We start from the raw sequence: 243,545 nt of genomic DNA, 5'->3' as shown, positions 1-243,545 counted from the left end.
TCTTTCTCCACTTCATATTCTCTTTATTGTCACACCCACAGGTAAACACTCACAAGCTTTACTCATTTGAAACGTCTGACCTAAATATACATTATTTTTGGTCCCTAGAGCTTTTGCATTTGCTCAAGGCGCACCCGAGGAATGAATGAGGGTTACAGCTAAAGGAAAGTGCTGATTGGACATTCATTTGACAGGGGCCTAGCGCCCTCCCCTTGCCCCGCCCTGGGGGGGCCGGGAAAGTGCAGTCACGTGACTCGCGTGGCCCTGCGGGGCGGCGGCCATATTGCGGGGCGACCACGTGACGGGACGCACGCTCAGCGGGGCGCTCACGTGACCATGGGCACGCTGCGGCCGCCCGGGCGGACCCGGCGAGAGGCGGCGGCGGGAGTGGCGGTGATGGACCCGTCTGGGGAGCAGCCCAGAGGCGCGGGTGAGGCGGGAGGCGGAAAGGCGGGAGGAGTGCGAGCCCCCCGCTCGCCGGCCGGCCTCGGGATTTCTCCTGCTGGCCTGAGGCCGCGGGATCTCCCAGCGCTCCGGGGGCCGAAACTCCCAGATCCGGCGCTGCCAGCCTCCAGCTCCGTCCCTCCCTCCCCAGGGGTGCACGGGCCCCCCGGCTTCCGCGCCCGCAGCCTTCGTGCCGGGCGCTCTCGGAGCCCTGAGAACCTGCAAGACCCCAGAATCCAGGTCCCCGGGGCAGGCCCGGGCTTGTCGCCCGCACCACTTCCTGCCTCTGTCCCTGGTAGGAGGGGCGGCTCCCGCCCCTGCCCCCGTTAGGCCAGGGGTCTGGATGCGTTGAATGTTCCCTCAGTCTCCTCCCCCGGAAGAATGCAGGAATCTGGCCTAGGGCCTCTTTCTCCAACAGGAACTCAGTTATTCGGGCCCCCAGCCACTTGATCTGCCTGGGACCCAGGCATCCAGGGCCCCCAGCCCTGTGCTCCCTCAGGAACCATGAGCGCCCCCAGTCCCCTGAAAGTCCAGGCACCTCTTCCCTCCTTTCTCCTCTAGGGCCCACCAGCTCTGAGCAGATCATGAAGACAGGGGCCCTTTTGCTTCAGGGGTGAGTTTGAGGTCTGATTGTTGCGGAGCGGATTTGAGGAGTGATGCCCTATCCTGATCCTGCACCCCCACTCCATTTCCACCCTAGTTTCATCCAGGATCGAGCAGGGCGAATGGGGGGGAACACACCCGAGCTGGCCCTGGAGCAGGCGCCCCAGGATGCATCCACCAAGAAGCTGAGCGAGTGTCTCAAGCGCATCGGGGACGAACTGGACAGTAACATGGAGCTGCAAAGGTGCGGCCCCTGGTCCCATTTTCCCAAAGACCTAGGAGTCCAGGGCCACATCTCTTAAATCAGCCTTCTGTACTCCCCTCCCTGTTCTCCCCCAGGAGCGTGAAAGCTCCACATAGGGAGTAATTTTCCCCTGCTCCCATCTTGTCCCCTTCCCTTGCCACATGTGGTGTCTTGCTTTTGAGCTTAGTCTGGCGTGTGCCTCAGTTTCCTTATCTGTGGTATGGGGTGGACACCAGGATGTGCACACTGCACCTGACCCTTGCTCCCAGCACTGGCTCTCCTCTTTCCTGTAGGATGATCGCAGCCGTGGACACAGACTCCCCCCGTGAGGTCTTTTTCCGAGTGGCAGCTGAAATGTTTTCTGACGGCAACTTCAACTGGGGCCGGGTTGTCGCCCTTTTCTACTTTGCCAGCAAACTGGTGCTAAAGGTGGGCGGCTACGGGGCAGCGAGCCCAGGGGTGTTCCCCGCAGACCTGGGAGAACCTGGGAATCGTGGAGTCAATCCCCATAGTGGCCCAGAAACCACCAAAGGAATGGACAGATGGCTGTGGGCGGGTGTCTGCTCCTTCATTCATTTATTCATTCAACAAACATGAGGCCTACTACTTGACACCGGGGATACAGCAGTGAACCAAAAAGGCTAGGTCTCTGCTCTCGTGGAGTCAGGTTGTATGATGACTACGGAGAAGTAACAGCATGAGGGGACTGAGCGAAGTGGTCTAGAAAGACTTTGAGGAGGAAAAGACATGAAAGCCAGAGTTTGAATGACAGGAAGGATGCAGTGATAATCAGATCAGGGGAAAGGCATCCGGGTAGAGGAAACAGCATGTGCAAAGGCCCTGAGGGAGGCCCGAGTCCGGTATTGAGCAACAGCGAGGCCAGTGTGGCTGGAACAGAGTGAGCGAGGGGGAGATGTGGGTGGAGTTGGGAAGGGGTCAAGGCAGGGACTCAGACAGGAGTGACCAGCTGGTTTTGAGCTGGGGAGTGAGGTGGTATCTGATGTCGAGATTTAAAAGAAGGTTCTAACAAGGAGAATAAAATGTTAATTGTAGAATCCAGGTTGTTAAGTGTTCTCTGTGAAAATTCTCATAATAAAATATTGCTGGTTGTGGAGTGGGGCAGTGCAAACAAATTCTTCTGGCCATTGTGGGTAGTAAAAGAGGTTATGGGGCACCAGGGCAGAAGCTGGGAGGCCACTTTGGGGGGGGGGGGTGCCTACAGGAGGCCAAGAGATGACCGGCCTGGCCCCAGGTGGTAGCAGGGGAGGTGGGGAAGTCAGTTTCTTGGTGTTTAGTCAAGATTGAGCTCATGGGGCCTGAGGGTTGACGGGAGGCAAACAGCAGTCAGGTAGTGATTGGGCCATGTGTGGGGCTGGGAACAGCAGCCAGACGAAGACTGGGAAGGGGACATTCAGGGAGTTGGGAGAGCAGCTCCTGGGTATGTACTGGGCCTCTTAACTGGTCTGGAGGACAGAAAATCCCCCTCTGGGGAAAGGGAAATGATGATTGACTTGAGCTTTGAGGGATGAGTGAGGATTCACATGGCAGAAGGATCAGCAAGTACAAAGGCCCTGAGGCAGCGAAGAGTTTGCTGCAAATGAAGAAAGAAGCATGTCCATGAGGTCCATGAGGTGCAGAAAAGTGGACTTCTGATGAGATCTTGTTAGAGCCACGTGACCTGGCAGGCCATACTATGCCTTTTGGACTTTCTCCCACAGGCACTAGGGAGCCATGGAAGGTTCATGAGCAAGGCAGTTGACAATGTCAGGACCCAATTTGCAATTTGCAGTTTGTAATTTTTTAAGCTCGCTCTCACTGTAGATAGAAAAAGAGACTATGGGGGGAAGGAGGGGCGGTAGACAGGGGAGAAAGGAGGCTTGGGGCCATGGTCCCCAGGCAGTGGGGACAAGGCTCAGTCAGTGACCCCCAACCCCACTCCCGACAGGCCCTGTGCACCAAGGTGCCCGAGCTGATCAAAACCATCATCAGCTGGACGCTGGACTTCCTTCGAGAGCGGCTGCTGGGCTGGATCCAAGACCAGGGTGGCTGGGTGAGGCCCGTGACTTTTCCCCTGCCACATCCCCTCCTTCCTCTGAGACCCCTGGGCCTGCTCAAGCCCCCCACGTTGGTGCCCCTGCCTCCCCCTCAGTTCCTCAAATGTGGTCTCTAATGTTCATTTCCTGATGTGTCTGATCACTCCCTGATTGGTCTGGGACCTGCTGACCTCTCTGGGACCTCATGACCTCCTGGTGATCTCTCCTCCCTGTGACCCTTGACCCCTGCTGGTGTCTCCTGCCCTCCCTGGTGCCCCCACTTTCTCTGAAACCCTCAAGTTCACTGACAAACCCTTTGACCCCTGGCTCTTCAGTACCCATTCCTCTTAGGGCCTTGACCCCTCTGCTGCCCCCCCTGCCCCTTCTGTGTGCAAGCCTGGGTCCCCGGCCTGGCCACATTCCTAGAGAAGTGACTGCTGTCTTTGCCCCCAGGACGGCCTCCTCTCCTACTTTGGGACCCCCACGTGGCAGACAGTAACCATCTTGGTGGCCGGAGTGCTCACCGCCTCGCTCACCATCTGGAAGAAGATGGGCTGAGGCCCGGGCGGCCTCGGACTGTGTCTTTTCTGCATAAATTATGGCATTTTTCTGGGAGGGGGGGTGGGATTGGGGGACCACGGGCATTTTTCTTACTTTTGTAATTATTGGGGTGGGTGGGTGGGTGGTGGTCCGGGGGGAGGGGGGCAATAAACCTCCTTCGGCCACACTTGGGCGTCTGCGTCTCAGGCCCACTCGCGGGCTTCACGTGCTGACCCCTGGCCACGGCCTCCCGGGGCCAGGCCCGCCGGCCACTGCCCGGAGCCCGGAGCCATCCCTGCTGCGGTGCCCCGCTCCAGCGCCCACCGTGGGGTGGAAGGAGTTAGGTGTCAGCACTGCCCTCCAGGAGCCCACAGGGCAGAGGCGAATGGGTGGAGGCGGCCCGGCCCCCCACCTGGGGCAGGAGGCAGCTTCGGGTGGGGAGGGGGGCACACGGGCCACAGCCTGGCGGGGGCAGCCTGCCGAGGGCTCTGCCACCCGCCTGTGCCAGGGCCTGGAAGGCTCGACGCAGGGGAGCACAGCAAGTTCCACGTGTAATGAGGCACAGGTGGGGGGAGAAGGAAGAAGGACTGGGGACCAGGCCTTGGTGGACGCGGGGCACTGTGCGGGGAAGGGCTCTGGGGTCTGGCCCAGTAGCTGCATGGGACCCTCCGAAGGCAGCAGGATGAGCTTTGAACACCAAGGAGAATCAGATGCGGGTCTAGAGATCAGAAGAGGAGGTTGGAAAGGATGAGATCACTCAGGGACTGGCTCAGCCGTCTCCCTCCCTCTAGATCTTTGTCTACTCCCCCCCAGTCTCTGTCCCCTCCCTCTGGGTCTCTACCCTCCCCCAGGTGTCTGCTCCCCTCTGGACCTCTTCAGGTCCTCTTTGCCTCAGCCCCCCTGCCCCCCCTTTGTGGGCACCTTCAAAGTCCTCTCTCTTCAAGTGGGGCCTCCCGAGGCTAAAGGTCTTCAGGCTGAAGCATGAAAATTGGTCAATGAGTAACTTGGGCCCTGCGGCTCACCCATCTCCCCCTTGGACTTTCCCCAGAGCCACCAAGACAGAGAGACACCAAGTCAGCTGAGAGATGTCAGAATCAGCAGCAGACGGTCAACAAAAGAGGGTCTGAGGGGACTGAGCCACAGACCCAAAGAGGAGGGGACAATGTGGCCGACCATGGGTGGGAGCCCTGGGGGAGCCATCAGGGAACTAAGAGGACAGGAAAGGAAAGGGCAGGTACAACGGGTTCTCCGCGCACACACACAAGGGTCCCTGGCGGAGGAGTCGGAGCTGCCCTGGGGCCCGCGCTGAGTTCAGCATGACTCAGCACAGCTGCCGGCCTGGCCGCGGGCCCAGACACCCCTTGAGGACCCCAGATACCGGCCCAACCCCCCAGCCCTGCAGCTGTGGGCCCCCCTGTCAGGGGCCAGCCTACCTGGGGTGGCCTACCTGCCCAGTGGCGACCCCTTAACAACTGCAGCGCTCTGGGTTCCCTCCACTGGGGCGACTTGCTAGGGACAAGTGGCTGTCTTTGTGCCTTGTTCCCCTTTACAACTGGGAAGTTCTGGAAGGCAGGGCCCTGGTTTGGGCGACACAGGAACCCTGAAGACACTTAAATCAAGATGTGGGACAACTTCAGAGAGATCCCTTCAGGGCCAAAGAGAACTCCCAGAGTCCCTGGGCTGCCTCCAAAACAGCCCCCAGGAAATGCAGCCCCAGCGAGACCCCCAAGGCTGTGGTTCCATTTCACCCCTCCCCACCTTGGCTCCCAGAAAAACCCTGGGTCCCTGAAAGTCACATAGGAGGCCCAATCAATCCAGAGCTCCAAAGGGCTCTCCAGGGTTCCCCCAGACCCCTACCTCTTAAAAATTCCCTGGGCTTCCAGAAACACTTCACCTCCCACCCACCCCAAGACTCCAGAACACCTGCCCTTCTCATCCTGCAGATCACCTACGCAAGGGCCTGAAGAGCCCTGTGTTTCCAAGACAGGCCCCCCTGGGCTCCAGAGAAATGTGACTCCCCATAGTGAAAACCCTCCACCTCTGAGTAAACAAAGGGCTCCAGGAGCCCCCATCCCCATCTCCCAGAGAGATTCCAGGGTTCCAGAAACGTCCTCTCACAGGCTTCTAAACGTCCCAGTGATTCTCAGACACTTTATTTCCCAAAGCAAATCTGAGGTTCCCTCCGCACCTCTGAAGACCCCACCCCCACCCCGGGCTCCACAAAAGTCCATGCTCTCAGAAAACCTCAGAAAGCCACCTACTTTCTAAGGCACCCCCAGAACCCCAGGATCCTCACCTCCCTGTGCTCCCAGTGTCCCCGTAAATCCCCCACCTCCCAGAACCCCTCGACTTCCCAGAATCATCCCGGGACGGATCCCTGCCTCCCGCGAGCCCACCACGAACCCTTCCCCCACCCGCACCCCCAACTCTTCTGTTTCACAACAACCTCGCGCTCCAGGCGCGTGACTTCCCCACCCCAGGGAGGGACTTGAGACCCTAGCTGCTCAGGATTGGTCAAGGGTGGGCGCTAGACCCCGCCTCCTGCCGCCGCGGATTGGCTGCCTCGCGCTCCGCCCCCAAGGGTCCATGGGCTACAAAAGGAGCTGCGCTACACTGGCTCTTTTGCAGCGCGCACGGCGGTCCCGCGGATCTGTCTCTTGCTTCAACAGTGTTTGAACGGAACAGTCCCGGGGACGCTTCCCCCACGTCTTCTGCCTCGGCCACCCTCCAACTGCGTCTCCAGTTGCAACCTCCGGGACCAACTTCTGGGCCAGCTCCTGTTTCCCCGACCAGCTAACACCGTTTTTCTGTGTGGTTAGCTCCTCATTGTCGACCAACCATGAGCTCCCAGATCCGTCAGAATTATTCCGCCGATGTGGAGGCATCTGTCAACCGCTTGGTCAACGAGCATCTGCAGGCCTCCTACACCTACCTCTCTCTGGTGAGGGTCCCCGGGAACCCCCGGCCCGCATTACCCCAGCTGTAGGCCTTTCACTCTCTGCGCATGCGTTAGTCTTCTTTGTCGGCTGTGTAGTCAGATGGCGGAGGTCCCCCCCCACCCTCGTTTCCTCCGCCTGGCCTCTCCTCTCGCTGACCATTGTTTTCTCCATCTCTTTTTGCAGGGCTTCTATTTCGACCGTGACGATGTGGCCCTGAAGGGCGTGGACCACTTCTTCCGCGAGTTGGCGAAGGAGAAGCGCGAGGGCGCCGAGCGTCTCTTGAAGATGCAAAACCAGCGCGGTGGCCGCGCCCTCTTTCAGGATGTGCAGGTGAGTGGCGTGTGGGCAGCGGACTACACCTCCCAGCAGGCCTTGCGCGCCAGGCGCCTTGACCGTGGCAGTTTAGGCGCCGCGTGGGTTCCTGGGAGATTGGGTTCAGCTTTGTGCGGGTTATCTGTGGCTGGAAATGGAGGCGCTTTCACAAGACGTGGCGTGCGGACTGCTGCGTGCCTTCCCGGGAGGTGTAGTTGCAGCAGATTGGAAGGTGATAAATGCAAGCTCGCAGACGCGTTTGCGGATTACGGCCTTCCTCGCTGCCCCGGGCGGCTGGGGAATGTATGTGGAAGGCCCTAGAACTGCTTCTCTCCAATGTACAGAAGCCGCCCAAAGATGAGTGGGGTAATACCCTGGAAGCCATGGAAGCCGCCCTGGTCTTGGAGAGGGGCCTGAACACGGATCTTTTGAAACTGCATGCCTTGGGTTCTGCCAATACCGACCCTCATGTAAGTACCCCCCTTCATCCATGGCTCCCCATCCTTAGACCTTACCTGGATTGAAGCCTGCACCCCAACTCTTGTCTCCCTTTGATTGCCCGGGAGGATTCCTTTCTGGGCCTCACTTCCCACATCTGCCACACTGTTATCTATTGTCTCGTGTTATCTGTTTGTAGCAGCCCTGCCTGCTTCTCTCCTGAGGGACTCTATAAATTTGTCTTCTATTTCTCAGCTCTGTGACTTCCTGGAGAACCATTTCCTAGATGAGGAGGTGAAACTCATCAAGAAGATAGGCGACCACCTGACCAACCTCCGCAGGCTGGGTGTCCCTCAGGAGCGGCTGGGCGAGTATCTCTTCGAAAGGCTCACCCTCAAGCACGACTAGGAGTCTCTGGAGCCCAGAGGCCTTTAGGGGGCCCCTCTGCATTCCCCTGGCATCCAGGCTTTTGCCTGAGCCCCTTCCTCCAGCCAGGAGGCATCTTTTTAACCAGCCACCCTGCCACTCTCTAACAAGTTCTGAAACGAGTGTAAACAATAAAGCTTTTTGCAGCAGATGTGATGGTGTGTGTCTGGTGTGGGGAATGGGTTGGAATGTACTCCCATAAGGCTTTGATGTTCTAAGGCGTTGACCCCTTCTATACGGGGTGGGGTGTGTTGCAGCAGATTCCCTGCTTGCTTGACTGTTAACTGCCCAGGGAGAGTTGAATTTAGTGGGTACCAGGAAACAGGCTCAGACACTGTTTTTCATGCAATGTAACAGTAACCAGAATGGGGCAGGCCTTGTATCAAGTAGAGATACTGTTTCTGGCTCAATCCTGGGAGGTAGATGTATTACACCATTATGTGGGCATGTTGAGGCTATTAGTATAACTTGCCCGTGTCAACCAGGGGGCAAACCCAGCCCAGCTCCAAAGGTAGCTGTTGGGTCGTGTCTTGAATGCTAGGGTATTGACAATGCAAAGCACTTATTAGATGGCAAAAACTTTGTTGAATGGATGTGAGCAGCTGGGAGTCTGTGATGCACCAGAAGCACTGAGCAGGGGTTTGGGGGCTCAGTACAGAAACGGGATGTGAAACAAGATTCCAAATGACAACCAAAGCAGCTTGATGCAGCAGCACCTTCCTGTGCAAGCAACAAAACTACTGTGTCAGCTCTGACCCCCAGGCCTTCCGTTTTTGGTAGAAGAATCTAGAGAGGAAGTGACTGCCAGAGACCGGTTTGCCTAACATCATGCCCTCCTGCTGTCCCTGCGTTCTGGCAGCTGCCCATGTGACTTGGGGGGTGGGGGCTTCTGTGTTTCTCCCAGAAGGGATGATCACACAGGATCTAAAACCCGCCCTTCAAAGCTTCCTGCTTCCCTCAGTGGTGAGGATGTGCAGAGAAGCACCATGGCCTGGGGAAGACTAGAACTATAAGGAAAATGGTTTTCTTTTTTTCTTGAAAAATAGAGCCATCCAGAGAATAGCAGAGGCCTGAAAAGATGTGTGAAGCCAGTTCATCAGAACTTCTTGCCATGATGGAAATAGTCTACATCTGTGCCTTCCTGTCTTGAAATAACACTGGAATTCAGAACAGCAATCCCAGTCTTTCCAGGACAGCAGGATGGGAAGAGGCACCAGGGGGAGGGGTGGAGGATCTAAAACCAAGAGAAGGGGCCTGTAGAGACCCACGAAGCCCCCATACTGGACAAGACCTGGGATCCTTAAATATAGATGTATTTTTTCATGTCTGAAACACACTCCAATCACACCCTTTCTACCCCCAACTCCACCAACTGCAAACCAAGCAGTGCATCAGCTCACGTGAAGGGCTCCTCACCAAAAGCTGGGGGTAGGACACAGCTCGGGGATGGAAGAGCCTCGAGGTAAATGTGGGGGTTCTAGAACCCAGTGGGCTTGGTTCTAGATCAGGGGAAAGGTAATCGGGACAGAACACAGTGATAAGGATCTAGACTCAGCAGGGGGCACTTAGAACTCAGTGGTTTCATGGTGGGCAGAGCTGTTCAGGGAAGACAGTCAGTTCTGTCCTCAGCAGAGGGATTTCCTAGAGGACACAGGAGTCTGGAGAAAATGGGGAGAGCAGGGAAGGAGGATAAGGATCTGGTCCAGAAAAAGCTGGAAAGGGGTCCTGAGCATTCTCCAGCAGGAATGAGGAGCCAAGTGGTTCCGCCACTCCTTGCCTGGCCAAAGTGTGGGGGGGCCAGTGGGAGCTGAGTGGACACTGGACCAAAACAGGCAGGGGATGGAGGTGGGGAGACAAAGCTGGACACCCCAGGTGGGGCTAGACCAGAGTAAACACGTGCCCTGTCCTGGAGCCTGAGTTCTGGGGTTGACATGGAAGACCTCTGCATCCAGGTTTGTTAAGTCCCTGAAAATGTCCCAGCTACGAACTGGACTGTCCCATTAGCAGAGACACCATGGAGGTGCCAGCATCTGGTGACTCCCAGGCCAGGCTGGGGTATGGCATGCTCTGCAGGGTCCAGAATTTGCAAGCTACAAAGGGCTCTAGAAGCCCCAGCTTGGAAGGCAGCAGGCTGGCTTTTCTGAAGCCTCTGGCACTGCAGGACAATGGCAGATTCCTGGCCTCTGAGACCTCTGCCAAGCCTGGCAGGGCTGGCATGTGTGTGTGGGGTGGGCTCCAGGGCACACATTATGCATTCTGGAACCAGAGAAAGGCACCACATTATGGATTCTGGAGTGTGGGGAGTCAGCGCTGCCCTAGGGGGGCTGGAGTGTTTGGCAGTGGGGGCGGGGCTGTGGACCCCACAAGGGGCTGCGGTCTGGAGTGGGGTCTAAGCACAGCGCCGCGTGCATCCACCCTTGGGAGGAGGGAGGCCGGGGCGGGGGGCTGGGAGGAGTGTGGGGCAGGGGTCTTAGTTGCGCTCCTCTCCCAGGGAGCTGGCGGGGCTGAGGGGCTCGCTGGGGGTGCTGAGCGAGCTGGAGGGCGCCGTGTCCACCGAGCTGCGCTTGCTCCCGCCGCTCGAAGAGGTGCAGGAGGCGCGGCGCGGCCACTCGGGGGCGCGGATGTTGCGCCGGTCCTTGGCCGCCTCCTCATCCTCGTCGTAGCGCTCGCTGTCGTCGTCTGGCGGCCCGTCCCGGGGCTCCTCCTCGTCCTCGCTCTGGTGTGGGCTCGAGTGTCGCGACAGCGAAGGCGACGGCGGCACCGAGGCCGGCCGTGGGTAGCGGTAGCCCTGGGTCTGCGAATGGAGGGGCGTAGGTACAAGGCGCAGAGGGTGGGCCTCGGGCACCCACCACCCCTCCGCCCTCGAAGTAAGGGGTCCCTCCCACCCCCCAGGCCCACCGAATCTTCGGGGGTGGGAGGGACCCCAGCCCCCCAGCTCCAGCTGCCGGCCCACCGGAGACGGCGGTCCACTCACCGCGTCCGCCTCGTGGGGCTCGTAGGTGAAGTGGTCCGGAAAGGCCTTGGCCAGCGCCATGTGGCGTGCCGACATGTAGTACTTTGGGGAAAGGAGGGGAGGGGGCGTCAGGGGGCGCGGGAACTGGACCCCGCCCACAGGCAGGCGAGAGGGCGGGGCCCTGGCCACACCTTTGCAACTGAGCAGATTCACCATTGCCACCAAAACGGCCCCAATGCAAATTACCTGCCTTTCTGGCCCCACCCCTTATGTAAAGAAGCAGAGCCGCGCCGTGCCGATTGGGCCACACTTTATTAACCCGGGAGAATTCTCCCTGGGGCACCACTTTGACCACACCCCTATGCAAATGAGACAAACTCTCCACCAAGAAGCTCTTGGAGGAGCGGGGTAATTTCTTAAAGGGACAGTAACTGGTACAAGTGGGAGGAGACCTAGCCCTCCCCTCGACAGTGTCAGCCTCTTGAGGATGCAGAACCAGACCCACAGCCCGAAGGCGCTGGCTGGCCAGCCAAGGCTAAGGAAGGGGGCCTTACCCGGCCTAGGTATTTCCAGTCCAGAAGGTCGGAGAGGCGTTCCGTGCGATTGCGCTGGATGATGCGCTGCCGCCGGCTCTGCTGGCAGAAGCTGTAGAGGAAGGAGGTGAGCTGCGAGCACGAGTCGTCCAGGCTGCGGAACCGCCGGTCCAGAATGTAGATGCCTGCGGGGACCAGGACCGGGGCTCGACAACGGGCTAGGGGGCCCTTCATTCTCCGGGGGATTTGCTGGCACCAGGACCCCTGCTTCTCCAGGGACCCAGGAGTCTGGTCCCCTTGTCCTCTCCTGCCCCAGGGACCCACGAGGCCTCCCTCTCCCTGGGTGAAGCAGCCCCGGCTCTCAGCCCCGTTTCCTCAGCCGTCGGGGTTCTGGGCACTGACCGTACGCCGAGGGGTCTGCGATGTGCTCCTCCATGAAGCAGCCGAAGCCGGAGAGGTTGGTGGAAATACTGGGGATGCCCATGACCGTGCACTCAGCTGCAGGAAGGCGGGAGAAAAGTCCATTAATAAAACCTCAGCAGCGCCCTCTCCTGGCGCGCTCACAAAGTGCCGGGCGCTGCGCTGCGCATGCGTAGCCTCAGGTCCCTGCATTTGACAAGTTTTTCCCTTGTTCTCCAGAGGGGAAGATAAGAGGCTCAGTAAAGGGAACTCAACCTGCCCAAGAACCTCGGCATGCGCAGAAGTCCAGACTTGGGTGATAAGGGTGACAGTGACTCATTTATTGAGCACTTAATCTGGGCCAGTGTGCATCATTTTACTAAACCCTCAACCACCTGTAAGGTGCCTTTTTTCTCCCCAGAACCATTCTGTTTTAATTATCATAGCTTTATAAATTTTTTGACAGGAAGAAAAGATCTCTCATTATTATTGTCACTGTATACAGAATACCTACTAAGCCTCCTTTTATTTTTGTGAACAACCCTGAGAAATAGTCCAATGAGTTTATTATAATTCTTATATCACTGTACCTAAAAGCTGCAAAACCAGAGGCTACCTGTAGGAGGACTTATGGCAAACATATAATTGGGGCAGACTATTCGAAACCTATGCACCACTGTAACTAAAAGAGAAAGGAAACTGGTAAAGTTCCGAATTATCGTACAAGCACTGTTTAAAAGGCTTGTTAAACTACTAATATATTAAGAAATACAACAGCAAACATAATATTTATTTAGCTTTGAAAGCACATGAAAGTGGGCCCTGCTGCATTCAAGATGTCAGAATGAGACACTTTGGGGCTCCTACCCCTAGAGAAGCTTTGAACAACTACAAGAACTGGCAGAAGCATTTTTTTTAAAACTCCAGAAAACAGTCAAAGGATTGCAGTAACAGGGCGAGTGTCAGATCAAGAAAAAGGCCACTAAAAAGCAGTAGGATCTTGTGGCTCCCTGACTGGCCCCTCCTCCCCCACTTCTCACTGGCTCCCCAGTGCAGTTCACTGGTTCCAGTCCCAAAGGAAGCAGAGTAATTTTCCTGCACACCCTGGGAGCATGTATGTCTAGCCCATTCTGACTGGTGATAGCCTGAGGGACGCGCCATCCCAGAAACTGTCCTGCATGTAGAAGGCAGTTCACCAAACTCTCCTACAGAACTCTGGAAAAGCAGTCAAGTCCTGCTGCCTGGGTCAAGAGTCTGCTGGCTATAGGACATAGAGTGCAGGGCCAGGGACCATGAGGAAACTATTTCTTAGGGAAGAAGGGACCTGTATAAGGGGGAATTTCTAGGGTCACATGCACATGCCCAACACTAGCCACACAGAAAACATCAGGGAGGCTCCTATGCTTTAGCCTTGAGCTATTCTCTAAACTCATTATATGAATAAACCCTAAAGGAGAGCACTCTGCATAAGTCCATCTGCAAAGACGGGGAAAGGTGTTTTCTTTTTGCCTTCTTCTCTTTGTTAGTGCCTGGCATTCAAGGAAAGTTCTCTCATAACACTAGCTGTATACAAGCTTAAGGAATAGATTTAAATTCCAGCGATAACAGACTAAGATATCAAAATGGTCAGGGTTCAACAAAAGGTCACAAAACATACAAAGAAACAAGAAACGATAGACCAGGCAAAAGAGAAGATTAAAGCATTAGAAAATATCAGTGAAGATCAGACCTGGGACATAATAAAGTGTTTAAAACTTAAAAACAACAACTATAACAACAAGAAAAAAACCACCTTAAAAACAATTTAAAAAACAAACAAAAAAAAAGCAACTAAAGGGACAATGACAATTAAAGGCAATATATGATCCTGGATGGGATCCAGCAAGGGGGGAGAAAAGGCTCAAAGGGACATTATCAGGACATATTAAAAAAAAAACTGGAATATAACCTGTAAGCTTTATAGCCATGATAAATTGCTTGTACTTGATACCTGCACTTAAGGTGGTTGCAAAAGTGAATATCCTTTTTCTTAGTTAATAGACATGGCAGTATTAACTATTCAAGGAGCATGATGTATACAACCTACAATCAAATGTTCAGAAGGTGGATGGATAGATAGATAAGACAGACAGATACTGGATGGATAGATACAATGATACAGCAAATGTGACAAAATGTTAAAATTTGTAGATCTGGGTATCTGCGGGGGGGTAAGGAAGTGTTGTAGGGGGTTTGTATTTTTTTTTTTTTAAACAGTCTCTGTAAGTTTGCAAGTATTTAAAAATAAAGATTAAAAAACAAAAAATAAATCCACACATGAAAAGTAATGTGATTGAAAGAGTTTGAGGAAGGGTTGAGTTTGGGAACAATGGCAAAATGTTTCCAGGTGAGGGAGAAGTGCAAATAATCAGTTCCAATTCAGATTATGTGCCCAAAGAAAGCCAAGAAGATAAAGGAGACTTTGCTGCAATTGAGATGTGTTGGAGTCCTGTGCCTTCAGGGGCTAGGACTTAGGTACTTGGCAGAGGGGTGGGGTAGTGGATCACACATTAGTGAACTGGAGAAAAAAACACGTTTGAACCATGACATCCACTCAAGACTGATGTTAGTCTTCCGTTCACGCATCATGGGGGACCACGTGTCACGGAAACATGAAGTGGAGCAGAACCTTTACCACCATCGCGCCCGTTTTGCAAAGGAGATTGAGATCCAGAAAGGGCAAGTCCCCTGCCCCAGGGACATCTGCCCAGAACCTGGCTGCCCTGTGACCCTGGCCCTGTCCTCTCCCATCCCTCCTCCCCTCTGTACTCACCTGGTGTGTAACCCCAAGGTTCATAGTAGGAGGGGAAGACCCCGAGGTGGCAGCCACGGACAAACTCCTCATAGTCCACGGGGAGCAGGGGGCTCGTGGAAGAAAGGAACTCTGGGTGGAAAATCACCTGGCCATGAAAAAGAAAGGCTCAGCCTGAGCATCTTATTGATCTATTTAATCTACTCCCTGAGAGCCCATATGGGCCCAGAGAGGGTGACAAACTTATCTGAAGTCACAAAGCATGTTGGCAGGGCAAAGATTTGAACCCTAATCTGGTTGCCTCAGAAGTCAGCATGTTTTCTTTGGTAAACTAGGGGGGCTTGGGAGTGAGAGGTCCAAGGGTCTACCCCACGCCTGACCCCTCCCCGGTCAATAGCTCACCTTGACCCTGTCAGCACTGCTATTGAAGAGGCCAATTCGGCGAATGGTGGTCAGGATAGGGTCTGAGGAGTCGTCCAGCATATTGTGGGTGCACACCGGGGGGAACGACTGCCGCTGTAGGAGCCGCAAGCAGAGCGGGGCTCAGACAAGGGACAGGGGGATCCCTACTTCCCCATGAGCCACAGTGACCTGCTCTGAGCCCTGGGAGTCCAAGGCAACCACAACCCCCTCCAAGCAGCCAGCCCAAGAGGTTGCTGGGAGAGGTAGATTTCCTTCTGTGCACCCTATCTGCACAGGTTCTCGCTCCCTTAAGAGCCTAAAGGAAACTACATTTCCCAGGTTTCTTTGGGGAAGAGCCACAATGTTAATGGGCCCCAGGGACTGCTGGGAGTTGTAGCTATCTTGTTCTGTCCTCTTGGCCCTGTCACGACACAGGAACTTCAATGCCCAGCAGTCAATGGGGCAGACTATGCTAATATGGCAGCAAGCCTCAGAGGCTACTGGTAGTTGTAGTTTTCTTATGACATTACTGGAACATTCTCTCTCCAGGATCCCTTTACTCTCAGTCCTGTAATTCCCCCCATCCTCACCCCAAAAGAGGCCCAAGGAGACTACAATTCCCAGGAGTCTCTGGAGCAAGATGAAGCTTGGCTGAGAGGAAATGCCAGGGGTTCCTGGGACATGTAGTTCTTTGCGACTCCACCAACATTCCTCTCGTTAAAGGTTCACCTCCTTCACCCTACTGACTCCAGGGGCCTAAAGATGCCACAACAGTCCATAGAAAGGCAGATTATAGCTTGGTCAAAGGAGTTCACACCTTGTTTGTATGACTTGGGTGTTCAGGTTTCCATTCCCCACCCTGACCACAGCTACCAGAGTCCCTCAGTCCCAGGGAATAAAAGAACTCTAACTTCCAGAAGCCTCTGGGGCAAGAGAAGCCTCGATGTAGCAGAAAGCCCTACAGGCTGCTGGGAGTTGTAGTTCTCACTTTGTGATGGCAGCTTTTTCCTCTCTAAAGTTTTCCACCCACTTAAGTCAATTAACCTCCTAAAGAAGCTACAACTCCCAGATACAGCCAGTGGGATTAAAAAAAAAAAAAAAAAAAAATAGGGCCCACCAGGAGTTTTTGATGATCTCTGGGGAATGCTAGGTGTTTCAGCTGACCTCCTGGCACCATCCCTAATGTGGCCCCGTGCAGCTACCCCTCCCAGCTGTTCCCTTCCACTGACCCCAGGGACCCAAAGAAACCACGACTCGCAGCACCCACGTGGCAGAACGGGCCACAGCAAAGCAGGCTGCCCTAAGGGCTTCTAGCAATGGAAATTCTACAAAAACCAGTTCATGCCCTTCTGTGGATTCAGAATTGATCCCCCAATAAAGCAGAACTCCCAGCAGCCTCTGGGGGCAGAGCTGGCATGGCAGGCTGCCTCCAGGGCTGCTGGGAATTGCCAACGTGGGGGCTCAAACCATACCTGCGTGGCAAAGATGGCCCTCTTCATCATTGTGAAGTCCTCCTTGTCCAGCATCTTGTTCATGTCTGGGAGGCTCCCCCTGCAAGGCGGGCAGGGGTGGGTATCGGGGATAGGGCAGCAAGAGGCACTGAGACCCGAGAGGGGACAGGGCTGAGGCAGGGCACTCACACCAGCAAGGACTCGTAAAGCTTCCTCCCAAACTTCTCCTTCACTGTGTTGGCCGTGTCCCTGGAAGGAACAGAGTGTAAGCCCCAGCTGCCAGTGACTGTCAGGCTTCTGGGACAGTAGGGAAACTGAAGCCTGGACCAGGGAGGCCAGGCCCTAGGGAGTCCAGGCTGGAGAATGGGACCCTGGAGAAGGTCCAGTCCCGTGTGCCCTGCATCAGCTGTGTGGCCAGGGGCAGTGACCTTCCCTCTCTGATTTCAGTGACTCATCCATATGATGGGGATAAAAATAGAACCGACCTCAGATTTGCCATGAGGGCCCCATGAGATCACGGCAAAAAACACATGCTGCCTGGCACACACCAATGAGGCTTCCAGAAATGTCAGCTATTATTAGTATTTGCACTAGTTCTGGAGGTGGCAATGCTAAGCCCCATTTCGTAAAAAGGGAAAATAAGGTTCTGAGAGAGGAATGTGTACACACACCAGTAAAGCTAGCAAATGGCGCCGCTTCAGATCCCCATCATTCCTCTGCTCATAATCTTCCCATGGTTCTGGCCACATTTCTACCTCTATCTCCTTTGGGCACTCGGCTCCAGCCACACTGGCCTCCTCGCTGTTTCTTAAAGAAGCCTCAGGGCTTTTGCACATGCTATTCCCTCTGCTGGAAATGCTGTTCCCTAGAGACTCATTGAGCTCACTCCCTCATCTCCTCTCAGTCTCTGCCTGGTGGAACTTTCTCTGTGTGGCCTGTCCCAGTGCCCCTGTCTCATGCTCCAATCCCACTTTATTTTATTTTTTTGCCAGAGCACTTTCTGAAGAATTTGCTTATTTTGTGTAGAGCCTGCTTCCCCTGGCTAAGAGGGGCTCCATGTAGGCAAGGATTTAATCATTCCTGTTCCCAGGACCTGGAATAACTCCTGGCATGCAGTCTGTGTTCAACAACTATCCTCATGGCCAATGAATGAATGGGTTTCATAGATGAGGAGACAGAGGGTCAGAGAGGGGCAGTGATTTGCTGAAGTCCTGAAGTCACGAGGGTCAGTGGCAGGAGTGGAACCTTGCCCATCTGACAACAGAGCTCTGGTTCTGCCTGTGATTTCTTCCTGCCCTCCCTCCCCCTGAGCTGGTGGTGTATTAAGCAAGTGACTTCCCTAGGAATCAGGGACCAGGCTTATCATGCTGCAGATGACAACGAGACTCCAGGAGAGACACTGGACCCAGAACACACAGCAGGGAATGGGACAGGCCGGGATCCTGGACCGAAGGCTGCTGACCAAAGCTGCTTGCGAACGGCTTGGCCCTTGAGGGTTTCCACATTGAAGTTGTTGGTCCGAGCTGGCATGATGAAGAAGGCGACCACCGTCTGCTCACTGCCGTTCACCTGGGGCAGGGGAAAGGGGTGGAAGGCAGGTTCCCATCCTGAAAACCATTAGGGGACCTTGCTGTGTTCCATCCCGTCAAGATTTACAAGACCGAGTGGCTGTCCTCCCTGGGACTATGGCCTTCTTTCTGGGTCTCTATTACCCCACTGTGGGCTTCCCTATGCCTCCTTCTGGGGCTCTGCCCTCCCTCTTGCCTTCCTTTTCCCTCCTCGCGGCCCACGACTTACTCTGAGCAGATAGTTGAGCCTGGCCAAGGCCTCCAGGAAGACATCGGCCCCCTTGTTGGAGAACTCATAACGGCCGGCGATGAAGAAATACAAGGTCTTGTCCAAGCTGAAGTCTAAGTGCCTGAAGGAGCCACAAGGCAGGCTGAAGCCCAAGTCCCTCACCCTTGACACCTGGCCTCAAAGCTGCAAACCCCGGAAGCTTCCAGGGCAGAGAGCAACTTAGACAAAGAGGAGGCAGTGTGGCGACTCCTGGGAACTGGGGCTTTTTTCTCCTTAGGTGAGGATCTCCTTCAATTCTCAGTCTATTGTTCTGCCACTCAGGGACTCAGGGGTATGAGCCCCCAGCCCCTTGTCCCTCAGACCCAGGAGTCTGGGACCCCAGGACCCCTCCCCTCGGACCCAGGAGTCTGGTCCACATACCCATAAAAATGGCCCCGCACAAACTCCTGGATCCGAGCCTTGCTCTGAGCATGGAGATTCTGGAACTCGTGCATGGCAGAGAACTTCTTCACATTCAGTCCGTTGGGGGTCACGATATCTGGGATTAGGGGAGAGGGTCCCTGTTTCATGTTCTTGTTAGATCACTGTGGGTGAGTGGATAAAGGAAGGAAACCCCCCATCCCCCCAACTTGCAACTTCTTTGTTTCAATCACCCTTCTGGCAGTTCCCTTTGTGACTCAGCTGCCCCACCAACCAGATGCCTTCTTGCCCAATATTATCTGCACATGTTCACAAGCACAACTACAACTCCCATCAGGCCCTGCAAGTGGCTAAGCAGACAGGGACCTGATCCACGCTGGGGCTTTGGGAATTGTAGTTCTCTTGCTTCTCCTGTCCTACCTTGATTTGGGACTGATTAAACATCCCCAAAGCTCTGCTTCTCCAAGATATACCTTTAAGCCTCTTTCAGGGACCTAACCATTTCCTCTCCTCTTAGAAATTAAACTGTGGCAATTAAAACCTACAATCCCCATGAGCACTTAGGACAAAGTTCCAGGAACAAAAGGAGCTGAGCTGCCAAAGGCCCTCTGGGAGTTGTAGTTCAATCCTTACCCTCACTGAGAATGGGTGCTACGGCCTGAGAAGCACGGCTGTCCCAGCCCTGCTTTCCTCAAGTACAAAATCCACTGTACCTCCATCTGCTTTCAGAAGACCAATGCTTACATTAGGCCATCGTGGAATTTTTATCATTTCTGAAGTTAGTACCAAATAAACTAGACCTCCCAATAGTCTCTGGGATATAGAAGTGCCATCACCCCCAAAGCCTTGTGGGGGTTGTAGTTCTCCACTCTTCATGGTTTTTAAAAAAAAGTACGTACGTGCCTACTCCCTCCACGAGTAGGGACCCCTGTCCAGCCCCTACCTGGTATCCTCTTGAGCAGGTGCTGCGCCTCGATGGCTGTGATCTGGGACACGGTGGTGAAGACGTGAGCACAGTGGGCCGCCGCCCGCTCCATGCAGTAGCGGTGGTAGATTTGCCTGTCCCCGGCCTCCTTGTCCACGTTGAACTGGGTGGTTAGGGAAGGGCAGCCAGGTTAGGAGGCGCAGGAAGGAGGAAGAGAACGGGCAGGGAGTGGTGAGAGGTTGTGTGGAGACTCTAGGGTCCCTGCGGGAGGTTGGGGTGGGGACTTGGACTTCTGGGTCCTAGGAAAAGAGGAGCTCGATTTCCTGGGGCTCCCCAGAGCTCCGGGCCGTCGTGAACCACTCGCCTGCTCCCCCCATCCCAGCTCACATTCTCCAGGTTGTTGTAGAAGTCCACGGCCCCGGCGCACAGGTAACGCCCCAGCAGCGTGGCGTGGGTGGTGAAGATGGTGGCCACGGGCAGCCGCCGGGCCCGGCACAGGCAGAGCCCCACACCCGACAGCCACTCGTGGAAGTGTGCGACCACGTGTGGCTTCTCGTCACTCTGCGCCAGGAACTGTGGGGAGACGGGGGACAGGGGCACTGGGTCTCCATGGGTGTCGTGGAGAGAACGAGCAGTCCCCACCATGGACGAGGAAGCAGGGGAAGGACCCAGTCTCTCCTGGGGACCCCACGGGACAGAGGATGGCCCGCTGTGGCCATCTCCATTGGCAAGGAGCTCGACCTCCCGGAGGCAGCCAGACCAGTAGCCCTCAGCCCCGGGGGCTGATGGGAGCCAGGCTTGTATGTCCCAGCAGGGTTGAATTGGAAAGACTGACTTTTTCTTGTCCCCAGGTCCTGGACACAATTCCCAGAGACCGTTTATCTCAATCAAGAGTCGGCTTTTTGCACCCAACGTGGGCAAAAAGAACTACGCTCCCAGAATGGCCCAGGAGCAGCCTGTCATGGGCCCTTTTCAACCTAGAAGTGGGTCAGAACCAGGACTCCTGGTTCTCAGATAGGCTGGGGACCCCCAAATAGCCAGGGACATCCCATCCCCACCTGAGAGCTTAACTCCAACCTCTATCAGATCACAGAACTACAGCTCCCAGAATTTCCTGGGGCACACCCTCCAGTAGATGAGCCTCTGGAAGAGCTAATTGTTTGGAATCACTGTACTCAGTTCTGACTGGAGAGGCAACAATTGGGGACCAGTGTGCGAGCCAAGGGGAAGAACTGGGGAGACCAAGAAGCTCCTTGACTTCCACTGAGGCAGAAAGTAGGACTTAGCCTGGATACCTGAGTGGAGAAGGGTCTCAGGAAAGAAGGGGCCGGGCTTCTGGATATCCCTGTCCCCAAAGGGCAGAGGCTAATCCTTGGATTAAAAGACCAAAAACTCCCAGAGTATCCCCAGGGGAGGCCCACCCAGCCAGCCTCTGGCCCTCTGGCCAGCAGTGGGGCCTACCTCACCCAGGAACCAGGTGACGAGGAAGCCAAAGAGGACGGCGTCATTGGCCTCGCGGTCGTACCAGGGCACCCCGATGTTGCAGGTGTCCCAGAGCTCCCCCTTCCAGCGTTCCAGGGCCCAGGCAGAGGCCCCCACGTCCAAGAGCACCACAAGGGGGCCACCTTCGATCAGCCAGCGCCCAAAATACACCTGGTGTTGCGAGGTGGGGTGGGGAGGTCCCACAGGAAAGCTCAGGGCTTCAGCCAAATGTCTCTGGGACCAGTGTCTGTGCTCATTGCCTCATTTCTCCCACCCTCTGTCTCGTTTCTGTATCTCCTAATTTCTTACCCGCTGCCTTATTTCTGTATTTGCTGCTAGTTTTTCCCATCACAATCTCTTCCCATCTCTGTTGCAAAACTTCCCCCATCCCTTGCTTAGTCTCTATAACTGCCACACTTCTTCCCCCCACTGTGTTCTTTTTCTACTTATAACTACATACTTCCCATGCCTTGTTTCTATGCCCCTGCTGCCTTGTTTTTCCATCTTGCTAATAATTTCTCCTACCTGCTGCCACACTTCTCTCACCTACCACCATGTTAATTTCTCCTCTTGCCATATCTTTCTGCTGCTAATTCCTTCCACTAGATGTTTCTTTTACCCCTCCCACTGCCACAGTGCTTTGACCCGCAGCCTTATTTCTGACCCTTTCACCATATATTTTCCACCTGTGGCCTCTCTTCTCTACCCATAGGCCCATTTTGTAGTCTGCAGCCACATTTCTAATACTGACTGTCCTGTTAGCCATGTCCCAGGACTATGTGTTTCCACTCGCTGCCACATTTCTAGGCCTCACTGCCTCATTTCAGTCCCTTTCACATTTCTCAGGTCTGCTGCTTTCCCCTGAGACCACGGCTGGGTTCTGGGCCTGCTGCCACAGCTCTACCCAGTGACACCCTCCCTGACTGACCTGGCTCTTCCCTGCTATGGGAGGGAGCCTGTCTCAGGGCTCCTCCCCCTCCCAGCTGTTGTCTGCCCTTTTGCTGGTGGGGGGCTATTCTTAGGCCCCCAGCACGTGGAGAGCAGCTGCCCTGGGGGAGGGATTGGGCTGCCTTGGGGTCCCCTAGGGACACTATCTGGCCTGATTGGACATCAGACCCCACCCCAAACTAGAGGCTGTGAATGAATGAAGAGAGCACATACCTCTCCTTCCCAGACCCCCGCTGCCTCACGGCCCCCTCCTTGCACAGTTGCCACCTCTTTTTCTGTGCCCATCCTCCCCCAACCCTGGGGCTCCTGGCTCTCAACTCCTCTCTTTAATCCCCAGATCTGCCCATCCTAGAGTCCATCCTCTGGGTCTGTCTGTCTGTCTATCTCTGCCCTCTTCCTTGATATTCCATCTTCCTCCCTCCTCTTGGACCTGACTTTCTCACTGAAAACATCTGACAGTCTCTCTTCTGTACCTAGAGTCTGCCTATCTACCAAGTGCCCTGTCCCAGAGGCCACTGTCACCTCTTGGGTGTCCATTCATCTCTTTCCCTCTGTCTGCTGTCACCTGACTCTCAAAGCCCAGCTGTGTGTGATACTGATGATGATGATGACAGTAATTGCTCACACTGACACAGGGTGAAGTGGGTGCCTGGGACTGTGCTAAGGGCTTTATCTTTATTAACGCTCTCATCCCCCCCGGCAATCCTATGAGGTTAGAGGCCATTAGCGTGTCTATTAGTCAAGGTCACATGGCCGGGAAGTGGAGAAGCTGGATTTGACCTTGGAGCTTCAGAACTCTTCCCCTGCACACCTGCTTGGGCCTGAGCCCACCTCTCCTGGGCTCCACCTGGATATCCATCTAACTCTCTCTCTCTCTCTCTCTCTCTCTCTCTCTGTTTGCCTCTGGGGTTCATTTCTCAGTCTGTCTTATACCTGTGGTCTGTCTGTCTATCTCCAAGTATCTTAGAGCCACCCACTTCTTGGGGTCCTGCATCTCCCTGAGTGTCTATGGATCTTTTCCCTTCTCTGACTGCCTAGGAAAGTGCTGGGTCTTCCCGTATCCCTGCCCATCTCCCCCTCGCTCTCTGGAACTGTCTAGCCCCTGGCCCCCCCTCCATCTGCAGCTGCCCCCTGGGGGCCGCCCAACCCCTGCTCTCGGCGGGGCCGTGTCCCACCTTGCAGCCCTTGCTGTTCATGGAGTCCAGGGTCCTCTTCAGGGCTGGCGTGGGGGCCTCCAGCAGCTCCACCTGGGTCCTCACCCCCTGCTCCGTATATGGCCCCACCAGGAAGTAGTTGTCGCCCCACTCATCCCCTGTCACCTTTGACTTCGTCTGCAGCACCGTGTAGATGCCGCCCACTGTGGGCCCAAGATCATGAGGGCTGGGCCCCCAAAGAGGTCCGGGGGTCTGGGGCCTGGGATGGGGCAGGGATGCAGGCAAGGGGTGGGAGCAGATCCCTGGGGCAGGGGCGGGGGGCTGGAGGCAGGGGTGAAGGGAAGAAGCGGGTGGATGGCTGGGCTCCTGGCTCTGAGGGAGGAAGGGGCTGGGGTTCAGGATTCCTGGGTCTGAGGGAGGAGGAAGCCGGGGACTCGCACTCCTGCGTCTGAGGGAGGAGGGGACTGGGGCCCAAGGATGACAAAGACTGAGGATTCCAGGACTCAGGGTTCCTGAGAATCCATCTTCATGGCCCAGTTCAACTTCCCACGTTGCCCAAGAGAAGCCTGAATTGTCATTCCCCAAGCCCCAGGGACCCTGCCGACCTGTCCCCTGGTCTCCTCGCCGGGAGGCCCTGCCCCTCCCATGACTCCACCCCAGACCCAGTCTCTGCCTTGGCCCAGGAGCCCAGTTTCTCACAATCCAGCCTGTCCCGTGATGTGGGACACTCAGTCCCTTTCTCCTCCAAGATCCAGCAAAGGAAACCCCCAGCTCCCTCCCTTCTGAGGAGCAAAATGGCCTAGCTCCTAGAATTCCAGCCCCAAACTTCTCCAAACCCAGAACCTCAGGCCCTTCGAAGCGGGAGACACAGAATGCCAGTCCCTCAGCCACTCCCATCCTAGGGCCCAGCCTCCCCCACCCCAGTACGCATGTACCCAAGGCCCGCAGGCTCCCCTACTCCTAGGAACCGACAGCTCAGGCGCTTGGCTCCTTCAGAACCTAGGACCCAAGAAATGGGGTTTCCACCCCCTTCCCATCTTTACTCCCAAGGAGCCACTTCCCTGGATCCTATTCCCAGGATTCAATCATCTTCCAGCCCACTCTCCCCCAAGCCTGAGTTACAGGGCCTCGGCCTCTCCCCTGAGAACCTCAGTCTGAAACCCCAGGCGCCTCCCAGGTTTGCACTCAGAAGCCCCAGCCCCCCTCTGGGCTCAGGACCCAGGTCTCCGATCTCTCAGACACGACCGTCCAGGGCTTAGGAATCTTTCCTTTCAGCTCCTTCCCTTCCAGGACTCGGGACCTGGGCCTCCAACCTCTACTTTCCTCTAAACAGTCGGGCGACCCATCCCCTCCCGCTAAGGACCAGCCCCAAGGGGACAGATACCCTCCAGGCCCTCCCCAAGGACACAGGAGTCACAGGTTCCTTGTCCGGGACCCAAGAGTCGCGTCACCGAGCCCCGTCCCCCTCGACTCCGAGCTCCGGGCTTCCATCCCCGACTGCCCTTCCCGTGCGGGGCCGGGGCGCGTGGCGCGCTCACCCTTGTTGGCCACCTCCCAGGCCACCTCGAAGAGCACCGTGTTCTCCAAGTCGAACTCATCCTCCCACTCCTCCAGTCCTGGCAGTGAGGACACGGACAAACTGCGGTATAGAGGCATGGCCGGCGCGGGGGGGGGCTCCGGGGGCCACAGGTGGCGGCGCGGGACGTGTCCGGGAAATGCACCAGGCAGGGCGGGGAGCCGGGTAGCTGATGCCCGACGGGAAGCTTGCAACTCCCTCGGTTTCCTATTGCCTGACCGCACGCCCCCTCCCGCCCCGCAGGGCTCGGACCTGGGCGTGGAGGCGGCCGAAGCGTCACTGAGCCGGGAGACGTCCCTGCAGAGAAAGCCTGCGGCGGGCAGGAGTCGACGCCCGCCCCCGGGCAAGTGCTATTGGTCCGCGCCAGGGGGGCGGGGACGCCAGCATCTCCTCATTGGTGGATAGGGCCGGGCTCGCTCCGCCCCGACTCTGCTTTAGCGGTGGTAGAGAGCGCGGGGAGCGGGGCGGGGCTCGTCAATGCGGCTAACGGAAGCGATTGGCCCTCGGGGTTGTCGGTCTGAAGCTAGAGGCCCCGAAGAGGGGGATAGGGAGAAGGGTGGGGAAAGAGGAAAGGGAGCGTGGAGGACGTGTGATTGCTCAAAGAGGTGCTAAGGATTTTGCAATCGGCCTCAGCAGGGAGGGCTGGGTAAAAGGAGGAGGAGCCCGGAGGCTGTGGGAACGGACCCAAGAGCTCCAGACACACGTCCTCCAGCTCAGCCTCCGCGGCTGGGTGGGACGCAGAGGTGACGCCACGCCCCTGCAAGGAGTGTTTGCATATTTATGAAGGGTCATCGAGACCTATGGAGGATCCGGAAGCCTAGAGGGGCCAGAACGCCTCACACCTAGTGCGTTTCCGTTTCCGCTAGGAAATTGGCGGTTGGTGAGCATCATGGCAACCGTGGTAGGTGGTGGCGTGTGGAGAACGGAGTGAACCGGTCCTCCTGGTCTGAGGGAGGTGGGGGTTAGGGGCCCGGCCTCTTGGGTCTGAGGGAGGAGGGGGCCAGGGGCCGGACCCCCGGGTCTGAGGGAGGAGGGGTTCGAGGGCCCGGACTCCTGGGTCCGAGGGAGGAGAAAAGAGGGACGTGGGATCCCAGCATCCTGGGTCCAAGTGGGTTTTCCTGGTCTCAGTGGTCAGATCTGACCCCGTCATTGTCATAGGAACTTTGCTATAGGCGAGTTGGCTACCCGTTCTGCACTCCCTGCCCCTAGTCTGATGAGTTTCAGGAGCTAAGCCATCTAAAGAGCCTTGGGTTTTGATGATGCAAATGGCTCCTTAATTCCGAGGAAGAGGCGCAGGCGGGTTACCTTTTCCGCATCTTGGGAGTGTGAAGTCGCTTTGTGAGCCTCTAGCGGTGAGACAGTGTTGAGAAACACAAGGGTGTCAGTGGCAACCAGGAAAGGGTCGGTCAGGGGCTCAAAGGCTTGGGCTCTTGTCATGGGGACGTTTTGGCCATTTTCATATTCAGAGCATGTCTCCATATGAGTACTCATTGAACTACCTCTTGAATGTTTGAATGAATGAGTGAATGTGGACTCCATGAGGGAGCAGTCAGGTGCCCTGGGACTGGCCCCAAGTACCTGCTGGAGAGATATTTGAATGAAGGGATGTGGCTTGAGATTGGGGGTTGAGCTGGGCTGCTAGATGTCTCAGCTCCCAGGCTGACACCAGTCAGGTTGGGAGAAGGGTGACAGGAGGGCGAGCTTTCAGTTTGTGCCATTACCATGACAAGAACCCGGAAGAGAAGTAAAAGAGGACAGCTCAACTCGCCTGAAACTCAGTCCCCATGGGTGCAGAGGAAGTGGGAGTATGAGGAGATGGGAGTGCCTGAGTTTTAACATGACCTCTGATTCTACGAGAGGTAATGGCCTTGTGGGAGGCCATCCCTGGGGAGAGGAAAGGTCTGTTCATGTTGGGAGAGCTAAGGATTGGCATTCCTGGATCCACATCGCTTTTCTGCCTTGAGTAGTGCCTTGTAGAGTGCCTGTGTGCGTAAGGAGTGGTTCTAATAGTGGTTTGGGGACAGTGTCCTCTACTCCTCCTAGGTTCTGACCTGCTATGAGGAGAGAGAGGTAGGAGGCTTGTGACTCTGCAGTGGATCAGAAAACTAAACTCTTGATGTTTGAGAGACAAGCCTCCAGCTGGCTTGGATACCTGTAGCGTCTCACTCACATAGAAGAAGACAAGGTGGCGAGAGACCTGTAGGAAGGAAGGAGGCTTTGGCCGGGTGGCAGAGGGAAAGGGTGGGTTAGCACACCAGCTTCTTCTCTCTTTTTTTTGTGATTTAATCTTTTTAAATAACTTCTAGGGATGTAATTCACATACCATGCAACTCATGCATTTTCAAGTGTACAATTCAGTGGTTTTTAGTATATTCACAGTGTCGTGTCACCATTACCAAAGTCACTCTCAAAAAAAAGCCCTCCATGTCCATTAGAAGTCATTCCCCATTTCTGCCCTCCCCCCCCCCCCCCAACGCTCCCAGCCCCAGGCAATCGTTAGTCTGCATTCTGTCTCTAGATTTACCTATTTGGGACATGTCATATAAATGGAGTCATACTGTGTATGGTCCTTTCTGATTGTCTTTTTTCACTCAACATCATGTTTTCAGGGTTCATCCACGTTGTAGCATGTATCAGGACTTCACTGCTTTTTATGGCTGAATAAGATTCCATTGTATGGCTAGACCACATTTTGTTTATCTCTTCCTCAGTTGATGGACATTTGGATTGTTTTCACTTTGGGGCTATTGTGAATAATGCCACAATGAAGATTCTGGTACAGGTTTTTGTGTGGCTCTCAGTGGGGTTCTTGACTTGCCTCAGGTGGTTTACTTCTCTGTCTCCATACGCGAAGAGGTAGTGCTTAGCTCCCCTCTTTGGAGAGCAGGGTACCCAGGAGGCCTCAGTACATGCTTGTTGGATGAGCTCATTTCAAAGGCCTGAACACTTCAGTATGTCATTCACTCGGTCCATAAACATCACGCCCCGAGGTGCATGAGAGTTGCGGACTATGCTCTTCACAGAACTCAGTCTCTTGGAGCCAAGACATTGACGCAGCAGTCCTGCTCATGAATGTGAAATGACACAGGGAGGTCAGTGCTCCACAGAGAGACCTTTCCTTCTTCTACATTCAGAGGCCCTAGGAGAGGTGATCAGGGAGGGCCTCCTTGAGGAGGTGATGGCCAATCTAATTTGGTGAGCAGGAGGGACGAGCATGCTGGATCAAGGAACCAGCACGTGCAAAGGCCTAGTGGCCAAGAGCTGGGGCATGTGGTGTGAGAAGAGGCCGGGAAATCAGGGCCCAACCAGATTGAGTGTGACGCTGGTTCTCCGCTGGTTTCTGTCCTTAAGGAGCTCACGGTTGTAGGGGAGGGGACTTCATTCATTCATTCACCAGTAGTTCCTAAGCACCGGATATGTGCTAGATCCTGGGGACAGAGCTGCAAATGAGCAGATACAGTCCTTGTCTTCCTGGGACTCCCCAGTGTAGTGAGGTTGACCAGCCAGCATTAGTGGGAGACAGCTGGGAAGGGTGAGAGTGACAGATGGCTGGTGGTTGGCAAGCCTGGGAAGTGAAAGAGCAGAAAGGACTTTCTCCTGGGACGTGGGCAGGAGGGGCAGAGGAGGAGCTGGTGAAAGCTGGGACCACAAGGCACTTCTCACATGTCTTCCTGTACTCCACAGACGGCCACCACCAAGGTCCCGGAGATCCGTGATGTGACGAGGATCGAGCGCATTGGTGAGGACTGCATCCTGCCCTGCCCTGACAGGCAAACCTTCCTGGGCTCCTTGAGCCAAGAGACTTCACCCTCCATCTTTCACTCCTTCCTTCTGCAGCTTCATTCGGGCAGTGCCTCTGAAAGAGGAAGTAAAGAGCTTGTGGCTAAGACCATGGGCTCTGGAAACACATGACTGGGTGCTGTAAGGCCACCTCTGCCCCTTCTGACCCCTGTGGCTGGGAGTTAGTTGCTGCCTATGCCTCAATTTCTTCATCTGTAAGATGGAGCTAAGATAGTTCGCCCCCTGGTAGTGGTAAGATTGAAAAAGACAGTCCGTGTAAAGCACTTACTGTGCATGGGCTGACCTGTTTCAGCTCTTAAAAGGCCAGACGCTGCTGGAGCTGAGGGCACAGGGCGAGCCAGCTGCACCCAGCCCCGCCTCGAGGTGCTCACAGTCTAGTACAGAGGTTGGCAGACTTTTTCTTAAATGGCCAGGTAGTAGGTCATTTCGCTGTGGCGGTGCCTCAGCTCTGCTGATTTCCCACAGGCTACAGTTTGCTTTCCTCTGATCAGGTGCGAGGTACTGGGTGTGGTCTTTGCCTCTCACTGGCCTGCACTCTTGGGCAAGGCCCTGATCTTTCTGAATGTCCCCCAACCCCACCCCACCCCCTTTGAACCCTGCAAGGGCTCCCGGTGTGATCACGGCTGCAGCTCCCATTTTGCAGGGTTAGTTTGAATGAAATGGGAACATTAGAACCTGTGAGTGCTGCTTAGGCTATGAGCACAAAGTAAGTGTGATGGTTAGCCCTCACGTTCCCCTTAAGATTGTATGGTTAACCGGCCAGAATGTTACCCTAAGAGCAACTCGGATTTACTGAGCATTTACTGTGTCCATTCTCCTCCTGGCAACCCTATGAGGTGGCAGTTTGGGCCCTCATTTGATCAAGGAGGAAGCTAGGGCTCAGAGGGGAAGCCTTTTACCTAAGGTCACTCATTGCCAGGAGCTGGCCAGTAACTCTCCTTGTTTTTTCCCTGCATGCAGGTGCTCACTCCCACATCCGGGGGTTGGGGCTGGATGATGCCTTGGAGCCACGGCAGGTAGAGCAGAGGGGCCTGGGGTGGCAAGTCCCCGAGGGTCCCCAGGGCACTGGGGCGGGGAGGGAATTGTTACCAGCTCCCAGACCTTTGGCTCTGTAAAATTCAGCACACATGAAGTTTTATTGATGTTAAAAAATTGGGGTGAAGGAGGCAAAAGTTGTGCCATTCAGTTCCCTGTGCCCCTCTCTGGGTTGTCCCAGGAGTCCCGGCCAACACGTCCACTTCCTCCTTACTGGCCAGGGCGCAGTGGAAATGCAGTGGGTACCCCAGTAGGAAGCCCCTCATCTCGTCTCCTGCCTCCACCCCCAGGCTTCCCAGGGCATGGTGGGGCAGCTGGCGGCCCGGCGGGCGGCAGGCGTGGTGCTGGAGATGATCCGGGAGGGGAAGATAGCCGGGCGGGCAGTGCTCATCGCCGGCCAGCCAGGCACCGGGAAGACAGCCATCGCCATGGGTAAGCGGCTCACCATGCCGGCACACTCCTGGTCTCTGCTGCATGGTCCCTCCCGTGTTGGTCAGGGTCAGGGTCAGCTTCATTCAACAGCAAACCCAAGATGGCAGTGGGTTGAATGCTCAACGGTCCATTCTCTCACCGCTGTGAAGTTGGCTACTTCCTGCCTCAACAACCTCTGTTCTGGCTTTTGTGTCACCATCACCTCATGTTCTGAGAGGGCTGCCTAAGCTCCAGCCTCCCCATACATAGTCCAAACAGAAGGAAGACGGGAGTTACAAGGGGAGTTCCAGCTCCTTTTAAGCAGCTGTCCTAGGAATGCCACACACTTGGCTTATAGCTCATCAACCAGAATTTAATCATGTGGTCAAACTCTGTTGCAAGGGAGGTTAGGACACTAAACAATTTTTTTTTTCTTAAATTTGGGCCATGCTGCTTTAATAAGGTGGAAGTTCTGGAACTAAGGAAGAAGGGGAAGATGGGATTGGGTAGACAACCAGCGGTTCTTATTGCATTCCACAGGTTTGAGCTCTTTTCTGTCACAGCACCTCATTGTCCCTGTTGAACTCCTGTCCAACCTTCCAGACCCTGCCCAGGCTTCTCCACTTGGTGAAGCTTTCCTTGACCCTCCTCTCTTCCCACATTGAATCAGTGTCCTCCCTCCTACCCCTGTGCTTGGGCAGGGAGAATCAAGGGAACAGCCAGGTCTTCAGTTAAAATAAAGCAGCATTCACTCAGGTACCCTGATATTCCGGGCCCTGGACCAGACCTGGGGACATAGAGATGAGGCAGACTGAGGCCCTGACTCCAAGGAGCTCCTGTCTGGGGGAGGTGTTTGTGGACACAGTCACTTCCAGGGTGACTTGTGCTCTGATGGTGGCAGCACAGGGTGGAGGAGGCTCCTCACCCTAATGGGGCGAGGTGGAGAGTAACGGGGCGGCAGTCAGCTGGGGAGGCTTCCCAGGTAAGGCGATACCTGGACTAAGGAAGGATGCTAGAGTCTCCCACACAGACGGTGGGCATAGAACTTGGCAGACACAGCATTTTCTCACCCAGTCATTCCCCGTTCCTCCCCCCGGCTCAGGGGATGAGGCTTCCCACAGGCCAGGCCCTGCCTTGGGCAGGACTGGGGACCCTGAGGGGTGCTCAGCCTGGCCGTGACCCCAGAAAAGTTCCTGTCTGGTGAAAGAGTCAGAAAAGGCCACGGGAGTCCCAGCATGGTGTGGTAGGATGCACCCATCTGCTTGCTCGTTCGTGTGCAGACATTGCTGAGCTCTTTGCCAAGGGCCATTGTGGAGGGAAAGCCAGGGAGACCCCAGATCCAGCACCAGAGCCACCAGAGGGGATTGGGCCCCACCCCTTGCCCCTTGGAGCCTCGGTCCCCTCCTCCTGGACAAAAGGGCCAATAGGAGTTCCTGCTGCACGGCCGGTCAGGAGGGTTCAGTGACATCCTGTCTGAGGACCTGGCCCTGAGCCAGGCAGATCCCCAAGAAGAACAGCTGGAGAGAGGGGTTCGCTGCTTAGAGTGACAGCAGGAAACTGCCCCATCAGCCCCCTGCTGGCCCCAGGTGTGTCCCGGTTCCAGGCCGTGTGACGGGCTCCCAGCTTGAGCACAGCGCCTGCCGGCCTCCCCCCACATTCACCCCTGTGCAGAGGGCTGCCCTGTGCCAGGCTCATGGTGTTCACTTGTTCTGCCTTTGTTTCCAGTTGACAAGGGGCAGCTGAGGCTGGGGAGCTGGTGAGAACTCCCAAGTTCACATGGCGCTAAGTGGTGGAGTGGGACTTGGACCTAGGCAGTCTGGACCCAGGGCCGTCACTCCTAACCGCTTTCTGCCTCTTGGCCTCTACCCCTGCTCTTCACCCCCATCCCCAAGGGCTGAACAGCTCTTGAGTGTGGGCGGCAGGCTCAGTAAGGTCGTCACGTTATAGTGTTACCCACTGGGCAGCCTGGGGGTCGCAGCCCCCTCTCCCCAGGTTTTTCTGCTGCCCCTCGACCCTACCAGCTTGGGAGAGGAGCTGGTTTGCCTTGAGGGAATGGGGGGGGGGCCCTGGTGCCAGAGCCACCCCCACCTACCCAGACCACCTCTCCCCAGGCATGGCCCAGGCCCTGGGCCCTGACACCCCGTTCACAGCCATTGCCGGCAGCGAGATCTTCTCCTTGGAGATGAGCAAGACAGAGGCGCTGACGCAGGCCTTCCGGCGCTCCATCGGTGTCCGCATCAAGTGAGCGCAGGGCCTGGGTGGGCAGCGCCGGCTCCTGCAGCCTCTGGGAAACCCCTGCCTGCCGTGGGAGGTGGTGGTCCCTGAGGGCGGGCACCGGGCCGCCTCCTCACTCCTGCTCTGGCTCAGGGAGGAGACCGAGATCATCGAAGGGGAGGTGGTGGAGGTTCAGATCGACCGGCCGGCCACCGGGACGGTGAGTCTGGCCCTGAGCCCCGGCTGCCCCGTCCCCGTCCCTGGGCAGGAGGGCGGGTGTCGGGTCCGTGCCGCAGGAGAATCCCGCAGTACGGCAGAGCCTCTGCACCGACAGCAGGGGCCTGTCGCGCTGACTGGTTTCCCCGTTCTGGGGGACACAGCTGGTAAAATTGAAGTGGTAGAGAAAGAAGGAAGGTCTGGGCGTTCCCCACGGGCAGGGGCCAACAGACTGTGTGGGATTTATGCGGATTATTATTAGAAGGAGCTGCCCCCCAGCTTGTGTGATAGATGTGGTTTTCTCTCTATTTTTATTTTAGCCAAGATTTTTGTATTAGTCTTTTTACTATAAAACAGATACAAGGAAATGTATAAAACCAGCGTGTTGTCTAATGAACTATTATTGGGCAGTGCTCTTACAACCACCACCAAGGTCAAAACCTAGAATTTGCCAGACTCCCACGGAAGTAAATGCCCCCTTTTGTAATCACTTTCTCGAAATTCATTAGAGTTTTATCACCCAACCATGTGTTCCTAGACCCTATAGCCTAGTCTCGTCCATTCTGAAAACTTCATGTCTTTTAAGTCTGTTTTAATAATTAGGTTTCCTCTTTGTGTCTTTCTTTACAGTAGATCTGTAGTTCTCGCTTTTTAGCAATCAACAATTTATTTAACAAGGTAGATTTATGAATTACAGAGGGCGAGGGGCTGGGTTTATTGGCAACTTGAAACACTGTACAGCTCATGCAAACCCCTTCCGGAGGAGTCTCTACATGGGGTTTTCTAGGAAATTTACATCTGACTGTGGAAGTCGCTGTGTTGCGATTCAGTGTTCAGTCTCGGCTCTGGATGTGCAGGGCAGTTAAGCCAGAAGGGCTCTCCCCTGGCGGTTCACTTGAGCAAGGCAATGCCAGACCCAACCTTCCTGGCTGGAGTTTTCAGAAAACAGCCCGGAGCCCCACAGGGTCTGGCGCCCAGCACGGCCCTCCCGGTCACACGGTTCATGTGCAGAGTGCTCGAATCGCCACCAGCCTTGCAGCATTATACTGCAGGTTCCCTGACGACAGACAGTCAGGCTGAAGAGCTCTACAGCCTGGGAGGCAGGCTCAGCAAGGTTGTCAGGTTATATTGTTACCCGCTGGGTAAGACTAATTTATATGATATGACTGGAAAAGAAAATGAGAGTCACCACCAGGGGAATTTCAGAGGCTTAGATTTCCATCACCAAACATCTTATTAAAGGGCCCCTGTAAAAAGAAACATCAGAAGCATATAGCTAGTCGTCAGGTCTTTCCAAGTTGACTTAGCCTTTCTGGATAGACTGGTCATTAATGACCCCAGAATCCAGAAGAGGTCTCCTGGAATAATTCTGCTCAGTATTCTGTAGCAGGAAAACAAGTCCCTCTATTAACAGTCATGAACGCCTTCCTTTTTTTTTTAAAATTGAGGTAAAATTCACGTAACAGAAGGTCAAGCATTAAAGGGTACAATTCAGTGTCCTCTAGTGCATTCCCAGTGTGTACAGCCGTCCCCGTGTCTAGCCCAGCATGTTCTCCTCACCCCAAAAGGAGACCCTGTGCCCAGTGGCTGTCGCTCCCCGTTCCCTGCTTCCCTCAGCCCCCAACAACCACTCACCTGCCTTGTTTCATGGAAATAGAAGCAAAGAAGAAGTGGCCTTTTGTTCTGGCTTCTTTGACTTACATCGTGTGTTTGAGGTTTTAGCCACGTCTATAGTTCTTTTTTAAACATTGAGTTACAGCTGCTAATAGAAAGAAAAATTAAAACATGCTTCCAAGCCATTGACTTAATGGATAGTCGCCTAATTTTATTTTTTAATTTTGAAATATTTTCAAACTTACAGGACAGTTGCAGAAATAATACAAATCCCCATACTGAAAATTCCAACATAACTTGATCCCCGCGGATACCCAGATCCACCAATTATAGCATTTTGCCACCTTTGCCTTATCATTCTGCTGTCTGTCTCCCTGTCTTACCTATTTTCTGAACAACTGAGAGCAGGTTGCGCACGTCACACTCCTTGAACACTTAACACTTCCAAGTACGTTTGTTATGAACAAGGATACTCACTGGCTTGAACAGTGATCACATTCAAGACATTTATTGATATAAAGCTTACGGTCTGTATTCTTATCTTTTCTTATGTCCCAATAATATCCTTACCATTAGATTTTACAGTAAGTTTTTATGACATAAGAAATGCTTGAATGCCTCCTCCCTGTAATCTAAAACCTCACTCAGGGGCCCGGATTCCCTTTATCTCCCTCCTCTATTCTGGTGCTCTGATCCAGCCACCTGTCCCTGAAAAGGGGGCAACCATTTGTGATATAATTCCAGAAAACAGATTGTTCGATAAGCTACGGAGAGCCTGAATGACGTTAACTATGCTTATGTGTGGAGAGGGGGTGCAGAGTTCTTGTTTTCTTCTTTTTGCTTGGCTGACTTTTCTGACCTTGTGACTGATGAAAAAACTTTTGTTAGGGTCCTGAAAAGGAATGTCAGAGCCTGACTCCCTCAGCCATTTTGTGGGACAAGGCCTGTATTGGCATTCACAGCTTTATCGGGGCGTAATTCACATCTAATAAATGGCACGTGTTGGAAGCACATGATGTGCTGATTTCTGATACGTCCATGTCCACGAGGCCATCACGACAATCGTGAGGGTGGGTGCGTCACCCCCCTTAGCCATCTCACATCATGCCTGTCTGGAAGCCGGGTACACAGGCCGGTGGGGCTGGAAGCTTGGCCGGGAGCCGGTGGGAGGCCCCGGGCCCTCTGTGAGCCCCCTCCCCGGACCCCTTCCCAGGGCTCCAAGGTGGGCAAGCTCACCCTCAAGACCACGGAGATGGAGACCATCTACGACTTGGGCACCAAGATGATCGAGTCCCTGACCAAAGACAAGGTCCAGGCCGGGTGAGCAGTGGGGGCCTTGCAGGGTGGCGGGGAGCTCGGGCCTCTCCTTTCCTCACTCCTGTCCCTTCCCCCGGCAGGGATGTGATCACCATCGACAAGGCCACGGGCAAGATCTCCAAGCTGGGCCGCTCCTTCACGCGAGCACGCGACTATGATGCCATGGGCTCCCAGGTGCAGCAGGGGGGCCGTCTCCTCCAGCACCCCAGGGCCCTTGGTGTCTCGGTCCTCCTGTCACCCTGAGCCCAAGGCCCTGGTACTCTTGGGACCCCCTCAGTCTCAACTTGGCACTTGCGTCTCCCCTGTTGCCTGAGGTTTGCAGGGTCCTCCAGGGAGGCCCACATCCTTTCACACTTTTGAATGCCGCTGGTCTTGACTCCTCCTGGGTCTGGGATTTTGGGGTGGCTCCTGTCACTCTCCTGCCTCCCTCTAGACTCCCAGCTCCAGTCCAGTAAGCCCCACACTCCCCCAGTAGCCCTCTCGGGTTGCTTTTCTCTGCCTTACCTCCACCCTCTCCTGCGGCCCCATAGACCAAGTTTGTGCAGTGCCCCGACGGGGAACTGCAGAAGCGCAAGGAGGTGGTGCACACCGTGTCCCTGCACGAGATTGACGTCATCAACTCCCGCACCCAGGGCTTCCTGGCTCTCTTCTCGGGTGAGACCCCAGCCTGCCCTGGCCCAGCCCCGGGCTAGCGACTTCCTTCTGACTCTGCCGTCCCTGTGGCTCTGCAGCCCGGCCCCAACACAGCCATGCTGCGCTCTCTGCCCTCCTCTTCCGGGCGCCTCCGTCGGGTCCGGCCCTCCCCCTCCAACTCCCTCTCGGGAGGCTGAGGGTGAGGTCCCTGCATTCTCCGTCTCTGTCCTCTGGGCATGTTACGGGCTCCCTGGCCCTCCTGTTGCCTTGCCACCCTGTCTCTGTCTCCGCCCCTCTTTTCCTCTGTCAGGGCCTGCCTGCCAGCCCTGGGTCCCTGGCTCCCCTCTGGCTCCTCCTGACCCCCCTGACCCCCCAATGCCGCCCGCAGGTGACACGGGGGAGATCAAGTCGGAAGTCCGTGAGCAGATCAACGCCAAGGTGGCCGAGTGGCGTGAGGAGGGCAAGGCGGAGATCATCCCTGGAGTGAGCGCCTGGCAGGTGGCCGGGGTGGATGCTGGGCCAGGGGTGAGGGGGGCGCCTCTGACCCCTGCCCCCATGGCCCCAGGTGCTGTTCATCGACGAGGTCCACATGCTGGACATCGAGAGCTTCTCCTTCCTCAACCGGGCACTGGAGAGCGACATGGCGCCCGTGCTCATCATGGCTACCAACCGCGGCATTACCCGGTGAGCCGGCTGTGGTGCCCTGTGCGCTGAGCCTGGGACAGTGGGGAGCCCTCCCTCAGGTGGAGAGCCCCATAACACAGGGGCTCGGCAGCAAAGGTGCACTTTTCTCTCGGGGTCCCGAGTCCAGTGGGCTGTCCTGGCAGGCAGGGAAGTGCTGGGGCCACACGCCTGCTTCCTGCTGCTTCTGTGGTTCCCAGGCTGTGTGCCGAGGCACCCCAGGGCGCTGCCTCAAACTCACTGCTTAATAAACGGAACTGTCAGGGTTTCTTTTGGTGTAAGGAAGGCCACAGAATGACTTCTGCAACACAAAGGGCGCCATGCTTAGATAGCCAAGGTGCTGTCCCAGCTGGCCGTCCACCCAGCTCATAGGAAGGGAGATAATGGAGGGCAAGCAGTGCCTGGTGGGCTGGCCCCAGAGGCTGCACCTGGTGCTTCCCAGGCCTGCCCGGGCACCTGGCCCCACCTGGCTGCAGGGGGTCTGAGGAATGTCGTCTGGGGCACGGCATCCACAGGCCCGGCTGCATCTGGACGCTGGGCAAGAAACAGGGATGGCTGCTGGGGGCAGTGGGCAGTTTTTGCCAGGCTCCATCCTTAGCACCTTCCCAGATTATCTGCTGGGATCCTCCAAAGAAGGGATCAGGACCCCTAGGCAAAGAGAGAACCAGGGATAGGCCCAAGGTCTCGTCTAGAAGGGAGCAGGGTTGGAATTTGATCCTGGAATGACTGGGGGTCAGAGGCATCAGGACTGGGAGCACCCGGCTGCCCTGGCTGTTGGTGGGGCCCCTGGGGGAGGAGGGGCCCTCCTGTTTGCTGAACGCCCCCAGGGGCATCCAGTTGCTGGTCAGGGGCCTGGGGAGTGAGGCAGGCCCAGCGCCTTCCCAGGTGGCAATCTGTTGAGCAGGGCCGGGCGCCTTGTGCCAGGGATGCCGGCCGTGGATCCCTGGTTAACACCCAGTCCTGGCCGTGAGCTGGGGAAGGTGGGTGTCACTTCCTGTGAGCCATGAGCTGAAGGTTAAGTGAGTGGAGGCGGGAAGGGGGAGGGGAGAGAGGAGTGTTCCTGATGGAGCAGGTGGTGCACCAGGGCCCCCGCTGGGTTCCGGGAGGTTCCCCTGACCCCCTCCCCTCCCTCACCTAGTATCCGAGGCACCAGCTACCAGAGCCCGCATGGCATCCCCATCGACCTGCTGGACCGTCTGCTCATCGTCTCCACGTCCCCCTACAGTGAGAAGGACACGAAGCAAATCCTTCGCATCCGGTGCGGGCAGGGCCACTGAGCGGTCACAGCGTGACTAGCTAGAAGCCTGGGGAGCAGGGCTCTGTTTTACAAATGGGGAAACTGAGGTTTGCAGTGGAGGTGAGGCTGGGGATCCAGCCTCTGATGCCCGGTGGGGGCCGCTGAGGGGAGGGGAAAGGAAGGGGAGGTACCAGTTACTGGTGTAGGCAAGAGCCCCGGCCGGGGGTCCAGGGCCCAGGCTTGAGGCCCAGCCCGGCCCTGTGAGCTGCAGCAGTCTGTGGTTCTGAGGACACAACTCCACCTGAGCCCGGGAGGGAGGGCCAGTGGCCCAGAGAGGGGCAGGGGCAGAGCCCGGCCGCCCAGCAGCCCCATCCGGCCACCTGCAGGTGCGAGGAGGAGGACGTGGAGATGAGTGAGGATGCCTACACGGTGCTGACCCGCATCGGGCTGGAAACCTCTCTGCGCTATGCCATCCAGCTCATCACGGCCGCCAGCCTGGTGTGCCGGAAACGAAAGGTCAGCTCACCACAGGGCCCATGGGGGATGAGCCTGGCAGCCTGGCCCCTGGGCAGAGCAGATCGTCCCTCTAACGCTAGAGCATCAGCTTGTGGTGTCTCCGGGCGGGGCATAGAGCCGGGGCTCAGTTGGTGTCCACTGAACACGAACGAGAGCCGTTAGTTCCGTTTTCTAGCTGAAGAAACTAGGGCCCGGACAGGCTGGGCCCGCAGCGGGGCGGGGGCCGGGCCAGAGCCTGAACCAGGCAATCGGGGCCGAGTCCTGCCCTTTCCCACCCCCGTCTGCTGCTCGGGGCGGGGTGGTGTGGCGTGAGCTGGGCTGTGTGGTGGGCACGTGGGGGCTGAGGGGCCCCCCACTGAGATCTGGGACCCCCCCAGGGTACGGAGGTGCAGGTGGATGACATCAAGCGGGTGTACTCGCTCTTCCTGGACGAGTCGCGCTCCACGCAGTACATGAAGGAGTACCAGGACGCCTTTCTCTTCAACGAGCTCAGTGAGCGCCTGCCCTGGGGGGCGGGGGGTGCTGGCCCAGCCTCTGGGCCACTCTGACCTCTGGCCTCCTTTCCCCCCACAGAAGGCGAAACCATGGACACCTCCTGAGCCGGTCGGCACCCCACCCCACCCCCACCTGCTGCTGTGACACTGTGACTTTGTATAAAATGGTTCTGAAACTGGACTCCCGTTTGCATTACTGCCCCCAGTCTGCAGCAAGACACCCCGAGTGCGGGTTTGAGAAGCCTTTATTGAGGGTGGAGCATCTGCTGGCTCCAGGTTTGGGTGGGGAAGATTGGGGGGCTCCCTAGAGGAAGAGGAGACCTGGGAGGTGGGGGCTGTCACAGCCCAGGGGCTGGGCTCTTGGGCCCCCGCAGTCGGTGCTGCTGAGGCGGCAGGGACCACAGTGGCAGCTGAGGGCCACAGGGAAGGAGATCACAGGGTCCACACCGGGCGGGCAGCCAGGGAGCCGGACGGAGGCGAAGCGCAGCTCGCGGTAGGTGCACACCGGCTGGGGCACGGGTGGCAGGGCGGCAGGCAGCACCCGCACCTGGGGGCCGGAAGTGGGGCATGCCTGGGGCCAGTTCCTCCCCCAATCCCCCTGCCACCTACACTGCACCGACTCCAGCTCCCCAGCCCTGCCTTGGGGGACCAGGCCACCCGCCCGCCCTCTCTGCCACCCCCTCTCCCACCCTGACTCCTGTGGGGTCCCAGGGTCTGGCCCTGAGCAACTCCCCCTGGTACTGATGTGGCGGCTTCTCCCTCAGGCCGGGCCCACTGTGGCCCCTCACCATGCTGGGGCAGTAACCAGCACAGATGCTGGTGGTGACGGTGATGCAGATGGGGCAGGCCTCGTTCTCGGCAGCCAGGGTGGCATTGATGGGCTGACACAGCGGCCGCAGTGGCCCCCTGGACGACCACGCCCCGCCCGAGCTCAGCAGCAGCCACAGCAGCAGCCCCTGGAACGAGGCCAGTGCCTCAGGCCCTGCCCGATGTCCCTGACCCGCTCCGGGACCCCAGCGGGCTTTGACCCATCCCCGGAGCCTGCCTTTAGGGTCGGTCCCACAGCCCTGACCCCCGCATTGGGGACCCGAGGTGGCTGATTCCGATGCCAGCCCTCACACCCTCTTCCCTGCTCCCGGCCAGAAGCCTGCTGGCTGCCCACCGTGGAGAGACGCCCCCTTCCCAGGTCCCCAGGTTGTAGGACTCCAACCCTCTGCATCCCGGTTGTGGCCTGGGTGGGGTTGGAGGATCCCCAGGGTCCCGCGGTCTCACCTGGAGCGTCTCCATCCTTGGTACCGCTCCTCCCTCCCCTATCTGGTCTTATACCTGCGCTCTGTGGGGGCGGCAAGGCCACAGGGTGGGGTAACCTGGACACTAATCCCCACGGGGGCGGGAGGCCGACAAGGCCAGGGAGGCGCAGGGGCCCCGGATGCACCCTCCGGCCCCCCGGGAGACGCCTTTGGTAAGCTGACCTCACACCCAGTCCTCGGGGGCTGGGGAGGCGCTGGGGCACAGCAAGTAGGGTACAGGAGGCCCTCAGCCGGGACCGCTTCCGAGAAGCCGCACCCTCGCGCCACCTGAGCCTGAGAGCCTCGGGACTTGGAGACCCATCGCCTCCCAGGGGCGAGGCTTCAACCTGGGATTGTGCCCAGTCTGAGAGGGCCTCCCACTTGCCGCCCCCAGACGACCCCGAAGAGGGATTTAGCCGGAGCCCCAGCCCCCCAGAAACCAGTCGGCCCGGAGACGTCCCAGAAACGGACATGGTTTAGGCTGTTTAACTCCGTCCTTGCTAAGACAGCTCCGCCCCCTCCGCCGCCGGGGGTGCGTCCCGCCGCCTGTCATTTCTTCGCGGCCGCCGCCAAATGGGTTTCCCGACTCAAGACCCCGCCAGCCAGGGGGCGTATCCGGCGCGGCCCCGCCCACGCCCCACGGGTCTGGGGGTGTGCCCGGCGTCTCGCCCCGCCCACGGCGTCCCCAGGGGCGGCCTCCAAGGCTTCGCCCCGTTCCCCCGGCGCAGGGACGTGTCCCGGACGCGGCTGGCGGGGCCGGCTCAGACCCGCGCGGGCTTCCCGCTGCCGTAGCCCGAGCTCTCGGTGCGGTAGGCTCGCGGCACGCTGTAGATGCCCGGCACAGGCTTCCAGTGGGGGCCGCCCCAGGGCGCCTCCAGCGGGCAGAAACGGTCGAGCCGGCGGAGCGGGTGCAGGGGGGAACCGTAGGACTCCTGAGCCTGTGGCAGCGCCCCGCGGTGCGGAACCGCCGGCGTCTCCGGGCGCGCGCGGGGCACGCGGACCCGCGGGAGCCGGGGCGGCCGGGAGGAGCGCGGGCACGGCGGCTTCTGCGGGCGGTGGCCCCAGACCTGGGGCGTCTCTTCGAAGCTCCAGTAGGTCAGCGAGTCCTTGCAGGGATACCCAGACAACTCCTTCCTGTGGAGGGCGGACAACACAGCATGGGGGCGGGGGCACAGTGGGATCCTCGGGCCGAGGCTGAGGCCCGGACCTTGGGTCCTGAGTAGGCTGCAGACCCGAACTCTTGCATTTGGAGAGGAGGGCACATATATGTAGGATTCCAGAATTGTTCCGGGACCGCCTCGGAAGCCTGAGGCCAGGGACCTGTGGCCTGAATTCCTGGGTGCTTGAAGTACTTAGGACCTGAAAACTGGGGCTTTGGCATCATTGGGAAGAGTACCTGGGGACCCCAACGCTAGACCCCAGACCCTCAGGGCCCCGCCCCCAAGTGCAGAAGCCCATCTTGGGCCCACGGAAGGCTTTCCATCGCTACCGTAGGTTCCCGAGGGTTGTGTGATGAAAGGGGTAGGGGCAGCGCTCTGAACTGCTGGTTCCTGCGTGTGCAGGAGCCGAGGACTGAGCCTTCTCTCAGTCAGAGGCGGGGAGCCCACAGCGGGGCGCGGGCTTACTTCGGGTAGGCTCGGAAGTCCCGAGCCGAGGTGGTCAGGTAGAGCTGCTGGCGGTCCAGGACGCCCTGGTCAGATACTGTGAAAGGCTGGCCGGCCAGCTCGGAATTCTTGCTCCAGGAGATGAGAGCCTGGAGAGGATGGGAGAAGGAGGGAGGCGCAAGAAAAGAGGTCTCCCGCCCCTTCCCAAGCCCTGAGTCCCGGCCGCAGACTCCGAATCCCTCTTGCCTAGTCCTAATAACCGCTCTGGACCAGGCCCTCACACCCGGCCCTCAGGGCCCTTCAGCTTCGCTCCCCAAGTCAAAACCTCTACTGGTCTCCTCTTCAAAATCCAAACACTTTCCGTCCTGCCAAGGAACTCAAAACCAAGTCCCCAGCCACAAAACCTTCCCAGCTCCGCCCCAGACGCAAATTTTGTGGTCCCGCCATGGGAATTCAGCCTCATCTTGGGCAATTTCTTCCCAATTCCCATCCAGGAAAGTCTAGACGCGTCTTTCACCCAAGGAACAGCCCCCACGCGGTCTCGTTCTGTTCTGGCCCCGCCCCCAGGGACAGAGGGCCACTGTCCCCGCCCCCAGGGGGGCAGAACCCCCACTTAGCCCCGCCCGGGCCCTCCTAGTTGCAACCGCCCTCAGAGCTAAGATTTCGGGACTCGAGTCCCCGCCTCCTTCAGGCCCCGCCCGAAAAGATGCAAGCCCTTCCCCCAGCCCCTGTAACCCTCTGGTTCCGCCCCTGACCTTTTAGCCACGCCCCAACCGCAATTTTACTCCTGCCCTGCCCCGGGATCTGTAGTCATTCCCCTAGCCTCAGAGCTCCGAGCTCGGCCCCACCGCGGCCGGCGCCACCCTCCACTTGGCTACCTGGGAAGGGCCCCCGCGGTGGTGGTCGGCAAGCTCCAGGGGCTGGGGCCCGGCGTCGAAGGCGGCGCGCTGGTCCAGGCCGGGCCAGCCCGGGTACTGCGCTCTTGTCTCGCTTTGCTGGCGCTTTGTGATCAGAGGGAGACGCCAGCCGCGGTGTCTGAGCTGCGGACAGGCGACGCGGAGACCCGACGAGAGAGCGCCAGGGACTCAAGTGCCAGTCCCCAGCTCTGTCTCCCGTGGACCCCGGGGTCCCAGTACCTTACCTTTTCACCTAGGTCCTTGATACCCAGAGCACGCGTGGGGTCCGCGTGCTCGGGGGCCTTGGGCTGCGCGCAGGGGCCGCCGTGGGTCTTGGGCACGTACGCCGAGCCAGAGGTTGTCTCCCACCTGCTAATGACCTCGTCGAAAGCCCAGATATGCGAACCCTGTTTTGTGGCTGGGGCTAGGGGGTCTGCGATCGTGGACTGGGGAGAGGGCATGGGACTTCAGTGAGAAAGAGCCAGGGATCCGGGGGCCCCCAGCCCAGTCCTCTTCCGGTACAGCACCCAGCCCTTTGCTGCCTCCAGTTGGGGGCACCCAGTTCCCGGACCCTCCTCCTTCAGACCCAGGACTCCAGGACTCTCCTCCTTCAGACAAGGATTCAAGCCCCCAGACCCCTTTTCTCCCAGCACCTGGGAGTCTGGATCTCCAGCCCTTCCTCCTTCAGACCCAGGAGTCCAGGGTCCTCTCACCCGCACAGTGTGTGGGGGGAAGAGCGCGGGTGGGATAATGTGGTGGGCGACACCGCTGCTGGTGAGGTGCCAGGCAGGCCAGGACCCAGACACTTCTGTCCCAGAGATGGGGGGCCATGGGGGGCCATAGCGCAGAGCCAGGGTCCGACCGGCCATGGCCCCACCCCCACCCCGTGGCCAAGTAGGTGCAGCTTGTTGTTGCTGTTGCCCCAGATGACAGAACCCACTCACAGCGAATCCAGCCAATGGGGGGCCTGCAGCCATGTGGACACAGACACCCTGAGAGAGGGGACAGAGGCCCAGGGAGAGGGGGACAGACACCCAGGGGGAGAGGGACAGAGACCCAGAGATAGGGGGACAGACACCCAGAGTCGAGGGACAAAGTCCCAGAGAAAGCGGGACAGAGACCACCTCCCCCCCCACTTTCCTACTGACCCAGGCCCGGATTACAGACAGGGACACAACCCTCTTGGTCGCCCCCTCCCTCTGCCAGGCCTGCCCACCTCAGGGGGTAACGATTTCCAGACTTCCCAGAGTCTTCCCGGCTCTCCTGCCCTCCCTCCCTGTGCGCTAAGGCGTCAGCCTGCTCTCCCGCCTGCCTTTGATTTGGTTGAAAACTTCCACCTGGGTGTGGGGGTGGGCGAAGAGGGAGAGACCCACAGAGAAAAACTTAGAGGGGGCAGGAGATCTGCCGAGTGAGAGTCAGAGACAGAGGGATAAGGAGCTACTGACCCAGAGACGAGATGGGGAGAAAGATGGAGGACACAAATGAGGCAGTGGGGCCTGAGACCTGGAAGACACCTTCCCTCCCTCTCAGGGGCCACCTGGGCTGGCAGGGCAGGGAGGGATGTCTCTGTCTCTCGGCCAGGGGGTGCTAAAGGCTGCGTGTGTGTGTTGGCCACAAGGATCGGGCTGTGGAGTAGTAGGGGTGTGGGGTCTGCCCATTGCTTCACCTCTTCACTTTAAGTGCCTTTTGGTCAGGGCCTCTGCCTCCTCAACCGCTATTATCTCACCCCACCCACCTCATGTCCTACTCATGCTGGACAATGGTGAGCTCTACTTCTCTCCCAATGTGGAGTAAAGGTTGGGGTGGGGGTGGGGTGGTAAGAAACCTGACTCTGAGTCCCTGCCCTGAACTGAACTCTACAGCTTCCTGACCTCCTATCATTCAACCCTGCTTGTGTTTCCACTGTGACGGGTGGCTCACTACCTTACAAAAGGGTTCCAGAACTCTAAGCCAACATTGCTGCCCTCTAACCAACTAAGAATTCTTCTTGAGCCCCAGGTCCCAGGGATGTCTTCCATGGGCCAAGAATCTTCAGGTCCTCAGGCTGTTGCTTGTATGTTCCAATGTCTAGGTGGCCCACCCACTTATTGATATATCCCCTTCTTAACCCTCTCTCCAGGATGGGCCGGGCAGTGTCCTCTGAGCACCAGCAGTCAGCACATTTGAAGCCAAGAGCCTCCAATGGTCAACTCCACAAGCGTTGATCTGGCCAGTTATGTATTGGGGCTGATAAACAGTAAGCACTCAGTACATATTGGCTATCATCATCATCATCATCATCATCATTGCGATCATTATTATCACCCTTGGTTTCTCCAGGAGAACTCCTATTCATCTTTCAAAACCCCTTTAGTTTTACCACCCGTGCTGCACAGACTGAGCTCTCAAAATCAGAGAGCTAGGATTTCGCATCCAATTGACAGGTCCTCAAACTGAGGTCCCCAGAGTGGCCAGGCCATTCCCGAGGTCCCTCAGTGTCTGGCCCTCTTCCTTGGTTGGCCCAGTTCCCAGGTATAGGCCTCAGGCCCGGCCTGTCCTGCTGAGAAGCGTGCAGACGCAGGCGGTGTCGATTCGAATCCATCGCCAGCCCACGCGGCCCTGGGCATCGGTGGTCAGAGCCCGCACGTAAGACTGCTTGGCCTTACACTCGGACACCCAGTGTCTCCGGTCCACGCCCCGGCAGCCCCCTCCACCCACCGCGGGGCCACCTTCCCCGGTGCTGTCGGCCTTGCAGCGGGTCTCAAAGAAGTACTGGCGGAGGGGACTGCCACCGGCTGCAGGCACCTCACCCAGCACCTCCACTTCGCGTCCACGCAGGTCCACGGCTGTCCGGCGGTCGGTCACCCAGCCGCTGACTGCGTCGCACACTGCCAGCTCGCCCCGGCGGTTGGCTGGAGCCGTCTCGCTCACCCCGCGTCGGCTGCGGTTGGCTGGGGCACCTGCTGGCTCCCCAAAGGCGCTGGCCTCCAGCAGGAAGAGTAGGGGGGGCCCTGCGGGGGTGCCCCGGGACAGGGCCACTCGAGGGGACAGGAGGTCCCACTCAGGGGCCAGAAATGGAGGCAGAGCTGAGGGCAGGGGAGGGGGCTCCCCTGGGACATGGGGGAGGAGGAAGAGGAGAAGGATGGGAAGGGAGCCTGTAGGGTAGGGGGGCATCTCGCTGAGCACCTGAAGAAAGAAGGGGGAGCTCAGGTTAGAAAAGAGGGTAAAAGCTGGGGGAAGGGGAGGTGTAGAAGTTAGAAAGTGTGCATGCCAGAGCCACAGGGAGATCTCTGTTCTAGAACCTCGGGGTATCTTGTATTCTGGGACTTGGTAATACCTAATTCTAGATTAATAATTATTCTACTACTATCACTAATAATAGCAAACAAATAGGAAACAGGCTCAGAGAGGTTAGTGACGTGCACCTGGTCACACAGCCAGCAAGTTGGCAGCAGCGGGACACATCCACTCCCATCCTGCCCCTACAGCCCAGAGGAGCCCCAAGTCCCACATCCTGGAGGAGGTTTGAGATTCTAAGATTTAGGGAGATGCAACTTCAGCTCAAAACTGCCACTGACAAGCAGGGCCTCAGTTTCCCTTTCTGGAAAATGCTGGAGTACAGGGATACTGCCGTTTCCCCACAACATCCTGGAAGCCTGTGGTTCTGGGAAAGGGTGGTGTGAAGGGGACTGGGAGGCAGCAGCAGTTACCAGACCTGTCAGCACCTCCTCCTCCTCCGAGCTCCAGGGCTGGGGGCCCCCAGGCTCTGGGGGGCCCCTGTGGGGGACACAGGTGGTCTCCTCCTCCCTGACATTTCAGGAGAGGGAGCAGGGGCAACCACCTAGGGGAAAGGGAGCAGTCAGGTTAGATAGGCAGGTGGAGGGGGGGTCCAAAGCCCTGGACACCCACCTCCCAGCATTCCTCTCGCAGTGGAGGGTACCCAGAGTCGGGGCCCTGCCCCCTTCCCAAAGGCCTCTTCCCTGCCCAGGTGATGGCTCCTGGCTGAGATGGGAAGCAGATGGAGGAGGGGAGGAGGCAGTGGATAGAAGAGGCTGGAAAAGATTACATCCTCCTGGGCTCATTCATCTCCCAGATGGGCTGGGGGCGGGGCTGGCCTGGACACTGGGGTCCCTGAGGGCCCATCTCAAGAAGGCTTGGGTCCCCGGGGCTGGGGCTGCTTCCTGGAATGTTCCCTCCTCACGGGACAGGCCAGGGCCCGCCCAAGACTTCGGCTGCACATACCTGGAGTGGCTGCCTGCCCTGGCTCCGAGATGGGCAGGGTGGGGGTGTGACGAGGTGTGCAGGCTGCCCCAGCCAGGACCAGGAATTCTGGTCCCCAGCTGCCTCCTCCCTCAGATCCAAGGGTCCAGCTCCCAGCCCCTCCTCCCTCAGACCCAGGAGTCCGGACCCCAGCCCCCTCCTCCCTCAGACCCGAGGTTCCGGACTCCAGACACTTTCTCCCCAGGGACTCAGTAATCCGGACTCCTAGGCCCGTCCTCACTCGGAAGATTTGGGCTTGGGATCCGGACTCGTAAGACCCCATTTAAGGAGGATGAGCTGGCCGTCGGGGACATTTCCTCCCTTCCCTCCTGCCTCAGTTTCCTCGCCAAGCCCCGCCCCGCCGGCCCCGCCCCCGTCCCTCCCTACCCGGGGGCCGGGCGACCCGGGCGCCGGAATCCCGGGGGCGGAGGCGCGGAGTCTCTCACCTGGGGCGCCCTCCTCGGCTCCCCGGCGGCCCCGGCGCGGCGGCGGCTCCTCCTCCTGCTCGCTGTCTGCCGGGGCGCCCGCTCGCCCGTCGGCTCCTCGCTGCACACGCTCCCCAGCGCCCGGGTCGGGGGCGGGGGCGGGGCGGCGCCCGGCGGCGGGGAGGGGCCGGGGAGCCCGCCTTCCACGCGCGGCCCGAGACCGCGGCAGCCCGCCCGCTGCGCCCCAGGAGGCCCGGCGCCGGCGCCTACCCCCTCAGGCCGGGGGGTCCGGCCCTCCGCCCTCAGACCCAGGGGTCTGCGCCCCCAGCCCCTCCGCCCTCAGACCCAGGGTTCCAGGTCCCCAGTCCCTCCTCCCTCAGACCCGGGGATCCCAGCCCCCAGCCCCCTCCTCCCTCAGACCCAGGGTTCCAGGTCCCCAGTCCCTCCTCCCTCAGACCCGGGGGTCCCAGCCCCCAGCCCCCTCCTCCCTCAGACCCAGGGTTCCAGGTCCCCAGTCCCTCCTCCCTCAGACCCGGGGGTCCCAGCCCCCAGCCCCCTCCTCCCTCAGACCCAGGGTTCCAGGTCCCCAGTCCCTCCTCCCTCAGACCCGGGGGTCCCAGCCCCCAGCCCCCTCCTCCCTCAGACCCAGTCCAGGCCCTCAGTCCCTCCTCCCTCAGACCCAGAGGTCCGAGCCCGAACCCCTCCTCCCTCAGACCCAGGGGTCCAGCCCGCAGCCCCCTCCTCCCTCAGACCCAGGGGTCCAGGCCCCCAGACCCCTCCTCCCTCAGACCCGGGGGTCCCAGCCCCCAGCCCCCTCCTCTCTCAGACCCAGTCCAGGCCCTCAGTCCCTCCTCCCTCAGACCCAGAGGTCCGAGCCCGAACCCCTCCTCCCTCAGACCCAGGGGTCCAGCCCGCAGCCCCCTCCTCCCTCAGACCCAGGGGTCCAGGCCCCCAGACCCCTCCTCCCTCAGACCCAGGGGTCCCAGCCCCTCCTCCCTCAGATCCAGGGGTCCGCACTCCCAGCCCCCTCCTCTGTCATACCTGTAAGTCCAGGCTTTCAGGCCCCTCCTCCGCGAGGCCCAAGATCTGAAGTCCCAGGAACCCCTTAGACCCAGGAGCCAGACACCAGCCCCTCCTCCCGCAGACCGAGAGTCTGGGCTTTATGATTCCTTTGCCTTCCTTTTGCCAATTAAGTGTCATTCCCAGGGCAGGGGCAGATTCCCACCCTCTGCTCTCATCCCTGCTTTCCCAGGAGCTCCACGACAGACATTAACCAGCTGGGCTCGGGCAGCGATAAGGCCCGCGGCCCGGGGGACAGGGACGGTGGGGGCTCCCAACACAGGTCTTTCTGCTGGAATTTCTTGGATGGGGACTGGACAGAGGGTCTTGTCCTGGGCTCAACTAAGAGAAATTCAGGGTATTATAGGACTCAGAGGTAGGTAGAGATTTGTTTTGGGAACAGAATGAGCTGCTTAGAAAATCAGTGAAGAGAGGCAGAGGAAGGGAGGAATGGGGGGAAAGGCAGAGTAACAGAGAGAAAAGAGGACAAGAGACCCAGAGAGAGGAGGCCTGAGACCTAGAGAGAGACCCTCAGAAGGACGGAGCTGGAGCCCTTCACCCCCCCCACCCCCCCCAGGGACTGGGGCTCCCCTCCCCCTGAGCTATTTTCAGGAGGAAAGCTGACACCCGCCTTTAGGGGAGGTGGGGGTCATCCCAGATCCCTCCCTCAGCCTAAATATAGCATGGCAAGGTGGCAGGAAGGGTGTCCCCGGCTTAGGGTGTTCCCCTGTCCTCCTCTGGGTCCCAGCCAAGCAACGCAGAAGGCGGCTGCATTTGTCCCTGGGGTGGGGGAGGGGCGCCTTCCCAGGCTGAGGGTGTCCACTTGGGTCACCTCACTGACCTCCCCACGCCTTCCGCATCCCTGACGCCCAGCTCATCTCTCCCTAGCAGAGGGACTCTAACTTCCAGTTTCCGGTGGGGGTGGAGTGGGCTTCAAAGAGTTACTGGGAAACACTGGGGAAAGTCTCCTTTAGTCTCTCTACCTGCTTTCTTGGGGTCCCCCCATTCTGAGTCACTGTCCCCCTCTCTCTGGGTCTCTGTCCCCCATGTCTGTTTCCACGATTATGTACCCCTGGGGCTCTGATTGCCCACCCCCCCTCCCCATCCCCACCAGGGTCTAATCCTCTTACCCCCTTCTCTCCTTCTCTGGGTCTCTGACCACTCCCCACTAACCCCCCCCCCACCCCCCACCCCGGCTCTCTGCCCTCCTCTCTCTTGCTCTCCCTCCTCCCCTTGGATGGCTGTCCCCTCTCCAGGTTTCCTTTCTTCTCTGCATCTGTCTCTACCTCTTTTGGTCTGTGTACTGTGGTCTGTCTGGGTCTCCGGGACCCCACCTTATTTCTGTTAATTTGAGGGGTCTTTCTCTGTTCTTGTCCCTCAGTGTGCCTTTTTCTCCACTTCAGAGACAAACAATTCCCTAAAGGTTGTATTATTTCAACCTTAACCGAACTCTTCCTGTAACATATACCTAATTCTATCTCTCTGTATTAAAAAAGAAAAAAGTGGTTGGATTCGATCAGTGGTTCCCAAATGGAATTTCTCAGCTGCCTTTTGAGTTGCCAAAAGGACTAGAAAGGAGGTATTTCCCCCCAACCAGCTCCTCTCTGGAGTTTGACGCTGAACAAAATGAAAGAAGATTTCGTTTGACAAAAAAAAAGCGGGGGGGGGGGGCTTATAGCTAAAAATAATACCACCACCACCACTGGATGAGTTTTAATAAATTAACACAAAGTACCTCAAATGATGCCTGGCACATAGGAAGCCCTATATATTAGTGATTATAACTGTCACCCTCTAAATGCCCTTTGAGCTCTGAAAGTCCTCTGAACATTTTTGGCTTCGTGACCTTGGGTAACATCTGCCCCTCGGTGCCTCGGTTTCCTTGTCTGTAAGAAATGAGGCTTTTGAACTCGGGAGGTGCTGTGTGTTGCATTAGTTGGACGGGGGAACTTGGAGAGTCTGACAGCTCACCGCAAGTCCGGGCCCCTGGACCAGGGTGTCCCCTTCTCTGAGACTGGGAAGTAGACGGAGACACCCCGTTTGCCCGACAGCCTCCCTGAGCTGCAGGGAGGATGGGCTGACATGCTCTGATTTAGGATCTCTTTATGATTCTGTGTAATGGAGATGGTGTCTCCCTCGGGTTCAGAGGCACTGAAATTTTCAGTCTCTCTCTCTTTTTTTTTTTTTGGTGGGTTTTCCTTCTCTGGGACTCCTATGGTCTATCTCCAACTCTGAATGTCTGTCCCTCTTTCTCTGGGTACCTGAAACATCCCTGGGTCTCTGTCCCCTACTCTTGGTGTCTGTCCCCCTCTCTGGGTCTCTGTTCCTTTGTCTCTGGGTTTCTGTCCCCTCCTCTCTGGGTTTCTATCCCTTCCTCTCTCTGGTCTCTATCCGTCCCGGGGTCTCTGTCTCCCCACTTTGGGTTTCCATCCCCCCATCATGTCTGGACAGAGTACAAACAGTTTTTTCCCCTCTTCTCTTTCCCCCATGACTCTGATCACCACCTGGAAGCAAAAATGCCCTGGAGGATGGACAGAGATGGCATTTGAATGGCAAAATGAAGCAGGTGTGGGGTAAACAGGAGTGTCTACGTCTCCCCCGATCACCGGAGCCCCTACGGATGGACCTCTGAATCTACAGATACAGAATTCAACCCTACAGTGAGTTATACTAGTCAAGCCAGCTCATTACTTCTTCTCAGGACCTCCAACACCACACTTACTCTCTGGTACATAATTACTCCCTGATGATGTTATTCTTGGATCCTGATGCTACCACCAAACCGAAAACAACCCCAGGTGGCCCTATGCAACAGATATATACAGTACAACTCAACCCGACATTCGTTCAGGACTCACACAATGACACAACTCAATGTAACTCAACTCTGCTTGGCCCCATGGGACCCAGCCATATGACCCAACTGAACTGACCTACAAGACTCACATGGTTACAATTCAATACAGCTCAACTCAATGTGACCCTGAAAGCTTTCCAGCCATCTAACTCTACACAACTCAACAAAACCCTAAAAGTCTCCTATGGTCACTCACCCCAACCTAACTTAACCCAACGTGATCTAGAAAGCTCACTTTATATCATTTGACTCTTGATATTTCAACATGACTCACAAGTTCACAGAACCTAAAATAACATGGCCCTAGGAGAATCACAAAGCCGCACAATTTCTGACACGTCTCAAGTCAACCAACCACACCATGCGCGACCACGCAATCAGTCCCAACCATGCCATGAGTGACCGCCTAAAGTGACCCAGTATGGCCCCAGGTGACTCATAAAACCACACAAAATCAATCCTGCACAATGTGGTTCAACAAGACTCACTTGGACTCACAACCCAACTCTAATCCAACATGGACCTAGGGAACTCACAAAACTATATGCCCAAACCTACCTCAATGACACTACCCCAAAGGGCCCCACAAGCCCTGCACAACTCAATGCGATGCAAACCACTGGAGACCCCACCCCCAACAGAGATGCCACAACTCAACTTGCCACAACCCAGAGCCATTCATTGCCACCTAAGGAGGTCTCCATAGGAGCCACCAAACCACACAACTCAAGACCCAACAGGACTCAGTGCTCTCCTATTCAATACCACCTATCCAAGTTCTTCCTAAGCCCAATGCCCTCCCCCTGATCTGTTCCTCCTCCCCTCCCCCTCCCTCCCTCCGAGGAGCTATGAGGTCCTGCAGACCTCAGAAGTCCCTCACACTTCGGTGACCAGGTGTTTCCCAGGGGGAGTCCAGAGTGGAGGTGGCAGCTCAGGCACGTCTCCGTCCACCAAGCCCCCATTGGCCTTGCCCTCCAGTGTGCCACAGGGCTGCATGTCCACATGGCTATACATGCTGTCCTCGTCGTCCTCTGTCTCCCGGTGGTAAAAGTAGCTGAAGTTGGAGACGATGACCGGCACGGGCAGGGAAATGGTCAGCACGCCGGCGATGGCACACAGAGAACCCACTATCTTGCCCCCGACAGTGAGGGGCACCTTGTCCCCGTAGCCCACGGTGGTCATGGTGACCACCGCCCACCAGAAGGACTCGGGGATGCTGGTGAAATGGGTGTCCGCCCGGTCAACTTCAGCAAAGTAGACTGCGCTGGAGAAGAGGATCACGCCGATAAACAGAAAGAAGATAAGGAGGCCCAGCTCACGCATGGAGGCCCTCAGAGTCTGGCCCAAGATCTGCAGGCCCTTGGAGTGCCGGGACAGCTTGAAGATGCGGAAGACGCGCACCAGCCGGATGACACGCAGGATGGCCAGGGACATGGCCGGCTGGCCCACCCCCCGCTGCCGCGCCAGCTCGGTGCCCAGGGCCACAAAGTAGGGCAGGATGGCCACGAAATCGATGAGGTTCATCACGTTCTTGAAGAAGGCTGCCTTGCTCGGGCAGGTCGCTAGGCGCACCAGCAGCTCAAAGGAGAACCAACAGATGCACAGCGTCTCCACCACAAAGAACGGGTCATCGAAGGGCAGGCGGGGCAGGGGTCCAGGCACGGGGCTGGAGCCATTCAGCCGAGCGGAGAACTGCAGGGAGGAAGGGGTTCAGGGAGGACAGGCCAGGGCTGGTCCTGTCTACAGATTGGTCAGCAGCCATTGCCCCCAAGGCCCCCCGCCGATCACCCTGGCTGTCCTAGACTCCTCCTTTCCCAGGACCCCAGGATCATCCCTGGAAAACCTGACCTTACCGGCTCCTGAGCCAGGTTCACTGGTGGGGACTCCGGAAATGATGCTTAAGTGGGGTTCAACCTCTTTCCTCCCAAAGTACCCCTCTCCAGCATTGATTTTCTAGGTGAGGCTCCCAGCCCTGGCTCCGCCTCCTTGTGCCCCACCTTCCTTTGCCCTCCCAGACCCCAGCTCAGACTATAATGCCTAAAGACCCTCTGGGTAGCCCAAGTCCTCGGGACCTCCCTCTCACCGCCTTCAGCCTGGCTTGCTCTCTGATCGGTTCCTCTTGTCCCCTCCGCCAGGCCCCACCCCTCTGGCGCCAGTTCCCTCAGCTCACTGCTTGCAGTCCCCGCCCTTCCGAATTGGTCGCTGCAGGCCTCAGAATCAGAGGCCCCAGATTTTCAGGCCCTCCTATGGCCCCCAGTTTGGAATTCTGAATGTTCTGGTGGCCACGCCCCGGCACCTAAGTCCCTATTTCTCACCTACCTCAACCCCGCTTTCCAACCGGTCGGGTTCGCCTACTCCCAGCCTCAAGCCCCGCCCCCGGCCCAGCGTTTAGAGGCGGGGTCCCTAGTAGGCCCCTTGCCCCACCTTCTGATTGGCCAGGTCCCCCGGGGCTCCGCCCCGCTCCGTCCAAGGCCCGCCTTTCCCCCACCCAGGCCCCGCCCCTCACCGGGCCGGCGGCGGCCGCCACCGCGGCGAGCCCGGGGTCGTCGCGGTCGTCGCGGAAGTCGGGCAGCGTCTCGAGGCAGAAGACGACGATGGAGACGAGGATGACAAGCACAGAGACGACGGCGAGCACGCGCGCGGCCTGCGAGCTCTCGGGGAACTCGAAGAGCAGCCAGAGCTGGCGCGCGAAGGCGCGGCGGGGCAGGGGGCGCTCGGGCGGCGCGGCGCAGCCCTCGTCCTCGCGCAGGCGCGCCAGCGCCGCCGCGCCCAGCCCGTAGAAGGCCACCTCCTCCAGGAAGACGTCGAGCGGCACGTGCGCCGGCCGCCGCAGCCGCCCGCCTGACTGGTAGTAGTAGAGGACCGCCTCGAAGCTGGGCCGGTGGCGGTCGAAGAAGTACTCGCGGCGCGTGCCGTCGTAGAAGCGCCCGCGGCGCGCCGGGTCCCCGAGCAGCGTGTCCGGGAAGCGGCCCAGGGTGCGCGCCCGCGTCTCGAAGCGCAGCCCGGCCACGTTGAGCACCAGCCGCTCGCAGCAGCCGCACGCCTCCATGGCGCGCGCAGGCCCGGCGAGCGGCGGACGGACGTGTGGCCCCGACGCCCGGCTCAGCTCGGCCCAACCCGGCCCCGCCTCGGCCGTCGCCCCGGCCGCCGTCGCCGCCGCCCCAGCCCGGTGTCCGGTGTCCGGTGTCCGCGCGTAAAAATAGCCCGGCCGGGTGGCCAGGGCGCAGGGGCGGGGGCGCCCGTGACCCCGGAGGGGCAGAGGGTGACCGGGCGCCCTCTGCCGGGACGCCAGCCGTGGTCCCCTCTCCCCTCCCACCCGCGCTGCTGTTTCCCGGAGTCTGTCCGCTTTCGGGACCCTTTCCCTCTGTTTCGATGTCGCCCCGGATCTCTGCCCTGAGTCTCCGTGTGTGTCTCTGGCCCTCAACGTCTGAGCGTCTGAATCCCTTTTTGGAGGTTGGGGAGGATGTCACATCTTTCCACGTCTCTCTCCCTTGCAGGCTCAGGGTCTGTCCTATCGCTCCGGTCTCTGTCTCGGCCGGGGCTGTGTCTCTGAGTATCTCTGTGGCCAGTTCTCTTGGAGTTTCGTCGCTCGTAGGTGGGAGGGCAGTGAGGGGGCTCTGGGTGTCAGTGTCCGAGTTCCCTATTTGTCTCGGGGTTTCTGCCCCCGTTTGGCTCTTGTCGCCTTTGGTCCCTGGCTCTCTCCTCTCTGCCCGCGTCTGTCCCTTGTCTCTCTGGGTCTCTTCTCTCTCATTATATCCTTGGGTTCTGTCCCGGGGCTCCCACTGGGCTTCTTTCTTTACCCCCATCTCTGCCTCAGAGCCTGTGGAGCACTGGGGGGGGGGGGGGGGCGGTCTCTGGAGCCAGAGCTCTGAACCTGTCCGACCATCACTCTGGGGTGGGGATCCGCTGTGGGTCTCTAACTCCCTTTCTCTGGGTTTGTCTGGGGCTCTGTCTTAGGTTTTCTTGTTTTGTTTTTTGTCTTAATCACCAGGTCTCTCATTGCTCCACCATGGGGCCTGGGTGGTTGCCCCTTTCTGGGGACCGTCTGGCGGCGGGAGACCAGTGACAGTCCTCGCCCAGGTGTCCCCCGGAGGCTCCACCTGGACTTTCTCCCAGACTTCCCGGCACCAGGGGGCCGGGGGTGGGGGGCTGAGCTGTAGCCCTGAACAGTGCGAGAGACCGGGCCTGTTAGGAACAGCCAGGAGGTGGGCCAGGGAGACACCGCAGGGTCGCTCGCAGGAGCCGAAGGGCAGACAGACGTTGGCCTTCCAGCCACAGGTGTCGGGTGACACTGCAGAAAAATAGCCCCAACGTGGGGGGGGGGGGGGTGTGCTTGGGAGGGCGTGGCGGAGAGTGGTCCACCCCGACAAGGGGGTCTCGGGCGCCCTCTGCTGGGGGAGTGGAGAGAGGCGCTAAAGGTTCTAAATCCTGGAGAATTCTGGCTACATTTTTTTTTTCTGCAATGCTTTCACCCTCTCTCTGGACTTCTGTGTTCCTCTACCTGGGTCTCCATTTCCCCTCCGTCTCTCATGGTCTTCTACCTCCTCTGTCTCTGCGTCTCTATCCCCCTTTTTCCTGGGCTCTTTTTCAACCCCACCTGCCTGGTTTTTTGTCCCCCCTCCCCCTTCTCTCTGATGGCTGTCTCCTTTCTCTCACTCTCTGCTTCTCTGTTTGTGGGTCTCTGAACTGTCTGTGAGTAGACTCTTCTGTAAATCAAGCTGGAGCTCCCTCAGTGACCCCAAGTCTCTCCCTTGCATGGAGGTGGCATGGGGGGGTCTGCTGTTTCTGAGTGGCTCCTTTTCCCACAGTTCCTTAGTTCCCACAGGGCTCTGCACACCCTCAAATCGAGCGAGCTCCCCTTCTTTCTCTGATCCCCAGACTTTTCCCTTGGCCTGTCAATGGCACAAGCCCCGGGATCCCCCTCCCCTCTCCGAAAGCCTCCTTACCCTCTCATGCCAACGGGCCCCCCTCCCTGAAGACCTTGCTTCCCAGCAGCCCTCTCACATCAGCCCTTTTCTCTCTCATACCCTCCTGTCACTGGGCCTGATAGTGAGGCAGGTGTCTTCCTTGCTCCTCTTCCCCTCCCAGACTCCTAAAGCTCAAGCTGTCCCTAGACATCTCCCACCCTTCTTTGGAATCCATCTCTTCACCTTCTGGCTGTTCTTGCTCATTCATGGAAAAGTTTAGGTGCTGGCTTCCTGACAGTCACTCCAAAACTGTCAGGGAAATAACTTATTCTTAGTAAATTCAGCATCCCCTATATGATTCCTCTAACTCCTGGCCCCGTAGTTGCTTGTCTTTTCCAAAATGGCCACAACCATATTTTCCCATCGTCCAGAACCTTGCCACACTCCATCACATGGACTCTATGTCCTCTTCCCTTAAACGGAGTGGTTTTAGGTGACTGCCTCAACTAACAAAGGACAGCTGAAGTCACACTATGTGATTTCCGAGATTGAGTTGAAAAGGCAATACAACTCCCCCCTCTTCTCTTCAGCCCCTTGTCCAGAACCCACAGTGGGGCCCCTCCTGGCCCTGGCCGGACTCATCAGCCATGTGCGTGTGCCATCTTAGGAGCAGATTCTCCTCCAGCCCTGGTGACCCCTCCTCCACCAATGCCGAGTGCGGGGCACAGATAAGCCCCCACCCCCCACCCCGCCTGGCCCTCGTTGCAGACTTGCAAGCAAAATAAATTATTTTTGTTGTTTGCAGCCAGACAATTTGGGGGTGGCTTGTTATGAGGCAGGGACAGACAACAGAACGTGCCTCTCAGTGCTTGAGTCCATTACTTCCAACAGTCACACCTTCTGCCCTACCTCAGCCACCCATTGTGTTTTATTTTGTCCTAAATAGCTTGATTGAGATATAATTCACGTACCATACAATTTCCCCATTAAAGTGAATTCAGTGGCTTTGTATATATTCACAGGGCTATTCACCCATCACCCTCTCACACCAATGGGCCCCCCTCCCTGAAGACCTTGCTTCCCATCACAATCATATTTTAGAACATTTTCATGAACTCCCGAAAGATACCCTGCACCCTTGAGCCGTCGGTTCCCATTCTGACACCTACTTTCATGGTTGTACCCTGGTCCTTGCCAAGAGCAGTAACTAAACCCCTTCCAAAATCTTTATTTTGGGCATCCCAGTCTCTGCCCAGGCTCTTCTTTGTCCAGCCAACTGTATTTAAAAACGTTTCAAACCCTCCAGCACCTGCAATCCACAGACCTGTTACCTTTCACTGCCTCTGACTCCCCCTGCCAGGCCCTGTCTTTCCTCTTTTCCCTGTTTTCATTCCATGCTCCGCCAATGAAATCACTCCCTTTCACACACTTTCAAGTCACTCACCTGCATCTCCTTCCAGGGCACTCATTTGACCAAATTCCAACCTGGGTAAATCTCAGCAACTCTGCCTGAACCTCCAGGCACTGAGAGGGGCTATTCAAACACCACTATGCAGATCACTTTATGTTCATGACCACCACCCCCCATCTCAGCACTGCCCGTGACCCTGGTACGTCTCCTTTTGTCTGTGTATCTTCTGCCTCTCCAAGATGACTTTCCTATCTTCATCGTCCTCAAGCCTCCCTGTTTTGCCTCACCTTCAATCAGCTGGTTTCCTCATTCCTTATTCCACGAAAAAATAGAAGCTGCCAGAAGAACACTTCATGGCAGTCCATTCAGCTGCCTAGAGACTCTGCTTTCCTTCCAATAAAAGTGGATTATTGGTCCCACCCTGTGGTAGATGGAATCGTGTCCCTCCAAGGGACATGTTTGAATCCTAAGCCCCAGACTTGTGGGTGTGAACTAGTTTGGAAATAGGATCTTCAAAGATCCTGTTAGACGAGATGGAACTGAATCAGGGTGGGCCTTACTCCATACACCCGGAGTCCTTATAAGGAGAGGAAATTTGTATGCGTCAGCCAGTTAGAAGAATACAGAAAGTGAGACATATCACCGTGTGATGGAGGCACAGATGCACCCACAAGCCGATGCGGATGCCAACAGACACCAGTGGACACCAATGGACGCCAACAGATGCCAGTGTACACCAATGAATGCCAACGGATGTCAACAGACGGCAATGGATGCCAAAGAGCTGACAAGCCATCGCTGGCATGCCACAGACTCCAAGAGAAAAGCATGGCCTGGTAAGCCCTGGATGCTGGACGTCAAATGACCTAAACCATGAGACAATAAAGAAATAAATGCCTGGGTTGAAGCCAACCCATTGTGGTATTTGTCACAGCAGCCCTGGCGAACTAAGACACACTCTGAGCTAAAAGCAAAGTCTTGAGTGCTGGATGCCCACCCCCTCTTTTACTGACAGGCTCTGTTCCTACCCTCACCCAGTGTCATCAGTGTGGTGGGCAGAGTAATGGCTCCTGGAAATGTCCACCTCTTCACCCCCATATTACCTGATATGGCAAAGGGGACTTTGCAGATATGATTAAGGCTCTAGAGTTGGGGAGATTATCCTGTACGATCCTTGTGGCCCCAATGTAATCACAAGGGTCCGTATAAGAGGGAGGTCGGAAGATCGGAGAGAAGAGGTGAGGAAGGGAGCAGATGTCAGAGAGAGAAAAGATGCCATGCCTCTGGCTTCGAAGATGGAGGAAGGGGCCACGAGCAAAGGAATAGCAGCAGCTTCTAGAAGCTCGGAAAGGCCAGGGCAGATTCTGCCCTGGAGCCTCCGGAAGCCACACAGCCCTGAGGACCCAGTTTAGATTTCTGACCTCCCAAACTGGATGATGATAAATTTGTGTTGTTTTAAGCCTCTGTTTGTGGCAGTCTGTTACAACAGTGGCGGGAAACTAATACAATCAGCCTCTTCCCTGCCTTGGTATCATTTCCATCACCCCTATGTCATAATAGCATCCATCTTTTAAAAAACTTCTTTCTTTTGAAATATTTTTGGACTCGCAGAAGAGTTACAAAGATACCACGAGTTCTTGAAAACTCTTCACCAGCTTCCCCTAATGCTGGCATCTTACATTACCACAGAATGTTTATGAAAATTAAGAAATGAGCTTTGGGATGGAATATTGACTAAATGACAGACTAGTTTTTCCACTACCATCTTCTGTCTGTTCCAGGATCCAACCTCAGGATACCACGTTGCATTTAGTTGTCATGTTCCCTTCGTCCCCTCCAACTGTGATGTTTCCTATCTTTCTTGTCTTTCCTGACCTCAGCACTTTCTTTTTTAATATTTTTCATCTCTCTGTATTTTTTGAATTCAGTTTTATTGAGATATATTTATATATCATACAGGCATCTGTGGTGTACCATCAGCTGTTCACAGTACCATCATATAGTTGTGCATTCATCACCCCAATCTATTTTTTGAACATTTTCCTTACAACAGAAAAAGTAAAAATAAGAATAAAAAATAAAAGTAAATAAGAACACCCAAATCATCCCCCCTACCCTATTTTTCATTTGGTTTTTGTCCCCATTTTTCTACTCGTCCATCCATACGCTTGATAAAGGGAGTGTGATCCACAAGGCTTTCACAATCACACTGTCATTCCCCTTGTAAGCTATATTGTTACACAATCGTCTAAAGAGTCAAGACTACTGGGTTGCAGTTTGATAGTTTCAGGTATTTACTTCTAGCTATTCCAATGCACTAAAACCTAAAAAGGGTTATCTATATAGTGCGTAAGAATGTCCACCGGAGTGACCTCTCAGCTCCTTTTGGAATCTCTCAGCCACTGAAATTTTATTTTGTTTCGTTTCGCATCCCCCTTTTCTGACCTCAGCACTTTTGCAGAATACTGGACAGTTATTTTGTAGACTGCCCCTCAATTTGGGCTTGTCTGACGCCTTATCTTGATTAGACTGAGGTTATGGATTTTGGGGGGGGGAGACTACCACAGAGCTGGAACACCCTTTTTGTCACTTCATATCAAGGACACACTATGTCCATAAGTCTTCTAACTGATCACATTAACTCTGTCACATGCTTAGGATGGTGACTGCGGGTTTTTTCCACTGCAATGTGATTGTTTTCCCCTTGTGATTGTTAACTCTTAGGGGAAGCCATCTGTCTTAGTTTCCCAGATGCCAAAGCAAATACCACTGAATGGATTGGCTTAAATAATGGGAATTTATTGGCTCACAGTTGCAAGGATTGGAGAAGCTCGAATATTGAAGCATCAGCAAGGCAATGCTTTGTCCTCAAAGGCTGAGGCATTCTGGAGCCAGAGATCCTTGGGTCTCCTTGACTTTTCTGTCCCGTGGCCATGCACATGGCGGCGTCTTCTTTCTCTTCTGTGTTCTGTTGACTTCCAGCTTCTGCTCTTCCACTTGTCTCTATTCCTGAAATTCTTTTGCTAATAAAGGACTCCAGTAATCCGGATTAAGACCCGCCCTTTTGCAAGTTGGCCACACCTTAACTAACATCTTCAAAAGGTCCTGTTTACACTCTGTTCAAACCCACAGCAATGAATTAAGATTAAGAAAATATTTTTTCAGTGTATTAATTCAATCTCCCACATCTAGTCAAGTTTCTTAAAGTATAATTTACATGGAGTAAAATTTACCCTTTTTAGCATCACATCTATGATTTTTGGCAAACATAAACAGTTTTGAAACCATCACCACAATCAAAATATCGAACGGTCCCATCATCCCCAAGAAATTCCCTTGTGCCCATTTGTAGTTAACCACATTTCCCAGCCCCAGCCCCTGGCAACCATTGATCTGTTTACTGTCCCTCTGTCCCTATAGTTTTGCTTTTTCCAGAATGTCTTATCAGTGGAGCCAGATGTGGCCCTTTGAGTCTAATCTCTTTCACTTAGCATAATGCATTTAAGATTCATTGTTGCATTTATCAGTAAATTGTTTCTTTTTAATGCTCAGTAGTATCTCAGGCATTGCTAATAAAACAACTATAAAACCCCTTGTACATGTTTTTGTATGAACATGTTTTCAATTCTCATGGGTAAGTAGCTAAGTGTGGGGCTGCTGAGTTATATGGCGAGTGTATGTTTCACATTTTTGCCTTCAGCATACAGTCATGTCATAATATTTTCTGTGTTTAAAAATAACTCTTCCTTGACCCCACTTCTCCCTTCTGTTACAACGTCCTCTCCTGGTTCCCTTTTTGGCAAAACTTCTCCAAAGAGTTTTCCTGACCTGAGGTCCCCACTGCACCTCTCTTTGTCTTGTCAAGGTCACCCATTACTTTATCTTGCCACAGTGATTGCCCAAGTTTGGTCTATCTTAGCGCATCTCTCAGCAGTCTTGGACATAGTTGAATACCGTGTCCTTTGGCTTCCTGGACACCACTCTCCTGGTTTTCCTACCACGTTCTTGATCACTTCGACTCAGTTTCCTTTGTAGGTTCTTCCTGCTTTATATGAGTGACCTTACCTAGTCCTTGAACCTCTTTCTTCTCCGTCTTCCCTCATCTGTTAGGCAATCTCATCCAGTCGCATGGCTTCAAATGCCCTCTCTACTTTGATGACTCCCAATTTAGCTTTTCAGCCACAAATTCTTCCATGGCTGCCATATATTCCAAACTTCAAATCCACATCTTCACTTGAGGGTCTAACAGGCTTCTTTCATGTGTCCACACCCAGAGGTCTGCGTTTTCTCTCAATAATCCCACTCTTTTCCAAGTCTGCCCTGTCTGTGGATCAACGGCATCACCAATCACCCAGTTGTGCAACCTACAAATCTGGGAGTCACGTGCTTTTCTTTTTCTTTTTCTTTTTCTTTAAATTAAGGCTAGATTAGCTTTGTTTACTTTTTTAAAAAACTTTTTTCTTTGAAATAATTGTAAATTTACAGAAAAGTTGCAAAAATTGTACAGAGAATTCCTATATATCCTTCACCCAACTCCTGCCAATGTCAACGTCTTATAGACCAATTATTTAAGCCAGGAAATTAACACTGGCACAATACTATAAACCGCAGACCTTATTTGAATTTCACCAGTTTTCCACTAATGCCCTTTTTTCTGGTCCAGAATCCAACCCAGTAGTCTGCATTGCATTTAGTTGCATGTCTCCTTAATCTCTTCTAGGAGTTATTTTTAATTTCCCTCTTTCCACATACTCCAATTCCAGTCTTTCAGCAACTGAAAAAGTGAACTCAACTTTCAAAATACATCCTGAATCCTATCACTCCTGACCACCCTCACTGCTCCCCATCTCACTCCAATCTACCACCTCTTGCCTGTAAATTGCAGCCTCCTAACCGGTCTCCCTGTTTCCCCCTCAGTCCCCTCCCTGCATTTATTCTGTCCACAGCCATGGAAGTGATCTTTTAAAAATGTAAATTAGGCTTATGTTCTTCCCCTGATCAAAACTCTTTCATTACTTCCCTCTTTATGTAATCTGCCCTTACCCTGCCACATAACACTTGGTTCATTGGCAAGAATCAGCAGTAGCTGCTACAACTGTTAGGTGAGAGATGATTGGGGAACAGAATAGCTGCACAGTGTTGAAGTTTCATGGCTCAGATTCGTTGCTAATCGCCAGCTCCTTGACCCAGTGATGAAACTCAGCACCATTGTAGTGGGACAATCTGACACGTTGCTGCGGATGTGAAGTCCACCAGGGAAGTGCTTTTGCCAAACTGCTTGAACCTACTCAAGCCTTCAGACTTTATTTCCATCTTACAGGCAAAAGGGGAAGTGAAACAAATTAAACACCACGAGGAAACAGACAAATCCAGCATGGGGGACATTCTACAGAAAACTGGTCTGAATTCACCCCCCCCCCCAAAAAAAAAGTGCACAGGTAGTCTGTGCATTAAATCACCATGACAACCAAGTGCAATGTGTGACCCTTGACTGGATCCTGGTTTGGATAAAAGCAAGATATTCTTGAGTCCGAAATCTGAAAATAGGAGCTGGGTAAACTTTCTTAGGGCTGAAATGAGTCTGTGGTTATGTAGGAGAACGTCCTTATTCTCAGGAAATTTACTTTCAAATTGTTCAGAAAAAAAAAATATGTCAAAGCATTTTTACAAATACACCCCAAGTACAATAGTTATTTAGTTACGGATATATAGGGCCCTAATAACATGGCTGCCAGTTCTGTGACCTCATGGCTCCCCACCATGACCTCTGCACTTGCTGTTAACCCGTTCAGGTGTCCCTCGGATCGGGCATTTGTGCAAACGTCATCTTTTTGGAATGGCATGCCTCTCTTAAACAGCCCCGCTCTCCCTTCGCATCCTCTTACTCTGCAATATTTTTCTTCATAGTGCCGGCCACAATCTGAAATTACTTTATTCTTTTAAACGCCTTTATTATCTCCCTCCGGGAGTTCCGTAAGATAAAAGACATTGTTCTAGTAACAGGCTATATCTCCACCAGCCTCCCAAACAGCGCTTAGCGCACAGAAGGCGCTCGACAGTTGCTGATCGAAGAGATTAGACCTCAAGCCGATCGCGTTCCACGTAGGGACTCTTTGCCAAGAGGCGGAAGGGTACAGTTCGTATACGAGATTACGCATGCGCGCAAGACGGGAAGTGTATTAGGGGAAGGGGCGGAGTATCAGGAGAAGAGTCTCGCTGATAGAAGCGGTTAGAGCCAAGAGCGCGAGGTAGACGGAGCAGCTGGCGCAGGGCACGCGTGCGCAGTGCGGACTCCAGCCGACCGCGGCAAAACCGTTCAAGGAGCCCGAAGGCGGGGCGGCAACCTCGCGCGTGCGCTGTGCCCGGTCCCTGTGTGCGGGCTGCTCGCGACTGGCGCGGCGCGTGCGCAGTGCGGCCGGCGGAGGGATCTGAGGCGGGGCCCCACCCCCTGCCCCTGTCGCGAACCGAGGCCGCGCGGGTTCGTGAGCAGCGGCCTGGTGCACGCGCGGGGCCGGCAACAGAGCTAGGCGGATACGGCCGCCGCTGCAGTCGAATCCAAAGTAGAAGCCCTTGTCATTGAGGGGTTTTCGCAGCCGCCGCGAGGCCCCTGACCGACGCCAGGCCGAGGAGGGCGCCGCGCGGCGGGTGAGTGACTGGCTTTACGGGGAGCGGGGCCGCTACCCACAAGGCCCTGCGGTGGGCCCTAGCCCCTAGCCCCTAGCCCCATTTTCCGCGGCCTGGTCCCGTTCCCGCGCCCTCGGCTCAGCACTTTCCTGCTCCTGTAACCCAGAGCCCTCTGGGCACTCGGGCCCTCTTCCCACAGCCCCCCGCAGCTCCCTACCCATAGGCCCTTGCGGTGTGTTGCCTTTTTTCCTTCCTTGCCGCCTCGCGGCGTCCTGGACCCTTACCCATAATTCCTTTCGCCTTTGAAGGCTCAGATCTATTACCCACAACCCTCTACTTTGAGAGGTTCGCTATTTACGAGCCTCTCCCCTTGATCGGAGACTTCTACCCCCAACCCCGGGTACAACCCCCGCTCCATAAAGTGCTCTCCAAGGTACGGGACCACCAGGCGCCATTGCTCTGGGCCTCTTTCATCAAGGACCTTGATTTCCCTACAAGGCCCTTCCTTGCTCGGGAGACTTCCATACCCAGAAACCCTTTTCCAGTCTTTGTTTCCCTTACAGGCCTCATCCCCTGTTTCCTGGCCCCTGTTCCCAAGAACTTGCTTTCTCATCCGGATTTACCCCTTTCCCCTGTGACATATGATCGATGTCTGTGTTTTAACACCAAGACTTTTCTCGTATCTTTCTCTTTTTTCTTGAGAGTCAAGACTCATCCGAACCTCCCTATCTATCCTAACCTAGGGCTCTCTTGCTCCTATTCTCAGACTTGGCAAGATGACCCAGTTCTTGCCACCCAACCTTCTGGCCCTCTTCGCCCCCCGTGACCCCATCCCATACTTGCCACCCCTGGAGAAACTGCCACATGAAAAACACCACAATCAACCGTACTGTGGCATTGCACCTTACATCCGAGAGTTTGAGGTGAGTTCACTGTGTGGAGAAGTGGTTTGGGTCTGGGGGTCACTGGGCTGGATTTAGGAGTCCAGTCTGACTATTTTTGAGCTGGTGACTTATTCTTTCTTCAGTTTTCCTGTCTTAAATGGGGTTGATAATATATCCTTTGTAGGGATTTTGTGGGAATTCAGTAATAGACTTTGGTATCCAGCATTTATTAGCTGGGTGACTTTGGGCAAGTGGAGTATCCTCTTAATGCCTTGGTTTCTTTAGGAAGAGGACAATAGTGTTTTCCTTGTAAGAGTGATGGAGATACAACTATGTGATGGTACTCTGAACAATCGAATGTACGATTTGTTTTGTATGACTGCGTGGTATGTGAATATATCTCAATAAAATGAATATTAAAAAAAAAAGAGCGATGGGGAATTAAATGACAAAATTTATGTCACAGAGCTTGGTACCAAGTGGTCAGTCATGTCAGCGTTTGTATTGTAGTTACTGATTTTATCATTAATAGGGTGTTAGACCAGTGTACCTGAGTGCTTAAGGCCACAGGCTGGGGAATTTCAGCTCTGCTCCTTCAGGTTAAACCTGAATGTGACTTAAGCTTCTGGACCTCAGTTTTTTCATCTGTAAAATTGGGAAAGCAATACCCACTTTTAGGTGGCACACAGCCAGAAGTCGTAAGAGGAAAGTTCTGGCACTAGGTGGTTGGGCAGGGAATTCTCATCCATGTGGGAAGGGCACTGGAGGAGGAGAGAGGCATAGAGCAGCGGTTCTTAGAGGTGACAAGAAGGTTGCATCTTTAGTGGGATTTGCCACCCTCAGTGAAGCAGTACTTGGGAAATGTTATTGGCCAGTTAAACCACTTTAATGGATACGGTTAGTGGCACCCACTGATGATACTGGTTATGTGTCAGATAATGATTGGTTGAGGAGGCCTTGCCGAACTCCTCTGGGGTGGTATCCATTTGTTTACCTCTGAACACTGCAGGGTCTGTTCTTGTTGCTTCAGGCTTGGTCCCACTTTTTTGGCCCCCAGAGGGAAGGGCCCTTTCATCACTCCACAGAGCAGCCTCCGGCACTGTCAACTCAGAAAGATGCTTGGGGCTGTGAGATTCAGAATGTTCCCCAAAATGGGAAATAATATTCTCTTAAGTTTGATGTCATTTGTGCTAGGGCTTCTCAAATTATCTGTGATGGAGGACAAAGTTTTTCTGTTTCCATTCTGTTGCAGATTGATACTTTACTGAATGCAATAGAATTATTTTCATTTTTTTGGTAATTTTTTAACGAAGCACATAAAAATATAAGACCACAGTTTTATTATTAGGTTCTGTTTTGTCAAATTGCTATAGAAGTTTCTAAGTACTTTTAGTTTTTGTACTTCTCTTATTATAGACAGCAAGTTTGTGGATGAGCAGTGGTCCGTGGGTGATGCTTTAATCTTTGCTACTCCCCTGCTTCCACCACGGCATGTAAACTGTCCCATGTTTGTTTGCTTGCGTAGGTGGGGAGTGTTGAGATCCCCATTTCGTTGGTGGTGTCCCTTGCATTTTCCCCCTGTCCCTCCCACCCTGTCACCTCTCTTCTTCTTCTCAGGACCCTCGAGATGCCCCTCCCCCAACTCGAGCAGAAACCCGGGAGGAACGCATGGAGAGGAAGGTATGTCATTTTTGCCTCATACACCCATTTCCTTTTTGCTATTTTGTCCACAATGGTCCTGACATGATAGCACTTCTCTCTGCATTCACTTTTCCATCTTCCCCTTTCTCCCAACAGAGAAGGGAAAAGATTGAGCGGCGACAGCAGGAAGTGGAGACTGAGCTAAAAATGTGTAAGTCTCTCTTTCCTCCTCTTACCTCACTTCTTCCCCATATCCTCTTGTGTTCCTTTTCCCCAGGTCAAACCCAGGACCTGCTCTCTCCACTTTGGGGAAGTGGAGTTGATAGTTGACTTATTGAGCTCCTACCACTTGCCAAGTACTGGGTTTGGGTTAGGCATTTAAGCAGGAGAGCATGGGGTAAGGGTTGGCAGGAAGGCAGTCTCGGGTTCCTCAGGCCTGACCTGTGTGGGACCCCGCTTGGAGGGGCTGACATAGCCCAGAGGGATCTCCTGGGCTGAGGCAAGGAGGCACAGGCTTGTGAGTCACTCCCAGCTCCACCCTGAACTCCTCAACCCTTGTGTATCGGGTCTCTTCAGGTACAGGAGGAATTGGAGGGACATACAGCACGTTGTAGCCATTAGCCAAACTCAGAAGAAGGTCAGATACCAACTTCAACTGACTCTTTATGGTTAAAGCAAGGACTTGGCAGTCAGAAGACCTGGGTTTTCCTCCAAATTTCAGAGGTTTGGGTCAGTCACTTCGTTCTGACCTTATTCTTGGGAACGGTGGATTTCCTCAGGGAAAATGCCTGACAGGAGCACCTCCTCCAGCTGAGCTCTCTGAACCCTGACTCATGTTCAGCCTCCTTTGTTCTCTTTCTCGGATGTCTCAGAGGCATCTCGGGCTCAGCATCCAAACCCCAGTCAGGATTTCTTCTTCCCACCAACCTGGTCCCCTTCCGAAGGTTCCTTCCCTGGGACATGGCTCCATCATCCATCATGCCTTCAGTTTTGCCACCCATTTTCTTTGTGTGTGTGTGTGTGTGTTTTAAATAGTAAATGTTACTTAGAGCAGTTTTAGGTTTACAGAGAAGTTGAATGGAAAGTACAGAGTTCCCATAGATCTCTCCTCCTCTGCTGCATACAATTTTCCCTAGTATTAACATCTTGCATTAGTGTGAAACATTTGTTATCATTGATGAACAGTATTGATAAATTATGACTAAAGTCTGTAGTTTACCTTGATTCACTTTTTGTGTTGTACAGTTTGGAATGCATAATGCCATGTGTTTACCATTACAGTACCATTCGGAATGGTTTCACTGCCTTAACAACTTGTCTCATAGTTTTTCTTTTTCTATAATGTCTTATAACTGGAATTATGTGCTATGTAGCCTTTCCAGACAAGCTTCTTCAAGGCTCTTCCATGTCTCTTGTGGCTTGATAGCTCCATTTTTTATCACCGAGTAATACTCCATTGCATGGTTTTGCTTGTTTATCCATTCAGTTATTGAAGGGCATCTTGGTTACTTCCAATTTTTGGCAATTATGAGTAATGGGGCTATAAACAGTGTAGGTTTTTGGTGGGTATAAGTTTTCAACTCCTTTCAGCAAATACTGAGGAGCGCAATTGGTGGATGACACCTATGTTTAGCTTTGTAGAAACTGGCAAACTTGTCTTCCAAAGTGGCCGCACTGTTTCATGTTCCAGCCACCCAGTGACTGAGTGTTCCCGTTGCTTGGCATCCTCACCAGCATTTGATGGTGTCGGTGTTTGGGATTTCAGCCGTTATGAATAGGTGTGCAGAGGGATCCTGCTGTCATTTTAATTGACAATTCCCTGATGACATAGGACGTTGGGCATCTTTTCAGATGCTTCTTTGCCATCTATATATCTTCTTTGATAAAGTCTCTCTTTGGCTCTTTTCCCACTTTTAATTGAGTTGTTTATTACTGAGTTTTAAGAGGTTTTTGTTACACTTCAGATGCAAGTCCTTTGTCAGATACATGTTTTGCAAATATTTTCTCCCAGTTTGTTGCTTGTTTTTTCATTCACTTAACATTTCACTCTCCTAGGAACAGAAGTTTTAAATTTTAATGAATTTCAACTTACCCATTTTTTCTTTCATGGGTTGTGCTTTTGGGGTATCTAAGACATTTGTTTTTAGCATGCTTTTTTTTTTTCCTAAACCTTTCTCCCAGCTTGTTACAAGACCTGGCCCTGCTGCTCTCTGATTATCAGTGATCTGACCCTTTTCTCCATGTCCACCACCACCCAGGCCATCCCTGCTTGAACCACCCAGTAACAGTAACTGGTTTACTTACGTATCCCCCATCTACCTCCCTGTCCATTGTGCGTCTTTTTCTTTTTTCCACTTTGAGACAATACAAACCCCGTACAGAGAACTCTCTATCATACCCACCCCACCCCCAGACGTACAGATGCACCATCTCCAACATTCTGCCACCTTTGCCACGTCGTTCTGTCTTATCATCTGTTTTCTGAACATTTGAGAGCAGGTTATACACATGATAATCCTTGAACACGCAATACTTACTTGTACCTTTCTTGTGAATGAGAATGTTCACTTATGTAATCACCTTACATGCCGTTATCAAGTTCAAGAAATTTAGCATTGATAAAGCTTAAATTTTATATTCCCATTTTTCTTGTCTCAGTAATGTCCTTTTAAGCGTTTTCGCCTACATTCTTAGATTCTGTCCAGTATCATGGGTTGCATTTAATTGTCATCTTTAGATGATGTGGAAATATGTATACAACATAAATCTTCCCAACCCAGCCCCTCCAAAGCTTACCATTTGGTGGAATTTATCACATTCACAATGTTGCAGTGTCCTTACTGTCATCCATCGCTAAAACTTACCTTTCCTCTCAAACAGACCTTCTGCTCATTTTGCATTAACTCCCCATTGCCTCTGCCCTTCACACTTGGTAACCATTATTTTCTGTTTCTATGAATTTGCATGTTTTCTGGTATTTTCTTTGTGGTTACCATGGGGCTTAAATTTAACATCCTAAATCTGTAATAATCTCTTTTGGTTTGATGCAAACTTGGATAGCATACATAAACTACATTCCTATATTTCTCCATCTGCCACCTTTAACTATTTTTTGTCACAATTCCCATATGTGTACATTGAGTTCAAAACTAATGATTTCTCAGCATGTTTTATGCATTTGCCTTTTAGGTCCCGTAGGAAGTAAAAAGTTACAAACCCAAAGTACAATAGTACTAGTATTTATATTTATGCATATCATTACATTTATTGGAGGCCTTTATTTTTTCATGTGGTTTCACTCAATTATCTAGGGTCCTTTCCTTTCAACCTGCAGAACTCCCTTAACTGTCTCCTGTAGAGCTGGTCTAGTGGTGTTGAAGTCCCTCAGCTCTCTTTTATCTGACAGTGCCTTAATCCTACCGTCATTTTTGAAAGACAGTTTTGCTGGATATGGAATTTTTGCATGGCAGTTTTTTGCTTTTAGCACTCTAAATATGTCATTCCACTGCCTTCTTGTCTCAGTGGTTTCCAGTGGGAAATTGGCACTTGATCTTTTTGAGGCTTCCTTGTATGTGACAAGCTGTTTCTCTCTGGCGGCTTTCAGAATTCTCTTTATCTTTTGCGCTGTTTGTCCCACAGCCAGCAATCCCTTGTCCCACAGCCAGCAATCCCTTGCCCCAGGAGCTACTTGACTGCTCTCTCACAGTATTCTCTAGGAGAGCACTGGGAGTCGCCTTCTGCATGCGGGGCAAATTCTGGGACCGTGAGTCTCCCAGGCATTGGGCCAGACATACATGCTCCCCGTATGTGCGGGAGGGCTACTCTGCTCCTTCCGGAACTGGGACCAGGGATCTACACTAGGTTCAGCGCTGAACCAGTGAGGGGTGGCAGTTGGCCAGCCAGGGCACCACAAGATCCTCCCACTCTGTTTTGTTTTGTTTTGTTTTTCTATCACTTTAAAGTAGTCTTTCTCTTGATTTGGCGCTCACCCTGTTACTGCAGTCCTTTGTTTCCTGGAGCTTTGAGAAAGATTTCTGTCAGTTTTTGCTGGTTGTTCAAAGCTTCTGTGGGGAGCTGGAGCCCTGAAGTGTCTCATTCTGCCCTGTTGATCCATGGTCTTTTCTGATTGTTACTCCTCTCTGCTAACAGCTTCCTTTTGCTCTCAGCATAAGGACCTGAGTTGCTTTCCTGCGCATTTTTCTAGACTTGCCTTGCACCACACTTCCCTTCCCAGTCTGCTCCAGCCACACTGGCCTCCTTTCTGTGCCGCCACCTTGGCTGCCGTTTTTTTCCCTGTCCTTGGGCCTTTGCACAGGTGGTCCCCCACTAGTCTCAAATAGTGCCCTGATTTATGCTTCACCATCCTCATAGCTCTGTTCAGCTGTCACTCCTCACGGAAGCCTGCCCTAACTTCCAGGTCTGGTTGGGTCCCTTGTACGCTCCCGTGGCCCTGGGTCCTCCTGCAGGTTGGAGAATAACCATCTCTGCCCTGGGCTTCTGGTTGTTCCTTGAGTGCAGGGTTTGGATGGGATTTGCTCACCGTTGTGGCCCCCACTCCAGCATAGGACCTGGTGTGTAGAATTGTTGGCATCGGTGAGTTTGGGAAGCTGTTCAGCCCTGCAGTTAGAACACAGGCCTTGTCTGACCCACGTGAGTTTAGACCCTGGCTCTGCCACTTACTAGCTGTGAGGTCTGGGGCAAGTTACTTCTCCCCTTGGAAGTTATTTTCCACACTTGGGAAATGGAATTCTGGCTAGTTAAATGACACAGAAGTTGCGGTCAGTCCACACGGATAATCCCCATCTCAGGGAGTCAGGTGACAAGGTGGATGGGCTGCTTCTGTGCTGTGGGAGTGCAGTGGTGAGAGTCGGCCTGGTGGAGTGACGCCCTCCCATGGAGGCCGTACTCTACACTGACATCTCAGACAACCAGGGAAGGCCTGCTGTGAAGAAAGCTCTGTCTCTGCTTAATCCCCCATTTCCCAGACTACACTGCTTAGATTGGTTGCATTGGTTCAGCCTTGAGACCCAGTGGCCTTGAGCAGGGTGCTTCTCTCTAGACCCCTGTTCTTTGTGGAATAGCGATGGTGCCCCTGGCAGGGTTGTCTCAAGGGTTAAGATAACGCAGATAAAGCATGGCGTGTGGGTGCCCCTTCCGAAGCAGGGCCATGTGCTTTGTAGGTCTTCAGAAATATGTGTGGGTTGACCATTTATCTGCTGGCCTTAACCTCCAGGATACTGAGGAACGGAGGTGACCCAGAATCCAACCACTCCTTACAAGTCAGGCCACCCTCATGCTCACACTCCCGGCCTGGCTGCAGCAACCAGTGAGGCCCCATTCGAACCCAGTTCAAAAAATCCCATCATACTCATGCTCAAAACCTTCCTGTGGTTCCCGGCTCAGGGTAACAGCCACAGCCCTCATGGTGGCGCCCGAGCCCCCAACCCCAGGGTCCAGCCCTCAGGACCTCTCTGACATTGCACCCCCCACTATCCTCTCTACCCTCACTGGCCGCTTCGCTGTTTCTCAGCACACCAGCTGTGCGCTCTTGGCTTCCTCTGTCTTACCCGGGAAGGTTCTTCCCACAAACTGCAGGGCTCCCTCCCCTTCATCAGGTCTTCAGTCGAACACCCATTTTAAATCAACTCTTCTCTCCCCTCCTCTGTCATCATCTGATAAAATGATACGATTTACTTACCATGTCAGCTCCACGAGGGTAGGGATCTTCGGTCCATGCTTCATCCCTGACATCTATACTGGGGGCTTAGTGAATATTTAATGAATGAATGAAAGAGAGATGCAGTGTAGATTGAGAGATCTGGGCACTGAAAATTACAGCCCAGGTAGCCGAGGTATGCCCGAGAAACGGGGGGGTGGGGTGGGGGTACAAAGGCATTGCTGTCCTTGAAAGTCAGCATGGGTCCCCGAAGAGTTTTCTCTTATGTTTGGCTTCTGCCTTGTAAGACAATGGGTAGAAAGTTATTTTGAACTTACTTTTTGTTTGCAATAAAACGCACTCACAAGAAACAGGATTGCAACTTTGTTTCTCTGGCTGCTGGCAACGCCTGAAGCTCTCCTGAGCAGCCTGAACCCTGGGGGTAGAGGAGAGGAGCCTGGTGCTGAGGATACCTGGGCTCTGAGGCCAGGCTGGGACTGAAAGCTTGGCTAAGCCTTTTTGCTACTTAGAGGCTTTCCCTTTTCCATGCCTCACATTTTGATTTGATTTTGTTTTCATTTGCAAGATAGTGATAAATAGTAACTCCGCATTCAGTACAGTGTCCTGGCTGTATTATGTGTTCAGTAAATTGTTACTGTTATATCTCATATTCTTCCAGAATATGACAGGTTCTTCTGAGGGGTAACATGATGTCATCAAAAATGTGTCCCTCTTGTGCAGTGGGCCGAGTGCTGAGGGCCTTTGTCCTGTGTGCTGAGGCCATGAGGCCTGGTGGAAGAGACTTATTCCCTGGCCTGACCTGTTGGAATCCCCCATGGAGATGGTTTTTTTAATCGATTCCTGGAAATTGTTATCCCTTGGTGGCCAGATAGGACAGTTTCTTGCCTGCAGTAGCTGTGAGAGTTAGAATCTGACCTGATGTCTGTCAGCCTTCTCATTTGCTCCATCCCTGGCCCTGGTTCCTCCTGGAGGCCAAACAGGACAGAGGGACAAAAGGGCTTGGACAGGCGGGCACTCCCCTCCCTGCTCTCATGCCAACCCGGGGCCACTGCCCGGTCTTGGGGTTGTAGTTACAGACTGTTCCAGTGGGTGGCAAGGCGGCCCGGGTGTGAGAGAGGGAGCTGGGGCCCTGGGAGGGGCTGGAGGGCTGAACTGGCCATCCTACCACCTGCCTTCAGCCTGAACATCACTCCTGGCAGTGCAGAGTTCGGGCTCTGTGGAAAGCAGCTCTCCTTCCGGAAGCTGGGCTCAGGGCAGGGCATGCCCAGGGTCCTCCCATCAGGGCCTGAAGCTTTTGGTTGGGTGTTCTCCCCCAGTTCCGTCTTTACCTTTTTGGCCTCTGCCATCTGTCTGTGAGTATCTGTGCTGCTACCTGAGACCATCACCATGTCTGCTCACTCACAGATGCTCTTCTCTCTGCACAGGGGATCCCCACAATGACCCCAACGCTCAGGGTGATGCCTTCAAGACTCTGTTTGTGGCGCGAGTGGTGAGTGTCCCCCTCGACCCCCACCCTGGAGCCCCAGGGGAGCCTAGGATCCTGGGCTGGGGAGAGCCTGAGTCTGGGACAGAGGCTAGCTGACTAGGTCCCAGGGAATGGTCCCAGGGCTTTGGGACAGCCCCCTTCTCCTATTTAACTTCATCTCCCTCTCCCTGTAGAACTATGACACAACAGAGTCCAAGCTCCGGCGAGAGTTTGAGGTATACGGACCCATCAAAAGGGTGAGTGGGCCGGGATGGGGCTGCTTGGATTGCTGGGCTCTGGGTAGGGAGGGAGAGCTTGGGCTCCCGGCCCAGAAGACACACCCCTCAGTTCGGGGCTTTGGCGTTCCGTGGCCTGGGGTTAGATCCTTCTGGGTGTCCATTGGCAGACCTTGTGGGGCAGAAGTGCAAGTGATGGCTGCGGGCTGGTCGTTTAGATGGGGGTCGGCCAGCTGCAGATTTACCGTTTGTAAATGAAGTGTTATGGGTACACAGCCATGCCCATTTGTTGATATGTTGCTCGTGGCTGCTTTGGTACTTTGAGGCAGAGCTGAGACCGTATGACCCCATGTGAAATGTCTCCTCTCTGGCCCCTACAGAGCAGGTATACTGATGCATTTCAGAGAAGGGCTTTATGTTTAACCACTGTTTTCTCGTTTAATGTAAAAGTCGCTTAAATGCGCTGTTTCTTTTTTCCTCGTCTCTAAAATGGGAAGACATTCTCACTGGGTGGGAGTGGGGGTTTGAGGTCATTGTGCACATAAACCCTTGAGTCTGGTGCCAGATGTTTATTTGTGGGCCCTTGCTGGAGCCTTCTCAGAGGTGTTCCCTGATCCCACTTCAGGTCAGTTTGAAATCTCAGTGGAACTTCAGAGGCTGCCATGTCCCAGGGTCTGAGCCCTGAGACCGTGTGCCCCAGGTCCTGCCCACAGAGATGTGGGCCAGCCATGCCGGAGCTGGGGGGGGGGGGGGCTGGCCATTCTTTGGGGACCAGCTCGAATGCCCTTACTTCCCAGCAGCCTGGCCTGCTTTGTCCAGGCCTGCTCTGTCCTAGTGGTCCTGCTTGGACCATTGCTTGGGCTGCTACTCCATCCCCATGTGATCCCTGAGGGTTCCTCTGACACCCAAAAGTGACCCCTTCTTTTCACTTTTCGCAGCCTCACATTCAGGGCCTTAACCGTCTGCTCTGCCCACCTCTGTGGCCTTAGGTGCCTCCGCCCTGTCTGCATTCCTCTCTGGAGATTGGACGTGCCCTTCTCGCTGTCCCCCGTGAACACCCTTCACCTTTGGACTTCGACGCCCCTTCTCCCGCCCCTTCCCGTGCCACGGCTCAGCCCGCACTGCCCACATTGCCTTCCTTGCTCAAGACCTTTCGCAGCTCCCTGGAGGCCACTCCCCGCCACCTGGCATTGGGGCTGTTAATGGTCTGGCCCCTGCCTACCTCTGTAGCCTTATCTCCTGAGGATCCCGTCATCCGGGTATTTCCAGCCACCCTGTCTCACCCGCCCACCACATGCACACAGCCACTCGCCTTGGCAATTCCCTAGGACATCCCTGCTCATTCTTTAGGTCTCAGCATGAGTGCCACTTCCTCCTGGAAGCATCCTCTGACCCCCTGAAATGGGGTTCACTGCTCCTCTGGTTTCCACCTTGCCCTTTGCTACCACCTTTAGGACAGAAATCACTGTGGGTCTGGAAGGACAAGGAGAGGATCAGAGGCGTTTCTGTTGTCGTGTTACTGTGTTATTGGTGGTGTGGGGTTCCTCTGAATCACAGAACTAATGCCCACCCCCTGCACCCCAGATACACATGGTCTACAGTAAGCGGTCAGGGAAGCCCCGAGGCTACGCCTTCATTGAGTACGAGCACGAGCGGGACATGCACTGTGAGTACCGCCCGCCTGCCCTGCCCTCTGGCCCTCTCACTTCTCTGCTGCCCCGGCCCCTTCCCTGTTGTCTGTCCCTGTCCCCCACCCTGCCAAGCCTGACATTAGCAACGTCTCTTCTCCCTCTGTTTCTGATATATCTTTTTTTTTTATATATGTGTTTTTAAAAAACAAAAACCAAAATCCCTTACAACGTGTGTGTGTGTGTGTGAACCCAGGGAGGTAAGTGTCACACGTTGAACCTCAGGGGCAAGGAGGGAACTGGGTGGGGGCTAGGGCTAGCTGGAGGTGGGGGGAGGAGTCGGATTTTGGGGGAGCCTCTCCCCATTATTCCCCCCACTGGAGTTGGGGGTGGCTAACTTGGAATGAGGACTGGCCTTTGAACCTGCCCTCTCTTTCCCCAGCAGAGCTGGGCTGGGCCACCCGACCCTCCACCTCCCCACCCCTGGCCCCCAACCCTGTTCCTCAATGGGCGGTGGGTTGGTGGGCATGATCTGTGCCCACCCCCACATCTCCAGAGCCCCCTTTGAGGCTGCGACGGCGTCCACGTGGGCAGGGATGGGTGGGTGGGGGTGGGCAGGGCTGCGGCGTGTCCAGGGGCCGCCATATTAATTGACTGTTCTTATTGTCACTGCAGCCACCACGCAGCTGGCTTGCAGCTGATGCTTACGCTCCCCTTACAACACCTCAGTGTATGGTTGGTATAAGGGTTTGTATCATGGGTAAGATCACGCAGCACCGCACACTAGCCCAGCTTAGCCAGGCAGCTCAGGAGCAGCGAGGCGCCCCTCTTCCCACCCACAGCCTGCCCCTCAGCCCCCACACCCAGGACCCTCTCCTCGCTGGGGTGCCCTTTGCCCTTTTCCCACCCCCAGATCCACACACTGTCTGTCTCATTGTCTTGCCGGCCCCAGGAGGGAAGGAAGAACCTGATGGGAGAAGCATCTGGCCTCTCCACTGGGGCTCCACCCACCCCCCTTACCACCTGGCTTTAGGGGGTCAGCAGCAAGGTGGCAGGGATGCTGAAAGCAGGGGCATGAGGGCCAGGGCTCCACGTGGAGCCCTGGAACCTGTCACTCCCTGCACCACCACCCCAGGCCTGCTGTGGGCTGTCACCGTGGTGGCCGTGGAGACTCTTTGGCTTCTAGATTTGGGGTGCTCTGCCCCCTTCCTGTCTTCCTTGTCAGTTTTGACTCCTCCCAAGGGGGCTGGCTGTGGTGCCTGGCCCCTCTCCAAGAGTGCATGGGATTGGGGGTTGGGGTGTGGGAGGGCTCGAGAGGTAGACCGCCAAAGGCTGGAGATGTGGACTTAAGATCCTTACACTGTCTAAAACTTAGGAGAGGGAAAGAGAGAGAGAAGCCTAGAAGCACACACCTCACGTTTTCTCTGTGCTGTTCCTCCCGGGCTGGGCGTCTTCTGGGGTTTGGGACGCTGAACCAGAGCAGGGCTCCTTTGCTTGTCTCTTCCCAGCCCTGAAATTCCTTCCCCCACTTCCCTCCTCTGGGTTTGGGGGCCAGGCGGCCCCTCCTCAGAGCACAGGCTCACTCCATCTCCTGGACCCCAGCCTGTCCCCGGTGCCAGCCTTAGTGCTGCTGCAGCTGGTGGGAGGGGGCGTGATGCTTGGGGGAAGAATTCATTCCCTGGACCGTGGCGGGCAGAGCATGTGCCCGCCGTAGCTTGGACTTTATTGGGCCTAGGTGAGGGCCGATGGGTTTTCCCTGGCCTCCCCAGCCTTCTTTTTAAATTCAAACAAGATTGTCCCGGTGCTTTCCCGCTCCCCGATTGGATGTTAGACCCGACTCCCCCACTTTCAAGGCCTCCATGAGGCTTCCTTGGGGTCCACCACTTCCTCAGCCTGCCTCCAGGTGGTGCAGGAGATGTGGTTCCTCTCCTTCTCCGGGGCTCCCTAGAACCCCCATCTCCCCTCCCTGTAGCTCTAGCTGGCCCCATGGTGGTGGGTGTGGGGTCTGTGCGCATGCTCAGGTAAGCTTGGGGGCTCCAGGTAAGCGGTCCCGTGTCCCCCCCCCCGGGAAGCCCGCCTCCTCGCCAGCCCCCAGGAGTTGCCGAGCCCCCCCCATCCCGCTCGGTTTGGACACCCGCAAGGCCGGCATCGGTAAATGGCACCTTTTTCTCTTCCTCTGGTTGTTACTGGGAGGGAGCGGGCTGGGGCGGGGCAGGGTGTTGTGGTTGGTTGAGGACAAGCCCCCAGGCCAGGGCTTGGGGTGGGGAACGGTCGCTGGGCCTTCCCGATAGCCCCCCTCCCCCAAAACCAGGCCAGGGGACTGGGCGGCCTGCCCTGTTCTCTGCCCTGGCCAAGAGCAGGACTGTGCCTGTCCCCCATCTCCTCGACCCCTCACCTCCCCTGAAATGCTCAGGCTGGGGCCCCCCTCCCAGCCCGTGCTGAGCTGGGGGCTGGAGAGAGAGAGGGCTGGGGGCTGGGTCTGGGTGGCAGGGTCAGTCGTCTCAGGTAAGCCAGGAAGTTGTAGTAGCACCTTTGTCTCCCCAGGCCTCCTCACCTGCTGCAGGGACCCCTCCAGCCCTGCTGGGAGCCCTTAGCCCTTTCTGCTCCCTGCCATTGCCTTAAAGATGTCTCCCACACCCCCTCTGGTTCATTTTCTGTTCTGATGTCTGTTCTGATTACCCCAACACTCACCCCTTCCCCTCCCCCAAGAAAAGACACACAAAAGACCCGGTATTAACTGGGGTGTGGAGCGGCCACTGGGCTCCGGCCCCAGCTCGATGTCAGGATGCATGCCTGGGGTTGTGGAGGAGGCCCCTCCCCACAGCAGAGTCCAGCATTAAGTTAACCTCCAGTTTCTTTGCAGCAACTTTGGCCATCCTGGCGGGAGGGGGCTGCTCTGTCATGGGGGTAGGAAGGGCCTGGAGCCCTGGGGGTTGAGAGTGATGATGGGCGTTGTGTCCCCCCCATAGTGGTCGGGGGGTGATGAGGACCCAGGCTCTGAGATGGAGCAGGCCCCTCCCCGCACTGGGAGAGGGTTGGTCTGGCTGGCGGTTGCCTGGCTGTCTGGTGGGTGAGTGTGAGTGTGCGTAGATGGGGATATATATAGGGTGGGGGCACTGTAGAGTGGGCCCTGTCCTGACTAGAGGACCCTCTGGGGACTCCCCCACCCTTCCCCCCACATCTGTTGCAGCCGCTTACAAGCACGCAGATGGCAAGAAGATCGATGGCAGGAGGGTCCTTGTGGACGTGGAGAGGGGCCGAACCGTGAAGGGCTGGAGGCCCCGGAGGCTAGGTGAGTGGGTCTGCCCAGGCCTGGGCCCAGGTCTGGGCCTGGCAGCTTCATTCTCACCTGTCTTCTGCCCCTTCTGTTTCTGTCTGTCCTTCCTCTTGCCGTCTCACCAGGCTGTGGCTGTGCTCACACCCGCCTCCGTCCAGCTCATCCTCTCGTCACCATTGTATTCTTGGTGCCTGTTTTCTCATTCTGGGTTACTGAGCAGTAGCAGGAGCCCTTGCTTGCGTAGTCCAGTCTGGGACCAAAGGCTGTGTCGAGTACTTACTGACTGGCTGATTTCCTCTTCCCTTGCCTCCTTTTTCTCATCTCGGAGAATGGGAATAACCTGGTAGTCCACTGAGCTGTTTGATGTGCCCAGCTTGGAGTGGCGTCGGGTTGGGGGTGGGGCTTGTAAATGTCTCCCGCCCTCTACACTCGGCTGGCACCTCTTCGTTCATTCATTGATTCAGCAAATACTTGATCACCTGCTGCCCCTCAGGCTTCTGGTTGAGATCAAGACTTGGACCCTCAGCACCTCCTACATTCGTTCCCCCTCTCTGTCCATGTCTCCCAGCTGTCATCTGCTGTCTCAGTCCTTGCCTTGGTAGCAAGTATCAGAAATACAGTGCGCTTCCCAAAGCCTGAAGGGGACTTTTACAAGAGAATCATGTGTGCCTTTTGGGGCCCAAGGGGGTGCAGTACAGGTGGACTTCAGCAGGACCTGGTAGCTGGGCCTTACCCAGCTTGATGTCTTAGGATGTATGCCTGGGGCTGTGGAGGAGCCTTAAACTCACGGGCGCTGAGGCAGCCCCTCCGATCCTGCTTCTGGCTTCTGCCATGTTCATGGTCTGTGCAGACCGGGCTCCTCTGCCTCCCCTTGCACTGGCCCAGCGTGGCTTTCCACACACCAGCTGCCCTCTTCTGTCCAGCCTGGATGAGTCTCTCCTCATTGGGATGGGGTCTAGCTGGCTCAGCAGGGACCCAGGCCTGAGCCCAGGTCCTCCCTGCAGACATGCCTGCCGAGGGCGGGTGACAGTTCTCGGAGGGGGTGTGTTTCCTCTGCAGACCACCTGCTCTCGGTCTCACCTCCCAGCCCTCCACTCTCACTCTTGATTTGCTTGTGTGTGGGAGACCTCACACCCATCTGCTGGATCTCTGGACTTCATAGACGTGTTTTTGTCTCTCTGTGGTTTCCCTGGGGTGGAGTGGGCTCCTCATTGTTTCTTCTTGTTGTGGAATCTGGGGTCCCAGAGTCCTCTAGTTCGATCGACTTTCAGACTTCTCAACGGTGATGCCAGTGCATCTTGACCCAGTGTACATGTAAAAAGAAATGTAACCCAAGCATAAGTTTTATGAAGCAGATTATCTTTTTTTAAATGTTATATACACCTCAGAGTTTCTCCTTTTAGCCACTTTCAAGTGTACGAATCAGCAGTAGTAATTACATTCACAGGACCATGATTCCATCACCACCATCTGTCACCGAAACTTTCTGATTACCCCAGACAGAACCTCGTTACTCATTAGTGTTATCTTTTTACATGCAATGCATACTAGTGGTTTATATTGTTGTTTTATTTTATCTTTTAATATGCTAGTTGCAACCCACCAGATTAACAACCTGACCCGGGATGGGTCTTGACCTGAGAGTTGACAGCACTGGTCTTCCGTGTACCTGTGACACTCCCAAGGCCACTTCCTGTGTGAATGTTTTCTAGAATGTCTGACTGGTGTCCACGCAGGCTCTTTGCTTTTTTTTTTTTTAGAAGAAATAATTTCTTTTTATTGAGGTAAAATTCACTTAACATAAAATTCAATATTTCAACTGCTTTAAAGTATATGATTCAGTGACTTCCAGCGCATTCTCAACGTTATACAACCATTCCTATCTAATTGTAGAACGTTACCATTTATCTAGGTTACTAATTTGATGGCATACAATTGTTCATAGTATTCTCCTATATTCCTTTTTTTTCCTCCTCAACGTTGATAGTGATGTTCCTACTTTATTGTTGATTTTAGAAATTTGGGTGTTCTTTTGTTCTTGGTCAGTCTAGCTAAAAGTTTGCTGATTTTGTTGATCTTTTCAAAGAACCAATTTTTGGTTTCATTGATTCTGTTTTCCTGTTTCACTTATCTCTACTCTAAAGTTTATTTCCTTCTACTGGCTTTGGTTTTGCTCTTCTTTTTCTAGTTCATCAAGTTGTAAGGTCAGGTTATTGAGATCGTTCTTCAAGGTAGGCATAGCTATAAATTTCCCTGAGCATTTTCACTCCATTAATTTTGGTATGTTTTGTTTTCATTTCTGTTAACCTGCAAGTTTACTAAGTTCTTTGATGCACTGCTTAAGAGTATATTTTTTTAATTTCCATATATTTGTCAATTTTCCTTCTATTGATTTCTAATTTCATTCCATTGTGGTCACAGATAATACTTTGTATGATTTCAATCTTTTAGAATTTATTGGCACATTTTGTGGCCTAACTGTATCTAGAATGTCCCATGTGCACTTGAGAAGAATGAGTATTTTGCTATGGTTGGATGGAGTGTTCTGTTAGATCTAGCTGCCTTATATGTTACTCAAATCTTCTTCTTCTTGGTTTATCTTTTGTCCAGTTCTATCCAGCATAAACTTGGGGTGTTGCAGTCTCCAAATACAAATGTTATTTTCCCCTTCCCCTATCATTTTTCCTTCATATATTTGAGAGTCTGCTGATAGGTACATTTATAATTATATCTTCTTGATGGATTGACCCTTTTATCAATACATAATGTCCTTTATTTCTTATAGCAATTTTTGCCTTAAGGTCTATTTTGTGTGATATTATGGCCACTACAGTTCTCTTTCAGATAGTGTTTGCATGGAATATCTTTTTTTCATTCTTTCACTTTCATCACATTTGTGTCTTTGGTTCTAAAGTGAGTCTCTAGTACACAGTAATAGTTGACTCACGGTTTCCTTAATCTTTTCTTCCAATCTCTCCTTTTAGCTGATTTACATCTAATGTAATTACTGATAAGGCAAGAGTTAAGTTGCCATTTGCTGTGTGTTTTCTGGGTCTTAATTTTGTTGCTCAATTCCTCGATTGCTGCCTTTCCAGTTTATACGAAAACGGCTCTTATATAGATCTGTTCCCCACCCCACCTGTTATTGTTAGAAATTACATCTTTATATGTTGTATGTTTGCTGACATTGATTTATTATTTGATGTAGCTATCTTTTAAGTAATTGAGGAAAAAAGTATTGACTGGAAATAACATTTATACTGAGTTTTGTATTTACGTATGTAGCTAACTTTTCCACTGTATTTTATTTTTTTGGACTCAAGTTACTCCCTAGTGTCCTTTCACTTTGGGCTGAAGGACTTCCTTTAGCATTTTTTGGAGGACAGTTTTTCCAGCAACAAACCCAACTTTTGTTGATCTGGGAATATGTTAAATTCTCCTTCATTTTTGAATGATAGTCTTGCTGGATATAGTATTCTTCACTGACAGTTGTTTTCTTTCAAAATTTTGACTATGCCACTCCACTGCTTTCTGGCCTTCATGGTTTCTGGTGAGAAATCAGCAGTTAATCTTATTGAGGATCCCTTGTACCTAACCAGACACTTCTCACTTGCTGCTTTCTGAATTCTCTTTATCTTTGACTTTCAGCAGTTTGATTATAATTTGTCTCAGAGTGGACCTCTTTGAGTTTATCCTATTTGGGATTTGTTGAGCTTCTTGGTTGTGTAGGTTTATGTCTTTTATCAAATTTGGGAAATTCTCGACCATTGTTTCTTCAGATATTCTTTCGGCCCCGCTGCCCCTCCCTTCTCCTTCTGGGATTCCTATTATAAGTATGTTGGTACACTTGATGGTATCCCACAAGTTTCTTAGGCTCTGTTCATTTTTCTCCATTCTTTTCTCATTCTCAGATTGGGTAATCTCAGTGTATCTAAATTCAGGTGTGTTCATATGATTTTTTGTTGGCTCAAATTTGTTGGTCTTCTTTGGTGAATTAATGATTTCTGTTAGTGCTTTGTTTATGTTCACCAGTTCTAGTGTTTTTTATTTCAACTCTTTGGACCACTCTCTTAGCATTACTCTCTGGTTTCCCCTATCCAATTTTCAAGTGATTCCTGTAGCTCTTTGAGCATATTTACAATGGTAGAGTATTCACTATGAGAGATACCATGTTCTGATGGCCTGGGGTTTTGCAGGGCAATTTCTGTTTTCTTTTCTTCCAGTGTATAGCCCATCCTTGACCGTCTGCCTGCCTTGTAATTCTTGGTTGAAAACTGGACCTTCTGAAAATTATAAATATATAAGCTCTGGAATCAGAGTCTTCCCACTCTTTGGTGTGCTGTTGCTGCCTGTTGTGGTGGCCGTTGTTTGTTTAGTGACTTTTCTGAACTAATATTGTAAAGTCTCTATTCTTTGTTTTGTGTGGCCACTAAAGTCTCTGTTTGGTTAGCTTAATGCTCAGCTAGTGATTTGACGATTTCCTTAAAATACCTGGAACTAAAAAACAGTAGCAACAACAACGATAAAAACCTGCCAGTCTTTGCCAGTGGGCCCCAAGTGTGTTTGGGCACTCTTCAGTACTTGGCAGGGCAGTGTACAATCCCCTGCCTTAGCCTTCACTTACTGCCTGCACAGAGCCAAAGGTCAGTCAAAGGTGAGGACTTCCGGCCTTCCCAGGTCTTTTCTAAGCATGTGCTCCACTCTTGGTGTGCATAAGGCCTTTTAGGTTCACAGGAGTTAAGTGGGGAGCTTTTAAAAGCCCTTATTCTTCAAAGTTTTGAAGTCCCTAACCTTTCTTCCCAGACTTTTTGATGTCTGCTGTTTGCCTCAACTGTTATTCCTTGCTCCAGTGGCAGTAGTTAATACATTTGCTTTTAAAGATTTTTGAAAAAAAGTGTCTCTCAGGCAGTCACCTCTATCTTGGGAGAATTCCCAGTCAGGTGAAATAAAGGCAGCCTCTTTGCACAGCTCCTTCAAGGTACCACAACACAGGTCAAAACAACCAGCCACAGCTCTTTGAGAAGTCTGCTCTGCTCCTTCTGGCACCAGGAACCCACACTGGGAATATGGGTGCTGTCTTCAAGACTGCTGCCAAGTTCTCGAATGCTGATGAGTGTGCTCGTGGAAGCCCCTGGCCCGTCGTCGGGTCGTACGCTCTGTGTGCAGCGTGGGGCAGGCACCCAGGCCTGGGTTCTGGCTCTGTGGGGGCAGCTCCTCGCTTCCCTGAGGGCGGCCTCGTAGGGCCTGGAGCTCCCATGTGGGCCTCGAGCAGGCCCCTCAGCAAGACCGGCCCCAAACAGGAATGCTGGCGCCTGACATGCACGCAAGGGAAAGGAGCCTCAACAGGAAGGGGCTCTTTGCTTTTTCACTGTCATTAAGAGTTGTTCCTTATATTTAAGGAATATAAATATAGAAAGCTTCACTGAAGCTTTCTACCGGCAGTAAGACATAGAAGAGAGCTCCAGAAGGCAGGTTTTGGAGTCAGGCTGGAGGTCCGTCCCAGCTGTGCACCTTCTTGGCTGGGTTGTTCTGGACAGTTGACTGTATGGGGTGTGCATCCCCATCTGAATGATGAGGTTATCATGTGTTGCTTGGGGTTGTTCGTTTATTCATGTGGCAAATCCACAGGCTCCTTTATATAGCAGAGGCTGCTCTGGTGAATAAAACCAGACGTGGCCGCTCTTGTCCTGGTTCATTACCGTCTGGTCAGTGAGGTGGATTGACACCACCAAATTGGAATCTGTAATTCCAGTGGGTTCTGGGAAGGAAACATGTCTGATGCTCTGGTATGTGGTGGAGGATTTGACCCAGGCTGGTAGGTCGGGGAAGGCTTGCTGAGGAGATGGCCTGTGGGCTCACCCGAGCAGGGCAGGTAGGTGGGGGGACCAGGGTGGGGGCGGTCAGGCCGGCGGCCCTGCACAGAAGCTGGAGGGGGGTGATGGTGGTGAGGACTAGGAGATGAAAAACCGTCTGAAACAGGAAAGAGCCAGGGCCCATGGTTTGGAAGGTGGGCAGGGGCTGTTGGAGGCTCCTGGGCTGGTTGAGGGCAGTGGGGAGCCAATGAAGGCTTTGGAGCAGAAGACGTTTCCAGTCGGAAGGATCATGGTGACTCTGGGTTTGCGTGAGGATGGAGGCCACTGGCAGGGAGTGCGCAGCCAAAGGGGCTGTGGTGGATGGCATCACAGTGTGGCACTGGGCTACCCTGGGTGGCACGTCCTCCACCTCTTCTTTTGGGGAGGCAGCACGTAGGAGGAGGAGGAGGACTTTGCGGTTCGGTGTATGAGCTTTGGGGTCAAAGTTGGAGTCTAATTACAGTGGTTTTTTTTCCTACCTAGCACCTGAGGAAGTCATTTACTCTGTAAAATGCAGTTGTCTTGTTAAGAAAGAGTCCACGTGAACTTGAGACAGAAGATGGATTAGCAGTAACCAGGAGCCGAGAAAAGGGTGGAGTTAATGGAAACAGTGTTTCTGTTTGGGGTGATGGGAAAGTTTTGGTAATGGATGGTAGGAGTGGTAGTACAGCATTGTGATGTAACTAAAGCCACTCAATTACATATTTTTAAATGCTTAGAATGCCAAATTTATGTTAACTACATGTAACCTCTCTCTATATATGCAAGTGCATGCAAGATTATCATCCCAGGACTTGGTCCTCAGCAAAGGCTGGTTGTTCCTACCCTTTGCTCCGTGATGGCCCGAGTGACCCTGTGTCTGTCTCCCCACCCTCAGGAGGTGGCCTGGGCGGCACCCGGAGAGGCGGGGCTGATGTGAACATCCGGCATTCAGGCCGGGATGACACTTCCCGCTATGATGAGAGGTGAGAATTGGGCATCCGTGGTACCGGGATGGGGGCGGTCACTGGGGGAACCCGCCAGAAACCTCTGCCCCCCTCATCCAGGCCCGGCCCCTCCCCGCTTCCCCACAGGGACCGAGACCGGGAGCGGGAGCGGGAGCGCAGGGAGCGCAGCCGGGAGCGGGACAAGGAGCGGGAACGGCGACGCTCCCGCTCTCGGGACCGGCGGAGGCGCTCACGGAGTCGCGACAAGGAGGAGAGGCGGCGCTCCCGGGAGCGCAGCAAGGACAAGGACCGGGAACGGAAGCGGCGAAGCAGCCGGAGCCGCGAGCGGGCGCGGCGGGAGCGGGAACGCAAGGAGGAGCTGCGTGGAGGCGGAGGCGGCGGCGACATGGCAGAGCCCTCCGAGGCTGGCGACGCGCCTCCTGACGATGGGCCTCCTGGGGAGCTCGGTCCTGATGGCCCCGACGGCCCAGAGGAAAAGGGCCGAGATCGTGACCGGGAACGACGGCGGAGCCACCGGAGCGAGCGGGAGCGGCGCCGGGACCGGGACCGCGACCGGGATCGCGAGCACAAGCGGGGGGAGCGGGGTAGTGAGCGGGGCAGGGACGAGGCCCGCGGTGGGGGTGGCGGCGGCCAGGACAACGGGCTGGAGGGGCTGGGCAGCGACGGCCGAGACATGTACATGGAGTCCGAGGCAGGCGACGGGTATCTTGCTCCAGAGAACGGGTATTTGATGGAGGCTGCGCCAGAGTGAAGAGGTGCCTTCCACCTGCTGTGTTTGGACGTGTCCCCACCCACCCCCTGCTGTCATCATCATCCCCACTCCTGTGGGCCTCTTAAGTCTGCCAGCCAAGAGTAGGAGTCTCATTATTTGTTCTTGCCCATTGGATTTAAAAATAAACTTAATTTCCTGTTGGTAGTGGCCATCTTGTTTTTTTTTTTCCTTGAATACTCGTAATATCTCCCCCAGAAGGTTGTCCCCTAACTTTGGAGAGTCTACTTTGTGTATCCTTTCCAAGGCATGCCGAGAACTGAGCAGCACAACCTCAGGCCGAGGCTGCCCTCATATCCGCAGAGCCATTAAGACGTGATGGGGAGCCCTCCACAAGGGTCCCTGGATCCCCTTGTCTTCCTTGCTCCTTTTTTACCTGTCTCTTCTAGGTGTTCATTGTGGGGCTGTTTGTACCCCTGCCTTGGTTGGGGTGGGGGGAGGCATGGGATTACTGGAAAGGGACTGGATTTCAGAGGGGAAGCTGCAACTTTGTGTGAGAGGGAAGCCGTTACCTTGAGTTGGGGAGGAGGTAAAAAGGATGAGGAAATGAAATATGAAAGCAAGATACGTGGAGAACAGAATGGCTGGACCATGTCAAGGATGGAAAAGGGTGCCTGCGGTTCATGATGACATTACATTTGCATTTATACTGCAGGCCTATTGGGGCCATCAGCAATTGAGATTTCAGCAAATTTCTGGACAAAAAAATGGTGAGAACACTTCAGTTGGCTGTGAAGTGTGGAGGGGTTACCAGAGAAGGAAAGCAGTCGACCTTGCACAACCCCAGAGAGGCTCAAGACTGCAACTCCAGGTATAACAAAGGTAGGACAATGAAAATAATAATCTGTATACAGGAAAATGAACCTCCATTCCCGCTCTCCGGATGCCTAGGAGGTGGGCATCTACTGCCCGAGCAAATAAAAGGTTGGACTTACCACTGGTCATTTGGGAGTTCCTTAGTATGCTAAGGTGAGCGCCCTGATAAACCAGAGGCAGTCGTCAGGTAAATCTGACTGGCTTAGGTGGGATTTTTCTTTTCTTTCTTTTTTTTTTTTTTAGCTGTCTTAGCCTTTAAACACAACCAAGGATCACCAGGCACTTGAAGATCCTGCAACAAGAGGCTGCAAGAGAAATAGAAAAACTGGCCTAGTCTGGAAGAAACAATTCAGAGAATTTGTATATTCCCTGAGATAATACCAAATGTTGCAGCTAGGCTTGGCAATGAAGAAAAGTCTGTTGGACTAATGTGGCGCAGACTGTTAATGGACAAAGTGTGTAAAGACATTGGAGAGCAGCCCGTGTGAGCCAGACTCAAGGGGCTGTGATCCTCAAAGGGAGGTACACAGACGTCTTCATTTTCACCCCTGCTGCTTCTTGGAGGGCGTTCACCTGTCTACTGTGGGGGTTGGAGCCCTATCAGAAAGGGGCCGTCCTCCCCTGGCTGGATCAGGAGCTGGGACTTGAAGGCAAAATTCCCAGGTGGGAGGGAGTTGAGGCCCCACATCTATAGGCCGTCTTCCCACGAGGAATGGTCATTGCAGTGCCTCCAAGGAGCTCGCCCAAAAACAGTAACCAGGAGGCTAAGAAATAGCAGGGATCTGAGCAGCCTTGCAGTTCTGGAGAAGCCAGGTTGGCGTTCAGAGGCCTGCCTTGGCGTGGTGGTCCTGGCTGAGCTCCGCAGTGCCACAATCTAGAAGTAGGGGCCTAACAGAAATAGACCAGGCCCAAGGAACCCTAAAACTAGACCTCACCAGGATTGAGGTGATCTGACTCCGGGAAGAAAAATCTGTGGAGGAGGATATCATCCAGCCTCTGGTTTTTAATACACAGTACTCGCCATCTACTAAAAAGTTACCAGGCATGTTAGAGGATGGAACTATGGCAACAGAAAAGGGAAAAAAAAAAAAAAGGCTGAAGAAATAGACCAAAGGTGCTTCAGATGGTGGAGTTACTGAGACTTTTAATTACAATTAACCGCAAAATAAGGAAACAATGGAGAATTTTAACACTTCTGGAATCTACCCAAAAACAGTCATGAAAATTCTAGAAATGAACACAAAAACAAATTAAGAATTTGGTAGATGGATTTATTAGCTGATTAGACACAGAGACAGATGAGTGGGAAATATCCAGGTTGAAGCCCAGAGAGGAAAAAGAGATGAAAAATATGAAGATCCTCCAGCTATAAGAACAGGGACTGAGAAAGGCACAAGTAGGAGTCCAGTTCTGGCAACAGTATGGATTTGATAACCTGCAATCTTTATGTTATAAACACTACAAGTGTTAGGAAAAATAAATAGGCAGACTGTCTTGAAAATAAGGGAAATAGTGAAAAGTGGAACCTTTTTATCATGCAGGAGTTATTCTTCAACAAAATGAGGGGTTTAAAGGGGAAATGGTGGATCCAATTCAGCAGGGCAGTGGAGAGAAGTCCCAGCAACTTCTAGAGAGCAATTGCCAGTTTGGGGTAAGAAGATCGAAGTATCCACAAAGTTTCAGGATAAAAAGGGCTCAATAAAATATCTGGTATGATGGCGAGTTTGAAAGAAATTGAGAATGTGATAAACGGAAAAATAAAGGTAGGTAGAAACCACAGAAAAAGCAAAAAGTTGTTCAGGAAAGGAAATGTAATCATAGGATACTACTTGGGCTCTAGGATGAACAGTATTTATATAGTCATAATGTCAGCATTTTAATATCTAAAATTGATAAATCAAGAAATAGCACAAAAGAATGAAATTGGACCCCTACCTCATATCATGCACAAAAAAACTCAAAATGGTTCAAGGACTTAAACATAAGAGCTAAAATAAAATTCTTGGAAGAAACAGGAAATCTTCAGGGTCTTGTATTAGGCAACAGATTCTTAGATTCGACACCAGAAGCGTGAGCAACAAAAGAAAAAAAGATATTTTGGACTTCATCAAATGTAAAACCTTTTTGTGCACCAAAGGACATTATCCAGAGAGTGAAAAGATAACTACAGAATGGGAGAAAATATTTGGAAATGTATCTGATGAGGGTTTACTATCCAGATTATGAAGAAGTACAATTATTCAACAAAAAGACAAAACAACCCAAATTAAAAAATAGGCAAAGGACTTGAATAGGCATTTCTCCCATGTGGTATAATATGCTTAACATCATTAGACTTGAGGGAGCTGCAGATCAGAACCACAATGAGATACCACATCACACCCACTAGATTGGCTATTATTAGGAAAATGGAAAATGTGTTCGCAAGGATGCAGAGAATGCATTGCTTGTGGGAATGTAAAATGGTGAATCTGCTGTGGAAAACAGTTTGGGTCCTCAAAAAGATAAACATAGAATTACTGTATAACCCAGCAGTTGCACTCCTGCATATAAGCCCAAAGGAATTGAAAACGGACATGAACAGATACTTGTATACCAATGTTCATTGCAACATAATTCACAATAGCCAAAAGGTGGAAGCAACTCAAGTGTCCACCAATAGATGAAGGGATACACAAAATGTGGAACACACATACAATGGAATGTTCAAACATAAAAAAGAATGAAGTTCTGATAAATGCTCTACAACTTGGATTAAACTTAAAGACATCATGTTATCTAAAACACAAAAGGACAAACATTTGTGTCACTTATGTGGAGACAAAGTAGATTATAGGTTATCAGGGTTCATACAGTGGGCAAATGGGGAGTTGTTGCTTGTTGGGTACAGAGTTTCTGTTTGGGGTGTTGAAAGTTTTGGTAATAAGGTGGTAGCAGCATAATGAGAATGTGATATCAATGAATTATACACAATAGTGGTTAAAATGGGAAGGTTTTTTTTGTGGTGTATTTGTAACCATAATAGCAGTTTTAAAAAAGAAATAGCATGTTCTTTAGATACAGAAGGAACTAGCAAACATCTAAAAGCCATTGCCTCTTGAAGTGGATAGAGTTAGGACAGAGGCAGGGACTGGTGCTTTTCATTATGAGCCCTTCTGTATTTGATTTTGTTTTTGACCTTGTAAATATATTCTGTTAAAATAAGAGAAAAATAAATACTGTGACAGAGAGAGGGATAACCTGCTGTAGTCCCCCCACTTTGAAAAAACCCTTTTCTGGACTCCATCTCCCCAGCTGAACCAGAAGATGGTGTGGCAACAGCCAAACTGCTTGAAAGTCTTGTCAACATTGCCTTTACCTATTTTTGTTTTCAGTCTGGTCTTCTCCAATACTCTCTGCAGAGTGTTCTTCTGAAAGTAACAAAGACTCGATGTCTTTACATCCGGTAAACATTTCCTAGTTACCGCTGGCATTTGAGCCCACTGAACATCCCGACTTTTTAAAAACACTCTCTTCTCATGGTTTGCCCCACCTGGTTTTCCACCCTTCTGGCCATTCTTTATCTTCTTCCTGACTTCTGTTGGGAGTTTTGGGGTTTGGTTTTTGGTCATCTTCATTTTAAATTCTCATGCCTGGCCTTCTCATCTGCTCCTAGGACTTGACTTAGCAACTAGGCCCAGATTCACAAAACTGCTTCCAGGCCTGATGGCTCTTCTCAGCTCTAGACCTAGGTATCTTCTCCAACTGGGTATTGCACAGGTGCCGCATCTTCAGAGCCTGCACCAGCCCGCCTCCAGCAAAGACCAGCTCAGCAAATGGCTCCACCAAGCACTTCATACTCCCTTCCCCCGACTCCCAATTCCTCTATATGGTCAGTCACCAAGTCTTATCCAGGTATTTTCCACATCTATCCTCCATGCCTCCGCCCTGGTGCAAGAGGACATCCAATTCATCCTCCACACAGTGGCCCCCGTCGGCTTAAAATACAAATTTGAGTATCACGGAGTTCGCATGAAGTCCAAACTCCTGCACATGCACATGACAGCACGGAGGCCACGCCATGCACAAAACCTTTCCACCATCACCCTAAACCACCCCGATCCTTATCTGCTATCTAGTCTTGGGAGCCTACTTCCCGGCTTTCAAACTCCAGGCCTTTATGCAGGCTGCTCGCTCCACCTGCAAGGGGGTACCCCACCTCTGGTGGCTCTTACCTCCAGGCTCTACGCCAATGTCTTCTTTCCCGTCCTAGACCATCACTCCCCACTCCCAGTTCTCATCACGGTCGCAGTTGGTTGTGGCCTCTCCCTCTAGACACTAAGCCCCGTGCGGGCAGTGGGCTTGTCTGCCTTGCTCACCACGTGTCCAAAAACGTTTGTCGAACGAATGAAGAAATAAGACAGGGATGAAGAGGGGATAGAGAGGTGTGGTGGGAAGGACAGACGGGCCGAGGCGGAGGGAGGTGCAGACGGAGATTCCGAGAGGGGCAGACAGACCGACCGAGGCTACCACGGGGTGGGGGGTGGGCAAGGCAGAGGGACGCGCGGACGGGCAGGTCGCGATCCCGGGCACCGCGGGGCGCGCCTCGGCAGGGGGAGCCGCAGCCGGGGGCGGGGCTTCGCGCAGCCCCGCCCTCCTCGCCGGCGCCGGGGCGGGGTGGGGGGGGGCGGCTGGCGGCGGCGGCGGCAGCACTGCGATGGCTGCGCTGGTGGAGCCGCTGGGGCTGGAGCGGGGTAAGCGCGCCTCGGGGGACCCTGCGGGCCGGGTTCCCGGGTCCCCGGCGAGGCCCGCGCGGGGGTGCGGGCGGGGTGCGGTCGGCAGGCCTGGCAGCCTGGGGGCCGGGTTAGGGGGGCGCCACAGGGGCTCGGGGCCGGGGCGCATCCTGGGGACGCGGGGCGCCCGACTGGCCGCGGCGTCCCACCGGCTCTCTTCCGTCCTTCCCGGCGCCCGTCCGCGCCCGCCCGCGCCCGCCCTTGCTCCTCTCTCGCCGCGCCCCCGCCCCGCAGACGTGTCCCGGGCCGTGGAGCTCCTCGAGCGGCTCCAGCGCAGCGGGGAGCTGCCCCCGCAGAAGCTGCAGGCCCTCCAGCGGGTCCTGCAGAGCCGCTTCTGCTCCGCCATCCGGGAGGTGAGAGCCGCGCGGCGCCGGGCCGCCCCGAGCCCGGGGACTGCGCCTCCCGGCAGCGCCCGGGCCTGGGGCTCTCGGGGACTTGTAGTTTCCTCGGGTTGCGGGGGCGGGGCGCACCCCTGAGACGGAGGGAAGGGGGCGTGTGGGGGCCTGGCCCTCTGAGGGCGAGGGAGAACGGGTCCGGCGGCCCCCGAAGCTGCAGCGCCCTCTCCCAGGTGTACGAGCAGCTCTACGACACGCTGGACATCACCGGCAGCGCTGAGACCCGGGCCCACGCCACCGCCAAGGTAGGGGTCCCCTGCCCCCCACCTCTCTTGGTTGGTCGGAACGAACTGCCCGGTCCAGCTCAGTGTCGTCTTGGTGTTAGTCATTCTTGTTTCCTCCTTCATGATTTTTGCCATTATTTATAAATTTTTTTTACCATTATTTATAATTTCCTTGAAATACTCACGTTTTTTACTCAAACAAATGTCATATAAAGGATCCTTGGCAACTGCAAATGGAAACCAGTGCTCCACACCTGACTAGAAGGTAACCTTAGAAATCTATACAATGAAAACAGTGACATGTCATTAAACAGTGAAATCTTATTAAAATATACTTAGATGCTTCCTGGAGGTTCTCAACTTCCTCTAGGCCTTGCTTGTTTCCCACTGTTGGAAAGTGAGATTGACAGGGGTTGGGTGGGAAAGATGCACGAAACAGAGATTTCCTCTTTGACCTGTCAGAAACACTCAAAGTGAACTCAGGGGGTATCTGGTCTCATCACAGGGTGATTTGGGGTTGAGTTGTGGCAGGCGCCTCAAGCTTGGGGAAAGGGATCTGGCCTCTCCCTGGATCAGATCCCCCACCCCAGTCTGCATGCCCACTGCAGAGAGGCCCTCACCTCCAGACACCTTCTCTCTCCCAGGCCACGGTGGCCGCCTTCACGGCCAGCGAGGGCCATGCTCACCCCAGGGTGGTGGAGCTGCCCAAGACAGACGAGGGCCTGGGCTTCAACATCATGGGCGGTAAGGAGCAGAACTCGCCCATCTACATCTCCCGTGTCATCCCTGGTGGTGTGGCTGACCGCCATGGAGGCCTCAAGCGTGGGGACCAGCTGCTGTCCGTGAATGGCGTGGTGAGTGAGGGGCTGAAGCACAGTCTGTCCAAGGTGGCACAGCTCTGCTTTTGATATTCATTCACTTATTCAACAAACAATGATTGAGCCCTGTGCTGGGCGATGCTGCAGACCTGGAGAGAAGTTGGCCTCCACTCCTCCACTGAAGGACTACCTCTCAGATAGACCTTGACTGAAATAGTCATAATCCAGGAGATGATGTGCTGTAAGGAAGGAAGCACAAAGCCTTCTGAGAAAGCAGGTTTGGCACCAGATCAATCCAGATGAGGGAAGGGTTTTGCAGAGGAAGGAACATTTGAGTTGGGTTTTGAAGGATGAATAGGAGTTCTCCAGGCAAACAAGGTAAAGAAGGGTGTTCCTGGCTGAGTGTGTTGCAGGTAGGAGCTGTGACTCTGCCCTCCTCTGAAGTGAAGAGAAAGGGCTTGGCCCTGATAGAGATCTGGGACATGCAAGGAGGGACAAAGAAGAGGGAGTAGGGAGGGACAGGACTGGGGGCAGTGCAGAATGAAGGAATGAGGATGGACTTAAGAGGCATGGCTCGGTGACTAAGGGGATGTAGGGCCACCCCTGACATAGGGAACCTAAGAGGTTTGTGGGGAGGACACTGAGCCAAGAGTTAACAACTCTCCCATGGGGACAGGGGGCCGTGGCATCCTGAGGCTGGCACCAGGCTAACAAACAATCAGTCCCATTTCTGGGATTGGGGTTGGGGAGAGGGCCAGGAGCCCCAGGCCCAGCTGTAAGATGCACCGCCCTGCAGAGCGTTGAGGGTGAGCAACACGAGAAGGCGGTGGAGCTGCTGAAGGCTGCTCAGGGCTCTGTGAAGTTGGTGGTGCGCTACACACCCCGCGTGCTTGAGGAGATGGAGGCCCGCTTCGAGAAGATGCGCTCTGCCCGCCGACGCCAGCAGCACCAGAGCTACTCGTGAGCGCCCTGTCGCCACACCCCTGGGCCCTCCATTGCCCCCCTTAACCCCGCACTACCTAACCAGGCCAATGATTCCAGGATCCTGAGTGCGACCCCTGGCCCTGGCTTCTCTTCCCTGGCACCCTGACCCTTGACCTTTGACCCAGACTCTCATGCCAAGCCCTTCTGGTCAAATCCCCTGGGGACTCCCTAGCCCAATCCTATCTCAAGATCTGGAATCCACTTCTCTGGGCCCTTGCCTCTGGGAGCTGGGTCCTGGCCCTCTCCCATGTCTTCCCAGGACCCCTCCTCTGAGCCTGGCTCCCCTCTCTTCACCCCTTTGCAGGTCCTTGGAGTCTCGAGGCTGAAACCACAGATTTGGACCCTCATCTCCGCCCCCTCCCCTGTACAGTATTTATTGTCACCGTCCCTTATTTAAACATCTTTGACCCTCATTCTGTGTCTGTGTGTCTGTCCTGCATCCTGGGATTAAAGTGTCTGAAAGCATGGGGGAGGGAGAGGAGCCGAGGTCAAAGACCACGCCCAGAAAAAGCGCTTTTCAGAGTCGGAGAGCAGAGGTGGAAACCTCGGGTCTGAAGGCGGAGGCTGGCCGGCTTCCTAGGGACAAGTCCGAGGGCGGAGGCTGGGACTCAGCCTGGATCCGGGTGAGGGGGCGGGACTAAGACTTGAGAGGGTCTGAGGCCGGGGGCGGGCCCCTTCTTCCGTAGCTGGTCTGACGGAGGAGTCCTGAAAAGCTGCGGGAGCCAGTGGGCGGCCTCGGTGTGGGCCGGGCGGAACGATCCATTAGCCTCGTCCGCCGGGGGAGCCCTGCAGGCCACACCATGGTCTGCGTGGGAGGCGGGGGTGGGGGGCCCGCGTGCAGTTCCCGAGGCGGGCGCAGGGGGTGCGGAATAAGGTGCACTCGCCGACCAGGCCCTCACCCCACCTTCCAACCCGAGCGCGTCTCTCCGGGAGCCGCCCCCGCCTTAAAAACCCACCCTTTATTCCCACCCCGCCGCCCGCCCAGCTCTCCTGGCCCGGGCGGCGCGAGGGCCGGCGCGCGCCACCACCGGGATCCGGGGTCGCGACTCGCGTTCCACGCCGCGCGCCACTCGCTCTAGGTGACATCATCCCCCTGCCGGGCTCCGCCTCCCACCCCAGCCGCCGCACGCCGCGCGCCTATTGGTCAGCGCGCCTTGAGCCCGCCTCCCGCTCTCCGCCCGCGCGACCCCGCCCGGCCCGTGCGGAGGCGGGGTCTAGCCGCCGGCCGGCGCCGACGCAGCCTCCCATTGGCCACCCAGCGCCGTCCGTCAGTCTCCTGTTAAAGGGACCACGTCCACCCGGTTGCTGTGGGGGGTGGGGGGAGGGAGGAGGAAATTTTTGGGGGGAGAAAGGTGGGATTTGGGGGACGCTGGTGGGAACCCCTGGATCTGGAGTCTACGACCTAGCGGGGGGAGGCTGAGCGCTCACAGGGGAAGGGGGCTATTTTAGGGGGAACAGGGCTGTGAGACCGTGAGGGGGAGGGGGTCCCTAGCGCCCAAGCCGGAGCAAGAGACGCGGAGCCCGCGCGAGCGCCGGAGACAGGGCTCCGGAGCCACAGATCCGGGCCCCGGCCGCCGCCAGGGGCCCCGCCCGGTGCCCCCACTCCACCCCACGTCCATCCTGCAGCCCAGCTCCGCCCGCAGCCGCCGCGGACCAGGTAGGTGAAAGCCCGGCCCGGCTCGCCTGGCAGCGCCCGCCCCGGGGACCCCTCGCCGAGCCTCCCCCGCCTTCTCGAGATCCGGGTTCCCTTCCTCATCCCCGGGGACCCCAGAGCCCAGATTTCACTGCCCAACCCTGGGGGTTCAGGCGTGCCGCTGCCGGCGCCGAGTCCCCGCTGAACCCGAGAATCCCAGGCGTACCGCCGCCTTGTGCCTGCTCGCGGGCCCAGGAGCCGGGGGCCCCTCTGAACCTAGATCCCCCTCCTGGGCCCAGTCCCGGGAGCTCCGGAGCCCCACCGCGGCTGTGTCAGGGTCCCCCAGCTTCGGCCGGCCGCCCCCCGTCGCGTCCGCATCGTCCCCTCTTCGCGCAGCCCGTCTGTCGGTTTCCAGCCCTCCCGGCTGGACCCAGCGGCCGCGACCCTCGGGCCCGGCGGGCGCCCTGGACACAAGCCCGCTCTGGAGCTGTCCATGGTCAGCGCACCCGGCAGCCTCGCCTCCCCCACCTCCTGCCGCCGCCGCCGCTGGGAGCCCTCCCGCCGCCTTTGACCCGGGGATACCCGGCCCCTCCCCGGCCCAGGTGCTCTCAGGCCACATCCTCGGCCACCCAGGCTTCTGGAACCCCAACTGCTCCCCTAGGAGCTAGGGCCTCTGAATGCTTCTGCCCTGTCAACCTCAGGGACCTTGGCACCCCAGGATCCAACCAGCTCCCCACCTGTTCTGGCAGCCCTGGCAGCGTTCACCCCGTCTGGCTTAAGGACCCAGACCTTACCCCCTCAGGACCTAGGAGTCCAGCCTCCTAGCCTTTGCCCCTTTTGGAGACCCACAATAGCCCTGTGCCCCTCAGACAAATCTACTGGGCGCCCCGCACCCCCAGCATCTGCCCCCTTAGGGATTCAGGCGCCATGACTTTCTCCCTTTCAGGGACCAGGGCTGCAATTCTTCAGCTTCTGCTTACCCTCCCCCTTGGAGATCTAGATGTCTTGTCCCCAGACCTGAATCTCTCCAGGGACGCGGGAATTCAGACCCCAGCCTCTGCACAGCCCACAGCCTTCACCAAAACCATCTGCTACAGCCCTCCCTCCTGACAAGGACTCAGACTTCTAAGCTTCTGGCCCTCCACCCTTTGCCCTGGCAAGAATCCAGGCATCCAGGACCCCAGCTCTGCACCCCCACTCCCACCCCCAGTTACTTAGCTCTCAGTGCTCACACTTAGGGCCCCAGGTCCCCATGGCCTTATGACAACCCTCCCCCTCAGTTGACTTCACACCTCCTGTGGCCCTGACCCCACCATGTCCCCATATCATCTCAGGTGCTGGGCTCACCAGGATTCTATTCTCTCCTTGAAACCCAGCTTCTTGGGGGTGTTTCCAGCACCCCATTGCCTCCTAAGACCTTTATCATGATGTCTTATCTTCCAGTTACACTCAGGCTAGAAGCCGAACATACATCCCTTCCTCCAGATGTGTTCTGTGGCTTATTAGGTGATCTAGAACCAACCTGCTTTCCTCCACATTTCTAGTTACACATGTGCCCTCACAATGCTCTAGGTTCTAGATTTTTTCCAAATCCTAGAACACTTCCAGCTGACATATCTGTTCCATCGTCACCCAGGGCATGTTCTAAATTTTAGGCCGGATGCTAAATCCTAGTCTTGTCTTTGTCCAGGAGCATTCAGATTTCTAGGTAATGCCCCAAGCCAATTTCCGATCCCCCCTTGTCCTCAGATATGTTCTAAATTTCTAGAAACCAGTCCTTGCTAATTCTCTGCTAAATTAGGTATGTGCTAGCCCCAGCCATGTCTTTGGCTTTGTTCTAGATTCTGCTTTCTTCCTAGGGACATTCTAAGTTCTAGAATGTGTGCCCAAATGATGAGCTCTAGCCCTTCTCTGAATTGTGTTATCAATTTTAGGATGTATTAGGCTCCACCCAATTCTGCAGTCTTAAATCTAGAAGATTCCCACTGAAGTGTTCTATATTACATCTGCCTTCCATCAAGTTCTAGGTTTTAGGCTCATCCATCAGGTTCTGGGTTTTAGGCTCATCCACCAGGTTCTGGGTTTTAGGCTTGTCCAATCCTGCCTTCTCTGTCCATCTTTTCTTTAGTGTAACTTTAGTCTAGAACTTGCCCCCTAGTGGATTGTGGGCTTCCTCCTCCACCTGCCATTTCCAAGTTCTAAGCAAGTTCTAGGTGCTCTCCTTTTCTGGGATCTTCAACAACTCCCCTTCACTACTCAGTCCTTATTCCAAGAAATTCTCAACTCAGCATCCATCCTTCTGCATTTCACCCCAGGCATTTCTAAATTCCAGGCAACCTCCTTGCTACTTTCTAGGTTTTTCTTTGCCCCCAGGGCATGCTCTGAATTCTAGAGCATGTCTTCTGTTTTCTGGGTTCTAGCATGATGCAGGCACATGATAAAATAAAGAATGTGACCCCTGCTATATTCTGTGTTTTACCTGCATCCCGGGTGGTTTTCAGTTCTAGATTATGTTTCCTGGCTGGGTTTGGTGTGCATTACATTGGGTTTATTCTTAGGTTATCATCATGCTCCCTTCTGCATTTGGGGTTTTGCACAGCCCAGACACTCTTAAGTTATCAGATTGCTCTTGACTGGATTCCAGGTTCTAGATTCCAGGCCTGGGTTCTGGAATATGCCCCCTTGTCGTGGCCCTATGTGTAGACCTCACCCCAAGCATGTTGTAAATGTGGAAGCATATGTCCTTTCTGCATTCTGCAGAGTCTCCATTTCAGTGGCTGTCTAGAATCAATGGCCAGTCTTTTTGTGTTTTGCTTTCTTCTTGATGAATCTAGGTTCTAGAGCAGCCTCCCTAGAACATCGTGTGTTGCATCTTCTGAGTAGGTTCTGGGTTTGGCTACCATGTTGTTCTCTGGCCTAGGACTGACCTACCCTCTTATAAACATCTTCCTGAATCTTGGTGTCTGAGTGCTGGGGGCTCAGTGTCTAGATTCCCAGATCCATCACTTCACAGACCCAAGGCTAGGGCACCCAGCTGCCTCCTCTCCCTGTACTCCCCGCAGGAATCCAAGGCCCAGTCCCACGCTTTGGACATAGCATCTCGGGTGAGGCTGAGAATTATCCACTTTCAGAACCGGTTATGCTGCTGCCCTAGGGGGAGAGGGAAATGGGAGGGGACAAAGTGAAAGTCCCTAGTGCTTTTGGCTGGGCCAGCCGGACTTGTTTGACCTGCTGTCTGCAGAGGGAGCGGCTCAGGGGCCTTGGTTCATCTCCATCCAGCCCAAGTCCACCCCTCCCGCCCCAGAAACCTCCCTCTCCTTCAGCTCCCCCTCCTGTTACTGTCCCAAGAGGGCTTGGGGAGGTGTGGGGGAGTGGGATGGTCCCAGAACTCCGGGGTCCTGGGGAGAGAGGTGTCTGCAGGCTGGGATTTATGGAGCTAAAGGAGGAGGAGATTGGTGCCCTAAACTCCTGTGATCGGAAGTTAGAAGGAAGAACTGGATCTTGGACTCCTGGGTCCTCTAGATGGAGGGAGCTAGCACTGACGTCCCCTGGACCACTTCTTATTTCATTTCTTTAAAGGAGAGGGTCTTTAGATTCTTCGGAGCTGGGGTCCAGATATCTGGGAAACTGAAAGAGGCAGGAGTTGGACTGGATAGTAGGTGAGGACCCTCCCTGTGACGTATACAGATAACCACGTGTCAGTGACCTAACTCTGTGACCCCAGTCCTGAGACCTCCCAAGGGCATGATTCTAGGGGGTCTGTCCTGGACCTCAGTTTCCACATTCACTTAGGCAAGGCCTGGGTCACTCGGTTTCAGCTTCTCTGAGAGTACTCTACCTGACTGGATTAGGTCTCAGATTTGCTGCCACTGCCGATGGACTCTGACCTCGGTTTTCCCAAATGCTGTCACTCAGGTAGCCAGGACTGTTTTCCTTAGAGTAAGGGGTTTCAGTTATTCTGTATCAAAATCAGAGTGGATGGGCCTCTGTTTCCCCCTAGATGGTACCTGGTGGCTGGCCTTTAGCTTCCCTGGTGAACCCTGGTGGTCGAGCCTCAGTTTCCCCACGCTGTGATCAGAGTTGCCGGGCCTATTTCTTCTTCGCGGCAAGGCCGGCAAGGCCCCGCCTCGGTTTCCCTTAGGTCGTACCCGAGGGGTCCGCCTCTGTTATCTGCCCCCTTCCCCCGACCCGCAGGCCGGCACCGCCGCCATGATGTGCGAGGTGATGCCCACCATCAGCGAGGACGGCCGGCGGGGCTCGGCGCTGGGCCCGGACGAGACCGGCGGCGAGCTGGAGCGCCTCATGGTCACGATGCTCACCGAGCGCGAGCGCCTGCTGGAGACGCTGCGCGAGGCGCAGGACGGGCTGGCTACGGCGCAGCTGCGGCTGCGCGAGCTCGGCCACGAGAAGGACTCGCTGCAGCGCCAGCTCAGCATCGCGCTGCCCCAGGTCTGGGCGGGGCCTGGGGCGGGGCCTGCTGGAGGCGGGGCCTCGAGCCGGGGAGGCGCGGAGGGGGCGGTCCGGAACAGGTGCGGCTTGCCGCTCGGAGGGGAGGAGTCTGTGGGAGGCTGGCCGGTGATGGGCGGGGCCTGGGCTGCGATGAGGGCGTGGCTTAGCAGGGAGGGGCGGGCCCTGCGGATCCCCAAGCTCAGGGAATGAGAGATGGGGAAGGGCCTGTGCTGATGCTCCCGATCCTTTTCACGCCCGGAAAGGAGTTTGCGGCCCTGACGAAGGAGCTGAACCTATGTCGGGAGCAGCTGCTGGAGCGGGAGGAGGAGATTGCCGAGCTGAAGGCGGAGCGGAACAACACGCGGGTGAGGGGTGTTGGGGGCGGGGCCTAAGTGGGAGGCGGGGCTACGGGTGACCCGGCCTGACCCTCCCCCACCACCACGATCTCGCCTCCCTGCGTTCTTCTCCTCCCCGCTCCCGTTTCCTGGCTGGTCTCCTCCACTCCCCTCCCCACCCCTTCCTTTCTCTTTCCATAAACCACCCTCCCCTTGGCCCTGCTCCGACCTCTGCCATCCCTCTCTCACCTGCCTATCTCCTTCCCCGGCGCCCCTCTTCCTCCATGTGTCCTGCCTGTCTCTTTTCCTTGGCCCGCTGCCCTCTCCCTGTAGCTTCTCCTGGAACACCTGGAGTGCCTGGTGTCCAGGCACGAGAGGTCACTGCGCATGACCGTGGTGAAGCGCCAGGCCCAGTCCCCGGGCGGGGTCTCCTCCGAGGTGGAGGTGCTCAAGGCTCTCAAATCTCTCTTCGAGCACCACAAGGCCCTGGATGAGAAGGTACGAGATTGGGAGACAGGGGACGCGGAAGGAGAGCCCGGGGTTGGCTGGGGCTGTCCTGAGTGTGTGCGATTCTGGCTGTGGTTGGCTAGGGCTCTCCTAAGGGGGTGGAGGGCTACCATTGCCGGTGGGTGGGACACCTGGGTAGCTGCTTGCGACTGCACACCCCTTATGGATCTAGGAATCCTAACGTTGCCCACTCAGGCCTGTCCCAGGGGTGTTCTGGGTCAGGGTCAACTGTCTTTGATGGGGGTCTGTCTCCATCTCAGTCCTGTCCTGCCCCATCTCAGGTCCGAGAGCGACTGCGGATGGCGCTGGAGAGGGTGGCAGTGCTGGAGGAGGAGTTGGAGTTGAGCAATCAGGAGGTGGAGTGTGGCCAAGAAGGGGAGGTTGAATCCATGGCAAGGGACCAGTGGGGCAAGGCCTGGGAGACAGGCAATTGGGATAAGGGGTGGGGCTGTGTAAAGAAGCTGCTGGGGTGGGACTAGGCCAGAGAGCCAATGGGCTTGGACTATGGAGAGCACCTAAGGAGGAACTCATCGGTCAGGGCTAAGGGGAGGTACCTCCCAGGGAGAGTGAGACTCAAGCAAATTGAACCAAGGACTGGGGCTGAGGAAAACCCCACTGGGATGGACTACGGAGGAAATGGTTGGGAGGAAACGATCACAAGGGGTTTAAGTAACAAAGGTGGGCATATAATATATAGAGATATAATAAGAGTGAGTTTAAGGGTACACGTTAGGTTGGGGTCAGGGATGGCTCCAGCAGGACTCAAGGCAACTCAGATGGAGGTGTCTATGTCCTCCCCTTCAGAGGGCCAGTGCCAGTGGGAAGTCGAACTGGGGGTTCTGGGAAGCCCCTTTGCCCTGATCCCCCTTTTGCTTTCCCAGACCCTGAACCTTCGAGAGCAGTTGTCTAGGCGACGGTCGGGGCTGGAGGAGCCGGGCAAGGATGGGGAAGGGCAGGTGAGGGGCAGAAGTCCTTCCCTCAGCCTGGTGGCTTCCTGCCCTTGGGACCTCCACACAAGCCCCTGACTTTTAAAGTTTGGTATGAATCTCACTGACCCTATGACACCTGAACCCCTAAAACTCTTACTCACCTTTGACCTCTGAATCATGTCACCTTGCTGACTGTAGTGACCCTCACCGATCTTTGATCTCCACCCCCACTGATCAACTTTCTCCTTGCATTTCCTCTGTGTCTCTGTTTCCCCACTCTGGGCTCTGCTCCTTCCTTCCTCTCTGCCCTCACTCCAGATCCTTGCCAATGGCCTGGGTCCTGGCGGGGATTCGAACCGGCGCACGGCGGAGCTGGAGGAGGCCCTGGAGCGGCAGCGCGGGGAGGTGTGCCAGCTGCGAGAGCGCCTGGCGGTGTTGTGCCGCCAGATGAGCCAGCTGGAGGAGGAGCTGGGCACCGCCCACCGCGAGCTGGGTAAGGCCGAGGAAGCTAACACCAAGCTGCAGCGTGACCTCAAGGAGGTGAGGCCAGAGCCCCTGGCGGGCTGCCCTCTGTACTTCCCCTGAGCCCTAGCCCCCCACCCCCACCCTTTGCCCAAAATCACAGAACTCCTGAATGATGGAACAAGCTGTGTAGACTCTCCTCCTCTCTGAGCCTCAGTTTCCTTACCTGTAAAATGGGATTTATGAACATTGTCAGGGGGTTGGTGTGTGGCACGTGGTAGGCGCACAGCAGCTGGCTGTAGTTGTTATGAATCGCTGGGGCATTCTCTTGAGGGTCTAAATTGAATTCCCTTATCTGTAAGTCACCCTTTCCTGGCTTAGACCCCTTGATCTTAACTCCCATGCCCCAGGGACTGCTGGGAAATGTAGGGCCTGGATTCTCAAAGGCAGTGGATGAGAAAGAAGAGCGAGCATTTTATTTCTCATCACCCACGAGGGCTTTCGCCTTGGGTTTTTAGCTTGGACTGCCCCAGGGCTGTTGGGACACATGTTCCCACCACACAGGCTCTCAGGCAGGAGTCCACCCCCTGTGAGTCCCTGAACCATCTCCCCTGGGGTGCTAGGCCAGGGCTACCGTGGCGGCTCCGGGATGGAAGACTTTGTTTCCCATGAGACCCTAGGACATTTGCCCTGTGATTCTGAGCCCAAACTGTGCCAGCCATTGCTGGGTAATATGAGACCTGGCGTTTTGAGGACAGTGACCCAAAAAGAGTCAGGACTTTCTGTCCCATGGGACTTAGGCCATCCACACTGGGAGGGGCTAAGCCAGGACTGCTCTAGAAGCTCGTGGGAGGTGTGGTCATTCTAACCCCCCACCCCAGACGGCAGGGAACTTCATTTCCCAGAATACCCTGGGGTGCCTAGTCTGGGGTTCTAAACTGAGGCTATCCCAGGGTCTTCTGGAAGCTGTAGTCCACGAGGCCCTCCGTCCCCTCCGCAGGCGCTGGCACAGCGCGAGGATATGGAGGAGCGGATCACCACCCTGGAGAAGCGCTACCTGAGCGCCCAGCGGGAGGCCACGTCTCTGCACGACGCCAACGACAAGTTGGAGAACGAGCTGGCCAGCAAGGAGTCGCTGTACCGGCAGGTGGGCGAGCGGCCGGCGAGGGGCGGTGGATGGGTGGGGGCGGGGCCGGCGCCCTAAGCCCGCCCCTCTCCCGCCTCCCTGCCCCAGAGTGAAGAGAAGAGCCGTCAGCTGGCCGAGTGGCTGGACGACGCCAAGCAGAAGCTGCAGCAGACGCTGCAGAAGGCGGAGACCCTGCCCGAGATAGAGGCGCAGCTGGCCCAGCGCGTGGCGGCGCTCAACAAGGTGCGGGAGAGAGGGCCAGGGGCGGGGGACGGGGCGCAGTCTGGAGATGGAGGAGGGGGCGGGCCCTGAAGCGCAGGGGCACGGCATGGGGGAGGAGCCTGGAGCTCCGAGGGGCGGGGCCTGGCACCAGCCCTGAAGGAGGCGGGGCCCGGAGTTCGACGGGGGCGTCTGGTGGGGCCAAGTCGGAGGCCATGGGTTCCATCCACCAGGCCGAGGAACGTCATGGGAATTTTGAGGAGCGGCTTCGGCAGCTGGAGGCCCAGTTGGAGGAGAAGAACCAGGAGCTGCAGCGGGTGAGGGGGCAGGGTCGGGTTGCTGGGGGCGGGGCTTAGAGGCGGGGCGGGGCTTCGAGCTGAGGCCGCGCTTCCCGCCAGCCGGGCTTGAGCCTCCCTGCCCTGCTGTCCTTCGAGCAGGCGCGGCAGCGGGAGAAGATGAACGATGACCACAACAAGCGGTTGTCCGAGACAGTGGACAAGCTGCTGAGCGAGTCCAATGAGCGGTTGCAGCTGCACCTCAAGGAGCGCATGGGGGCGCTGGAGGAGAAGGTGCGCCCCAGCCCCGGACTCCGACAGCCCAGATTCCAGGAAATCTTCCCCAACCTCGGCATCCCGAATAATACCGATCTCTCAGCTCTATTGCTAGGACCCTTTTGCATTCTAAACACTTCAGAGGATGAATTCCCTGCACCCAAAGCCTCCTACCCTCAGCACCCTCTAGATTACGCAGTACACCGAATTCTGTGGCTTCCCAGGGACTCCCCTCCCCTGAAGCATCTTTGATCTCGCAACCTTCCCCTCCCCCAGCTCACCCTGGGGTCCCCTCTGGCCTGTCTCTGTGCTCTGGAGGCTGCTTGGCGCCCCCGGGGCCTGCCCCTCAGGCTCCGCCCCCCGGCTTCACCACTGTCCCCCACAGAACTCCCTGAGCGAGGAGATCGCCAACATGAAGAAGCTTCAGGACGAGCTGCTCCTCAACAAGGCAAGGAGGGGTGCGCGAGGAGGGTCCTCTCTGGGCCGCTGAGGTTGGAATCAAAGTGAGGTGGGGCGGGGTCGCCCTCAGGGGCGGGGCCGGTTCTGATGCGCCCGCCCCTCCCGCAGGAGCAGCTCTTGGCCGAGATGGAGCGGATGCAGATGGAGATCGATCAGCTGAGGGGAAGGCCACCATCCTCCTACTCCAGGTGACAGCAGCCCTCCATCCCCTCCCCCTCTCTGCTCATGGAGCCCCTTGGCCATGCCCGTCCCTTCTGGTCCTCAGGTTTCCCCACTCCCTGACCGTCTGAGACTTCTACACCCCTCCTCTCATTTTTGACCCCTGGTCCCTTGGCCCCTGGCCCCAGGCCCTTTTTCCTGACCCTTGATTTTGGATCCCTTACCCAGTCCCCTGACCCCCAGGCTCTTCCCATGACCCCTGACCTCTGTCCCTTTTTCCTGACCTCTTAGTCCCTGACTGCCCTCCCCACGCCCACAGATCTCTCCCTGGCAGTGCCCTGGAGCTCCGTTACTCCCAGGCACCCACACTACCTTCTGGTGCCCACCTGGACCCCTATGGGGCTGGCAGTGGCCGGGCAGGCAAGAGGGGCCGCTGGTCAGGGGTCAAAGACGAACCCTCCAAGGTCAGCAGCTGCCTCTGGGTTTGAACTGAGCAGGGTGTGGGGTTCTGGGAGGGGCTGGGCTGAGAAGCAGGGTCTCCTGGACCTACCCTGTCTTCTCTCCTTTTCCCACAACTCCATCGTTCCCACCTGCTCGGTGCCTCTCCCTGTGGATATCCTGCCGCCTGGTGAGAACCTGAGAGGAACGCAGGGGTGGGGAGAAGAGTGGGGTCTGGGGGACCGTGGGAGGGGTAGAGAGTTCCAGTGTGGGGCCAGGAGAAGGGAAGTGGGTTGGGTCAAGGGAAAGAGTGTAATCGGGGGGTGGGAGGGAGCCACGGGTATGGTTGTGGTTTAGAAGGGGTTGGGGGAGATGGGGGCATCGAGATAAGGGACCTCTTAAGAGAGAAAGCTGGGCTGGGAAAGGTGCGGGGATAGGCCACATGGCAGAGCCAGTCAGCGTCAAGGTCAGAAGAGGTGGGCGAAGACCCAGGGCCAACCTCGGCCCCGTCCACCTGGTGTCACTCTGTCCCCTCACAGAGACAGGAGTGGGATCGGTCTGCCCCAGGGGGGTCCATGCCACCCCCGTTCTCTGGGGAGCTGGATGGCTCAGACGAGGAAGAGGCCGAAGGGATGTTCGGGGCCGAGCTGCTGTCCCCCAGTGGGCAGGCCGATGTGCAGACACTGGCCATCATGCTTCAGGAGCAGCTGGAAGCCATCAACAAGGAGATCAAGTGAGCAGTGGCCCAGCCCCACACTGCCCTGCCTGAAGCCAAACCACAGTCCCCTTGGCTCTGGAGACTGTTACGAAGGCCTGAGTCCGTCTCCTCTCCCGTCACACTCAAGGAATTCTCATCTCAACACCTTCTCTGGTCTCCAGGAATCCCTAGGACACATCCAGAATTCTCTTATGTGCTATGTATATATATATCCCAGCCAGTATTCACAATTTCCCAGTCCACCAAAATATGAAAAGTCCATCCTAAAATATGAAAATTCCCATCCAGTACATCAAGAGTCCTCCAACATTTCATGGCTTCCCACACAGTATCCAGAGTCTCCCAGCATCCCAAGCAACTCCGCGTGAGGTCCCCAACCCAAAACACCAAGAATCTCATCTCAACCTAATACGTCAAGAACTTCAACTCTATATACCAAGAATTTCTAATAGGAGAATCCTCAATTTGTCAAGAATCCCCCACTGACATAGTCTTCCCTGGATCCCCCAGTCATCATCCTATTTAGCAACCCTCCCCTGTTAGCCCACTCTTTGCATCCCCAGCAAATATGCCAATGCAACCATCACCTTCCTTTCAAACTCTCTGATTTGACACATATCTGACATACCTGAGTCTCTGAGCTCACCCTGATCTTATTCTGACCTTGCTTTTAAAGTCCTCCTTGGAATTTAATCTCTTACCCCTCGGAGTCCCTTTATGATTTTCCAAAACCTTTTAGTCATCAGGGTCACCCTAGAGCCGACACTGATCACCTTGGCATCTGTAATCCCTCCATGACCTATCAGATCCCTTGACTCCCCTCGAACCCTTGAGTCATCATGACTCTACCAAGACCCTCTAAATTCCCAGAATTCCCTTCACCCCACCAGGCCTTCCTGGCCCATCGCCACCCCTGGACTCCTCTCCCCTTGTCTATGTCAACCCTGTCGCCCTTTCTCCCTCCTTTCCCTCCTCAGGCTAATTCAAGAGGAGAAGGAAACAACAGAACAGAGGGCAGAGGAGCTGGAGAGCCGGGTGTCCAGCTCTGGCTTGGATTCACTGGGCCGCTACCGCAGCAGCTGCTCCCTGCCCCCCTCCCTCACCACCTCGACCCTCGCCAGCCCCTCCCCTCCCAGCTCCGGCCACTCAACACCCCGTCTGGCACCCCCTAGCCCTGCCCGTGAAGGCACTGACAAGGTGGTGAGTGTCCTGAGGTCTCCCCAGCCTGGAGATGGGGGGTTGGGGAGTCAAAATAGGGCCCCCCCAATGAACAGCAACCTCTCACACCAGTGGTTTTCAAAAGCACCCCAGCTTTCCCTAATGGTTCCAACTCATGGAGCAAAGGGGAGGCTGAACTGCTGGTTCCTGAATCCTAACTTTTACAATTGTCAGATCTGGTCTGCTTTTACCAGTTTTTATGGGTTATGTTTCTGCATAGGATTTTTTTTTTCAAGTTTCTATGATAAACATATCTTTAAGAATTACCATTAGATCCTTAGAATTGATCTTTGAGAGAGGCACAAAAGATACTGGCCCTATTTTGTTGACCAACACAGCTTTCTTGCTTTCAGAACCTGTATCTCATTAGCTTACCTTGAGGCCGAGCAGATCCCACTCCTGACACCAGAAGTTAAACTACCGTAAACATGAGCTTGCTAAGCTCCAGGGAAACTTCACTTGTTGCCTTTATGTTTTTGCAAGTATGGCTATTTGACGTACACTACCTCCAGAAATGTTCACCAAACCAGGGGCAGCCCAGACACCCCCCAGTAGACATTCATTTAGTGAGGAGTCCCCAACATGAGCCTGTCAACTCAACCCAATGACTCTGCTTCTCCATCCCCAGAATCACGTCCCCAAGGAGGAAGCTGGGGCTCCTCGAGGGGAGGGACCAACCATCCCAGGAGACACCCCACCTCCTACTCCCCGTTCCGCTCGCCTTGAGAGAATGACCCAGGCCTTGGCACTGCAAGCGGGGTCCTTGGAAGACGGGGGCCCCTCACGGGGCAGGTCAGCAGGGACAAGGGATGGGAGCAAGGAGGGGTTTGCCTGGGGAGAGGAGGAGCCCAGGGAGTGGGTAAGGACTTGGGAGGGGCTGGGCATCCCAGATGAGCTCTGCCCTCACTCTCCCTGCTCACCCAGTGAAGGCACCCCGGATTCCCTGCACAAAGCTCCAAAGAAGAAGAGCATCAAGTCATCCATAGGTCGTCTCTTTGGCAAGAAGGAGAAGGGGCGGATGGGGCCTCCAGGCCGGGACAGCTCTTCTCTGGGTAAGTGTCCTGATTCCAACCCTTCCTTCTTCCTTACCTCCCTTCCTTCCTTCTTCACATATTCTTCTGCTCTTCATTCATGTTTTCATTCGTTTGTGTTCATTCAGAATATGGAAGGGAAAGGACTTGGCAGAGGTAGAGGGGAGGAGAAGGGAAAAGGAAGGGGCCTTTTGGGGCCTGCACGGGTGACTGACTGGGTCAGATAAATTTGTTAGTTCGTGTAGGTGTTTTTAAGGTAGAGAAGGAGGGAGGAGCGCCTGAGGGCAGTGCACCTCCCAGAGGTGTGCCAGAGACTTGCAAGAAGCAAGTGTTCCACTTTCAGGGATTGTGTGAGCCGGCTGACATCACATTGGTATCCTGAAATTGGCCGTGGTGGGCATCTGAGTTTGCCAGGGCTCCTATGACAAGTACCACAAACTGGTTGGCTTAAGCCACAGGAATTCATTGTCTCACAGTTTTGGAGGCTGGAAATCCAAAATCAAGGTCTCGCCAGGCCGGGCTTTCTCCTGGAGTCTGTAGCGTTCTGGTGCTGGCTTGCCAGCAATCCTCGGCGTTCCTTGGCTTGTAGATGCTTCTTTACCTCTGTCATGTGACCTCTCTCCCCTTCTCGGGCTTCTCCGCCATGTCCAATTTCCTCTGCTTATAAGACCTCAGCCATATTAGATTAAGGCCCACCCTGCTTCAGTTTGGCCTCATCCAAATAGAATCTTTGAAGGCCCTATTTACAAATTAGATCACACCCACAGGGCTGGGAGTTGGGACTTGAACATGTCTTCGTGGGAGATGTGATTCAATCCACCCCAGTGGGATTATTTATACCGTGGAAATTGGCAAATGCTATGAGCCAGGGAATCCTCCCCCACCTCCCCGGGGCCAGCCAAGGGAACCCAGCCCTGCTCTGGGATGTCATCACTTCACTGCCTGGGGAGGCCACTCCGGTCCCCGTCTGGGTTTATCACTCCCTTGGTGTGTTTTCCGTCGCTTCTCCCCTGGGGTCCCTGCCTTCCTGAAATCCTTCTCACCACCCGCGGCCTGAGAGATTCTGCACCCCCTTGAGCCTTTCCAAATGTTGACCCCTCCCTGCCTCCAGCTGGAACCCCCTCTGATGAGACACTGGCCACAGACCCTCTGGGGCTCGCCAAGCTGACAGGCCCGGGAGACAAGGACCGAAGGAGCAAGAGGAAGTGAGTCTGTGTGTGTGGCGGTGACCTCAGTGCAAGGAAAATGCTCGCAGGGGGCGTGTGAGATCCCGAACCTGCTGGCCTAAGAACCTGGGGACCCCTAGAGTTTCTCTCCCTCTTGTGGGAGTAAAAACAAACAAAAGATCCAGAGATTGACACATATTTTTTAACCTGCTACCATGTTCTCCACATCCATGGAAAGTGCTTTTATGGAGGGTGGGGGGAAGGCGGACATCCAGGAGGGCTGGGGTCTCCCCTCCTGACAGTTCCTGCCCTGTCCCCACTTCCTCCACCCCCCACCCCAACCCCAGACATGAACTCCTGGAAGAGGCCTGCCGCCAGGGCCTGCCATTTGCTGCCTGGGACGGGCCCACCGTGGTCTCCTGGCTGGAGGTACTGGGCCCAGCAACAGCCGGACTTGACCCCCAATCTCTGTGACAGCCCCATCTATAGGGGCTGGTCAGTTCCACCCAGTTCCACCCTTGGTGGGTGGGTGGGGTGGGTGTGGGAGGCAGGAGGGGTCCGATTTGCCATTGATCTAAATGGCTTCTACCCCCTTCCACCCCCTACTGCCCCTCTGGCCACGCCCACCTTGCTCCCTGATCTCCGGGTGCTTCTCTCTGTCCCTTTGTCACCACCCCCCCCATGTTTCACTCCCTCTCGGTGGGATTTTCTGTCTCTGTTTTTCTGCCTCCCCATCTCTGTGTCTTTGCCTCCCCCCCCACATTTCCTTCTATATCTTGGGGTCACCCTGCTCACATCTGTCTCCCAATGTCCTTTCTCCTTTCTTTTCCCATATCTGTTCCACCCCTTTCTGCCTCCCCCCTCTGATTGGGCACTACCGTTCTGTCCATCCCACCATGTCTCCCTCTACTCCCCCATGTCTCTGTCTTGCCCTGTCTGTCCTCACTGCCAACTTTCCCATGTCTCGGTTTCTCCCCCATCTGCCCCCCCACTCCCCCTCCCCCCGCCTCCCTCCCTGGCCTAGCTGTGGGTAGGCATGCCCGCCTGGTATGTGGCTGCCTGCCGGGCCAATGTCAAGAGCGGTGCCATCATGGCCAACCTGTCGGACACAGAGATCCAGCGGGAGATCGGCATCAGCAACCCGCTGCACCGGCTCAAGCTGCGCCTGGCCATCCAGGAGATGGTCTCGCTCACCTCCCCCTCGGCTCCCGCCTCCTCCCGCACGGTGAGTGCCCCTGGCCCGGCCACCTCTTGTCCTCTGCCTGGCCAATACTGGGACTGCTGTCCCCCTGCCTCCTCCAGCCTGGATCCCATCTTTTCCACGCGCAGCCAGAGGGACCATCTCAGAGAAGACGCCAAGCCCTTGTGGTCCCATCCCAGGCCCCACGGGAGGAGCCCCTGCTGGGCTTACCGGCTCCAGCTCCCCCAGTCCTAGTTGCGTGAACACATTGCTTTATGCCACCTCAGGGCCTTGGCACCTGCTGTTCTCTTGGCTTGGACCGCTCCTCCTGTTTTCGCCGTGGCTGCCTCCTACTCATCCTTGAGGGCCCAGCTCAAAGGTCACCACCTCCAAGAGGCCCCTCTAACCCCCCAAACTAAGTCACCGTCTCAGTCACCCCTGCACATCAACACCTTCTCATTTCTCTCCATAGCATGTGCCACCTTCTAACATTTTATCCTTTTGTTCCCATTTTTAAGGCAATTTCAAACATACAGAAAAGTTTTATGTACCCGTCACCTAATTTCGCAGTTGTTACCCCTTTGCTATACTTGCTGTTTACATATATGTGTGCATGGATCTGAAACACTTGAAAGGAATTTGCAGGCATCATGACAAGCTTGCCGGAAAAAATTACTTCAGGAAGCATCTTCCGAATATAACATTTTTCTGCAGAGCCACAATGCTGTTCTCACACCTAAAAAGCTTAGCGTGATTGTGAATTTCATCCAATATTCAGTCCATAGTCAGATTTCCCACGCCCTGGAAGGGGCCTCGGCTGTGGTGATCTTCACTGGATCCCTGACCCAAGAACGTGCCTGGACTCCAGAAGAAATCCATCAATATTTGAGTCAATGTATGAATCTCTAACTGGGGTTGCAAGTGCCAAATAACAGGGAGCATCCCAGGTCCCCAACATTTGCCACGGAGCTGTCCGCCGCCTCCTTCTGAATCTTCATTCTGTAAATACGTGGTGTGGTCTGGAGAGGCCACGTCCTTTTCCCAGGACCACGTAGCCACATGCCCCGCGGGGCCCCAATTCAAACCCGCATTGGCGCAGCCCCCAAGCTGGCGCTTTTGTGAGCCTAGAACACAGCAGGTGCGCAATAAATGAGGGATCCTTTTCTTTCTGACACTGCCCAGCCCTGAGCAGTGGCTACCTTTTCTGAGCCGAAGACCAGGCAGGCTCAGTGCACGTGGCCTGGGGCTCCGGGAGCACCACCCCCTTCGGTCCCCCCATCGGGATCCCCCTCTCCCACCTCCTGTAACTCTCCCCGCCCCTCAGTCCACAGGGAACGTGTGGATGACGCACGAGGAGATGGAGTCCCTCACCGCCACCACCAAGCCTGTGAGTGCCCCCTGCCGGCGGCCTTGGGGGTGGCACGACTCTCCCCAGGGGTGGGGGCGGGGAACGAGCCTGTGGCTGTCTGTCCGTCTGTGCATCCCTCCCCCGTAACCCGCCCCTTCTCTCCCCTCTTCCCACTAACGGGTCAGGAGACCAAGGAGATCAGCTGGGAGCAGGTAGGGGGCGCGGGGCGGGGCGGGGGCGCATGCGCAGGCTGTGCACGCTGCATGGACGCCCCTCCCCCTCCGAGCTCCGCCCCTCCCCTCGCCGGAACCTTTCATCGTCACCGCGAGGGGGCGCTGCGCCCTGCTCGCCTGCGACTGTTTCTTCGTGACTTTGCGGGGTGGGAAGCCGGGACTGGTCCACTGTCAGCGAGGCGCACGGGCCGTTCCATCATGGTGGGGCGCCGGGGCTCTAGGAGCTGTCCCGTTGCTCAAAGTCCCGGGAGACGCCGAGCAGCCTGTTTCCCCGGGGGTTGAGGGGACAATGGGACTCTTCCAGTGTACCGGGGCAAAGGCGGAAGCGGCCTGTGGGGCACGGGAGGCCGAGAAGTTGGGGAGAAGGAGCCACACTTTGTTCTGGAGAAGGGGGAGGTGTAAACTCTCCTAATGTGGCAGAAATGCGTCGAACCGGGATCTTTTTACCGGGCCAGGGGGAGGTGTGGATTAGCTCCTTAGCCTCAACGGAGTGAAGGATTTCGGACTGATCCAGAATATTGTCCGGGGCCAGATAGCATTAGGCTAGTATTTTCGTGACATTTATTGCACGGATGAGCTCCGTTGGAAGAATCCATTCTCATGACTTGGGAGCAGTGATGTTAGCCTGATCCATTGTTCTGAGTTGGGACAGTGCTAGACCAGTGCTTTTTACGCTTAACTGTATGATTTAAAACAACTGGGAGGCTTGTGGAAATATAGATTTATTAATTCAGTAGGTCTGGGGTGGGGCCTGAGATTCTGCAGTGCCAAGTGATGTGGAGTCTTTGGGTCCAAGGACCACATTTTGAGTAGCCAAGAACCTATCCTGTCATCATGAAGGGCTAGGAGACAACTTTAGATGGGTCCATTGTCCTGAGCAGAGATTGGTCATTGTCCTGTATGGGATGGGGGAAAGAACAACCTTGGCTTGGAGGGTTGGGGACTGTAACCTTTTCATACATGCCTGGGAAAGGGACAGAGGGCCTGACCCTTCCCCACCTGCCCATGGCCCCAGATCCTGGCATATGGCGACATGAACCACGAGTGGGTGGGCAACGACTGGCTGCCCAGCCTGGGGCTGCCCCAGTACCGCAGCTACTTCATGGAGTCGTTGGTGGACGCCCGCATGTTAGATCACCTTAACAAGAAGGAGCTCCGGGGCCAACTCAAGATGGTGGACAGCTTCCACAGGTGGGGGCTGCCTGGCCAATGGGGATAGCCCGAGGGAAGCCCCACCCCTAGGGAGTCTTTGGCCAGTGGTTAGCCAATAGGAACTGCCTGTTGCTATCCCCTCTCTACTGGGAGGGTCAACGATCAAGTAGCACTGACCCAGTGGAACAGCTTCCCAACCTCTCCCACAAGACCACAGCCAATGGGGAGGACACAAGAGAAGCCGCAGCTAGTGGGGTTGCCGGGGTTCACCTGTGCCTACCCCTTTGCTTAGGGTGAGTCTGCATTATGGGATTATGTGCCTGAAACGGCTCAACTATGACCGAAAGGACCTGGAGCGGAGGCGAGAGGAAAGTCAGACCCAGATCCGAGGTGGGTAGGAGCGTAGGAGTCCCGCTGGGAGCCAGGAGAAGGGGGTTGGGGGCGAGGGGAAAATGGGGCCTGGAGATATGGGCTAATCTGGACGGGGCTAGCCAGGGGAGGGGCGCGGCTGAGGGTCCCTTCCTTTCTCAGACGTGATGGTGTGGTCCAACGAGCGGGTCATGGGTTGGGTGTCCGGGCTGGGCTTGAAGGAGTTCGCCACGAACCTCACGGAGAGCGGGGTGCACGGGGCGCTGCTTGCCCTGGACGAGACTTTCGACTACTCGGATCTGGCCTTGCTCCTGCAGATCCCCACGCAGAATGCTCAGGTGAGCTGCCGCTCGGCCCGGGGCACACTGGCCATCCCCACCTCGCAGGGGACGCGCTGCAACCCCACTTCCATCTCCCTTCCCCAGGCCCGGCAGCTCCTGGAGAAGGAATTCAGCAACCTCATCTCCTTGGGCACAGACAGACGGCTGGACGAGGTGGGCGCCTCAGCAGCCCAAGATCAGAGCTGCTGTGGGCGGGGCGCTCGCAGTGAAGGCTGGGGGCGTGGTCGGGCGAGGGGCGTGGTTAAGAGCGCGAGCCCCGCGGAGGGGTGGAGTGAAAGGGAGGCGGCGGAGCCAGGACGCGTCCCCTTTCCCTCACCGGCTGCCCGGCCCTTGTTCCTAGGACAGCTCCAAGTCCTTCAGCCGCTCCCCATCCTGGCGGAAGATGTTCAGAGAGAAGGACCTCCGCGGCGTAACCCCCGACTCGGCTGAGATGTTGCCCCCCAACTTCCGTTCGGCAGCAGCAGGAGCCCTGGGCTCGCCGGGGCTCCCTCTCCGCAAGCTGCAGCCAGAAGGTGGGGGGCGGGTTCCCAAATGCGACAGCCCCTCTTTCCCTCTCCCAGGGTGGGAAATGGACTAACCCAACCTTCCAGAAGCCTCCCTGGCCAGGCTCTGAGATGGCTTAGCCCGTTCTCTCCCAGTCCTCCCTTCCCGGGAAATGAACTCGCTCAGTGCAACCTGGGACACGTGGGATGAATCCGTGGCTGCGGGGAAGGGAGGGAAACGGGCGAGGAGCCTGGTGGTCGTGGGCTGCCCGTTGTTGGGATACCGGGAGGGGAAACCCAAGGGATGACTCAAGAGTTCGGAACAGCCCTGGGGAGGAAGTGGGGTGTGTGCGTTCCAGGCTGAACCGCTGCCCGCTCTCGCTCCAGGCCAGTCCTCTGGGAGTTCCCGGGCAGACGGCGTCTCGGTCCGGACCTATTCCTGCTAGTGTAGACCTCCAGGTGAGGACTGCGCGGCCTTGGGGGTGCGGGGCGGCACAATGGACCTTCGTTGTTCCACGCACTGCCCGGCGTCAATGCAGGTGACCTCCCTCGGACGGAAGAATCTTCCAGAGGCTGGGCTGTTCCCCCTCCTGCCCAGAGTATGGTCTCGCCTGGGAGAGCGGGCGGGGGAGCTCGCGCCGCGGACTGCACCATCTGTACAGCGAGCGGGGGGTGCGCTCCCCCGCCTCGCGAATGGACTGGGCCTGGACCAACCCACATGAACTGGACTGAGAGGGGGAAGGAAAAGGGCAGGAAGAAATCCCGCCCCCCACCTCCGCCTCCCTTTTCTCTACTTTGTAATTTATTGTTCGGTTTCCGATGGGAGACAGGTGCCCTTTCCCGGCGGGAAGGGGGCGGGGCTTCCCTCCCGGGCCGCATGCGAGGAGAGGCTACCCTCTCCCCCCTTTTTTCCTCCCCAATCGCGGGGCCCAAGTCTTCCTTCTTCGTCCGAAAGGAGGGGAGGGGGGATTCGCTGCTACAAGCCTCGCCCCCTGTGCCACTCGGCCCCGCCCCACCGCGTCCGGTCGCCGGTTCCCGGGGTCAGCCAGCTGCGGGCGGGATCCCCTTTCCCTCCCCCGTGTCTCGTGTCCCCGGCCCCCCCCCGCCCCCCGTGCTGTGGCCGTATCCGTGCCCCGGGGGATGGGAGCGCAGAAGTGCGCTCCCCGTTCCCCTCCGGCTCCGGGGTTTGCATGGGAGAATCCTCTTTCCAAGATGCAACTGGGCGACGTGGAGTGGGGGGGGAAGCGGGGACGGTGGGAGGGAGCCCCCACCCCCCGACTCTCAGTCCGCCTCCCTGCCCCAGGCGTCACTCAGTGATCACGGGTAAAGAGAACTGTTTCAAAAAGCTCCCGTGTTGACTGCTTCATTTGTCAGGGCCTTGAGTAACCACACCCAGCACCCGGAGGACCCGGGAGTCCAGGTCCCCGGCCCACACCCACGTTCTCTGATACCCTGAGATTCCAGACTCCGCGTCTGACGTTGGGGTTTCGGGGAGCAAGTTTATTCCGAGAAATAAATAGGGCTTGTGGAAAGGGACTGGAGGGCCGGGGAGGTGCGTCTGCGCTGCGGCCTCGCGGCGGGGTCAGGGTTCCGGAGTTTCCAGCATGTCCGCGAGGGCCCTGGAGGGTAGGACACAGGTCAGAGGGCCGAAGTGTCCAGGGCTCACCCCAGGGCGCTTAGGGATCGTTAATTAGCCCACTTCACGGGCGGGGAAATGGAGTCCCAGGGTCATCCACTAACGGAGAGCGGGACGGCGCCTTTCGGGGGGTTCAGACTCAGTCTCCTCTAAGCGGGGCCCTAAACTTCCCCCCTCATACACTTACTGGTACAAGGAGGAGGAAAAATAGTCCACGTAGCTTCCTGTGGGAGAGAAGAGGCTTAGAGGTACTCCATGGGTGATAATTAGGGATCACTTTGCACGGAGTGCGGTGTCAGGGCTGGCTCCGCTCCCTTTTTTCTTATTCCTACCCCCAGGAGCCATTCCTTCCAGCCCCGCCCCTTTCTGCAGGCTCCGGGCGGTCTCGCTACCCGGTGGCTCCGCCCTCCGAAGTCTATCTGCATTGGCCCTGCCCACTGGGCTCTAGGCCCTCCCTTCAACTCTTCAACCCTCCACCCCTTCCCGCCTCCTTGGCCTCAGCGAGTCTCCCAAACTTTCCTTTCGACCAGGCCCCGCCCCTTAGTGCAAACCCCACCCCACCCGCACGCTCAGCGCCTTGGCCACGCCTCCCATCTCGCTCCGCCCCACCCCTCCGATTTGGCCTCTCCCACGCTCACCTGGTGTGCAGACCGTCTCGCAGACCAGCGGGCAGAGGTAGCAGAACTGGCAGTGCTGGCGGTGGGGGAGGAGGAAATGAGGAGGGAGAGTGAGCGGCAGGGCGTGGCTAGGGGCGGAGTCAGAGCCCGGTCGGGGGCCCCAGCGGACGCGGAGATTAGCTTGAAGTCAAGTTCGGAGTCAGAATGGGGCACTAGAGTCAAGGCTGCGTGGTGGGATGGGTAAGAGGCGGGCCAGTCTGGGGTCAGAGGCTGAGATTTAAGGTCAAGAGGTCCTGAGATGTTCCCGTGCCATCCTGAGCCCTCACAGGGGCCTTGGGTCTGGGGGTGGCCTCACCTGGCACTGATCACAGTGCTCTCCCATGTTCTCCTCATCACAGTGACACTTCTCACACTCAGTGCATCGCTGGGGATGGAGGAGCCTGGTTAGACGGAAACCCTAATACTTGGGAGACACCCACCAGCCCATCCCTGCCCGCTGCACATTTCTCCAGAGGCTGTACCCTCAGTTACCTCCAATTGAGTTCAGCATCTTCTCCCCAAACCTGCCCTCCTTTTACTCCAGGGTTCCCTGTCTCAGGACAACACCATGTCCCCCCAGCCACTGGGCTGGACTTGTGGGTGCTCTGCCCACCCTGCCTTCCCTGTGGTCCCCACAGTCCCCAGCCCCATCACCCCTGCCCCTTCCTTGCTCAGAGCCCACCCATGGCTCCCTAAGGCCCCCGGGACCATTCCAGGGCCAGCCTGGTGGATGCTCTGAGCTGGGGACCTGCCTTGCAGAAGGAGCAGTAGCCACACAGCGACCCTGGCTGGTAGTTCCCGTACTCTTGGGCATCCTCTGGACCTGTGGGGACAGGAGGGCAGCAGTGACCCAGGCTGACTCTGCTCCACCCACCCCCACCTGGCCAGGCTGCTTACCGGTATCCTCATCGCTCTCCTCCTCACTAGAGGCACCTCCAGCCACCTCTCCCCCGGCCAGTGGGTTGGGAATAATGGTGAAGGGCAATGGTGCCTCCTCCTCCTGGCGTCCTTGGCCTAGTGGGGCCTGAACCTCAGCTCTCTCTTCTCTCCTGTACTCCTCCTCCTCCTCCTCCTCCTGGCTCAGGCTGAGGCCATGGCCCTCCTCCTCATCCTCCTGGTCCAGGGCACTGTGCTGGGTGCTTTTCTCTCCCTGCTCTGAAGTTTCATCTTCTTCCTCTTGGGAGCCATGGTCCTCTTCCTCTTCTTCTTCCTCCCCAGAATCTCTCCAGTCACTTCTGTCCTTGGCTCCTGTATGCTCTGGGAGCTGGTGGCTGAGCTCCTCCTCAGTGGGGCCTCCGTGACCGTGGCCCATCCCTTCATCTCCAGGGCCGTGTTGCCTGTGGCTGGGAGATTTGTGGCCAAGCTCAGCGGAGACGTCCTCATCTTCCTCCCTGGGTACTCTGTGGTGGTCATGACCAGGGACTGCTTTTCTGGATTCATCTGGGAAGTCTTCTTCATCGCTCTGGTGGCCTTGGGGTTGGGGGCTTGGAACGTGGTGACTGAACATGGTGACTGTGATCTCCTCCTCTTCCTCCTCCTCTTCTCCAAGGCCGTGGTGGGCATGTGTGGGGACACGGTGCCAGTGTTCAGTGGACACATCCTCATCTTCATCGTCCTTGTCTCCATGGCCTCTGTGCCTGTGGCTGGGGTCATGGTAATGGTGTTCAGCTGGGACATCCTCATCCTCTTCGTTACTGTGGCCTCGGTGCCCGTGGGCCTGGTGTCCATAATCAGTGGAGACATCATCATCATCATCATCATTTTCTTCTTCTCCTCTGTGACCTTGGTGCCCGTGGGCCTGGTGTCCATAATCAGTGGAGACATCATCATCATCATCATCATCTTCTTCTTCTCCTCTGTGACCTTGGTGCCCGTGGGCCTGGTGTCCATAATCAGTGGAGACATCATCATCATCATCATCATCATCTTCTTCTTCTTCTCCTCTGTGACCTCGGTGCCCGTGGGCCTGGTGTCCATAATCAGTGGAGACATCATCATCATCATCATCATCATCTTCTTCTTCTTCTCCTCTGTGACCTCGGTGCCCGTGGGCCTGGTGTCCATAATCAGTGGAGACATCATCATCATCATCATCTTCTTCTCTGTGGCCTCGGTGCCTGTGGGCCTGGTGCCCATACTCAGTGGAGACATCATCATCTTCTTCATCATCATCATCTTCTTCCCTGTGGCCTCGGTGCCTGTGGGCCTGGTGCCCATACTCAGTGGAGACATCATTATCTTCTTCATCATCATCTTCATCATCTTCTTCTTCTTTTTTTCTATGGCCTTGGTGCCCGTGAGCTTGCTGCTCATACTCAGTGGAGATATCACCATCATCATCACCATCATCATCATCATCTTCTTCTTCTCTGTGGCCTCGGTGTACATGCTGAAGGACATGGTGGTGCTCACTGGAGACAACTTCATCCTTGATCTCCTCCTGATGGCCGTGGTTCCTGTGGCTGGGGAGGTGGTGTCCCAGCTCAACCGAATCACCTACATCTTCCTTCCCATTACTTCCGGGCCCTCGGTCCTGCTCCGCATGCTCTGCAAAGACGTCCTCGCCAGACACGTTCTCTTCCCCGACCTCGTGGCCGTGGTATCTGCGGCCTTGCAATGGGCGCCCGTCTTCACTGGAGACATCTTCGTCCTCATCTCTGTGGCCTCCAGGGCTCGGGAAATGAGGTCCATTCTCAGCAGAAACACCCCCCTTCCCATCTCCACGGCCTCCGTGACCGTGGACGTGGCGGCCCAACTCGGCTGACCCGTCCTCCGTCGCGGCGTTGTTGTTCCAGTTGCTGGGGCCGAGCCCAGCCCCTCTCAGCTGCTGGGTCACGGCGGGGGGGAGGAGCAGGCTGGCCACGGCAGCCCAGAGGAGGGAAGTGTGCAGCCATGGCCCACGGTGGCCCATGGGGACGGGAGGGCAGGATTGCTTCCCCAGCGCTGGCCCCAGCGGCTTCCGCGGCTCTGTGGATACACGTCGGGGTCACCTCTCCTTGGGGTCCAGTCTCTGTGCTTCCCTTTGTGTCTCTCCCTAGCTTTGTCTCTCTCTGTCTCTGCCCGTCTGCCTTCCTCCGGCCCTCTCTGCCTGGCTCTGGACACCCCTCTGAGCAAACTCCTGAGCCCCTGACCCCCCCGGGCCCTCCCTCCCCACCCCCTCAGCCAATGGGGCCTCTCCCCGCCCCTCGGTGGGGCTAAATTTACTCCCAGCTCTGAGTTATTCTCGGCCCTCAGGCCAGCACTACCTCTTCCTCCTCCTCCTCCCATCTGGGGGGTGGCTGGAGGGGTCTCTCCATGCCCAGGGGAGGGGTCCAGGGAACTTGGCTTTAGACTGCCACCAAGCTCATGTTCGGCAGCTGAGAGGACACGGGTTAGACATTTCGTGGGCCACTTTGGTGGAGCTGGGGTCACCTCAGGGACAGGAGGGACATATCTGAGGGGAGGGACGCCTGCGGTGGCCAGCGGGGTTTTACATTATGGGGAGTTTACAGCCAGAGCAGGGTACTTTGGTGAGAGAGTGGGTGTCATCATGGAGCCCCTGGAAGGGGGCAAAGAGCCCTTACCCAACACGCAGCACCCATGACCTCCTCTCCCTGCAACTCAGATCTGGGGACAGGGCACGGGACAGGCCAGGGCTATAAATACAGCCAGTGGGGGGGGGTGGGGGCCCAGGTTACTGAGGCCACAGCTGTCCCGGTCCCAGACAGCCGGCAGGAGATGGGTGACCCTGCCCGGCTCTGGGTGTCCACACCTCCCACCCCTCAGCTGGTCACTGTCATCTCTCCCTTTGGGTCTCCATCCCTCTCTTTCCGGGTGTCTGTCTCCCAGGGGTTCTGGTTCCATCCCCTTGCTCTAAGCCTCTGTCTTCCCATCTGACCCTCTATTGTCACCAAGTCTTTGTCTCCCCTCTCTCTGGGTCAGTGCACCCCTCCCCTCTGTTCCATCCCCCTCTCTCTGGGTCCCTGTCCCCCTCTCTCTCTGGGTCCCCGTCCCCCTCTCTCTCTGGGTCTCCGTCCCCCTCTCTCTGGGTCCCTGTCCCCCTCTCTCTCTGGGTCCCTGTCCCCCTCTCTCTGGGTCTCGGTCCCCCTCTCTCTGGGCCCCTGTTCCCCTCTCTCTCTGGGCCCCTGTCCCCCTCTCTCTGGGCCCCTGTCCCCCTCTCTCTCTGGGTCTCCGTCCCCCTCTCTCTGGGTCCCTGTCCCCCCCTCTCTCTGGGTCCCTGTCCCCCTCTCTCTGGGTCTCGGTCCCCCTCTCTCTGGGCCCCTGTCCCCCTCTCTCTCTGGGCCCCTGTTCCCCTCTCTCTCTGGGCCCCTGTCCCCCTCTCTCTGGGTCTCTGTCCCCCTCTCTGAGTCTCCATCCCCCCTCTCTGCTCCTCTCCGTCCCGCAGCCGGGTCCCTCCCCTTTCCCCGCCTCCCGCCGACTGGCCCTGGGATTCCCCGCCCCTGGCTGGGCTGGCAAGTGGCGGATCCGGTTTGTCCTGGGCGTGTCTGGAAGGCGGGGTTCCTGGAAGGAATGTAGGGAGCCGGTGGATTGCTAGCTTGGGTAGCGGCGGCAGGATGGTGGGCACCGAGAAGGAGCAGGTACGGCGGCCGGGTCCCTGGCTGTGCGGGAACAGGGACCTGGGGGTCCAGCCTCCTGGGTCCCCAGGAGAGGAGGGCGCTGGAGACACAGATGCTTGAAGGAGGCGGCTGGGGGCCCGGACTCCTGGGTCCTCGGGGACGCGGAGGAGGGAGGGGGCTGGGGGCTGAAAATCCTGGGTCTGGGGGAGGAGGGCCCTGGGGGTCGCGACTCCTGTGCCCCGGGGGAGGACGCGGGGTGACTTGTGTCCCCTGGAGCCTGAGCTGGATTTCCACCCCCCCCACCTCCCTTTCCTGTCCCCAGAGCTGGATCCCCAAGATCTTCAGGAAGAAGATGTGCACCACGTTCATCGTGGACCCCGCAGAGCCGGGGTGAGCGGTTCGCCCCCGGAGCGCCGGCCCCGCCCACCGCCCCGCCCCTTCCCGCGCTGTCACCGCGGACACCTCCAAGGGCGTCCCCTGCGGGCGCCCGGTTGGAGTCTGCGTAGACACCCCCAAACCCAGTTCTCTCGCTCTGGGTCAGTGTTCAAGTCCCGGGACTCGGTTCCGTTTCTTTCCTTCCCTGCGTCTCTTCTGTGTGTCTCTGTCTCTGTGTCGCCGTCTCTGTCTGCCTGTTTCATTCGTTCGTTCATTCGAGAAACTTTCACCCGGCCGCTCTCAAGGGAGGATAACGGTCGCATGATCGATAGGTGCACAGGACCTGCCAGGGTTCAAATCCCACCTGCGTTGCATGCCTTTTGGGCAAATCATCTCAACTCGACCCATTACGGAGCGTGGCCTGCATGCAGCCCTATCTTCTGCAGTTACTTTGAAAATTAAACAAGCTGACGTTCCTAGTATTTCTGGAGCAGTGCCCGGCACAGAGTCAGCCCCGGGAAATCTCTGCAGTCCCCACTCGCGGGTAGCAATCACTGCAGACGCTTTGCTGGTGACCGCCACACTGCAGGAGCCGCATGGGGGGTTTGCCGCCCTCGAAGGGCCCCAGGTCTTTTCCAAGGTGGTCTCTGAAGTGGGTTCTGGCTTTCTCGTTCTCAAGACCCTCTTGGGGGCGAGTGAGAGGTAGATATTCCTCTTTTGGGCATGTTTTGTTCTGGATGTGTTTTATTAGGGCAGCACAGCTTCTGCAAATTATGGGTAAATAAATAATCAACTATGCATTGATTGGGGGCGAGTGCTCAAAAGCGCTTTGCTGATGGGGGTGTGGTCAGAAACGTTTAGGAACCTCTGGACTGGGTCTCAGAGGCCAGTGGCACCCTGAGAGCCAGGAGGGGGGTGTGTGGCTAAGACTGGGGAGGGGACGCAGAGTGTGACTAATGGTTTCTGGAGGAGGGGACATGGAGGCGACATTTGAAGGATAAGTTGGCTGCAGGTGGGGCGGAGGGAGGAGCGCAGGAAACGATTCCGGGAGGAGGACCACATGTGCAAAGTCCCATCGAATGAGTGTGGTGTGGCCCGAAAACGAAGCAAAGTTCAGGGTGCAAGGAGCATTGTCACCAAAGAGGAGGTAGCGGAGGTGGGTGGGACCAGAACACGCAGGGTCTCAGATGCTCCTCGAGGAGTTGGGGCCTTGTCCTTTGGCGCTGAGGAGCCATGGGAGGGTCAGGGTCAGCTCTGGGGTGTGAAAAGCCTCTCTGGGGCTGCAGGGGATGTATAGGAGTTTGAGAGGCCAGGAAGGAGGCTGGGCCAATGGTCCAGGCCGGAGGCAAAGAGACCTGAGCCAGACCGGGGCTGTGGAAAGAAGGGGTCATGGCTGAGATTCAGGCAGGGCTGGAGCTTGGGGACCGATGGAAGTGGGGGTGAGTGGAGGGGAGGTGAGGATGGCTTCTGGCCATCGCTCTAGCGACTAGGGAGATGGTGGGGCACCCTAGGATCGGGAACTTGGGAGATTGGGGAAATACTGCTGCCTTCTGCGTTACCAGGAGCCCAAAACCGTGCAGGCATCCCGCTGGAGATCCAGGTCTGGGAAAAAAAGGAGAGCTCTGGACTCAGGTCCAAGAGTTGAGAAGCTTAGATGGCAGTGAAGACTGGAGGTAGATGAGACAGCACCGGGCAAAAATGTGTCAAGTCAGGGAGGTTGCAAATTGGCCATTTTAAATTTTGTTTTTGACCTGGAAAAGTATATATATTTTAAGCCTCTATGTGAACGCCTCTAGATAAACATTCACACTTCAAATCATGCTCCCAAAGCGCCACAGGCCGCAGCACGTCCCTGCGTGTTCTCCCTGATGCTGCTTTCTGTTGAGTTACCTGCCTGGCCCTGGGGCTTTGGGTTTGAGAACCCCGGGGAAGCCCCTGGAGTCCTCACTCTGGGGAGCACCTACCTGCAAAGGAGGTGCAGAGGAAGAGAGAACCAGAAATGAGGCAGGGAAGGGGCAGCCGGCGAGGGGAGTCAGGCCAGCCAGGCCGGGAGTGGCCTCCAAGGATGAGCAGGGTCAGATGATTCCTCAATGGAACCATTGTATTTGGGGACATGGAGGTAATCGCTGATCTCATGGAGAACAGTTTTCTTTTCAGGGGCCACAGTGAGGAGGGTGGGAAGCGAGGCACACAGTCTACCAGCACTGTCCGGTAGAACTTTCTGGAACGAGGGCAATGTTCTATATCTGTGCCGTCCAGTATGGCGGCCACTGGCTCTTGAGCACTTGAGATGTGGCTGCCGTGACTGACGACCCGAATTTTATATTTTATTTCATGTTAATTAATTTGAATATTAATAGCCCCACATGGCTTCCCTGTTGGAAGGCAGGAGTTCTAGACCATTCCCTGAAGAAGTTTAGTGAGGATGTAGCTGGAGGTGGATGAAGGGCTCTAGGGAAGGAGTCAAGAAGGGAGAGAGGAGAAAGTGGGTAAACTGAGGCAGGCCAGTGCCCTGGGGTTAGACTCAGGAAGGAAGGCAGGTATGTCCGTTGTAAGTCTCATTCTGCAGGAGCTGGGTGAAGGGTATTCTCTGTTTATTCCACGTGTGTATCATTTAGCCATTCTTTTATTTTCTCCACAGCTCTTGCCAAATCCATGTACCATTTGTGCAATTATTTACATAAAGCCAGTCCTTAAATGGGCTCACTCGCTTTTCGCCAGTGCAGGTCTCCCCGGCTATCTGAATTCTTTCTGGAATCAAGGACCAAAGAGATTTAGATAAATTGCCAAAGAAATTCCTTCATCCTCCAAATCCTTGCTAGTCACTCTTTGGAACTCAGTCACTGATCACATTCAGGCAGGAAGGGAAATTTGTGCACTTATTTAAGAGAAAAAAGTTTTATAAGATCACCATAAATGGAAAACCTATTCCATTTGTCACAAAGAGAAAGAAACAAACTACAAAATACAGATCCGATAAAAGCAAAGCAACCGATCACCTCCCTAGCTGGCTGCTCGGGTTTGGAGCCAAGGCCTGCTTTCGTCTGTTAAAAAGAAAGCACAGCCAAGATATTTTAGCAGCCAGCCACGCCTCTCAACTCAACTTAACCAGGAGAACTGAAAAAGGGATGACTTCCTCACTGTGTTACTCAGGTTATTTGAGGCTGTCTCTGAAGTTTCTACAGAGCCCTTTTTCGGCCTGGGACTGGCAAACAGTCCTGACTTCAGGGCACCCAGTGCTATTTCATTGCCTCACAGTTCTAGAAAGTAGGCTGTATTATTACAGTCTTTTTATTTGAGGAGGAAATTTAGGCTCAGAGAGGGCAAGGCACTTGCCCAAAGCCACACAGCTGTGTTTGCCTCTGGCACCCGGGCACTCTCTTGAGTTACCCTCTGGGTTTTGCTTTTCCCTGTGAATACCATCCCTTTGCACTCGGGGCAGCAGCGACACCCTGGGTGGCTCGCTGCATTTTCCCTTCAGGCCCTGCTGCCGAGGTGGGGCCCTGGAGACCCCTCTCTTTGAGCTTCGTTGAGCCACTGTGGAGTCCTTCAGGCGGAGCAGGGTGATTCTGTCAGAGCCTGGGTCTCTGCCCCCAACCCTCCCAGGGTCTCTGTCCCCCTCTCTCTGGGTCACGCCAAGGTCAGCATGGAGTGTGACTCTCTCTGGGGGTGTGGGGTCAGTGTAGACTGCTCCCCTCAACACAAGTGTAGGTCCTTCCCCGGGATGCTGGGGGTCGGTGGGGACACGCCTGGGGCCCACGCTTCACCTTCCTGACCCCCAGGGGGACCATGTGTCAGTGTGGACGCGCCCGGAGTGTGCACCCGCCCGTGGCCGTGGAGGACGCGTTTGGGGCGGCCGTAGTGACCGTGTGGGATGGCGACACGCACACCACGGAGAAGCCCACGGATGCCTTCGGGGACGTGGACTTCCTGGGCGCCAGCCGCAGGGCCAGCAATGTGAGCCGGGGCTGGGTGGGCCAGCGGGGCTGCGAGCCTGTGGGTGTCCGGGACTCCCCGGCAGAGCCCTGTGCCCCCGTTTGCCCCTCCCTGTCTGTGTCTCTGTCCCTCTCCCCATGTCCTTTCCTTCCGTGTGTCCACAGTTCCTCCGACTCTCTGACCGCACGGATCCGGGGGCAGCTTACAGTCTGGTCACGCGCACGTGGCGCTTCCGGGCCCCAAACCTGGTGGTGTCGGTGCTGGGGGGCTCGGCGGACCCCACCCTCCAGGCCTGGGTGCAGGACCTGCTGCGTCGCGGGCTGGTGCGGGCTGCACAGAGCACAGGTGACCCGGGCCCGGGCGGAGGCGAGGCCGAGTCTCCCCATCCCTCTGGCGTCTCTGCCCCCTCTTGATCTCCCTCCCTCTGTCCCTGGGCGTCGCTGGTTCTCACTCTCCGTCTGCAGGGGCCTGGATTGTCACCGGGGGGCTGCACACCGGCATCGGCCGGCACGTGGGCGTGGCCGTGCGCGACCACCAGATGGCCAGCACGGGGGGCACCAAGGTGGTAGCCATGGGCGTGGCCCCCTGGGGAGTGGTCCGGAACAGGGAGGCCCTCACCAACCCCAAGGTGGGCCCGGGTCCTGGGAAGGAGGGTCTGGGGGCCTGGAATCCGGGGTCTGAGGGAGGAGGGGTCCAGCGTCGGGCCTCCTGGGTCCCTGGGGTCCCTGCTCCTGGCCTTACTGGGGAGACCCCGAGATCTGACCACTCGTCCCCCAGGGCTCGTTCCCCGCGAGGTACCCGTGGCGGGGCGACACCGAGGACGGGGTCCAGTTCCCCCTGGACTACAACTACTCGGCCTTCCTCCTGGTGGACGACGGCACCCATGGGCGCCGGGGCGGCGAGGACCGCTTCCGCCTGAGCTTCGAGGCCCACATCGCGCGGCAGAAGACCGGCGTGGGCGGTGAGTGGGCGCCCCCGGGCCCGGTGGAAGTGGGGGGTCCGTGGCCAGGAAGACTTGCCTGGGATCAAGCCCCTCCTCCCATCACTCGGGGAGCACTTGAAAAGTCTTCACCCCGAGATCTCACACACCTACAGAAACACACACACACGGGGACCCCCGGGTGAATTTTGACAAACTCAGCCCACCCATGCAAGACCCAGAACGTTCCTGCCCCAGCGGCCGTCTCCCCCACCCAGGACTCCCCACCTGTCTGGCTCCTAACGGGGGGAGCCTTTTGGCAGCTTCTGTGCTTCGGATAAATAGAAACAAACATCCTGTCTGCATGGTTTTGACTCCAGCTTCTCACATGCAACCTTATGACTGTGAGATTAGCTTTGTCCCTATCACTGTTCGAGTTGTGCTTTGCAAATAATCTGTGGGTCAAAAAAAGAAAAAGATAAGGAAATTAGAAAATATTTCCAACTGAATGATAATGAAGAGATGCCATATCTACACCTGCGGAGGCAGGTAAAGCAATATTTAGAGGGAAATTCATAGGTTTAGATGCAGATATTGAACAGGAAGAAAGACTGAAAACCAGTGATTTAAGTTTCCATCTTAACAACAACAGCAACAAAAGCTAGAAACACAACAGCAAATTAAACCTAAGGAAAGTAGAAGCAATTGAACAATCAAGACAAAATAGAGACAAAGGGTGCAGTGGAAAAGATCAGTGAAAGCAAAAGGTGCTTCTGTGTAAACATTTCCTGTATTTAAGACATTGTTAACTTCTTAAACTTTATTCCGCATTTTGGCAACTTGGATGTTTTTTAAAAGGGTTTCATATAGTAAAACTGACATTTATGTGTGTGTACAGTGCTATAAATTTTAATGCGTGTATAGATTCACGTAACTGGCATCAGGATACAGTACAGTTCTTTAAACACAGAGGAATTTCCTTGTGCTGCCACTTTGTACCCTTAATTCCTGGCAACCACGGATCTGTTCTCGATCACTATAGTTTTATATTTTCCAGAAGGTTCTATAAATAGAATCATACAGTCCAAACCCTTTTGAGGCCCGCTTCTTTCACTCATCGTAAAGTATTACGGAAACTTTAACGTGTACTCATTAAAACAAATCAAAGCATACAAAGGTATATAAAGAAAATGTTGTCTTCCCAGCTCCAACCCTCCCCCTTTTACTGGGGTAATCCGTGATATACAGTTTGGTGTTTACCTCTCATACCTTTCTCTATGCTTATAAAATCCCGTACAGTTATATTTCCTTCTATATGAGTGTTTGTTTTTCTCTAATTATTTTCTATACTGTATGTATACATATTACACTTTTTCTCGTAACCATCCTTTTAAGGTCCAAACTTCTTTTTCCTTCTCCTCCCTCTAATAGTTGTGTCATATCCTTAGTAATGGATACACCATCATTTTTATTTGATAATTTCCCAATTGATGGAAACTTGAGGTTTAACAGTTTTGGGCACTACAAGCCATACTGAATAAATATTTCTGTATAGACATTCTTATGTAGAGGTGTTTTAAGGTCTATACGATAGATTTCCTAAAATGAGATTGCTGCATGTGAGTTTTAACAGTGTGAGATAACTTGCTAAAAAGTTTGTAGCGGTTTTTATCCCCTGATGTGTGAGAGTGAGTGTCCTTTTCCATCTGGCATCAACCAGCTCTGGATAATCTTGCTTTTAAAATCTGTGCCAACCCTGTGGGTAAAAAGTATTATACTTTTAATTTGATTTTGTATTTATCTAACCACTATTAAAAATCTTTTCTCTCGTTGGCTAATCAGATTTCCTCAATTATGAATTGCCTATTCATATCCTTTGCACGTTTAAAAATTGGGTTATTTCTTGTTTTATCTTTTGGTAGGAATTTTTTTGTGTCCTGCAGCTAGCAATCATTTCACTGTTGTATGTATTACAAAATTAAGAAAGAATTCTGGTGTCTATTGTCATAAAAAAATTCTATCATTTTTACGTGATTGGATTGTTCTGTTTTCCTTTATGTAGCCCCTTGGTTTCCCGTCTCCTTAGAAAAGACCCTCCCACTAAAGCCTGACAAATATTCTCCTAAGTCTTCTTTTAATATCTTATAGTTTTGTATTTAAATCTTTAATCCATCTGGAACTAACTTATATATGTTATTGCTGTAGAGGAATCTAAATTTATAATCTTCCAAATGGGAAGCCATTTTTTCTTCAGGGCCATTTAATGAATAAACCACCCTTTTCCAGCTGAACTGAAATACCCCTTCAGTTATAGATTCAGTGCCTTTTTGTGTTGACACCTGTCTCTGAGACTTTTTCTCTTCCACCTCTCTATTTATTCCTGTGCCAAAACCATGTTTTGATCAAAGCAGTTTAAGGACATATTAATTTGTGTTAGGACAAGATCCCCCTCACTGTTCTTTCTTAAAAATTTCTTGGCTCTTTTCTGACATTTATACTTCCATACGAATTTTATAATTATTTTGTTTATTAAAAAGAAAGAAAGAATGAAAACTCCTCCAAACTTCCTCTCCACTCCAAACTACATTTAATTTATGTGTTAATTTGCGACAGATCAACATGGTGTTTGCTTTTCCATTTATTCAGGCTTTGTATTTAAATAGAGTTTATAAGTTTCCTCCTAAAGATCTCTTACCTTTCCAGATAAATTTGTTCCTAGGTATTTTGTAATTGTTATCAAAACATGACTATGACACATATTACTAGTTTGGAGAAAAGTTTTGGCTTTTTTTTAAATTTTTGTGTATTTTTCTTGTATCAATCTTCTTATCAAATTCTCTTATTGATATTTTTTATTTTTGTATTTTTAGTGGAATCTCTCCAACTTTCAGGGAATATAAATCATATTGTTTCAAATAGATGCCTTTGTCTCTTCCAGTTGTGAAAAAAATTGGTGTTCATTCCAATTATTTCGATTTTTGTATAATTATATTAGCTAAAAACTCCAGGATAAGCGTGTTTCTTGTTTTACTGGAAACAGAGTTAGCATGAAACCATTTCATATTTTGCTTTGGGGCGTTGTCAAATGTCCTTATCGTGTTTGAGTAGTTCCTTCTGTTCCTATTTTCTTCATTTCGTATTTGCACTTTGACCCCTCCTCCTGGGCAGTAAATCGATTACAGGGTTGACTCATGTCATAAGTGAAGACCTCAGTTAGGGACCCTCGAGTCCAGGCCCCCAGCCCCCTCCTGCCTGGGGAAGTAAAGCATCAGTGTCCTCAAAAGGTGGCGCCTCCCAAAGGGCTCAAAGAAATGACAATTCCCGTGAGCCTGAGAGGGGCTCCCCGGAAGTGCGGTTCTCTCCCACCTCCAGGCTGACAGCAGGTGGTCCGGGATATTCTGGAAGCCCCCTCTAAGACCCCCAGGTACTCAAGCCCCTGATTCTCTTCTCTCCCCAGGGACTGGAATTGACATCCCTGTCCTGCTCCTCCTGATTGATGGGGACGAGAAGATGCTGAAGGTACGGGGACAGGAGGTCGAGGCCTGAGAGGGGAGGGGGCTGGGGGCCCTGCCTCCCGGTGGGGGGTACCTGCCTTCCCTGACCCGATTCTCCCCCTTCTCCTGCAGCGGATCGAGGATGCCACCCAGGCCCAGCTCCCCTGCCTCTTGGTGGCTGGGTCTGGGGGTGCTGCAGACTGCCTGGCAGAGACCCTGGAAGACACGCTGGCCCCAGGGAGTGGGGGGGCCAGGCGGGGTGAAGCCCAAGATCGGATTAGGCGTTTCTTCCCCAAGGGGGACCCCGAGGTCCTGCAGGCCCAGGTATGACCCCAGGAGCCCAACTTGAGATCCTGAGACGGGGATCTCGGCTCCTGGGTCCTGAGAAATGAGGGTCCAGGATCTTAGAGAGGATGGAGTTGGGGACTTGGACTTTGGGGACTGAGGTAGGAGGTGGATGGGGACCTGCACCCCAGGTTCTGGGGGTAGAGTGTCCTGGGCGCCCTTACTGCAAGGCCCTGGAGGGGAATGTTCTCCTGAGTTCGTGTCGGGAGGATGCAGGATCGGGTGCCCGGCAGGTGGAGAGGATCGTGAGTCGGAAGGAGCTGCTGACGGTCTACTCCTCTGAGGATGGGCCCGAGGAATTCGAGACCATTGTTTTGAAGGCACTTGTGAAAGGTGAGGCTTGGATCCCCGTCCTGGTTTCCCGGCTGCCAACACCAATACTGTACAACGGGTTCAATGGGTCGATCGAACCGCAGGAATTGACTGGCTCGGGGTTTCGGAGGCTGGAAGGCTTGCTTTTTCCTGGGGTCAGTATCTTCGGGGCTCCTTGGCTTCTCCGCCCACGGCGATGCACATGGCAGCATCTTCTCTTTCCTCCTCCGGGTTCTGAGGACTTCCGGCTTCTGGCTCTTCTGTGCCTTCTCTGTGTCCAGTTTCCTTTGCTTGTAAGGACTTCGGTCGTTGGATTAAGGCTCACCCTCATTCGGTTTGGCTGCCTTCACTACTGACTTCTTCAAAGATCCTTCTTAAAAATAGGTTCACACCCCCAGGGCCAGGGTTGGGACATGAGTCAACCCCCAGCAATCCCCACGTTTCCTTTCTCTCTGAGCTCAACCTTGCATTCCTTTCCGGGGCTGGGTACTTTACCCATCCTCTCTAATCTAAAGTCTGGGCCCCCTTTTGTCTCTCTCCTTATATCTTTTATCTCTGCATTTCTCAGGGTGTGGCATGGTTCTCTTTGGACAGTTTTCTCCAGATGCTTTCATTACATTCCAACATCAACTTTCCTTTCTTGGATCCATCCATCCATCCATCTATGAAGCTACTCATTTATCCACCCACTGTTTCTTTTCTTTCCTTTTTTAACTTTCAAAGTATGATTTACAAGTAGTTAGCAAATTTCAAAGAATGTTATGGTTACATTCCATAGTTTCAGTTATTTCCTGACTGTGAAATATAAGATATATACAGAAAGGTGATAGCTTCCAAAGTACAATTTAACAAGTGGCTATAGAGCAAATTTCAAAGAATGTTATGGGTTACACTTCCACCATTTCTGTTATTTCCTTCTAACTATTGTAATACCCTAGCATCTAAACTATAAAGATCCAGTATTCATAATCCTTTGTTAAATCCTATCTTGATAGTTGCTACCCCTTCCTCTAGTTTAATCACTTTCTTGATCTTCAGGGGTGTCTAGGCAGTGACCACCCTAACTTGTTCATGTTGAAAAGGGTGTCAACATTATGAGGAAGGGGCTGCATCTGGTTGATGTTCCTAAAGAGGCTGTTGCTTCTGAGTTTTAGCACTTGCCTGGCATAGGGACACCCGCTCTTTATTTTATCCATCTAGTCAGCTAGCAAGCATCCTTCTACCCATCCATCCATCCATCCATCTACTGACAGTTGCATCTTGCATCCATCCATCCATCCATCCATCCACCCACCACCCACTTATCCTTCCATTTATACTTTCCTCCAATATGTGTTAAGCACTGAGGGGCGGGGAGCAGAGATGAACCAAAGTGCCACCCCCAGTGAGGAACTCCTGGTATTTCACTAGAAATGGCTGCTGAGAGGAATGAATGTTGAAAACCAAGACAGGCTCACCCGGCAGAGGCTGGGGATGGGACTCATTTATTCATTCAACAAACATGAAAATGGCCTTAATCCTAGAATAGCCTTGGCTTCAGAGATTATAGCAGACCCATTTCTTTCTGTCAAGGTCCCCAGATCCACATGGGACTATTTGGATATAACTTTAAGTAAAATTTAAGACAAAATGTGGGGAGGCTCACTATATGTAGGGACACGCTGAAAGGAGGAGGTGGTGTATAATTGGGCCTTGAAGAGTCAGTGGATTTTGGACTCAGTAATATGGGGAGGGAGATAAGTAGTAAGTAGGATTCTGGGGGTTCTGGGGGATATGGACAGAGAGGGTCGTTTCTGACAGTAGAAGAGTTATACAGGGAAAATGAACACTTAGATTAAAACTCACACGAGGCATAGGGGCAGTATATAGTGCCCCAATTGTAGCTTCCATGTCCTGGGGTGTGGCAAGAAGAGCAGTGACTTTGGACTTTGCAATCAGGCCAAGCTGAATTTGAATGCCAGCTTGGCCCCTTCTGTACTGTGTGACCTTGGGAAAGCAACCTTCCCTCTCTGAGCTTTAGTTTCTCACTTTGAAAAATGGAGATAATACTTTGTACGAGTGGTGTGAGTCTCAGGGGTAGTGTATGAACAGTGCCTGGTCCCCAGTGGGAGTCCAATAAATGGGAGCTTTCCTTAATAAGATTCCGCTTTCTGTGGGGACACACCCTGAAATATCTGACAGTAAGTGGGCAAATCTGATTCACTTTACAGAAGTTAACTCATCGGCCTCCTGGGAGAAAGCACAGCGGGTGTGTAAGATGTGGTTTGAGGGGGTGGTGTGTGGGCCTGTGGCCCGGAAAAGCAGGAGAGACTGCACACCGCTGGGGAAACTGGAGATGACAGGAAACGGGCATAGTGAGGAACGTGTTGGTGGATGGTGTTTCAGCAGGCAAGGAAGAAGTGGGGAAGGAGCGAAGACTCTTTGAGAGGCTGGGATGGACCAGACATTGCCAAGCAGTATTTCTGCCACTTGGGTAAGAGGCCCAGGTACCCAGGAGATCCAGGACACCTGAAGGGAGTGTTGGAAACGAGGCCATGAGGGGCCAGAGGGCCGGGGACTGATGGGCTCTGGCATGTGGGGGGAAGGAAGGGGCCGCCGACAGCCCCTGGGCTCTGGCTGGCTGCGTGGAGGGGACAGTGGGGCCCTCCCTGAGATGGGGAACCCAGGGGAGAAATGTGGGGAGAAGGCACTGAGCTCAGTGTGGGACACGGAAAGCATGAAGGGCTGGGGGAGCTCCAGGTGATAACTGGCGCCCTGTTGAGGCAGGAGAGCTAGCGAGAGATTAGAAATCATTTTCTGTCATTTTTTTTTGGAGCTCTGAGCAAATTCAGGGTAGAGTCATAGAATCTCAGAAGAGCCCACTCTGAATTTGCCTCTAAGTTTTTAAAAAGAAATACAGAGCTGTATCGTCTGACGAGATACCGCCTCTCTCTGGGCTTCTGGTTCCTCAACTGTCCATCTTAGAGGTTGCATGGGTGAGGCTGGGCAGCTTTTTCCTACAGTTGATATTATGGACGCAAGCACCATCGTCATGCCCACTTTATAGATGGAGAAACTGAGGTTCCCAAGGCCAGTGGCTTGCCTGCAGGGGCTCAGTTGGCAGTGGTGAAGCTGGGTTGGGAATGCATGTCTACCTTCTCCAGAGCCCATTGTTTATCTCCACTCCATCAGATTGCCTTGCTCTGGGACATCCATTTTTGGAACAACCCCAGTGAGATGAATTTGCTTCAGAGAAAGAGGCAGAGCAAGTGAAGGTAGAAGGAAAACCAAACTCCACTGCACAACATGTGCTCTGAGACCCAACTATGTCCGAGCTTTCCTTTACACCCTCTTGAATTCACTCGATGCTTCCGGAATTTTCCTTCTGCTGTTGACTGTACATGTTTGGATCCATTAAATTTGGATCCATTAAATTGACATCTTATTCTTCCTTGTTCTTTTTAGTGACCTCCAGGGTCTTCTGGAATCCCTCTAATTTCGTTTTGTTTTGTTTTGTTTTGTTTTAACCTTATGTTCTCCTGCCATTGCCTCTTTCCTCTCAAGTTGCAGAGTGACTTGCATTTTCCGTCATATCCTCTGCTTTCCTAATGCCAGGCCTTTGCTTAAGCCATTCCCGCTGCCTCAAAGTTTCTTTTCCCACCTTCGACGCCCACCTCCGAATCCTACTAGTCTGTCAAAAGCTCCAGCCACGCACCTGTCGTCTAGAGGCCTTGCCCTCTCCATGCCACTGCAACTATCACCTCCTCTGGGACCAAATCACCTTTGCCCATCTCGAGGGCCCCGATGACTCTGAGGGTAGTTATTTGTGTGTGGAACGTATTTCTCCCAGAAGAATGAGCTCTTGGAAGGCAGTGACTGTATCAGATTTTTCTCTCCACTCCACCCATTGCCTCGTCCGTAACTAACATCAATGCATGTTCAAGGAATAAATGATTCTCTTTTCTCCTTTTCGGGGGCTCTAAACCACTGGTCTGCTCTCTGGCCCTGAGCTGAGGAACCTTATGCCTGCGATAACCCGACTTTACTTAAAGACCCAGACTGCCCGTTCCGGTTTGCAAATGCTGCCGTTATGCAAAATGCCAGAAATGGATTGGCTTTTATAAAGGGGGTTTATTAGGTTACAATTTTACAGTTCTAAGGCCATCAAAGTGTCCAAATTAAGGCATCAACAAGAGGATATCTTCAGTGAAGGAAGGCCGACACGGCGGGAAAATCTGTCAGCTGGGAAGGCACGTGGCTGGCGTCCGTTGCTTCTTTTCTCCGATGTTCTGGTTTCAAAATGGCTTTCTCCTAAATGTCTCTGGGCTTGTCTCTTAGCTTCTCTGGAACAAACTTGGGGCTAGCCTCTCCAAACATCTCCATGCATCTGCTTTCAACGGCCATCTGCTTCCAAGCTTCTCCCCAAAAGTCTCTCTCAGCTGCTCTTGGGGCGTTTTGTCCTCTTCTAGCTTCTCGGGAGCAAACCTGGGCCAGCATCTCAAAGCAAAACTACAACTCCAGTAAATTAATCAAGACCTTCCCTGAATGGGCGGGGTCAAATCTCCATGGAAACATTCGATCAAGAGGTCATACCCTACTCAGAAAAAAATAATAAATCTGCTCCCACAAGTTTGCATTAAAGAATATGGTTTTTTTTTTGGGGGGGGGGGGGACATAATAGATCCAAACCAGCACAATGGTGAACAATGCCCCCCAAATACAGACTTCTAAATATAAGCAACACAGACCTGTATCATCTGTTCCCACCCTCCCCTGACTCCGCGCCCCGTCTTCCTCTCACCCCGCCAGCCTGTGGGAGCTCCGAGGCCTCGGCCTACCAGGACGAGCTGCGACTGGCCGTAGCTTGGAACCGCGTGGACATCGCCCAGAGCGAGCTCTTCCGGGGGGACATCCAGTGGCGGGTGAGGGGTGGGTCCCCGAGGCTGGGGGTCCCAGCTCTCTGCCTTCCACGATGGCCTGCCCAGCCTTCCCTCAATCGCTCACCCATCTCTGAGTGTCCATGTGTCCCCAGCTCGCTCCTGTCACTCATCACCCCCATACCCCCATCTCTTTCCCTTAACCTCTGACCTCTGGGATTCTGTCTGTCCACCGCTCCGCCCCCGCCAGTCCTTCCACCTGGAGGCCTCGCTCCTGGACGCCCTCCTGAATGACCGGCCAGAGTTTGTGCGCCTGCTCATCTCCCACGGCCTCACCCTGGGCCACTTCCTGACGCCGGCCCGCCTGGCCCAGCTCTACAGCGTGGTGCCCGCCAGCTCGGTGGTCGGCAGCCTTCTGAGCCAGGCTGGCCGCGGCGCGGGCACCAAGGCACCGGCCTCTAAAGCCTCCACCGAGCCCCGGCTCCCGGACATAGGGCAGGTGCTGCGGCTGCTGCTGGGGGAGACCTACGCCCCGAGGTACCTCTCTGAGGGTGCCCAGGACCCCCACTCTGGCCAGGGCTGCCAGGAGAGCGTAAGTGAGGACTGGGCTGGGCTGGGGGAGAGGGAAGTGGGGACCTGGAGACTGGACTAGGTCAGGGACAGTGGGTGGCCAGTGGCTGGGGGGTGTCTGCTGCAGCCAGGCAGGGGTCCCAAGCCCAGGCGGTCCTCTCCCGGCCCCCCGCCTGCAGGTGCATCTGCTCTCGGACAGGGCCACCTCGGAACTCACACTGGACGCTGTCCTCGGGCAGGCGCCCTGGAGTGATCTGCTGCTCTGGGCCCTGCTGCTGAACAGGGCGCAGATGGCCGTGTACTTCTGGGAGATGGTGAGTGCTGGCCCCGATCGCCGAGAACTCGCCTGCCTCCGTGTCCCCGGGCCCCCCCGGACCCCAAGCCCACCACCCAATTCCCTCACCTCCGACATCACTCTGACACCCCTCCTCCATCCCTGATCGATGACCCCAACTCTTTTTTGTTTCTTTACCCTGCGGTTTTTGTAACATGCTTCTTCACTTGGCTATATGTATTGGGCACTTTCCCATGTCCATACATATAAATCAATCTCATTCTTTCAAAATGTGGGCATGTAGAAGGGGCTTCGGCTTTTTCCTAGAGCTGATGGGTGCTCCTTGAAACATGCCATCTAGTTCATCTTTGTGGCTCCAATGTAGAAAGGGGCAAAAATAAGGTAAGGCCAGTGTTCTGGTTTGCTAATGCTGCTGGAATGCAAAACACCAGACATGGATTGGCTTTTATAAAAGGGGGTTCATTTGGTTACACAGTGACAGTCTTAAGGCCATAAAGTGTCCAAGGTAACACATCAGCAATCGGGTACCTTCACTGGAGGATGGCCAATGGTGTCCGGAAAACCTCTGTTAGCTGGGAAGGCACGTGGCTGGCGTCTGCTCCAAAGTTCTGGTTTCAAAACGGCTTTCTCCCAGGACGTTCCTCAAAAATGTCACTCTTAGTTGCTCTTGGGGTGTTTTTCCTCTCTTAGCTTCTCTGGAGCAAAAGTCTGCTTTCAACAGCCATCCTCAAACTGTCTCTCATCTGCAGCTCCTGTGTGTTCTTCAAAGTGTCCCTCTTGACTGTAGCAAGTTTGCTCCTTCTTTCTGAGCTTATACAGTGCTCCAGCAATCAAGACCCACCCTGAATGGGTGGGGTCACGCCTCCATGGAAATGATCTCATCAGAGTCATCACCTACAGTTGGGTGGGTCACATCTCCATGGAAATACTCAAAGGATTCCAATCTAATCCCCACTAATATGTCTGCCCCACAAGATTGCATCAAAGAATATGGCTTTTTCTGGGGGACATAATACATTCAAACCGACACAGCCGGGGTCCTCCAGGTGACAGAGATGAGTGCTGGAGTAAGACAGGTGGGATAGAGATGTTGGGACACATGAGCCATGGGATTCAAATAGGATCCAAGAGAGAGCTCACTTTTATGCTATAAAAATGTCTCGATGCAACGCCTTCCACTTTTGGCTTTTTCAGCCTAGTGGGCCATGGATTCAGCTTTTTTATTCTTTCATTGGGATAAATGCCATATAACATAAAATTCTCCATTTTAGCCATTTTGAATGTATAATTCAGTGGCATTTGTTATATTCACAATGTTATGCAACAAGCACCACTTCCAGAAGGTTTGCATCACCTCAAAGGAATTCCTAGACCCCTTAAATAGACAGTCCCCATTCCGCCTTCCTGGATCCCTAAGGGAAGTGTTGATGTGCTCTCTGTCTCTATGGAGTGGCTTATTCTTCATATTTCCTACAAATGGAATCATACAATACAATATGTGACGTTTTGTGTCTGGCTTCTTTCGCTTGGCATGTTTTCAAGGTTCATCCATGTTGTAGCATGGATCAGTGCTTTATTCCTTTTTATGGCTGAATATTATTCCATTGTGTAGATATACTGCATTTCATTTATCTACTTAGCACTTGATAGATATCTGGGTTGTTTCCTCCTTTTGTCTACTGTGAATAATGATGCTATGGACATTTGTATACAAGTTTTTGTTTGAACTCCTGTATTTAATTCTTTTGGTTATGTATCTAGGAGTGGAATTCTGGGTCACATGGAAATTCTATATTTAACTTTGTGATGAACTTCCAAACTGGTTCCCACAGTGGCTGTGCCATTTTACCTTTCCAGCTGCAATGTATGAGGGTTCCATGTTCTCCACATCCTTGTCAAAATTTGTAATTTTCCTTTTTTTTTTTTTAATTGTAGTCATCCTAGTGGATGTGAAGTGGTATCTTGTTGTGGTTTTGATTTGCAGTTCCTTAATAACTACTGATGCTGAACACCTTTTCATGTGCTTATTGGCTGTTTGTATGTCTTCTTTGGAGGAATGTCTGTTCAAGTCCTTTAGCCCATTTTTTAAATTGGGTTGTTTTATCATTTAGATTTTGAGTTATAGTTCTTTATATATTCTGGATACAAGATCCTTATCTCTCATTCTGTGGGTTGTCTTTTTACTTTCTTGATAGTGTCCTTTGATGCATAAAAGTTTAAAATTTTGATGAAATCCGGTTTATCTGTTTTTCTTTTGTTGTTTGTGCTTTTCATGTCATATCTATGAAATCATTGCCACATTCAAAGTCACAAAGATTTGCCCCTATGCTTTCTTCTAAGAGCTTTATAGTTTTGGCACTTACAGTTAGGTCTTTGCTACATTTTGAGTTAGTTTTTGGGTATGGTGTAAGGTAGGGGCCCAACTTCATTATTTTGCATATGGACGTTCAGTTGTCCCAGCACCATTTGTTGAAGAGACGTTCATTCCTCATTGAATGGTCTTGGCACCCTTGTCAAAAGTCAACTGGCCATAGATGTATGAGTTTATTTATGGACTCTCAATTCTATCACATTGATCTACAGATCTATCTTTATGATAATACCACACTGCTTTGATTACTGTAGCTTTGTAGTAAGATTTGAATTCAGAAAGTGTGAATCCTCCAACTTTGTTTTCCTTTTCAAGATTGTTTTGGTCATTCAGGGCCCCTTACAATTCCATATGAATTTTAGGATCCGTTTTCCCATTTCTGCAAAAAAGGCTGTTGGGATATTGATAGGTATTGCATTGAATTTCTATATCACTTTGGAGAGTAACACCATTTTACCAGTATTGTCTTCCAATCCATGAATACAGAATATCTTTTCATTTATTTAGGTCTTCTTTAATTCCTTTCAACAATGTTTTGCAGATCTTGCAGATCTTGCACCTCCTTAAAGTTATTCCCAAATATTTTATTCTTTTTAATGTAACTGTAAATGGAATTTTCTTAATTCCCTTTTAGGATTGTTCATTTCTAGTGTATAGAAATACAACTGATCTTTGTATTTTGATCTTGTGTCCTGCCACTTAAATGAATTAGCTGTAAATTTGCTGAAACACTAATAGTTTTTGGTGAATTCTTTAGGATTTTCCATATATAAGATCATCATGTCATCTGTCAATAGAGATAGTTTTACCTTTTCTTTTCCAACTTGGATGTCTTTTATTTATTTTTCTTGCCTAACTCTTGTGGCTAGAACTTCCAGTACAATGTTGAATAGAAGTGGTTAAAGTGGGCATTCTTATCTTGTTTCTGATCTTAGGGGGAAAGCTTTCAGTCTTTTACAATTGAGTATGATGTTAGCTGTGGTTTTTAATATTTGCCCATGATCACGTTGAAGGAACGCCCATCTATTCCTAGTTTTTTTGAGTGTTTTTATCATGAAAGAGTCTTAGAGTTTTGTTAAATGATTTTTTTTCCTGCTTCAATTGAGATGATCATGTGGTCTTTTCCTATATTTTATTATTTATTTTGTTCAGCTCTTTTAGCATATTTAGGACAGTTGATTTATAGTCTTTTCTGTTAAATCCAATATCTCAGTTTCCTCAGGGACAGTTACTAATTTCTCCTGTGAATGGACCTTACTTTCTTTGAATGCCTTATAATTTTTTGTTGTTGAAAATTGGATATTTTGAATATTATAATGTGGCATCTCTGGAAATCAGCTCCTCTCCACCCCTGCCCAGGTTTGTTGTTGCTGCTTCTTGTTGTTTGTTTTTTTTAGTGACTTTTCTAAATTATTTTTGTTAAGTCTGTATTTTTTTTCATGTGTGGTCACTGAATTCTGTTCCATTAGCTTAGTGGTTAGCTAGTGATTTGGCAGAGATATCCTTAAACACCTGGGACTAAAAAAACCACAATACTCTCCTACTCTTTGCAGATTGGTTCTGTGTTGAGAACTCTTTCACTGCTTAGACAGTTCATTTACAACCCTGTCTTAACTTTCACTTCCCGAGCCTAAAGGTCAACCAGAGGTGAAATCTTAGGGTCTTCTTAGGGGCCAGTGAGTGGTACGTTAAAATGCCACAATACTGCTCTCTTACTGAAATTCAGCAGTTTTTTCTTCATTAAGCATTTCACTCGTGTTGTAAGTTTTCTGTTAGATTCCAGAGTTTCAAAAAAAATTTTTTTGGATGTTTTTTGCCAGCTTATTCATTGCTTTTGTGGAGGAATGAAGTGTAGAATTCTCTCCTTTGACATTTTTGGTGGCATCTCCAACTACTTCTTGACCTGTCTTATGACTCCTGATGTTCTTCTAACTCTGTGCCCCTTGACCTCTCACCCCAGCCTGGCTCCTGACTTGTATTCCAGTCTCTGACCCACCTGACTTGTGACATTTTCATTTGCTGTCCAGTTTCTTCCAGATCCCAATACAAATTTTATCTCATCCTTGGTCCGATGACCCTGGTTCTTGATTTCTGACCTTTGATCCTGCCCCTGCCCTAGGTCATTGACTCCCCTCCTTCCCTGGCCCCTCTCTGAACCTCACCCCAAACGCTGACCTTACCCTTTACCCCTCTCTGTGTCCCTCCAGGGCTCCAATGCTGTGGCCTCGGCTCTTGGGGCCTGTTTGCTGCTCCGCGTGCTGGCGCGCCTGGAGTCCGAGGCTGAGGAGACCGAGCGGAGGAAGGACCTGGCGGCCAAGTTTGAGGCGCTGGGTGTTGGTGCGTGAGGCAGGAGTGCCTGGGAGCGGGGAAGCGGGGCTGCTCTGGGAGGTGTGCATCTCCCAACCTCTCCTCTCACAACCCATCCCCGTCCCTTTAAATCCCCTCCCCTCTCCTCTTGCTTCCTTCCCCCTACTCCTTTCCTCACCCATCACATAAATCCTGTTCCCAGACCTCTTTGGCATGTGCTACCGTAGCAATGAGAAGCGGGCTGCCCGCCTGCTCCTCCGCCGCTGCCCACTCTGGGGGGGTGCCACCTGCCTCCAGCTGGCCATGCAGGCAGATGCCCGTGCCTTCTTTGCCCAGGATGGGGTACAGGTGAGCAGTCCAAACCCCAACATCACCATCAGCCCTCACCCGGGCCCTGGGGAAGTCCACCATCTCCGCCAGCCCCTCTCCCAGGAAGGCTGCTCCTCCCCAAAGAAGCCCCACTCCTTCCACGGGAAAGTAGCCTTTCCCCACCAAAGCCCACCGTCCTAAGAAGTTCCATTCAGTACACAGGAAATCCTGGTGACCATGATAGGATGTCCCACCTCTCACCCCAGAAGTCTTCCCCACTCCCAAAGGAAATCTCCTTCCTTCCATAGGAAATCCCACCTTGTCCACAGGAAGACCTTCCCACTTTAAGACATCCCTCGTTCCAGTTCTCAACAATCAGAATGACCTCACTGGACAATATTTCTGAACAGAGGCAAACTCTGGTTGAGGAAATCCCACCCTTCCTATAGGAAATGCTCTTCCTGGGGAAGCCCTGCTTGTCCCCACAGTTACTCCCCATTTGCCAACCCTGACATGTTGGAAACTTTCTATTATCTTTAATTTTAATTGCACAGCAACTCAGAAAGTCCCATGCCCAGGACAGGAAGTTCTGGCCACCCCAACATGGTGTCCCATCCTCACCTGTTGGAATGACCTGGCTGGCATTTCAAAGAATTACCCAGAGTCCTTTGCTTTGAATAGTGGTTAAATTCATGGATTCCAATTTGTTGTGTTTTTTTTGGGGGGGTGGGGCCACTTCCTCAATCTCCCTGTGTCCCAATTTCTTCATCTGTGAAAAGGGAGAAAATACTACCACCTTCCCTCCTGGGGTTGTGGTGAGGGTTAAGTGAGCTAATTCCTGCAGTGTTAACCCAGTGTCGGGCACACATAGCCTTGGCTGTTGAACTCCCCCACCCAAAGCCTGGCATAGGCTGTCCTCTCCTTGACCACCTTCCCCTCTCCCTGATTTGGGCACTTGCCGTGTGCTCTAGAGCTGTGGCCCAGCGCCTGCCTGGGGTCTCAGGGAGGGGGCTGTGGGGGGAGAGTCAGGCTCCTAACCCTCCCCATGCCCCGCAGTCCCTGCTGACTCAGAAGTGGTGGGGGGAGATGGACAGCACCACGCCCACCTGGGCCCTGGTCCTCGCCTTCTTCTGCCCCCCACTCATCTGCACCAACCTCATCACCTTCAGGTCAGTCCCCGGGAGGTGGATGGGCAGGAGGGGGGCGTGCTCAGTTTCTCCTTCGTGGTCACTCCTGCCCACCTTTCCCACTGGGTGTCTCCACCGCTCTCCCTCCCTGTTCACTCTCTTTCCCTCCCCAGATTGGGGGGCATGTTCTGGGAGGTGAGCTTCGGGGGGTGCTCTCTGCAGGGTCACTAGGGGCAGTTCCTTTGCTCCTCTGCTTGGCTCTGAGGGTAGACCTCTTTGGGGTGACTCTAAGGGACACCTCCCTTGTGTCTCTGCTGTGACTCTGGGTGAAGAAGTTTGGTTCTCTCTGGAAGTTTCCGCTCCTGCTCTCTACTCCCCACTGTCTCTCACGCTGTGCTTTCCTCCATCCCAGGAAGTCGGAAGAGGAGTCCACACAGAACTCGGAGTTTGACATGGATAAAGGCATTAATGGGGATGGGCCTGTCAGGTGAGGAGGAGCTGGGGGTCAGTGCAGACCCCAGCTCTGTGTGACATGGGAGCCCTGGGAGCAAGGCCAGAGGTGGGAACTGGGGAGATGGTGACTTCATGGAGCCACTTAAGGATACTGAGAAAGTTTCCAAGATGCTTGACTCTGCCCAACTCCGGGCTCCATCACCAAGCGGCCCATCCCTGGAAGTCAAATTGCTTTATGCTACACGTGCTTATATCTCATGGTTACATTTATGTAGTCACTAGAGTGGGGTGGATTTGGTCCATTTAGGAATCTTTCACCTATTTTTTTGGCCTGACTCCAGGGTCCTTGCTCTTAACCACTGTTGTAGCAACCATGGTGGGGAGGTTACAGGTGAAATAACAGATCGTGTGGTTGGTAAATGGTAGAGCTGGGATCTGAACTCAGATCTCCTTGCTTTTGAGTCTGTCCTCTTGGCCATTGTAATCTACTGCCTCCACAGCGAGATTCCTGGATCCTCTCCCGGGGATTCCGACTCAGTGGCCCGGCCATGGGTGTTCAGGGTGGCAGGCACCGGGGAGTATTCTGTTCCCACTACACGATCTCATCACTGGGTGTCTGACCAGGACCCTGCCAAGGGTGAAATGGAAAATTCCAGACTCTCTTCCCTTGCCCTTAGGGAGCTTGTTCTCTCTGCATCTGATCGCCTTTCCCCGATACTTCTCACTTTCTTTAGCTTGTACTGTTCTTTCTGCTTATTTTCTTTATAACAGCTTTATTGAGATATAATTCACATACCATACAGTTCACCCATTTAACACGTACAATTCAGCGGTCTCTGGTATATCTGCAGAGGCGTGCGGCCATCATCACAGTCAAGTTTTAGAGCATTTTCATCACCCCAAGAGAAACTCCGTGCCCATCAGTGGTCATTGCCCATCTGCCCCCAGATCACACCCAGCCCCTGGCAGCTACTTTCTGACCCTGTGGATCTGCCTATTCTGGAAGTTTCCTGTGAAGTGGAATCATACACTGTGCCATCCTTTGAGGCTGGCTCATTCACTTAGTGTCATGTTTTCAAGCTTCCTTCCCCTAGTAACCCACATCAACACTTCTTGTCTGCTGAATGATATTCCATCGCATGGAGAGACCACATTTTGTTTGTTCATCTTGGGCTGCCTCCACCTTTCGGCTCTGTCTGGTTTTTGGAGAAGCGTCTCCAAGCCAGTTCATCAGACTTGGATAGTGGGAGAATTCAGAATGCAGAGATTAGACCCGGGAGCCGAAGGTCAAAGTGGCGGCAGAGGTCAGATGGGTATCACAGGCCAAGCAGGGTCGGAGGTCGTGAAGGTGCAGGAGGTCAGGTGGTGAAGGTCAGAGTTCAGAGCTCCTCCTGAGGCCTCCTCCCTGCCCTCCCTCTGTCCCCCAGGCCAGCAGACCCCCCAGAGAAGACGCTGTTGGGGGTTTCGAGGCGGCCCAGACGCAGCAGCTGCTGTGGGGGAGCCCTCCGGCGCCCCTGCCTGGGCCACTGGTCCCACTTCTGGGGGGCACCGGTGACGGCCTTCATGGGCAACGTGGTCAGCTACCTGCTGTTCCTGCTGCTCTTCGCCCGGGTGCTGCTCGTCGACTTCCAGCCCACACCGCCCAGCGCGCTCGAGCTGCTGCTCTACTTCTGGGCCTTCACCCTGCTCTGCGAGGAGTTCCGGCAGGGCCTGGGCGGCGGCTGGCGCAGCCTGACTACCGGGGGCCCCGGGCCAGGCCCCGGCCGGGCCCCGCTGCGCTACCGGCTGCACCTCTACCTCTCGGACACCTGGAACCAATGTGACCTGGTGGCCCTCACCTGCTTCCTCCTGGGCGTGGGCTGCCGGTGAGCGGGTGCCCCTTGGCCGTCCAGGCCCTGGCCCCAGGGCAACCTTTGACCCCTTGTTCTGGTTTGCTAATGCTGCCGTTTTGCAAAACACCAGAAATGGGTTGGCTTTTATAAAGGGGGTTTATTTGGTTACAAAATTACAGTCTTAAGGCCATAAAGTATCCAAGGTAAGGCATCAACAATGGGTACCTTCACTGGAGAAAGGCCACTGGTGTCTGGAAAAACCTCTGTTAGCTCAGAAGGCATGTGGCTGGTATCTGCTTGCTCCCACGTTGCGTTTCAAAATGGCGTTCTCCAAAATGTTGCTCTTGGGGTGTTTTCTCTTCTCTTAGCTGCAGCTCCTCTTCAAAATGTCACTCTCAGTTGCTCCGAGTTCCTTCTGTCTGTGAATTCCTTAATACGACAGATCCAATTAACACCCACCCTGAATGTGCGGTGTAGCACCTCCATGGAAATTATCCAACCAAAGCTCTTGCCCACAGTTGATTGAGTCACATCTCCATGGAAACACTCAATCAAAGAATTCCAATCTAATCAACAGTAATACGTCTGCCCCCACAAGACTGCATTAAATTATATGGCTTTTTCTGGGGGACATAATATATACAAACCAGCACACCCCTCCTACCCCATGGTCTCAACTCTTGGGTTCTCTGGGGTGGGTATCAGCTAAAGCCGACTTGGCTGGTTCTTAAAAAAAAACAAAAAAAAAGTCCCTCTTGATTGAAATCACTGCATAAAAATTGTCCAAAAGCGATTTGCTCACAGCTTTAGGGATGACAGGATTTGGAGCGAAAGTGGAAGCAAGAACCCACTGTTGGCCACTCAGGTGCAGCTGCTGTTTCTTGGAGGTCTGGAGGTTACCAGATGATTCTCTGAGCCCCCAAACCTGGCCCTGCAGCCTCACTGTTCTTCTCCCAAATCTCCATCCCCCGACACCAGGCCAGAGCCGGCACCACCCCCACTCCCTCCACTTCTCCCGCAGCCCTGCCCTCCTGCCCCCTCACTCTCTCTGCCCGGTCCCCTCCTCTCTGTTCCCGCCCCACCCCACACCTGCACCCTCACCCCAGCCTCCTCCCTGGCTTCCTTCTCAGACTCCAGTCTCCCCTCTCCAGTTCATGACCGCCATGAACCCAGAGGGGTCTTTCTGTGCTCAGAAGTGACCTTGCCCCTCACCGCTCACAGCCCACCCATGGCTCCCCAGTTTGGCCCAGGCCCACCCATCTCTGCAGGGCCGTCTCCCAGGTTCTTCCTCTTCTCCCATACATTCTCCAGCTGCTTCGAGAGCTGTTGGTGGTTCCTTCCCCACAGGGACAGGAGGTTTTGACTTTGATATTGATCCCAGGTATTTTGAGCCTGAGTATAAAATTTTAATCAGCATTCTACCCATACTGATGTATATTATCAAAGCAGTGTTTTTCAGTGACTCTAAAATTCGCTGTTGAATTTTCTCTGTGGGATGGTTAAACTATTTTAATTCTTTCCATTCTCAGTTTCTGAAATTATTTCAACTTGGTTAATTGGGTCATGTTTTTTGCCCATATCGAATTTTGCCAACATCTAGGGTCTGTCTTGGTGAATTTTACTTGTGTGCCTGTTACTGCTTTCATGTTCAGTTTTCCTGGGTCAGATTTCATAGATTCCAGTTTCATCAGGGCGGCGTGAATCTTCAGTCAACTTTTTAGTCTATAAAAGCCTTGACTAAGCACAGTTTCATCTGGTGTCAGTTTTCTTTTGATTCTCCTGACCAGCACATTATGTCATAAATGTATTAAGAGAAAGGTCATTTCTGTTTATATCTTAGCTATTTCCTAAAAGTACAAACTGTGAGGAACTTCTCTCAAATGTCTTCTGTTGTCAGGACTGGGTTGTGTCATGTTAGTGCATTTCTTCCATGAAAGTTTTCGGATCTTACTGTACGGTGCCCAGAGGAAGGGCAAAGCGTCAGTCAGAATGCTCCTTGGGACAAATGTCTTGTCTTTGGGTCTTGGTGCATGCCGTCCCCGCTTCTTGAAACACTTTTCCCTCCCCTCCTTTGCCAGGCCCACTCCTACACTTCCTTCAGGCCCCAGCTTTGCTGCCCCTGCCTTCTACAGGCTTTCCTTTATGCTCACCAGCCTCGAGACCCCTCTTCATACTCCTTCAGCTCCTGGAGATTCCTGGTCTGGGCTGTCTCCTCACACAAGGTAATAAACTCCTCAAACCACCTCTGTCTCATCTTCCAGCAACTTGAGACATTTTAAAAATATAGTCTTTTACCAAAGAAATGCAGAAACATGCCCTGGTTGAGGAAGATTAAGTAAATAAAGGACAGCATAGAAACCAAAGATTTTCCTCAGTCGTTTCAAGGATCTTCTCTTTGGAAGTTACACCATCAACCGTTTGGTGCACATCCTGCCTGTTCTTTTTCTATCTGTTAACCTGGAGAGATAACATAATTCTTTTTATACACAAATAGCATTGTATTTTATGTATTGTTTTGCAACTTTTTCTCTTTCTCCACAATGTTTCTGGACATTCTTTCCATGTCAGTATTTACAAACATACCTTATTCTTTGAAAATGCCATGTCAGATTCCAGAAGAAGAGGTTTTAGCCATTGTTGGCTGATGATCAGATGAGACAGCCTTCTCCTTGCCAGGAATAATGAATGAGTTAGTTCTTTTCATAGGGCAATGAGACAAAAATTCTGAACTTCAAGAGAGCTATTGGCTAGAGTTTCTTAACCAAGACTCTTTCATTTTCCACTCAAGATAATATTAAATTATAATCAGATATTAGCTGCTCTGGTTACAGTCCTCTACTGATGAGACTTCTTACCTTTTTTTTTTTTTTTTTTTGGAAGAAATCAGTTAAGAAAGCTCTCCTTTTGAGGAGAGCAGACACAGAGCTTTGCAGACAAACTGGTGACTATTTACAAGGTACAAAGGGACCCCAAAACTCCCTTTTATAACCTGGATTGTTGGCAGTGATGACCACGCACTCAAGCTTTTCTCAGCCAATGCACAGAGAGGCAAGCTTCCTCTATGCTACAGTAGAAATGATACAGAGTAAATCGACGTGAATAATTTATTCAAATAGAGCGCAAAAGAGAAGATGTTTTGCAGATCATTGACACAAACTCTTGTAACCTTGGATAACATATCTGCTGAGATGAAAGGGCTAAAGCCATGCATCACCATGCTCTTGGAAAGCCAACAGTGTCTTAGAGATTTTATCAAACCCACTGCTTTTCAGGTGAAAGGAGAATCAAGGCATGGGAAAAACCCAAAGATCTCGCTTGCCAGGGAGAAATTTCCACTGATCTTCAGAATTGAACAGATGAATCATACTTCACTTTTGCCAGTCCCCTCTGGATGGACATTTAGGTTGTTGCTAATTTTTGGCTGTTCTCAAATAATAAAAGGCTGAACTCCCAGATGTAAATTTCATGGGTCAAAGGGTAAATATATTCTCCATGTGGAGAGATTTCCTGCTAAAATAGTTTCAACCACCAGGGTAAGAGTGCGCCTCCTTGTGGACATGCTTTTCAATTCCTGACATTTTACCTTATTTCTAGTTAGGTGGGGCATCTTTTCAAATGTTTAATGGCCACATGTATTTCTGACTTTTTATATCTTTGCCCATTCTTTTAAATTGGATTCATGGAACTCTTGCATATATGTCTATTTAGGTGCTCTCTTTAAACTCTGGCTCCTAATCCAGGTTTGCTCTTCTAAATATCTCTTCACAGTCTGTAGCTTTTCTTTTCACTTTATATTTTCTTACACATTAAAAAATCCTTTATTTTGAAAAAATTTGAGATCTATAAAAATGTTGTTAAAATGGTACAAATCGTTCCCATGCACCCTTCACTCAGATTCCCCAAGTGTCAGCATCTTACATTACTGAAACCAGGAAATCTTACTCAAATTTCACCAACTGCCCCACTGATGTCCTTTTTCTGGTTCAGGATCCAACCCAAGATCCTATATTCCATTTAGTTGTCACATCTTTTTATTCTTCTCTCATCTGGGGCGGCTCCTCAGTCTCTCTTTGTCTTTCATTACCTTCCCTGTTTCGAAGGGTCCAGGCTGGTTATCTTGTAGAATGTTCCTCTATTTGGTTTGTCCAATGTTTCCTCATGATCAATTTAGGTTATACATTTTGGGGAGGAATACTGCAGACACAACGTTTTGCCTTTCTCGGTCCTTTAATGCACAGAAATTTTATATTCCAAAGTAGTTCAATTCACCAACCTTCTCCTTTATTGTGAATCTGTGTCTCAAATACAAGGCATTTATTTTCTTACAGAACATCTTACCTAACCCAAGGTCATGAAGAACTTCTATATCTTCTTCTAATTGTTTTTTTTTTTTTTTTTTAACATTTTGACTTTTACACTTGGTTTTTAATCCACCCAAAGTTTGTGTCTATTATGATGCAAAATAGGAATGTAATTTTTATTTTCCCCATACGAGCAGTCAAGGTTTACTGGACACTTCCAGTTTCCTGTTGGCTGCTTGTCTTTTGCTTACTGGTTTGCAGGAACTCTCTATATTCTGCCTTTTATAGGTTGGGGGAACTGTCCCAGCAGTGTGTCCAACTTGATTCTCACAGGGAGCATTTTGCTGCTAAGGCAGTCATTCGTTCAGCCAGGGTTTACTGGGTGCCAACTCCCTGCGTCCACTTGGTCCTGGGCATAAACCTCAGGGGACATTTGGCGGTCCAGGTGTCTGCCCTGCAGAATCATGGGGCTGGGATGACTCCATTCTGTGCATGTTGCGATCTGAGTAACCCCTGCCCCATGTGCCCCCACCCCAGGTTGACCCCAGGCCTCTATGACCTCGGCCGCACTGTCCTCTGCCCTCGACCTTCATGGTCTTCACTCTGCGGCTTATCCACATCTTCGCCATCCACAAGCAGCTGGGCCCCAAGATCGTCATCGTGAACAAGATGGTGAGGGGCAGTGGGGACTGGGGGGCAGGCTTGGGGGCAGGGGTCCAGGATCCTCATGTGGTCCTCTCCTCCAGATGAAAGACGTCTTCTTCTTCCCTCTTCTTCCTTGGGCGTGTGGCTGGTCTCCTACGGAGTGGCCACGGAAGGGCTTTTAAGGCCCCAGGACACTGACCTGCCAAAAATCCTGCGCCGGGTCTTCTACCGGCCATACCTGCAGATCTTCGGGCAGATTCCCCAGGACGAAATTGATGGTAGAGATGGCAGGGCCTGGCCCCCGCCCCCAGGGTCTTTGTTCCTCCATGTCTCTCTCTCTCTGGGTCTCCGACCTCCCTCTCTGGGCCTCTGTCCCTTTCCCTGGGCCTCTGTCCCCGTCTCGGGGCCTCCGTCCCCCTCCCTCTGGGTCTCTTTCTTTGTCGGGTCGCTGTCCCTCTGGCCCCATCTCGGGTGTTTCCGCCCACAGTGGGCTTCATGGAGCATATCAACTGCTCGTCGGAGCAGGGCTTCTGGGCGGGCCCGCTGAAGAACCTGGCAGGCTCCTGCATCTCCCTCTACGCCAACTGGCTGGTGGTGGTGCTCCTCATCGTCTTCCTGCTGGTGGCCAACATCCTGCTGCTCAACCTGCTCATCGCCATGTTCAGGTGAGGCCGGCTGCCCCCGACCACGGCCCACCGAGCAAGACCCTGAGCTTGGAACCACTGCCACCTTCCAGCCCTGACCTAACGCTGGCCAGCTGGATCCTGTCCCTGACCTGGACAGTGAACTCTGGCCTGAGCTGGACTCAAAACCTGATGCCAACCTTTATCCTAATCCATGACACCATCCCCAATATGACCTCTGACATCTGACCCTTGTCCTCTTTACCTGACTTGTATTCTCGTGCTGAAAAAACCTCTGACTTTACTAATCCTGACCCCTGCCCGCTGCCTTGGACCACGAACAGATAGTGCCTGACATCTGACCTTGATTCCCTACCCTTGACCTCCGACCCTCGCAGCCACACGTTCGGTAAAGTACAGGGCAACAGCGATCTGTACTGGAAGGCGCAGCGCTACAGCCTCATCCGGGAATTCCACTCTCGGCCCGCCCTGGCCCCGCCCCTCATCATCATCTCGCACGTGCGCCTCCTCCTCAGGCGACTGCGCAGACGCAGGTCCAGCCTGCTGGCCTCCCCGGAAGCCGAGCATTTCCGTGAGGGCGGGACTTGGCCCCAGGGAGACGCGCAGGGGGCGTGGAAAAGTGGAGGGGGAAGGGCCAGAAGCGCTCGTGGGCGGGGCCTGGCAACCCAGAGGGCGGAGCCCGGGAGCACGCCCCGGAGGTTTGCGGCGCGGAGCTGGACCTGAGGGGGCGTGGCCCGGGCTGGGGGCGGGCCTTCTGAGCCTGCCCGGGACTCCGCCCTCCAGGGGTCTACCTCACTAAGCAAGCGGAGCGGAGGCTGCTGACGTGGGAGTCGGTGCAGAAAGAGAATTTCCTGCTGGCACGCGCTCGGGACAAGCGGGAGAGCGACTCGGAGCGTCTGAAGCGCACGTCGCAGAAGTGAGCGCGGGGGCGGGGCTTCCGGCCAACAGGGGCGGGACTTCCGACCAACAGGGGCGGATCCCGTGACTAGGGCGGGGGAGGGAAATGCTCGTGCTGGGGGCGGAGCCTGAGGGGCGGGGCTCACGGGCGGGGCTTCATGGGTGGGCGGGGCTGTGGGCTGTGGGCACCGGCCTGACCCCTCGCTCGCTAGGGTGGACACGGCCTTGAAGCAGCTGCGACAGGTCCACGAGTACGATCAGCGTCTGAAACGGCTGGAGCGGGAGGTGCGGCTCCGAGGCCGGGCTGGGGTGTGGGCTGGAGTGGGCGGCCGTGGGGGCACCAGTTACCTGCCCTGACGTCCCTCCTGCACCCCAGGTCCAGCACTGCAACCGCGTCCTGGGCTGGGTGGCCGAGGCCCTGAGCCGCTCTACGTTGCTGCCCCCTGGGGGGCCACCACCCCCACTCTCGCCTGGGCCCAAAGGTCAGTGTATAGGGACACCCCCCCCCACACCTGGCTTCTGTTACTACCCGCGCCTGTATCCCTGGTTTTCCAGCCTCTGTTAGTGTATTTCTGCGAGTTTTTGCTCTCTCACCTCCCTTCCCATGTCTCTGGGTCACTCTTTTCCTTCGTGCTTCTTTGTCTTTCTCTTTCACTAGTCTTTGCCACTCATTGATGTTTTCTGCCTCCCTGTCCCCCATCACTTGCTCTTTGCTTTGTCTTTCCCCAGACTGAGCACTGCCAGTGGACTCCAAAGAGTCGCCCCACTGGCGTTAATTGTTTCCAGTGTGACGGCCCAGCTGGGCCTCGCCTCGCTTGGCCTTGGCCTTGAAGTGGCCCCCACACCCAGGGACCGCCACTGGGGTCGCTCTCAGGGCCTTGGCTGGGACCATCATTCCCACAACCCATGACAGTCCCAGCTCCTCCAAGAACCAGCCCCGCTCTGGGAGGACCAGCCTCCAGGGGCCCTGGCCCAGCCAGCTGGGCTGGGGGAGGCTGGAGGGATTTTGGGGTACAGGGACCACAGTCACTACTCACACTCCCCACACTGGGGAAATAAAGCCATTTGAGATGAGCAGGTCTGGATGCTTGTTTCTTGGAAACTGGTGGGTGTCTAGATCCTTCTGGGATGGTGGCTCGAGCGGGGTGGTGGGGTTGGGCTCCTTGGGGTTTTGCTCCCATATTTCAGAGTCTCTCTGGAGCCCCTGGTCACCAGCCTAATTTAGCTTCTTGTCATGGCCCACGGGGTCACCAGTTACCAGGCGGACTTATTGCCCCAGCTGAATCAGTGATGTCAGTTATTATAAGATTTAGCCACTTTCAGGTGTCATTGAAGTGACCTGTGTCAGGTAAGTTTGGGCCCTTGATTTTATCTGCGAGATCACCTTCAACCATCTTTAAAACCTTGGCAGCTGGATTTAGTCTCTTTGTAAGGTCAGTGAACTCATTCGTTTTCACGCAGATTGGGTCTATTTATAAAGGAACGCCATCATCAGTTGCTAGGCAGACTCAGCCTCGGCCTGGCTCAGTGATGTCATGGTTAGGCGGATTTGCCACTGTTGTACATGGAGTGATGCCAGCTGTTACCAGGCAGCCTTAGCTCCTTCCTGGGGTGAGTGATCACTTCACTGGTAATTTAGCAGCTTTAACCTTTGGTCTCTTCAATGAGGTCACCTGTTCCCTGCAGGCTCCTTGGTGAGAATGGTGACAGCACCTGCTTCTGCCTGGATCTGGTGGGTGGGCAAGGGGAGGAATCTGGGACAATGGGGGTGGCCTATAACCAAATGAAGGCCCACGCCCGGGCCTTCTGCCCCTATAGATGGGTGCACGATTGAATTCTCTCTCTCCTTGAGTAGGGGGCAGCGGGGCTGGACAATGGGACAGAACCAAGTCAGGATGACAAAGGATGCAGCTGCTGTGATGGCTGCCACCTCTGGATGAAGGGACGCCCCCAGGGGCGGGGATGAGCTGCCAGGAAAGGGGACTCTGGGGTTTCCGCCTGGAGGATTTTCTCAGTTGAAATGCTGGGCTGCTTTGTCCCATTGGCTGGTAATGTGGATGACATCACCAGTTCCTGGGCAGATTTCCCAATGGGGTCCAATGCTCTACTCGCCACGAGGGCAGGCCTTAGGGTAATGAGGAAGAGTGGGGTGCCCGGTGGATGTAGTCATTACCCCCTTAGCCTGGGCAGAGGGAGAGGGGGATGGAGAGGGTGGGTCGGAATGCCCAGTTTCTTTGAGAAAGTGATCAGGGTGGTGGAAAGGAAATGGAAGAGACCAGACTCCTGGGTCTCCAGGGGCCTGGAGATCTTTGACAGAGGTGGGGGTCAGAAGGCTGGAGTGGGGTTTGCAGCGCTGAGCTGACTGTGGCTTTCTATGGACAGTGCCCCCATGTCTGTTAGGCACGAGGTCAAACAACCAAGGGAAGTCTGGTGGCGCTAGGGTAAATGGGGTGTCTGCTGGGAACCAGAGGGTGGGGCCAGGGAAGGGGCCTCCCACTGGGAAAGGTGATAAACAAGCAGGGAGGGTTCTGGATCCTCCCATTCCTGTGGAGGGAGGGTGGGGAGTACGCAGGGCTCAGCATCACCTCCTGGACCCACAGCTGTGTGCTTTAGTCAGGTTAGGTTCAGTTATGCTGCAGTAACAAACAACCCCACAATCTCACTGGCTTGCCATGCAAAACTGTGCTTCTCATTCCCATTGGGTGTTGCTTGTGGCTCAGCTGTGTCTCTGTTCCACATCCCCTTTTTTCCCAGATCCCAGGCTGAAGGAGCAGCTCCTATTTGGGACATAATAGTTCATATCAGAGAAAAGAGACAGAACCACATCATGGCTCTATGTTTCCACCTGAAAGTGACACACTTCTATTCGCTTTTCAGGGATCAAAGCATGTCACATGGCCATGCTTGCAGTCAGCAAAGGGGCAACAATTAGTTGGGAACAACCTACCCCAGCATGTTAGGGCTACAGCTATGTTCTTAAAGAACGTGATGCCTAAGATGGCGCTACTGACAACCTTGGATAGACACGAGGTTGTCCAGGAACCTCCTGAGGCAATGTTGGGGTTATCATTGTTGCCAGATCCACATGGAGGGTTGGGATCTGAATTCAAAACAGGGTCATGAGTTTGGGTGGGGCTAGATATCCCAGTGAGAGACAGCGAGTGTGTGTGTGTGTGTGTGTGTGTATGTGTGTGTGTGTGCGCACGTGGTGAGTGGAGTTGGTCTGGGGCCAAGGCGTGGGATAAACTCAGGATTTGCAGTGGGGTTAGATCTGGAAAAAGCAGAGGTTTAGGTGGGTCATGTGGGTTGGGAGATTGGGGTGGCCTTTGAACGGCCTCGGATGTTCCCTGAGGAGCAGGATGGCATCTTGGAGAGGGTGGCAACAACGTGAATGAACCCCCATGGTGCTCAACCTTGGTCATGTTGACAATTGGAGGAGACCCTGGGAACCAGCATCTTCGAGGCCGTGAAGGCCAGTCGTGAGCCCTCAGGGCTGCGTGGGCTCAGCACATATATTCAGGGAACTGCCTATGGGCCAGTGCCAAGCTGGGCACAGGGACAAGGCGGTGAGCAAGCAGGCATGGCTGTTCCTGCCCAGATGGAACTCACAGTCAATGCCCCAGAAACCTCCCAGAAGGGTCTGTTCCTGGAGTCTGGATCCCCCAGCGCCAGAGGCCAGTGGGGCATCTGGGTATCCTGAAGGTTTCTGGGAGTTTGCCTCCTGAGGCCACTGCTGTGTCAGGGTCAGGTGGTGACGGGAGGTTGGGAAGAAGCTGCTGGACCCCTGGAGCCTATCGTGCCCTCACTTCTTCCCCAGCCCCTTGCTATGGGTGGGAAGCCTGAGGCCCCAAGGGGCCACCTGGTTCCCAGCAGATACCCTGGCAGGAATGTGGGGCTTGGTGCTGGTGGAGATGCTGACAAGGGTGTGTAAACTTTGGGGTGCATCTGAGGTTTGGAGGAGCCCTTCTGGATAAGTGTTGCTGAGTTGGTGTGCCACAGGTTGATCCCAGGTTGGAGTCCTCAAGTAAGGGGTAGCCTGTCCAGACTGGGGGTGCCTTTGAGTTGTCTTACCCCCCTCTTCAATTTCTTTGCCTCCTGGGGTGGGGGTCCGGGGTGACAGGGGTGGTGGAGAATCCTGTCTGGTAGATGTGACCACGGTGGTCAGCGACACAGTGGCAGATGGGTCAGCCACGGCACGGTGGGGCTGGGTGGTGGAGGATCAGTTAGGGTTCTCCAGAGAAACAGAACCAACAGGATACATGTACACACACACACACACACAAATATCAAGAGATTTATTTTAAGGCATTGGCTTGCACAATTGTGGGGGCTGGCAAGTCCAAATTCTGTAGGGCAGGGACATTCCGGTAAAACTGATGTTGACATTTTGGGTCTGAATTTCTTAGGGAAAGCTGGCCGGCTAGAAACTCCAGTAAGAGCTGATATTGAAGCCTTGAGTCAGGAATCTGTAGGAAGGCCAGCAGCCTGGAAACCCAGAGAGGAGCAGAGGGTGAGGTCTTGGGGCAGAATTTCTTCCCCTCTCTGGAGCCCTCAGTTCTTGGCTCTTAAGATCCCCCACCGTTTGGATGAGGCCCTCCCATATGGTCAAGGCCATCTCCTTTAAAGTCAACTGATGGTGGATGCTGATCCCATCTACAAAACACCTCCCAGCAACATCTAGGCCAGTGTTTTACCAAACAGCGGGCCACCCTAGCCCCTCCAAGTTGACACATAAAATTAACCATTGCAGGGAAGTAGGGGTACCCCTGGGAAAGAGCAGGCCACGCCCGGGATGTTCAAAGCTGGGTCTTACCTCCTGGAAAGGTGCCCACGTCACTCTTAGCTTGCCAGTTCCTGGTTGACTTAAACGAGAATTTGTTGTCTGAAGGTTTTGAAGGTTAGGAGTTGCATTCTGGTGTTGGCTCTCCTCTGTCAAGGCGGTGTCCTTGGTCTCCTCACGTGGCTTTCTCTGACTTCTGGCTTCTCTGCATCCCAATTTCCTCTCTTTATAAGGTTCCCAGCAATACGGATTAAGATCCATCTTGATTCAATTTGGCCACATCTTAACTAGCAGTAACATCTTCAAAAGGTCCTGTTTACAAATGGGTTCACACCCACGGGGATGCTGATTAAAAACGTGTCCTTTGTGGGGGAGATGATTCGGTCCCCAACAGTGTCAGAAACCCAGGAGGTGTCCTTCACACGCCCCCCTCTTCTCATCCAGTTTCTTAGACCCGGGCCATAGGTTCTATCCTCAGATGTCTGGGGGTCCATCTCCTCTGTCAGCCCTGCTATTCGAGACTAATTCAAACCCAGCACCTCTTGTCTGCCCTATTTTGATGGGTCTCACTTCAGTGGGACAAGAACCCCAACCATCCTCACCCCCACTAGTTCCTACTTTCCAATGGAAAAAAATAACTCAGTGACAATAAGCAAATTATTTCCTGGAGTGTGGGGGTGGGTGGGCACTGTGTACATCTGCCTTGGCAGTAAGGGAACAGATGATACAAACTTGAGTCGATAAATACATACATGTCTTTAAAAAGTCTAATTATTGGAAAATTGCAGGCCTTGCACGCACGGGGTTGAGGCAAATATGCATAATTATATGTGCAGGGTTTAACTAAACCACACATAACAAATTAAAGTGGTGATGGCAAGGCTGAACCGAAAGCAATTATTGGTTAAATAGCATGAAAGCCACCAACAACCCAAACATCCAAAATCCCAAAGCAAAACATCCTTCCCCCAAACTGGAGAAATTCCAAGTATCTGCCACTTTGGGTACAGAGCAGCTCTGAGTCTTCGCCAAGTGTCGTGAGGCAACCAGACTTCTCAGGAAGATGCTGAATTAGTCCTCAGCCATCCAAGGAGTGATAATGGTTATGAAGATGAAAATAAGAAAAGAGCTAAAATGTGGTTTTCTCTGACTCCTGGCCTCTGGTTTTTTCTCCTTATAAGGCCCATCCTGATTCAGTTAAGCCACACCTTAACCAAAAACAGCATCTTCAAAAGGTCCTAGTTACACAAGTTCACAACCACAGGGATACAGATTAAGGAAATGTCTTTCGTTCAGGCACATAATTCAGCCGACCCAGGATGCCAGCCTTGTAGCCCAGTTGAAAGGTAATGTGGCGGTGGCTGCTGAGTCAAGGGGTTGCTAAAGCTGAAGTAAACGGTGTCAGAAATGAAGACCTTGCTATTTGATATAGAGCTTTGGGTGGCCTGAAAACACTGGAAGACCCTTGAGCTGCTGCCAGCTGCTCAGAAGCGAATGTGGCAGCAAAGCCTTGCTAATAAGGTAGAGCCAGCCAGGCTAGTGTTCCCGGCCCCGGCCACACTCCGATTTGGAAATCAGAGCTGCGTGTGGGGGTGGCCATAATGTTGACTGGGGGACAACATGGTGGCCTATGCCTGGAGGCAGAAAAAAAGAGGTCCCAGTGGCCCAGCAGTTGCTGGATGCTCCAAGGTGCAGCAACTGACCCTTCAGGAAGAGCCAAGGGATAAAAAAGTCCAACAAGGGTCCCTGCCCATTGCCCCCCACCGCTGTCCCCAGAGTGGCCTCCCTGCCCGCTCCTGGTGCTCCTGGCTGGAGTTGGCTGACTGGAGTTGGCGGTAGACCCTGACACAGGCATGTTAGACTCTTTGGTCCATGCTCCCTGAGAGGGAAAAAGCACCTGAATTCAACTGATGAAGTCTGGGCAAAGCTGGCTCTGAGGAAGGGACACTAAAGTGACCTCACCGGGTAGGGCCCTTTAGCTCAACTTAGTGTACTACAATTGTGGCTTCCATTATTGGATGCTTCTAAGTATCTGTTCTGGTTTGCTAATGCTGCCTGTTACGCAAAATACCAGAAATGGATTGGCTTTTATAAAGGGGGTTTATTTGGTTACACAGCTACAGTCTTAAGGCCATAAAGTTCCAAGGTAATGCTTCAATAGAGTACCTTCACTGAAGGATGGCTATTGGCTTCCGGAAAACCTCTATTGGCTGGGAAGGCACATGGCTGGAGTCTGCTTGCTCCCAGGTTGTGTTTCAAAATGGCGCTCTCCAAAATGTCAGTGTCGGCTTCCACCGACCGTCTTCAAAATGTCTCTGTGAGCTGCAGTCCTCTCTCAGCTCCTGTGCATGCTTCAAAGTGTCCCTCTAGGATGTAGCAAGCTCGCTCCTTCTGTCTGAGCTTATATAGGGCCCTAGTAAGGCCCACGCTGAATGGGTGGGGCCACGCCTCCATGGAAATTGTCCAGAGTTATCACCTACAGTTGGGTGGGTAGCGTCTCCATGGAAACACTCAATCAAAGAATTACACGATCTAATCAATACTAATACGTCTGCCCACACAAGATTGCATCAAAGATAATGGCATTTTGGGGGACATAATACATTCAAACTGGCACAGGATCATTGGGTGCCTCCTAAGTATCACCGGCGAGTCTCCCGTTTGGGGACTGTCGCATGTGCGGTCCTCCCTGTGGTACAATCCCAGGAGGAGGAAAAGGAACCAGAGCTTTAAAGACGTGAAGGTGTCATGGCGGCCGGAGCGCCGAGAGAGGCCCTTTCCCAGGCAACAGCGCCACCTGCCGGGCGCAGCCGCAACCTGCTGCGTTCACTGCTTGTTACAAAGGCCGCGGTTAACTGCTGCTGGGCGCTTGCTGAAAGGGACCGCCTGACCCTTGGGGGGTCTCCTGAATCTCCCACTGAAACCCCCACTCTCCATTCTACTCTTGAAACAAGCCCACCGACTCAATAAAGGCCTCAAGTCACAGCGGGCCCTTTGAGGGTTTGGCTATGTTAAAAGCTGATGGTGAACACTGGGGGGCAGCAGTCACCCAACCCCTAAACCCCAAATCGGAAAGACCCCGCGCAGGGAGGCTGCGTCAGCGCAAGGGGCTCGCTGTGAGCAGTGATCCCAAGGAGTTAGATTTTTAGTGAATGTTTATAATGGCTGTTACCAATGGCCTAGACTTCTGGGCTCCCACTTGGAAGACTACAGACTGCTAGATTGTAGACCGGCCTGTAGGGCAGTGAACTGTAGAAGTGAATTGTGTTCCACGTCAGTCAGGGCTGCTCTGTGATGCTGGCAGTGAAGCTCATTGTCTGATGACTGTCTGCAATCAAGCTGGATGGAGACTACACCTCACAAATCAAGGCCATTGCCACTTGGAGCCATCACTGTACACGACACATCTACCAGGGACTGGGCACAAAGTAAAGGACTATGTACTTCCTTCCAAGGCCGAAACTACTGCTGCATGTCAGCGTTGTAATTCTTGCACTCTTGGCAAATTCACTGTATGAGACCCATGATCGCTCTTGGTTGACAAGAGGTTGACACATTTTCAGGTTGGGGTGTTGCTGGTCCATCTGATCAGCCAACTGTGGCCACATATCGTGCCCTTGAAACTCAACTGTGTCGTGTTTTTGGCTTTCCAGACCATCTGCAATCTGACAGTGGTGTGCTTCTTGTTGTACGGGTCACCCAACAATGAGTCGATAGCCAAGGTATTTGACGGGACTTTCTACTTTCCCTACCATCCACAGGCATCCAGTATTATTGTGTGGGAAGGGTCGCCTCTAGTCAGCTCAAAAAAATTTCTGACTCAACCTCCTTCACCTCTTCTTGGTCCACACATCTTAGTCGGGTAGTTAAGTCTCTGGATGTGGCCATTACCAGAGAGAGTTTTCTCTTCTTGGCTTCCTCCTAGAACAATTGGGACCGAAGGTGTGTGTGTGTGTGTGTGTGTGTGCGCGCGCGTGCACGCGCGCACGTGCACGCACGCTACATAGACCTATTTTGAAATTTTTAAGATTCTGCCCTCTGACTATTCTTGGGGATTAAGCGTCTTTCTTTCCCCTTGTGCAGTCAAAGGTTAACTCAGCAGGTCTGAGGTGTTCAAACCCTGAATATTCCAAAGAAAGAGCAAACCCTTGACGACTTCTGGGAGGAAACCTCTAAGCTCCTGGGATATAGAACCTGACACGATTGTCTGTGTTTACCTGGGGACTTGGGCTCTGCTAGATAGTCTATGCTAACAGTGTGATATATGGTAGGGGACTTGGGCCCCCTGGTGTCAGTTTGACCTCTGGAGGGGCTGGAGACTGAGCGAGTAAGGGCGGCCAGGCAGACACTCCATGCCTATCTTACCGACCCCCGATAAAAACCCTGGACCTCAAGGCTCCAGTGAGCTTCCAGGATTGGCAATACTCCATGCATATTGACACACAATTTCTGAGAGAATTTAGCACTGTTCGTACCACTCCACTGGTAGAGGACAGCTGGAAGCTCTTGCCTGCCCTCTCCTGGACTTTGTCCTATGTGCTTTTTTCCTTTGACAATTTTAATCTGTATCCTTTCAATGTAATAAACCGTAACTGTGAGTATTACAGCTTTTCTGAGTTCTGTGAGTTCTTCTAGTGAATCATTGAATCAGGGGGTGGTCTTGGGGACCCCCAACACAACCCTGATGGCAACCCCCAGACAGCCTGGTTGTTTCACTTTCTGGGTAGCACCTGAACAAAAGGCATCCCTGGGGTTCAAACTAAAGTCTGGTTCAGCTACCGGGATTGTCGATTGTCTTCGGTTGACATGACCCTAGATCAAGATTAGGAAAACTATGGCTTGTGGGCCAAATCTGGCCCATTACCCGGTTTTTTATGGCCCATGAATTAAGAGTGTTTAGAGTTGTGAAAAAATTGACAAAGAATAATATGCAGCAGAGACCATATGTGTCCTGCAAAGCCTGACCTATTTATTATCTGGTCCTTTATACAAAATGTTTGCTGACCTCTGACCTAGATCATGAAGACACTGATTATCTGATTGATGTAATTGGTCTCTGGAGATTTTGTGAAAATGCTCTAATCCCTCTCTTACCTGATCCCTGCTGCAGAAAGATCTGAGTCTGATTATGGGCTGATTGGGAAAAAATGTGAATTTATAGCAACTGGAATGGCACAGTCTGATTTCGTGTCCACAGAGGGAGAGCAACAACCCTGGGGCCCCTCAGGCTCCGGGAGATATGGGGAGGGGGTAACAGCGAATGGTCTCCTTGTGCCCTGGATCCAGCACTGCAGCTGGTTGGTGATCTGACCCACTCCTGGGTTTTTCATCCCCATCTGTGTGCTATGAAAACCAAAAAACTTCACATGGGCATGGCCAGTCCTGAGCCATGGAAGCCTGTTTCAGTGTAACTGATGTAAATGTGTAGGCTTCTCCTGATGCCTGGGAGGCCTTGGGTTATGTCATGTATGGAGATGTTGTCCATGTGGCTTAACCAAACCAATGTAAAGATGCCCCAAATCAAGTTGATTCTAGGTTACATTATATATATATATATATATATATATATATATATATATATATATATATATGTATGTATGGGAGAGATGGTCATGGAAAAGCTTCAAACATACACAGAAGTGGAGAGAATCAGATAGTAATCCCCCTCCACCCATCACTCAGCTTCAACAATTATCAACCATCCTGCCTCTCTAACTGATGTTAGAGTTTGGTTCTATATCCTTCTAGACACTTTATACAGATATTTTTAGAAACACTGGAGTGTACTATGCAAGTTGTAATCTGTTCTTAAAATTTTAACAATGTGTCTAGGACGTTTCCCATGCTGAGAACAACAGATCTAAATCAAAACTTTTAAGGGCAGTGCATTATCTCCCTGGTGAATGCCCCATGGAACATTTAATCAATCCCCTATTATTTGACACTAGGGTTGTTTCTAACTTCAGAGGTATTAAAAAACACTGCTGTTTATCCTGGAACTTTGTGCCACTCTGAAACCCAAGTTTCTATTTTTTAAAATTGAGGCAAATTTCACATAACATAAAATAAACCATTGTAAAGTGAACAAATCGGTGGCATTTAGTACATTCATAATGTTGTGTAATAACCACCTCCATCTAGTTCCAAAATATTTTCATCACCCCAAAAGGAAACCCTGTACACCTTAAGAAGTTGCTCCTCACCTCCTTCCCCCGGCCCCTGGCTGGCAATCACCACTCCGCTTTCTGTCTCTTTGGAATGGCTTATGCTGAATTTTCACATACAGTTATCCCTTCCACATCGTGGGAGTTAGGGGTGCAGTGCCCCCACGACCTGGAAAATCTGCATAATTGTTTTTACTTATTTTAACTGCAAAAAACAAATGGTGTACACTTACGGTTTTAAAAGAAAATACGTTGGGTTTTGTGGAGGAGGCGGGGCAAGATGGCAGACTGGTGAGCTGTATGTTTTAGTTACTCCTCCAGGAAAGTAGGTAAAAAGCCAGGAACTGCGTGGACTGGACACCACAGAGCAATCTGTCTTTGGGCATACTTCATACAACACTCATGAAAACGTGGAACTGCTGAGATCACCGAAATCTGTAAGTTTTTGCGGCCAGGGGACCCGCGCCCCTCCCTGCCAGGCTCAGTCCCGGGGGAGGAGGGGCTGTCAGCTCCAGGAAGGAGAAGGGAGAATTGCAGTGGCTGCTCTCATCGGAAACTCATTCTACTGATTCAAACTCCAACCATAGATAGACTGAGGCCAGACACCAGAGACTCTGAGAGCAGCCAGCCCAGCAGAGAGGAGACGGGCATAGAAGGAAAACAACACGAGAAGCTCCAAAGTAAAAGCAGAGGATTTTTGGAGTTCTGGTGAACACAGAAAGGGGAAGGGCGGAGATCAGGCCTTGAGGCGCATATGCAAATCCCGAAGCAAGGCTGATCTCTCTGCCCAGGGCACCTTTCCTTAATGGCCCTGGTTGCTTTGTCTATTAGCATTTCAATAACCCATTAGATCTCTGAGGAGGGCCGTTTTTTTTTTTTTTTGTTTTTTTTTTTTTTTTAAATCCTTTTTGCTTTTTCTAAAACAATTACTCTAAGAAGCTCAATACAGAAAGCTTCAAAGAATTGAAATTTGGGCACGTCAAGTCAAGAGCAGAAATAAGAGAGCTCTGAGACAAAAGGCAATAATCCAGTGGCTGAGAAAATTCACTAAACAACACAACTTCCCAAGAAATGGGGGGTGTCCGCTCACAGCCACCATCCTGGTGGACAGGAAACACTCCTGCCCATCGCCAGCCCCATAGCCCAGAGCTGCCCCAGACAACCCAGTGTGACGGAAGTGCTTCAAATAACAGGCACACACCACAAAACTGGGCGTGGACATTAGCCTTCCCTGCAACCTCAGCTGAATGTCCCAGAGCTGGGAAGGGGGAGCAGTGTGAATTAACAGAGCCCCATTCAGCCATCATTTGAGCAGACTGGGAGCCTCCCAACACAGCCCAGCAGCCCAGAACTGCCCTGGGGGGACGGCACTCACCTGTGACATAGCACAGTCATCCCTCAACAGAGGACCCGGGGTGCACAGCCTGGAATAGGGGCCCACTTGCAAGTCTCAGGAGCCATACGCCAATACCAAAGACTTGTGGGTCAGTGGCAGAGACAAACTGTGGCAGGACTGAACTGAAGGATTAGACTATTGCAGTAGCTTTAAAACTCTAGGATCATCAGGGAGATTTGATTGTTAGGGCCACCCCCCCTCCCCGACTGCCCAGAAACACGCCCCACATACAGGGCAGGCAACACCAACTACACACGCAAGCTTGGGACACCAATTGGGCCCCACAAGACTCACTCCCCCACTCACCAAAAAGGCTAAGCAGGGGAGATCTGGCTTGTGGAGAACAGGTGGCTCGTGGACGCCACCTGCTGGTTAGTTAGAGAAAGTGTACTCCACGAAGCTGTAGATCTGATAAATTAGAGATAAGGACTTCAACTGGTCTACAAACCCTAAAAGAACCCTATCAAGGACAGCAAATGCCACGAGGCCAAAAACAACAGAAAATTATAAAGCATATGAAAAAACCAGACGATATGGATAACCCAAGCCCAAGCACCCAAATCAAAAGACCAGAAGAGACACACCTAGAGCAGCTACTCAAAGAACTAAAGATGAACAATGAGACCCTAGTACGGGATATGAAGGAAATCAAGAAGACCCTAGAAGAGCATAAAGAAGACATTGCAAGACTAAATAAAAAAATGGATGATCTTATGGAAATTAAAGAAACTGTTGACCAAATTAAAAAGATTCTGGACACTCATAGTACAAGACTAGAGGAAGTTGAACAACGAATCAGTGACCTGGAAGATGACAGAATGGAAAATGAAAGCATAAAAGAAAGAATGGGGAAAAAAATTGAAAAACTCGAAATGGACCTCAGAGATATGATAGATAATATGAAGCGTCCGAATATAAGACTCATTGGTGTCCCAGAAGGGGAAGAAAAGGGTAAAGGTCTAGGAAGAGTATTCAAAGAAATTGTTGGGGAAAACTTCCCAAATCTTCTAAACAACATAAATACACAAATCATAAATGCTCAGCGAACTCCAAATAGAATAAATCCAAAAAAACCCACTCCGAGACATATACTGATCACACTGTCAAACATAGAAGAGAAGGAGCAAGTTCTGAAAGCAGCAAGAGAAAAGCAATTCACCACATACAAAGGAAACAGCATAAGACTAAGTAGTGACTACTCAGCAGCCACCATGGAGGCGAGAAGGCAATGGCACGATATATTTAAAATTCTGAGAGAGAGGAATTTCCAGCCAAGAATACTTTATCCAGCAAAGCTCTCCTTCAAATTTGAGGGAGAGCTTAAATTTTTCACAGACAAAGAAATGCTGAGAGAATTTGCTAACAAGAGACCTGCCCTACTGGAGATACTAAAGGGAGCCCTACAGACAGAGAAACAAAGACAGGACAGAGAGACTTGGAGAAAGGTTCAGTACTAAAGAGATTCGGTATGGGTACAATAAAGGATATTAATAGAGAGAGGGAAAAATATGGCAAACATAATCCAAAGGATAAGATGGCCGATTCAAGAAATGCCTTCACGGTTTTAACGTTGAATGTAAATGGATTAAACTCCCCAATTAAAAGATATAGATTCGCAGAATGGATCAAAAAAATGAACCATCAATATGTTGCATACAAGAGACTCATCTTAGACACAGGGACACAAAGAAATTGAAAGTGAAAGGATGGAAAAAAATATTTCATGCAAGCTACAGCCAAAAGAAAGCAGGTGTAGCAATATTAATCTCAGATAAAATAGACTTCAAATGCAGGGATGTTTTGAGAGACAAAGAAGGCCACTACATACTAATAAAAGGGGCAATTCAGCAAGAAGAAATAACAATCGTAAATGTCTATGCACCCAATCAAGGTGCCACAAAATACATGAGAGAAACATTGGCAAAACTAAAGGAAGCAATTGATGTTTCCACAATAATTGTGGGAGACTTCAACACATCACTCTCTCCTATAGATAGATCAACCAGACAGAAGACCAATAAGGAAATTGAAAACCTAAACAATCTGATAAATGAATTAGATTTAACAGACATCTACAGGACATTACATCCCAAATCACCAGGATACACATACTTTTCTAGTGCTCACGGAACTTTCTCCAGAATAGATCATATGCTGGGACATAAAACAAGCTTCAATAAATTTAAAAAGATTGAAATCATTCAAAGCACATTCTCTGACCACAATGGAATACAATTAGAAGTCAATAACCATCAGAGACTTAGAAAATTCACAAATACCTGGAGGTTAAACAACACACTCCTAAACAATCAGTGGGTTAAAGAAGAAATAGCAAGAGAAATTGCTAAATATATAGAGACGAATGAAAATGAGAACACAACATACCAAAACCTATGGGATGCAGCAAAAGCAGTGCTAAGGGGGAAATTTATAGCACTAAACGCATATATTAAAAAGGAAGAAAGAGCCAAAATCAAAGAACTAATGGATCAACTGAAGAAGCTAGAAAATGAACAGCAAACCAATCCTAAACCAAGTAGAAGAAAAGAAATAACAAGGATTAAAGCAGAAATAAATGACATAGAGAACAAAAAAACAATAGAAAGGATAAATATCACCAAAAGTTGGTTCTTTGAGAAGATCAACAAGATTGACAAGCCCCTAGCTAGACTGACAAAATCAAAAAGAGAGAAGACCCATATAAACAAAATAATGAATGAAAAAGGTGACATAACTGCAGATCCTGAAGAAATTAAAAAAATTATAAGAGGATATTATGAACAACTGTATGGCAACAAACTGGATAATGTAGAAGAAATGGACAATTTCCTGGAAACATATGAACAACCTAGACTGACCAGAGAAGAAATAGAAGACCTCAACCAACCCATCACAAGCAAAGAGATCCAATCAGTCATCAAAAATCTTCCCACAAATAAATGCCCAGGGCCAGATGGCTTCACAGGGGAATTCTACCAAACTTTCCAGAAAGAACTGACACCAATCTTACTCAAACTCTTTCAAAACATTGAAAAAAATGGAACACTACCTAACTCATTTTATGAAGCTAACATCAATCTAATACCAAAACCAGGCAAAGATGCTACAAAAAAGGAAAACTACCGGCCAATCTCCCTAATGAATATAGATGCAAAAATCCTCAACAAAATACTTGCAAATCGAATCCAAAGACACATTAAAAAAATCATACACCATGACCAAGTGGGGTTCATTCCAGGCATGCAAGGATGGTTCAACACCAGAAAAACAATCAATGTATTACAACACATTAAAAACTCGAAAGGGAAAAATCAATTGATCATCTCAATAGATGCTGAAAAAGCATTTGACAAAATCCAACATCCCTTTTTGATAAAAACACTTCAAAAGGTAGGAATTGAAGGAAACTTCCTCAACATGATAAAGAGCATATATGAAAAACCCACAGCCAGCATAGTACTCAATGGTGAGAGACTGAAAGCCTTCCCTCTAAGATCAGGAACAAGACAAGGATGCCCGCTGTCACCACTGTTATTCAACATTGTGCTGGAAGTGCTAGCCAGGGCAATCCGGCAAGACAAAGAAATAAAAGGCATCCAAATTGGAAAAGAAGAAGTAAAACTGTCATTGTTTGCAGATGATATGATCTTATATCTAGAAAACCCTGAGAAATCAACGATACACCTACTAGAGCTAATAAACAAATTTAGCAAAGTAGCGGGATACAAGATTAATGCACATAAGTCAGTAATGTTTCTATATGCTAGAAATGAACAAACTGAAGAGACACTCAAGAAAAAGATACCATTTTCAATAGCAACTAAAAAAATCAAGTACCTAGGAATCAACTTAACCAAAGATGTAAAAGACCTATACAAAGAAAACTACATAACTCTACTAAAAGAAATAGAAGGGGACCTTAAAAGATGGAAAAATATTCCATGTTCATGGATAGGAAGGCTAAATGTCATTAAGATGTCAATTCTACCCAAACTCATCTACAGATTCAATGCAATCCCAATCAAAATTCCAACAACCTACTTTGCAGACTTGGAAAAGCTAGTTATCAAATTTATTTGGAAAGGGAAGATGCCTCGAATTGCTAAAGACACTCTAAAAAAGAAAAACGAAGTGGGAGGACTTACACTCCCTGACTTTGAAGCTTATTATAAAGCCACAGTTGCCAAGACAGCATGGTACTGGCACAAAGATAGACATATAGATCAATGGAATCGAATTGAGAATTCAGAGATAGACCCTCAGATCTATGGCCGACTGATCTTTGATAAGGCCCCCAAAGTCACCGAACTGAGCCATAATGGTCTTTTCAACAAATGGGGCTGGGAGAGTTGGATATCCATATCCAAAAGAATGAAAGAGGACCCCTACCTCACCCCCTACACAAAAATTAACTCAAAATGGACCAAAGATCTCAATATAAAAGAAAGTACCATAAAACTCCTAGAAGATAATGTAGGAAAACATCTTCAAGACCTTGTATTAGGAGGCCACTTCCTAGACTTTACACCCAAAGCACAAGCAACAAAAGAGAAAATAGATAAATGGGAACTCCTCAAGCTTAGAAGTTTCTGCACCTCAAAGGAATTTCTCAAAAAGGTAAAGAGGCAGCCAACTCAATGGGAAAAAATTTTTGGAAACCATGTATCTGACAAAAGACTGATATCTTGCATATACAAAGAAATCCTACAACTCAATGACAATAGTACAGACAGCCCAATTATAAAATGGGCAAAAGATATGAAAAGACAGTTCTCTGAAGAGGAAATACAAATGACCAAGAAACACATGAAAAAATGTTCAGCTTCACTAGCTATTAGAGAGATGCAAATTAAGACCACAATGAGATACCATCTAACACCGGTTAGAATGGCTGCCATTAAACAAACAGGAAACTACAAATGCTGGAGGGGATGTGGAGAAATTGGAACTCTTATTCATTGTTGGTGGGACTGTATAATGGTTCAGCCACTCTGGAAGTCAGTCTGGCAGTTCCTTAGAAAACTAGATATAGAGCTACCATTCGATCCAGCGATTGCACTCCTCGGTATATACCCGGAAGATCGGAAAGCAGTGACACGAACAGATATCTGCACGCCAATGTTCATAGCAGCATTATTCACAATTGCCAAGAGATGGAAACAACCCAAATGTCCTTCAACAGATGAGTGGATAAATAAAATGTGGTATATACACACGATGGAATACTACGCGGCAGTAAGAAGGAACGATCTGGTGAAACATATGACAACATGGATGAACCTTGAAGACATAATGCTGAGCGAAATAAGCCAGGCACAAAAAGAGAAATATTATATGCTACCACTAATGTGAACTTTGAAAAATGTAAAACAAATGGTTTATAATGTAGAATGTAGGGGAACTAGCAGTAGAGAGCAATTAAGGAAGGGGGAACAATAATCCAGGAAGAACAGATAAGCTATTTAACGTTCTGGGGATGCCCAGAAATGACTATGGTCTGTTAATTTCTGATGGTTGTAGTAGGAACAAGTTCACTGAAATGTTGCTATATTATGTAACTTTCTTGGGGTAAAGTAGGAACATGTTGGAAGTTAAGCAGTTATCTTAGGTTAGTTGTCTTTTTCTTACTCCCTTGCTATGGTCTCTTTGAAATGCTCTTTTATTGTATGTTTGTTTTCTTTTTAACTTTTTTTTCATACAGGTGATTTGAAAAAAGAAGGGAAAGTTAAAAAAAAAAAAAAAAAAAAAAAAAAAGAAAAAAGACAAACAAGGGGAAAAAAAAAAAAAAAAAAAAGATGTAGTGCCCCCTTGAGGAGCCTGTGGAGAATGCAGGGGTATTCGCCTACCCCACCTCCATGGTTGCTAACATGACCACAGACATAGGGGACTGGTGGTTTGATGGGTTGAGCCCTCTACCATAAGTTTTACCCTTGGGAAGACGGTTGCTGCAAAGGAGAGGCTAGGCCTCCCTGTATTTGTGCCTAAGAGTCTCCTCCTGAATGCCTCTTTGTTGCTCAGATGTGGCCCTCTCTCTCTGGCTAAGCCAACTTGAAAGGTGAAATCACTGCCCTCCCCCCTACGTGGGATCAGACACCCAGGGACGTGAATCTCCCTGGCAACGTGGAATATGACTCCCAGGGAGGAATGTAGACCTGGCACCGTGGGACGGAGAACATCTTCTTGACCAAAAGGGGGATGTGAAAGGAAATGAAATAAGCTTCAGTGGCAGAGAGATTCCAAAAGGAGCCGAGAGGTCACTCTGGTGGGCACTCTTATGCACACTTTAGACAACCCTTTTTAGGTTCTAAAGAATTGGGGTAGCTGGTGGTGGATACCTGAAACTATCAAACTACAACCCAGAACCCATGAATCTCGAAGACAGTTGTATAAAAATGTAGCTTATGAGGGGTGACAATGGGATTGGGAAAGCCATAAGGACCAAACACCACTTTGTCTAGTTTATGGATGGATGTGTAGAAAAGTAGGGGAGGGAAACAGACAGACAAAGGTACCCAGTGTTCTTTTTTACTTCAATTGCTCTTTTTCACTCTAATTATTATTCTTGTTATTTTTGTGTGTATGCTAATGAAGGTGTCAGGGATTGATTTAGGTGATGAATGTACAACTATGTAATGGTACTGTAAACAATCGAAAGTACAATTTGTTTTGTATGACTGCGTGGTATGTGAATATATCTCAATAAAATGATGATTTAAAAAAAAAAAAAAAAAAAAAGAAAATACGTTGATATTATACAATACTATACACATATTTTATGCATTTCTGAGTTTCTAAACTTTTTCTGTGTCATCTGCTGGCTTTTGCATGTCATTGGCAGCTTCCACAAAAACTCCCAAAAATTCACATTTAATTTTTTATGCTGACCCACAATATATTGAAACCATGATGGGGAAAGTCTCAATGTGGAAGGGATAAATGTAAATGGAATCATCCAATATGTGACACTGTATTAGTTAGTGTTCTCTAGGGAAATAGAATCAACAAGAGATATCTATAAATACAAGATTCCATAAAAGTGTCTCACGTAACTGTGGGTATGCATGAGTCCAAATTCCGTAGGGCAGGCAGCAAACTGGCAATGCCAGTGAAGATATTCAATGAACTCCTCAGGCAGCAAATTGGCAACTTCAGTGAACATGTTAGATGAACTCCTCAGGAAATGAACTGGCAACTTTGATGAACTCCTCAGGAAATGCTTCGCTGGTTAACTTAAAAGTCTTCAACTGATTGGATTAAATCCAGCTGATTACATTCCCTCATTGTGGAAGACATACCCTTTGTCGATGCAATCAGTCACAGCTGCAGCCAATTGACTGATGATTTAATAAACCAGCCTTCTGGTTTATTAACCAGCCACAAATGTCCTTGCAGTAATGGTTAGGCCAGTGCTTGCTTGACCAGACACCTGGGTACCATCACCTGGCCAAGTTGACACATGAACTGAACCATCACAGTCCACCCCTTGTCAACTTGGCAGTTATACACATCACCTAAAACCATACTTTATCTCTAAGTAGAGAACAATAACAGACATATATTTCACCTAACAATACTCTGCTTTCCAGCATACAACTGGAAATGCACTAAATCTCTCCAGAATAGGGTGAAAGTCCTTGGCTGACATTAACTCTTAAAATTAATTCCCTTTAATTTAAATACTGCAAATGAACAACACAGCTTATGTCATATAACAAGGGGATAAGATAGAGAAGAAAGCAAAGATATTTGCTTTACAGACAAATACAAACATGCTCATAACAAAACAAAGTGGAAATATTCATGCCATCATAGTCCTTGTTTCTGTAACTGGTCAGTGATCATAGTTCATATTTATCACGACCTTCTTCCACTACCCATTCCGTGTTCCCCTTACCCTCAGCAAGCACTTCAGCTGGCCGTGGTTCTTTGCCTGGTGGGGTGACTCAGACCTTCATTCCTGAAGTTTCTTGGCCATTGGTAGTCCTGCCTGGATTGGGTTGTTGCAGTTCTCCATTGACTTTAGTCACGGGGCATGGTAGTATTAAGAGATGCCCTAGGGGATCTCCTGTATTTCAGGAAAACTCTTCTTTACTTCCATTGCGTAGTTGCAGTGTTATTTCCCCTTGATAGTCAGGATCAATCACCCCAGCCAGTACAGTAATCCCCTTCTTTGCCTGTTGATTCAGAGGCATAAGAAGCCCAAAGTGGCCAGGTGGCAGCCTTAACTTCCAGTTCAATGGGATTATTGTTGTGTTTCCTGGTGGAAGCACTCCTCCTTTTGGAACCAAGACTTGTAGACCAGCAGAGCTTAAGCTTGCAGGGACAGGAAGCAAAAACTTCCCTAGTGGATCACTAGGAGTGATAGTGAGTGGTGCCACTCCTGTTTCCACCCCTTGATTCCTGGACCCATGAATCCTGACTGTGGGAGAAACAGCACCATAGAGTGGACGCTGATTCAGAGCATACACAGCCTCCTGGAGAACACTGCCCCAGCCCTGCAAGGTATTGCCACATAGTTGGCACCATAATTGAGTCTTCAACAGGTCATTCCACCATTCTATCAACCCAGCTGCCTCTGGATGATGAAGAACATGGTAGTAACAGAGAATTCCATGAGCATGTGGCCATTACCTCACTTCATTTGCTGAGAAGTGGTTTCCTTGATCAGAAGCAATGCTGTGTGGAATACCACGATGGTGGATAAGGCTTTCTGTAAGTCCACAGATGGTAGTCTTGGCAGAAGCATTTTGTGCAGGGAAAGCAAACCCATATCCGCAGTATGTGTCTATTCCAGTAAGGACAAATCTCTGCCCCTTCCATGAAGGAAGTGGTTCAATTTAATTAACCTGCCACCAGGTAGCAGGCTGATCACCTCGGGGAATGGTGCCATATAGGGGACTGAGTGTGGGTCTCTGCTGCCGGCAGATTGGGCACTCAGCAGTGGCTGTGGCCAGGTCAGCCTTGGTGAGTGGAAGTCCATGTTGCTGAGCCCATGCACAACCTCCATCCCTACCACCATGACCCCTTTCACCACTTTAACTCAGCAAAATGTTTTCAAGGTTCCTCTACCTTGTATCATGTATGAGTACTTCATTCCATTTTACAGCTGCGTAATATTCTATTATATGTATGTATGTATCACAAGTTGTTAATCCATTCATCTGTTGATGTATACTTGAGTTGTTTCCACCATTTAGCTATTGTGATTAATGCTCTTATAAAACATTATGTTTATAATGTAGGTATATATATAACATACATACCTATTGATCTCATAAAGAATATGAGCACCTGTTTTCAATGCCTTTGGGTATATACCTAGAATTGGAATTGCCGTGTCACATGTTAAGACTATGTTTAACTTTCTGAGGAAAGATTAAACTTTTCCACACTGGATGCACATTTTACATTCATGTCAGCAATAGAGGACAGTTTCATTTTCTCCACGTCCTTGCCAACATTTGTTATTTTCCATTAAAAAATACAGCATCCAAGTGGGTATGAAGTGGTATCTCATGGTGGTTTCGATTCGCATTTCCCTAATGGCTAATGATGTTGAGCATCTTCTCATGTGGTTATTGACAATATGTATGTCTTCTTTGGAGAAATGTCTATTTAAGTGCTTTGCCCAGTTTTTAATTGGTGTGCCAGTTTGAATGTATTATGTCCCCCAAAATGCCATTATCTTTGAAGCAATCTTGTGTGGGCAGACATATTAGTGTTGATTAGATTGTAATTCCTTGATTGAGTGTTTCCATGGAGATGCGAGCCACCCAACTGTAGGCAATAACTCTGATCAGATAATTTCCATGGAGGTGTGGCCCCGTCCATTCAGCGTGGGCTTTGATTAGTTTACTGGAGCACTATATAAGCTCAGACAGAAGGAGTGAGCTTGCTACAGCCAAGAGGGACACTTTGAAGAACACACAGGAGCTGAGAGATGAGCTTCAGCTTACAGAGACATTTTGGAGATGGCCTTTGAAAGCACTTTTGCTCTGGAGAAGCTAAGAGAGGACAAATGCCCCAAGAGCAACTAGAGTGACATTTTTGAGGAGCTGAAGCCTAGGGAAGAACGTTCTGGGAGAAAGCCATTTTGAAACTAGAACGCTGGAGCAGACGCCAGCCACGTATCTTCCCAGCTAACAGAGGTTTTCCGGATGCCATTGGCCATCCTCCAGTGAAGGTACCTGATTGTTGATGCCTTTCCTGGACACTTTATGGCCTTAAGACTGTAACTGTGTAACCAAATAAATCCCCTTTTATAAAAGCCAATCTGTTTCTGGTGTTTTGCATTCTGGCAGCATTAGCAAACTGGAACAATTGGGCTGTTTGCCTTTTTGTTGTTGAATTGTTAAGAGTTTTTTTAATATATATTTTGACTACTAGTATGTCTCTGGTTTGCAAATATTTTCTCCAATTTTATTACTTGATTTTCCACTTTTTCATAATGTTCTGTAATTCACAAAGGTTTTAAAATTTTGATGCAGCCAATTTATCTATTTTTTTTCTTTTGTTGCTTATGCTTTTGGTGTCATATCTAGGAAACCATTGCTATATCCAAGGTCATGAAATTTTACCCTTATGTTTTCTTGTAAGTGTTTTAGGTTTTAGCTCTTATACTTAGGTCACTGATCCATTTTTAACTAATATTTGTATATGGAGTGAGGTAAGGGATCAATTGCATTCTTTTGCATGTAGAAGTCTGGTTTTCCAAGCACCATTTGCTGAAGGGACTATTCTTTCCCATTGAAAGATCTTGGCAGCCTTGTTGAAAACCAGTTGGTCAAAGAGAAGAATTGTGAGAAGATGGCAGAGTAGGAAGATCCAGGAATAAGTTTTTCCACCAAAACAAAGATTGAACTAACAGGAATTGCATGAAACAACTACTTTAAAACTCTGGAGTCTAGGGGAAGACTGTGCTGTATTCAGAGAAAAGCTGGAGAAAGACTCTGGTAAATTTCAATAAATATCAATGATTTTCTCCCTCTATGCAGCAGCTACATCGCCCAGCCCTCAACTGAATGGCTGTGGGGACTGCAGCCCAGACTCCTGGTGCAGCTGCTATGCCAGGGTGGACTATAAGACACAGTTCTCCAAAACCCAGGCATGTGTGGTCTGATTGCTGATCACCACTTTTGATTGGTTACTTCAGATTGATGTGAGGCTGCCCCTGAGGGTGGCAATTGTTCTAAACTTCTCAGGTGACAGCGGCAGGGGAGTCTTAAAGAGACAGTGCTTACTCTTTTATTCTCTTTTCTCCTTCCAGTCCCTGTTTAGCAACAAAAATAGTTTGGAAAAGTCATAAATTGATGGCTCCATCCCTCAACACAACAATAACATACCTACCAATCCCAGAGGTGTGGGAGAACTAGATTTCCAGAGTTGTAACAACAACATAATTCTCAGAATGTCCAGTTCTCAATAAAAGTGTTACAGAACACACAAAGAAACAGGAAAAGTATGGCTCATTCACAGGAAAAAAGAATTTGCCAAAAACCATCCCTGAGGAAGCTCACACATTGGAACTACTAGTCAAAAACTTTAATCAACTGTTTTTAAAATATGTTCAATGAGCCAAATATATAAAAAACCAAAGAAAATTAGGAAAACATTGCACAAAATAAAGAGATGAAAATTATAAAAATGAAACAAATTTTGGAGCTGCAAAGTACAGTAATTGAAGTGAAAAATTTATTTGATGGATTTAACAGCAGATTTGAACAGATGGAAGAAAGGATTTATGAACTTGAAGACAAGATAATAGAAATTATCCAATGTGAGGTGCAGACAGGAAAAAAAATGAGGAAAAAGGAACAGAGCCTGAGGTACCTGTGAGACATCATCAAGCATACCAACATACTCATCACTGGAGTCCCAGAAGGACAAGAGAGAGAGAAAGGGGCAGAAAAAGTACTTGAAGAAATAGTGACTGAAAATGTCCCAAATATAATGAAAAACCTGAATATATGCACCCAGAAAATGCAACAAATTCCAAGCAGGAGAGACTCCAGGAGATATACACCAAGACACATTATAGTAAAATTGTCAAAATCTAGAGACAAAGAATGGGCTTTGAAAGCAGCAAGAGAGAAGTGACTTGTCACATACAAGGGAACCCAAGTAAGACTAACAGTGGATTTCTCATCAGAAACCATGGAGGCCAGAAGACAGTGGGCTGACATATTTAAAGACCTTAAAGAAAAAACAAACAAACCTGTCAACCAAGAATTCTATATCTGGCAAAATTATCCCTCAAAATAAAGGAGAAATCAAGACATTGGCAGATAAACAACAAAAAAGTTCATTACTAGAAGGCCTGCCATAGAAATGCTAAAGGGAATCCTTCAGGCTGAAATAAAAGGACACTAGACAGTATCTCAAAGCCATAAGAAGAAATAAAGAACATGGGAAAAGGTAACCATATAGGTAAATATAAAATCCAATATTATTGTACTTTTGTTATGTAAGTGTTTTCCCCCATATGACTTAAGAGGTAGACTCTGAGACAGTAACAATACAAAGGGGGAGGGGCAGTGTGCCAGTTTGAATGTATTATGCCCCCCAAAACGCCATTATCTTTGACGCAGTCTTTTGTGGGCAGATGTATTAAGGCTGATTAGATTGTAATTCTTTGATTGAGTGTTTCCATGGAAATGCAAGCCACCCAACTGTGGTGATAACTCTGATTGGATAATTTCCATGAACGGCCCCACCCATTCAGTATGGGCCTCGATTACTTCACTAGAGCCCTATAAAAGCTCAGGCCAAAGGAGTGAGATTGCTACAGCCAAGAGGGATACTTTGAAGAATACACAGGAGCTGAGAGAGGAGCTGCAGATGAGAGACAGTTTGAAGATGGCCGTTGAAAGCAGACTCTTACTCCAGAGAAACTAAGACAGGACAAATGTCCCAAGAGCAACTGAGAGTGACATTTTGAAGAGGAGCTGTGGCCTAGAGAGGAAAGTCATGAGAGAAAGCCATTTTGATACCAGAACTTGGAGCAGATGCCAGCCACATGTCTTCCTAGCTAACAGAGGCTTTCCAGACACCATTGGCCATCCTCCAGTGAAGGTGCCTGATTGTTGTTGTGTTACCTTGAACACTTTATGGCCTTAAGACTGTAACTGTATAACCAAATAAACCCCCTTTTATAAAAGCCAATCCATTTCTGGTGTTTTGCATTCTGGCAGCATTAACAAACTAGAACAGACAGATATGTAGAAATAGTGTTTGAATACTACTGAAACTACACTGGTACTAGTTGAACTAGGATGTTATTAGTTTAAGATGCTAATGGTAATTACAAAGGTAGCTACTAAGAAAATAATGAAAAAATAGAGAAAAGGAAAGAAGAAGTGAATCAAAGTGTACACTACAAAAAAGCAACTTAAAAAAAGGCAGTAATAATTGAGGAACAAAAAACATACAGGACATAAAGAAAACAAATAGCTAAATGGCAGAAGTAAATCTTTCTTTCTCAGTTATTACCATAAGAGTCAATGGATTAAACTTCCCTATTAAAAGGTGAAGATTGATAAATCGGATGAAATGACATGATCTGCCTATATGCTATCTACAAGAAACTCACTCTGATACTAAGACATGAGGAGGTTGGAAGTAAAAGGGTGAAAAAAGATATTCTATGTAAAAAGTAATAAAAAGAGAGTCAGAGTGGCTATATTATTGTCAGACAAAAGACATTAAATAAAGAAGATTACAAGAAGACAAAGAAAGGTATTATATATTGATAAAAGTTTCAATTTGTCCATAAGATATACAATTATAAACATATATGCATCTCATAACAAAGTATATGAGGCAACTCCAAGAACATAAACCAGTTCCATGCCTCTACCCCATAAGGTCAACACCCATTTCAGCACAAAGAAGTTAAAATGGCCATTGCCCAGACATCCCTGAAGATAGAGAGAATGAACAAATGAGAGGGAAGAGGTGTAACTGAGAAATTAGGATTTAACAAATGATTATGACTACTGATTCATTATATAGATTTTTCTTTTTAGTTTCTAGTGTATTAGAATAGCCAGAAGGAAATACCTGAAATTGTTGAACTGTAATCCAGTAGCCTTGATCTTTGATAATGATCATATAACTACATAGCTTTTATTGTTGACCATGTGATTGTAAAAACCTTGTAACTGACACTTTCTTTATCCAGTGTATGAGTAAGAAAATAAACACATGCATGAAAAAAAATAGGTGGGGAATATGGGGGAAAAATACCCCTATGTAACTATGGACAATAGTTATAGTATTACTTTAACAATTGTCATCAGTTGTAACAAATGTAACTACTGGTAAAAAATAGTAGAATTACAAAAAAGTATAATCATCAATTGTATCAAATTTTCAACATCAGTGCAAGTATTGGTGGTGGGGTGGTGTATGGGAATCCTGTATTTTATCCATGATTGTTCTGTAAACCCACAACTCCTTTAATAAAAAAAAATTAATTAAAAAATATATGAGACAAAATTTGACAAAATTGAAAGGAGAAATAAATAGTTCTACAATAATAGTTGGAAACATCAATACACCACTCTCAATAATTGATAGAACATCTAAAAAGAAGATCAGTAAGGATATAGAGAACTTGAACAACACTATTAAAAAATTAGACCGAATAGATACATATAGAACACTCCAACAGAATACACATTATTCTCAAGTGCACATGGAATCATTTTTCAGCATAGATTACAAGTTAGGCCACAAATCAGATCTTAATAAATTTAAAAATATTGAAATCATACAATGTATTTTCTCAGACCACAATGGAATAAAGCTAGAATTTAGTATCAGAAGGAAAATTAGAAAATTGACAAATATGTAGAAGTTTAAAAACACACTATTAACCAATGGGCCAAAGAAGAAATCACAAGGGAGATTAGGAAATATGTTGAGATGAACAAAAATGAAAAAAAAAAACAAAAAACAACATACCCAAAGTCATGGGGTGCAGCAAAGCCAGTACTCTAAATGCCTACATTAAAAAAGAAGAAAGATCACACATCAATGACCTAACTTCACAACTAAAGAATCTAGAAAAAGAGAAAACTAAACCAAAAATTAGTGGAAGGAAGTAAACATAAAGATTAGAGCAGAAATAAATGCAATAGAGAATATTAAAACAATAGGGAGAATCAAACCAAAACAAAAGTTGTTTTTTTGAAAGATCAATGAAATTGATAAACCTTTAGCCAGACAAAGAAAAAGAGAGGACACAAATAATAAAAATAAAAGCGGGGACATTACAACAGGCCTTACAGAAATAAAAAAGGATTATTTGTTAACAAATTAGAACACCTGGATGAAATTCCAAAAATTCCTTGAAACATGAAAATTACCTAATCTGATGCAAGAAGAAATAGAAAACCTCAACAGATCTATGGCAAATGAAGAGACTGATTCAGTAATTAGAAACCTCCCAACATAGAAAAATTCGGGACTGGATGGTTACATTGCCGAATTCTGCCAAACATTTAAAGAAGATTGAACCCCAGTCCTTCTCAAGCTCTTCCAAAAAATAAAAGAGAAAGGATTGCTTCCTAACTCATTCTATGACGCCAGCATTACCCTGATACCAAAGCCAGATAAAGACAGCACAAGAAAAGACCAATATCCCCTATGAAGGTAGATGCAAAAATCATCAACAAAATACTGGTAAACTGAATACAACAGTGTTCCAGTTTGCTAATGCTGCCATTATGCAAAATACAGAAATGGATTGGCTTTTATAAAGGGGGTTTATTTGGCTACAAATTTACAGTCCTAAGGCCATAAAAGTGTCCAAACTAAGGCATCAACAAGAGGATACCTTCACTGAAGAAAGGCCAGTGGTGTCTGGAACATCTCTGTCAGCTGGGAAGGCACGTGGCTGGAATCTGCTGGTCCTTTGCTCCCAGGTTGCATTTCAAAATGGCTTTCTCCAAAATGTCTCTGGGCTTCTGTATCTCTTCATTTGTCTCAGCTATCTTCTTGGTTCTCCTGGGGCATTTCTCTCTTAGCATCTGGGAGTCCTCTCTTAGCTTCTCCAGGGCAAACTCTGGGCTTCATCTCTTAGCTTAGCATCTCCAAACATCCTTCTGTCTGCAGCTCATTGTGTCTCCAAGTGTCTGGATGTGTGTGGGCTCTCAGCTCTTAAAGGACTCCAGTGATCTAATTAAGACCTACTGTGAATGGGTGGGGTCCACACCTCTTTGAAAATGATCTAATCAAAAGGTCTCACCTACAGTTGAGTGGCTCCCATCTCCATGGAAACATTCAGTCAAAAGGATCCACCCAACAAGATTGGATTAAAAGATCATAGCTCTTCTGGGATCCATAACAGTTTCAAACTGGCACATCTGTATTTAGAAAATCCCAAAGAATACACAAGAAAGCTACTAGAGCTAATAAATGAATTCATCGAAGTTGCAGGATATCAGGTAAACATGCAGAAATCAGGTGGGTTTCTATACACATGTAATGAACAATATGAAAAGGAAATCATGAATACAATTCCATTTACAATAGCATCTAAAAGAATAAAATACCTAGGAATAAATTTAACCAAGAAGTGAAAAAACTTGAACACTGAAAACTATAAAAAGCTGCTCAAAGAAATTAAAGGAGACCTAAATAAATGGAAAGACCTCCTGTGTTCATGGATTGGAAGATTTAATATTGTTAAGATGACAATACAGCCTAAAGTGGTCTAAAATTTAAATGCATTCCCTACCAAAATTCTAGCAGCATTTTTTTGTGCAAATGGAAAAATGTGATGTTCAAATTCACCTGGAAGGGGCCCCGAATAACCAAAACAGTCTTGAAGAAGAATAAAGTTGCAGGACTCACACTTCCTGGCCTCAAAACTTATTATAAAGCTATAGTAATTAAAACAGTATGGTACTGGCACAAAGACAGACATATAGACCAATGGAACGAAGTTGAGAGTCCAGAGATAAACCCACACATCCATGACCAGCTGATTTTCAACAAGGCTCACAAGTCCATTCAATGGGACAAGAACAGTGTCTTCAACAAAGAGTGCTGCCTTCAAGAAATGGTGCTGGGACAACTCTAGTTGTTGAATGTGGACCCCCGCCTCTCACCATGTATAGAAGTTAATCCAAAATGGATCAGTGACATAAATATAAGACTCATGCTATAAAACTCTAACAAGAAAATACAGGGAAATATCTTCAAGACCTTGTAGTAGGCAATAGATTTTTAGACTTTACACCAAAAATACAAACAACAAAAGAAAAAAAATAGACAAATGGATTTCATCAAAATTCAAAACTTTATCGCTTCATAGGACCTTATCAAGAAAGTGAAAAGGCAACCTACTAAATGGGAGAAAATATTTGGAAACCTTATATCTGATAAAGATTTAATATCTAGAATATATAAACAACTCCTACAACTCAGCAAAAAGTCAAGCAACCCAATTTAAAAAATGGGCCAAGCATATGAACAGACATTTCTCCAAAGACATTCAAACAGTCAACAGCTATATGAAAAGACGTTTAACATCATTAGTCATTAGAGAAGTGCAAATTAAAACTACAAGAGATGCCACTTCACACCCACTAAGAAAAATCTTAAAGTAACAAGTGTTGGCAAAGATGCAGAGAAATAGGAACCCTCATGCATTGTTGGTGGGAATGTAAAAATGGTGCAGCTTCTGTGGAAAAGTTTGGCATTTCTAAGAAAGTTAGGCATAGAATTACTATATGACCCAGCAATTCTACTTCTAGGTATATACCCCAAAAACCTGAATGCAGGGGCTCATCAGACATTTTCACACCAATGTTCATCATAATAGCCAAAAGATAGAAGCAATCTAAATGTCCATAATCAGATGGATGGATAAAAAAATACATGGTCTATCCATGCAATGGAATATTATTCAGCTGTAAAAAGAAATGAAGTGTTGGTACATGTTACAACATGGATGAACCTTGAAGACTTCACGTTGAATGAAATCAGCTGGACACAAAAGGACAGATATTGTTTGATTTCTCTTTAATATCAGTAAAGCTTAATTTGTTTTGCTGATCTGGGTTGAAAGTAGATATAATACAAGTTGTAATTTTTCTCCCTGCACCCCCGATCTAATGTCTCTACAACCCAATTTGGAGAGCCCCGAACATCTCAGAGGCAAAGGTCCCCGGCCCCTTCCTCCCCCAGGGTCCCCTACCTCCTGGCTTTGTTGCTTCCTCCCTTGCTCTCCACGAACTCTGGGTCTGGGATAGCAGTTCAGGCACATCTTTCTATGTATGTTGGAAATGTTTACTCATAAAGTTGTGGTCAGGGAGCAGGATAAAGGCTGTTTAGAGACCTCTAAGGTGTGAAAGGGCAGGCGATGACTTGGGAATTGATTGGGAACCAGTGGAGGCACTGATGGGAGCTGGTGTCGATTCTCCTGGGCACCACCTTTGGAGGTGGGGGAAACACTTTACCCCAGAGAGTCACTAGAGGGGTGGCTTCTAGAGTACAGGTCTAATCCTTGAGCTGCTTTGACATTCAGAGACATGACCTACTCCCACCAACAACCCGAATAAGCTCCAAGTTCTCTGGTCCCATGGAAATCCACCTCCCAAGGCCCAAGTGGGTGAGGGACTCCCTCCCAAGTTAGAACCAAGAATGATAGCGAGAGGAGATCTCTGTGCCACGTGCTTTACTAGGCACCTTGTCCTCTTGGTAGCTCCATAGGTGGTAATTACGCAACCCAGAGAAAAGCATGTTCCTGATCTTAAATCCCATTCCTGTGGGTGTGAACCCATTGTAAATATGACCTTCTGAAGTTGCTATTTTTTGTTAAGGTGTGGCCAGCTGGATCAGAATGGGTCTTAATCCTATGGCTGGAAGCCTTATAAAGAGAAAGCCAAGGGGAGGGGTCGGAAGCCGGAAGTCACTGGAATCTGGAAGAGAAAGAAGAGGACATCCCCAGGTGACGGGCTAGCTAAGGAACCACAAGGATCGCCATCCAGCCAGAGCGCCTCCTGGGAGGAAACAAGACTTCCAGCCTTCAGAACTGTGAGATGATAAATTCCATTGCTTAAGCCACCCCGCCGTGTGGTATGTGTCATAGCAGTGTGGGAAACCAAGTAGGAGGAGTGAGATAACCGTTATGGGGGTGAGAGGAGGTGTAGATTTAGCCCGATGGTGGATTTAGTGTGGTCACCGGTTACCAAGTAGATTTAAATGGAGTGATACTGATTGCTGCCGTTTCCTCATAGTTTGGCTCAATCCCATGACAAGGAATTGCTGGAAGCTCGGTATTTGTGTCCCTAAGACTGGGCTGGAGGTTGGCGACTTGGCTTGGAGGGAATGTGTGTGAGTGGGAGGAGGCTGGCGTCTGGGCCACTCACAGAAACACACTCTGCCGGCAGCCTGTGCTTGGGGTCCCAGTGGACCTCTTTATTGACTCATGGCATTACTGTCCCATTCTAAGAGGGCAACCCTGGAGAAGATGGCTGTACCAGTCTCCCAGTTTGTTGCTGGGTGTGGAGGGGTTGGAGAGAACTCTGTTGATCTCCGGGATAGCTCCAGGCCGGGTCCTGGAAGGAGCTATCATGCCCGACCCAGCAGCCCAAAACGGGGCCCCCACTTCACAGCGGGGAGGGGTGGGGAACGGAGCCTTCGGTCCGGCCCCTAAACGGTTGAGTTGATTTCTTCCTCTGAATGCTCCAATCCCAGAGCAGTGTTCCTCCTAAAAGAATCAGTGCTATTCCTGGAGAGGAACGAGCTCCCCAGTTGAACATTTCCTTCCAAGCCCAAATGTCCCTCCGCCTCCTTTCTGGCAGAACCAATTATTCCCATAGCAAAATGGGCACTACCAGCCACCAGTTGTTGGGCAGATTTGCTGCCTTGGGAAACATGGGTGTCGTGAGCAGCTACTGGACAGATGTACTGGGCAGGTTTCCTTTCCTGGTGTCCCCGTCCAGGTTGCCACTGTCTGCAGCCACGGAGGCCAGGCTAACTTGCCTCGAGGGGGGCAGGCTGATGCTCTTCGTGGACAGCATGGAACTGAGAGAGCCGATGTGAGGGAGGCTCAGCCACGAGGAGTTCTGGCTGCCCTGCTTCGGCGTGGCTGGGGCCACGTGCCAGAAGGACTCCAGGTTTGGGCCCCTGCCCAAGGGCTTGCCGAACCCCCTGGACGAGATGGCGCTGGTTTTCTCCTGGGCCAAGAAGCTGGGGTTCTTCAAGGGGTACTTAGGCCACTGTAAGGACTTGGGGGAATCCGGGGTCACCTTTTTGAAGGGCAGTTTCTTCTCGGTGGGCTCGGAGCTGACGGGGTCCTGCTGGTACCACCAGTGTTGGAACGGGTGGGCTGGGATGGGCAGGAGGGAGAGGACAGAGAGGAAGGAGAGCCAGGCCAGGGTGTGCTTCAGGAAGGGCTGCTTGACTTCCTGGCTCTGGGGACAGAGAAGGAGGGAGGCGGGATGCGAGGAGGAGGCAATGGTGGGGGGTGCGTTTCAGCCCATGGGATGCTGGGCTTCAGGGGCTGGAAAGCAGGTTAAGGGGTCCCTGGGGTGGAGGGAGCCCAGACCCAAGATTATATGGGGTAGCAAATCCAGCAAGGGGTCCCCAGCATGGGAGACGAGGGAGGGGGTCTCACCGCACTGGCATTCCAGGCGATGTAGTAGGGGGGTGTCCTCCGGTAGATCTGCGTGAGGCTGATGATGAGGACGACCAGCAGCCCGGGCAGGGTCACGTAACACCACAGGAGAGGGAAGAGTGGACACAGAAGGCGAGCCAGCTCACTGAACATCTCCTCTCTGAACCTGGATTGGGGGCCGTAGGCAGGGGTGTCTGGGAGGGCGTCTTCCCCCAGCGGCTGGGCCCGCCAGCCCCTCGCTCTCGTCCCTCGGTGCGCTCATAAGTTCCCAACTCTTAGGGGTTGCCGGGTCCCACCAGGCCCTCCCCCATGGGAATGGCCCCCTGGGTGCCACTGCGCTGCCCTAGCCCGCCGCCCTCTGGGCCCACCCAGCTGCCCCCGGATATTCCCTCCTGTGCTCAGCTGCGCCTCTCTGTGGAGGAGCAGATCCAGGTCCGCCCCTCCTCCTAGACCTGAGAATGGGCCCACAAGCCAGGCAGACCCTGGTGCTTGGAAATAACCTCTTGGCTCCATAGATCCAGGCCAGGGCCACATTCTGAAAGATCACAATGACGACGAGGGTCAGCGGGATCAGGTGGTCATCAAACAAGCATAGGATGTAGTTGCCGGAGTGGCTGGTGAAGATGAGGCTGCCCAGAAAACCTCCCACGCAGATGACCACTAAGGCACAGGCAGGTTTGACCACACTGAGATCCGTGTGTAGGGCTGGGCCAGGGATCAGAGCGAGCCCTGGAGACCAGGGGAGGGCTGTGAGGGAGGGTGGGACAGGATCCCCGTGGTACCTGAGAGCAGCCTGGGATGATTCCTGAAGGTGGGCATGGCGACCTGAAGGGGAAGGACAATGCCTTCCAAGATTTTCAACAAGGTGTCCAGCCCCATGATGAGCATGGCCAGGAAGAAGATGATGGTCCAGAAAGGGGCACCAGGAAACAACAAGACAGCTTGGGAGAAGGCCACCAATGCCAGGCCAGGGCCGTCCATGAACTGGTGGGAGAGAGAAGGGCTCTGAGGCAGAGGCAGGTTTGGATGGTGGGTTTAGTGCTGTGATCGATTAGCAATGTCTGTCTTGGGCGCAGAAAGGGGCCAGAGTGGTGGGTGGCAAAAGTCCTGGGTTTTGCTATTGCATGAGCTTCACCTTTTGAGGCCTTGATTTCCTCCCCTAACAAACAGGGATCTTAGGGCTGATGCGAGAATCAAAGTAGAGCGACAACCTAGCCAAGGCCCTGGCACGTATGAAATTGTGGCATAAACACATATAGCGCTGTTGCCAGCCTCAGAAAATGCTTGGGCGGTCCCCTAACACACTGCCCAGTGCCTCTGGGGCCTCGGGGAAGCACCCTTGCACCCCCCCACACACACACCGTTTCCTTCTGGGTCTTGATGCTGCAGGGTGGGGAGAAGTGTATGATCTGGTGCTGGAGGTGCTGGGGGAGTTGGTCGATCCAGTTCAGGTACTCCAGGTTCGGCCTGAGCAGGATGCTCTCTGGGGGTTTGGCACCCTGAGGCAGTACCCCCGTGGCTATCAGATTCATCAGCGTGGAGACGCTCCTGAGGGGGAAGGGGACGAAAAGAGAGGCGGGCGGTGGAGAACAAGCTGGCGCCTCTGCTGCCAGGAAACCAAGGACCAGGGAGGGAAGCGATTTGTCCAAGAAGCCTGCAGCTGAGGAAGCAGGGTGCCTGGACAGGGAGCAGAAGATAAGCAAAGGAACTTGGGGTGAGTCACACCGGGGACTCCACGTAGGGGGCAGAAGGTTTTATATTTGCTGGAGCTGACATTCATCCACCATTTTCTTTTTAGACCTCAGACCTGGAATGTTGGGTTCATCAGACCTATTCATAATACATTTTCCTCAATAGGCAGAGCAGAGTCTGTTTAATTTAAGCTTTTCCTCCTTCATCTCTGAATTTCCTATTTCTATAGTGACCTGCTCTCATGTGTTTGACTAATGGCCGTAAATATGGATGTCTGTGAAAAAAAAAAAAGTAGTGTGGTTTTTTGTGTGTGTCATTAATTCACTTACGTGGTATGGTGCTATACGTTGCTTTCTGTTTATTTTCCTTTTTTCCACTCAATTTTCTGGGTATATTCCCATGTTGCAGAGTTTACATCTATTGTGTTGTTCCTAACTGCTGCCCCATACCCCAATAGCATGCATATACCTCCTTTTGTGTTTGATTTCCCATGTGACGACTCCACCCCCTGTGGTCACAAACATCACCTCGATCACCATCCAGTGACAGGGTTTGTGGGACCTTCTCTAGGACAGACATTGGGAATGAGCACAGATGCAGGAGGTTTCCCTCATCACAGGGAGCTCCATTAGAGGGCACTGCCCAAGGGGATAGTGGTTCCCAACCTAGGCTGCTCACTGGAAACCCTTGGGAGCTTAAAAATAAACAAGTCCCGGGTTTTGACTGAGCTATGATTTATAGACAATAAAGAGCACAAATATTAAATGTAAAATGAGTTTTGATAAATGACATGTGCAACCAACACCTCAATCAAAATACAGAACATTTCCATCACTGCAGAGTTAGCTCAGGCCCCTTTCCGGTGTATTCTGTCCACCCTAGAGGCAATGATTGATTTCCATTACTACAGATTCGTTTTGCCTGTTCTTGGCTAATATGACTGAGGAAATGATTTTAAAATTTTGTTTAATTTTAATTAATTTAGATTTTAGAAAAGAATAGATTATTGTTATTGTAAAACTTGTAAGGAAGTTTGGAACAACTTGTGCAAGTAAAACTATCTTTTCAACTATATATTTTTATGAACTCTAAATACAAACCAAATAATTTCTCTTTAGCCTCAAGAATTTCCTTTCATATTTCTCATGGTACAGATTTGCTGGTGATAGATTCTCTCATATTTATTTATCTTTATTTCACTTCCATATGTAAGGATTTTTTGTGGAATATGGAACTCCAGGTTGACAGATGTTTTCTTTCAGCATTCTTAAAGATTTCATTCCATTGTCTTCTGACTTCCATTGTTCCATTGTATGCAATGTACACTTTTTTTTACCTGAATCATTTATGTATTTTCTATTTATCTTTGACTTTTAGAAATTTGACTATGTGCAATCTTCTTTGTATTTATCCTGCTTAGACTTTTCTGAGTTTCTGGGATCTGTGGGTTTATGTTTACATCAAATTTGTAAAAAAAAAAAAAAAAAAAAAAAAAAAAAGTGCCCACTATCTAATAAAAAAATTTCTGCCCTGTTCTTTCCTTTCTTTCTTTAACTTCAGTTATACATATATAAGTCTTTTTTTTTAAATTTTTTTAATCTTCATTTTATTGAGATATATTCCCATACCACGCAGTCATACAAAACAAATCGTACACATATAAAAGTCTTATAGGTCACTGATGCCTTGCTCAGTTTTTCTCAATCTTTTTTCTCTCTCTGTGCTTCACTTTCTATAGCATCTATTAACTGTCTTCAATTAGCTGGCCTTTTCTTCCACTGTTTCAATCCATATCAAACCCATCCAGTGAAACTTTCATTTCATCTACTTTTTTAGATTGAAAATGTCCACTGGATTCTTTTTTTAGAGTTTCCGTATCTTTCCTAAAATGCATCATTATCTTTACACATTTTTATCATCTTTTCTATTAACTTCTTTAACATATTTATAATGATTGTTTTAAAGTTCTTATCTGCTAATTCTAACGTCCAGATGATCTGTGGGAATTTTCTCCTGAATATGGGTCACATTTTCCTGGTTTTTGGAATGTCTTGTGATTTTTTTTTTAAAGCTGGATATTGTATGTAAAAGAACAAAGAAGAATGAAAGATATTATTTTATTTTGTTTAGTCTCAGTAAGTTCAAGCAGCTAGGATAAGGAACTAATTATTTAGATTTCACTAAGAGTTGAGTTGAGATGGGGTTGGGCAAGAGTTTTAGTTACTTGAGTTTTTCTCTGCTTTCATATGGGTTTAAGGAGAGCTCACTTTGTCCTGGAGCCAAACCCCCAACTTTCTACATCTCCCAGGAGGGGCTCATTCCTTTGGTATTGTCATTATTAGAGCTGGAGGGGGGTAGACTGTAGCTCTAGATATTTTTGATTCATCCTTGGATTCATTTCCAGCTGGACTCATAAATCTAAGTACCGTAACATACACTACTCCCTCTGCTTGCTGGCTGTTTCCACCATCCTCCTGCCACTTCCTCAGCACAATTCTGAGGAATGGGGTGAGAAGAATTGTTAGCAAAGCACTTTATCTGTGTGTTTGGTCTCTTCAGGATTCCAATACCTCTTGCCAGGAGTTACTGTCATTAAATCTGTGGCTGGTTTCCTCTCACGTGTGAAAAGCCAGTCCACCTGTGGCAGGCCTGCTCCTCCACCCACAGGCACCCAGATGGGTCTCCTGCTCCCAGATATAAAAGCATTTGCGGTTCTTTGCTCACCCAGGATGGGTTCATTCCTCTCTGGAATTTAGTTCTTTGTGTCCATTGCTCTTCAATAACTTTATAGGAAAGTATGGTTTTTATTTTGTCCATTTAAAAAATTGCTGTTACTGTGGAATAATGGACTTTTGCATCTTTCAACACCTTAACTGAAAGAAAAATTCCACCTAGGAGCTTTTCAAAATCCCAATGCCTGGATGCACCCCAGACCAAGTAAGTCAGAACCTCTGGGGGTGGGATGCAAACCTAAGAGCTTTCTAAGGCTCCCCAAATGATTGCAATAGGTGGCCTAAGCCGACAACCACTGACTGGAGCTCAGAATGCCCTAACAGCCTCCTTTGTGTATTAAATAATTGATCATCAAATCTTCTTTACTCCTAACTTTAATTGTTGGAAACCTCAGGACAGTCACTTCTCTGAGACTATTTTCTTATCTATAAAGTGGTGGCTATTAGAGTAATCCCTTTTTGGTTGTTTTCTCTGAGAATCAATGTGCTGTTATTATTCTTTTTAATGGAGAGATCTTGAGTTTGAAGGTCCGTGGGGCTGGGGCAGGGGGCATGTTGCTAAAGTGTGGGGAGGGGCCCTCTCCTTGGATCACAAGATTGTGCTTACTCACTTCTCAACACAGGCGTGGCCACTGCTGGCGGCCCAGAACCCCAGCACCAGAAAGATGGTGGTTGTGGCCAGCATCGAGGTCACCAGGTTGACCAGGGCCACCCACAAGGTCATCTGGACAGAGCTGTTGCCTCGAAACTTGGAGGAGAAGGTCGTGACGGTCCCCATGCCCAGGCTTAGGGAGTAGAGCACGTGGCCTCCGGCCTGACGCCACAGGTCCAGCGAGGCCAAGGCAGAGAGCTGTGGAGGGGGGCGGATGAGGGGTTTTGGGGAGTGGGCTTGGGGTGGAACCACCAGTGAGCTGGCAGAGGGGCAGACCGGGGAGAAGAGCCGAGGGATGAGGGCTAGGCTGGGGGCAGGAGAGGAAAAGATGTGGGGAAAGGAGATTCGGGGAAGGTCTCGGGGAGGTGAGGGAGGGAGAGGGCTTGGGGACCCTGGCCTCACCTCGGTGGTCATCACACGTTTGAGGCTGGTGCCTGCACCTTCCAGAAACAGACATCGGACGAGGAGGCAGAGAAGGATGATGGACGGGAAGAATATCGAGAAAATCAGCATCTGGCCAGGTGGGTCGCGATGGAAACCCGACGTCAGGAGAAGTGGGGAGGTGGCGAGAACACAGTCAAGCATCAGCAGGGGTAGAGAGATGGAGGTGAGCAGCACTGGGGTGGCCCACAGGTAACAAGAGGGAGCTACGGGTGGATTGTTTTAGGGAAAGAACACTGTTGTTTGGGAAAAAAAATCCATCCATGAGCTGCCCAGGCATATGGAGTGAGACTCCAAGTAAAGATGGCTTTGAAATGGTGGGGCAGTTGGACATTGTTAATTGACAGATCTTAGTTTTCTGGCAATGGCAAGAGGAGACAGTGTGGCAGAAGGCTGCATAGAACGAGTTCATAGGTAAAAGGAAGGAGAAGAAACAGAAGAGACCATGGGAGAGAGTAATATGATTTACAGGAAGTCTTAAGTTTTTGGCTCTGGGGTGGGTGAGGGCAAGCCCTCTCTCCCTGTGCACCCCTAGTAAATCCTAAGTAAAGTCTACTTTTGTGTGAGAGGATAACTTTGGAATCTGTGAAGAGCTGGTGAGTTGAGCCTCAGGGGATGTATTGGGGCTGGGGGGTGGGACTGGCTGCTCACATGGATGCAGGAGCCAGAAGATGCAGGTGGGGTTACCCAAAATGATTTGGGGGATCTGATAAACACACTGAAATAACCTTTCCATGTAAGGGGAATATGGTCCAAGTACCAAGAGAAAAGAGTGGAAGTGTGAGTGGGAATAAAACGCTCTAAAGGGGATACTCTGGAAAGGGACTGGTGCCAGCTGGCTGCTCGAGGGGTTACTGTGCACTGTCAAAAAGCAGGACGGTGCAGAATGTGGGGCTGCAGGCACGAGGCTGCGGTCTGAGCTAAAGGGCTGCCCCAGAAACCCACATTCAGGACTCAAAGGGTGACAGGGATGGTGAAAGAGGGAGTCGGATCAGTAAGAGGCACTCCTTCCTGTCACATCTGAACTCGTCCTCCGGGTGGGTGAGACGGTGTGGGCAGGGGAGGATTATGGCATTTGGGGAAGATCAGTCAACCAGAAGGAGTTGGAAGGTGTGGGGTCAGAGAGCCTGGGGGTCTGTGGATTTGCAAAGAGGGACTGGGGAGCAGGCTCTGCAGACAAGGGCAGCTTACCGGCATTGAAATCTTTAGCCCTGTGATCATGATTACGCAGAGGAAGAACCAGGCAGCAAAGATGCCCAGGCTGAGGTTCAGGACGAGGGCCTCCACCCCTTCCTCGAGGCTGCCCGAGGCCCGCAGGGTGGTGTGGTACCAGAAGTACTGGTGGGGCACAGTCCGGAGGCAGGAGAGGTCTGGGGGGACCCGGGCACTTGGGCTCCAGCTCACCTGGATCCAGCCCAGCTCTGCACTCCCTCCTCTTTGTCTCTTGGTCTTCCCCTGGCTCCCGGGCACCCCTACCTCCCCTGGCCCTGCTGGCCCTCTCCCTCCTGCTCCTCACCGGTGTTGTTGGAGTTTTTCACCAGGGGGCAGCTGTTCCAGGGAAGGTGGTAGTGGAAGGCATGGCACAGGTAGGAGAGGCTCCAGGAGATGATGACGCTGTTGTACAGGCTCATCAAGATGCACACCTGGGGGTGACAGGGTGGGCCTGAGGAGGGCCGTGGGGTGCAGACAGAGGAGCCAGAGGCCACAGGGGTGAGCTGGGATGGCATTGGCAAGGCCCCTCCCTCACCAGCATGCTCGCATAGCCCATGCCGCCCAGGCAGGGGACGAGGTGCTTCCAGATCCGCATGTTGTCCATCCGCAGCCACTGCCCCATGATCATCTCCATGTACAAGAGGGGGATCCCCACGAAGACGAGCATGAAGAGGTATAGCAGGAGAAAGCTGCCTGGAGGAGGGAGCCAGGGGCTGTGCCCGGGCAACCAGGAGGCCTGGCCCCCTTTCCCCAGGAGTCAGGAGGCTCACCCCCCTCTGCCTTCGGATGTAGTCCAGGCCCTCTCACCCCTCTGCCCCCAGACCCAGGAATCCAGGTTCCCAGATCCATAAGTCCAGACCCCAAGCCCCTCTACCTGCAGACACAGGAGTCCAGGCTCCCAGCCCTAAAACTCCTTAAAACTCAAGATCTGAGCCTGTGGCCTTACCTCCTCCATTCCGGTGGCACAGGTAGGGGAAACGCCAGATGCTGCCTACCCCGACAGAAAAGGCGACCTGGATCAAGATGTTCTCATTTTTTCTCATTTGAGTGAAGTAGGTCTGGGTCTTCGTGGCCCACGTCTCCTTGGCTGGTGGCCTCGCCAACGGGGGGGTTCTGGGGGACACGCTCTGTCCGGGGAGCTCATCCTCTTCCATGTCAGTGCTTTCCTCAACAAAGTCCATGGCTTTCTTCTTACAGGTCCCCTAACTCCTCAACTCCTCAGGGAATCCTGGGATCACCAAGAACAGCAGACTTTAGCGGACATGTCTCGAATACCAGACTGTAGAGCTCCATGAAAACAAGAGGTTTGGAGCAATGAGGACCAGACATTAAATCTTGGCCCTTCTCTTCAATGGTTATTGACCTTGGGAAAATAATTGCATCTCTCTGAGACTGTTTCTTCTCATCTTGCAAGAGGGGATGCGTTTCAAAATATTTAATAACTGGTATGGCATGGGCACCAACAGTCAGTATGGGTGCCAGCTGTAAGCACTGGAGTATCAGTTTAACAACAGCCCTGCCTGAAAAGTTTAAAAATGTCATAACAGATATTGAGTGCCAAGGACAATTAAACACTCAAGACCTGTGGTTTCTTGCCTTTCTCCTGGTGGTCTACATGGAAACCTTTAGGTCCAATTAATGTGCATATATGGACTTCTGGGCCAACGGTTCCCAAAGCTGGCTGCCCACCACAATCTCTTGAGGAGCTCTAAAAAACATACAGATTCCTGACTTTCAACATCCCATTCTCATTCTTCCAGATTCTGATTCAGTAGATCTAAGCTATGGCATATCGATTGGTATAACTAAAAACTTCCTTGGAGTAGCTAGAAGTAAATACCTGAAACTTTCAAACTCCAACCCAGTAGCCTTGACTCTTGAAGATGATTGTATAACAACATAGCTTACAAGGGGTGACAGTGTGATTGTGAAAACCTTGTGGATCACACTCCCTTTATCCAGTGTATGGATGGGTGAGTAGAAAAATGGGGACAAAAAGCTAAATGAAAAATAGGGTGGGATTGGGGGGGTGATTTGGGTTTTCTTTTTTACTTTTATTTTTTATTATTATTTTGATTCTGGTGTAAGGAAAATGTTCAAAAATAGATTGGGGTGTTGAATGCACAACTACATGATGATACTGTGAATAATTAATTGTACACTATGGATGACTGTATGGTATGTGAATATATTTCAATAAAACTGAATTTAATTAAAAACAAAAAAGCTTCCTTGGGGTTCCACTTCTGGAGTGTCAGCATGAGGAGCTCCGTGGACCCACTCCCTAGCAAAGCAAGTGTAACAGGTCAAGGTTATATTCAAAGAAACCCAACCATTTAATGTCTCTGAAAATTGTCCTAACGGTATGTCATACAGCAAATGAAGAAACACTTATTCAAGGAAATCTAAAACATGGTAAGAACAGTGAGAGTTGACCTGCTCCGTCTCTCTCCACTCCTAGACTTGTGTGATGGAAACTCGACTCCAGATGTGTTCAGCCAAGAACACAGGGCTTTCTGCTCCCACCCAAGGGCTAGGGTATCCCAGGAGAGACAGGCTGTCAGCACTGCTCATCCCCCCTCCCCCAGTCATGTATTGCAGAGGCTAAATTCCAGGAAGAGCTGCCCTCTTCCGCCCGGCATGGGCAGAGGCTCCATCTCAGGTGCAGCATGCTGAGGATACGGGACCCTGATCTCCCTAGTCCCCGCCTATCTGTAGGGTAGAGGTTTCATGCTGGGAAATGCAAGTCGATAAGACCAGAGGCTAATGCCCCACCCAGCACCCCTCACAGGCTTGGCATGGAACTGGCCCATGCTCCCTGTACAGGTCCCAGTTCTAAAGGGAGCAGAGCAGTCCTCCTGCACATGCTAGTAGCATGGGTGTCTGGCCCAGTCGGTCTAGTGGTGGCCTGAGGGACTCATTGTCCCAGAACTTGCCCTGCATGTAGAAGCAGAACACAGAGTCTCCTACAGAACTCTACTGGAGAGCAGTCAAGTCATGCTGCCTGGGGTAAGGGATTGCTGGCTGAAGGACTCATAGTGTAGTGCCCAGACCAGGCAGAGGGGACATTCCTATCACATAAAAGGGGAATTCCTAGAGCCAAATGTGCATGCCCAAGACAAGACCATGCCCAGAAAGGACCAGGCACTATTCTCTAGAATCATTCTATGGATGCGCCCTGAAGGAGAGCACTTGCATAAATTAATCTGCAAGGACTGGGAAAGGTGTTTCCTCCCCATCCTCCTCCCTCCTGGCATTCAAGGAAAGCTCTGTCATAACACTAGCTGGATACAAGCTTAAGGAACAGACATTACAGAGTCTAAAGTTCAGCAATAAGCTATTAAAATACCAAAATGTCCAGGTTTCACAGAAGATTACAAATCATACAAAGAAACAGGAAGTGATGGCCCAGGAAAAGGAGATGATTAAAGCATCAGAAACCATCAGTGGGCATGACTAGACCCAGGACACACCAGACAGACTTTCAAAAAATGGTCCTAAATATGCTCAGAGAGCTAAAGGAAAAGACGGACAAAGAACTAAAGGAAATCAGGAAAATGCCAGATGAACACAAAGAGAATATCAATATAGCGATGGTAATTATTAAAAGAAACCAAACAAAACTGAAGACTGCAGTAACACAGAAATTTAAAAATTCCCTAGAGGGGTTCAGCAGCAGTTTGGAGCTGGCAGAAGAAAGAATCAGAGAATCTGAAGATAAGACAAGTGAAATCATCCAGTCTGAGGAGCAAAAAGGAGAAAGAATGAAGAAAAGTGAACAGAGCCTAAGCAACCTGTGGGACACCATCAAGTGCACCAGTGTACACATTGTGGGAGGCCCAGAAGAGGAAGGCAGAGAGAAAAGGGCAGAGAGAATATTCAAAAAAATAATGGCCAAAAACTTCCCAGATTTAATGAAAGACATGAATGTCCACATCCAAGATGCTCAATGAATTCCAAGCAGGATAAACCCAAATAGACTCACGCCACACCATGTTATAATCAAAATGTCAAATGCCAAAGATGAAGAGGATTCTGAAAGGAGCAACTGGTCACATTCAAGGCAGCCTGTGTAAGATTAAGTGCTGATTTCTCATCAGAAATCATCGAGGCAAGAAGGCAGTGGAAGACATTTTTAAAGAACTGAAAACAAAAAATTGCCAACCAATAATTCTATACCTGGAAAAACTGTTTTTTCAAAAATGTAGGAGGGGGTGATTTTAAATCATTCCTAGATAAACAAAAGCTGAGGGACCTCATCACTATTAGACTGGCCCTACAAGAAATGCTAAAGGGAGTTCTGGAGGTTGAAAGGAAAGGATACTAGATAATTGAAGACACACACAGAAATAAAGATCTCCAAAAAAGATAATGACATGGGTAAATATAAATACCATTACTATCATATTTTTATTTGTAACTACACTTTTTCCTTCCTACAGGATCTAAAAGGCAAATGCACAAAATGTAAAATGCATTATGTTTTCAAGGAGTATAATGTGAGCAACCTGCTCTCAAATGTTCAGACAATAGATTGATGATGGATAGATAAATAGTAGATGATAGACTGATATGGAAAAGTTGGCAAAAGGTTAAAATTGGTGGATCTTGGTCTCTGGACAGTGTGGGGTATGCTGGGCTTCTCTGTATGGGGTTTGTATTATTTTTGCAACTGTCTTGTAAATTTGAAATCATTTAAAAATAAAGTTAAAAATAAAAAAAAAATTTAAACACACAATGAGATACCACTTCCTACCCAGTAGGATGGCTATAATAGAAAAAAAACGGAAAACAACAAGTGTTGGCAAGAATGTGGAGAACTAGAACCCTCGCCAGTGGGACTGTAAAATGGTGCAGCCTGTGTGTGTGGAAAACAGTTTGGTGGTTCTTCAAAAAATTAAACATATAATTACCATATGACCCTGAATTCTACCCCTAGGTTTATACACCCAAAATTGAGAACATGAACTCAAATACTGATACACAAAAGTTCATAGCATCATTATTCACAAGAGCCCAAAAGTGAAAACAATCTAAATGTCCATCAGTAAGTAAATGGATAAACAATTTCTGGTAAAACCATACAAGGGAACATTATTCAGCCATAAAAAGGGATGAAGTGCTGATAATGGGGGGACAATGTTGATGCACCTCAAAAACATAATGCTAAGTGAAAGAAATCAGACACAAAATATTACATATTGTATGATTCAATTTATATGAAATATACAGAATAGATTTTACTATTTTTTTTCACTATTTTTTTATGGATTTTACCATAGAGATGGAATAGGCACTGGTGGTTGCCAGGTGTGAGGGGGTGGGTAAGGGGGTAATTGGGACCAACTCCTTAATGTAGGCAGGATTTCCTTTTGGGGAATATATAAAGTGCTCCTAGAAATCAATAAGACAAATAAATACCCCAACAGAGAAATGCTCAAGAAACTTGAAGAGATTTCACCAAGGTGGTTCTCGGAATGACGAGGGAACAAAGGAAAGGTGCCTCAGCTCTTCACCGCCCACCCCCTTGAGAGCCCCCTGCACCCACACCGCCCATGCCTTTCCGGCCTCCAGGGCACCGCTCCAACCCTCATCAATTTCTGCACCAAAGCTCAGTTCAACCTCGGGACTTGAGAAAGGGGCGCACGGGGGTGCTAGTCATAACGTGGGGCCAATTGGCCTCCTCCTGGTTTAAATTTTAGGTTTTAGTTTAACTACATGCAAAGCCTCTACAATCTTAAAAGATACCATGATTTTAAATGTTTACTCCCTTGAGATTTTGGAAGGGGGCACAGCTAATCTTACAATTTGGATATTATCATATAATTTTATATGTGAATATATGTATTATATATTTACATTTTATTCATGTATATTTTTATAAATTGGATATTATATATCATATAATAAAAATATTTAAAATAATTGTTATATAATATATTGTCTCAGATATTGTTAAATATATGTAGGATATAGACACATATCAATGCATGGTCTAGGAACACGTGTGTGGATATTATGTAATGTATAATAATATATTTGATAACTGATAAATATGACATATAGGATACAAATATACATACATATCTATAAATATATAATATATATAAATATGTACTCTATGAACATGTGTGTGTATGTTACCCACTGGAGATATACCATGAGCATATTCCTATGCTAGAAATATTCTTTAAAAACATGGCTAATTTAATACCCCAGAGTCCTTAAAGAAACGACCAAATCTAGCATTTGCTTAAATCCTTCCGAGGAGCGTGCTCACGGCCCTCGGGATAAAGTCTAAGCTCCTGGGGGAGTTCCCAGGGCCTCGCGGACTAGCCCCGCCTCCCCCCTGCCCCCCGTCCCCCCGACCTCCCTCTGCCTCCCCCCTCCCGCCCCGCCTCCCCCAACCCTGCCCCCCATCTCCCCCTGCCCCCCTCCCCCTGCCCCTCCTCCGTCCCCTCCCCCCTCCCCCCGCCTCCCCCAACCCTGCCCCCCATCTCCCCCTGCCCCTCCTCCGTCCCCTCCCCCCTTCCCCCGCCTCCCCCCTCCCGCCCCGCCTCCCCCAACCCTGCCCCCCATCTCCCCTGCCCCCCTCCCCCCCTGCCCCTCCTCCGTCCCCTCCCCCCTCCCCCCGCCTCCCCCAACCCTGCCCCCCATCTCCCCCTGCCCCTCCTCCGTCCCCTTCCCCCTTCCCCCCGCCTCCCGCCGCCACACCCGCTGCTCACCGGTTCGCGGCCCGGCGCCTGCAGTTAGTTCGCCGTGCGTCCGGCGCCCCCTCTGCCCTCTCCCCGCGGCGGGGCCCTCCCAGGCGTCGCCCTCCAGGGATGGTGGTCGCCAGTCCGGCTCCTGATGGGACCTGTGCACTCAGTCTTTCTCGGCCTCCGTGACCCCTGCGCTATCCGCGCCCCGCCGGGGTCTCGGGAGAATCAAAGGAGCGGCCACCGGTGTGAAGGCAGCTAGGAGACTGATCCGGGAGGGAGGGGATGGGAGCCCCTGGGTGCCAGCTGGAGAAGGCGGCGCCTACAACATCCCAGTCCCTGGGCCCAGCCCGTCACCTGCGGGGGGAGTCGGGGTCTCCAGGGCCCACTTGCGACCCGAGTGGGAGGGGAGAGGGGAAGAGGGGAGGCGAGCTGGGGGCGAGGAGGACCTCCCGGCTTCTGCTCTCCTGGCGGCCTGCCAACGCGCCCGTCCACCGGGGTCTGCCCCTCCCCTCCCAGGGTCAGGGCACCCTGAACCCCTAAACTCCTAGAAAGAGGTGGGGAGCGGAGGCTTTGCGGTCTGGGGGCGGAGGGCACAGACGCTCGGCTTCCGGACGGACACGGGTGGGGACCGGGACTCCTGGGCCCCTCTTTACCCGCCACTGGCGCGCGAATCTGGAGAAGACCGGTCACCTCGGCGGGCGCTTGGGGTCGGGCTTGGCGCGTGACGAGGGGACAAGAGTCGTCGGGGCCAGGCCCACAGGGGCCAGAGGCGTTTTTAGTCCTTCGACGCAGCCGGAAGGCGATCTCGGCAATTGTGTTTGGGCCACTCTGAACCCCTCCGCACCCTCGGCCCCTGCTGGCTAGACCCGCGGTGAGGAGACCGCTCCCCGCCGCGGCCGCGCGCTCAGGTTCCCGAGACCCGCCTCTGCGTGCAGCGCCGTGCAGTTCTTCCCGCTCCTTCCCACCCCATCATCCATGACTCCTCAGAGCAGCTTCTCCAAGTTTACGCTCCTGAGGCACCAGTTACCGGGCGGATTCAGCCCTGCGGCGGGTTGAGTGAGGTGTGTTTACCAGGCCGAAATACGCTGGCAAGTAGAGCGAGCGATTAACCCGTTTTCCAGACGGATGGCCGTGCACTTTCCCACAGTTTAGCCCAGTCTCTGGAAAAGCAGCGTCTCTTCGTTCCAACCCTGTCACCGGTCGCCACCTCCCCAGCAGGGCCCGGCAGGGCAGGGCAGGGGCCGGGAAGTGGACGCCTGGGCTACCCAGCTCTAGTGCAGCCGCAGCCCCAGGGCTCGGACTAAACTGACCCCCGTGGTGGAGGAGGACGGCCAGGGGAAGCGAGGGCGCAGGGGGGCGGCAACGCTGTGCCTGTGATTACCGCTGGGGCTTGGGGGGGCTCCCAGACCTGCTCCTTCAAGTCAGAGTGTTATCCCTTCACACCAAGGGAACAGAAGCAGCCCTGGGTCCAACGCTACATCAACGGTTGCCAAACAGAGGGCGTCTTCTGACTTCATTCGACACGGCAAAATCATTAGGTCACCCAGTTACCATCTGCTCTCTTCACAGAACCTGAGTGACATTAAACAGGGTAAGCTCAATGTTTTATTAATTATGCTATCAATTCTACCTCTTAGTTCTTTTGGGCGATAGTTCTCAATTTTGAGAATCTGCTTAATTCTCAGTTTAGTGAGTAGGATGACAGTCACTGCCTTCTACGGAGTTGATAAGAGGTTAAGGAAGAGGATGTGACTGCCAAGGTCACATGGCTGTGACATTGGCACTGAGGTCTGACTCACCCCGCCAGATGCTGTATTCTCACGCACTAAGGCTATGTGGTCACACAGCAAATGATACTATCAACAGTCTTATTCCACTGGGCTCCAAAACAAGATTTCTGCCTCAGTTTCCCTGGCATTCTGAGTCCAAAGCTCTGTCTCAGATTCCAACATTTCTAATCAGGGTTCTGACACCTTACACAGCTGAAAACACAGGTAAAGACACAGATTTGAGGGGCCGATGGAGAGAATAACAAGTTCGCGTTGGGAAATACTAAGGGTGAGAAGCCAGGGGGCACCAGTTTTTGGAGGAATCAAGTGATAAGTCACCAAGTAGGAGCCAGAAGAACACTTGACTCATTGCATGAACCCAGGGAAGAACTTTCTCCTCTCTAAACTTCATTCTGTTCTGAAGATGGGGGATACAACCCTTACATCTCACAGGGCTTTGTGAGGAGGGAAGGAGATATACAGGAAGGTGCCCAGAACAGGGCCATGGATATCTGCAACTGCATCCAGAACACTCTCCTATCACGTTCGCCGGATTCAGAGAACTGTCACTGAAAAGGAGCACATGCAACATCATCGTGCCCCTTACCTCTTTTGCTGCAGGCCCCCATCTGCCTAGTGGACCTTAAGGACAGGTGCCTAATCCGGCAGCATGGCACTGGGCGCTCAGTTCATAATGTGGGAAAAGAAGAGATGAAGTGGGAGGGGAGAGCAGGAGGGCTTTGTAGCATTGGTCACCTTTGGCCCCCAGTCTCTCTTCCTCAGTTCCAATGTCCCTTTAGGAAAGGTGTAAAAATCTTAACCCTCTGATGTGGTTCATCAAAAGATTAAGTAGAGTTACCTAATGACCCAGCGATTGCACACCTGGGTATACACCCAAGAGAAGTGAAAACATATGACCATATAAAAACTTAGGGTGATGAAAATGTTCTAAAATTGATTGTGGTGATGGTTGCACAACCCTGTGAATATTCTAAAAGCTGCTGAATCGTAAACTTTTGGTGAATTGTATGTATATGAATTATTCTCATTAAAGCTATTATAAAAGAAAACCTTAGACCTGTAAACAAAGGAAGCTTGGGATGCCAGGTGGAAAGAAACAGAATTAACGACTGGATTTTGGGTACTCTGTGGGGAGAGGGCGGACAAGGGAGACTGGGGTCTTGAATTCCTAAATGGATTTGCAGGTTTGCTTCAGGTGCACGTGTGTGGGGCGGGGGTTGGTGGTGAGGTCCAATGGGTGTCAATGAGTATGTCCACACCCTTGAGGGGTGCTGCTTCTTTAACTCCTCCACAGTTAGGGTCCTTCCACCGCCCAGTTAACCTCTTCTCAGCCGGAATAGGAAAGTCAGTCCACAGAGTCCCAGACGAGTCACCCCAAACTTCAAATCCCAGCCCTTCAAGTTGGGAATGGACAACACCTCCACCCCCATGCCACAGGCTTCTCAAGGGGCATCCTATTCCGGATTATTAGCAGTCTAAAATCCTCCTCGATTTTTCAGGGCTTTGTTCATTCTAAACTTTCAGGGTCTAAAGCTGTTTATTAAATTCTCTTTGGAATCTCTGCTGTGTCTGTATATACCAGATTTTGATTTCATTAGTTTTAATTTTTTTTATAGACACTCAGCTTTCGACTTTGTTGAACCTATTTTCTATATTATTAGTTTCTGCTTATTCTGTTCATTATTTTCTTCCTTCTACTTATTTTGGGTTTGTTCAGTTTTTCCTAGCTTTTAAAATTGGATGTTTAGCTCATTAATTTTCAGCCTTCTTTTCTACCATCATAATTTAAAATTAATTTACCACTTTAGCTCCTTCCCATCAGTTTGATGTATAGGTTTTATTGTTTATTTCTACATACTTCCTAATTTTCATTATGACTTATTCCTTGACCCATGGATTTTTTTTTCAGTGTGGTTTTTTACATGTGGTTTTCTCTTTTGTTATATATTTCCATTGTCATATTTGATTTAATTGCATTGTGGTCATAGAACATAGTCTGTATAACAACTATTTGCAATTTGTTGAGGCTTGTACTATGAATTACTGTGTGATCAATTTTATATTGTATGCTTGATTTTTTTTCCCTAATTATGGAACACAGGGTTCTATATATGTCCATTACATCAAGTTATGTCCATGCCTCTTGTTATACTTACTGTTTTTTCTTCCTCATGTTGTTTCCTGATAAAGGTATATTACTTTCCCACAAAAATTCTAGATTTGTCAATTTGTCCTTATAGTTCCATCAGTTTGTTTTATAATTTTGAAGCTATATTATTAGGCCCATGCAATTTGTAACTTTTTTTATCTTCCTCATAAATGTAACCTTTTTACCTCCTTACCTGGAATAATGCTTTATTGCCAGAATGTGTAGTTTTGTTTAGTATTTGCCTGGTATTATCTTTTCCTCCCTTTTACTTTAAATCTTTCTGTGTCCTTATATAATAGATGTGTCTCCTATAAATAGCAGTAACTGAATTTTTAAAAATTCAGTCTTCAATCTTTGTCTTTTAACTAGCGTGTTTAGTACGTTTATTAGTAATTATGATTATTGGTAAATGTGTATTTATTTCTAACATCTTACTTTCTGCCCTCTAAAAAAAGTCTGATTTTTTTTTTACATTACCTTCTAAATTTTGTTTCACATTTTGGGGGGGGTGATTTTTCTTTGATTTTTTTCTCTTCTGGATTCTGAACTGTGACAGAGATGTCAAGTGCTTTCTAATAACTGTGTTCTCCTGTCCTTCCAGCTTCCTTGTTGGGTCTTGTTCTGGCCGATGGAATGTAAACAGGAGAGATGTGCTCCACTTCCAGGCCTGGCCCATCAAACCCATTCTCTCCCTACCCACGAGCTCAGTGGAGAAGACTCGAGAATTCAAAAGAGGGAAGTGCCCCAAGATGGAAGGTGGGCTCCTTAAGGACTGAATGATAAATCGTAGTGTGCTCTGATGTAAGGGAATAAAATTAAGTCATCAAGATTTTGTATTTTATCCTTAAAGAAGCTAGCATTATTTACTGTAATACAGAAATTATAGACTGCCTTTATTAACTTGTTAACTATTAACAAAATTTCTCCTTGAAATTTTGACATGCATCCTTATCAAAGCATAAAGATCAATGTATATTTATCACTCTGCTGAGATGAGTACTCTGTCTCTAAAGCCAATGTGTTATTGTTTCCAGTACTTTATTTCTATGTCAGTTTTTTAAACCCTACAGATTAACTATTGTTATTATTGCTTGTTTATTTGTATTTACCCATATTATCATCATTTGCTTGGCTTGCCATTCCTTCTGTCTAAGGTCTCAGCTCTTCCTTCTGGGATCATTTCCCTTCTTGAAGTATATTCTTTACCCAAGGACCTGTGGATGGAGAACTGTTTTGTTATATCTGAAAATATCTCTATTGATCTTGTTCTTGAAAACTAGTTTTGCTGGATTTACAATTCTAAGTTGACAGTTGTTTTCTACCAGCCCTTGGAAGATGCTTCCCCACTATCTTCCTCTTCTTTTGATGTTAATTAGAAGCCAGACTCAGATTCCTGACAGTCCTTTGTGGATAGTGTCCTTTCCGCCTGGTTCCTTTTTACGTCTTTTGTTTTTGGTGTGCTGCAGCTTCCTTTTATTTAGCTTCCTTTAAATTTTTTTGTGCTTCTTGAATCCAAGAATTTGTGCCTTTCCTCAATTTTGAAAATGTTCAGCCAGAGGGCCTAATCTCCTTTGTCCACCCATCCTCTAAAACCAAAATCTCTAGGCTACCAGAGAGTGTCCTAAAGCAGTTACTAGCTTCAATACTTGCTTCCCAATCTGAATGCAAGGCTTCATTTTTGGCCTCTTGAGGAATTCCATTCATTTTCTAAGCTCGCCCCTGTATTTAAGAGGATTTTTAAAATATATTTTTGCTATATTTTAGGTGTTTTATAGTAAGATGTGTTCTATTAGTCTTATTTTATTGTCATATTGTCCAAAATGAAGTCCTCCTTGAGTCTTCTTCAATATCTCCAGTCAACCCCTACTCCTTCCCTCATTACCTGCCAAATACCATTCCTCCAGGCTCTTATACTGCCTTAGCAAAAATATATGATGTTATCTAAAGTTTTAAGTCCCTTGATAGACTTGGTTAAGTAACCAGTTATTCCAAGTATTTAAGAGACGCGTGAGATCACCAATTAGCATAGTTAACCACTTTGCCATAATCAATGAATCCACTATTTTCTGAGCAAATTGTCCCCACCTGGTCCTGTTTACTTATAGCAAGTTCCAGATAGAGAGAACCTTAAATTTGGCAGAGCCAATGGAAGGCAAGACTGGAAGATGGACACTTTTTTTATGACAAAAGTCAGGTTCCACTGAACTGATTTATTTATCAGTACCATTTTCACCCTAGTTTCCTAGGGTGACAACCTAGAATAGACCAATTCCAAAAGGAAGGTAGCCTAGAAGAGGCAGGGTCAGTAGGCCAAGAACATCATTATTACTGTTCTGGTGAGTGTGGGGGAAGGACTGCACCATCAGGCCAGAAAAACTTTCCCAATCCAGGAGGACAAAGGTCTTTTGCATCCAGTTATGTTAGCAGTTGCCAGGTTTACCGCTTCTAATGTTAAGTTGCCATCCAGGGAGTTCCACTTTGAAAAATAAGTGATGTTATGCCAAATGAACCAAGTTTTTATTTTCAAGAGGAATAACTTACATGGCAGAAAGTTTTCTCCTGGTTATTTATCCATTTTAACCATCTTTAGGCTTGGCTTCCCCTGAAGCCATAGACGAGACTTTTGTGGGCCCTCTTTAGTTTCAGGGTTGAAGGCAGCGGTGGTCTTACTGTGGTCTTGGGTCGTGGTGACTGGGAAAGTCATCTGAATGAGGGTGTACAAGGAGTAGGCAGGGATAGGCAAGATGGAAATGATGATGAGGACTATGAGCAAGGCCTTGGCCCATGATGGGTAGCTTCGGTTGACCTCATTTGACTGTGGAGAAAGGAAAGGAAGGTTTAGAATGTCCAGGTTCTCTGAAATGGGAGGGCTGCAGAGGGGGATGTGGGAGAAGAACCAGGGAAGAAGAATAGATAACTGAATCCCCAGGAAATTGGGGGATAAAAGGACAAGAGTAGATTGACAAGTCTGGGCCCCACTCCCCAGGGGATTCTGGGATCCAGGGAGAAGGGCTCACAATGCTCGAGTCCCAGGCCAAGTAGTAGGCACTGTGCATGTACAAGTGACTCATGGAGGTTGACAGCAGGACTAGCAGCACAAGTGGAGACAGGCAGCCCCACAGCCAGCGATAGACAGTGGAGATGGGACGGTTCAACATGATCATCAGGTCTGCAAGGAACCTGGGAGGAAGGGCCACAAGGCTGTGAGGGGTCCTCCCAGGTCCACCCAGCCTTGGGGAAGAGGTCAGTATGGGAGACAACCCTTAACATCTCTTAAACCTTCCTTTTCACTTCTACAACCTTTGCCCCAGCTTGAAACTCATCCTCGCTCACTGGAACATAACACCAACCTTTTAACTGCTTTTCTTGCCCCCAATTTGTCTGCAATTTCTTCTTGCCCCCAATTTGTCTGCAATTTCTTCTTTCCCCTTCAGTCTCTTCTCTGCCTCAGCCCCCCAATTTTTTTTTTAAACATTCCTCACCCTCATCACCCTCAGTATAAAGGTTAAGTTCCTCAATGTAATTTCTTCCAGCCCACATATCCAGACTCCTTTGGTGCACATTTCTCAACCTTAATATGTATGCCAAGTTGGGTTCATTCTGCCTAGGATGCCTTTTTCTCTTTCTCTCCCTTGACAAACTCCTATTCATTCATCCTGACTCTGCTCCGGCATCCTGTCCTCTGGGATGCCTTGCCTGACTCTTCCATCTTCTTTGGATAGCCATCTGTGCTCTTGGAGTGCCCTCAGCTACCTCTATTACCACCTTGCCCTGGGATCTGCCTGCAAATGTCCTCCTTTCTGGGCTCTTCACTTTTTGAGAACAAAAATAAAAATATAATTCATCCCAGTGCCCCCAGTATTTGCCAGAAGGCCTGCCAGGAATATAGGGGGTCCTATGAAATATCTGACAGTGAGTGTGACTTAGTGAACTGATGCCAAGAACTGCTATCACCTAGAAATGCTGCCATCTGAGCCTTTCACCCTTGGATTACACAGTGCTCCCGAAACTTCAATGTGCCTGTCATTCACCTGGGGGACCTTGTTAACATGCAGATACTGATCCAAGGTCTGGGGTGAGCCTGAGAGCCTGCATTTCTAATAAGCTTACATGCTTTGAGAAGTAAGGGATTATACATTTTATATGTCCACATTACCCTGGTTAAAAGTAGGGCTCAGGAGCCCCCCTGGACTTGATATAGACTGCTCACTTCTCTTCCATTTCACAGCTATTTTCTCCAGGAACCAGCCCATGTCTTTCTCCTTCCCACCCTCTTGGGGGCTGTCTCTAATCCCTGAAATCAGAGACTTGACCATGAGAGCAGAAGGAGCAAGAGAGGGGTGAGCATTCCTAGGGGCCCTAGCTGTGTGGGTGCAGGGCAGGAAACTCCTGGGTTTGGGACATCACCTCCTGGCCCCATAGATCCAGGCCATGGCCACGTTCTCCAAGATGCCAATGAAGAAGAGGGGCAGAGATGCCCAGTAATCATCCAGCAGGTTCAAATAGTAGCTGCCCGAGGGCCTTGCAAAAATGAGGCTGCCCAGGAACATAAGCCCACAGACACTCACTGGGGGAAAACATCAGGTTGGGATCAAGGTCAGAATTCAGGCTGGACTATATGAGTCCCAGTGGTATTAAGATAAACAATGGGCCATGGGTGGGGGCAGGGTCACAGCTCAGAGTACCTGAGAGCAGCTTGATGTGTTTCCGGAGGGAGGGGAAGGTGTCCTGGAGTGGGGTGATGATGCCTTGCATGATCCCTATCATGGTGCTCAGCCCCAGACTCACCAGCAACAGGAAGATGATGATGGCCCAGAAAGTGGGCCCAGAAAACACAGAGATGAGGTCAGTGAGGGACACAAAGGCCACACCTGGACCCTCCATAACCTGTGAGTGAAAGGCGGAGGGGGGGACTGGTAAGGGCTCTGAGCTCATCACGGAGTCCTAACTCTGTTCCCCATCCCTTCCCCCAGGAAAGGATCAGTGGCACTGTTGTTGGAAATTACTACTCTAATCTGGCCACGAAGGTCTGGGACTTCCATCTACAATAGCCACTGGTCTAGCAGCTCTTTTGGGTTGGGGTGAACAGGGTTAGGGTTACTGAGTTCTTGGTGCTACTGAGGCTACAGCTGCCTTATCACAAAAGGACACTGTGAACCTTAGTTCTGGTTGTCCAGGATGCTGCTGAGAATAGTTTTTCTGGATGCTACAGGCACTAAAAAGAGCTTAAATTTCTGGTGCACTGGGGGCTTTGGGGAACTCTAGGGCTCCACCCCCAACTCTTACCTACCTTTTTCAATTCCTCAGTTAAGTTGCATTGGGGAAAAATGTTTAGGATTTTTTTTTTTATGTCTTCAGGGAGATTGTTGAACCACTGGTTGTAGATGGAGATCGGCTCATGATACACACTCTCCGGAGGCTGGGCCTCAGGAGGCAGCACACCACTCGCTACCAGATCCATCAGTTTCTTTGCAGTCCTGGGGACAGGGGCAGGATCATATAAAACCATTTGGCCCTTTAAGAAAACTTCTCCTCCCTTATCTTCTAGATGAGAAGGAAATCACGGCCTAGAGTTTTTGATAACCAGATCAAAAGATTATCTGAGCTGAAACCTATGTTTCCAGGATCCTAATGTATTCTACCACCACCTACTTTCATAATCACAAAGGAGTTTTGGTGAGTTTGGAGAGTTCTGGCTCAGGTGGATCCCAGGCAAGGTCTTTCCTACAGTACCAGTGAGGGCTTTATGACACTTATCTCCTACTAGATAATCTCAGAATAAAATCAAAACTTCTTACTCTTCTTGATCTGGGCCTTGCTGGTCTCTCCAACCCCATCTTTCCCCACACTCTCATCACCCTCTATACTTTTAGCCATATTCTGTATTAAACCTTCAACTTGCCATGATCTCTCCCATCTCATTATCTTTTGTACATGATGGTCTCTCTGCTTAGAATTTTCAACACCAACTCTATCCCACACCTGTTCTCCATATGGCTAATTCATACAAGTCCTCATTCAGCTCACTGAACTCTATTTATGGCCATGGAAAGCTGTCAAGATATGTTTTAATGAGGGGACATAAATAAGCTCTAGAATAGTAGTATGGTTTGATCATGGTAGACCATATTTATGTCTATGAATGGGAAATGTCTGTAAGAATACTAAAAATGATTATTTGTCAGGAGACAAAGTTACTTGGATGCCTTGTCCAACTGCCCCAGGGAGTTAAGTGGCTCCCTCTTCTGTTACTCTCCATCACCCCTACAAACACCTAGTTTGTGATTATCTATTTTAGTATCCGCTTCCTCAAAAAATTGATTTTCCTGAGGACAGGGATGGTGGCCTGATTCACCACTGGCTAAATTCCTAGAACTCAACACAGGGTTGGTAGACAGGAGATGTTTTATAAATACCTGATGAATGTTCGTGGAATGAATGTCACAGGAGGGAAAAACAGCTGAATTAGTAGGCTATGGGGCTCTGGTATGTGGGGCCCTTTTCTGTCTAATGGTTCAGCTGAAAGTATGCCCTAATTTTTCCATGGCAATTCTCAGTTAAGAATGGGGTGAACACACCTTTGAAAATCTCTAAGTCTGGGGCTTCCCTAGTTCAGGAAGGCAGCTCTGAGAGAGGCATAGTGGAGAAATTTCAGGTGTTTCCAAGGTTTACTATATTGCAAGCTGAGGGCCCCAGAAATACTAAGCCAGAACCCATAAGGTTGGGGGCCTATCCTGGAGTTCTGTGGCTATCTCTAAGACGCTGGTCTTTGTGATGATCTCCATATGAAAGATTGGGCTCACATCAGGTAACAGCTTTGGGTGGTCACTGTGGCCGAGTGGCCCATTATGGCAAATACAAACAATGCGGCAATCACGGAGGTGGCCAAGTTGAGGAGGGCCACAGCAAAGGCGTCACTGACACAGTTGTTGGACCGAGGGATATACGAGCTGATCGCAGTGAAGCTGCCAAAGCCTGGGCCCAGGGAAAAAAAGAGCTGGTTCCCTGTCCGGCGCCAAACTTCCAGAGAGAACAGGGCTGGCACCTGAGGGGGAAAAGTACCATGCAAATGGGTATACAAAAGCAGGAGAGGTAAACCATGATAGAGATGGAAGAAAAGAAGGGAAACAAAGAGTGAGATGTGAGGGCCTCTATCAGACTGACAACCATACTGTTCCTAATACCCGCATCTGGATCAGAGGATTAAAAGAAGGTGGGACACCTCACCTTGGGAGCCAACACGCTCTTGAGACCAAAAAACGCGCCTTCTAGCAGGAGACTCCGGATAAGGAGACCAAAAAGGATGAGGTAGGAAGGGAGTACTGAGACATACAGCATCTGAGTAGGAAGTACAATTCAGAAATAGAGTTCAGCAAAGGCAGAAATAGGGAATAGTAAACGGGATAAAAGGCAGTTGGGAATCAGAAGTCAGATTAGAAAGCATGAAAAGTTGGAGACTTACAGGCATCAGAGTTAGGTAAATATTAGGGGTCTTGAATGGAAGACAGTCCATCAGATTAGTAAATTAGTGGTGGTTTACCTTCCCTGTGGACCTGAGCCCTTGGATCAGGGAGATGCAGACGATTAACCAGGTCACAAAGAGTGACTGACTGAGATGCAAGACAGGTAGACCACCACCCTCGATTTCATCTGTGGCCTCTAATATTCGCCGGTACCAGAAGTATGTGGTGGGTGTCGTCCGTGCACATTCAGGATCTGAGGTAAACTGGCCATGGAAGTGCCTTCCCCCCACCCACTTCTCCACTTCTACCCCTTCCTTCCCATCCCATTTCATTACCTTCCTCCTCATCCCACTCCTCTCAATGATCCTTATTCATTTCCCTGTCCTTTTCTTCCCTCTCTTCTCACCCAAAACACTGGAGTTCTCCATGAAGGGGCACACTGACCAAGGCAGTGGGGACTGGAAGGAGTTAACCAAATAGAGGAGACTCCAGGCCATAAGCATACTGTAGTACAAGCCCACGATGAGGCACACCTAAGGACAAAAGAGGTGGTGGCAGGAAAAGAAAGGTGGGCCAGAAGAAGGGAGGGAAGTTGACCTGAGGACTGGGGAGCTGAAGGGACTTGACCCATGGAAGTAAAGTCATGGGACTCCTTCCAGGACAAGAGTTGGGATGGGGATGGGGTGTGAAGGGTAGGCCTGGGAGGCCCAGGGTTCCTCACCGTGAAGCTGGCATAACCCACACCACCAATCCAGGGGCTGATGACCTTCCATACGCTGAGGCTGCCCTGACGCAGCCTCTGACCAGCTGCCATCTCCAAGAAGAGGAGAGGAATCCCAACCAACAGCAGCATGAGGATGTAGATGATGAGAAAACTGCCTGTGCAAGGGATTCAGAGAGGGGCTCTGAGAAACATCTAGCCTTTTAGTGCCTGGAATTCTTCAGGGTTCCCAGACATGTGTTCCCCACCAAGGCCACAGGCATCAGGACTCAACTGCTTCCACATCCCTCACAGTCCCAGGTGTCCAGTGCTCTGGTCCAATTCCTAGTAGGCACAGACACCTAGTTTCCACCCCTGCCCCTGGCCCAGGCCTCCATCCCCAACATTCTCATGAGCCTAAGTGTTCAGATATCCTGCCCCCACCCTCCCAAGGTCCTAGGTATTCAGATACCCGGATCTTGCCCCAGTCAGGATCCCAAATTCTCAGCCTCTAAATGCTCAGAGACCCCAGAGTAACCAGGACAGGTCTCTGGCTCCTGTTCCCCTCGTGGGTCCATGAATCCTGGTCCCCAGGCTTACCACCTCCATTGTGAAAACACAGAAAGGGAAAGCGCCAGATGGTGCTTAGCCCCACAGAAAAGCCTATCTGGGCCAGGAAATACTCGATTTTATTGGCCCAAGAGGGTCTGGGGGCTTCCTCCTTCGGCTCATCTTTTTCCACAGTCTTCAATGCTTCATCTTCCTCAGACCATATATATGATGACAGAGTGTCCAACTCTTGTATCTCTCCAGCCAAATCCTTAGAGAAAAACTCATCCTTCCAGTAATGGGAACTCAATGGAAGAGAAGTCATGATGTTGGAATCTGAAGGTCCAGTTGTTAGGGATTTCACATCCTGGGCCTCCATATTTTCACTAACAGTCTCCATCCTGGGTGTACTCCAGTTCCTGCTTCTGCAGGGATGGGAGGATGGGACCTCCTTCCTTGTCAACCTTAGGGACATGAAAAACTGCAAACTTTATATGTTTGAGCTAAGGAAAGACAAGTCTAATCTTACAAGAACCCCTGAGGCTTACCCAACCCAAGAGGATGTATAAAACATGGAGTCTGCACCTTGAGAAAGGTACAACGAATATGCCTGCCATCGGACAATAAAACAATAACATTTGCAATAATACCAGAATACACAAAATGCCTAGGAATAATTTTTTTAAGTTGAGCATGACTTTTACACAAAAAGTATAAAACATTATTGAGAGAAAATAAAGAAGGTGTAAATAAATGAAGTGATATAGCATGTTCATAAATTGGAATTCTCAGTAGTATAATAATGTCAATTCTCCCTAAATTGATCTACAGATTCTGTGCAACTCCTATTGAAACCACAGCAGGATTTCTGTGGAGAAGAATAAAATGTAAGGACTAATTAGAAAGCTACAGGAATTAAGAGAGTACAATATTGGCACAGGGATCTATGGCACACACAGATTCATGGAACAGTATGCTGCACTGTCTAAAATGGTAGCCAAAACTACCATTATAACTATTTGAGTATAAATTATTTAAAATTAAATAACATTAAACATTCAGCTCCTCAGTCACATTAGCTACATATCAAGTGCACCGTAGCCACTTATGGCTAGTAGCTACCATTCTGGGCAGCAAAGATACAGACATTTTCCATCATCACAGAAAGCTATTCTGGACATCATGGAGAGATTTCAGAAACATACTCACACACATATGGAGATCTGGTTTACAACAAAGATGGCCCTGCAGAGCTTTAGAGAAAGGATGGTTTTTTCAATAAATGACTAATTGCTAGGGCAACTGAATGCCCATGTGAAAATAAATGAATACTGACCTCCCAAAAATTAAACAAAAATCTATTTAGAGCAGATTGTTGTTCTAATTTTGAAAGACAAAACAATACAATTTCTTGACAAAAAAAAGTGGAGAAAATCTTCATGACTTGGGACAGGCAAAGATTTCTTAAATAGAACACAAAAACACCAATCATAAAGGAAAAGTTTGATATGGTGGACTAAATAAAAACTAGGAGCTTCTGTTCATCAAAAGTTACCATTAACTGAGTGAACAGACAAGCCACAGAGTTGGGGAAGATATCTGCAACATATGTGGCAGACAGGTTGATGGCCCTCCAAAAACGTCTATATCCTAATCCCCAGAGCCTGTCAATATGCTACTATGCATGGCAAAGAGGACTCTGCAAATGTTATTAAGTTAGTGGTCTTGAAATGGGAAGATTATCCAGGATTATCTGGATAGGCCCAATGTAATCACAGGGTCCTTATAAAGAAAAGAGAGAGGCAGAGGGGTCAGAGTCAGAGAAGGAGATGGCATGGCAGAAGAGGAGGCTGGAGTGGCATGCTTTAAATATAGAGGAAGGGGCCATGAACCAAGGCATGCAGATGGCCTCTAGAAGCTAGCAAAGGCAAGGAAACAGATTCTTCCCTGGAGCTTCTAGAAGGAACAGAGGCCTGATGATTTTAGACCAATAAAATTGATGTCAGACTTCTGACCCCCAGAACTATTTAAGATAATAAATTCATCTTGTTTTAAGCCACTAAATTTGTTGTAATTTGCTATAACCACAATAGGAAACCAATGCAATATATAACCAAAAATATATTTAAAAAAGAAAAAGAAAAAGAAAAACCTGCAAATAAATAAGAAAAAGCAGACTGACCTAAAAAATGGAGGAGAGGGGCAGAAGGCTTTTTACTAAAGAAGATACATAAGTGGTCAATAAACACATGAAAAGGTCCTCAACTTCATTAGTCTGCAAGAAAATGTAAATTAAAACCACAATGAGAATAGAGGGATAGCTTTGTAATAAATCAAATATAGTAAAATGTCAATCATAGCTCTAGGCTATTGGGTATATGGATGGTCACTGTACAGATCTTTCAACTTTTCTGCATGTTTGGCCTGTTTCATAATAAAATGTTGGGAGGAAACCACAATTAGATGCCACTAAATATCCACTAGAAGAGCTAACATGAAAGAGACTGATCAAACCAAATGACAGCAAGTATGGGAAACTTAGGAACTCACACAGTGTTGGTAGGAACATAAATTAGTATGACAACTTCAGAAAACTACAGACTTTAAACATTTTCATACCTATGACCAACACCTAGGTGATCACCCAACAGAAATCTGTCTATAAGTACACCAAAAACCGTGGCTAAGAATCCTGATAGCAGCACTATTTGTAATAGCCAAACCTGAAAGCAACCCAAGTATCCTTCAGCAGTAGAATGGACAATTGGTAGTATATTCATATAATAGATACACAAGAATAAAAAACAATGAACTACTGATATACATAAAACCTAGATGAATCTCAAAACTACTATTTTGAATGAAAGTAGCCAGGCTCAAAAGAGAACATATTATATAATTCCATTCATATGAAGTTCAAGAACAGACAAAACAAATTTATGCTGTCAGAAGCCAAGACAGTGTGCTTACTAGTTATAATTATGATTGATGCAACTTTCTCTAAGTAGTGTGATACTTCGATAAAATTTTATATAAAAAATGAATATTGGCAAACCAAAAGAAAAATAAGTGGAGCTCTATATACTAACAATAAAGTTAGAAAATGGACTTTTAAAAATGAAAGACGTCATTTTCAATAGCAACAGCATCTATATGGCATCAAGAAATAAACCTAAACATTAAAATAGACCTAAATAAGTATATAAATATCTCATGTTCATGAATGGTTAGTATTGTAAAGATGGAATTTCTCCCCAAAATTGTATTCTAGATTCAATGCAATGCCAATCCTCTTCTCAATGTGAGTTCTCACAGTAACATGATTTTACAATAGAAGATACAACGCCAGCAACAATGAAGAGAGCTCTGCTGGACTTCCAGTGCTAATTACAGCTAAAACCTCTGGAAAGCGTATTAGAACCCCAAGGACTGAGAAGCACCAAGAGTGGCTGGACTGGGGACTGAAGTAAAAACTCGAATAATGACCAATAATGGGGTGGGGAGGATGAGTGTCATGTGTATTTTTTCCCTCCTTTGTCTCCCAATTGGCCCCAAGGGTAAACCAAATCATGGATGTGAAAAATCACTAAAAGCAAAAACTCCAGGAGAAATCCCCCATTTCTAGCCAGAGGAGCAGGAAAAGGAGCTCCAGAGCACCAAAGAGACCAGAAGATGTAATAGTTTTATTTTTCTTCTTTTTTTCTCTTTGTTTTTTCTCTACCAGATCTGCCCTGAAGCTAGCTCCAAATATGGAATTGCACTGTCATGGTGGATGCACGGACACTAAAAACCCAAGAGAAGACGTGATTCTATGACTATAGAAACTGTAAAGTGGGTCCCTGTTGTCCAAAGAGTGCTGAGGGGATCCCCATTATTTTTTATCTCACCACTTCACCCTGAAGGCAGCCCATTCACACAGAACTATACAATAGTATTGGAATTAAAACCAGAGAGAAAACTTTTTGGCCAGAGCAATAGTGAAAAGAGGAGTCTGGGAGCCAGAAAGCATGTGGGAAATCCTAGATAGGAGAAAGCTAGAAAAGGAGATCCCTTAATTTGGTGCAACATAAGTGCCAGGCTTACTTCTGAACTCTATAGGCAAAGAACAAAAAGAAGTACAATAATGGCTTTGAAACCTGAAGTATGATATAAACCACTGTCCAAGTCATAGACTAACCCCTGGGTGGCACATTCCAACCCAAATGGTATAGCAGAGGCTTTGAAAATTGAAGTAACATAATCAACACCTACAGAAGACATGACAGAACTTGTCATCTGAATCTAACCAGGTTGATTGCTGGCTAAACCAAAAAAACAAACAAAAATCACTGTTCTCCAGAGGATATTAACAGGACTCTGAGTCTCACGACATAATATTCAAAATTCCAGGATACAATTCCAAATTACTCATTACTTGAAAAAAAAATCCCACCAGATATTCAACATCATTAGCCATTAGGGAACACAAATCAAAACCACAATGAGATACCATCTCACACTCACTAGAATGGTTGTTATTTTAAAAATGGAAATTAATAAATGCTGATGAAGATACAGAGAACTAGGAATGCTTGTAATTGTTGGTGGGGATGTAAAATGGTGCAGCTGCTGTTATATACCTCAAAGAATTGAAAGCAGAGACTTGAACAAATATTTTTACACCAAGTTCATGGCAGCATTATTCACAATAGCCAAAAGGTGGAAGCAACCCAAAAGCCCATCAGTAGATGAATGAATACACAAAATGTGGTATGTACATACAATGGAATATTAGCCTTAAAAAGGAACGAAGTCCTGATACATGCCACAACATGGATGAACCTTGAAGACATCATGTTGACTAAAATAAGTCAAACACAAAGAGACAGATACTGTATGATTCCACTTATATGAAATAGCTAGAATATACAAACATATAGAGACAGAAAGTAGAGTACAGGTTACCATATCCTGAAATAACTCATGGATCAAAGAGGGATTATCAAGGGAAATTAGAAAACACTTTGCACTGGACAAAAACAAAATTACAACAGAACAAAAATTTCTGTGATGCAATTAAAGCAGTGTTCAAAGGGAAAATTGTAGCACCAAATTGGAAAAGAAACTTTTCTCAGATTTGGGACTTTTCTCAAAAAAATCTAAGCTTCTATACATATAAGCAAGAAAAAAGAAGAGTAAATTAAACCCAAAGTAAGCAGGAGCAAGGAAATAATAAAGAGCAGAAATCAATGAAATTGAAAACAGAAACTCAGCACAGAAAATCAGTAAAACCAAAAGCTGGTTCTTTGAAAAGATCAATAAAATTGATAGATCTCTAGCCAGATTAATCAAGAAGAAAAGAGAGAAGCTACAAATTACCAACATAATTATTCATTAAAGAAATACAAATTAAAACCACTACACACCTATTTTAATAGCTAATTTTAAAAATACTGATAATATCAACTGCTGGCAAGCATGCAGAGGTGCTGAAACTCTGCTACATTGCAAAACAGGCACAAAATGACACAGTCACTTTGGAAAAGAGTCTGGAAGTTTTTCCTAAAAAGTTAAACACACACTTTCCATATGACCCAGCGTCCACTCCTAGTTATTTATCTAAAAGATTTTGTTCATACAAAAATCTTATGGAAATGTTTACAGCAGCTTTATTCATAGTTACCAAAGCTGGAAAAATCCTAATGTCTTTCAACTGGTGCGTAAATAAACAGATACATCCATGAAATGCAATACTACAGCAATAAAAAATGCAAATTATTGATACACTCAACAATATCTATGAATCTCAAATGTATTATGTTAAGTAAAAGAAGCCAGACTCAAAAGGCTGCATATTGTATAATTTCATTTAAATGATGTTCTGGATAGAGAACAGGGCGTGAGGGAGGATTAGAACAGAAAGAGGCGACTCAGGAAGTTTTGAGGGGGGGGAGGTGATGGAACTGTTCTGTATCTTGATTGTGATGGTGATTACATGTTTGGCAAAACTTATAGAACTGTAAACCAAAAGAGTGAATTTTACTGTATGTGAAGTTTGAAAGAAGAACAGTGAAAATGCTTCTGAAAAGAATAAGATATCAAGGCTTATGATAAAGCCCCGATAACTAAGACAGTGAGGTAATCGTGCAAGGACAGACTAAATGACCAATGAAACAGCATAAAGAGTCCAGAAACAGACTCATACAAATATGGAATTTTCTGATGGAGCTGGTGCTACAGATCAGTGGGGAAGTAAAGTTATATTTAATAAATGGGGCTGGTACAATTGTATGTCTATATATATAGTTTTAAATTGGATTCATACCTCACATCTTATACCAAAAAATCAACTCAAGAAGGATTAAGTACTTAAATATTAAAAGGCAACACTTTAAAACTTTTAGATAACATACAAAATACCTTTTAAGAAGACATGTGCATATATATGTACATGTATAGATAAGATAAATAATAATACACTCATGTACACATACACATATATATAAAGAGAGAGAGATCTCAAAAACAGTTAAAGGTAAACATAAATACACAGATTATAAAACTATAAAGTAAAGAAGCAAGGAAATGATTACCTTAGAAGTCAGGATAGTGGTTACCTCTAGAGGAGGAAGCAGTAGTGGTGGGCAGTGGGCACATGGGGCCTTATAGGGTGCTGATGTTCTATTTCTTGACCAGGGTGGTGGTGACAAGAACGCCTGAATTCCCTACGGGTCAAGTAGGCATCACGGAGGGTAGCCCAGCTTACACCCGTTAGTAGGTACCCCACCTAAGAAGTTTGGCTTCTGGGTCTGGGAGCCTGGCAGGAAAAGGTTGTGGGGTATGGCACTATGAGAAGGATCTGAGAGGGCTCCGAAGAGGTTATGTTGGAGTCAAATACCTGACGTCAAGGAACTGTGCCATCAGGAGAACTCACACAGGAGTCTCTACAATAAAGTCACCGCTCAGACACCTCCTACCCACGGGGGCGTCCAAGGCCAGCGTGTTAGTCAGAGAAGCAGCAACCACCGACAGAGAGACAAGTGCAGTCATGTCTCAGGAAAGATGGAGACAATTAGCTCTTATTCCCTTATTTCCCTCTTTGGAGATTTAGGCTTGGAAAAAGGAGGGGCCTTAACGTCTTAAAAATGAAAGAGAACTTGGGGTGAGAAACACGAGCTTGGAAAGGGGGGGAGGAGATGAGTCAAAAGTAAAGGAGCAATAGAAGGAAGATGGTCCCTTCCTGCTCCATTTCATGCCCCTTAAATCATAAACCTGTCCAGGGCTGTGAGTGAGGAAGCTGAGAATCAGATGAGATTGGAGTTTTAAAATGGAGGTCAGACGGGATTTTTAAAAACTTTTTATTGTAGCATATGTACAACTAAAACTTTCCCATTTTAACCACTTTCAGGTATACAATTCACCACATTCACAATATTGTGCTACCATCGCCAATATGCATTACCCTAAAATTTTCGTCACCCCACACAGAAACTCTGGACCCGTTAAGCAATAACTCCCTCTTCCCCTCCCTACCCCCAGCCCCTGGTAACCTATAATCTACTGTCTGTTTCTATGAAATTTGCTTATTCTAGGTATTTCACATAAATGAGATCATTCACTATTTTTCTTTTTATGTCTGGCTTATTTCATGCAACATGATGTCTTCTAGGTTCATCCATGTTGCAGCATGCATCAGAACTTCATTCCTTTTTACAGCTGAATAATGTTCTTTTGTGTGTATAGACCACATTTTGTTGTTCCATTCATCTATTGATGGACACTTGGGTTGTTTCCACCTTTTGGCTATTGCAAATAATGCTGCTATAAACATTGGTGTACAAATATCCGTTCCAGTCCCTGCTTTCAATTCTTTTGGATATATACCAAGAAGTGGGACTGCCAGGTTGTATGGTAATTACATTTTCAACTTTCTGAGAAACAACAAAACCAATTTCCACAGTGGCTGCACTATTTTACAATGTCACCAACAACGTATGAGGGTTCATATTTCTCTGCATCCTTGTCAACACTTATTTTGTGTTCATTTTTTTTTTTAAATAATAGCCATCCTAGTTGGTGTGAAGTGGTATCTCACTGTGGTTTTTATTTGCATTTTCCTGATGATCAATGATATTGGGCATCTTTTCATGTGCTTATTGGCCATTTCTATATCTTCTTTGGAGAAATGTCTAATGAATAAAAATTACCAGGAGTTAAGAGATCTGGAACCCAGCAAGAAAAAGAGGCAACACTACATAGACGGGTATAGTACATGGGGAAAAATAGAAACTTTTCGTATTTGTACCCTATCACTTCAGACTATTAATAGTTTCCTTTTTTTTTTTTAATCAAAGGGAGAAATAAAATCTGAGGAAAATTCTCACATGCAGGCTAAAAACTTTTAACCGATTTAAATATCAACTTCTTGGGTTAACATATTCATTTAACAAATATTTGATTGCCTACTTGGACTTGGGAAAAACATGTATGAGACACTGCCCTGTGCTTTATGGATGCAGTAATGAACAAACAAAATTCCTGCCCTCTTGGAATTTACATTATAGTAAAGTTTATATCCTAGCAACTTGAAATATATTATATAATGGGGACCATTTGGGTATGTAATATCTGTTTATAAAAACAAAATCAATGTGAAAATTTAGAGAAAAATGTTATATATTCTCAGCACATTATCACATTTATCAATTCTTTGAGCTTGGGAAAATTCCCTTATGCTTAAAAATTTAATTTTCTCAACAAATCTTTGGGATTGCTTCCTCATCTCTATCTGACAAACAAGGAAGTTAAGGCTAAGAAGAGAAAGTGACTTGCTGAGGATCACAGAACTACTTAAAGATTTGATTTAATATACAAATAGATTTGTATATTAAATGCTATGTTCTTCCCACAAGGCCACAAAGTCCCTCAAGACAGGGATTACAACAGTCCTTCGGTGATGGTCTGTAATTAGTTTTGCTGTCCCCACAGACTCCCAAATCAGGAAAGGACATGTGAGCATTTCAATTTGAGACCTCTACAAACCCCACCACAGACAGTCCTAAGATAGTTTGCCTTGGTTTGCCAGCCTAGGCTCCAGGTCCACCAGGGTTAAAGCCCTGCCGTATCCCTGGGTGGAAACAGGTAGAGATACAGGTCTTGTTGTGGGAAAGTTGATAGGGACAAACATGAATTCACTTTAGGAAACGATGAGGGTGAGAACCAGCTTATTGCTGAGAAACAACCATCAAGAGCCTCAGCCCACACAAGATAAAAAAAATAAAATGTAAGGTCAGACAGTGTGATTGTGAAAACCTTGTGGATCATACTCCCTTTAACTAGTATATGGATGGATGAGTAGAAAAATGGGGATAAAATCTCAGTGACAAATAGGGTGGGATGAGGGGGATGGTTTGGGTGTTCTTTTTTTACTTTTACTTTTTATTCTTATTCTGATTCTTTCTGATGTTAGGAAAATGTTCAGAAATAGATTGTGGTGATGAATGCATAACTATATGATCGTACTGTGAACAGTTGATTGTATACCATGGATGATTGTATGGTATGTGAATATATTTCAATACAACTGAATTAAAAAAAAAATGTAAGATCAGAGACAGTATGTAAAAACCCTAGAGTCCTGAATTTGAGTTGAAAGACTGAGTGTGAAATTCATGACATATTTTATCTTAGGGAAAAATGTATTTCCTATCTTTATCTATTGAAAAAGCCTAGAAACTGTGACCAAGGTCATAGCAATGAGCACCCTAGCATGAAACTGCAGTCTTTAAATACCACTTCCCATTAAAAGGAACCAGATATCCTTGGAAAAATACCTGATTTAAGGTCTGGGGCACAAAATATACAAGCTAATCCTAGATGATCCTGTCATACCAGAGGCTAGGAAATTATTAAAGACGACTGGGGTCTTGCCAAAAGGATTCAGGAGCCAACTTGAAGAGGCTCCCAATAGTCAAAGATGAGGCAATTTAAACATCAGTAAGAATAGCTTCAATTGACAAAAGTAAATCAAATACATCTAAACATGTGAGTTCATGAAGATACAAAAAGGAAAACGCTCATTGATTACCTTTGGAGGATATAAGGCCAAGAAGTCATTTTTTAAACTGGTAAATAAAGGAAAAGAATCAAGCATTTATTCTGCATTTCCTGTAAAAACTATATCTCTTGATAGAAGTATTCCAGTTAGTTAAAAAGAAGAGGGAATTATACTTAGACTATCACCATTTTGTAATCTCTAATGAATAAATGGATCTAGATAACGATTATCAATGGCGGCTAGCATCACCAAAAAAAAAAAAAAAAAGAAAGAAAGAAAAGAAACAAACTCACAAAAGGAGTAATATTGTATATTCCAGTTATACGAAATATCTAGACTAGGCAAATTCAAAGAGACAAAAGTAGATTAAAGGTTACCAGGATTCAAGGGAGGGCAAATGGGGAGTTATTGCTTAATGGGTAAAGAGTTTCTGTTTAGAGCAATGAAAAAGATTCGGAAATAGATTGTGGTGATGGTTGCACAACATTGTGAATGTAATCAATGCCACAGAATGGACACTTAAAAATGGTTAAAATGGTAAATTCTACGCTATATATATTTTGCCACAATAAAATAGAACAAGATATGTTGCACCTCCTGATAGAAGTACATAAAACCATGCAAGACATATTCTTCCCAGAATACTGAATCTAAAACTAATCAATTTCCCAATCTAATTACCACTTTATAAGAAATACAGGGGGCAAGGAACATATTAAATGACACCACAGGGAGGCAACCAGCAAACTCCAGGTGGTCGGACATCCTATAGGACCATCAACCCAGTTTTATCAATAAATACATTGCAAGGAAAATTGGGGGTGGGGTGTGTGGCTATGGATTAAAAGATTCTTAAGGAATATAACAACCAATTGCAACATATGAACTTTATTTGGAGGCTAATTCAAACAAACTTTTTTTGAAAAAATTGAGACAGTTCCTCAAACAGTTTAGTTACCCTATGATCCAGCAATTCCACTCCTAAGTGTATATATACCCAACAGAAATAAAAACATGTCCACATGAAAAGTTGTACATGAATGTTCAGAGAAGCATTATGCATAAGAGCCCAAAAGTAGAAACCACCAAAATGTCCATCAGCTAATGAATAGATAAATAAAATGTAGTATACCCAAATTATAATGGAATATTTTTTGGCAATAAAAAGAAACAAAGTACTGAGACATACTACAGTGTGGATGAACCTTGAAAACATTACACCAAGGACTACATATTGTATGATTATGTTTATGAGAAATGTCCAGAACAGGCAAATCTATAGAGATAGAAAGATTAGAAAAAAAAATTAAGTTTTAAAAGCATAATTGTTCAGTAAGCCCACAACTTCTCTAATAAAAAAAAAAAAAAGAATGAATGAAAGTAGATTAATGGTTGCCTAAGACTGGGGAGGGGAAATGAGGGTATTGGGGGTGACGACTAAAGGGTGAGGGGTTTGTTTTTTGGTAATGAAGATGTTCTAAAATTGATGTGGTGATGGATGCACAACTCTGAATATACTAAAAACCCCTGAATTGTACATTTTAAATGGGCGATTGTATGGTATGTTAATAAAGCTCTCAATAAAGAAATAAAAAAGATAAAAGCTACCAGAAAAAAAAAATGAAACAACCAGGAAAATCTGAATACTGACTGCATATTTGATGATATTAAAGAATTACTATTATGTTTTAGGTGTGATAATAGTTTTATGGGTTGTTTTTGGAAAGAGCTCTTATCTTTTAGAGATTGATATATACCGATATAACTACAGATGAAATTATAAACTCAGGATTTGCTTCAAAATAATAGGGAAGCATGCATTGGAGGGAGGAAATATGAAACAAGATTGATCAAGTTGCTCTTTACTGAAGCCAGGTGATGAGTATATGATGGCTCATTATTTTATTCTTTTGTATGTGCTTGAAAATTTCCAAAAAAGGGCTAGAAGCCAGAAGACATAGGTCTCTGTCAGGCTCTACCCCTGACTCACTGTGTGAGACCTTCTTTCTTCAGGGTCTCCTGAAGAAAACTGAGGATAATCCCTACATCTCACACCATTCTTATGAGGAATAAAAGCAAAGTCATGTAAGGAAGCCCTGCCAAGGGACCTGGCTCTACTTTGTCTAAGGGCTGGGATTCCCAAAAGCAGTCAAAACAAAACCCTGGGATCACACTTAGAGGAGCCAGGAAACCTGACTTTAGACAACACCGGGGGACCCTCAGAGCTAGGCAGAGAAGTACCTACAACAAAGGTCAGTCTTCCTATCTCTGAGTTAGAACCCTTACAGCAATGTGGGCATCTGATAACTTCTAGACCCCAATTCAAACAATCGCAGTTAGGTGCCAAAGGACATTCAACATGATCTGAGAAGAGAAAAATTTAGAGTGGGAGCAGGAGAGTCTTCACTCCACCCCCATCGGTTTACCCGGTAAATCCTACTTTTCAATCCCCCTCCCACAGGGTCCATCCCCAAAGCTGAAACGGAGGGGGGTGGGGGGCAGAAAGGAAGAGGAACGCCTGGGTTCCCAAAGGGAAGGAGGTTAGAGACCCCGACTATTCAACGAGGCGACCGCCTCATCTCTCCAATCCCCACCTACCGGACTCAATAGCACGAGTCTTAAAGCAGCCAGATCGTTTAGACTGGGGTGGGCGGAAGGGCGTTACGGGGGCGGGGCCACGGGGCCCAGGAGCCAATGGCTGACGACAAGGACATCTCCCACCCCACCCCCACCCCCGCCCAGCCTCTCCCATCTGGGAGCCTGAGCCGCGTAGGCTTCCGCGGGCTGCTTTGGGGGCTTCTGGGACCTCCACTCTACCACACCCACCCTCAAGTCCCACCCGCCAATGGTTGGAGATGTCTTCTCTTTTCTTCCTTTTATTACAGAAACTTACTCTGGAGCAGCTTCCCCATGGGGGTTAAGCAAGCTGAAATCCTGGGATCTTTGAGCATTTAAAGAAAATGCATTCCCTGGACCTTCAGGAATCTCGGTAACCTCTACCTAGAGCCCCCCATCCCGAGTCGCTGACTGGCTCCGTCCCTTTTGTACGGTATTTCAGCTTAGGTATGGAGCCACCCTTTCCACAAGTTCCAAGAGACCTACTCAGTTGTCATCCATTAGGCAAATACATTTGCTTTAGCCCCGTGGTAAAAAGCAGAAATAAACCCAGCAGATATAAATCCCTGGTGGGCTCAGCAATATACTTGGTAGTTCCCCAAACTAGTTATATATCAATTCACAAATGCACTTAGTTCACAAAACAGTCTTGGAACCAGTAAAGCAATCTCTATAAAAGTAAGTTTTAGACACATGATAGGATTGCCATGTCCCACTAGCAAGCACATTAATACCTTTCCATCTTGGGTGAAGCCACTATTTCCCAGAGAAGTTTTCTCCAACTTGGCCAAAGGCAAGACCCTGGTTAAGGAAAGTCTAGTAATCTAGCATCTGAATTTGCCAGGGCAAAGAGAAGACAGGGACTCAGGGCTGGATGTTTGGCTCCTGAAAGAATGCAATCCTTCCAAGTAGAAGACTAACCAGCTGCAACACTTACAGATGGAGCTGCTCACAATCGGTGCTTGGACTCCCAGTGAACTGATTTATTGCCCAATATCATTACTCCTCCAGCCCTGTTCCAGGAAACAAGCAGACCAGAAGGGGCAGGTTCCATGGGCATACACAGCAGGAATTGTGTACATGAGCTATGCATGTGTGTTCAGTATTAAGGGCAAGGATGGGGAAAGCACAATCACAGTGGTACAGGGAGGATGGGGCCTGGAGGTCTGCAAACCCAGGCCCTATGAGCTCCCACAAATTTGCCCTTTCCCTTGGGAAGAAGAGGTTCTGGGTTCAGAGACATCAACAGTTGCCAGGTGATGTTAAGAGTTGCCTGTTAGATCCACTTTGAGGGATGTGTGATGTTAGGCCAAATGAATGAAGTCACCACCACAGGTTGATCAGCAATTTGTTTTATCATCTAGTAAGATTTCCTTGTTTTGGGCCTCTGTACTGGGTATTACCTGATTGCTTATGAATAATATAGACCCATCCCAGGTCGTGGGGCTGACAGGGCCCCCATGGATGTAGTAGTATATACAGTACGTGGGGATGGGTAGGATGACAATGACAAAAAGGAGGGCGATCAAGAGCAGCGTCCATGGTGGGTATTGCTGAATCACCTCTTTTGACTGTGGAGAGATGGGAAAAGGGTTCAGAATACAGAAGTTCCCAGGACTGTGGAGGGGAAGGATAGGAACAAGGGCAGAAGACTAATGAATGTTCAAGCAGTCAGAGAACGAGATGACTGAGTCCTCAGACCAAGAGTGTACTCAAAGGTCTGGTCCCAACTCCCTGGGGGGTTCTGGGGCCTGGGGATGGAGGCTCACAGTGCTTGAGTCCCAGGCCACGTAGGTGATGGTGTTCAGACACAAGTGAATCAGGCTGGTCACAAACAGGACTAGCAGCACAAATGGAGACAGATAGCACCACAGCCAACGATAGAAGGGTGAGATGGGGCAGCCCAACATTATTTTCAGGTCTCTAAGGAACCTGGGAGGAAGGATGAAAAGACTGTAGGAGTCCCAGTTAGGCCTTGCCCAGCCTTGGGGAAGGGGCCAGCCCAACCTTACCTCCTTTCAAATCTTCTAATTCACCTAGAAACCTCTGCCCCAGCTCAATCTTCATCCTCTCTCATATCATCCCTTAGTTACTCTGTCTTCCATCCCAACCCAAGATTTTTCAAACATCCCTCTACAGCTCAAGAACCTTCCATGAGTACCCAATGCCCTCAGGATAAAAGCCAGGTTTCTTTCATTCACTCTACGAATATGATAATATCACCAATATGCCAGGGGCTCTTCTAAGTGCTGGGCATCCAGTGGTTAACAACACAGATTTTTTTAAATTAACACACTGTCCTTGGGGAGCTTGTCTTAATTTCTTCTAGCCAACATATCCATCCTCCTTTAGTACACTTTCTCAATTTCAATAAATATAACAAGTGGGGTCCTTTATCCTAGAATGTTTCTCTTTCTCCCTTTCTCTGCTTATTCATCTGTCCAGAGTGCTCAAGCATCCCCTCCTCTAGGATGCCTTCCTTGACTCTCCAGTCTTCCTAAATACCCATCTGTGTCCCCAAAGCATCCCTGGCTACCTGTATTATAGATTTACCCTGTACTGGGATTACCTACCTATATATGTCTTCCCCTTGTACACTGTGCTCTTTGAGAGGAGGAACTAAATCTAATTCATTACTATCCCATTATTCACCACAAGACTTTCCTGACAGAGATAAGGTCTCAAAAATATTTGAGTTAATAAATGAGTGAGCTGAGGATCTCTATCACCTAAAAATTCTGCCAACTGAGCCTTCCTAGGCTTCTACCACTTAGATGGTAAAAAGCTGGACTCGGGACTGCCTGTATTTAATTTGCATTCTCTCATTCTTCCATGTCACAGTTATATCCTTAAGATCCTAGTCCTTGATTACTTGTCCATCTTCCCTGTTACCTCTACCTTCAAAATATTTACAGATATACCAAGAAATACTAAAAATATATGGGAATGGAGGATGAATTTTAAAATCAGTTAAATTTTCTGTTGTCTAAATAAGAATTTTTTTCAAATTCATATGTAGATAAATAACATTTTGCCAATGCCAGCATGACAGGTAGAGAGGTGTGAATGGGAAGAGGGTGGAGATTAGAGGGGAGAGAGGAATGAAATCATAGTCAGGTGCTTGTCCTGATTGCAGATGGGGGAGAGGGAAGATGGAAGTTGGGCAAACAGTTAAATTTGAAGACATTTTTAAGAGAAAAATAAACATAAATATGGGTAAAAAGTCATTTGGGGAATTCTTGATATTCTTGCAAGCACTGGGACTACCAGTTTAGTAGGCCAAGCCCTCGATCTTGGGGCTTGCCCTTATAAAGCTTGTTACTGCATAGGAGAGGCTAAGCCTACTTATAATTGTGCCAGAGAGTCTCCCCCAGAGAACCTCTTTTATTGCTTAGATGTGGCCTCTCTCTCTAAGCCAACTCTGCAGGTAAACTCACTGCCCTACCCCCTATGTGGGACGTGATTCCCAGGAGTGTAAATCTCCCTGGCAACGTGGGGCGTGACTTCCGGGGATGAGCCTGGACCTGGCATCATGGGACTGAGAAAGCCTTCTGGACCAAAATGGGGAAGAGAAAGGAAAGTTTCAGTGGCTGAGAGATTTCAAATGGAGTTGAGAGGACATTCTAGAGTTTGTTCTTATGCATTACATAGATACCCCTTTTTAGTTTTTAGTATATTGGAACAGCTAGAAGGAAATACCTGCAACTGTTGAACTGCAATCCAGTATCCTTGATTCTTGAAGACAATCATATAACTATAAAGCTTACACTATATGACCATGTGATTGTGAAAACCTTATGGCTCACACTCCCTTTACCCAGTGTACAGACAAATGAGTAGGAAAATGGGGACAAAAAGTAAATGAATAGAGGAAGGGTATAGGATGTTTTGTGTGTTCTTTTTTACTTTTATTTTTATTCTTATTTATATTTTTATTTTTTTGGAATGAAAACGTTCAAAAATTGATTGTGGGGATGAATGCACAACTATATATGATACTGTGAACAATTATTGTATATTTTGGATATTGTATGGTATGTGAATATATCTCAATAAAATTGCTTTAAAAATAATTATATTAAGTCATTTGTCATTATATTAGGGAATTTATCTTATTTCTCCTTTTATGTCTATTATTCCTTGCTTTATATATTTAAAGGTCATGTTAGGTGCAACAAACTTAGGAATTCATATTTTTTCTGGTAGAATGAATTCTTTATCTTAATGAAGAATCCCTCTTCATCTCTATCAGTATTTGCTTAAGTTAAAGGCTAGTTGAATAGCTATACAAGCTTGAAATGGATTAAATTTTGCATGGTGTATCCTTTTATCCTTTTACTTTCAAGACTTTTGTATCTTTATATTTAAGGAGTGTCTTGTGAAAAACTATTTTGTTTTTATTTTTTAAGCCAATTTGATAATGTTGCTCTTTCAATTAGATATTAACCATTTATATTAATGTAATTACTGATATATTTGGTTTTACATCTACCATCTTACTATTTTCTTTTATCACACTGTTGTATGTTTTTTCTCTTCTTTCTTGTTTTCTTATAGCTTGTTTTTGAATTGTCAATTTACCTCTCTAGCAGTTTGTTAGTGTTGATATTTTTCTTCTTTTAATCATTAATTTGGTGCATTACTAGCTTACTTAAGTATAATTTAAGGCTTTTACCTCTACTCAGATACTACAAGACCTTAAAACACTTTTAATTCTATTTATGTCTTCCTACCTTTATTACTACTTTTATGTATTTTATTCCTTTATCTATTTTAAACCCAAAAGACATTTGGGTTATAGACACATATACAGAATCAAGCCCCTCTCTCCACCTATATCTCTACGACCCTAGCCCAAGCCATCATTTGCTCCCATTTGGAATATTAAAAGTTCCTGGCACTCCCCCATACTCCACTCTCAACTCCTTACAGTCTATTCTCCACACAGCAGTAATAGACATATTTTTAAAAATTAAATCTAATACTGCCACTCAGCTATTCAAAACCTTCTAATGCTTCCTCTCTCATTCTGCATAAAAAGCTGAGTCCTCACCATGGCTTACTAGGCCCTACATGGTCTGACCCCTTTACCTCTCTGGCATCATCTCCTAACATTCTCAGCCTCACTCACTCTGTTCGAGCCTCTCTGGCTTCCCTCAAAACTCCAAGCATGATGCTTCTTTTGGGCCTTGGTACTTACTGCTTCCTCTGCTTCTTTCTCAAAATCTTCTCATGGCTCCCAACCTCATTTCATTCAGGAGGCTGCTCAAATGTCATCTTATGCAGGAGGCCTTCCCTGTAATCCTATCTAAATTAGCACCCACAAGTAATCCCACGCTGGATCATCTTACCTTAATGTTTGATTTCCTCCTGTCACCTATCACCACCGTATATTTTTATTTTTTTATTTTTATTTTCCCTTTGGTTCTTGTCTATATCCATCACTAAAATGTAAGCACTATGAGGACGGGGATCTTGTTTTATTCAATGGTGTATCCCCAGTGACTAAAACAGTGCCTAGCACATATTAAGGACTCAATAAAAATGTTAAATAAATGAATAAATGAAAAAGTTTCCAAGAAGGCCCTGAAGGCAAGGATCCCTGACTATTGCTAAGAGTAAAGGCAACCAAAAAGAGGTGATCCTTCCCTATAGGCCCAATCTTTGTGAGAACCCAGGCCCAGGACATCACCTCCTGGCCCCATAGGCCCAGGCCACGGCCGCGTTTTCAAAAATGATGATGACAACGATGGGTAGAACAGTCCAGTAGTCATTCAGCAGTTTTATGAAGTAGATACCCGAAGGCCGAATGAAGAAGAGGTTGCCCAGGTACAGGAACAAAGAGACACACACTGTAAGAAACATTGGGTTTGGATCAAGGTCAGAGGTCTGGCTGGGTGACAAGAGCTAAGCAGAGGTCATAGACCATTGCTGGATAAGAGTCTCAGTGGAATCTGGGCACGGGTGGGGGCAGGGTCACAAGTCAGAGTACCTGTCAGCAGCTTGGTGTGTTTCCGGAGGGAGGGGAAGGTGTCCTGGAGTGGGGTGATGATGCCCTGCATGATCCCTACCATGGTGCTCAGCCCCAGGATCACCAGCAACAGGAAGAAGATGATGGACCATACATCTGACCCAGGAATTAGTGCCAGGGCTTCAGTGAAGGCCAGGAAGGCAAAGCTTGGACCTTCCTTAATCTATAAGGGGAGAAAGGGCAGGAGGGAAAGTGTTCTTGAATGTAATGAAAAGAATACAAAGATACATCTACTTTCCCTGGAAAATTCCCCAAAAGTCCTGGGTCACTGAGAAAATCATACCTCCAAGCTGACACTCTGACACAGAAAACCAATCCAGTTATGGTTGTCAGTGGAAGGACACTGCAGGCTATAGCTTTTTGCACTATCAGAACTGCAGGTTATCCTGGTGCTTCTGGGACTGTTTTTTCTGGTGCCAATAAAAGCTGAAATTTCCGTCTTATACAGAAGCTTTAAGGAGCTCTAGGCCCTGCCCCCAGTTACCTTTACTGACCTTCAAAATCTCTTTCTCTATATCGCACTCAGTCACCTTGCTGAGGACCATGCTCTTGATGGTCTGCGGAAGGCCGTTGAGCCAGGTGGTGAAGATCACTGTCGGGTTATCATGCAGGCTTACAGGGGGCCGGGCCTCAGGAGGCAGTTCTCCCTGGGCTACAAGCTTTATGAGTATCTCAGCATTCCTGGGGAAAAGGGGTAGAATCGCAAAGAACCATTAGGCCCTCTAAGAAACTACTTCTTTTCCTGTTTTTCCAGATGAGAAGGGACATCACTAGCACAGCATTATTGATCTGGGTAAGGTAGAGCCTGGGATGAAACCTAGAAAGTACCTATCTTCAGGGCCATGAATTTGCATGAGCCTGGAGAATTTATGACCACAGTGTCCCCAGAAGAAACCTTTTCTACAGTCTTGTTGGGGACTCTCAGGTTCCAGCTCTAGTTACGGGGTCTCTTACCACACACCTCCTTCCTCCCTCCCTTGCGGGATACTGATTACGTACTTCAACTTGGCGGGCCTGGGCCGGGGGACCTGATCAGCCCCTGGGGAGGGTGGTGGGCACAGGCAGTATTACCCTCCACAGCCCCCCGGGCCTGAGAAAGTGGAGCCGGATGCAGGCCCCATTTCCTCACCCAAAATACAACCGTTAGAGGAAGCTTGCCGGAGAAAACCGCCCCCCTTATCTTGCCCGCACACTCCCCGTTGCCAGAGCAACTCCCGCCACCGCCAGTGCGCATGCACCGTTGCCAGAGCAACTCCCGCCCACTGCAAACAGCTTCTGCCTCCTCTCAGAACCAATCCTAGCCTTTATCCCCTCAGCATTACCATTTAAGGCCCTTTTCACCCCTACACCAACCCCGCCCTCTATGCCACCCTATATAACTTGTGCTCACCCCTAAATAAACGCTTTTGTTCTACCCCCCTGAAAGGAGAGTGTCTCGCGTTTCTCCCTCGCCGCCCTCCACACCTTGCACGCCTCCGCCGGGGACTCGGCCAAGTCCCCCGCCTCACCCTCGCCTCCGGGAAGAGCCTCCGCCGGTACCCTTCAAGCAACCCCGACCGCAGAGGGTTCTGTGGGTGCCCGCCCCTAGCTGCGACCGCACTCCTTTCTTGGACTAATGGGTAAAAGTCAACCCTCTAAACTTGTAATCACAGAATGCCAGGAGCACCACTGACTGAGACATACAGGACAACGTAACGTGTCCCCATGGAGGTGTGAGACACAAGAGAAACTGCTTCTTGGGCTTTGTGATGTGAGCCCTACTGATCTCTCCAGCATCATCTTCCCCCATAACCTCTTCACATTCCATGCTCTAGCCAGACTTTACTTGCAGTTTCAGAGTCTGTCATGCCCAATAACAACCCTATCCCCACCACCACTCTTGGCTAACTTCCACAAATCTTTAAAAATTCAGATCATTGCTCTATAAGAACTGCAAGGGAAATCTTGCCAAGATTTATGGATAAGAGCAAAACCAAGCTGCAGAAAAATAAGTACGGTTTGATCACATTTTAGAAAATAAAATATTATATGTTCTGATAATAGGCGAATTAGATATTTGGACCAAACTTCTCAAGAAAAATAACTTTAAAATCTGGAAAATACTTTTAATCTTTTTATAATTATAAAAATTTTAACATGATAATAAAGAATTATCAGGCAAAAGTTGAAACATAGAGAGGAGCAGTGAGGAAAGGGGACTTTGAAAGCCACTTTGCCCCAAACGTATATGCCAAATACAGCAACCTGTACCTGCAGTTTCCAATTTCACAATCTTTCAGATATAAAAGGGCTGCCCAAAGTAAGGATTTAAATAGAAGGTGTCCTCTCTTTAAATCTGGTCCTTCAAAGGACTTTTACCTTCAGTGTAAAAATGAATCTGTAGCTTGTATCTAATCCTGCCACACAACAAGGAATTCAAAGGAAGTTGCTTTGGAAATGAGCGAAATGGAAATTTTAAACTTCCTAACATGTTATAACCACAGGCCACCCTAGCTCAGATACACAGCCCAATATTTTTACCCTAGTTTTCTCAAAAGCTCAAGCCAAGAACTGAATTTCAAGTAGTCTCTTCCAAGTGTCCCCATACATCAGTAGAAGCAAAAATTCTGAACAGATGGATACACCTTCATCTTAGGCTTTAAGGAATTCCTGTAAACAACAGTTCAAAAGGAATGAGGAAATAGCCAAAGATAACCAAGGGCATAAAAATAAAACACCATGAGCAACAACCAACAGAAACAACACAGTAAAAATAGTACCTAGAGTGACCTCAAAATATTGGACTTACCAAAGATTATGATATAATTAGGCTTACCATGTTTTAAAAATAAAAGGCAAACTTGAAAATATTTGCAAGGAACAAGAAATGATAAATCAAACATGAAGATAAAAAAAACTACACAGAACCTCTTGAAATAAAATATAAAATAACAAATTAAAAATTTAGTAGACACTTTGCTTCCAACAGGGATTTACTTTCTCACTGTAAACTACTAGACAGAATATATAAAACAAATGTTTTCAGACATTGGCTAACAGGCAGCACAGGAGTGTGATCCCTGAGAAAAGGGAAACAGATGAGTTGAGCTCTTCAACTGCCCAGGTTTTCTGCCTGAGACACATTCTAGTCTCCAGAATAGGGAGGAAGATATTTATATTATATATACTATATATTAGGTATATTTTATATATAAAGAGAAAGAGCACACAAATGATAAAGCAAATGTAATATAACAAGTAGTGAGTCTGGGGAAAGATTATGCAGGAGTTAGAGGTTCTTGATAAAATTCTTGTGACTTGTCTTTACATTTGTAATTACATAAAAATAAAAAGTTATCCAAAATAAGGTAGCATTGTAAGAGACTGAAAAGAAGACACCTGTGGCGATTTGAAGGTATATGCACCACAGAAAAACATGTTCTTAAATTTAATCCATTCCTGTGAATGTGAACCCATTGTAAGTAGGCTGAGGAGTTATTTTAGTTAAGGTGTGACCCACCTCAATCAGGATGGGTCTTAATCTTACTATTTTACTATTACTGGAGGCCTTTATAAGCGGAGCGAAATTCAGACAGAGAAAGAGAGCCACAGAGGGAGTGGCCAGGAGCTGAAAGCAACGCAATCTGGAAGAGAAGGCAGAGACCAGGAGATGCTGCCATGTGCCTTGCCATGTGACAAGCTAAGGATGGAGGATGGCCAGCAGCCAGCCCCAGAACACAACAGTCTTCGGTCTCAAAATCATAAGCAAATAAATTCCTATTGTTTACGCCGAACCACTGCATGTTATTTGCTTGAGCAGCCTAGGAAACGAAAACACCTACAAAGTGGGAGAAAAAAAATTTAACATATAATCAACAAATGACTAGAATCTGCAACATACAAAGAACTCCAAAGAAAAAGACAGTCCAAAAGAAAAATCGGCATTAGATTTGACCATGCATTTCACTAAAAGGAAACCCAAATGGCCAATAAATATATAAAAAGATCCTTTTTAATAACCAAGAAACACAAATTAAAATCAAAATGAGAAACCATTACACTCCCATCAAATTGGAAAAACATGAAAAACCTGACATTCCAAGTGTTTGCAAGAAGTGAGGCAACAGGAACTTTGATACATACATTTCATGCGTACATACGTTATCAACTGCCACAAGTTCTAGGGACAGTAATTTGGCATTACCTAGTGAAGCTGAGAGATGTGTGGGAGATTGAGAATCCTAGTCACACTATTGTGCAGCTCCTCCTCTCAAAAGGTCAATTTCCCACCGCTTGCATCTGGGGTGGTTCTGAGATTTCCTTTGACCAAAGAAATGCAGCAGCAGTGATAATGGATGGGTTCTGTGCTGAGGCCCTGGGACTTGTACAGAGTTCCGTGAAGAAGCCGAAGTGGGCCACACGCTAGGGCCTCTGGAGAAGAGCCCCCAGCACACTGCAAACCGGCTGCAAATGCATGAGGAAGCCCAGCCAATGTCCCGGAGGCAGAGCAGGGCAGTCCTGGAGGAATCCAGGCCCCAGGCAATCCACCAGCTAAATGCAGCCATGAGTGAGCACAAGCAAATCCAGCAGAACGTGCCAGCCAACCCATGAGAAATAACAAATCACTGTTATTTTAAGCCACTTATTGTGGACTGTTTTGTTGCACAGTAATAGATAACTATGCCCCAACAATCCCACTCACGGGTACATACTCTGTAAACGTGTGCACATATGCAGTAACTAGGCACTTGTATAAATGGTTAAAGCAGCTTTGTTTATAGCAGTTCCAAACTGGAAAGACTCCAGTGACCACTAATTATAGAACGGATAAATAAATTGTGGTCTTTTCATATACAGGAACATCACACAGCATTAAAAAAACATAAACAAAAGCTACACATAACAACACGGATAAACTCTTACAAGCATATGTTGAATGAAAGAAGTAAACCACAAAAGAATACAAAGAGAATTTATATGTAAGTGCACAAATTAAACTACATAAATAGATATACTAAAGTATATTGCCTTTGAAGAAACTAAAATATATTGTTTAGATGTACATACATACATGATAAAAATATAAAGAAAAGCAAAGAAATAATTACCAAGCAGAGGTATGCATATAGAAAAGGAGCTATGGAGAGCTTCTGGGGCACATTCTAGTTCTTAGCCTGGATGGTGTTTATAGCATTTACTCTGTACATTTTGTTTTATGCATTTTTCTGCATCTATAATAAAAGCTTTTTATAAAAGCAAACAAAAAATATCATAAAACAAAAAATAATAGGCTGGCAAAAATTTAAAAGTCTGACCATATCAATTGTTGGCCAGAATGTAGAACAAATGGAATTCTCATAGTTTTGTTGGGAGGGTAAATGACTAACCCCTTTGAAAATCATATATGGTAAAACTGAAAATGTGCATACTGTACTCATTAATTCCACTCTTAAGAATACACCCTAGAGAACTCTTCCATGTATGTACCAGAAGATATATCTATTTCCAGGTTTCATCTAGAAGAAAATGGTGGTTATATGTGGTGGTTGAATTACTGGGAACAAATTCGACTCAGGTTCTTCTCCAAGAAGCCTTCTCGGAAGTAGCCCAGACAGAATTCATGGCTCTCATCTCTGTCCTACCCCATCATCCTGTTACCAGTAATCACCAGTTTACAACTGTCTGACTCAGTGCCAAATTCCCCTCTTCTCCTCCCTCCCCAAACTGAAAACTCACTAAAGGCAAGGACTGTGGTCTGACTTATCTGTCCAAGTCTCTGGGCTAGATAAAAGGTATTTTCTAAATGTCCAAAGAAAATAATGCATAAAGAATTTTAAAAAATAAGGATGAGCAGATGATAAAGACTCAAATACTCTGGGTTATTCTGAGGTTTAGGGATGCTAGATTGACAGAATGCCCTGAATTTAAGAGCCAACAGTTGAGCACAGGGCACTCTAAATGGCGGAGGACTCTGGCAGGATGTCGCAGGATATCTCTACCGAGGAATCTGATAATGAGGACACTGACTCCTCTCTATGCTGTCTCATATACCAACTGATGTTTTCAGTTCTAATAGTGAAGAACCAGTTATTCCTTCTGATATAGAAACATATTTAACAAAACTTTTACCTAAAAAAACTCAAGTATAACTTCCAAATGATAAAAAGTGGAAAGGCCTTACTATAATAACTGAGACAGATGATTCATATCCTTCAAGTCCTATATTGGAAGATTATACTGAAGGAAAGCTAAACAGTTTAAAAAGCTGTGAATATTTTCAAGAAAGAAAAAAGGCCTTCTCAAGCAGATCTGGTTAAGACTAGGGCAAACAGGGCCAAAGGGTAAAGGTCGAAACTGACTGTTTTAAAACTTCAACTTCCATGTGAGACCAAGAGAAGAGATGTCTATTTGGTGCAGAATCTATATTTTCTAAACAGTGTAACTCTACAGTTTGTTCAAACACCACAATTACAAGGAATTTTGAATAGGAAGTGAGATATGGTAGGTCTGTATAGGTTAGAGTGAAACAGTGACACATCCCAAAGTACTTTGGGCAGAGAATAAAAATATATTTGCATGGCCCCCCTGAAGAACTGGGAGGAAATGCAGAGGAGTTGGACTTCCTCACCTGGACTGATGCTGATGTTCTCACAGACATTGAGGACTGGCAGTTCGATGTGCCGAGCCCTCTATCATGGGACTTGCCCTTATGAAGCTTGTTACTGCAAGGGAGAGGCTAGACTTGCATATAATTGTGCCTAAGAGTCTCCCCCTGAGCACCTCTTTGTTGCTCAGATGTGCACCCCCCCCAACTAAGCCACCTCGGCAGGTGAACTCACTGTCCTCCCCTCTACGTGGGACCTGATTCCCAGGGGTGTAAATCTCCCTGGCAATGCAGGATATGACCCCCAGGGATGAATCTGGACCCGGCATCGTGGGATTGAGAATATCTTCTTGACCAAAAGGGGGGTGCGAAATGAAACGAAATAAAGTTTCAGTGGCTGAGAGATTTCAAACGGAGTGGAGAGGTCACTCTGGTGGACATTCTTATGCACTATATAGATAACACCTCTTAGGTTTTAATGTACTGGAACAGCTAGAAGTAAATACCCTAAACTATCAAACTCCAACCCAGTAGTCGGTACTCTTGAAGATGATTGTGCAACAATGTAGCTTACAAGAGGTGACAGTGTGATTGTGAAAACTTGCGGATCGCACTCCCTTTATCTAGTGTATGGATGGATGAGTAGAAAAATGGGGACAAAAACTGAATGAAAAATAGGGTGGGATTGGGGGGGGGTGATTGGGTGTTCTTTTTTACTTTTATTTTTTATTCTGATTCTGATTCTTTCTGGTGTAAGAAAAATGTTCAAAAATAGATTGGGGTGATGAATACATGACAATATGTTGGTCCTGTGAACAGCTGACTGTACATCATGGATGACTGTATGGTTTGTGAATCTATTTCAATAAAACTGAATTTAATTTTTTTTAAAAAAGGCCTTCTCAACCTTCTTAGATATAGATAACATGTAATCATCTGGTTCTCTGTGAGAACAGGATGGGGCTACAGCTGCTATTTTAATCATAGATAAGTGACAATGTAGCAAGGTTGAATACAGTCCTAATCAAATGTATATCAATATAATGTAATCACTAAACTAATCGTAGAATAAAATGAGAAAACCATATTAACAAGTTAAAGACAAGTAATAGTAATAAACGCTTTTCTAATATTTAGGCTTTATGTAAGTAAAAGTATGTTATATTGTTCTTCCAGAAATCATAGCTTAATTAGTAAGAATATTATCAGTAAAGTTTTACAGGCATTCAAGTCTCTAATAATGTTGTGGATACTCTCCTTTGATCTTAAACCATTCGTGGATCAAGACACTTTGTTTCAAGTGACTCTTGTTCATGAAGCATCATTTAATGTAAAAATAGAATATGATTTAATTAAAAGTACTCTAAATCAAGATGCTATAAATTTTCTGTAACTCAAACAAGGGGGAGCTCTCTGATCTCACGTCCAGCTGTGTCTGGAGGAGCGGGGGCTCCCAGGCTTGGTCATGTATCAATTAATTTTTACCTTGTAAAATTGTTCCTTTTACCTTAAGTGCTCCTTTAGTAAAATGTGTTGAAGTTGAATTCTTGTCTTGAGTGCTCTTTACTTTTAAACTATTGTCTGTCCCTATACTCTTAAGTGAGTGGGAGGTTACTTGATGAAGCCCAAAGCCATTGAATCACGACCTGATTAGGCTCAAGCCTTTTCCAAGGGAAATCACAGGTTTGAGGTGTAAAGAGATGAATCCGTGACACCCACATGGTGCTGGTCTTGTCACTATCCTGTTGTAAACCTTGGACTGCAGTAACCTTAACTCTGGATATTTCTATGACGGTACTCTGAGGTGGATACTTGGCAATCTCTGAGTTTGAGGATTTCCAGGGTTAGAAAAGGGTTCTGAGAAGGCTAATATATGACAGGAGATTCTATGATCCCCGTTTTTAGCTGTAGGAGGATGGAGAGGCTTGCAAGTGCACCCAAGGTTGAGATGTATGAACGTGGGTCTTTGCAGAACCTTGAAGGTTAGGGTCTTTGGGTTTTGTGGTTCCCGGGGCTAGGATCCCTGCCTAAGTGTCTGGCCTTACTTCTCGTTGCAGCGGTGTATGATGACTGTGACCCAGAAGCCCATCAGAGAGAAGATCGCTGGTGTGGCAAGCATCATGGAGCCCAGGTTGGCCACGGCCATAACAAAGGCGTCGTTGAGACAGTTGTTGGACTGAGGCATGTACGACGAGAAGGAGGCGATGGTGCCAAAGCCTAGGCCCAGGGCAAACAAAACTTGGATCCCTGCTTGGTGCCACACTTTTATGGAATACAGAGCCGATATCTAAAAGGAAGAAGACAAGTATAAGGGGGGAATATAAAAGAAGAAAGAGAGGAGAAGATAACAGAAATGTTGGGAGAAGGTGAGGACACAGAATAAGACAATGGGGAAAGGCAGCCTTAAAAATAGGCAGCTATTGTGCCTCCCAAGGCCCGATGGGGGAGTGAGGGAGACAGACCCAACCTTGGAAAACACCAAATGTTGAAGGCCAAATAATGCCCCGTCCAGCAGGAGACTCCGGATGAGGAAACCGAAGATGATGAAATAGAGGGACACCACCAAGATGTACATTGCCTGAATTGAGAGGGGGACATATCAAAAACCAGACGCCAGTAGGGCCAGCAGTCAGCAGGAATCGAACATTCTGAATCAGGAAAGAGTAGGAGTTAGAAGACAGCTTTCAGCAGGGGCCAGGGGCTGGTGGGAGTAAAAGGCCAGGGGAAGTGAGAAATTAGAAATAAACGTTAGTTGAAGGCTAAAGCATATAAGAATGTCAAGGAGCCCAAAAATGGTGGCTCACCTTCCCAATGCTCTTGAGCCCGCTGATCATGATGCTAACAACAAGAAACCAGGACAAAAGGAGGGACAGGTTCAGATGGAAGACTGGTGGCCCACCATCATCAATTTTGTCTGAGGCCTCCAAGGTCAGGCGGTACCAGAAGTACACGGAGGGTGTTGTTCGTAAACATTCAGCATCTGGAGGGACCTGACTTTAAACACACCGACTAGGCAGGGTGACCCCCCTCCTTCTTCTGCCCTCCTCCCTTTCCTCCCTTCTCCTTTCCCCTCTTTCTTTTTCCTTTTACTATCTTCTTATCTTTCCTCATTCCTTTCTCCTTCTCCAAATTCCCTTCCAGATCTCAGTTTTCCCCTTCTTCTCCTCTTTGTCTTCCTCCTCACCAAAACCACTGGAGTTCTTCAGTAAGGGACATCTCTCCCAGGGAAGAGGAAACTGGAAGGATTCACCCAAGTAGAAGAGGCTCCAGGAATTGGCCACATTGAAGTACAAGCCCACAGTGACACACACCTGGGGACCAGGGAGGAGGTGGTTGGGAAGGGCGGGCAGGAACAGGAAAAAGGAGGGGAATTGACAGAGGATTGGGGAACTGGAGAGCTCTGACCCATGGAAGTGAAGACAGAGGACCTCTTCCAGGACAAGGGTGAGGATGGGGGTGGGGTGTGAAGGGTAGGCATGGGCAGCCCAGGGCTACTCACCATGAAGCTGGCATAACCCACACCACCAAGCCAGGGGCTGAAGACCTTCCATACACCGAGGCTGCCCTGACGCAGCCCCTGACCAACTGCCATCTCCAGGAAGAGGAGAGGAATCCCAATCAAGAACAGCATGAGGATGTAGATGATGAGAAAACTGCCTGTACAGGGGATTCAGGGAGGAGCTCTGAGAACCATCTAGCCTTTCAGTGCCTGAACTTATTCAGGAGTCCAGGACCCAGTAGTGACCTCCCGCAGGGTCACAAGCATCAGGACTCAACTGCTTCCACATCCCTCATGGTCCCATGTGTCCAGCTCCAATTCCTGGAAGGCAGAGACACCTAATTTCCACCCCAGCCCTGGCCCAGGCCTCCATACCCATCATCCTCATGTTCAGTTACCCTGTGCCTCCACCCCTCTCAGGCACCTGGCTCCTATCCTGCTCACAGTACCAAATCTCCAGTCTTTACATGTTTCAGAGACCTTAGAGTTTGAAGGCTCTGGTCCACTCTCCCCACATGGATCCAAGTCCTGGTCCCCAGCCTTACTACCTCCGTCATGAAGCCACAGATGGGGTATGTGCCAGAGGGTGAACGGTCTCAAGGAGTAGCCCACCTGGGCCAGGATGTAGTCAATCTTGTTAGACCAGAATGGACGGGTGGGAAGGACCTCATCCTGCTCCTTCTCTGTCACCTGCAGCTTCTCAGCTGAAGGTTCCTTGCCCTTGTCTGATGCACCATCTGCCTCTAACACAGAGGTCCGCCTAGGTTGGTTGGTCCTGGATTGAGCCTCCCAAGCCTGGGTCTCCCAGGCCTCAGCTTGCGCAGCCCTGGCCTCTGAAACCAAGGCCGTTGTAGACCAGGTCTTTGGGCCCCTGTACTCCCAAGACTGGATTTCCGAGACATTCTCAGAAAGCCTTGTCTCAGAAGATGAAACTTTCGTCAGGAAGGATTTTGAAGCCTGGACCTCAGTCTTCATCACAGGAAGACTCTCTAAAGCAGCTTCGGCTTCTTCAAGGGAGAGGTCGGCTTCTTGGGTAGACCTTAAGGACAGCAAAAACTGTGGATTATAGATGTCAGAGCCAAGGAATGATTGAGTTCCAACCAACCCCCAATGTCTCCTTAAAGCAAACCTTTCATTTCTGTCCCTACCATCACTGAAAGTCAAATTACAAAAAAATATCTTATGGAAGTTTTACTTCTTAGAAATGCTTTGATGGAACAGATAGGGATGGACATAACCAAAACCAAGAGTCAGGAATCCTACTTGAAGAGATGCTGACAACACTGAGGTGTACTACCTAGAAAGGGAGATACCACTTAATAGTGAGTGGGCTTTTGAGTCAAAGAAACTACTTTAATCCTGAATCTGCCCTGTAACCTTGGGAAAGTTGTTTTACCTCTCTGAGCTTCGGTTTCTCATCTGCAAAACATTCAGTTCTGTGCTCAAGTATCACTTCATCAAAATGCCTTCCCTGCCTACCTATCTAAAATAGCAGCTACTTACCCACCACTCTCTCCATCCTATCCACTTGTATTTTTTTTCATAGCATTTCTCACCCCTGAAGTTATTATCTACGGATTTTAAATCCATTCCTTGTCTATCCTCTCACTGCTCTATCCCCAGCAAGAAGATGGTGCTCTACCTCATATCAGGAGCCAATCTCCCCTCTTCTCTCTGTGCTCCCTCCACGCTGACCTTTTCTTGGCTCCTCAAGTGCTTTACAACGAAATGGGCAAGAACTGTAAACTAAAAAAAGAAAAGAAAAATAAATCCAGAATGTCAAAGAGTGGAAAGAGAACTGGAGTTTGCTTTCAGGGGAACAAGGGACACGCTATCCAAAAGCAGATGCACCATGTAAGCTTAAGGCAGCACTGCCACACCTGGATCACATGGGTAATCAGCAGTGAGATACACTTTCCAAAAAGTTCTTTGTAGCTAAGGAAAAAACTTACAATTGAATGATAAATTTAAAAAATCAAAATGAAAATGAAAATCATCATCCTTCAGTTCTATCTCTACTGTACTTAAAAATGCAATGACAGAAAAAGCTGAAAGGAAATACATCAATATATGGAAATTATAGGATTATAGGTATTTTTATGTCCTTTCTGCTTCTTAAATTAGTTTTGCAAATTGTCTATAAAAACATATGCTACTTTAATAATCAAGAAAAATATATACCTATTGGTAAAAATAAAATATAAAAAAAAGTGATACTAGATACAGAGTCAGACTGAAGGGGCTCCCATCGGCCAAATCTAGGACAATTAGAGCATCAAAATAAAAAAATAACAATAGTAACAGATGAGAACCCATAGAATAAAATGGGAATCCATGAATTCATAGTGACATAAATAAAGACAAAGAAAAAGATCTTCTTTACAGTGGAATACAAACTAATAAATATGCAAGGAGTGACAGAATAAGAAAATCATCCATGTAGAAACCATCAAAATGATAACTGATTCAGGCAATGGTTTGCCAATTTTTTGTTAACATAACATAGTAGGTAAAAGTCTGATGAGGAACAGGGCATTTACATAGTATTAATTTATCTTTCACAAGATACTTATTAATTACAAACAAAAAAAATAGTACCTTTACAGTGTCAGACACTATCTTAATCAAATAATAAAAGTCAATTGAATGGGAAGTGGGATTTGGTGAGTTTGTACAGGCTGGGGTGAAATCCCAATATATCCCAGAGTGATATGGGCAGAGAGTATAAGTGTGTATTTGCATGCCCCCCACCCCCACCTCAAGGAACTGGAGAGAAATGCAGAAATGTTGGACTTCCCCACCTGGGCTATTGCTGATTTTCCCACAAACATTGAGGATTGCCAATTTAGTGGGCCAAGCCCTCTATCTGGGGGCTCTCCTTTATGAGGCTAGTTGCTGCAAGGGAGAGGCTAAGCCCACTTATAATTGTACCTAGCAGTCCTCCCCAGAGAGCCTCTTTATTGCTCACATGTGGACCCCCCTCTCTCTAAGCCCACTTGGCAGGTGAACTCACTGCCTTCCCCCTACATGGGACATAACACCCAGGGGTGTAAATCCCTCTGGCAACACAGGAAATGACTGCTGGAGATGAGCCTGGACCCAGCACTGTGGGATTGAGAGGATCTTGACCAAAAGGGGGAAGAGAGATGAAACAAAATAAGGTTCCAGTGGCTGAGAGATTTCAAATGGAATCGAGAGGTCACTCTGGAGGGTATTCTTATGTAGTATATAGATATCACTTTTTAGTTTTTAGTGTGTTGGAATGGCTAGGGGAAATGCCTGAACCTGTCAAATTGCAACCCAGTGACCTTGATTCTTGAAGATGATTATGTAACTATGTAGCTTGCACAGCGTGACTGTGTGATTGTGAAAACCTTGTGGCTCAGTATTAGCGCATATAGCAACTGTTAAAAAAGCTTTAAAAGAGTCCAGACTTCAATTAGGGATATAAATGAAGCAGATTTGGTTAGGACTAGGGCAAATAGGGCCAAAGGGTAAAGGACGATACTGACTGTGTTTTAAAACTTCAAATTCCATGTGAGACCAAGGGAAGAGATGTTTAGTTGGTGCAGGATCTATATTTCCTAAACAATTTAGTCTGTACAGTTTGTTCAAATACCATAATTACATGGAACTTGGAATAAGAAGTGAGACCTGGTAGGTTTGTATGTTACTGTGAAATAGCGACACATTCCAAAGTAATCTGGGCAGAGA

The 243,545-nt window shown here is 50.3% G+C and overlaps 16 protein-coding genes across 32 annotated transcripts; 7 read left to right on the top strand and 9 right to left on the bottom strand.

Annotated features, from left to right (window-relative positions):
* Window positions 1-333: 333 nt before the first annotated feature.
* BAX (BCL2 associated X, apoptosis regulator) lies at window positions 334-3,959 on the top strand. The gene is made up of 6 exons (XM_037819650.1): window positions 334-430; window positions 1,006-1,057; window positions 1,145-1,291; window positions 1,585-1,720; window positions 3,237-3,341; window positions 3,778-3,959. The coding sequence occupies exons 1-6, from the start codon at window positions 337-339 to the stop codon at window positions 3,880-3,882; spliced, it is 639 nt and encodes a 212-aa protein (XP_037675578.1). The 5' UTR covers window positions 334-336; the 3' UTR covers window positions 3,883-3,959.
* Window positions 3,960-6,480: 2,521 nt separating this feature from the next.
* FTL (ferritin light chain) lies at window positions 6,481-9,191 on the top strand. 2 transcript variants are annotated; one of them, XR_005214343.1, is made up of 5 exons: window positions 6,481-6,805; window positions 6,987-7,133; window positions 7,460-7,585; window positions 7,809-8,103; window positions 9,179-9,191. XR_005214343.1 is itself a non-coding variant. In XM_037819562.1 (4 exons), exons 1-4 carry the CDS (start codon window positions 6,704-6,706, stop codon window positions 7,959-7,961), a joined length of 528 nt encoding a protein of 175 aa, XP_037675490.1. In that variant the 5' UTR covers window positions 6,481-6,703; the 3' UTR covers window positions 7,962-8,130. The 2 variants fall into 2 exon arrangements, 1 of the variants encoding a protein (XP_037675490.1); XM_037819562.1 differs by lacking the exon at window positions 9,179-9,191 and having other exon boundaries at window positions 7,809-8,130.
* GYS1 (glycogen synthase 1) lies at window positions 8,525-25,113 on the bottom strand. Of its 5 annotated transcripts, XM_037819557.1 has the most exons (16): window positions 24,773-25,111; window positions 23,256-23,437; window positions 21,112-21,303; window positions 20,038-20,223; window positions 19,669-19,813; window positions 18,726-18,843; window positions 18,306-18,426; window positions 17,971-18,077; window positions 16,698-16,757; window positions 16,530-16,608; window positions 15,058-15,171; window positions 14,677-14,803; window positions 11,868-11,963; window positions 11,487-11,650; window positions 10,954-11,034; window positions 10,450-10,773 (listed from the first exon to the last, which is right to left on the bottom strand). In XM_037819557.1, exons 1-16 carry the CDS (start codon window positions 24,888-24,890, stop codon window positions 10,450-10,452), a joined length of 2,214 nt encoding a protein of 737 aa, XP_037675485.1. In that variant the 5' UTR covers window positions 24,891-25,111. The 5 variants fall into 5 exon arrangements, with proteins under 5 accessions (XP_037675484.1, XP_037675488.1, XP_037675485.1 ...); XM_037819556.1 differs by having other exon boundaries at window positions 8,525-10,773; window positions 23,256-25,113; XM_037819560.1 differs by lacking the exon at window positions 23,256-23,437 and having other exon boundaries at window positions 8,525-10,773.
* Window positions 25,114-25,437: 324 nt separating this feature from the next.
* On the top strand, window positions 25,438-39,160 carry RUVBL2 (RuvB like AAA ATPase 2). Of its 2 annotated transcripts, none has more exons than XM_037820136.1 (15): window positions 25,438-25,711; window positions 28,495-28,549; window positions 29,572-29,627; window positions 29,937-30,078; window positions 32,169-32,298; window positions 32,425-32,491; window positions 35,315-35,421; window positions 35,499-35,592; window positions 35,949-36,072; window positions 36,440-36,534; window positions 36,617-36,735; window positions 37,871-37,990; window positions 38,356-38,485; window positions 38,863-38,977; window positions 39,059-39,160. In XM_037820136.1, exons 1-15 carry the CDS (start codon window positions 25,700-25,702, stop codon window positions 39,082-39,084), a joined length of 1,392 nt encoding a protein of 463 aa, XP_037676064.1. In that variant the 5' UTR covers window positions 25,438-25,699; the 3' UTR covers window positions 39,085-39,160. The 2 variants fall into 2 exon arrangements, with proteins under 2 accessions (XP_037676064.1, XP_037676066.1); XM_037820138.1 differs by lacking the exon at window positions 25,438-25,711 and adding an exon at window positions 27,607-27,902.
* A 53-nt stretch (window positions 39,161-39,213) lies between these two features.
* Window positions 39,214-40,394, bottom strand: LHB (luteinizing hormone subunit beta). The gene is made up of 3 exons (XM_037820449.1): window positions 40,252-40,394; window positions 39,768-39,935; window positions 39,214-39,526 (listed from the first exon to the last, which is right to left on the bottom strand). Exons 1-3 carry the CDS (start codon window positions 40,264-40,266, stop codon window positions 39,284-39,286), a joined length of 426 nt encoding a protein of 141 aa, XP_037676377.1. The 5' UTR covers window positions 40,267-40,394; the 3' UTR covers window positions 39,214-39,283.
* A 516-nt stretch (window positions 40,395-40,910) lies between these two features.
* LOC119521782 lies at window positions 40,911-43,694 on the bottom strand. The gene is made up of 4 exons (XM_037820445.1): window positions 43,014-43,694; window positions 42,751-42,912; window positions 41,894-42,021; window positions 40,911-41,402 (listed from the first exon to the last, which is right to left on the bottom strand). The coding sequence occupies exons 1-4, from the start codon at window positions 43,227-43,229 to the stop codon at window positions 41,030-41,032; spliced, it is 879 nt and encodes a 292-aa protein (XP_037676373.1). The 5' UTR covers window positions 43,230-43,694; the 3' UTR covers window positions 40,911-41,029.
* A 402-nt stretch (window positions 43,695-44,096) lies between these two features.
* On the bottom strand, window positions 44,097-47,791 carry NTF4 (neurotrophin 4). 2 transcript variants are annotated; one of them, XM_037820448.1, is made up of 4 exons: window positions 47,454-47,791; window positions 46,463-46,588; window positions 45,558-45,933; window positions 44,097-45,366 (listed from the first exon to the last, which is right to left on the bottom strand). In XM_037820448.1, exons 3-4 carry the CDS (start codon window positions 45,919-45,921, stop codon window positions 45,167-45,169), a joined length of 564 nt encoding a protein of 187 aa, XP_037676376.1. In that variant the 5' UTR covers window positions 45,922-45,933; window positions 46,463-46,588; window positions 47,454-47,791; the 3' UTR covers window positions 44,097-45,166. The 2 variants fall into 2 exon arrangements, with proteins under 2 accessions (XP_037676376.1, XP_037676374.1); XM_037820446.1 differs by having other exon boundaries at window positions 44,097-45,933.
* A 2,839-nt stretch (window positions 47,792-50,630) lies between these two features.
* On the bottom strand, window positions 50,631-63,824 carry KCNA7 (potassium voltage-gated channel subfamily A member 7). Its single transcript, XM_037819203.1, has 5 exons — window positions 63,710-63,824; window positions 55,425-55,639; window positions 54,819-55,178; window positions 53,855-54,625; window positions 50,631-53,040 (listed from the first exon to the last, which is right to left on the bottom strand). Exons 1-5 carry the CDS (start codon window positions 63,822-63,824, stop codon window positions 52,225-52,227), a joined length of 2,277 nt encoding a protein of 758 aa, XP_037675131.1. The 3' UTR covers window positions 50,631-52,224.
* A 271-nt stretch (window positions 63,825-64,095) lies between these two features.
* SNRNP70 (small nuclear ribonucleoprotein U1 subunit 70) lies at window positions 64,096-86,813 on the top strand. Of its 3 annotated transcripts, none has more exons than XM_037819657.1 (10): window positions 64,096-64,311; window positions 65,057-65,213; window positions 66,792-66,854; window positions 66,972-67,026; window positions 73,917-73,981; window positions 74,152-74,214; window positions 75,778-75,859; window positions 79,012-79,113; window positions 85,828-85,915; window positions 86,024-86,813. In XM_037819657.1, the coding sequence occupies exons 2-10, from the start codon at window positions 65,067-65,069 to the stop codon at window positions 86,646-86,648; spliced, it is 1,290 nt and encodes a 429-aa protein (XP_037675585.1). In that variant the 5' UTR covers window positions 64,096-64,311; window positions 65,057-65,066; the 3' UTR covers window positions 86,649-86,813. The 3 variants fall into 3 exon arrangements, with proteins under 3 accessions (XP_037675585.1, XP_037675584.1, XP_037675586.1); XM_037819656.1 differs by having other exon boundaries at window positions 64,100-64,311; window positions 85,997-86,813; XM_037819658.1 differs by lacking the exons at window positions 64,096-64,311; window positions 65,057-65,213; window positions 66,792-66,854; ... (2 more) ...; window positions 74,152-74,214; window positions 75,778-75,859 and adding an exon at window positions 76,563-77,972 and having other exon boundaries at window positions 85,997-86,813.
* Window positions 86,814-92,125: 5,312 nt separating this feature from the next.
* LIN7B (lin-7 homolog B, crumbs cell polarity complex component) lies at window positions 92,126-95,088 on the top strand. The gene is made up of 6 exons (XM_037818996.1): window positions 92,126-92,215; window positions 92,489-92,607; window positions 92,823-92,894; window positions 93,518-93,727; window positions 94,488-94,651; window positions 94,980-95,088. The coding sequence occupies exons 1-6, from the start codon at window positions 92,179-92,181 to the stop codon at window positions 94,999-95,001; spliced, it is 624 nt and encodes a 207-aa protein (XP_037674924.1). The 5' UTR covers window positions 92,126-92,178; the 3' UTR covers window positions 95,002-95,088.
* Window positions 95,089-95,154: 66 nt separating this feature from the next.
* C27H19orf73 (chromosome 27 C19orf73 homolog) lies at window positions 95,155-95,923 on the bottom strand. The gene is given in 3 exon segments (XM_037819202.1): window positions 95,155-95,537; window positions 95,539-95,632; window positions 95,829-95,923. Coding segments are annotated over 3 exon segments (414 nt in total). The 3' UTR covers window positions 95,155-95,312.
* A 246-nt stretch (window positions 95,924-96,169) lies between these two features.
* Window positions 96,170-126,274, top strand: PPFIA3 (PTPRF interacting protein alpha 3). 3 transcript variants are annotated; one of them, XM_037818992.1, is made up of 30 exons: window positions 96,170-96,332; window positions 100,503-100,757; window positions 101,021-101,122; window positions 101,426-101,590; window positions 101,881-101,955; window positions 102,481-102,555; window positions 102,847-103,068; window positions 103,991-104,137; window positions 104,225-104,359; window positions 104,569-104,652; window positions 104,773-104,904; window positions 105,272-105,334; window positions 105,454-105,533; window positions 105,824-105,968; window positions 106,488-106,675; window positions 107,638-107,860; window positions 108,507-108,670; window positions 108,803-108,930; window positions 110,021-110,114; window positions 110,423-110,504; window positions 111,100-111,300; window positions 112,580-112,642; window positions 112,789-112,815; window positions 113,852-114,027; window positions 114,281-114,378; window positions 114,520-114,695; window positions 114,783-114,851; window positions 115,039-115,210; window positions 115,568-115,639; window positions 115,720-116,519. In XM_037818992.1, exons 2-29 carry the CDS (start codon window positions 100,518-100,520, stop codon window positions 115,624-115,626), a joined length of 3,585 nt encoding a protein of 1,194 aa, XP_037674920.1. In that variant the 5' UTR covers window positions 96,170-96,332; window positions 100,503-100,517; the 3' UTR covers window positions 115,627-115,639; window positions 115,720-116,519. The 3 variants fall into 3 exon arrangements, with proteins under 3 accessions (XP_037674920.1, XP_037674918.1, XP_037674919.1); XM_037818990.1 differs by lacking the exon at window positions 115,720-116,519 and adding an exon at window positions 126,186-126,274 and having other exon boundaries at window positions 96,200-96,332; XM_037818991.1 differs by lacking the exon at window positions 112,789-112,815 and having other exon boundaries at window positions 96,200-96,332.
* On the bottom strand, window positions 116,519-120,562 carry HRC (histidine rich calcium binding protein). Of its 2 annotated transcripts, none has more exons than XM_037818993.1 (6): window positions 118,370-120,562; window positions 118,225-118,295; window positions 117,789-117,857; window positions 117,455-117,509; window positions 117,004-117,040; window positions 116,519-116,799 (listed from the first exon to the last, which is right to left on the bottom strand). In XM_037818993.1, the coding sequence occupies exons 1-6, from the start codon at window positions 120,381-120,383 to the stop codon at window positions 116,763-116,765; spliced, it is 2,283 nt and encodes a 760-aa protein (XP_037674921.1). In that variant the 5' UTR covers window positions 120,384-120,562; the 3' UTR covers window positions 116,519-116,762. The 2 variants fall into 2 exon arrangements, with proteins under 2 accessions (XP_037674921.1, XP_037674923.1); XM_037818995.1 differs by having other exon boundaries at window positions 117,455-117,500.
* On the top strand, window positions 121,894-153,090 carry TRPM4 (transient receptor potential cation channel subfamily M member 4). Its single transcript, XM_037818997.1, is given in 27 exon segments — window positions 121,894-122,049; window positions 122,351-122,418; window positions 126,186-126,360; window positions 126,504-126,684; window positions 126,804-126,967; window positions 127,117-127,300; window positions 130,716-130,777; window positions 130,885-131,076; window positions 131,331-131,430; window positions 136,198-136,310; window positions 136,516-136,857; window positions 137,015-137,149; window positions 141,709-141,838; window positions 142,011-142,156; window positions 143,174-143,286; window positions 143,657-143,731; window positions 145,125-145,562; window positions 150,368-150,410; window positions 150,413-150,502; window positions 150,577-150,606; window positions 150,609-150,753; window positions 150,963-151,140; window positions 151,497-151,690; window positions 151,903-152,035; window positions 152,229-152,301; window positions 152,393-152,498; window positions 152,746-153,090. Coding segments are annotated over 27 exon segments (3,639 nt in total). The 5' UTR covers window positions 121,894-122,025; the 3' UTR covers window positions 152,751-153,090.
* Window positions 153,091-182,463: 29,373 nt separating this feature from the next.
* LOC119521629 (orphan sodium- and chloride-dependent neurotransmitter transporter NTT5-like) lies at window positions 182,464-199,225 on the bottom strand. 5 transcript variants are annotated; one of them, XM_037820099.1, is made up of 13 exons: window positions 199,069-199,200; window positions 198,440-198,560; window positions 192,661-192,942; window positions 192,250-192,407; window positions 192,019-192,145; window positions 191,694-191,872; window positions 190,464-190,574; window positions 190,021-190,259; window positions 186,347-186,533; window positions 185,768-185,969; window positions 185,486-185,645; window positions 184,986-185,043; window positions 182,464-184,782 (listed from the first exon to the last, which is right to left on the bottom strand). In XM_037820099.1, the coding sequence occupies exons 3-13, from the start codon at window positions 192,893-192,895 to the stop codon at window positions 184,261-184,263; spliced, it is 2,178 nt and encodes a 725-aa protein (XP_037676027.1). In that variant the 5' UTR covers window positions 192,896-192,942; window positions 198,440-198,560; window positions 199,069-199,200; the 3' UTR covers window positions 182,464-184,260. The 5 variants fall into 5 exon arrangements, with proteins under 5 accessions (XP_037676027.1, XP_037676026.1, XP_037676025.1 ...); XM_037820098.1 differs by having other exon boundaries at window positions 182,466-184,782; window positions 184,986-185,151; window positions 199,106-199,225; XM_037820097.1 differs by having other exon boundaries at window positions 182,466-184,782; window positions 184,986-185,151; window positions 198,440-198,678; window positions 199,106-199,219.
* Window positions 199,226-225,058: 25,833 nt separating this feature from the next.
* SLC6A16 (solute carrier family 6 member 16) lies at window positions 225,059-240,806 on the bottom strand. The gene is made up of 11 exons (XM_037819201.1): window positions 240,377-240,806; window positions 239,832-239,989; window positions 239,517-239,643; window positions 239,137-239,312; window positions 238,800-238,910; window positions 238,378-238,619; window positions 230,234-230,430; window positions 229,711-229,902; window positions 229,411-229,570; window positions 225,488-225,650; window positions 225,059-225,289 (listed from the first exon to the last, which is right to left on the bottom strand). The coding sequence occupies exons 1-11, from the start codon at window positions 240,804-240,806 to the stop codon at window positions 225,059-225,061; spliced, it is 2,187 nt and encodes a 728-aa protein (XP_037675129.1).
* Window positions 240,807-243,545: the final 2,739 nt, after the last annotated feature.

This window comes from Choloepus didactylus, chromosome 27 (genome assembly GCF_015220235.1).
Source record: "Choloepus didactylus isolate mChoDid1 chromosome 27, mChoDid1.pri, whole genome shotgun sequence".
Lineage (NCBI taxonomy): Eukaryota > Metazoa > Chordata > Mammalia > Pilosa > Megalonychidae > Choloepus > Choloepus didactylus.
Note: the sequence above shows the minus strand (reverse complement) of the source record. Positions and strands in the feature narration are given on the sequence as shown.

Excerpts from the sequence above, each read along its gene's own strand:
- LIN7B (XM_037818996.1), top strand. The coding sequence starts at position 92,179 with ATGGCTGCGCTGGTGGAGCCGCTGGGGCTGGAGCGGG. Across the intron at positions 92,216-92,488 it reads GCCGCTGGGGCTGGAGCGGG|ACGTGTCCCGGGCCGTGGAG; the intron begins GTAAGCGCGCCT and ends CCCGCCCCGCAG. Across the intron at positions 92,608-92,822 it reads TCTGCTCCGCCATCCGGGAG|GTGTACGAGCAGCTCTACGA; the intron begins GTGAGAGCCGCG and ends GCCCTCTCCCAG.
- GYS1 (XM_037819556.1), bottom strand. The coding sequence starts at position 24,131 with ATGGGAGTGGCTGAGGGACTGGCATTCTGTGTCTCCCGCTTCGAAGGG. Across the intron at positions 18,427-18,725 it reads GTGCGGGGCCATTTTTATGG|GCACTTAGACTTCAGCTTGG; the intron begins GTATGTGGACCA and ends TGGCTCCTTCAG. Across the intron at positions 16,758-17,970 it reads GCCGTTCGCAAGCAGCTTTG|GGACACGGCCAACACAGTGA; the intron begins GTCAGCAGCCTT and ends TGTTCCTTCCAG.
- RUVBL2 (XM_037820136.1), top strand. Across the intron at positions 32,492-35,314 it reads ACCGGCCGGCCACCGGGACG|GGCTCCAAGGTGGGCAAGCT; the intron begins GTGAGTCTGGCC and ends ACCCCTTCCCAG. Across the intron at positions 38,486-38,862 it reads TGGTGTGCCGGAAACGAAAG|GGTACGGAGGTGCAGGTGGA; the intron begins GTCAGCTCACCA and ends GGACCCCCCCAG.
- HRC (XM_037818993.1), bottom strand. The coding sequence starts at position 120,383 with ATGGGCCACCGTGGGCCATGGCTGCACACTTCCCTCCTCTGGGCTGCC. Across the intron at positions 118,296-118,369 it reads GGAGAGCGATGAGGATACCG|GTCCAGAGGATGCCCAAGAG; the intron begins GTAAGCAGCCTG and ends CTGTCCCCACAG. Across the intron at positions 116,800-117,003 it reads TTTTCCTCCTCCTTGTACCA|GGCCCTCGCGGACATGCTGG; the intron begins GTAAGTGTATGA and ends CCTACCCTCCAG.
- NTF4 (XM_037820446.1), bottom strand. The coding sequence starts at position 45,921 with ATGCCCCCCTACCCTACAGGCTCCCTTCCCATCCTTCTCCTCTTCCTC.
- SNRNP70 (XM_037819656.1), top strand. The coding sequence starts at position 65,067 with ATGACCCAGTTCTTGCCACCCAACCTTCTGGCCCTCTTCGCCCCCCGT. Across the intron at positions 67,027-73,916 it reads GGAGACTGAGCTAAAAATGT|GGGATCCCCACAATGACCCC; the intron begins GTAAGTCTCTCT and ends CTCTCTGCACAG. Across the intron at positions 75,860-79,011 it reads GCACGAGCGGGACATGCACT|CCGCTTACAAGCACGCAGAT; the intron begins GTGAGTACCGCC and ends CATCTGTTGCAG.
- PPFIA3 (XM_037818990.1), top strand. The coding sequence starts at position 100,518 with ATGATGTGCGAGGTGATGCCCACCATCAGCGAGGACGGCCGGCGGGGC. Across the intron at positions 102,556-102,846 it reads GCAAGGATGGGGAAGGGCAG|ATCCTTGCCAATGGCCTGGG; the intron begins GTGAGGGGCAGA and ends CCCTCACTCCAG. Across the intron at positions 114,379-114,519 it reads AAGTCAGACCCAGATCCGAG|ACGTGATGGTGTGGTCCAAC; the intron begins GTGGGTAGGAGC and ends TTCCTTTCTCAG.
- BAX (XM_037819650.1), top strand. The coding sequence starts at position 337 with ATGGGCACGCTGCGGCCGCCCGGGCGGACCCGGCGAGAGGCGGCGGCG. Across the intron at positions 1,058-1,144 it reads GGGGCCCTTTTGCTTCAGGG|TTTCATCCAGGATCGAGCAG; the intron begins GTGAGTTTGAGG and ends TTTCCACCCTAG. Across the intron at positions 1,292-1,584 it reads AGTAACATGGAGCTGCAAAG|GATGATCGCAGCCGTGGACA; the intron begins GTGCGGCCCCTG and ends TCTTTCCTGTAG.
- LOC119521629 (XM_037820098.1), bottom strand. The coding sequence starts at position 192,895 with ATGGACTTTGTTGAGGAAAGCACTGACATGGAAGAGGATGAGCTCCCC. Across the intron at positions 192,146-192,249 it reads TGGGCTATGCGAGCATGCTG|GTGTGCATCTTGATGAGCCT; the intron begins GTGAGGGAGGGG and ends TGTCACCCCCAG. Across the intron at positions 190,575-191,693 it reads GGCTAAAGATTTCAATGCCG|ATGCTGATTTTCTCGATATT; the intron begins GTAAGCTGCCCT and ends CCACCTGGCCAG.
- FTL (XM_037819562.1), top strand. The coding sequence starts at position 6,704 with ATGAGCTCCCAGATCCGTCAGAATTATTCCGCCGATGTGGAGGCATCT. Across the intron at positions 6,806-6,986 it reads CCTACACCTACCTCTCTCTG|GGCTTCTATTTCGACCGTGA; the intron begins GTGAGGGTCCCC and ends CTCTTTTTGCAG. Across the intron at positions 7,134-7,459 it reads CCCTCTTTCAGGATGTGCAG|AAGCCGCCCAAAGATGAGTG; the intron begins GTGAGTGGCGTG and ends TCCAATGTACAG.
- KCNA7 (XM_037819203.1), bottom strand. The coding sequence starts at position 63,824 with ATGCGTAATCTCGTATACGAACTGTACCCTTCCGCCTCTTGGCAAAGA. Across the intron at positions 55,179-55,424 it reads AGCCTCCGGGGGACACCTGG|TGCTCCACAGGCTCTGAGGC; the intron begins GCGAGGACTGTC and ends CCCCCCCCCCAG. Across the intron at positions 53,041-53,854 it reads TGGCGGCCGCCGCCGGCCCG|TTCTCCGCTCGGCTGAATGG; the intron begins GTGAGGGGCGGG and ends TCCTCCCTGCAG.
- LHB (XM_037820449.1), bottom strand. Across the intron at positions 39,527-39,767 it reads CTGGTTACTGCCCCAGCATG|GTGCGGGTGCTGCCTGCCGC; the intron begins GTGAGGGGCCAC and ends TCCGGCCCCCAG.
- LOC119521782 (XM_037820445.1), bottom strand. The coding sequence starts at position 43,229 with ATGCCCTCTCCCCAGTCCACGATCGCAGACCCCCTAGCCCCAGCCACA. Across the intron at positions 42,913-43,013 it reads TCAAGGACCTAGGTGAAAAG|CTCAGACACCGCGGCTGGCG; the intron begins GTAAGGTACTGG and ends GCCTGTCCGCAG. Across the intron at positions 42,022-42,750 it reads ACCGCGGGGGCCCTTCCCAG|GCTCTCATCTCCTGGAGCAA; the intron begins GTAGCCAAGTGG and ends CATCCTCTCCAG.
- SLC6A16 (XM_037819201.1), bottom strand. The coding sequence starts at position 240,806 with ATGAAGACTGAGGTCCAGGCTTCAAAATCCTTCCTGACGAAAGTTTCA. Across the intron at positions 230,431-238,377 it reads ATACACCGCTGCAACGAGAA|GAATGCTGAGATACTCATAA; the intron begins GTAAGGCCAGAC and ends CCTTTTCCCCAG. Across the intron at positions 225,651-229,410 it reads TGGGCCTATGGGGCCAGGAG|GTTCCTTAGAGACCTGAAAA; the intron begins GTGATGTCCTGG and ends CCTTCCTCCCAG.